The 288,358-nt window shown below is 45.1% G+C and overlaps 1 protein-coding gene across 1 annotated transcript; it reads left to right on the forward strand.

Moving 5' to 3' along the window:
* The first annotated feature begins 12,377 nt into the window (after positions 1 to 12,377).
* On the forward strand, positions 12,378 to 182,497 carry CLU (clusterin). Its single transcript, XM_086928054.1, has 9 exons — positions 12,378 to 12,722; positions 58,715 to 58,828; positions 96,399 to 96,547; positions 112,795 to 112,965; positions 139,987 to 140,410; positions 146,657 to 146,767; positions 158,999 to 159,225; positions 176,022 to 176,203; positions 182,278 to 182,497. Exons 2-9 carry the CDS (start codon positions 58,723 to 58,725, stop codon positions 182,285 to 182,287), a joined length of 1,380 nt encoding a protein of 459 aa, XP_086784180.1. The 5' UTR covers positions 12,378 to 12,722; positions 58,715 to 58,722; the 3' UTR covers positions 182,288 to 182,497.
* The last annotated feature ends 105,861 nt before the right edge of the window (positions 182,498 to 288,358 follow it).

Consider the following 288,358-nt stretch of genomic DNA (forward strand, 5'->3'; position numbering starts at 1 on the left):
TTGCAGCTGGTGGAATAGGAGTAGAGGAGGTACACTGCTTCCAGGGTCCAAAATATTGATGCTAAAGCCGCAATACTGGCCACCCAACGATGCTGCTGCAAGCCCACGCATCTCTGCCCGCCCCTCCTCTAAACTTAGCACTATGTGTCTATAGCCTTGTCCTGCCGTTCCCATATGACAATGGCCTGGGCAGGTAGGCATGGGGTGGGCTGAGGGTGACAGTATGGCACTGTGGGCAATTGGCAGAGGCTCCCAAAAAAACAGCCTTCAGCTATCATTCAGGCATTGGCCCATGCCTGATTGCCCGATTTGCTAATCCAACTCTGGATGCTGTACCTGGGATGCAAGCTCTTATTTAAATTATTAATGGGTATGGTGATGCGTTGTGGCTGCACCCATAATCACGCACACTTTCTGGACTAAGTATGTGTATCATTGCTATGAGATAGTCCCATAATCTATGATTTTAGCCACAGTTGTGAACTACGTTTATTGAATTAATCAAGGGTTACAATAAATAAGATGAAATTGCACATACAATCCGAACTCCACTAAGAACCTTTAAACATGCTAACAGTAATTGTGATGAATGTAGATTAAAATCATCATAAAAACCTTAAGTGAAACTAAATTAAATTAGTTAGTAATTTGCCATTAAAGGCTCGCTCCAGTGTTAAAGGCCTGAGCCGAAGACCGGGCCATTACCAAGGGAAAGGGCCTTTTAATGGCCCGCAGAGCCCGTTACAGAGGGCTCTATGGCTATTAGAACATTCCACCCCTAGAGGGCAGAATATTCTAATTTGTAAAACAAAGGTCTCGGGTTCCGTGAGGCCTTCGTTCACAGAAACAGCTGTAACCAAACACTCCATTGTTTTCAATGGAGCTTCCAGCATTCCAATGTTCTAATATCCATGATCTAAGTACTTCATGAGTTTACTAATAAAAGAGTTGGTTTGTGTGTTAAAACAAAATATTGTAATCTCAGTGACTGTCCTTACATTAGCCTCTCTGAAGTCTCTCCCTAGATATTTATTTCATAAGTCCAAATTGGGCACATGCAGATAATGTGAGTGAAAGATTAATTCTAGTATCCGCACAATCTGCATCCCTTGATACCTATAAAGTGAGTATTTCATGGCCATTCAAATGTCCTTCTGTGTGGGTCTTTTTGTGGTATATACAAAAGTGTAAATCTTAAAAATTTATTTTTTACAGCGCCCTTCAAGTCATTTAAAAAAAAAACTTACACTAGATCCTGCTTCTCCTGACAACTGCAGACCTATCTCAAACATCCCTCTCCTAGCTAACGTGCTGGAAAATATGTACAACAACAGCTGAGCCAAGACATCACCAACTTCCACCTTCTAGACGACTTGCAATCTGGTTTCAGACCTGGGCACAGCAAGGAAACCACACTCCTCCACATTGTGGATGATGCCCTTCAAGCCTTTGACCATGGCAAAACCGGTCTCTTGATCCTCCTTGACCTATCCTCGGCTTTTGACACGGTTAACCACGAAATTCTCCTGAATCGCCTCAAACTTAGGATGGGCCTGGATGGCACCATTCTGGCGTGGTTTAGGTCCTTCCTCCAGAACCGCTCACAGAGAGTCCTGATCAATGGCAACCTATTTGTTTCCTCTTCGATCACAGTTGGAGTCCCTCAAGGATCAACCTTGTCCCCTACCCTATTCAATCTTTACCTCGAACCGCTCTCAGAGGTCCTGCGTACTGCCAATATCTCCTACCACATGTATGCCGATGACACACAGCTCTACATCAAAATCTCTTCTCCAGAGGACATACGCTCCCTTAATGAGGCTGACTGTTCACTGGCTCACATCTAACCAGCTTAAACTCAATGCCAAAAAAACAGAGTTCTTAATCTCATCACCTAACGCCAATACAGACATTAAAGTTTGGATCAAGGCTATCACAGCGCTAAACTGCTCTCCTACCATTGTGGACTCAGCCAAAATCCATGGGAATTACCTTAGATGGCAACCTGAACATGCTTGGCCATATCAACACCATGGTCAAAACTTCCAGATTTCATTTGAACTACCTAAGAAACCTGAAACCTTTTCTCGACCCCCCAGATCTAAAATCAGCAATTCAGGCTCTAGGCTAGAATATGGTTGCTCCACCCTCGCAGGCCTATCCAAGACCTCTCTGGCACCCTTGAAAGCCTGCCTCAACACCGGCGCCAGACTTCTAAATGACTCCACGAAGTTCAAACATATCTCTCCCCACGTTAAAGCTCTGAACGGGCTTCCTCTTGAGGCCAGAATCCAATTTAAGCTGGCTTGCATCACCCACAAGGCTCTCTACTCCAAGTCCCCTGCTTTTCTTGCACAGAAACTTGTTTTATCCCGAGGAGCCAGAAACTCCCGGTCCACCAGAGTCCTTTTGCTCCAACCTGCACGCTTCAAGTAAAAAAGAACGTACAATCTGGCTTTCTCTGGGGCCGCACCAAGAATATGGAACTCACTCCAACCCGCCATCAGAAGAATACCGTCTCTAGTTCACTTCAAAAAGGAGACCAAACCTTTCCTAATGGGCAAATTCCTCTCCTAATGCTCACGTTACAATCACCTCCGTAACCTGACTTTACCTATCGTTACGGCATTATCCCTTGGCCGCCTCTCCTTATGTTACCCACCCGGCACTTCCGAACAATCCTCCAGGCTGCTGTGACTGCTTTTCTAGCTTATTGTATCGTTTTGTTCCTATCCCAAATGGTATTCGGATATTATGATTGTTTGTCTTACCATGTACTGTATCTTATCTATTTGTTCCCTATCCCTTCGGCTCTCCTCCCCTTTGTCCTGTATCCCCCCCGATACTACTGTAAAGCGCTCTGATACCCTCACGGGTCTGGTTCGCGCTCTATAAAACACTAAATAAATAAATAAATTTAAAAAATACGTTTGAGTTAATGTACGGTTGCTTTTTGGCAGAAAAAAGTCTGTGGCCAGTTGTGTGTGTTCATACTTCAAAGATAACAGTAAGTCTTGTTAGTATCTATTTCTTAGCAATACTTTCCTTATTAATGTGTTACTTGTGTTTCTGCTCATTTCAGTGAACTTGCTTAGTTGTATTAATGTATGTACTTCAGTTGTTTTGTGAGTGTTGGGAGATCCCGTCCCATTGTTCTAAAGTGCTTAGTTTTTAACTCTTCCACACTTAGCCACTTTGATGTGTTGGTGTTTGCCCTGCTGCATTTGCAGATATGGTTTAGTTTAGCTGATGTATAGTGGACCCACAGTGATGACAAGTCTAGTGCAAGACATCATCGCTATGTGACATCACAGAGCATAAGTCAATCAGAAATCTGAAATTTTGCATGTAGATTGTGTTCAAGTCGATTATTGTTGTGTTACTAAAAACAGATGAGGCATAGAGTACTGATGTAATACATTTTGCGTTTGATACGTTTATTGAGTGCCCTATCACTCTTCCTCCATAGATCCAGGCAAACCTTTGGAAAGAGTTGATGATCCTTCTTTTTGTTTCTTTATGTGGATATGCTGGGCCAGATCGCTTCTCAACTGTGGTTATGCCTAGGTACTTGTAATTGCTTGCTTTGTCAATTGTAACCTTACTAATTTCCCATGATCAGCATTACTTTAGATTTTGATTGATAAGCCATAAAGCCTTTCACAAGGTTGTATTTGTGTAGTCTTGATGGCTGCTTTTGGAGACCTTTAGATGTCATTGAAATTATTAAATAATCATATGCATAAGCTAAGTTGGCAATTGCTTGCTTCTCTGGCTTCAGTGCAAGGCCACCTCTTGGGTCAAGTTGGCCAGTTAGAGCAGAAATGTATAGAGAAAACAAAAGAGGTGCCAGGATAGGGCCATGTTTTAATCCATTCAGCTAACATTTTTGGCCGCAGAATGTTTTGATTGGATAGTTTGATTTGTAACTGGGTCTCTTGATGCAATGCTATGATAAAATGTGCAATGAATGGTCAACTCTTCAGCTCTGCAGTCTGTTCCACAGTTGATTACAGATTACTTTATCAAATGAGGTGCTGTACTCTCTATAGCAGATGTGAAGTGTGATATGTCTGTCAATGGCCTTCTGTGCTAAAAGTATCAAAGCTGTAGTGTTGTCAACAGCTGAGAAACTGGACCCGAACCTGGTTTGGTTAAGATTTAAGCGTTTTCTCCTTTCCCCGGTTCTCTAACTGGTGCAGCAAGTACTTTGTAAAAATCGTACCATCACAATCCAGGAGTGCAGTGCAACAAGTAGATAGTTTTGTGGGTCATTTTTGACCCCTTTTTGCATACTGATCCTTTCTATGTGGTTATGTTATCTGGAATTTATGAAGCACACGTTCACAATAAGGTCTCCTGGTGCTAAAACGATGGAGGACTTTGGAGGGAACTGTAGTAAACAGTCCAACAAATACAAAAATTAGAAGGTTTATTGAAGAGGAGCACAGAACAGCAGCTGTTCCCGTCAGATGCTTCTCAACTCCTGTTTGCTGGAACATGGAACACTACAAAACCATACCAACAAATTGCAATGCAAGTTTCAAGGATAAACTTTTAGTAAAGACATATGAAAGCAACAGCGTTACAATAAAATAACTATGAGCATACAACAGGAACTCCAAAGAATCGGATCATAGTTTACGATATTAGTGGACAAGCCATTAGAACCAGGTGCCCGAGAGGCTCGACACTTCATTATAAATAAGGCTCCCTGTTTTCTGTTTCAACAGATAAATACAGACAGAAAACATTTATTTTCTTGCTGTATTTATTTTTAAATGTGGATAAAAATGGAAATTGGATTACTTTTTGAATATTTAAAAATGCTGTCTGCCGTGACTACTAGCCCAACACAACAGATGTGTGGATTGATATGTAAGGGGGCGAAAAAATAAAGGAATTTTAGTAAAGAGAATTTAAAAGCAGTAGATATGCACATGGTTGATACTGAAATTTGCACATTTTCTTTAAAGTGCATTTGTTTATCTTCTGCAGGTGTTTACAGCATTAAAACCTAGTAGGCATTCAAGCATGAGTGCATATTTACCAGTTAAATAAATGTGGAAATATACTCATTTCAGCTTCATTTTTCCATGTAACCTAAAGTAAATATAGATAAATACAGATAAAATTAGCAAAAAATATATTTGGATAAATACAGATGGAAATGTCAAAAAAATAAATACCATAAAACCGGGAGCCTTAATTATAAAGGAAGAAAGGTTGTCTTGTGTTATGAATTGTGATGTTTTAAGGCATGGCTCTTTATGATCTAATCCTACTTGCATAAAGATCTTTATCGAGTTCTTCTCAATTCCCGTAGGAGATAAAATAATCATTTGGCAGTCTCAAAGCACATATTCCAAGACTGCCCAGGGACCAAAATCTATGAAGTTGGTGTACATTGATAGTGTTGACTAAACTAACCCCGCTTCTTCATTGTTTGTCTTCGTGCTCCAGGGAAGCTGGTCATGGTTAAGAAGTAATGTGATTTCCTGCGGATTATGGTCGATTTCTTGTCTGTAGACAATCTCATAAGACTCTTGCATAGGTCAGATTTTGAATAGTGCATAAAAGTATAGTCAATTGCTGTTTTAGAAGTTTCTGCATTAAATATTGCTTCTGCCGGTCTACCCTTCTCTGTTCTTCTGTTCAGTGATCTGAGTACCAACTCAAATGGATGGTTAGGTGTTTGTCTCTCGATTGTACTTGGCATTCTCTTGTTGTTTAGTGTGACAGGCGGGTGAATATTGTATGCCACGTCTGGTAGATCTTCAGAAAATGAGTCTTAAATGTTTGAAATAGTTCGTTTTTATTAAAAGCTCTTGTCAAAATTCCAAGTTAATTGGTATAATTTTCAAAGATTTCTTCAAGATTTTCAAGCATTTTCCAGAGTTGTACCTGTTTGGTATTATCGAGTGGAAAAAGTACACATTTACAATGAGGGATTGATTTCTGTTACTGTCCTCTAGTAGAACTATTAATATGTTTTAGAGTTAGTTAGTCTAAGGGACATATGTAAGAAAACATTTTCCCATAGACATAGAATGAGCAAAACCTTTGATGCATCTGGCCCTTAGACTTGGGCATCGTAGCTTTATTTGAAATTTGTTAGGGTAAATAAACTGCCGCAGGCTCTGCCTGATATGCTTTAGTGAACACAAGTTGATAGATGGTTCCCTGAAACTTTTCAGGCACTCACCCCCAGTCACAGATCTGGGCTGAAACCATCATCGTTCTGTAGCTCACTTCGCCACCCCAGTTTGGACCCAGCCATACCAAATCAGTCTTGAACTTGTGCCTCATGGGAACAGTCCAGCCTGAACTGTCACTATTTGGAAAAAGGGGACCCCTATATAATATAGTAGCACTTGCTATACATAGGGAAGAAACAAAGTTAGGAAAGGTCTATAGCAAAGTGACAGACATTGATTAGATAGTACAATTTGCGGTTTTTTGTAAATAAAAACCTAGACTGAAACAGTATATTAAAGTCCACTAGTGTACAGAAACCAATGAGCAAAATAATTTCTGATAGAGCTTTATTGTTTATTGTTGTTAACTATTTTTCTTTTGTTTTCTACTATTTTTTATATATATAGTTTTTATAAGTGATTATGTGTTTAAATTTTATATAGTCTTGAATTAAAAAATACAGAAGAGAAAATACAAAATCAATAGACATGAAACATATATACAGTGATGAAGGCAAAGCGGTAGACACCACTACGCGCGTTTCGGCTCTTGAGCCTTCTTCAGGTGACCGTCTATTGTTAGAGTTTCAAAGAGTCCAGGACTCACAGTTAGGTGTGGCGTGGATATAAAAGGTCAGTCGGTAAAAGCAGCTTCTTAAGATCTTGAAATGTGGAACGATGTGGTCCTATAACTTGTCATATGATGTTATGACATCAGAGAAAAGGAGGTGGTATAACAGTATAGTGGAGGTAGCTTAGATTCAGATCGTTATTTGTGTTGACATTTGTAGAACCTCCACGAGGATAACTTCCAGTGAATAGATGGTAAGGTGATGAGAGCAATAGTGAAGAAAGCGAGTATTTTTTCTCCACAAGTTGATAAAATATCCGGAGGCGAGCAATAATGATGTATAATTGTTAGCGCGAATATTTTGTATCTACCTAAAGATAAAGTAGAAAGGATGTCCCAGGAGCGGAAGATACTATGGAGGATGATCTGGTCATAGCATTGCCTGTGAGGTTTGATGAAAATAGTGACGCTCCTGGTAGAAAAGGACTTGTAGTAGTACTCGACCGCCAAAAGACCACACACCAGTATGCTAGAATGCAATTGTACTATCTAATCAATGTCTGTCACTTTGCTATAGACCTTTCCTAACTTTCTTTTCAGCCTGAACTGCCACTCCAGGTCCTCCCTTGACCGGAAACAAGCATCCTGGGATCAGTTTCAGGGTCTCACCCCTTATCAGCCAGCTGCTGGCTTTTAGTGGACAGCATTACAAATGACGTAAAATTTGACACATGAAAAGGCGTGGTTTTCCTGGATTCCTTTAAACGGTCACACCATGTTTAGTAAAATATGCAACTAAATTATTGTCAGTATGAAAAACATGCCTCCCGAGTCCAGTGATGTTCCAGGAGCTTATTAAGAATTAATTTGACTTCATTGTCCTTGAGTTGTGTCTTTGTTATGGACGATGTTGAACCTATGTGTTTGTTCTTCTCAATTGAGCAGATGCTATTGGCATACAAACACAACAGTCTCCTGACAGTAGCCGATTGGTAGTAATCACCTGGTTTTCCAAAGCATTTATGTTTTCTGCTGCTTTGAAATTATAATTCTTATACAATTAATTCATAGTTATGTTGGTATTGGACCATCACCTGGTAATATGTGCAGGTATTTTTGTTTTTAGCCTGTGAGTCCCTTAGCCTCTAGACCCGCCTCTCTGACCCATATTTTTGAGGCAGTGGTCCCTGCGGCCCGAGCTGTTCTTGTGATGTTGCCATGCTCGCGATACGACTGTATGAATTGTACTCTCAATATGGTGCTGGAACTAATGTCCTGAAATTCATGGAAATGCCAAAGTTGCCTTCATAATTGTGTCGGTTTAAGATGTTGGGTTTTCTCCCTTAACTTATAAGTTGGATCTAAGTGCAGTTCGGTGGTTTATGGGTTTCCTCTTGTGATCTGAAAGTGGAAATCTTACAGTTGTCCCTTGTTCTCGGTAGCGGCACAGGTCTGAGTGTGGTAACAAGATACACTTCCAGCTGTTATAGGTCTGAATGCATTTGATAACGTTGTTATCTCGGTCTGTTGACGGTGTTGATTTGATCACACTCCTAGGTGGAGAACTATGCTACCCTGAGAAGTCATCTCACTCATGCACCTCTCAGGGGACCTGGGCTGATGCACGTGCTGGGGCCCGCAGACAGAGCATGAGCAGCACTTCAAAGCAGATGCACTAGCAGAAGAAGAGAGAGAAATCTTGCCAGAGATTTCTTTTATATCCTCCTCACCACAGGAATGAGTGTCAGCAGGAAAAGTTATTTTTAGTTAAAGGCAGACTTTTCAATATCTGGGTACGGTAGGCAACCGAACAGCCTTTCCAGATTACTACAGCGAGGTCAGCAGAATACATTACTCCAGGGTGAGGCCAGCCCAGTGCTTAATTTGAGTCGGTGCCGAGCACAGGAACTTGAATGTCAACACTGGCAGTTATAATAGGCTGCCACATGGTGGCGGTGTTTGTCTAATTTAGTGTTGAACACTACAACAGCTGTTTATAAATTCAACCAGCATTTAAAATGACTAATACCTGCTGCCAAAGCCATTCTTAAAGCTCTGGGGACTTGGAATAGTCTGAATTGTCCCGCTTCTAGGAGAGGTGATGGTTAGTAGTTGGGTTGGTGCTGTCATTTGCAGCGCTGGCAAGGGCAATGGGCGCTGCACACTGCAGTGGCCTCCTATCAAGGGCTCTGGCACTGGCCAAACTCTCCTGATCTGGACCAATTCCCTTAAGTCACTGGAGCACTTGACTCAAGAGTACAATTTTGAACAAGCAGCCAGTCCTCTTTCCCTGTCGATGCGCAGCTTCGGGTGCGGCCCAGTAATTTGGAACCCCCTCTCTCTGAGCCTTAGTCTGATGACGTCTTTACTCCTCCAAAAACGACCTCAAAGCTCTTCTCTTCAAACAGCTGGGCTAAATCCTCCTGCGTCCTCTCTCTCGGTGGCTGCATCTCACCCTCACCCAGCACCAACTGTGGATTATTATCTTGTGGACAGCGTCCATTCCATTGACCCCTATCACCTGCTTTAAATTGCTATACGATTTCATGACTATGCGTGAAGCGCATTATTTCCCTGTGCCCCCCTAGTGGGTATCTTCACATTTTCCTTTTGCTATTCTTAGATTTCAGCTCTTTTGAAAAGCGCTCTGATGCCTCCTTGGGACAAGTCTGCGCTCTATAAAACCACAAATAAATAAATAAAAGTAAACTCCTGGGTTCACCATGAAGGCAGGAGGTTTCCGAGAGCTGCCATCTATTCAAGGAGTGCATGGAACCTTCTCCAATGCAGTGCAGGCCACTATCCAACCAAGCCATGCCTTGATGGGGGGAAAGGAACCCAGAGCAATGGTGGAGGCGAGAGCCCCAGCCCCGCCGGCCTGCCCAGCAGTGCTGTTAAAATAACACTTCGCTCCTCAGAGAGAGATGCAGTCCATGCTGTCTTGAGTGTTACCTTTACAAGCACATTTCAACACACCCCTTTCTGAGGACTTGGTCTGCTCCGTGCAGGTGCGCAAACAGTGCCTTGTTCTTGGCGTGGGTAGTTTCATCCATGTTTAAACGCCCAGATCAGAAGGTTCTGCAATTGTTTCATCACCTCTTTCCAAAAGCCATATTTGTTTCATAGTCCAGCCGACAAATTTTTGTGTTTATTCAGTGGCCTCTTTCCAAAAACCTTCATTTGCTTTAATGGCCGCTTCCCAAAGTCTCTGGGTGAATTGAATGACCTCTTTCCAGATGTTTGCTAAGTGTGTTTAGCATGTTTTGCAGTGATAAATGGGGACCAAGAAGAGCACAATCCTTAAGCACCAATAGGCATTGAATGACTCGATAGTCACAATACACAAACACATCAGTCCAATTAGATGTCTTGAGATCTTCCTTGTTAGACAGGATAACAGAACCAAAAGTTCATATTGTAAATTTTCTTTATTTGAAGTTACGTCACGTAGATTCAACAAAAACAGCCGACACGTGTTTCGTCAGTACCATCAGTTGGTACAATGACTTTCTCAAGGCTTAACAGGCAAAATTGCCAAAAGATGCGTTGAGGTCTTGTCTATATAAGAATATAACTTAAAAAGCAGGAACCTAGCATGTATACGGTGAGGATGAGTGCCAGGACTTAGATATTAATCGGAAATTGAGGTCCCAGGCAATGGTCTTGATAATAAAAAGGCTTCACCCTACCCGTTGTAACGTTCCACTATGTAAATCTGGACTGGTGATCATCCACACAGTGTAATATATTTGGTGTCAATGTAGCGTTCGGTATGTAAACCAGAAATAAAGAAAATTAAAGCCCCGACACCAATTAGAAGGGACAGCAAGGTCGTGTGAAGTACCGGAATTGAGTAAACGGTGGCAGATAAGCAGATCGCAAAGTGTCAGCGAACCAAAGCGCTGTCCCAAAGTCTCTAGATGCTGCAATTAAGCAGAAAGGTCCGCATAATGACGAGCCCAAGAAAACAGTCCTCTCAGTAGAGCGCCAGACTAAATAGTCACTAAGATAATCAACAACGTGCTATCCCCCCTCTGGGTCCACACGCAATCATAATAGAAAGCTTTCTATTATTTAGTCACTATGCGGACCTTTCTGCTTATTTGCAGCATCTAGAGACTTTGGGACAGCGCTTTGGTTCGCTGACACTTTGCGATCTGCTTATCTGCCACCGTTTACTCAATTCCGGTACTTCACACGACCTTGCTGTCCCTTCTAATTGGTGTCGGGGCTTTAATTTTCTTTATTTCTGGTTTACATACCGAACGCTACATTGACACCAAATATATTACACTGTGTGGATGATCACCAGTCCAGATTTACATAGTGGAACGTTACAACGGGTAGGGTGAAGCCTTTTTATTATCAAGACCATTGCCTGGGACCTCAATTTCCGATTAATATCTAAGTCCTGGCACTCATCCTCACCGTATACATGCTAGGTTCCTGCTTTTTAAGTTATATTCTTATATAGACAAGACCTTGACGCATCTTTTGGCAATTTTGCCTGTTAAGCCTTGAGAAAGTCATTGTACCAACTGATGGTACTGACGAAACACGTGTCGGCTGTTTTTGTTGAATCTACGTGACGTAACTTCAAATAAAGAAAATTTACAATATGAACTTTGGTTCTGTTATCCTGTCTAACAAGGAAGATCTCAAGACATCTAATTGGACTGATGTGTTTGTGTATTGTGACTATCGAGTCATTTAATGCCTATTGGTGCTTAAGGATTGTACTCTTCTTGACCCCTATTTATAGCTTTGTATTTGCCAGTCTTTGACGGGCATCAGTCACTCTTGGTAGTGAGTGACAGTGGTCTGTGCAGCACTCCGTCTTTAATTTAAGATTCCAGTTTACACTGTAAACTCAGTACTACTATTCAAACTACGTCAGCTAATGTATGTGCAGTTCTTTCCTTATAGGAAGCACCACTACCGTTTTTCTTGTTAATGTTTTGCAGTGAGTTTGACCGTTTGCTGCAGGAACGTCTGCATGTGTTTGGCGGATTTCACAGAGCTGGTTCTGAAGGATAATGTTTGCTGGTCTAGACTCTGACGTCAGCAAGCTTCCGATGTTGACATTGGCAAGTGTCGCACGAGGGAGTGTGGGACACCAAGGTACATAACGTACATCTCCCAGAATGCACCCACTTACCTAGAAGTTCAAACATATAAACACGCATCTGCAGTATGTTTCGCATCATTAGCACCAGAATGAGCTCAGCTGTTAATCTGAGGGTGAAAATGAGTCCCTGTGATATTAGCAAACAGCAGGGCCGCCGGCCTGGCCGAATGGGGGTCGGGCGTTTCCCGGGAGACTGGAAGGATGGGGGCCGGTTTTGATACAGGAGGCTGGTTTTGTGGTGCTGCAGTAATATCAGCCTTCAGTAATAAAAGCAGTAAGCAGGGATTCCAGCCTCCCGGGGCCAGGCAGCGCTTCCCCGGGGACTGCTCAGAGACCATTCCCAGGGCTGCTTTGGGTTCCAGCCCAGCCCTGGTTGACACCTGTTATTTATAGTATTTTGAAACTAGTCCATATGTTATAGCCGATGCTATATTATTGTTATGATCGTTTCGGGAAAGTGTGAGTAATTGCACGCGGGATCGGAACGTTTCGGGGGATTGTGCAATTGATTGCAATATTGGTGCGGTCGCCCCACGATTTTTTCCCCTGCAAACAAGGCAGCGTTCGCACTGCAACAGCCCGACTCTAAACCCTTCAGGGATAATAAAGAATGGATAGATAGGTTGTCCAGCGGCGCCCTCTAGTGGAGATCTGTGCGCATCACTGAGCAGCGGATGCGATTCTAGAAAGCTCCGGGTGCATTCCTCCCCGCTGACTCACTGATGCTGCGGATGCTGGGAGCCGGAGAGGTATAAATACCCCCAGCGCTCGCCGGGCCCGAGGTCATCTGCGCAGACTCACGGAAGGAGGCGTACCGCAGCTGCCGGTGAGTATCATTCCAGCACCCAGGGGATGGTGCAAGAGGGTAGAAGATGCTTCTGGGAGGATCGCTGCTGGTGCGCGTTTGCCCCACACGGCCACACCATGACGCAGTCCCGCGAGGAAGCGCGCAGTATAGTTCCAGCTGTGCGTAGTTGTAGCTTAGAAGGTTGATGCACTCGCTGCAGAGCTAGGACTTGACCCTGCGGCACTAGGAGATAACAGGGCTGGTTGGTGCGTGGGGACTCCTTAAGGCTTTTATTGTTCCGAGGTCGACCGAATTAATAACACTTGCTGTTTGATGCTTGAAACTGAAATATAGAGGTGCAGGTACTCACTATCCAGAAGCATCTGTTTGCTACTGAGAAGTGCAGGTGCTTTCCCATTAAAAGTGTTGCACCTGCCAGCGCTTGCCCATTTAAAACACTGGCGCGGTTTGCAGCGCACAGAGCCCCATCGCTAGGTGGGAGACGGAAGATCATAACCGTCCTGTGATTATGCGGTGACCTCTCCGCGCGGTGACCTTGCTGAGAGTGGTGCGCACGCGAGGATGCACTTGGTGTACAGATGGGTGAGGGTGTCTGGCTTCATGCCAGTTTCCTTCGGTCTATTGGAAGCTGCAGTTGTTGGAAGGGGCGGGGGGAGTCCTAATATTTGTCATATCGCGTTAATAATAAAGACGTTGATTATATTGCACTCGTGTTATCTTGCCCCTGGTTCGGCCTGGACGGCCCCCAGGCCCTGCCCTTGAAGAGCACCCCCTTGGGATACATGAAATGCTAGTAGCTGCAGATGAAATAAACCCCCTCTAATTCCACTGTCGGAGGTCCTTGTAATTATCGAAGTAAAGCGGCTCATTCTAAAGCGCTGCGTGTGACCTGGCACAGTGCTACAGGTGGGGGCGCAAAGCGCTATATGTAAACATGGCTTTTTATGTCTGGTGATATATGGAGGTAGCCTGCTACCTACCCACCCCCTCTGATGGAACATAGGCAGACAGATCAAGCCATTTGACGAGGATCAAACAGCGAGTTCCAAATAGTGTGGAGGGAATTCGTATCGGAGCTTCAGGGTCTATAAAGAGAATACAAGAGGGTCCCTGACTTAATTTGATATGTTTGGACTGGAGAAGAGAGCAGGGAAGCTTAACACGGCAAACAAGAACAAGCGCTTCTCCAAAACACTTTATATACCACATGCAATGCGTCTATAGTGTACAAAAAGCTATGAATCAGACCTGTACTTTTTGTAACAATTTTTATTCAATGTAACTTATTTATTATTTGTTATGTGACTATTGTTCTGCTTAGCGTTTTGTATAGTTCCTTGATAAATGTTGTTACTGTTATCATTGTGCTGTGATTGATTATGTGTTTCCTTGGCATGCTTGTGCTGTATTATACGTAATATATGTACTGGTTGCTTGTATTTGTGGGTGCTCACAACTACATTGTTATATGTACCACCTTTCGTGTTTTTAGAAAAATTAATAATATAAAAAGATTTTTTTGTACTTAGGACGAATACATTATATATATTTGTGTACTAGATAAATAAATTACAAAAACTACTGGTCTGATTCATGGCTTTTTGTAGATTATAGACGTATTGTATGTGGTATATAAAGTGTTTTTGAGAAGCTCTTATTTTTGTTTGCCATGTTCAGGGCCTATAAACCCTAAAAATAGTCATGAGATCACAACATACAGCTGTAGGCGCTTTACCTTGTATGGATGGAGTGATGGACGCATGCTGCAACCACCAGCCGTTGATAACATGCATGTACATTCGGCGCTGGATCACCAGTCGTGTGACATAACATACATTCAGCACTGTAGCACCACTCGTGCGATAACAGATGCACGTATACTCTGCACTGTACCACCAGTAGTCTGAGGTAACATTCACATGTACACTGTAGCAGCAGCATTGTGAGATAATGTACAAGTACCCTGTGCACTATCCAACCATTCGTGTGAAATAAAAAAAACTGGTAGACTGAGCACTGTACCACCACTATTGCTATAACAAATGCAAGCACACTCAGTTCTGAACCAACAGTCATGGGAGATAACAGATGCAAGTATACTCAACACTGTACGACCAGTAGGGCAAGAGAAAATGTACAAGTACAGTCAACACTGCACCAACCTCTGTACCACCACTCGTGAAATAACAGATGCAAGCCCTTTTGGCATTGTAAATTGTTGTGAGCGATAACATGCAGCTAGGCTCGGCACTGTACCACCACTCATGAAATAACCGATAAAGGTAGGCTCGGCAGTGTACCACCACAAGTGTGAAATAACAGATGCAGCTAGACTCGGAAATGTACCACCACTCGTGTGAAATAACAGAAGCAGCTAGACTCGGCACTGTACCACCACTCGTGTGAAATAACAGATGCAGCTAGACTCGGCACTGTACCACCACTCGTGTGAAATAACAGATGCAGCTAGACTCGGCACTGTACCACCACTCGTGTGAAATAACAGATGCAGCTAGACTCGGCACTGTGCCACCACTCGTGTGAAATAACAGATGCAGGTAGGCTCGGCACTGCACCACCCCTCGTAAAATAACAGCTGCAGGTAGACTCTGCACTGTACCACCACTCGTGTGAAATAACAGATGCAGGTAGGCTCGGCACTGCATCACCGCTTGTAAAATAACAGATGCAGGTAGACTCAGCACTGTACCACCACTCGTGTGAAATAACAGATGCAGGTAGGCTCGGCACTGCCCCACCCCTCGTAAAATAACAGATGCAGCTAGACTCGGCACTGTACCACCACTCGTGTGAAATAACAGATGCAGCTAGACTCGGCACTGTACCACCATTTGTGTGAAATTACAGATGCAGGTAGGCTCGGCACTGCACCACCCCTCGTAAAATAACAGCTGCAGGTAGACTCTGCACTGTACCACCACTCGTGTGAAATAACAGATGCAGCTAGACTTGGCACTGTACCACCACTCGTGGAAATAACAGATGCAGGTAGGCTCGGCACTGCACCACCGCTCGTAAAATAACAGATGAAGGTAGACTCCGCACTGTACCACCATTTGTGTGAAATAACAGATGCAGGTAGGCTCAGCACTGCACCACCTCACGTAAAATAACAGATACAGGTAGGCTCAGCACTGCACCACCACTCGTAAAATAACAGATGCAGGTAGACTCGGCACTGTACCACCACTCGTGTGAAATAACAGATGCAGGTAGGCTCGGCACTGCACCACCCCTCGTAAAATAACAGCTGCAGGTAGACTCTGCACTGTACCACCACTCGTGTGAAATAACAGATGCAGGTAGGCTCGGCACTGCATCACCGCTTGTAAAATAACAGATGCAGGTAGACTCAGCACTGTACCACCACTCGTGTGAAATAACAGATGCAGGTAGGCTCGGCACTGCACCACCCCTCGTAAAATAACAGATGCAGCTAGACTCGGCACTGTACCACCACTCGTGTGAAATAACAGATGCAGCTAGACTCGGCACTGTACCACCATTTGTGTGAAATTACAGATGCAGGTAGGCTCGGCACTGCACCACCCCTCGTAAAATAACAGCTGCAGGTAGACTCTGCACTGTACCACCACTCGTGTGAAATAACAGATGCAGCTAGACTTGGCACTGTACCACCACTCATGGAAATAACAGATGCAGGTAGGCTCGGCACTGCACCACCGCTCGTAAAATAACAGATGAAGGTAGACTCCGCACTGTACCACCATTTGTGTGAAATAACAGATGCAGGTAGGCTCAGCACTGCACCACCTCACGTAAAATAACAGATACAGGTAGGCTCAGCACTGCACCACCACTCGTAAAATAACAGATGCAGGTAGACTCGGCACTGTACCACCACTCGTGTGAAATAACAGATGCAGCTAGACTCGGCACTGTACCACCACTCGTGTGAAATAACAGATGCAGGTAGGCTCGGCACTGCACCACCCCTCGTAAAATAACAGCTGCAGGTAGACTCTGCACTGTACCACCACTCGTGTGAAATAACAGATGCAGGTAGGCTCAGCACTGCATCACCGCTTGTAAAATAACAGATGCAGGTAGACTCGGCACTGTACCACCACTCGTGTGAAATAACAGATGCAGGTAGGCTTGGCACTGCACCACCCCTCGTAAAATAACAGATGCAGGTAGACTCGGCACTGTACCACCACTCGTGTGAAATAACAGATGCAGCTAGACTCGGCACTGTACCACCACTTGAGTGAAATAACAGATGCAGCTAGACTCAGCACCGTACCACCATTTGTGTGAAATTACAGATGCAGGTAGGCTCGGCACTGCACCACCCCTCGTACAATAACAGCTGCAGGTAGACTCTGCACTGCACTACCACTCGTGTGAAAGAACAGATGCAGCTAAACTCGGCACTTTACCACCACTGGTGTGAAATTACAGATGCAGGTAGGCTCGGCACTGCACCACCGCTCGCAAAATAACAGATGCAGGTAGGCTTGGCAGTGTACCACCACTTGTGAAATAACCGATGAAGGTAGGCTCAGCACTGTACCACCACTCGTGTGAAATAACAGATGCAGCTAGACTTGGCACTGTACCACCACTCGTGGAAATAACAGATGCAGGTAGGCTCGGCACTGCACCACCGCTCGTAAAATAACAGATGCAGGTAGACTCCGCACTGTACCACCATTCGTGTGAAATAACAGATGCAGGTAAGCTCAGCACTGCACCACCACTCGTAAAATAACAGATGCAGGTAGACTCGGCACTGTACCACCACTTGTGTGAAATAACAGATGCATGTAAACTCTGCCCGATAAGACCAATCGTGTGAGATAACAGATGCAATAGATTCCTGCACTTTACCATATGTGAGGTAACAGTTACATTGCAACACTAGTGTGACGTTAGAGATGCATGGACCCCAGACGGTACCACCGGTCGTGTGAGATGAAAGATTTGCCATTATACCACTAGTCATACAACAGATGCTGGTAAATTGATACCGATGTGCAGTCATTGTTGTAATATGTACACAGGAGTACGATCTAGGAAGGGACATCCCTGAGGACTTATCGTGTATACTCGGTAATAGTTATAGCTTATGTAAGTCACAAGGCAAGCAGTAAGTGAATAGCAGGGTCAGATCCATTTTATTTATGAGATTTTTATAGCACAAACCAGGCCAAAAGGCCGCAAAGTGCTTTACAGCCAACTTAGGGTAATGGGCAAACATTTGGATCAGGATTTACAGAGAATTCACGTAATGAAGCGTTGCAAGTTCACGTATCTACTAATAATTGGCAAAGTTCTGATTTCTGTGCACACTTTTCGCAGCCATGCACCAACGCAAGCACCCTTGTGCCATAGTGCAAGGGTTTCTGCATTGTGAACAGCATGGTTTTTTTTGCTGGAAGGAGTTCCTTCCTGTACAAAAACTATGCTTTAAAGGCATCTTCCTCTTTGAATGCAGAACGCATGCAAAGAACTAAAAAACAGTTGAAATTAAAATAAATTCTCCTTGCTGTGCCTACCTTTGGGAGGTGCAGGATTTTGATACAAATTTCTATCTACAATCCTTTAGAGATACGGAAATGCATCAAATCCCATAGATGGTTGCGCCAGAACCCATGAGTGGTTGCATGGAAATGACCATGCACCACCCATGAAACAACGCGTGACACAAAGTAACGCAGGGCAGTGCATTGGTTTGCACTGGGTTCTGTTACTTTGGGTTACTATCCAACGCAAATCAAAATTGAATTGTAATCTACACCAATAGACTTTGCGTTGGGTCTGCGTTAAAAAAGTAATGCAAACCAGACACAAAATCTTTAAAAATCTGGGCCTAAATTCCATAGCAGAATCATAGGGCGAGGTAAGGACAGGTGCTGTGAGAGGGGGAGTGAGAAGGGGTGAGTGTTCAAGTCTTTTCTGACACATCCAAAGCCCGTGTTTAGTCTGACGTGCATGCTTTGGGACAAGTTTCGCACATACAGGGTCAAGGCGGGAGAAAGCTTGGCAAAGGATCTTGATCCTGTTGGCTGATGAAATTTGCAAAAGTAAACTCCTATAGCTCCTGGTGCTCCACTTTTCTCAAGTGCTATGCAGTGTCTGTTCCCTTGGAAGTAAAGCATTTGTGAGAGCTCTTTGTTACATAAGCTGGTGGTAATGAAGGGATCTATGTGTGCACCACATTCCTTTACTCATTCGTGATAGAGATCTATGTACCTGTAGTATATGCCACTGACGTCATGAACACAGGGGGCCAGATCTATGAAAGGATTGAATTGCCCTTGCATCACAGGTGACGTAAGGGCTACGCAAGCCTTAATTGAGATTTACTATGCCGCGCAAAGCCACCTCGCGTGGCTCTGTGTGGCATTGAAGTAATGCAGTGCAGCGCAAGCTGCTGCCTTGCTTTACTCTGCCCTTGGATCCACCCACATCCACCCATGTGTTTTGGTGCATTCCCATATTTACAACCAGTAGCAAACCTGCAAGGCTGCCTGCGTTGGCGCAAGACTGCACCATGTGCGCCAGCGGAGGGAGAGAGCAGGAATGTGTCATATCTTAGTAGATGTAGCCATTCCTGGCCTCTCCATATGCCGCAGCACAGGTACTTGTCTAGCTGCGTTGCACTGAGTCACATCTTCGTAAATCTAGCCCAGTATTTGCATTCAGTTTGCACCTCAGGAAATGCAAGTATATGCAATGTGTGGTGAGTTAGGTGGCAAGAGAATGCACTATATTGGCCCAGATTCTGGGTTAGGCAGAATGCAATGCAGAGATTCCCAGTGGCTGGAATTTCCGGCCGGTATCTCAACATGAAAGTTCTTCTTTTACAATGTAAACTGCTAGGAATGGGGAATAAGTGTGTTGGCATGCAATTAATGTGAAGAATTATGTGCAATAATTCCCTATTCCGAGGGGTTTACCAAACACATTCATCACCTGCTCTGATTAGATAGTAAATGATGGGTGGGGACTTCTGTGTGGGACAGGAAGGAGAAGAATGCCATCAGGGATTGGGGCAACGCGTGTTGGTGCTGTCTCTGCCAAACCCTTATGCGATTTACCAGCAGAAATTCCCCGCTGGTAAAATCGAGTTCTGCGTTTCAACACCAGAGAAAACCAAGTGCTGGGACACCGGGCACTCGTGATCAGGTGGAGCGGAGTTCCATATGGTGATTGGTGTGGTGCCGCTCGAGAGAGGATCACAAGGTTGGATTCTGTTCCCTGCTACAGGAGTAGCTCACCAACGTCTCTGCTTTCCTTTGGACCCCTGTGTGCAGTGAATCACCTTCGTGGCCGCAGAGGAGGTGAGAGGCGCGGCGAGCGGGACTGCGAGGACCAGCATTCCTGCAAACACCGACAGCTGGTTCCTCTTCCCGCCCGAGCCGCGCCCCCTCCCAGGGCCACGCCTCCCACCTGACTGCTCTTTACCTCTCGCGGCCCCCGCTCCGCGGGAGCCGCTCGAGAGAGGATCACAAGGTTGGATTCTGTTCCCTGCTACAGGAGTAGCTCACCAACGTCCCTGCTTTCCTTTGGACCCCTGTGTGCAGTGAATCACCTCCGCAGAGGAGGTGAGAGGCGTGGCGAGCGGGACTGCGAGGACCAGCATTCCTGCAAACACCGACAGCTGGTTCCTCTTCCCGCCCGAGCCGCGCCCCCTCCCAGTGCCACGCCTCCCTGTCAACTATAAGCGGGCCTGGTAACGCGCATCGCGGGACGCGCGCGGGGCGGAGCTCGGGGCGAAAACCGGGCAAAGAGCGGGCCGTTTGAGGCCGTTCGAGTACGGGTGAGTCCGGTCCCGGCTACACCCCTTGGCCCCACTTCCATTGTTGTAGTCATCACATTTCCTAGCGGTGCACGCAGAGTTCAAAGAACGATGTCTACACGTGAGTACAGAAGCAGGGCAGCTAAGGGGAAGCTACAAAACGGAACACTTGATGATTTCATCACCAGAACCAATATTGCAATAGACAAGGAGATCAATAAGATGCAGCATAGGGTCTCCATTGAACTTGATGCTGCAAGAAGGCTCTCCCAGGAGATGGCCAACGCCAAGAAATCCTCTCTGGGTCACTTTGCTTTTGCGAAAACACCGGATCACATAATGGGCCCAGCACCAATCCTAACACAGGCAGTCATCCACAATCACCCAGCCTCGCCTCCCACAGTTTTAGTATTGGAGGCTGGATCTCAGCAGGAAGCCCCCTCACTACTACCCAGGGTGGGAGGGGTAGACGGGCCTCCCACGGGTACTCCACCTATTACAGAATGCAAGGGTAGGAGTGTGAGTGTGAGAACCCCCCCTAATCCTCCAAGAGGCTTAAATCAAAAACGAAAGCGTAATAACACTACCGCCTATTCTAGGAAAAAGGCCAAGGTTGCAAAGGCCCAGCTGCCCTCTCAGGTAATAGCCCAGCCATCCCACCTACCCGCTCCCAAGGTAAATAGTTACCCATTAGTCCCTGATTCTAGACCAGTTAAGTCGATGGGGGAATACGAGAATCTCGTAATTGAAAATGAAAATGGTGGGGTGCCACAATGTATGATTGAAGGGAAGGATGTTGAATTCTTAACGATAGTGTGGGAAACGTTAAAAAAACTGCTGACCCCTTTAGAACTCAGACTTTCCCATATAGAAACCCAGCTCCTCGAAACTGAAAAAAGCATCCTAAACCTTGCCACCCTGACCATTCCTGATAATAAATCATCTAGCCAACCACCAGTGACCAATATTCCTCCAGTAGTGGTTGTCACCCCGCCAGTACCCACGGTAACCAAACCTGTTCCAAAGCCCCGGCATAAGGTTCCTGCGACCATCAATGACAATAGAGTAGCGGTAAGAGCAAATGAGGTGCCGGCTCCATCCTTAACAGCTCCGGAACTTCAGGCTGCCCCGAGGGCCAAAGAACACGATACGAATACACAGAGACAAAAATATTCTAAAAATCGTCATAGGGGTTATGTTGATCTTCCCCCAGATGTTAGACCATACGTAGTAGTGCTCACAGGGGTGCCTGAAATTCAGTACCACCAGCAGGAGGATTTTGGGTCTTTAAAAAATAAGGTAATTCATTGGCTCAATGTGAATAGACCATTGCCCAATCACCTGAGGAGTAAAATTCTTATGGTGCGACGCGTCCCCTGGATAGCCACATCGCACAAATCTATCCCAGGTGATTGTGTTATAGTCTCATTTGAAGATCCCAATACTGCACATTTTTTACATTCATGGAGGAATCATGGACCCAATTCTCCCATTGCAACTAGATCACTAACCTACTTCTATCCCCCGCAATTTCCCCTGCATTTACAATCTCAAACGGGGGGAAACTGGAACTGGAATACGATGCCGGCACGAAACTGTGCGCAGGGAGGGATACCTAACTTCTGGCAAGGCGCAAATGGAGGGTGGAATGGGGTCCCTACCTACAATAGATTTGGATGCCTCGAGGATGTGGACTGACTTCCACATAGTGTAACTGACACCTTGCTATCGCTAGATTTACACAGCTCTCTGTCCGATCCCCCACCGTGTTTTGCCCCCGTATCACCAAAAACACATAGGATTATTGATACACTGGCACTAGTGCACTGCTCCCCGCCATGCTTAGCTACACCACCAATACTGCACCTCCCCGGAGATTGTAAACAAATCTTGGGTGACACTAAGCACACAAAGGGGCAGGCTGTTGAACAGTGGGAAGGGGGCACACCCACTGAGCATGAGAAAGATAAAGACGATATTACCAACACATGCCCAGCTGGCTATATTGACAGGGACAAAGCCTTCCTTGAGGCGACCAACGTATCTCCTCTTTTGGCACCAGAGGCTTTGCCCTTTTCAAGCCATAGCCAGCCTAGGATAAGTAGGTGTAGACACCCTCCCAATCCTAATGAGGAGCGGGGTGCACCGGGCACACTCTCGATACTTTCCTGGAATGTGGCTGGGTTGGCCAACAAGTTGGATTCCGAGGAGTGGGCGGAATTTATTGAGGAATATGATATTTGCCTGTTTCAGGAAACGTGGGCAAGAGAACCACACTCCCGTATAGGTTGCGCAACCTTTGAGACCATGGCTAAATGGGGTGGGAAGGGCTGACCGTCGGGCGGTCTGTCGATTTGGGTGGGTTCCCATCTGGGATGCAGGGCAAGAAACCTCGAAACTAATTCACCGGACCTCCAGTGTGTTGTCCTAGAGTGGCCATCTGGTGTGAGATTAGCAGGAATAAATGTATATTCTAGACCAGTTGCCATTACGGGCACCTCGGGAACTATCGAGGACTTATCTGCGTTTATTGACTCCACTATCCTTTGTCCATTACTCGTAATTGGGGGGGACTTTAACACTCAGTTTGAGCCCCTCCCGGATCACATGGAAGGGGTAACCAATGAAGAGGATGATCTCTGGGAGATACCCACCGTGCCGGGGCCACCTGTAAAAGCATGGTCACCTTTAGTTACCCAAATCCTATCCTTCACCCTATCCCATTCGCTGAGGGCTTGCAACGGGCGGGTTAAGGGAGATATCCCACCCCAGCACACTTTCAACAGAACAGGATGCGAATCGCGGATAGATTACATCCTGGTGCCGATAAAGGATTGGGCCAAGGTGAGGGACTTCACAATACTTAGCAGGACCGACAGTGACCATAATGCATTGTCACTGAGACTAGCTGTACAGGGTCTCCCGATAGCTAACATAGATACAAATCCAACACCCATGGAGGGCTTAGTTGCAGCCAGCAACAGACGCAGAATTAGATGGCCAACATTAGTGCAGAACCCACAAAATATTCAAAGGCTATATGAGGCAGTGGTGCCCGCCCTTGAAAAGGTCAGGGATCTCTTTATACAGTCACCAACCCCGATAAGTTCAGTGCGCTTGAGGATATTCACTTCGAGCTCTGTACCAACCTGGCACAAGTATTGAACCCGGAGGCCAGGACGAAAAAGGCCAAGGTGAAAAGAGCCTCCTGGTTCAATGCTGCTTGCAGAAGAGCAAAGGCTACCCTTTTGGAGTCCCTTAAAATACGGGAAACTCCTAGCAAGATCAGGGATAAACGGATGGCCTATAAGTCCACCATCTGTAAAGCCAAAATAGAATGGGACCAGGATAACTGGTCGGAAATGACAGCAGCTTTAGCAGTCCATGATGCCCGTAAATTCTGGCAGATCGTCAAGCACGGATCAGCTGAACCATTAGCGGCAGTAAATGCAAACATTTCTGCCACAGTGTGGGAGGACAATTTTAAATCCCTGTATAGTTCGCCCGATCAGAGCCAAGTGGGCATCCCACCCGAACCCGCTATGGACCGAACCCCTGAAACCGTATCCCAAATGGACGGGTTTACTTTGGATGAACTTAAAATAGCAATTCAGGGTCTCGCGGCCGAAAAGGCGCCAGGCCTAGACAAGCTCCCAGGAGATCTTTATAGGCACGAAGTAAGGATCTGGGCCCCGTACCTGAGGATACTGTTCAATGCAATCTTGAACGGCATGATGATCCCCCCAACTTGGCTGGGGGCAGAGATCGTGCCTATATTTAAGAAGGGTTCGCCTCTGCTCCCAGCCAACTACAGGCCAATAAGCCTGATAGATGTTTCTCAGAAACTCTTTGCAAGGCTACTTTTGGATCGTCTGTCGGACTGGATCTTGGACCACGCAATTCTGAGTCCATTCCAGGCGGGATTCAGAAGGAAGATCTCCACCACTGACCAGGTCTTCCGGTTCGCCCTCATTTTCTGGAAAACGGTACAGCTGGAGGGTGGCAGCCTCTACACTGTATTCGTGGACCTGAGGGCGGCCTTTGACCTGGTCCCCCGCAGTAAACTTTGGGAAGTGCTGGCCAAACTGGGGGTCCCGAGGGGCTTGTTAGAGATGATTATTCGTCTCCATACTGCCAACTTCGCTCAGGTGAGGTGTGGCAAGCATGGGGTGCTGTCTAATCGATTCCCCGTTGACGGGGGGGTAAGGCAGGGTTGTGTGCTTGCACCGACCCTGTTCTGCCTCTATGTCAACGAGGTATTCGCTCACCTCAATGGAATTGCCAACTTAGACGCTCCCAAGCTGGCAGGCAGCAGGGTGCCAGCGATCATGTTCGCCGATGACACCCTGCTGCTATCCAAGTCCCCAATGGGGATACAGCGTGTCTTAAATGGTTTTGTAGATTTCTGTGGGGAACATGGCTTAGAAATCAATACCTTAAAGACCAAATTTATGGTCTTTAATTCCCCACCTAAACTACGTTTTTCACCTACCATTGGTCAGACCAGTCTCGAAAGGTACACACCTTTGAGTATCTTGGGGTCATGATAAATGAAAAAATGACGTGGTGCTCACACAAACAGAAAGCACTACTTAAATTGACCCAGTACTCGGGAGGGGTTTTGAAGTTAATAGGGAATAACAGGTCATCTATCAAACCAGTTGGCCCACCACTCCAGATTTACAAAGCACAGGCAAGGGGGGCTGCTATGTATGGCTGCGAGTTATGGGGTCACAAAGTCTCCTCAGATCTAGTGAAAGAGGAGAATAAGTTCATCAGGTTGCTGGCCGGACTCCCGCCCAGTACACCCCTTGTCCCACTAAGGTTAGATCTGGGGTTGCGTCCTTTAAGCGAAGAACTGGCACTGCGCCCCTTAGTTTACTGGCGGAGGTTGTGGGCAGTCCCAGAATTGATTAGCTACAGGCAGGGTTTACAGGAGATCCTAGCCATCCCGAATTCTTGGAAAATTAAATGGCTAAAATTCATTAAAACTGAACTAGAGGATATAGGCCAAGCGACACTGGTCTGATCCCTCGACTGTATGTCATTTAATTTCCAGGAAAAGGCTGGCAAAGGTCTATCATGATAGTAAACTAGCGGCACTCTTTCGTCAGGCAACACTGGGGACACTTACGGACTCATTTTTAAGTATCAAGGATCATTACAGTTTTGAACCAGCTTGGAAAAAATTTACCCTGTCGTACTTAGAAAACTCTACCTGCAGTGGAGGCATGGGACCCTCCCACTAAGAGCTCTAACTAGTAAGTGGAGAGACCCAACTATCAGTATATGCCCGGCCTGTAGAGTGGCCACTGAATCAGAGCTCCACATGATCTTTTTTTGTCCAGCTTATAAAGCTCCCAGAAAGACATGGATTGTCCCTATATGTAGGAACATGGGGTTTGTGGAGTGTCTGGCAGCGTTCAGAGTACTAAAGACAGTCATGTCTGACCACATTGTTTTTGCTGTAGCTAAATATCTAGGTGCAATGTGGACGCTCAGGATACAGAGTCTTAAGGCTGGCCACTAAGTGTATTGCGAAACCCCGAAGCTTGTAACTGTAAATTTTGCTCGTATTAGGATGAATTGTGTGTTTTAAAGGTTTTTATTGTTTTAACAATTATGAATAGTAATTTGGTGTATCTTTTATGGTGATAATATTACCGAAATAAAGATTTATGAAATGAAGTGATTGTGTGGTGGGGACTTGTGATTGAGTCATCCAGTCTGCCCTGTGCGCATAAACGTGATGTGTGGAAATGAGTGAGTCACTGTTATTCAACTACTGGGGATTTCATTCTTTTCCGCTCCAGACGAACACAATCGAACCCGGATGCGCATATGATTTATTTGGCCTTATTAGTAATTGGAAGATGACCAACCCCCTTACCCAAGGGCGGAAATTGGAGTACACATCTCACTGTGATCCTCTAATTTAGGCAGCCAACAGAGACAACAAAAAAGTGATGCATTGCTGTCTAAAGCAATGCTTCTTGGGTGTCATTCAATTCCATCGTTTTTGGCTTCAGCAAGGGGGAAGGAGGCAATCCACATGCATTCATGCCTTAAACACCTAAAAAATCCTCTAGCCTTACTTGAGTCCATCTGAGAGGCGCAGCTTGACTCTCTAGCCAACATTGTGGCCACATCACAGCTTGCATACTGGGCACTGTACCCTGACTAGGGGCTAATGCCACAAAGCACCGAAGGCATCCACACAGTGTGGACACTCACCAATGTACCTCACAACATGAGTAAGCGCGTCAGTCCGTTACACCCCGGGCTACTGGATTTATGGGGTTCTGCAGCCACAACATTTTCTGTGAAAAGATGACTTTTATGCTCTTGCCACATACTCCACCACCTGCTGCCTGATCTGGAGAGTTCAACAAATATATTTGCTTCCAGCTCAGATGGACCAAAAATATTGACCGATGGTCAGCACAGCTGCAGTCCTTTTGTTAAAATTGCCTGGTCACCTTTCAGCCATTGATTGTAGTATGCAGGTCCTAAACAGGTGACAATTTTGCCTTTTTGTTAATATTGTCCCCAATTTATGGACTGTGGAATGGCTTTTCTCTGGAGCAGGAAACCCTCTTACATATTAAAATGTAATTTAATTGAGATGGAAAGATCGATTCCTTCTTTATTCGTGTAAATGCTTTCTTTCATTATTAGAGCAAATTCCTGCTTTATTACAGACACTGCTCTAAAGTAGGAATCATTTCAAGAGGTTATTCAAGGTTTAGAAGAATCATTTATGAATCATTCGTGTAAGGCTGTTGTACAAGCCTCTTCTGCAGGGTTGTTTCTCGAAGGAGAGAGGCCTCTAGAAGCTTCTAGACTCTGTTGTGTGCATCTGCACTGCAGTAGTTACAGTACTGTTTGCATTCAGCAAAATAGGGCAACACAGGCACTGCACAGCGTCAGTATTCAGTACTGCACTCTGCACAGGCAGTGTGCCCATGATGGATTGTAGGCAGTCACAAGGCATACATACCCAGAGACGTACCTTAGAGAGGGGAACATGAGCAGTACAGACATACTGTTCTATTTACAGCCTGTGACCTCAGCACAGTGCGCACAGAGGGTTCACATATGCTGTAAATCACTGCAGGCACACTCAGTGCCATGCCCTGGCCTCTTAGGTACAGAACGGGCTGAGGGCGGTCCCTCTGCAGGCAGCCACCCAGCCTGCATCCATGTCCTGTTTGTTGGTGATGCCAGCAGCTGAGGTCACCCCAAGGTGAGGCACCGTCCGTGCTCTCCTCCTCACCTCTGCCTGCAGTGTTGCAGGATTGTAGGGAGCCTGTGACCGCCAGCATTCGTTGCTCACTCCTTCTGAGAGGCACTGCAGGTGGTGCGGGGGTGCCTCTGTAACCTCCCTGCTCTGCCTAGCCTCCGGTGCATACTTCTGAGAGGCACCACAGGGGATGCCTCTGTGACCTCCCTGATGCCTCTGTGACCTCCCTGCGCTGCCTAAGGCTTGTTTACTCACTGTGCAGAGGAGCTGTGCAGGATTGTAGGAAGCCTGTGACCTCCAGCCCCCGGTGCACATTCATTCTGAGCAGCACCGCAGGGGGTGAGGGTTGTGCCTCTGTGACCTCCCTGCACTGCCTAAGGCTTGTTTACTCACTGTGCAGAGGAGCTGTGCTGGATTGTAAGAAGCCTGTGACCTCCAGCCTCCGGTGCCCACTCCTGAGCAGCACCACAGGGGGTGCGGGTTGTGCCTCTGTGACCTCCCTGCACTGCCTAGGGCTTGTTTTCTCACCTTTCAGTGGCTTAACCAGGGCTTACTTTGTAAAACAAGAAGTGCCAGGCCCCTCCACAGAAGGCCTCTGCAGCTTGCAACACCCTCTGCCCCTGCCAGCGCTGCCCATTACAGTATCACCACAACTAATAACCATCATACTGCTACCGTGTGACAATTCAGACGGTTCAAGGTCCCTAAAACAATAGGAATGGTTCAGCAGCAGGTATTTGTTGTTTTAAATGAATATTGAAATAATAATCAACTGTTCCGTTCATCCTTAAATTACACAAACAGCGGCACCATGTGGCTGGCTGTCATAAGTGCTGGTGTTGACAATTGAGTGCCGGTGTTGAGCATCGGAAACCACTGGCTCAAATTAAGCACTGGGTTTAACCATGGCAACAAGGACCCTCATTCTGTCAGGGACATTGGGCCCTTGATGCTACATTTTCACAAACACTCCTAATTCTACTGCTTTAATGCTTTATTTTGTATAGTGCTGTAAGCATAACTAAGCAGTGCTGTCCATTATATTGCATATATGCCCTGTATGCCTTATATATGGGTATATGCTCATGGCCCTCACTAGGGGGGTAGCAGCTAGGACCCCACACTGCCTGTCTTAAATGTATCGCTTGGATCTATCACAAAAGCCTTCATTGCTTTTCTTTTATACACATGAAGAAGTCGGTAATGTCAGCCATCGCTATGTCGGACCATATGGCTATACGTCGTGACTCTAAATGTATCTTTAGATGGTTTATATTGTAAACGTGGGGCTTCTACTTTAAGAAAACCAGAGAGAAGGGCCCCACCTAAGGTGTGTAGCCTGGGCCCCACAAAAGCTTCCGGCCGCCTGTATGTGCGGAAGTCTTTATTGCAAGTATACTTGTGCTGTACATGTACACAGAGGTGTGCAGTTCCAATTGTGAGAAGAAAGGGCGGAGGTTCCTGAGTGATCAAGTCGAGTGATCTGCTCATTCCGGAGCAAGAGCCCTCACACACCCCGGGGGGTGTCATGCTTCATCATTGGGCAGCTCCTCGGGCCGGCGCTGCAATGCCCAATGGTCCCCGCAGGGGGTGTCTGTGCCGGAGAGTGAAGCGCGAGGTGCTAATGGGTGCTATTGTGAATGAGTAAAGTGGTGGGTTAAAAATAACTTGAGGTGTTAACAAAGCGAAAGTTTAATGTATGGAATCCTAGGTTATGTTAAAAAAAACAGGTATAAGCCAGGGTGAATATAATGATCCAAGTTGGCTCTAAATAAAGGTGTGGGTCAACATGTTTCTTAACATGAATATGTCAAAAAATGATTGAGGCAATTCGTCAGGACCATCTTAAACTGAACCCTAAAAAAACGGAAATTATTCTCTTCTCTCCAAAAAAGAATCGGCTCTGCATCCAAGGCTGGATCACGGACCTAAATGCCCACAATTACAAAACCTCCCTATCTCACTCTGCGAAATCCCTAGGTTTCACCCTTGCCAAAAACATGGACCTTAAAGATCACATTAAAAACCCGGCAAAAGGAGCACTCTTCACTCTCCATCACCTTAAGAAAATCAAACCCTTCATTCCTTCAGATGACTTCAAATTGGTCGTCCAATCTCTAGTCCTATCGAAATTGGACTATGGCAACACGATCTACCCAGGAACTCCCAAAGTTCACCTAGCCCCACATAGAGCTGTACTCAACTTGGCGGCGAGACGCATCGCGGATTGTAAATGATTTGACCACATCTCCCCAGCCCTTAAAGCCCTAAATTGGCTCCCTGTTGAAGGAAAATGCTTATATAAGACTGCATGCATCACGCACAAAGCTCTTCACCTACAAACCCCTCTATACTTAACAAACTCAATGAGGCGGGCTGTACCAGACTGATGAGAAGCACTAATTCCCTCCTCCTCGTCCCCCCGCTTCTAATGAAGAAATCCACCCAATCTCGCTCCTTTTCCTGGAACGCCCCGAACATCTGGAATGCCCTCCCACTCGACCTGCACTGTAACCCCTCCTACCTCACCTTTAAAAAGTATCTAGAATATCACAGTCTCAAATTATAAAGGGATCCTTAATCTCTCCTTTGACTGTATGTTCCATTTCCCCTTCTGCGGTTATCTTCAGTTTCTTTCATAACCCTCTCTTCTCTCTCCATCTTCACATATTATCCTCTCTTCTCTGATGTTAACTGCTTCTCCCATGTATATTATTTTTATGTGCATTACCCTCTAACCACCAGGTATTCCTAATCCCCCTTTTCTTAATATTTGAATTGTACCAGCATGTTTTTATTTCCCTGAAGATGTCTTCTCTTGCTTTATTTTTTATCCTGCACAACTTTCTTCCTCGATTTCTTGTTCATGTAAAGAGCTCTGATACCCCCGGGTCTAGCCAGCGCTATATAAAACCTTTCAAATAAATAAACCTTTCAAATAAATAAATTGTGCTGCCTAGTTCAAAGGGTAGAGAAGGCATAAGTATAATGAGCAAACCTGGTCTCCATGTGGTGACCGCCTGCCACGTAGGCTAACATGTCCATACAATTTGGGTTTTAACTTACAGTTGATGGCTGCCACGGAAAGCGCGTGACCTACCCCTCGCTCTGCTCCTGTTCGACTGCGAGCGAGGTAGCGGGGCTACTTGTGCTGTACTCCAGAACTGGAGTGATTGCACAGGAATTTATACTTGGTGCGCTGTAGGAACACTGTACTCTCCTACAAGTTCAGCACTGTGGTCTAAGTAGTGCCTACATGAATAATGGAAAAAGACCAGACAATTGACGGAATGCTGAACAAATCAAGCATCCACCTCCTGTCACAGATTTGGGTTTAATCCATCGTTGTTTTGCTTGCCAAGCCATTCCAGTTTCGACCCATCCAGCCATGTGTAAATCAGGCTTCACCTTGCTCCTCATGGGAATAGGCTAGCCCAAACTGCCCTTAGTGGGATGGGTATGCCCAGACGTGGGTCCCTTGCTCACTATGCAAATGGAGTCAAGCTAGCCTGGCTGATATGGGGTGATACCCTGAAATTGGTCCCAGGATGCTTGTTTCCAGTCCAGGGAGGATCTGGCCTGGCAGTTGGGCTGGACTGTTTCCATGAGGAGCAGGGTCAAGACTCATTTGCATAAGACTGGGTCGAATCTGGTATGGTGTGGTGAGCAAAAAACGATGGATGTAGGCCCAGATCTCTGTACTGGGGGTGAGTGTTAGACATTGTTCAGCATTCTGTCTATCATTAGTTCTTTTTTTTTGCTTAGTTGAATAATGGAGCACTGTGACATTCTAACGGCATGTACATTCAGGACTTCACCATACCACTTTAGTAATGTCCAACCTAAGTGTACTCTGCACTGTAGATCGGTAGTGCAGATCCAGAAACAGAATGTATAATCATCGCTGCACTCTACGATATATAAGGATTAAATGCGGAAGTCTATCGCACAGCGCGTATGCACAGCGTCATACTGGGGCATGGATAACTATGAAGCCATCCGGATGTATTGTGTGACTAGTCAAATCACTGCTGCCATAAACACTGCAGCTTTACTACACTTTGTACAGCAAGGGCTGTATGCTTAACAGAGCAGCCACATCCTACCTAATGTATAGTCACCACTCCAGCACATAACAGAAGTGCTTACATGATGCAGGATGCCCTCATTGGCAAACAGAAGAGCCGCATATAATGACAACACGACAACAGATCAATATGAGTAAAACACAAACATGCAGCCTTCTCGCCAGCTACTCACATGAACCCTAAAGAGCAAAAAGAAATACCTACTCGATTATATATCATAGACACTCATAGGGATTAGGTTGTCACATAAGGGCGGTTCCAATCATAAAAGTACTTTCTGTGTTGCCAAAACACTCTTCCCTGGCATTCCCAAAGGTTAAATTGTGAGAACTCAGCACCCTTTCTTCATTACAAGAAAGAGATAATGCAACATACTGGAAACTTTATAGGAACAACATTTAATTAAAGGTCTGACTATTTTGTCCAAAGCACATCAAGCAACAAGCAACCTTCAGCAGAGAACACATAATTCATACTAACCAATAAGTAAGGTAGGCGATCAGTAATAGTGTCAGTATCCCATACCATCCACATTGTATAATTCACACTTTGTAAAATTAAATAAAATGTAATTAAACCATACAATACCATGGATTTACTTCCTTGATAAGGATTGATGTTTCAACATACCCGCAATTAATGTAGCCTTCTTCAGGACAACCAGTAGGTTGACTACATTTCATTGAGTAATATTCATAAAATAAATGACCAATGAACTGAGGAAACAAAGACTCTGATGAGTCTATAGGGCTGCTTTATTTAACACTGCTTCACAACACTGTAGTGTCCGCAAAAAGTTAACATATTTGTCACCTTTCCATAAATCATTCTTAGTACTCGCTCAAAGGCATAAACACTAGCTTCTTCGTGTGTAAACCTAGATGTGCTGATTACTCTTTGTTGTCACTGGCCATTACCTTGTTTATGCATTGCTGCAGTTACTGTACCTTTGTTACGACGAATAATGTAACTCTCAAGAAGTTGGGAAGCTTTTGCCCAGCGCCTTGACAAGAGCATGCATCCTACTAGAAGCATGAAAAACAGCCCTGTGACTACACTGCAGAAGGTAGAATCTTGGGAATAGGCCAACGGAGACGCCTAGTGGAATGAGGCATTGGTCAAATGGCATTTTGGGAAAGAAGGTCCTCGGTGCACCAAAAACACATAATTCTACCTCAATCAAGACTTAACCTTCACAATCACTTCGAAGGTTTGGCCCATTGAATCACCAAATGGACACATTCAACATTGTTTCAAATAACATTCCTCGTTTAAATGTTTTCACAAGCTATTGCATATAGCCCCTTAAGTGCTGCCGTCGGCCAACGGTCGTCGTGAGCACTACCTTGGCAGTGCTGCGCACGACCGTTGGCGACGGGCCAGCATTCATTCTTCGAACGTTCAGCACTGGGCGCTTAACGTTCGACGCTCCTATGAGGTTAATCGCAATTCCACCAGAGATAATGTTTTTCTTGCTATTGCGAATCGTCAAAGAATGGTGCTGTTTGACTGTCCATGAGATTGAGAGTGATCCAGGTAAATAAAATGGAAGCTATTCTCTTCGCGCTCTCTGTCCTGCAAAATGTGAGAAAAGGCCACCAAATGTAAACTGGAGGCCACCTCCGTGAGACCGATAGTGGATGAGAAACATTGTTTTAGGCAACATGTGAACCACCAAAGTCTACAGACCATTATCTGTTATCTGAATAGAAGAAAACTCACAATGAAGGTAAAACCCGTATGTACAACATGGTGGGCAGGGAGCGGCAGTATCCAGTCTAAGCACGCGACTTGGCTGTGGACAGGGCAAGGACTGGTCGAGTTGTTCTGTGGATATCTGGAGACTGCATGAAGCTCCCACATTTAAGAGACTCCATGTGTTTTTTTATCTCATCTCTCTCCCTTCAAACTTGCACGCGGCTATGTATATGTTTACTGGGGTTCTAATTATTAGGATAATTTCGGGAAGAATTTCAGAGCAAATTCATATATGGGGTTTCAAGAAGCTACCAATAACCGACGTTTTGTATCACAGATGTGAACTATTTCAAGATGCATTGGGACTTATTTCATGGTGTGAAGGATTCTACTTCTTTTAAGAGAGTTGGAGGGAAATGATGTGTCCCCTTTCAGGGGGGTGTCATTATGAAGGAACTGACTCAAAGAAACCTGTTAAAAGAGAAGGTGCGTCCTGCAGGATGTACTGAGCATGTGTGTTGGGACGGGACTGTACCCTGGTTTTACAGATGTGCACCCCATTCTGATGAGCTCAGCTGTAGTTTTCACGGTTATCCTGATGTTTTCGTGCCTGGGATATGGACTACTGCCCAAGTCCTGGGACATCACTTCAGAGGAATGGTGGCCCTGAAGGACCGGTCCTGGGGCATGGCTTGGTCACTATGACTGGGGGGAGGGGGTTGAGCTTCAGATGTTCCAATAATCACTCTGGCATATCATGTTAATCATTACATGAGCAGCAGCGCATGAGGTGAGAGAGAATGTGTGTGTGTGTGTGTGTGTGTGTGTGTGTGTGTGGTTTTGTCTGACTAAGGGGCAGATTTATGAGGCCGTTGCGCCTCTTTGTGCCGCAATTGCGTCACTTTTTTTTTACGCAACTACGGCGCAAACAATGTGCCCTATTTACAACGTGACGCATCTAGGAGATGCGTCACGTTGTAAATCACTGCGCCATAAGGAGGCGTTCCTGCGCAGGAACGCCTCCTGAAAATGGCTGAATGAAATCTATGAGATTTCACTCAGTCACTTTCTGGCCAATGCTGCGTCAAAACCCTGCGCCTGCTTGAAGCAGGCGTAGGTCTTGATGCAGCATTAGTTGAATGGGGCACCCCCGAGCCTTGCTGGAGCTGTCGCGCTTGAAACGCAACTCCAGCAATGCGCCACATTTACGGCACAGATGCGTCACGCATCTGTGCTGTTTTTGCACCATGGTGCGCCGCATTATAAATGCGGCGCACCATGGGTGGCGGAGCTGTGGCGCACTGTGGCGCACGTTAACTGGCGCATCCCTGGGGATGCGCCAATTAACATAAATCTGCCCCCAAGTATATACAAATCCCAGGTGAAATCCGACAGATACCTTTCCATACCCGATTGAAAGCTCCTGTACCCAACTATTTATGAAATAATACATTTATGAGGGGGGTGAAACCCCCTGCTGAAGCTACGCCCTTGCAGGGGCCACCAACTCCGAATCCTGCGTCCACACCAGAGTAAGCCTGAGATGATTCTGGTATGCTTTTCCCTCCAGTACCCGATATAGAACCCTGCTATATTCCTTTGTGTGGCATTTCTTCCTGATATGATAAAGTACTCGTCTTTTACAAAAGATAAGTGCTAAACTTTGGTTATTGCAAGCTGTTTGATATATGTTGTGCTCTGTCCCTCTCCACCATGCTACCTCCTCAGGAAGCCTTGGAGGGTCAAGAGTGATGTACTAGGCAGTGGCGGCTCCTCTGCTATGGCGGAGGAGCGTGCCCACCTGTCAGCTGCCTCAAAATGGCAGGAGAGGAAAAATAAAACGAAAATAAACAGGTTTTATTATTGTTTCATTTTTCCTTTCCTGCTGTGTCTTTGGGGGCGGGGCCATGGGGGATTGCAGGTGGTGTAGTAGTGCAGAGCTATCAATGCGCATGACGGTTTGGCCTTCATGCGCACTGAAGCTGTCTCCAAACCAGCTGCGTTGCCGGGTTGGAGACAGCAGGCACAGGTTACCAGTCTCCTTGGGAGTACAAATTTGGAGCGCTCAGGCCAATCTTGACGCTGCTCTGATGGCATGAGAGCAGCGTCAGGATTGGCCGCAGTGTGGTCTGGGAGCCTGTGCCCGCCGGAGAGGAGCAGAAGAGCGCAATGAGGCTGGCTGCAGGTACGTTTTTAAAATGTTTAACTTCTTTTTTGCCCCCTCGCAGCCCCTTCTACCCCCTCCCCCGCCCACCCTTCCACTCTTCCACAACACCAGCTGCTACTGGTACTCGGTGGCCAGTTTGCTGTGCCAAAGTAAATCACACTCCATAACAACAGAGGTAAAAGGCTGCGACCACGATGGGTGCAGCCCAATAACCTTGCCTGCAAAGTGGCCCTGAACACATTGTGACAAAGGGCAGAAAGTTCCTTGGAGTTTGTGGGAGAAAATAGTTTCCTTCAAATGTGCAGAGAATGATACAGGTTTTTGGCAACAAATGTCAGCAATTGCTAAATTATCTTCATCTAATCTTATAATGGAGTCATTTTGGGAATAACGCTGACCGAGCTTTCCAGCTCTGGCTCAATTAGGAGCCATGAACCTTCAGTGTATGCAAAAAACGTTTGATTTTGATGTCCTTGTGTGTTTGTTTCTTTTGTCCCTGGTGTTGCTATTTTTTGATTCTGCCTTGGCATGCTGGGTACGAATTGTTCTTAATGTATCATTGTACAGCCTTAGCTTGTGCTTTCCGTCCCATTTTGTGATGAGCCACCACAGTACTGGTACATCTCGCGAATCTGCCAAGCTGGCTCAGTGCCATGACCGCTGCGCTTACATTTCACAAGACCAATGACAAATCCTTTCTCAGATGCCTACCCTGTGTTATTAGTCATTTGACTATAGCTAACCAGATATGAATCCCGAAATTAGACCGGGTTTGATTAGAGTGTTCTGTAAAATCAGTTTCATGGATCTGAGACCCCTGTTTATGCCCAAATATACTCGCTAGGATGATCACTTCTGCCCATTTCCTATGACACTGTTTCCAGTCCTAGACTTATGTGCTTTGGCCTTATGCATGCTGGGTGTTGTAGTCTTGTTTTGATTCCATTGAACTAATTAGACTTACACATCCAAAATCACTGATTTGCAGGCTAAAAGTTCAGGACTGGAGACAGTGTCCATAAAGACTTGGAGTGAAGTGGGCACCCTTCTCATCCACTCTTTGATTGTCATCACATTACAACACGCTTACGCTTGAACAGAGAGGCTAGGAGACCATTTACACAGCCCTGCCAATTTTCCCAGGTCAGCGTGTGATGTGTAGCTCCAGCCCAGGTATTTTCTTTGAATCCTGGGATTGTTGTCATGTTTTTTCCGTTATAAAACAGGACTGCAAGTCCCAGAATTCAAAGAAAAACACATTGACTTGAGTAGCACATCACGCATGGACCTGGGAAACGTGGCAGTGATGTTGACACCTAATCACAATGCAGACTCAAATAACCCACATCACCAACACCTGTTAAATTCATAAAAGAAAATAATTAAATCTTTCATCACAAAAAGGTTTAATTATTTTAGTGATATTTGAAGACAGAAATGTGTTATTGCTTCTGTCTATCTCCCTCCCCCAGGGCCAATTAATAGGGTGGATGCACATTGAGCTGGGTTGATCTGTGAACTCGTCTGCCAATCCAGCCATGAAAGCAGCCACAAGCAAGTGGCACACATTATTTTTATGGGCATGAATTACTTACTGCTGGGGAGAAACTGTGACCCTTCGTTCAGACTTGAAATATTTCTCAATCCTCATTCCAGAACTGTGCATAGAACCTTTCAGTCAATCAATTAGTAGATTTGTAGAGCACTTCTTGTCAACCATGAGGGTATACAGGTTCTGGCAGGGTCCAGTTTCTTAGCCAAACAGCCAGGTCTTCAGGGACTTTTGGAACTGCGGAAGAGATGGGGAGGTACGTAGATGAAAGGGTAACTCGTTCCATGTCTTCGCTGCTAGGTAGAAGGAGCGACCTCCGCGTCTGCTATGTCAGATGCGGGGATGAGGGTTAGAGAAAGAGACACGGAGCTAAGGTGTCTGGTGGGTTGATGGAAGTTTTTGGCTTCTTTGCCAACGTATTTGGAGATTTTTCCTGTAAAACAAATCATTTGGACAAAGTACAAAAACGTCCTAGTCAGTCATGCTCGGAGTATTATGGCCAAAATGCTAAGGATCCGCCTACATAACATTATTCAAATAGAAAGCATGTACATAGACAATCTGTATGCTGGGTCAAGTGGTAGATTCAAGTCTATAGCTTTCAGTTTACCGTAATATTCTATATACCGCCTTTTATTGATATGCTAAATCACCACAGGTAGATCCAGACAAAGTCCAACTTCTCCGAAACAGGGCATTTGAACTTACTGTTTACCTCGAAGCTGTTATTCCGCCATACAAATCCCCTTAACAGAGCAAAACATGTGGACTTCTATAAGGCTCGCTCCTCAGCTCAGGGTGGTGTCTAGGGTAACCACCTCCATCCAAGTCATTACGCTGTTTCTAGTCTTTAACATCCGTCTGATAGCCGAATGCATTCTGGGTCTTGTAGTCTTGTTTGCTTCTGTTGAACTAATTAGACTAATACACCTCAAATCAGTGATTTGTAGGTGAAAAGTTCAGGACTGGAGGCATTGTCCTAAATGACCTGGAGTAGGGTTGTCACCCCAGGTGTTTCAAAAGGAAGTCATTGCAGTAGCTCAAGGTATGACATCGTGGCGTCACTTTTTTTCATTTTGACACACAAGTTGTTTTGAGTTTAGAATGCAGAACTACAGATGTTGATGCCCATTCCAGGAAGCGTATGCTTGATTTTGCGCGATGTATGGCCAATAATCTACTAAAACGAAAATAGAACAAAACTGAAGTTTAATATTTTTGCTCACCATTTCCAAGCTATTGAACTACAATTTTTTGGCCACCCAGGACTTGTTCTGCTCTTTACCCATCATGTACATAATTTCGGTCTCAGCCGGTCTGTAACATCTCAGGTTCAGGAGACTACACTTTTTTGCTTCAGCGCTCTGTAGCGTGCAGAGACGATTCTTACTTTGCTTCCTCTGCAGTCCTGAAAATCAGAGATCAATCAGTACGCTGAAATCTTCTCATTTGTGCTATGGTCATTTACTGCACCCTGTGTATTCTCAAAAACCTCATTCAGTGCCTGCACTCATCTCACTCTATTGCAACCTCCGAACAAAATCTCGGCTGCCTGCATAGGAGCAGGAAGAAGGCTGACTTGCATATGAATGGTTGTTTTCTGGAGTGCCAGCAGACTTGAATTTGACCCAACATATCTTAATAATATTAAAAAATACACCAGAACCATTGTGTAAGCTTCTATTCAGAAAGAAATAATGACATGCTCAGTCGGGAGTGTTTGCAAAGTATGCTGGGGAGCAGAAAACTGTACAAAGCTTTTCAACTAAATCTTAGCAGTTTCTGGTAACTGCATTTCGGATATCTCTAATTTCCCTAAATTTCAGGGAACCTTTCCTGACGGTGAAATTTTGTGTAACAACCTTTTCATAAATTGCGTGAATTCGTTTGGGTGTGCTTATTTGCTCAATCAAAAACAACTAAAGAGTATCTTAAACTATAATGTACATAAAGCTCAGAAGGAGAAACGGTAAGACAACCCGTCCACCAACACCCTTAAGTGCCCCATGCAAAAATATTAACTGTGTCAAAAGAGTAGGGAATTCCCACTAAGGAAAAAAGGAACCCTCAGGCACCCACACAAGGTAGGTAGCCGTTTGTTTCCTGTAGTTAGTGCGTGTAAAGATACAACAAACCAAAAAGGTGCAGATTAAAATGGGTGTAGACCACTCCCTCGACCAACACTTTTAATAGAGGGGTGTTTCGAACCCAATTAAAAAACAGTGTACTTGAACGGATAAAAAAGGGTTAAGTAAATTTGAACACCCTGTCCTAAAAATCGGTCGACATGTTTCAGCTTTAGGGTCCTATTCGACCCAGTAAGTAAGTAAGTTGGCTAGGAAGGTAGATATAATTGATGGGTATGGTTGTTTAGCTAAAGTAGTTTAGGTATTGGAGGTGAGATATCGCAGGACATAATATTTTTTTTTATTTCACAATTTGCACTATTTTCTGGACTTCTTGCTTACTAGTCATGTCATTGTTAACGAGAAAGACGAATATACTATTTTCAAAAAAGCACAATTCTTTGTTTAAAGATGATTTTCCTTAACCCCTTCCGTGCTCATGACGAGCTCAGCTCGTCATGAGGCACGGTGCTCGTGTGGTCTCGTCATGACCACACCCATTTCTATTATGGTCCGGCACAGCAGGGGAATAAGTCAAGCAGCAAGGTGTTAATAGTAATTATAATAATATAAAGCTAAATCATAATGATGAATTCGAAATGACATATTTGATGTGCAATCAGATCAGCACAAGAAAATACTCAAGGTTTTTATAGTCACTACTGTTGATTCACAGTTCAGACTTAAGAGGATCGTTTCATCAAAAGATATTTGAGAGGATGTCTCACCCATAATGTATCAAGGCATGCTTCATCATTGGCGACCTCTCACATCGAGATGGGAACAACGCCACTCCAGCAGACTCAACCGAGGGAAAGAAATTCCGTGGCAGATGTTATGAATCTTGTTTCAGGAAAAATACTCCGGTCTTGTTTGAATTAAAAATAATTAAAAATACCTATGGCTACACTCTAATATTTCCTTTAGTAGTGAGCACTCCTGGTATCTTTTAAAAACACTAAACATTGGTCATCTGGTGAAGTGATATGATTCACCAGGCCATCTTGTATTCATGTGTTCCTAACACGGTTCGACCTATACAACAGCCTAAAACGGCCTAAATCCTTCTTCAGCGTATAAGGACTCCCTAGCTATGATATCCAGTCAAACCATGCAAATGAAAGGAAGTATTGAAACCCTACCGGTCCTTCCTTTGGGTTGGTTAGAACCCGAGCCATATCAAACTACAGGCCTTGTGGTTGAGTGTGGGGTACGTCTCCTTCATAGTCACACATTCACCAGCAGGTAAACGTTACCCCTGCACCAAGCAGCCCCCTCCCACTACCCTAGTATGACCTGTGCTGAGCAGACATCATTAGCAGAGCTACACTGCACCCTCAAATAAGGGTGATATGACAAAAGATGTTTGTGTTGGTTATATTTGGTGAACCTAAAACGTACACAGTATAATCCCATCTTCCAGCGCCTCTTTGATCCTGAACATGGACTGGCACCAGTCCCAGCTGGTCTTCTGAAGTGTAGTCTCCTCAAACCCATAGCCAACTTTTTATCACAAGTTATTTGGCACCCAATCGAGTTGAGGCTTGTTCCAGTATCTCAATACCAGTGACTTACTACAGTTTCAGTATTTTGGGATACTGAGTACAATTTTGGATGGTGGGGTTTTGAGTTTAGCGCAGTTGCCACAGCTCACAGCCATTGTGCTACCTTTCTTAAACCCTGTACTAAGGAATGAGTAAGGATTGGGCTAAGGACTTTACAAACATTGTTGCAACCCAATCTTAGACTCCATTTATTAAAGTGTTGGAACTTAGACCACTGGTAATATTGAAGAGACCGACAGGTTCTTAAGATTAAGCTCATAGGAAAACGTTACCCAAAGACAACACGCTAAACTGAGCCAAGCATCAACCTGCTAGGTGCTGGAATGTTCGGGCTGAGGACTGTGCCCCAGAAGACCCTAGGAGTTATTTATTTTGGATTTTTACTTTTCCCACCAGTTCTTTTTCCTGTTGCAAATAAGGACCTCTTTTCGAAAGACAAAGCTCTGGCTGGGCAGGATTCTCTTATATGTGATTAGTCTAAAATTATATCTAAGTCCCGAAACTGTTACCATCTCATCAAAAAGATAACTCTTGGGTGTAGAGAGCGCTACGAGTACTTAGTCTATGAATTTGGAATGCCCAGAATAGTGCTTACAAAAGGGACTGTCTGGTAACACATGGCCAATCCAGCACCAGGGCAAAAAGGTTCCACAATACAGGCAAAAGTAATATATTTGTTGTGTCTCTTTTGAGGAATCGGTGTCCACATTATGGTGCACAGTTGTGTTCCCCCTGCCTTGAGTCCCCAGCAGAGTATAAAGAGTCCTTTTTTTATTTTGGTCCTCAAGTCATGCTAATCTGGATTGTGTGCAGAGCCAAGACCTTCCCCTTGACAAGAGTAATGTCTGCCCCTCTCCTAGCCCTTTGACATGACGGGACACACCAACTATTCCTCCATTGACAGACCGTAGTGTGTACGAGGTCTGGTCCTCCACCATGTAAGAGGTCCGGTCCACAGTCTAGGAGAACTGGTCCACCATGTACGAGGTCTGGTCGACAGTGTACGAGGTCTGGTCCTCCACTGTGTACGAGGTCTGTTCCACCACCATGTACGTGGTCTGGTCCACCGTGTTCCAGTCTGGGTCCACCGCATATGAGGTCTGGTCCACAGTCTACGAGGATTGGTCCACCATGTACGAGGTCTTGTCCACTGTGTGTGATTAGTCTAAAAGTTGAGACTTAACTGAGCCATTATTATGCTAAATTCTCCACATGGAAAACCAAGCGTGGATCAAGGAGAAGGTTTGTGGTAGATAGCGGATAGAGGAACACCACCATCTGTTCGCTCTTGAGGACACTAAATTGCATTTTGTCGTAATAGTGTGTATTTCGCTCTAGTGTTTGTTACCCTGCCTTTCTTTCTTGAAAAGTGAACCACCAGGCTAGACATACATGTTCTGTTGTGTGTTTGTTGAGCTCTGAGATCCCGCACTCCCTGAGTGGCCAATGACTGCTCGCTGTCGCCACCACGGAGAGCCAACTGCTGAAGAGGTTGGAGTTGGCCCAGTTTATATATATATTTTTTGTTAGAGTTTTATATAGAGTGAACTAGTCCGAGACATCAGATATCAGGGGAGGTTACGTGATTTTGCTCAGAATCACAGGATGTTGAACGTCATTGTCGAGACTCGAACCCCGTTCCCCAGCTTCAAAGGCGACATCTCTAGCCATAAGGCTACAGCCTTTATTTGCATTTACAAGAACAGGCTCTGAGTGGAGTCTTGATTGGTTGTATATACAACCATCAGTGCTTGAAATGGAAAAATAGAAGTGCAGGTACTCTGTACCTTAAATGCCTGCTTTTTTCCTGAGAAGTGCAGGTACTCCCATTATACGCATCAGGTCACTCTAGAGAAGTGCATGTACTCTCCCTCTCAAAATAAAAAAGTGACAGTACTCAGTACCGGACAGTACCGGCACATTTTAAGTACTGACAACCTCCTAATGAACACTTGCATAAATAGACATTATTAGCATATTCGCCGTAAAAGTTCACATTTTGGAAGTATTTTTCAATGCAATGAAGTGACCCGAGCAGGGAAGGGCGAGCAGGTCAAAGTGCGCAGGCTCTTGGCAGGCTGATGCTCTCGCAGCAGTTTTGAAGTGTTCGGTGTTTTGTGGTCACCAGGCTTCCTTTCCCTGGATGTGTTTCTTTCATATATTTTCATATAATTAGAAGTGAAATCCATAAGTGACACCATGAACCTTACCTGTAACCGAACACTTCCGAGCTGCCCCAGTGCGCGAGGCAGGCTGCCCTTCAGCCCATTAATTATTTCAACACATATGAAAAGCAGGATTAGTTGTTCCCTTTATAATCAGCTTGGCGGTTTCTGGGCCCAGAACCATCCCCTATTTAGTGATAAATGTAATTACTTTTCGGGAGGGGGGTTGAGATAATCCCCGGTGGCCTTTAAATCCGCGGATCTCTCAGTCACATCTGACTCTTAAAGGGGAAGGACCTGTTTCGAGTCACACAGAAAGGTGGAGTGCACCAGGCAGGTGAGTGGAGCGCAAGCAGAGGTTTTTGAAGAGTCTCATCCATAAAGGGAAAGGAGTGATGTCATTCAAACATGACAGGTTTTCTTCAAAATCAAAACCAATCTATATCCAGTTACCCAATACATTCATTTAGTACAAAGAGTTAGGGCCCATAGTTATCATCAACATGATTTGCGAATCTCAAATAGCGATTTTTAAGAAATCGCTATTTGAGAATCGCAAATAGGTATGTATGTACAAAATCGCATTGTTTTTGCGATTTCTTAAAATTCCTTAATTGCGATTAGCAAATTGAGAATTGCAATTAAGGAATACTTTCCCATTCATTTCTATGAGCCAGGAGGCCCATAGAAAGGAATGGGAAGCTATTCTCAATTTGCGATTCGCAATTTGCTAATCGCAAATTGAGAATAATTTCAAGGGTGCAGGGGTTTCCAAAGGGCACCCTGTTGCACCCCTGAAATATGCATGGGTGCACATGTGGCGCACATACATGCCCCAAGGGAATGTTTGTGCGTCACATGGCACTTTGAAAAATGCAAAAATGTGCATTTTTCAAGGAATTCGCAACTTACCACCAACTAGAAGTTGGTGGTAATTTGCGATTCCTTAAGGACATTTTGCAATTTTTTTTAGCTTCATACATTGCATTTAAGGAATCGCAAAATTTGCGATTCCTTAAATGCAATTGCAAAATAAGGAATCTCACATTTCACGATTCCTTGTTTTGCACCAGTGAATTTCAGCCTTTGCGAATGCGAATTTGCTTGATACATATGGCCTTACATTACGTGAACTATGTGCAAAAAGTATACTATTGCCAGGTATGGAAAAAATATAACTAGTTTAATTCTCTTCTAATAAGCTAAAAACTTACAAACATCACATAACTTCCTAAACACAATCTACAGTAGAAGTTTTTAAAGAATCACAGACAAATTATTTAGTCAATAAGAAAAGTCAAATTTACTCTTATGCATCATTTTACTGTTACGAGCTATTCGGTCATATCTAATTGATCAGTAGTAGATATCATATTCAAACTGTAAACTGAATCTTTCTGAGAAAACCATGTAAAACTAAGTATCATATGTATGAATTGAATACCTAAACCTATTGTACGCATGTGTGATACAACTCTGTATTCGAATATTGGAGATGTTTACTTCTTTTGAAAATAATAAACACATTTTTAAAAAATCTAATTGATCAGTTAAGAAAAATTGTGATGTTAAAATTCATCAATATATTTCAGTGGTAAGATTTTAATTTGTCCACCTTCTTCAGGACAGTCATTCTTCTTTTCTTAATTCAGGTGTTATACATTTAAGTTATTCAGTACAACAAACAAGACAATAAAAAATACAACACAAGAGAACAATTATTGTAAACTAAAATACATGACTTATTTTCCTTTAAAAATAGAAAAACGATTTTGATATTTAAAATTCTATGACTAATACCTGGCACCCAAACTAGTCTGATAGCTTTGGATGGCATGTATTAGTAATTTTTAATGTATGTGGAATTATTAAACAACTGGGGAGAGGAGTTGGCCTAACAGCTAGAGCGGTTGAAGCCGGGGAACTGGGTTTGAGTCTCGGCAATGACGCTGAACATCCTGTGATTCTGGGCAAATCACTTAATCTCCCTGGGCCTCATTTATGAAAAGTGACGAATCGCTGCGTGAAAACAGCGATGCGTCACTTTCACTGCGCACTCCTTACGACATTCCTGATGCGTCATATTTAATGTATGACGCATCATGTCGCAAGGAGTTACGGATACATCAGTATTTCTGACGTATGTGTAAGCGCAAAAGTGACGCATTGATGGAGTGTGTCTCAAAAGTGACGCAGCCCAGCAATGCGTCCTTTCACATGGGGAAAGCCCCATGTGAAAGGGCTTGCGTCAGTCTTACGCCTGCTGTGAGGCAGGCGCAAGATTTTGACGCAACAGCGTCCTAAAAGTGACGCAGTGAAATCTCATAGAATTCACTGCGTCACTATTACGAGGCTTTTTGCGGGGGAACGCCCCCTCTGCATACATTATACCTGACGCAGGTATAATGTGGTGCAGGGGTTTAAAAAGTGACGCATCTACCTAGATGCGTCACTTTTGAAATATGGCGCAACGAGGCGCATTTTTTACACCGCTGGTGCGTCACAAAAAGTGACGCACCGGCGGCGCAAAACTGACGCAAGACCTCATAAATAAGGGCCCCTGTGCCTAACAAAAAAAAAGAATGTTTCCTCATGTAACGCAACTGGTGCTATGTAAAGCGCTCTGATACCCGATACCGTCGGGTCAAGTATGCACTATATAAAGCTCCGTAAAATAAAATAAGCAACTGCTGTTGTGTTCATCACAAAATTAGACAAACTGCGCCACCATGTGGCTGGCTGTCATAAGTCCCAGTGTTGACAATTAAGTGCCAGAGCTGAGTACCGGAAACCACTGGTTCAAATTAAGCACTGCGGAACACTGAAGGCTGTCAGTGGAAGGAGAGGGACTTAATCTGAGGAGGAAATGGACCAGAGTATCAAGAGGGGTGACAAAAAGGCAATGCACAACGGGGAAATGAGGAGTGAGATGTAGTTTAGGGGGTGAGAAGATCAACTGGCTGAGGCTCACAACCACAAAAGGCATCAAAGCAAGCTGCAGGAATGACTGTAAGTTGTCATGAGGTACCTGGTGTAAGACCCACATAAAGAACTATTGCACTGTGACCGGTTAACTTTCTCCTGCCAATGGGGGTAAGGCAGCGGGGTGAGTGCCACACACAGGATCCATAATGGCCATATATAACTTGAGCAAACATTCACTCTTATAGAGATGGGGTGACAGACACATTATAACATAACATGTGTATTTGTAAAGCGCACGCTCACCACTACGGGTATCTTGGCGCTGAATAACAGATGTTTGTTGTTACCCAACTCAATGGTACTCCTTTTATCGTCCTCAGATGGATGAAAGGCTGAGTGGGCCCGCCGGGATTTGTACCTGTGACCATGAGGTTATGTTATGTTATGTTATAAAATATTTTATTACGCGCTTTGCTACTACAGAGTATCCTGGCGCGGTATGTAGGCACTAAACTGACCCAGTCCAAAGAGAAAGAAGCAGAGAACTAAATACTAAGGTTAAAAAGATGGGTTTTTAGCCCTTTCTTAAAACCTGCCAATGTAGTTGATGCTCGCAGAGAGAGCGGCAAGGCATTCCAGGCCCGTGCTGTTTGGACCGAAATTGACTGGCCGCCCAGTCTCGCATATCTGACTTTAGGTATAGACATCAGACGAAGATTGGCCGATCGAAGAGCACGATGAGGCGTGTAAAAGGAAAACCTCTTGTGCAAGTATTGTGGGCCTTGCTGGTGCAGGGCCCGAAAGGCCAAAACCAATGATTTAAACATAATGCGATGTGCCACAGGGAGCCAGTGGAGCTCACGAAGATGGGCACGCGCACTAGTTCTTCGTGGAAGATGGAACAGAAGTCGCACGGCCGCGTTCTGAATGATCTGCATTCGCTTTATAAGGTATTTAGGGAGACCACTATAGAGAGCATTGGCATAATCAAGCCTTGACAGAATCAGAGCACGCAAAACAGTCTCCTTAGCCTCCCTATGGAGAAGTGGAAGGAATCGCTTGAGTGACTTTAGGGTCACAAAACAGGTCGCAGTAAGTTTTTTCAGATGGGCTTCAAACTTAAGATCCTGTCCAAACCAGACCCCCAGGTTTTTGTCCGGGCCTCCATGGTAGCTAGGACATGCAAAATCTGTCGGCCAAATAAGCTCTCTAAAATTGGCCGGAAAATTGCCATAGAATAGTAGCTCGAGCCCTGTGGCACTCCGGTGGTGAGCTTCTTGGGAGATGAGGCAAAAGGAGGCAACCATACCTGCTGCGACCGCTCAGACAAAAACGAGGACAGCCAGGCCAGAACCGTACTCGACAGCCCCACCTCTGCCAGCCTAGTCAGCAGCTGGGCATGGGGCACCGTGTCGAAGGCGGCAGATAAGTCTAGCAAAACCAGGACCGCTCTGCCGCCTCCATCAAGACACTCCCTAATGGCCTCTGAGACTTCCACCAGAGCCGTTTCAGTACTGAAAGCAGCCCTGAACCCTGATTGAGCCGGATGCAGGGCGTGAGAGGACTCGATGAAAGTATTCAATTGCCTAAAAACTACTTTTTCGGTCACTTTCGCTAGTGCCGGGAGCAGTGATATCGGACGATAGCTGGAGGTAGACAGGGGGTCCAGGCTGGGTTTCTTCAACAGGGGAAGAAGCTTTGCCTGTTTCCAGCAAAGAGGCACTGATGCAGAAGCCAGAGACATGTTAACAACCTGGGTAACCTCTTGATACACCAGACTAGCCGCTCCCCCCAAAACCCTAGCAGGGCACGGGTCAGAGGGTGAACCAGACTTTAATGAGGTCGAACACAGGACCCTGCAGTAAACGCATTAGTCCACTGAGCCACCATTTGGTAATTTGGGATGGTTAATTCTAGGCCTATCAGACTGAGTAGGCGGGAACTGAGGTGGGGGGGTAAGTTATCACACTTCATATTTGGAACCGTGTGAGATTGGCAGATGGTTGCACCATTCTGGTTCACAATACAATGGTTATGCACTTTAAACACTTGCAATGCATGGGCGACTAAGAACAACCTTCTCTATGTAATTTTCAGGAATTTTAATGGGTGGCTCCCCCATCCCCTAAATTTTTCCACAGTCTTTTGGATGCCCCTGAGGGCTGATTGAGTTGAGGGGCTACCCCCCAATCAATCTCTCTGGGGGTAGCATAAATCCAGACAGACAACAAAATGGATTTAATATTTTTTCCCTACAACATAATATGGGGTAGTGGTGGCCCACCCAGGCTTTGGCCCTTACACAACCACTTCTAAAGCCCCAACAGTATTCCTGTTCCCCTGTTGCCTAGAGAATCCCCATGGCAAGCATGAGAATCTTTTAGGTATAGTTTTTACTCGTGAGCCAGTAGTGGGATGCACAGATTGTTACGTTCCAGTTTCCTCCCGTGCTGAATGGCTGCACTGTTTGGGGCGTGGGTCAGCCGGCAACCCGGTAACTTGCCAACCCAAGGAATTTCTGAAACCTTGAGATTTATGGGGCACCAGGGGGTGTGCCTTGTGTGGAACTAAAAACCTATCTCAACCATAATGCCCTGCAAACATTATTGTATGGGTCAAATAATGCTTTGTTTCTCATGTATGACAACAATTGGGCCCTTCCAGTCAATGGCAAAAAGGTCTTCCCACTCTGTTTCCCCTACTTCTGCCAAATATAATGTTGGTTTTCCATATGTCGGTGGCCTAACTCACGTCATTGGAATGGACCAAATCTGCATACATGTGAAAACATTGACACCACAATGACTACAAATGTTTCAAAGTTTGTACGGTTGCGGTCACATTCGATAGGCTGAGATGTATGAGTGGGGTACCATTCTATCAGGAGAAGTATGGGAATGCTGGGTGCTAGGAATTTTGAGGATCCCATAGATTCTAAATCTTTTTGTCACAGAAATGTGAGGGAAATGCATGATTGGAACTAAAGTGTTGAGGTTCACAGGGAATTTTGGTTAAGTAACGTTGTAGGAATCCATGCAAGACACCTCACCCTGGACTCTACTAGGGGTAACTAGTTTCCAGAAAATGTGTCTGTTAAATATTGAAACCAAAGTATTTGCTCAAATGTTTGCAACCAAGGCTGTTGTCATGTATTCATTCATCTAACCACCCTGACCAAGAGGGCTTTATGTCAGAGCAACTAGCCATAACCTTAGGAGATCTAAGGATACATTTGAATTCTCCAAACAGAACCAGTGATGGTCATGTCCGGAGATGCCAAAAAAGTGTTCAACTCCATTAAGTGAAGCTTCCTTTTCACCATCTTTGTCAAGATGGGATTCGGAGCTGTGTTCCTTTTCTGGGCATAGATTCTATACACGAAGCTGGTGCAATATGAATGGATCCTTCCAGATGACCAGAGGCACCCGACAGGGATGTCCATTACCACCTCTACTGTTTGCCCTTAGCGTTGAACCACTGGCCTGCTGGGTCAGGAAAGATGCAGTGCACAGGTGACAGATAGATTGGGGAGGCGGGGCTCTAGACTTCTCTGGTGTGCAGGTGACGTACTGTTATATAGTGTTGATCCTGGCCAATCGATCAGGGGAGTCCTGGTTTGGTTCCAGGTGTTCGTTGAACACCCATGCTGCTGTATCAATTGGGAGAAATGCACTGTATATCCCCTTACAACACTGGAACCAGGGTACACATGCTCACTTCGGATACGGAGAAGTTTTAAGGCATCGGCCAAGTGGGCTCTCGCCCAGGGCCCCAGTCTTTCAGGGGCCCCTGATAGAGCCAGCTCTGTTCTGCAGAGTATTGCCCCAATCACCCTGAACAGTTCCTAGACAGAGCTTTTAAATACCATCTTTCTTTAATGTGTTTTTAATGTGGGTGGTGTGTGAGAGCCTATTAAAGAAATGTTGCAGAGAAATGTATTCATCCCTGAATATTAGATATAAACACATTTAGAGGTTCGACCAGTGCGCCTGTGCACTGCCAGTGACGGCCACAGAGGGGTGGAAGACATGAAACTGAATCATAAATTCAAAGCTGTTCAAGGGGCCCCAAAATACATTTGGCCCAGGGCCCCCAAAATACATTTGGCCCAGGGCCCCCAAAATCCATGTCCCTTTTCCGATAGCACTAAAAGGCTTCAGGTACCTGGGTTTACCACCAGGGGCGCCCAAGAGTGATACAAGTACAACCTGAAAGGGAAATTAGGGTCGAACTTTGAGCACCTGCGAGGTCTCCATGTCTGAGTGCACGAGGGGTCAGTGCGATTCAATGCAGGGCTAGCAGTCGCCAATCGCGACATAGCCAGAAGGTGGGTGGAATCACAGGGGCCCAGTTTCAAGGAATGATATCAGAACATCATGGATGGGCGTAAGGCAGCCTGGAGCTCACAAAGACTTGATGCAGATGCTGTGAAGTGCATGCACTTTGCTGAAATGAACGTTTTAACGAAGGCCCTGGTGCTTGGCGAGGGGAAAAAAGAATGCTGCGGTATAAAAACAATGTTTCACTCACATCTACCTTTTTAATTCATGGTAACTTGGCAGTAACTTAAGAAGAGCAGTACAGCCGGAACAAAGGACACAACTGGGGGCTGACACGTGTTTCCTGTGAATCCCAGACTAGACAGATGCACAAAGACCCGCTCCCTTCATTCCTTCCCTGGCCCTGGCCCTGGCCCTGGCTCCTCTAATGTGGGAGGCGAGGGACGGACTATGGGCAGGAAATGACAGGGCTCAGCTGCTTTCCAGCACCTTCCATCCAAATCCGGCAGAGTTTACACAAGGAAGTCTGCTTCTGGGAACAGGTTATGTAACTAGTGCAGCCCTCGCCAGTTCATGCACGACTTCTCGCAAGCTCTCAGAACTTTCCCTCCTATCTCAAATTTCCCTGCTCTCCACTCTCTGCACACCCCTACTCGTTGTCTCTTTTTTGAGTGCCTTATTCTTAGTCGCTCTTTTTTTGCAACTTTTCATTCACTTTGAAGTCTTTCTGATTTTGTCTTCCACACTTTATCACTCAAAGCTATCTTTCTTTGATACTCTCTCATCGCAAACCTCCTCTCATTAGTCCTACCTCTTTACCTATATTTCTCTTTTTTCACTCTTTCTCTCTTCATATTCCTCCTTTTCACTCACTCCGTCTAACTATTTCCTACCCTACACATCCTGTTTTCTCTCTCTCCTCTCTTTAACTGCTCATTGCTCTCTTTCCCTCACTTACGTCCCATATATTGTGTACTATTTTATGGGTCTATCCTAAATATCTGCCAGTTTCTCTCATGCTTTCTTACTTTCTCACTTACATTCCCTATCATGACTTTGTCTAATTTTTTTATCTTGTCTCTGGCTTTCTGTATATTCTTGTTTTTTCCTCTCAATGTTCCGCTCTCCTTGCTGATTAGTCTTTTGCTTTTTTCTATCTTCCTCTTTCTTTCTTGTCTCTCTCTTTTGCTCTCTTGATTATGGTCTACTCTTTCCATCTTCACTCTCCCCTCTCTCTGTCTCTCTACATGCCTATATTTCGCTTTCTCACCATGATAAATATGCGCTTGCCTTACCTTACCGCCACCTCTCCCCGTCGTCTCTCCTCGTGTCGGGAATGAAACAGAAAGCAGGAAGCCAGGCTCACCAGACCAATCACAATGCTGCAAGGCAGCATTGTGATTGTTCTGAGCACTGTGGTTCGGCTCTCAGCCAGGGACTGGGGGCCTGGGCATGCTCTACATGCAGGTTGTAATGCAGCCCAGGAGGGCTGGCTAAACAGTCATTGCGCACTTAGGAGGGTGCTGCCCTTCCTCCACTGCTTTGCAGCCTCGCCCTGTCATGCAAAGCTGCTGCAGCAGGAGGACAAAATAAAATGATAATAACATTACGCTATTATTTTCTTTTTTCTTTTCTTTTACTGCTTCATGGCAGTGGGGCGACGCTCCTCGGCCTTAGTGGAGAAGCCGCCACTCACCCTCACCATGATATACCTTTGCGAGTCTACACAAACCACCCTTAGTATATTTTAAAATAAAACAACAAGATAAAGTTTCCCAAACCCTTCTCTGCCTTTCAGTAAAGACAGATACATAACTCCAAGCACAAAAAGGACCCCAACAGGGAAAGAAAGATGGCTCCATTGTAGAGGTTAAAAAAGTAAACAAGTAAAATCACTCAAGACTAGTCTCACAAAAGCATCCTGAATGCCAATGTTCACCTCGAAACACTAAAGAAATGTGATCACAATACCCCACGGTAAAGAACCACTGTCGGGTATCCCTGAAGATTACCCGTGTCCTCAGGGCTGTTTTCATTATCTACAGTAACAACAAAATGAATTCTTCTCAATGCTTAAGTGAACAAGCATTGCAAAGCCAATATGTCTAATCTATGCAAGAGCTATTGAGTTTGCCAATGTGTTTTAACCATGTTGTACACCAGCGTAGCTACTGTTCAGCATGGCTAAATATTACTGGCGTAGAGAAGAATGGAGTGAAGTGTCATAGAGCAGAGTGTCACAGAGTGGAGTAGAGTGCTGAAGGGTGTCATGGGGTGGCATAGTGTGATTAAGAGATGTAGAGTAGCATAGAGTGAAGTGAAGTGGAGTAGAGTAGAGTGGATTGTTGTGGAGTGGCATAAAGTGGAATGGGTCAGAGTGTCATAGAGTGGAGTATCGTGGAGCAGAGTGGAGAAGACTGGACTGGAGTGGAGTGGCGTGGTGTAGAATGGAGAGACGTGGAGTGGAGTGGCCTAGAGTGGAATATGCTTGGTGTGGTAGCGCACTGCCATTACAGACAACACATTTTCAATTGAAACAACCTTTACATGGGCAAAAACATGCAGTTTTACTGATACTATTATGCAGCACACAAATTATAATGTGTGGAAATAGCATAACCTAGTGTATGGATTTGTTTTGATCATATTAGAACCTGATATTTGACCTCTCTCTTTGAATGCACAGCAAATGTGACAATATAAGAACAAAATGAAAGGCCTGTATACAGAAAGTGAGCCCTCGTGGAAGAATACAGTAAACAGGCAATGCTCCATGGGAGGAACAAAGATATGCTGGGCATCTAAAACAATTGAAGCCAGCAAATAGAAGGCAAGCAAATGTGAGTTACAAACCACAAAGCCAATGGTAAGAAATGAGCGGAATGCATTCCCAACAAAGCTCCCCAAGATGTCTTTAGCAAACAGATAGCTGTGCTGTATATTAGGCAGCACCCCAAAAACATTCTATGTAAAGGGTAGAGAGTTGAGGGGGGAGGGTTTAGTTTTAAATCAACAGAAGAAGCCAAGAGTGTGCTGGGGCAGAAGACAATAAATACAAATTTAAAAGAACCAGGAATCTTTTCCAGGCATCATCCAGTCATTTGGCATGGCTTCCCATTGCTTGTCACAACACCCGGATTTTGAGAGAAAGAAGTTATGCCACACCTGAACAATATTTCATCCATAGCAACTGAGGTATTTTAACTCCTCTTGTCTATAGGAAGATGCCCAGGAAACACTTTTTTTCCAAGCACTTCTCATACAATCTTATTGTAGGGACATGTTCTCAGCTATACATAAGTACTTGCCTGACCACATTACCCAAAACACCATCCTTCTGCTTGAACTTGCATCCATTGACCAACCTGCCTTTGTAAGCAGCAGCTGCAGCCCTGTTTCGGTCACTCTTATACCTGAAGTGATTTGAATCTGGGCTGTATGTTATTATTTCGACACCACCACAGACCTACCTGTGCATCATGCTACTTCAGCATCCACCAACATAACCCCATCTCAGGACCTTTGCACTCAGCTTTCCCTAGTCTTCAGCAACACGATCACTAGCATCTACAACAACTTTGAGCCGCAACCTGACCCTTCCACCCTCACAGTCCACCTGCCAATCTCAACCTGCACCCAGAGGACTGCCCTGACCTCCAGGCCCATCATCACCACCCATGAAGCTGCAATGACCATGCTGTCCATACACTCTGGAGAACCCTTGGACCCCTGTTTGATCACTTGTTCCTCATAGTACTGGACGAAATCAGCACAGTCCTCATCCTGATCCGGAAGACTCAAATCTAACAGCCACTTACCTGTGTGCTTGGAAACATGCCACAGGCCTCCCCCCACCCCCTTCCTCAAGAAACCATTAGCAGATCTGAAAACACTAGTTGTTTACTGGCCTATCTCCTTGCTGCCCTACCCTGCAAAATTTATGGAAAAGATATACGACTAGCCACCCACCGAAACAATAACCACCTCCTTGACACAACTAAATCTGGATTCAGCACCAACTACAGAATAAAGACCATCCTCATCAATGACATCTAGATGATTATGGACAAAAGGGACACTGTGGCCCTCATCCTGTTGGCTCCTTCTGCAGACTTCCACCCCTTCTCTCACCCCATCCTTATCCAACAACTGCATGAAGCCAGCATCCAAGGACCCACATTTTTTGGATTTGCCCCTTTCTGACAGACCACACCCAGTTGGTTAGCCAGACCCCTTCACCTCAAACCCCATCAACCGCATCTATGAAGTTCAACAAGAATCCACAATAAGCTTTGCTGATGACACCCAGTTCTAACTCTACCTGTCTGACAAGGAGCCAAATACACAGACTAATTTCTCTGCCTGCATGACTGAAGTTGCTAGGTGGATGAAAAACAACTGCCTGAAGTTCAACACAGACACAAAACAGAAGTAGTCATCTTCAGCAAAGAAACATCACTCCAGAACTCCACCAGGTGGCTTGCCAAACTTGGCACCACACCCCTCCTGGTAACTCATGCAGAGAATATTACTCAACAACCAGCTTGCCATGACCAGCCAAATTAATGCAGCTTCAGTCTCTTGCTTCAAGATGCTCAAGAAGATCTTCAAAGGCGTCCCCACCAACACTCAAAGACCTGTCATCAAAGCCCTCATCACCAGCAAGCTGGATTATGGCAAATCCCATGCAAAAATCAGTGGCCAGGCTCACCCCCAACCTGCCACCCTGCACTTACATCACTTCGCAACATCAAGGAGCTCCACCGGGTCCCAGTCCACAAACGTGCACTCAAATATCACCATGCACACATACAAAGGCTCACACAACACTGACCCCATGTACCTCAACAACTGCATAAACTTCCAGGAAAATTACCAGAGACCTCCACTTAGCCTGACTCATACACGAACCCACACCCCACATGTACCGAACCATCCCCAGCATATGTGCCTTCTACCTTGCTCCTTAAGCCTCGAACAACCTCCCCTTACATATCAGAGCCACCTCCTCAGTTCTTGAATTCCACAAAAAAACTGAAGATCTGACTCTTCACCTATCCAGACCCTGTCTCACCCTATACAGCTCCTGCTTCAGCACCAGGATACCATCCAGGGTGAGCTGTGTGCTATACAAGTAGACATAACATGTCTCTTATCAACAACCACATTCATGCTTGGGCAGCACATCTCCCTTCCACACCACCACAGGCACACCTGAGCAGCATATCTCCCTTCCACACTACCACAGACACGCTGGTGCACCACATTTCCCTTACAAACTACCATCAACATGCCAATGTATCATATGTCCCTTCCATTCCACCACAGCCAGGCCTGCACATCAAATGCCCCATCCACTCCACCACAGACATGTATGGACACCATATGTCCCTTCCACACCATAATAGACATGCTTATGCTTCATAGACCAGTACCACCACTCCCACACTGAGGATGACTAATGGCAGGCAGGCAGATGATCCTGGAAAAAGGTACATTGTGGGGAAACATGTAAAGTAACTATGGTGTGTGGAAACCGGCATCCTGTTATATTATCAAGTTTTAAATATTTTACTACATAAATATTGTACCCAGAATATCCAAAAACAAAAATGAATATTGGTAAGTACAGATTTAATATACTTAATTTGATGATCTTTAGATCCTTAACATACATACATGTGGATTTAAGAGTAGTAAATCGATGGTGAGTCCATGATGACGTAATCGAGCTGGAAAGTTTGTTGACTATGTTTGAAACACAAGGATTAAATCTTGAGTGTTCCAAGAGATCAGATCACTGCAAACATGCCTGAGTAGTAAAATGTATGGTAGGACGATTGATCAAGAAAACCTATCTTGACACGCCTTGCTTTGTTGTTCTCTTTATTTAATAAATAATGGAACCGTAGGAAGATGTTTTTAGCAAAAGTACTGCAAATTTGCTGAAACACCTGTACTGTTAGTGGTAATTTTTAGTTCTGATAGTAAGACACATTTATGGTACAATCGTTTATTAGGGCTCGCCCCTCGCGATGCAGTGCGCAGCACTGCTCGCGCAGGCGAACCCTTTTTTCCGGGGTTTGAACACAGACCCTGGAATTGCACATGCTTGTGCGTGTGCTTTTCCTTTTGGGTTCCGCTATTGGGCTTTGAGTGTGTGTTTTTTTTAAACAGAGCACGGAATAGGCCAAAGGCGGGCGCATTGCTCCGCCCATGGCCTATTGGTGTCTGTTACGCGCACCAAAGCCCATATGTTTTCAATTACCGTGCCCAGACACGGGCGCGATAATTGAAACATATGACTCGTAGTGGCACGCGCGCATGCACCACTCGCGGGCGTGCCTTTTTTTTTTTTTACCATAGCGATCGCTTTCGCGTTCGCTTTCAGTGTTTTCTTGTGCATGTGTCTTCTCTCACTCCACCCTGATGCGCTCCCTTCATGCTGGAAATCATGGTCTATCTTCTCCCACGCAGGGCTGCTGCTCCCCGAAAACAGGGGAGCCTTTTTTCCCTCCGGACACTCTCCCCAGCCAGCACCTCTCTTTCTCGTAAACATGTGACGTCACATTCCGCTTCTAGCCCGCGGACCCCTCTCTCTTCAAGCACCCCGGCCTTTTCGCTCTTCGTTGGAAATGTGGCCCGTCCTCTGGCCCCCTCCTGACAAGGAGACCTCTCCTCACCGTAATGGACACTAGACGTCTTTCTACTGGTCTCTCTTGTGAACACCTGGCCTATTCGCTCTCCTCAGGACCTGTCTCGCCAGCTGGATATACGATTTTGTGCTCTCCCATTCTGTTTTCGACACACGGCCCGTGACCTCCAGCAGGGCCAGTGTGATTCTCTCTCTCCACCCGGGCTCCTCTTTCAAAGTGGGAAATTGGACTCCACCCTCTATAAAGCATGGGGCATCTCTCTTTCGATTAGACACAGGATGCAGGACCCCTTGCTCTCACCATCTTTGATAGATGACTTCCCTCCCCAGTTCTTCTCCCACTAGTCAGGATTCGGGGCTCTTCGTGCTAAATACAGTCGCCTCTCAGCCCCTCTATTTCTCTGTTTTGTACATTTCTTCACTCGACTCCTCATTTTGTACTCATTGCTCCCCCATCTGTCTCTTGCTATCCCTCTCTCTGTTTCTCTCGTTCATTCCGCGCGCAAGGAGTCTCCCGCCTTTCCTTCCTGCGTGCAGTGCTTCTCTCTCTTTTATTCTGAAAGCCCTCTTCACTGTTCCACCATACCCCATTCGATGATTTGTACAAATATTCACTGCTTGCGTTTGAAATAGTGTGTGCATCAAGGTTTACTGTTTGCTTCCAGCCTGGTGGCGGGCATCCAATCACTAATGTGGCTATTTTACACGATGCTTGGTGTTTTGCCTCTGTCAATGGCTTTGGTCAGTCAGTTGTCATCCCTGTTGTCATCCCTGTTGTCTCATACATTTTTTCACCAACTGTTTTTAGCTTAGAAACATGATAGATGGGTTATATGAGAGGGTTAGCATTCTTTGCACAATTATTGCCTCTTTCACTTGGACTGCTGTGTTGCACCTGTGTTGTAGTTTTGAGTTTGTTTGTGTTTCAATAAAATTTGGTTAATTGCACACCCTAAATTGTGCTTTGTTTCAGATGAGCAGGTGTTTTCGTTCCTCAGGTGATATATTTTGTATATATTTTTGTACCTTGGCTTTTGGTACTGGTTAATGCCTGGGCTTTTGGTGGTATATATTTATACTGGTTATTGTAGGCAATAGTGACAGATTTTTCCACATGTCTCAGTGTAGTCCCTAGTCCCATTTTTGCCTGCCTTCCTTCCCACTGCAGCTCATATAGCTAGGCACACCTGTGCCAATCAGAAAAGAAAGGCTCACCGGCCTGGGAAGTAGTGACAGACTCACATGCGTCCTGTGCCCTCTGGGTCTTTGTCCTGCCTGCTCCTAACACTTTGATTCCTCTTTATAGGAAAGGTGCCGTTTAAGCTATCGGCATTGTAAATGACAATGCCTTTTATTTATCTGTTTAAAAAAAACATAAATAAAAGGCATGGTAATTTACAATGCGAATAGCTCAAACTCTCGTAAATGTGAGACCTATTGCATTGCAAATGCTTGTCTTTCAGAAGGTGTGAAAAAATAACTTTCCAGTGACTTAAAGATTGCACTGATTGTGCGTTTCTACAAATTGTTAGGCCTTGGGAATCAACCAAAAACATAAATCTAACATTTAGAATGCTATAATATTTACTTTTGACTTTTTGGTATTTGATTCTTTTGAAATGAAAACTAACCCCTCCCTCTTGAGTGGTGGTTGTGCTTTACAAATGCCAACTTTGTTCATGTATTTGTATCCATTCCTGCAATAAAATGAGGGTATTGCGAAGATGCATTAACATTGTCACACTTTTGTCTTCCAGCACCCGAAATGATGGATTCCAAAGATCTGAAAATGATTTTGCTGTTAGCATTCTTCCTGATGGGAGTAATGCTGGTGTCCTGTCAAACCCAGGTGACCCCAGTGGTTCTCAAAAGTAAGTTCAGTAAGAGCGTGTGCCTGTGTGCTCCATGTTATCACCTGCACACTGGCACTGCTGTGACTGTTATTGCCCTCCACGCTTCTGTTTGTTTTGATCCGGTGCTGATTGCCCTGGAACCCATTGCAAACATTGTGTCGGATCAAGTGTTACGTGTAGACTGAATTCAGTAACACAATGGCAAGTTCAAAGATCTAAATGTGCATGTTTTGTGTAACGCAGATCTTCTACTGTTTGGATCTGCATAGCCCTGACTATCTTTAACTTAGTAAGTATAGCACAGCAACTTGTCTCTTTCACTCCAGCATAAAGTTTCTAGCAGAAGTGTTCCAGAGTTAGAAATCTCACCAGTATCATTGCATCTTGTTGGTGAGAGGTCTGTGGCAGCGACCGATGACTCTGGTTTATGGGTAGCTGATAACTTTACTGTTTAACTATAGATCAGCGTAGTCGGTAATACCATTACCAAATAACAAGTTTTCAGCACAAAAATCCTTCTTACCAAATATTTGCATTGATAGTAGGCATGAGCGGATTTTGCGGATTGGCAATCCGCGAATTTGCGGATTTGCGAACTCGCAATCCGCAAAATCCGCGAATTCCCGCGAATTTGCGGATTTTTTTTTTTTTTTGTGTTCGCCCGTGTTTCTGCCAGTTCGCGAGGGTTTTTACAATTTCGCAATTTGCGAACTTACCTGTCGGGTCGCAAGTTTTGCGAACTTGTTGTTTCTACGTGTCCAACCTGTTTGGGACACTCTTCTTCATCACTGCCACTCTCTGTCACCACTGCCACTCTCTGACTACTCATGCCACCCTCTGGCCCACCCATGCCACCCTCTGTTTCATCACCACACCCTCTGGTTGTCCAGTGTACATTATTTTCAGCAAAGCACACCTTCCCTGCCTCAAGTGACCTGAATTAATTTGGGGCTGATTAATGTGTCACAGAATATTTTTTTAGCAAGCACCTGCTTCCTTAGTGCGCCCTGATTAGTGATCTTTTGCACTTGCTAAGTGCTTTCATTGTTGCAAAATTAGTTACAACACCTGCCCTGCCCCAACTGACAATAATGAATTAGGGGCTGATTAATGGATTTTAACTTCAAGCCTGGCTCCTGCTTGTCTCCCTTAGCTGTAATTCATGACCTTTGTGGCATATGTGTAACTATTCTGAGGTTCAGAGCAGGGTCACATAATAGTTTCAACTGGCAACTGAACTCTGGGGGGCCCCTCAGGAAGCACTACAGGAAATGGCTACTAATGATGTGCCTGAACTTTTGAACCTGGTAAGTAGTTACTTTCAGTTTTGCTTAGATCGTATTTCTGCAATTTCGCACTTATTCGCGGGGCGCGAACTCACGCGAACAGTGCGAGCAGTGCGAGCAAAATCCGCTGCTCGCGGATTTGCGGATTTTGCAGGAAATTCGCAAATCTCGCGGATTGCGGATTTCCCGAAAATCCGCAAAATCCGCGAGCGGAACGGATTTTCCGCCCATGCCTAATTGATAGCTGCAAAACACTGGTTCATGGTGGGTGCAGCCGCAGGATTGAGAAGCAGACACACTTGCTTATTCTTAAAAAGATGGCCCCACACGTGACGGACACAGATCTAATGCAGGTAGGGTATAACCCCATCTCAAATTGCAAAGCTCCTGTTGACTTGCAGGAATATGATACAGCTCTATCCCTTCCCTGGAATAACCCTATACATATGCATGCAGCATGACCGACATGCATCAACATCCTATTGTAGAAGATTAATATCACGAGTGCCGACACACGTCTACTAATGGTTACACAGGCTAGGTTTATAAACTTGACTTAGGCAAATAAATCAACAATTAGATTGATCACTATCAGGCAAATGAACTAGTCCAAGATGGCTGCACTATCTGCACAATAATGAATGTGGAGCCAGATTTATATTCTAGCAGGAGAACCGTTTCTCTGCCAGCGCAGAAGATTAAATTACTCCATCGCCCTGACGAAGATGCCGCCTGCTAGATGTAGAAATGACCACCACGCAGGTGATTATCTTGAAAGCATTGCTAGCAATGCTGTCAAGGCCTGGCAGTGACGAACAGAAAAAAATGGTTAGTTATATGTCCGCCTATGCTAATTGGACTGAGGGCCATAAAGCCAATTCAGACTGAGGCAATCCGCTCCAGAGCTGTGTCCAGGCTCGCGTCCTTCAAATAGCCAATTAATCCAAGGGGGGGGAAACAAAGGCGTAGATTTCCCATGATCATTTCAGCTAAAACGCCGCTGGCCATTTGTGACCGGTGTTATCATGTTTTATGACTCAATAGAAGTATAAAAAAAAGTACTATCTCTTCACAATGTGACAGATATAAACACGAAGAAAACCAGTGCAACATTGCTTTACTGATATATTCACTAAGATGATAGGTGTTTTACTCACCCCTACTCCAAGTTAAGCACCAGAACTGATTTCACAGTTATAGTTGGCAAAACCCAGGCACATAAGCGAGGCGCCTGGTCTGCATTCGGATGCCATAACCCTGCATGATCCTAAGATAGAGTGGTGGGTCAAGACATTATATACTTATCACATCACATGTCCCCACAGGGGTGAGTTTTGATCACACCAGGTGCCCTGCACCACTCTGCATGGTTCACCCACAATGGGTTACATGGGTAATGGCTTATACTTTTTAACTTGGGCGGTGACCCTATAGAAACAACCAAATGGTCCACCTGTGCCCTTATCATATTCTTATCCCTTGTAGTGCGATGAACAGGTCATCAAATCATTAAATTAAATGTACTTGTAATTTAACAACACGTCCTTGTGTGTTCTGAGAAAGCCTGTGTAGTGTCAGAGAGCGTACCTGAATTCCTTTGAATCCGTGGGAGCAGGTGACCAGGAGGTTCTTGCTAGATGCTAATTTCCCAACTCCCCTACACCTCTGTGCCCAGAGGACTCTGAGCCCAGGAATGAAAGGGAAAGGGGAAGTGGATAACAAACAGAGAGACTGCCACACATATAACCTTCGGTTACTCTTCATTCAGGAAGGACATCTCCTGTAAAAGTAAGCAAAACATTACTACAGTTCCCCACTACACTCTGGCACTTTCACCTGACTCTTTCCACCAAGTATCTTAACTCTAGTACCTGAATGTGTGCAGACTTTAGCCTCTCTCTATGAATGAGTCTGGAAGGTGAAAGTCGGGAAGGAAGAATGAAGTTCCGACTAGAGATGAGTTCAAACAGTTGTGGTAGTTTCAATCTTTGCTGCTGAATTCACGGTGGTATAACACTGTATAATTAATATGCATATCAACATATACAACCCTATACTTGATGTCATCTAGGCTCAGGAAGGATGAAGAAAACTTGCTGCTTGATCCAAACTCCTCAGTGAGCCTCTAGCTAATAGTAGTCTAATAACTCTTAAACGCAGTCAAAAGTCTTACACAGGCCATAGAAAACGCCTATGCTGTCGTTACTGCTTCAGGTTAGTTTTCCAATTCATAAGCAAGTTCTGAGCGCCAGAGAAGGGCACTCGAGGTGCAAGAGGTTCCCCGGAGAGTACTGGATGCAATGGGAACCAATAGAATCAAGTTCTAATCCTTAAGTCCTTACCTCCCTCAGGAAGACCAAGTCCCAAAAAGAAGAAGAATCCTACCAGGACCTGGAGTCAGGAAACTGCATAGCTCTTGAAGCGGAATTTCGGGACCAGGAATAATGAAGTTGCGCTCACTGAATACGCTGGGAATAGCGCTTGGGACTGAGGCGGGGAAGGGCAACTATGACCAGAGTAGAACGGGCAGAAAAACTAAACTCGAAAAGACGCGCTAACTAAGATGCCTCTTTCCCTCAGGAAAATGACCGTTGAAGTGCGCCGAACAAAAGGCACAAGCGCACAAAATGGCCGCCACGAAAGACTAGAGCGGTAACGCAACTAGTCAGTGGCGCAATCAGGAAGGGTATCTTTAAGCCGAGATTGAGCAACTAACTGCCTCCATACGCAAGCAGAGCGTGTGTAGTTGGAACCAGACTTGATTTTAAACAGCAGTCTGGGAGCAGCACCCTTTACCACCCGCTGGGACCTGACAGTACCCCCCACTAAAGCCCCCTCTCTAGGCTTCTGCGGATGTGTCTTGTGAAACTCAGCTACCAACCGCGGGGCGTGAACATTCTTACTAGGTTCCCATGATCGATCTTCAGGACCGAAACCCTTCCAATCCACAAGGTAAAACAAAGTGTTTCTTTTCAATTTGGAGTCCAAAATTCTTTTAACCTCAAACTCCTCGGCAGATTCGACTTGAACTGGAGCAGGAGGATGGGAACGTCGAAAATTTGGAGGGTTTCGTTTAATTAGGGAAACGTGGAAGGTAGGATGAATCTTCATAGACTTGGGAAGAGCCAATCTCACACTGACTGGATTTACCATGTCCACTACGGGATATGGACCTACATATCGAGGCTGAAACTTCCTGTTTCCAGTCAATCGCATATGGCGAGTGGACACCCAAACCAAATCTCGAGCCTCAAAGTCTGGACTCTCCCTACGCTTTTTGTCTGCCTGTTTCTTATAGTTCTGTTTTGCTTTAGCTAGATTCGCAGATGCTGACTGAAAAGCCTTATGTAAATCTTGGATTACCTCTTCTGCCGCAGGGACCTCAACCTCAACTCTTCCCACTAACATATTAGGATGTCTACCTGAATTAAGGAAGAATGGGGAGTAACCAGTGGCTGAATGGACAGAATTATTGTAAGCAAACTCCGCAGTACTCAATAGAGAGGGCCATTCTCCCTCTTGATCCATCAAGTACAAACGAAGATACTGTTCCAAATCCTGGTTCACCCTCTCCGTCTGCCCGTCCGTTTCTGGATGGAAACTGGTGGACAGACGAGAATCCACCCCCAAACCTTTCAAAAATGATCTCCAAAATCGGGAAACAAACTGCGGACCTCGATCGGAAATCACTATCTTAGGGATTCCATGCAGTCGCACAATATGTTGAACCAACAATTCTGCCAATTGGGAAGCTGTTGGGAGACCTTTTAGGGGAATGAAGTGACTCATCTTAGTGAACTGGTCAACCACCACCCAGATTACAGAATAACCTTGACTAGAAGGTAATTCTACAATAAAATCCATAGAAATGGTATGCCAAGGAGAAGGTGCTATGGGCAAAGGCCTAAGTAACCCTTCGGGTGGCTGTCTAGAACTCTTCCCTTTGATACATTGTTCGCAAGTGGTGATGTGCTGCCCAATCTGTGCCTCCATGCCAGGCCAATAATAACTCCTCTTCACCAGCTCCAGTGTCTTAGCAGCTCCTTTGTGTCCTGCCAGTGGATGATCATAAAACTGTTGAATAATTGCTGACTGTAATTCTTCAACTGGAACAAACAGTTTCCCTTGAAAGTATGGTTTCCCATCCCTTAGTTCTCTTTCTGGACCTTCTGATATCCAATTGCAAAATTCTTTTCCTTGGAAGGCTTCTCGCACCTGCTTTTCCAACTCATCCTCCACGATAACTGCTACAATCTTATTCTGGGGACTGACAAAACCTTCCTCCTTCTTGTCGGTAACATCTCCCAGGCTTAGACGGGAAAGAGCATCTGCCTTTCCGTTGGCCGATCCAGGCTTGTAAGCCAAGACAAAGTCATAGTCCGCAAAGAACAGGGACCATCTCAACTGACGAGGGGATAGGGTTCTGACTGACTTTAAAAACTGCAAATTGCGATGATCGGTGAACACAGTGATGACATGTTGAGCTCCAAGCAGATAATGCCTCCAAATCTGAAAAGCCTCTTTGACCGCCAAAAGTTCTTTGTCAGAAATGGGGTAATTTATTTCAGCAGTCAAAAGCTTCCGAGAATGATAGACCACAGGATGTAATTGACCTGTTTGTTTCTGTCGCTGGGATAAAATGCCACCAATAGCAAAATTGGAAGCATCCGCTTCCACAAAAAATGGTTCCTTCAAATCAGGGTGTTGCAAAATGGGTGCAGATACAAAAGCTTCCTTTAACTGTTGGAAGGCCTCTTCAGGTTCTTTTCCTCAAACGAAACGCTCATTCTTCTTTAGAAGTCGAGTAATTGGGCTAACCTTCTCTGAGAAATTCTGAATAAAACGCCGATAAAAATTGGCGAATCCCAAAAAACTCTGAATTTCCTTGATGGAGCGGGGAGCAGGCCAGGATCTTATAGCTTCCAATTTAGAATCATCCATGTTGACACCTTCCGGAGAGAGTATGAAACCCAAAAATTCCACCTTGGCAGTGTGAAAGACACATTTCTCCAGTTTCACATACAATTGATTCTTCAGCAACCGTTCTAAGATGACACGCACATGCTTAACATGTTCTTCCAGATTGTTTGAGAAAATGAGGATGTCATCAATGTAGACAACGGCAAAGCGATCCAAAAACTCTCTCAAAATATCATTTACAAAATGCTGGAAGGCGGCAGGAGCGTTGCATAATCCAAAAGGCATGACTTGATACTCAAACAGACCTAAACGAGTGCGAAACGCTGTCTTCCATTCCTCACCCTCTGCCATTCGCACCAAATGGTACGCTCCCCTCAAATCCAATTTAGTGTAGATTCTAGCACTCTTTACCTGATCCAGAAGCTCCGAAATGAGAGGCAAAGGATAGCGGTTCTTTTTGGTAACCAGTTTTAAAGCACGATAGTCTATGCAAGTTCTCAACGTCCCATCCTTCTTAGGAATGAAAAAGAGGGGTGAAGAAACTGGCGACTGAGAGGGTCGGATGAAACCACTCTCTAAATTCTGTTCAATATACTCTTTAAGATGCTGGTTCTCTGGTTCTGATAGTGCATAAATGCGACTACACGGTAAAGTAGCTCCAGGCTCCAACTCAATACGGCAATCATATTCCCGATGAGGAGGTAATCGCTTGGCTTCTCTTTCGTTGAAGACTTCCTTCAAATCAAAATAAACCTCTGGAACCTCCGGAGCTTCCACAGCACAAACCATGGGCATTAGATTTGCCAAATTTGAAGACATAGTAGTTGGCGAAGCATCCACCCCTGCATGAAAACAATGTTCTGTACAAAATTCAGAAGTCATCTCAACAGTCCGTTTGGCCCAATCGATCCTTGGGTTATGCTCAGTGAGCCAGGGCAACCCCAAAATCATTTGAAACTGAGGAGCGTCAATGAGGTTAAAGCTGATAAAACTCCGATGTTCCTCTGGACCGACGACAGTTATGACTTCGGTATCAAACTCTATAGGACCTGACGATAATTCTGTTCCATCCACAGCTCGCACCGGTTCTGGCTTTAGTTTCTTTTCAAACTGGATGCCCACCATTCTAGCAAATTGTAGATCACAAAAGTTTCCAGTGGCGCCGGAATCCAACATCACAGACACCTTTTCTTTCCGACCCTTACCAAACCATATTGTACATGACAAGATCAAATGTGGGGCCACAGCTTGCCATTCATTTGCTAATAGCTGAGTCTTGGGAGTTGTCTCAGGGGCTGCTCCCACCAGTGCAACTCCGTCTACTGGTGGAGCTTGTCTTTTACCCATGAATTGGTCTTGGGTCTCTTTGGGCATTCTTTGACGAAGTGACCAGACTGACCACAGTACATGCATAATTTTCCAAGACGTCGCTTTTCTCTCTCCTTCTGAGACAAAGGGCCTCGAACTGCTCCAATCTGATTGGGTTCTTCACTTGTATGAACTTCACTATTCTTCGTGGGCTCCGAACGAACTCGATCAAAGCGTGGTGGAAATGGTTTCACATCTTTTCGTTTCTCACTCCGGCGTTCAGCTTGTCTTTGATCAATTTGAAGGACCAAATCAAATAATTCAGAAACATCTGTGGGTCTTCTAGGAATTTGGGACAGCCCATCCTTTAACTCGTCCCTTAGACCTCTATAAAAAATTGCCGCTCTTTTTGCTGCAGGCCAATTAGTTTCCACAATTAACTTATTGTATTGTGCCAGATAAGCCACTAGTTCTCTGTTTCCCTGTTTCAGGTCCAGTAACTCGTTATCAGTAGTCTGAGTAATTGTTCGACGATCAAAGATTCAAAGAAACTCTGCCTTGAAATCTTCAAATGTATACAACACCGGATCATTAGAGGAGACCAATGGCATTGACCACGCTGCAGCATCACCACTTAGATAGGACAGCACAAACGCCACTTTTGACTGATCCTCTTTAAATAATATGGGTTTACAGAGGAAATGCAAGGAACACTGGGTCAAAAAGATTTGAGCCTTATGCGGATCCCCTTGAAATCTTTCGGGAGGGGCCAAAGGAATGGTAGGGGACATGGCATGGACCACTTGTGTTGTTAATGCAGATGATGACGAAGAGGTGGGTGTAAAGGTTGGAGCCTTAAGCCCTCCAAAATTGGGACTGGGACTCACTGAAAGCTCCTCAACCCGCTGCCTAAGGAAACTAGCCTCCTGATTGGACTTCCTAACCTCTTCCCTAGTATCACTAAGCTGCTTTTGCAAATCCTCAAGAATGGTTGCCAAAGCCTTAACATCTAAACCCTCTGCCATCCTGCCCAGACGGAAAGAATTGTTTAGGCACTTCAATCTGTCAGAGAGCGTACCTGAATTCCTTTGAATCCGTGGGAGCAGGTGACCAGGAGGTTCTTGCTAGATGCTAATTTCCCAACTCCCCTACACCCCTGTGCCCAGAGGACTCTGAGCCCAGGAATGAAAGGGAAAGGGGAAGTGGATAACAAACAGAGAGACTGCCACACAAATAACCTTCGGTTACTCTTCATTCAGGAAGGACATCTCCTGTAAAAGTAAGCAAAACATTACTACAGTTCCCCACTACACTCGGGCACTTTCACCTGACTCTTTCCACCAAGTATCTTAACTCTAGTACCTGAATGTGTGCAGACTTTAGCCTCTCTCTATGAATGAGTCTGGAAGGTGAAAGTCGGGAAGGAAGAATGAAGTTCCGCCTAGAGATGAGTTCAAACAGTTGTGGTAGTTTCAATCTTTGCTGCTGAATTCACTGTGGTATAACACTGTATAATTAATATGCATATCAACATATACAACCCTATACTTGATGTCATCTAGGCTCAGGAAGGATGAAGAAAAACTTGCTGCTTGATCCAAACTCCTCAGTGAGCCTCTAGCTAATAGTAGTCTAATAACTCTTAAACGCAGTCAAAAGTCTTACACAGGCCATAGAAAACGCCTATGCTGTCGTTACTGCTTCAGGTTAGTTTTCCAATTCATAAGCAAGTTCTGAGCGCCAGAGAAGGGCACTTGAGGTGCAAGAGGTTCCTCGGAGAGTACTGGATGCAATGGGAACCAATAGAATCAAGTTCTAATCCTTAAGTCCTTACCTCCCTCAGGAAGACCAAGTCCCAAAAAGAAGAAGAATCCTACCAGGACCTGGAGTCAGGAAACTGCATAGCTCTTGAAGCGGAATTTCGGGACCAGGAATAATGAAGTTGCGCTCACTGAATACGCTGGGAATAGCGCTTGGAACTGAGGCGGGGAAGGGCAACTATGACCAGAGTAGAACGGGCAGAAAAACTAAACTCGAAAAGACGCGCTAACTAAGATGCCTCTTTCCCTCAGGAAAATGACCGTTGAAGTGCGCCGAACGAAAGGCACAAGCGCACAAAATGGCCGCCACGAAAGACTAGAGCGGTAACGCAACTAGTCAGTGGCGCAATCAGGAAGGGTATCTTTAAGCCGAGATTGAGCAACTAACTGCCTCCATACGCAAGCAGAGCGTGTGTAGTTGGAACCAGACTTGATTTTAAACAGCAGTCTGGGAGCAGCACCCTTTACCACCCGCTGGGACCTGACAGTACCCCCCACTAAAGCCCCCTCTCTAGGCTTCTGCGGATGTGTCTTGTGAAACTCAGCTACCAACCGCGGGGCGTGAACATTCTTACTAGGTTCCCATGATCGATCTTCAGGACCAAAACCCTTCCAATCCACAAGGTAAAACAAAGTGTTTCTTTTCAATTTGGAGTCCAAAATTCTTTTAACCTCAAACTCCTCGGCAGATTCGACTTGAACTGGAGCAGGAGGATGGGAACGTCGAAAATTTGGAGGGTTTCGTTTAATTAGGGAAACGTGGAAGGTAGGATGAATCTTCATAGACTTGGGAAGAGCCAATCTCACACTGACTGGATTTACCATGTCCACTACGGGATATGGACCTACATATCGAGGCTGAAACTTCCTGTTTCCAGTCAATCGCATATGGCGAGTGGACACCCAAACCAAATCTCGAGCCTCAAAGTCTGGACTCTCCTTACGCTTTTTGTCTGCCTGTTTCTTATAGTTCTGTTTTGCTTTAGCTAGATTCGCAGATGCTGACTGAAAAGCCTTATGTAAATCTTGGATTACCTCTTCTGCCGCAGGGACCTCAACCTCAACTCTTCCCACTAACATATTAGGATGTCTACCTGAATTAAGGAAGAATGGGGAGTAACCAGTGGCTGAATGGACAGAATTATTGTAAGCAAACTCCGCAGTACTCAATAGAGAGGGCCATTCTCCCTCTTGATCCATCAAGTACAAACGAAGATACTGTTCCAAATCCTGGTTCACCCTCTCCGTCTGCCCGTCCGTTTCTGGATGGAAACTGGTGGACAGACGAGAATCCACCCCCAAACCTTTCAAAAATGATCTCCAAAATCGGGAAACAAACTGCGGACCTCGATCGGAAATCACTATCTTAGGGATTCCATGCAGTCGCACAATATGTTGAACCAACAATTCTGCCAATTGGGAAGCTGTTGGGAGACCTTTTAGGGGAATGAAGTGACTCATCTTAGTGAACTGGTCAACCACCACCCAGATTACAGAATAACCTTGACTAGAAGGTAATTCTACAATAAAATCCATAGAAATGGTATGCCAAGGAGAAGGTGCTATGGGCAAAGGCCTAAGTAACCCTTGGGGTGGCTGTCTAGAACTCTTCCCTTTGATACATTGTTCGCAAGTGGTGATGTGCTGCCCAATCTGTGCCTCCATGCCAGGCCAATAATAACTCCTCTTCACCAGCTCCAGTGTCTTAGCAGCTCCTTTGTGTCCTGCCAGTGGATGATCATGAAACTGTTGAATAATTGCTGACTGTAATTCTTCAACTGGAACAAACAGTTTCCCTTGAAAGTATGGTTTCCCATCCCTTAGTTCTCTTTCTGGACCTTCTGATATCCAATTGCAAAATTCTTTTCCTTGGAAGGCTTCTCGCACCTGCTTTTCCAACTCATCCTCCACGATAACTGCTACAATCCTATTCTGGGGAATGACAAAACCTTCCTCCTTCTTGTCGGTAACATCTCCCAGGCTTAGACGGGAAAGAGCATCTGCCTTTCCGTTGGCCGATCCAGGCTTGTAAGCCAAGACAAAGTCATAGTCCGCAAAGAACAGGGACCATCTCAACTGACGAGGGGATAGGGTTCTGACTGACTTTAAAAACTGCAAATTGCGATGATCGGTGAACACAGTGATGACATGTTGAGCTCCAAGCAGATAATGCCTCCAAATCTGAAAAGCCTCTTTGACCGCCAAAAGTTCTTTGTCAGAAATGGGGTAATTTATTTCAGCAGTCAAAAGCTTCCGAGAATGATAGACCACAGGATGTAATTGACCTGTTTGTTTCTGTCGCTGGGATAAAATGCCACCAATAGCAACATTGGAAGCATCCGCTTCCACAAAAAATGGTTCCTTCAAATCAGGGTGTTGCAAAATGGGTGCAGATACAAAAGCTTCCTTTAACTGTTGGAAGGCCTCTTCAGGTTCTTTTCCTCAAACGAAACGCTCATTCTTCTTTAGAAGTCGAGTAATTGGGCTAACCTTTTCTGAGAAATTCTGAATAAAACGCCAATAAAAATTGGCGAATCCCAAAAAAATCTGAATTTCCTTGATGGAGCGGGGAGCAGGCCAGGATCTTATAGCTTCCAATTTAGAATCATCCATGTTGACACCTTCCGGAGAGAGTATGAAACCCAAAAATTCCACCTTGGCAGTGTGAAAGACACATTTCTCCAGTTTCACATACAATTGATTCTTCAGCAACCGTTCTAAGATGACACGCACATGCTTAACATGTTCTTCCAGATTGTTTGAGAAAATGAGGATGTCATCAATGTAGACAACGGCAAAGCGATCCAAAAACTCTCTCAAAATATCATTTACAAAATGCTGGAAGGCGGCAGGAGCGTTGCATAATCCAAAAGGCATGACTTGATACTCAAACAGACCTAAACGAGTGCGAAACGCTGTCTTCCATTCCTCACCCTCTGCCATTCGCACCAAATGGTACGCTCCCCTCAAATCCAATTTAGTGTAGATTCTAGCACTCTTTACCTGATCCAGAAGCTCCGAAATGAGAGGCAAAGGATAGCGGTTCTTTTTGGTAACCAGTTTTAAAGCACGATAGTCTATGCAAGTTCTCAACGTCCCATCCTTCTTAGGAATGAAAAAGAGGGGTGAAGAAACTGGCGACTGAGAGGGTCGGATGAAACCACTCTCTAAATTCTGTTCAATATACTCTTTAAGATGCTGGTTCTCTGGTTCTGATAGTGCATAAATGCGACTACACGGTAAAATAGCTCCAGGCTCCAACTCAATACGGCAATCATATTCCCGATGAGGAGGTAATCGCTTGGCTTCTCTTTCGTTGAAGACTTCCTTCAAATCAAAATAAACCTCTGGAACCTCCGGAGCTTCCACAGCACAAACCATGGGCATTAGATTTGCCAAATTTGAAGACATAGTAGTTGGCGAAGCATCCACCCCTGCATGAAAACAATGTTCTGTACAAAATTCAGAAGTCATCTCAACAGTCCGTTTGGCCCAATCGATCCTTGGGTTATGCTCAGTGAGCCAGGGCAACCCCAAAATCATTTGAAACTGAGGAGCGTCAATGAGGTTAAAGCTGATAAAACTCCGATGTTCCTCTGGACCGACGACAGTTATGACTTCGGTATCAAACTCTATAGGACCTGACGATAATTCTGTTCCATCCACAGCTCGCACCGGTTCTGGCTTTAGTTTCTTTTCAAACTGGATGCCCACCATTCTAGCAAATTGTAGATCACAAAAGTTTCCAGTGGCGCCGGAATCCAACATCACAGACACCTTTTCTTTCCGACCCTTACCAAACCATATTGTACATGACAAGATCAAATGTGGGGCCACAGCTTGCCATTCATTTGCTAATAGCTGAGTCTTGGGAGTTGTCTCAGGGGCTGCTCCCACCAGTGCAACTCCGTCTACTGGTGGAGCTTGTCTTTTACCCATGAATTGGTCTTGGGTCTCTTTGGGCATTCTTTGACGAAGTGACCAGACTGACCACAGTACATGCATAATTTTCCAAGACGTCGCTTTTCTCTCTCCTCCTGAGACAAAGGGCCTCGAACCGCTCCAATCTGATTGGGTTCTTCACTTGTATGAACTTCACTATTCTTCGTGGGCTCCGAACGAACTCGATCAAAGCGTGGTGGAAATGGTTTCACATCTTTTCGTTTCTCACTCCGGCGTTCAGCTTGTCTTTGATCAATTTGAAGGACCAAATCAATTAATTCAGAAACATCTGTGGGTCTTCTAGGAATTTGGGACAGCCCATCCTTTAACTCGTCCCTTAGACCTCTATAAAAAATTGACGCTCTTTTTGCTGCAGGCCAATTAGTTTCCACAATTAACTTATTGTATTGTGCCAGATAAGCCACTAGTTCTCTGTTTCCCTGTTTCAGGTCCAGTAACTCGTTATCAGTAGTCTGAGAAATTGTTCGACGATCAAAGATTCGAAGAAACTCTGCCTTGAAATCTTCAAATTTATACAACACCGGATCATTAGAGGAGACCAATGGCATTGACCACGCTGCAGCATCACCACTTAGATAGGACAGCACAAACGCCACTTTTGACTGATCCTCTTTAAATAATATGGGTTTACAGAGGAAATGCAAGGAACACTGGGTCAAAAAGATTTGAGCCTTATGCGGATCCCCTTGAAATCTTTCGGGAGGGGCCAAAGGAATGGTAGGGGACATGGCATGGACCACTTGTGTTGTTAATGCAGATGATGACGAAGAGGTGGGTGTAAAGGTTGGAGCCTTAAGCCCTCCAAAATTGGGACTGGGACTCACTGAAAGCTCCTCAACCCGCTGCCTAAGGAAACTAGCCTCCTGATTAGACTTCCTAACCTCTTCCCTAGTATCACTAAGCTGCTTTTGCAAATCCTCAAGAATGGTTGCCAAAGCCTTAACATCTAAACCCTCTGCCATCCTGCCCAGATGGAAAGAATTGTTTAGGCACTTCAATCTGTCAGAGAGCGTACCTGAATTCCTTTGAATCCGTGGGAGCAGGTGACCAGGAGGTTCTTGCTAGATGCTAATTTCCCAACTCCCCTACACCCCTGTGCCCAGAGGACTCTGAGCCCAGGAATGAAAGGGAAAGGGGAAGTGGATAACAAACAGAGAGACTGCCACACAAATAACCTTCGGTTACTCTTCATTCAGGAAGGACATCTCCTGTAAAAGTAAGCAAAACATTACTACAGTTCCCCACTACACTCGGGCACTTTCACCTGACTCTTTCCACCAAGTATCTTAACTCTAGTACCTGAATGTGTGCAGACTTTAGCCTCTCTCTATGAATGAGTCTGGAAGGTGAAAGTCGGGAAGGAAGAATGAATTTCCGACTAGAGATGAGTTCAAACAGTTCTGGTAGTTTCAATCTTTGCTGCTGAATTCACGGTGGTATAACACTGTATAATTAATGTGCATATCAACATATACAACCCTATACTTGATGTCATCTAGGCTCAGGAAGGATGAAGAAAACTTGCTGCTTGATCCAAACTCCTCAGTGAGTCTCTAGCTAATAGTAGTCTAATAACTCTTAAACGCAGTCAAAAGTCTTACACAGGCCATAGAAAACGCCTATGCTGTCGTTACTGCTTCAGGTTAGTTTTCCAATTCATAAGCAAGTTCTGAGCGCCAGAGAAGGGTACTCGAGGTGCAAGAGGTTCCCCGGAGAGTACTGGATGCAATGGGAACCAATAGAATCAAGTTCTAATCCTTAAGTCCTTACCTCCCTCAGGAAGACCAAGTCCCAAAAAGAAGAAGAATCCTACCAGGACCTGGAGTCAGGAAACTGCGTAGCTCTTGAAGCGGAATTTCGGGACCAGGAATAATGAAGTTGCGCTCACTGAATACGCTGGGAATAACGCTTGGGACTGAGGCGGGGAAGGGCAACTATGACCAGAGTAGAACGGGCAGAAAAACTAAACTCGAAAAGACGCGCTAACTAAGATGCGTCTTTCCCTCAGGAAAATGACCGTTGAAGTGCGCCGAACGAAAGGCACGAGCGCACAAAATGGCCGCCACGAAAGACTAGAGCGGTAACGCAACTAGTCAGTGGCGCAATCAGGAAGGGTATCTTTAAGCCGAGATTGAGCAACTAACTGCCTCCATACGCAAGCAGAGCGTGTGTAGTTGGAACCAGACTTGATTTTAAACAGCAGTCTGGGAGCAGCACCCTTTACCACCCGCTGGGACCTGACATGTAGTTACTGAGGGACCATAAAGCATTGACTATCTCTACAAGCAAATCCACCACTGAAAGAATACGGGCACAAACAATTGTTGTCCCGACACAATACAACTTGTTTACTTTATGAAGAGGTTTGCTTTCTGTTAGACCTGGCACTATTGGCGTGGATCCCCCTTTCAAACCATAAAACCACAAACCATAAGATCAAGTCCAAATTTAATGTCCTTTAGGAAGAAACTGAAAACTTGACTTTTCAACCTCTGACAACATTTCCAATATCACATAGGAGGGTAATACAGTACAGCGCCGAGACGCCTGCGGGCAATTGTTCGCGCTTAATAAATGCTAAAAATAAATAAATAAATAAATAAATAGACATTTTGTTCCTGTTGCCTCCTGTGTTTTTGCTATATGTTTTGCTGGTCTAGATGCTTTGGGCACTGTGCCACTGCTATTCATTGCCATAGTGCAAGTGCTCCCTTTGTTAAATTGATGTAATGGATTAGTAACTCCATGATTGGCTTAATTGGTTTACTTGTCAGACCGTAGTACAGTGCACTGTGTGCCAAGGGCTTGTAAATCAAATGCTGCTGGTGGGCTTGCAGCACTGATTGTGCCACCCACCGGAGCAGCTTGTAACCTACGGCTCAAACCTGCCATTGCAGAGCCTGTGTGCAGCCTGAGGCTGCCATGTCAACTTGGCAAGTGCACCCACTTGCCAGTCCCTAAGCCTTCCCTTTTCTACATATTAGTCACCCCTAAGGTAGGCCAAATTGCAGGCTGCATGGTATGTAAAAGGTAGGACAAGCCTGATGTGTGTGGCACGTCCTGATAGTGCATTACAGCCAATTTCGTTTTTTCACTATTGCAAGGCTACCTGTTCCGATAGGCCAGAATGGGCAGTTTGATTATAACATTTTATAAACCTAACTGACTTAGGGAACTAGGTAGAAATTAGAGTTTAGCATGCTTGAACTCAGAATGATAAAATACATATTTTAGTGAAGTTGAGTTGGTTTTAACATTATGTTTTTGAAAATACCACTTTTAAAAAGTAGGTATTTCCTTGCCTAACCATACAAGCATGCCTCTGCTAGGTTTTTTTTTTTTTTTTGTTTTTTTTTTGTGAAAACCTTTATTGAGGCAATTGTCAGGTACACAGCTGTAAACGCCTACATCCTGCGGGCGCAGGCCGGCAGCAATCCCAGAGTCCAGCATGCAGTGTAAATGAAGAGGATAACTTCTGACACAGCAAGCCGCCTACAACCCCTCAGGGCCGGCCGCGTTTAAAACTAGAAGGAGCTGTGTGTGGCAGCATTCAAGAAGAACGGAGAAGTAAACAGATAAGAGACAGTGAATGCCTGAGGCTTTCTTTTTCATTGGTTTATCTCCCCCCCCCTCCCCCAAACAACAACAGTCAACAACAGCGCAATTGTGTGGTTCTACGATCTGGTGCCTCTGCTAGGTTGTGTCTTCCTTGTCTGGTTTGTGATTGACTGAGGCTGGGGTGGCTCCAGGAGACAGGGTGAGTCAGCACAAGGCTGAATAGACCTATCCGCATGAAGAGTGGTGGGAGGAGTAGCACCTGGGGCCTGAATAGGGCTCTGCCTGCCTTCCACAATGCTGGGTCCACTCCCTGTGGTGTGTCTGATGACCCTGTCCCACACTGACAAGGGAAAGAAGGAGTCCTGTAAACAAAGTGCTCCAGGACTGCACAGAACTGGTTTGGACTAGCTACAGACACTCTATGCCTTCAGAGACAAAGGATTTTGGTGTATAAAAAGGGGGAACCAGACCCCAGAACTTTAGATCACTTCTGCGAATCAAGACAACCCTTTGCTGAGGAGAAGAACCAGAGAAGCTGAAGGAGGAGACTACCCCTGTGCTGTGTGTTTGGGGGTTGGCATTCAGTGGTCGCTTCATTGTCAAAGAAAGGAGAAAAAGGACTGAGTGTGCTTTCACCATCTTGAAGAAGAATCCCCAAGGGCTTGAACTGTGCTTGCGTCTGGCTTGAAGTCTCAGGGATACAAGACTTCACCCCCAGCTCCCCCCTGAATTCACTTGCTGGGAATTGGAGTGCCTGCTGTTGTGCTGGGCCTACTGAGAGACTGCGTGTCACTAAGGAGCTGGAAGCGCGACTCAACGGCGGGAAGGGTGTCGCCCCCGCAGCAATTGCTGTCGCATCGTCGATTAAGCGTGCCGCCGCTGTCACCATTGTATCGCCGAAGCATGTCGCATCACCGCAGAAGCGTGCCGCCGCCTAAGAGTTCGCATTCGCATCACTGGAGAAGCGTGTCGCAGGGCCTAATGCGGCTCAAACGATCATCGAGTTGCCGCACAGTGGCCGGGCGTGCACGCATCGCATCTACCTTGTCGCACCGTAACCAAGACACCATTTTGTCGCATCGCACCGGAACATCATCGCAATGGATCGCAGTAAGAAACTGACGCATCATTTCCCCACACAGTAAGGAAGCGAACATCAACTCCCCTTCGCGCAGTAAGGAACCGATGCACCCACTCTCCTGAGTGTAAGGAACCGATGCATCACCTTTCCTGCGACTCTTTTGTTTGTTTTGCGTTACGCATCCAGGGTACTGTGAGAGTAAAAGTGTCACATTTGCATCTAAAGTGAAGTAAGCGGGGGCGTGGCCAAGATGGCGGCGTGAGCAGACGTGCTTTGTCGGAGCTCCCGCCGCCGGCCGTTATCCACAGCGTCTCTTTTAGCGGAAAGCCCGGACCCGAGCACTTCCCCGGCGGGCTGAGGCCGGCATTGCTGCGGGGGACTGCTGGACAGCTGTGTGGGCGATTCCCGGCGCAGAACCCCGGCTGGGCCCGGCCCGGTGGTCTGGCGGCACTGACGGCCTGAGGGGAGCGCGGAGCGACAGCGAGGCCGCGAGGGGCGGAGCCTGCGGGCCGAGTCGCGGGCGTCTGTACCCGGCAGCTGCTGCACTGGTGAGCCCGGCCCGCGCGACCGAGCGCGAGGCCCCCGTGACCATCTGCCGGGGGCTTCTGCGGGCTCGCCACGCGGACCTGCTGCTACCCGGAGTGCCTGGCTGGTAGCGACTGACGGCGGACTCGGCCTGGGTCGAGTGGAAGACCCTGATCACGGAGGTGAGGAGAGGCGGTGAGGGAGGCCCCCACCCCCCAGCCCAGCAGACCCCCTTCCACGTGGGATCACCGGGAGTCGGCGGGGACCGGCAGACACCCCCACGGTCCCGTCCACTGGCAGCGGGACACGACGGCGGGCCGGGGCAATAGAGAGCACACTCGGCCGACGCGGGGTCTGTTGGCAAGGCCCCCAGCAGTCCCCCATCCCTGCCTGCGGCACTGCCCGGTCCCTAGCTACATCTGCGCACCTGGGCATTCGTCGGGGGAGGTGGTGGCCGGTCGGTGCGGGGGGTGCGGAGAGGAGCCATAGGAGCCGCGCACGTGGTGGGACAGCGCGAGGGCCCTCATCCTGAGCGGACACTGAAGATGCCCACACGAGCAGCCGAGCCCCCCCCGACCACGACCCCCACGGAGGTGAGCGGACCCCCCTCACCGCGAGGAGGCCTCAACGACCACTCTGGGCTCTCGCCCCAGGACAGTACACCGTGGCGTGCCGCGGGCGCCATCTTGGGCGACCTCCCGCCCGGCTCGTCCGGCGCTCCTCGCCCTGCCCTCCACAGCCGGCGCTCCTGCACCCGTCACGCGGCCCCCCCTGAACCCGGCTACAGACTTGGGGAGCGTCACACGGCCCCCCCTGACCCCGGCTACAGACTTGTGGGGAGGCCACGTCGCACTGCTCCCCCGGAGTGGAGGAAGACTGAGAGGATCGCGGGGGAGCCACTCACGCTGCGCTGGTTGTCCCGGGGCCGGAGCGGTGCCCACCAAGATTGAAGAACGGTCGGCGGCCAGCTGAAGGTGATACCGGCGGACGCGGCTGGGGTCTCAGAGACGGTATGTCCGGCGGAATGCCCAGGAAGGATCGCACCATCAAGGATCTCTTCACCCCCCCCACCGTGGGGAAGCGGAATGGCCCCGGGGGGTCAAACCCCCGAGGGGACACGGACAAGCAGACGGTGGACCCATCACCCCCTGGGGGAGCGGATCCCGAGGCTCCAGTCACGCGGTCCTTTCTGGAGTCCCTGTTCACGGGGCTGAGGGAAGACATCCACGCCCTAAAGAAGGAGCTCCAGGACGAGATCAAGGAGGTCCGCCGCGACACCGACGCCATAGGGGAGAGAGTGGCAGACCTGGAAACGAAGAGCGACACCCGGGACGCCGAAATAGAGGCCCTAAGGCAGGAGTTGGCCCGCATCCATGACCAGCAGGTGGATCTCCAGACTCATGCCGAAGATTTGGAGAACCGCTCCCGGCGGCATAATATCAGGATCCGAGGAGTGAAAATGGCCCCGGACACGGAGGACCTCTTTCGGTTCACGCAGGGCCTCTTCAACCACATCTTGGGCCGACAGGCGGATGCCCCCCTGCGACTGGACAGAGCCCACCGAACGGGCCCGCCGAGAGCCGATGCAACGCACCCCCCAGACATCTTGGTGTGCGTGCAGGACTTCAGGACGAAAGAGGAGATCCTGAACAAGGCACGCCGCATGGAGAGGATCATCTTCGGCGACCATGCACCGGCGCTCTACCAGGATCTGGCTGCACTTACCCTCGAGAAACGGCGCATCTTTCGGCCAGTGACGGCAGAACTGAGACTGCGCAACATTTCCTACAGCTGGGGGCACCCCTTCCACTTGGTTTTTCGGCTCGGCAATGTCCTTCATCAGCCACGCACCCTCAGGGACGCTTGCCGCGTGCTGGGCCTGGAGGAGCCGGTGGTCGACGATGGGTCGCCGGGAGAAAAGACTTCTACTGAGACTGGCCCGGGCCGCTGGCAGCAGCAACGACGCAGACGCAGGCCGAAACGCCCCGCGGCAACCGAGATAGAAGAGGGCCAGAGGGCTGCGGTGGAGACGGTGGCGCAGGGCCTGGCGCCGACGAACAATAACTGAGCGCTGAGAGAGCGACGCACTGGTTCCACAAACCATGATGGGTTCGGGCTAAACTAGTCCGGCGGCGGGGGCGCGTGCAGAGCGCTCCTAGGTCTTCCCTGATGGTGACTCTGTCTTTTCGTCTGTGGCGGAGTGCTTCGAGCAGGCCGACCTGCTTGCGACGCCGCCACGGCCCCCATTCTACGGACTTACCTTACCACGGGTCCAGTGGCCATGAGTCTGGACCTGGGACAATATTGGACCATATTTCTTTGCCAGTTGGGGAGGTGGATGGGGTAGGGGGGTGGGCACGGGGAGTTGGATGGGAAATGTTTGCACTAAGTGAGGGGGGGTTCCAGGTGGGGGGGTTGCTCCAATTGCTCCGGTTGAGCGGGGACCTGGGGGGACAGCTTGGGTTGGGGGGGTCTTGGGGAGTGAGGGGGGAGGGGTGGGAGGGTTCTCCTTGTCCAGAAGGTTCGGTCGCCGAGGGTTGCCCTACCGCGGCCCCTAGCGCAGCGTCTTCCACGACCCGCGGGCCCACACTCACGGCCACCGGGCAGGCTTGGGCTTTACTCGTACGATCCCAGATATGCCACGACACCTCATAGCGCTTACGCTTAACGTGCGGGGTCTCAACAGCCCGAACAAACGCAGGGCGATCTTATCCTATCTCGAGCGCTCTAAGGCGGACATCTGCCTCCTCCAAGAAACACACCTTGTGCGCAGCGACCAGCATAGACTCAAATCCCGCGCGTTCCCGTGGCAGTTCTTTTCCTCTTCCCCGAAGAAGTCTGCAGGGGTGGCGATCCTAGTGGCTAAGTCCTTTGAGGGGAAAGTCCTCCAAAAAGAAGCCGAAGTTAGAGGGCGGCTCCTACTCTATAGCTTCCAACTCGCGGGTCACACCTTGCTTGTGGGCTCAGTTTATGGTCCGAATGAGGGCCAAGAAAAGTTCCTGCACACAGCCCTGGAGACCGTCACAGCCACCACACACACTCACTTGCTGCTAGGGGGGGACCTCAACATAGTCTTTCATAACACGGCGGATCGCTCGGGTCAGAGATCAGGTCAAGTAGGGGCGCTCACAGCGACAGGTCACGCACACCTGGCGGACCTGGGCCTCATCGACCTCTGGCGGCACACGCACCCCCAAACCACCGCCTACACGTACTACTCGGCTGCTCATAAGACATATGCGAGGCTAGACTATTTCCTGGGCTCTTCGCAGCTAGCGCTACATGTAGAGAGCGTGGAGATACTACCGGCCTCGCTCTCAGACCACTCCCCAGTGGCGGCGACGCTTCGGGTGGGTGCCATGCCAGCACCACAACGGCACTGGAGACTGCGGGACGGTCTCTTACAGCTGCCTGACACCCAGACCCGGCTCACGTTGGCGATCGACCGCTTTCTGGAGCACAACGCCAATGACGACACCACCAAGGCGACCCAGTGGGCGGCCCTTAAAGCGGTCCTGCGCGGGGAAATTATTTCCATTGCCACGGCCAACAACAAGGAGAGGGAGCTGAAACGAGTCGAGCTCTCCCAACGCGTGGCGGAATTAGAACAGATGCACCAGCGCACGGGGGCGTCCAGAGCATGGCGTCAACTGTGCGCCGAGCGGAAAATGCTAGCGGCCTTGGACCAAGATGTGGCGGAATACGCCGCGATGCGCCTCAAACACGTTTACTATACCGGTGGCGACCGTTGCGGGAGACTGCTGGCGAGTAGACTTCGGGCGCAGACTCAGAGGCAACAAGTGAGCTCTCTCCGGTTGCCCAGTGGCGACCTGGTCACAGAGAACGCAGCGATTGCGACGGCGTTTGGCGATTACTATGCGGCGCTCTATGACGCGGATCACCTGGACCCTGACGCCGGTCCAGCCTATTTGCGAGGCACGGACCTCCCCGCCCTTACCCAAGCCCAGGCGGACTTCCTGGAGCGGCCCATAGGCCTGGAAGAGGTCATTTCGGCCATTGCCCGCCTAAAAGTCGGGAAATCCCCGGGACCCGACGGCTATACTGCGGCGTTCTACAAGACCTTTTGCCAGCAACTTGCCCCCCTCCTGCGCGACCTATTCAATACATTTGACACACCTGGCGCCATACATCCGGATCTGCTGGAGGCGTCTATCTCTGTTATTCCCAAACCGGGTCGTGACCCGGCAGTCTGCGGCTCTTACAGACCCATATCGCTACTGAACGTAGACCTGAAGCTCTACACTGGCATACTCGCGAGCCGCATCGCCCCCTATATGCAACAACTGATAGACCCCGACCAAGCGGGCTTTATCCCCCAACGGCAGACCAGCGACAACACTAAGCGGGTGCTACACCTCATTGAGGCCGGATCACGCACTAAACCCGGCTGCATGCTGCTCACCATCGATGCGGAGAAAGCCTTCGACAGAGTACACTGGCCGTACCTTGATCAGGCCCTCCGCCACTTCGGCTTTGGGGAGAAACTTCGCCACCGCATCTTCAACTGCTATCGCCGACCCAACGCCGCGGTACGAGTGAACGGTCATACCTCCCCGAGGTTCGACATTGGCAGAGGCACGCGCCAGGGCTGCCCGCTGTCACCACTCCTATTCGCATTGTACATGGAGCCGATGGCTCAGAGGGTGCGGCAACGTGCTCTCATTTCCGGTATTAAATTTGGGGCCGACACGCACAAGATCAGCCTGTACGCCGATGACGTCCTGCTGTCCCTCACTGACCCGATGCGATCCCTGCGCGCTCTCTTTGTGGAGCTACACACCTTCGCCCTGGCCTCGGGCTTCAAAATCAACGAAGCCAAATCGGAGGCCTTGAACATCTCACTAAGCCCGGAGGTGGTGGACGAGATTAAATCGGAATTCCAATTCCAATGGTCGGACGCTACCGTCCCATATCTGGGCGTTCGCCTAGCTCCTACTGTCCGTGGCACCGCGCGAGCCAATTATGAGGCCCTCACCCGCAAACTCCGGGAGCAACTCCGGCGTTGGAAGCCACTTACGCTGTCGTGGTTGGGCAGAATTGCCGCAGTCAAAATGACACTGCTACCGCAGATTCTGTACCTGTTCCAGACGCTTCCTCTGAACCCCCCGGCGGGTTGGCTCCAACAAACTCAGTCGGAACTGTCACGGTTCATCTGGAACGGCCGGCGACCCAGATTCAAGCATACTCTCGCCACCCTACCCCCCGCGAACGGGGGCGTCGGCGTGCCTGACCTTACTTTGTACTTCCAGGCGGCACAGCTACGCACCTTTGTGGAGTGGTTCCAGCTGGAGTCCGGTAAGCACTGGCTCTTCCTGGACCAGGCAGTGGCCGGCCGCACCCTCCAAGGCGTGCCCTTCATTCCGCGTCGACACCGTCCCCCTAACCTGTACGCCTCTGAAATCACCAGCACCGCCCTGCGAGTGTGGGATAGGGTAGCCGTGGCTAAGGGGCTGACCACCTTCCCCTCGCCCATGACTCCCATCTTTGAGAACCCAGACTTCACACCGGGCTTGGACACCGGCGCGTTCACGACGTGGCGGACGACACCCTGTCGCGCGGCAGGACACATGTTCGACACCAAGGGCATTCTGCCGTTCCGGCAGGTCAAGGCAGATTACGGCGTGGCCGAATCGGAACGCTTGCAGTACCTGCAGGTGCGCCACTGGGTGCTCCACCCCTCGATCCAACCCGGAGCCCAACGGCCCCTCACACCTTACGAACGATGGCTGCTGACGCGCACCTCGGATAAGAAGTTGATATCGGACCTCTATCAGCAGCTGCTCCTCACGCAAGCACACACCTACAATGCGGGCCAAGTCCGGTGGGAGAGGGACCTGGGGAGGCAGCTCACTAGGAAGGAATGGGAGGGGGTGTACCATAGAGCCAGACACTCGGCGCACCACACCGGCCTTACCGAGACTTTAACTAAGGTAGCAACATACTGGTACCACACCCCTGAGAGACTACACCACTGGGATGCCCGGATCAGTGACAGATGCTGGAGGGGATGTGGGGAACTAGGGACGCTGGAACACCTGCTATGGAGCTGTAAGGCGCTGCGCCCCTACTGGGACCCCATCCTGGATCTTATAGATGCTCATCTAGACACACAACTGCCGCGCTTCCCAGCGTACATCCTACTAGGCCTCCCAAACGCACTCATGTATCCTCTGAAATCCTGGCGCGGGCGCCTGATTGCACTTGCGCTTGGGGCTGCGGTCCAAAACATTGTGGCACACTGGAGGGCGACCCAAGCTCCGCAACAACTGGGGTGGCTTCACAGACTGTGGGCGATCCTGGGAATGGAGAAACTATCGCTGGCAGCGTCAGGGGGGGGGGCGGACTTTGCGGAACTCTGGCGACCATTCCTCGCCTTGCTCACTGGGGAGTTTCGGGAGGTGAGCTGCCCGCGCTACCTGCGTCTGCTACGCTTAGCCGAAACACCTCTCCCGGATCCCAAAACACATACCCGTAAGCGCACGGACCCCACGCGAGTGGCGTCCACTGACTGTTGAGAGTGGCTCGCGACCTAGAGCTGGATTCCGGACATGGACAAGGAGAAGGGAGGGCTGGGGTGGGGTGGGTGGTGGGGTTGTTTACAGTTCTTTGTTTCTCGTGTTTTCTCACAATGCACTAGCACTGACCAGCTTGCACCGTTGTAGCACCTCTTAAGACGCGGCCGGCCCATTGGGTTGTAGGCGGCTTGCTGTGTTAATAAGATGATGTACCCGCTGGCCCTAAGATGGGTATCCGCGGGGTCGCTGACCCCGGCCTCCCTAGAACGGTGGCGGCCCTTACAGAAGTACCTGAGGTGCATTTTTTTGCCTATGCTCAATAAAATATTTAATACATAAAGTGAAGTAAGCTATTTTTACCATTTTAGCGACTTATTTGGATTACAGTATTGTGGATTTTTGTTGTTTGGTCGTGTGTTAAGTCTAGTAAAGATTACTTATTTTTCTAAACCTGTGTGGTGTCCATCTGAAGTGTTTTCACTCTATTACTGTATGTGTTCACAAATGCTTTACACACTGCCTCTGAGATACGCCTGTCTGCTTATGCCAAGCTACCAAGGGGGTGAGCAGGGGTTATTTTGGAAGTGCAGCCTCTTACCCTGACTAGAAGCAAGTGTCCCTATTTGGTCAAAGGTACCTACCTCTGAGAACTGGAGACCCCCAATTCTAACACTTTCTAACCTGAACTTTGCTCTAAATAGCAGCATGGACATAAAAATATATTCAAGGATCTAAGAAATGTAATGTAACTGTTTTGATTAATAGGCTTTTATATGGAAAATATTTATTAGATCAATTTTTGTCTAAAACTCAATAAATTGTACACATGCGATGACAAGACTTTGAATATATTTTGTGAACATATGATTAGAATTGCAAAATAACAAGTAATTCCTAATTGTAGGATATGTTCCAGTGTAGTATAGTGAATTAATTTAGAGTGCTTTTATAAAAGTTTGATTAGTAATCTTTGCCATTAAGAGTACCGCATACATCAATTTACTCCTATGCTGCCGGCATACAATGACAACTCCTGTGTGTGGCCAGAAGTAAAATTCCTTTGGGTTGTCTGTAAAGACAGCAGCTCACATTGCATGTTCAAGCTCTAATAAAATTAATACTGGAGCAGCCCACATGGGAGTTAATTTGTTGCAATCCTTGTAGGATCATAATTTTAAGAGTACAAGTAGACATGTGCCTGGTATTAAGTACAAAGGATCTAACAATCAACTTTCCACAGTTTATCTGGATTTTCCTTTGGTACCCTCCTTAATCTGATTTTACAAGGGCGAGCCTCAGCCTCCTGAACTCCAGACTGCTGAGATATCCAGCCTGGTTCCGCTATTTAGTCAAACACAAACAAAGGGAGTACATGTTTTTCATATTTTAACTACTTTCCCTAGTTAAAGGTACCTAAAGAGCACGAAGTAATCTGGTTAAATAGAAGAGGAAGACCGTCCAGAGGCCCTCGGACAGATTTACATCTCATCTAAGTGAAATTGATAAGTTCCTGTGTCAAACTGTTTTATTTTCAACTACCTCATATTTCATAGGTTTGCCTATGTAAACAAAGGAGAATAAACAACACACACATACATTCAAAGTTTTTTTTTTATTAAGCTTACTTTAGAGAGTTTTGTAGAGTGCTGTTTGTCCTCTTGGAGTTACTTCAGAGGGCTGGCAAAATCCAGTAGTGCACCTTGATTGTTAGATGGACTAAATCCAGTCGAGTGGCATAGGTAATGAATATGGATTTATTAGGGACAACCCCTGTGCTGAGATGATCTCAGGTAAAAGTAAGATTGACAAATTCAGCTTTCTGAGCTTCAAGTAGTTGGGTTCAGCTCTCAGTTCTAGATTTAGGGCATTCCAGAATCTCAGGTCTTAAATCCCCACAGATTTGCTTCTGGGGTTCAACCTCTTGAAGGAATGTTGATTGATCAAATGGGAAGACAGGGAGTAAAGGTATCTGGTTGTGGCATGGTGACATTTTAGTTTCTGAAGGTATTCAGAATTTCCACATAAGCATTGTGAACAGTGCAAAAAAAGATGTTTTTAACCCTGGCTTCCATTGAGAGTCAATGAAGTGTTTTTATTGCCGGTTTGATTAGATCCTTCCTGCAGGTGTGAAGAGATCCCACTTAGTTCAGGCACATCATAGCTATCTCACTTATAAGGTGTTGGGGCAGGATAGGGTATAAAGAATGTCGACCTATATTACACCTAAATGCACGGAATCTATGTAGCCAGAAAAGCATGCACAACAGATGTGCGAATCAATTGCCATTAGAAAATCGCAAACTTTGTACATATCCTTTTGAATTTCCTACAGAATTGCTATTAATGAAATACAAAATTAGAATGTTATACTTCTGGCCCTTTCTGACTTGACTTCACAGAAATAAATATAATTCTCGGTAAGCATGAAGACCTCTATGTATACATCTAAGGTGTTAATGTATTTTGATTCAGCTTCTCCAAGTTTAAGATGTATTACCTTCTCTTCTATATTTACTTATAGGTACCTCAATAAACAAGATTTATTTAATATGTGGCCTCGAAGTGTTCTGCTCTGAAATATGTCATCAATGGGTATTTTGCATTATCATTTCTTAAGTGCCCTTAGATGATTCAATCTATACCTTATTTTGGTGAGTCTTCAAACATTTTTCCATAGGTACCATGTATATTGCAGATGCAAAAGCATTTATTATGAATGACCTCGCTCTTATCATGCTTATAAAAAAATTCATTATATTTTTCATGAACATTTTTGCAACAGATGTCGTTGCCACATTAACAGTAACCTGGAGGTAAATGTAGAAGCCATCCAGCTGTTCTCATTGGTTGTTGTATAGCCTATTGTCACTGGAGCATAGCATTTGCTTTAGAGCAGGCTCTCAGTGGTGTCTGCTTCACTGAAGGTCAGTGCTTATTTTTAAAGCAGCCTTTGTTCCTTTAAGGGACAGAGATTGCTTTAACACATGTTAGTATCCTGGGACTGTATTTGTATTTGTATTTGTATCTGGGTTTTATATCGCACCAACTCACCGACAGGTCTCAAAACGCTTCTGACCAAGTACAGCAACAGAAAACAAGGTGGAAGAGTGTGGAAGTACCGACCTATCTTACGGGGATGTAAACGCGTCCTTGAAAAGTAAGGTCTTCAGGGATTTCCTAAAGCGGAGAAGATTGGGTTCTCTACGAAGCACCTCCGGCAGCTTGTTCCAAATGGTGGGAGCTTGGACTGAAAAGGATCTGCCCCCTTTAGTTGCCAGTTTAAAGCGTGGGCAGGATAGCAGAAAGGAGTCGGAGGATCGCAGGGCGCGCTTGGGTTCATACACTTCGAGCCTATCTTTTATGAAGGCTGGCGCCTGTCCATGAATTGCTTTATGGCAGATGCACATGCTCTTAAATTCGACTCTCTGCTTCATAGGGAGCCAATGTAGCCTATAAAGCAGGGGGGAGGCGTGGGTCGGCCTGGGTAATCCGAAGATTAGACGGGCTGCGTCGTTCAAGATGACCTGAAGACGATTGATGGAGTGTTTTGGAAGACCTAGGTATAGCGCGTTTCCGTAGTCGATTCTGGACACTATTGTGGCTGAAACAATGGTTCGAAGCATGTTCGTTGAGAGTAGAGGGACAAGTTTACGTAGCTGCCTGATCAGGTTGGTACAGGAGCCAGCCACAGCGGACACTTGGTTGGTCATCGAGAGTTCCTGATCGATTTTCATACCGAGGCTCTTTACACTAGGGCACGGTTTTGGGGTAGGTCCGAGTTCTTGTGGCCAGAACAAATCGTTCCAGGGAGAAGTGGAGGTTGAGACTACAAGGACTTCCGTTTTGTCTGGATTGATTTTTAATAGGTTAGACGACATCCAGTTTACTATGAACCGTAGAATATTTTGGGCCATGGACTGAGCCGATGTTGTGTTGTCGATACTCAGCAGCAGCTGAGTATCATCGGCATAGTTAAAAACTTTACAGCCCATGTTTGCCAAGGAATCTATCAGTGGCTGTAGGTATAGATTAAATAAAAGTGGTGAGAGTGCGGACCCTTGCGGGACTCCACATACCAAGGTGCCCACGTCGGAGATCTGATCTGCTAACTGGATCCTCTGCGTCCTCCCTAGTAGAAAAGCCGTTAGCCATTGGAGAGCTTGTTCTTTTATCCCGAACCTGGCTAGTCTGTCCAGGAGCAGTGCATGGCTGACAGTATCAAACGCCGCTGAAAGGTCTAATAATATCAGGGCGCTTGGCTTTTTACTGTCAGCCATGCATCTGAGCTCATCCAGTACTGACAGCATTACTAGTTCCGTGCTATGGTGGGCACGAAAACCAGCTTGCCGCTCCTGGAGAAGATGGTGAGATTCCAGAAGGGGTGATAGTGATTTTAACACATGCTGTTCTAGAACTTTTAATAGAAATGGCAACTGGGAGATTGGCCTGTAGTTCTTCAGGCTAGTTGGATCTGCCCCAGGTTTTTTATTAGGGGTCTGATGCGTGCCTCTTTAAAAGTGGTTGGTAATGATCCAGTAGCTAATGAATTATTTAGGAGGTCTAGGATCTGTTCCTCTAGAATCGGAATTGCTAACCGAAAGATATCGGGAGGGCAGGGGTCGGCGGGGGAACCTGACTTGGTAGATGCTACTAGTTGTCTAAGGGTAGTGGAGTCAATTTCAGGAAATCTAGTAATGATAGGGGTTGGGGGGTTTAGAGGAGACAATGGCATGGTGTGTATGGTTGAGTTGTTTTTCTTGATATCTGACAGGATAGTTGCTACTTTTTCAAGAAAGTATCCTTGAAAAGTGTCACAATTAATCAATGTATCTACCTTTTCCTCCTTTTTGCTTAGTTCCTTCAGTATTTGGAAGGTTTCTTTCTGGATATTTATGGCATTGTTCATACGTGTTTCATAAAAGTCCTTCTTAGCTGATACGATAAGCTTTTTATATAGTTGAAAAGATGTTCTGTATAATTCCCTGTCAGTGTCCTTTTTGGATTTCCTTTCAAGATGACGGAGCTTTCTTTTTTGATCTCGTAGGCTTTGGGTGAACCAGGGAGCTCCTTTTTCTGCACCCTTTATTTTTTGAGTTTTTTCAGGGGCTATCTCGTCAATTGATTGCCTGAGGGTGGTTACTATAGTGTCATAGTTTAGATCTAGGTCAATGCCATCTGATGTGATTCTGGATTTCTGTTTACATTTGGACAGGACTTTGGTCAGGGTTTCTGGGTCGACTTTTTTCCATTGGCGCACTTTTTTAGTTTTTAATGGAAGTTTAGCCTGGGGATTGTTTTGTGTTATATCACACAGAATTAGGTGGTGGTCCGACCAGATGCAGGGTGTGATATTTGTGAGAACCACCTTTGGCATAGAGGACCAAATGAGGTCGAGAATGTGACCTTTTATGTGGGTTGGGGCTTCCACTAATTGTGCCAGTCCAAGAGCGGTCATGGAAATCTGCAGTTTCTGAGCTGGCAAATCTTTATCCATTTTATCCCAGTGAACATTAAAATCCCCCGTCACCAGAATATTTTTGTAGCGTGTGCATAGATCCGATATTATAGGGAAAAAGAGATGGTTAAACATTGAAGTACTTTGGGGTGGGCAATAGACTGTTAGGATGATAAGACAGGAATTGTTCATGGTTATTTTTATCCCCAATAGATCAACGGCATTTATAGTCTCAGTTAGGATTTTGGTCACCGTAAGCTGTTTTTTAAAGATCATTGCTACGCCGCCGCCTCGAGCCCCATCTGGTCGGTTATGCCAGATCATATCATACCCGCTAGGGAGGGCGGCTATGATGTCCGGGGAGGAGGTATCACTCAACCAAGTTTTGGGTGGGTTGAGGATCTGCAAGCCTTCATTCCAGTATCTATTTACGGAGAGTTGCAAGCATGCCTCTGCCTTATGAATATTAATGAGGCAATAGTTTTATGGCTTTCGGCAAACTGACATTTAGTACATATATTGCAGCGCAAACAAAAGGTGGTGTTGCAAAGTGGTTAGTGTCCAAAAATAGAGATTTGCGACACAACCTTTGTACATCAGGCCCTAGATCCATTTACTTTTCAATATAGTTGTGTAAAGTATGAATGCTGGATTCTAATGTGTTACTTTTAAAAAGCTGTCAAAGACTCTTTGGAGCAGATGGTAATGGTTGTTCTGCAGCATCCCTAATCCTAGTCAAGGGTCTGGGAGATTGTTAATTGATGCGAATCTCACTCTTGTGAGTGCTGTGTTGGGCGGTGTGTCTCTTATTTGCTCTGTCTTGAAGGAGTGTTTCAAACCAAATGATCAGCTGTATTGAATGGTCTTTCAAACAACACAGTGCCTCTGGAAGGATTCTTCTGTTCTAACTTTCCCAGTGCTAGAAGCTCATTTCCAAGGCACAGAATTGAGAGGTTCTGGTTTGAAAAAGATACTGTATTGGTGAACATTTCAAAATGAAATGAATGCTCCCATATTTGCATAGTTTGTGCATGAGCTGCTCTTCTAGTCCTGTTTCTTACATTTTGCTATTTGAAATCCTGTTCATGTTATTCCGGGATTGCAAGCACTAGATTGACAGTAAAAATCATGTACCAAAATTGCTAATCACGCTTAGACCTTTATTTTAGACCTTAATTTTAGAAGGTCCTGATGGTGTCCAGTAAGCCGTATGCTAATATTAGGTATAACACTTGTGAAATCTTTATCTCTGAAGCGAGACTTCCATATCTGGGACCATTGTTGGACGGGATATTCATGATTTGGAGAGCATCGAGCATTCAAATTGCAGAATTGATTTATATTAGCTTTGATAACTGCAGAAGTATATATTTTAAATATTACACGCCATTGATGTTGTTTTCATCAGAAAATCTTCTGTATCTCAATACCCAACTTGGATAAAGATGTTTTAAATTTAAGGAAATTATAGCATTCTTTAGTCTAAGCGATTATTTGGGCTGCCTTTCTGGCAAAGTTAAAGGTTAGTTATAATCTCCCAGATTGTATGCTATGGGTGTTTTGTCAGGACATGCATTATAAAGTTCTTTTTTGAATAATTTTGACCACAAATCTGTTGTTTTTAGGTGCTTGATTAAAATATATAATCGGTGGACCTAAAATGGGAAAAAGGCTTTTGACTTAGGTAGTTTACTAATATGTTCCAAGTGCTAGTCATGTCAAAATGTTCATGGAGGTTTGATTATTGATCTACAGCATTGCTCATTTATTCAAGAGAATATTTTATTAGTTGTTAAGAACTTTTAAGTGCCTCACTTCCACATTTAATTTAATATGCACATTTTGGTTTTCAAATATACTATTTCATCGTAATAGGCACATTGCAGTTATCTTACTAAGCTGTGACGTGAATCGAAACACATTTTATGGAAACATTCAAGATATTCAACATTACCTATCTTGAAGAATAAATACCTTCATGTTTCTCTTTGAATAGATTTATTAATACCTGAAATTGTGAATGGCATTTCAATCACTCAAGCGCTCCACATTAACGGGGCAATTTAGGGTTTGGTGGAGCGGTAGAACTGCTGTAAATCAGCAGTGCTCCCAACTCATAAAACCGGCACTTCTCAGCAGCATTAAAAAGTGGCATAAGGTGCTGGGTTAATACTGGTGGGGCCCAAGGCAGCTCTGCTGTTGCAAAACTTTGGTTTGTTGGCCTGTCCTCTGGACTATCTGAACCATCCTAGACTTCCTTAGCTTCCCGGGCAAGGAAAACAATTACTGGGCAAACAATGCAGGGAGAAAACTTTCTGCACACCTGGACATTAGTTTGATTTTTGTAAGCAACAAACCTTTGGGTTTTTGATCTGTTGTTGGAAAATAAAATGCTTTGTTGAAGCAGGTGCGGAAGACCTGACTGCCAGTAAAGTTCACTGCCTTCACTGAAACCTGTGCTACAGCGAATAAAAAAAAAATGCTTTATAGATCTCGGCCTGACAGGCTGAACTATAGCAGGCTCTCCTCCACAAGCGAAACAGAGCGGGAGCTAGAGTTGATATGGTGGGCTAGCTGGTTCCAAGCCAAATGCTAAATCTGGCTTTAAGACTCCAATTCCTGTTTTTGTAATAAATGGCCAGGCAATAATGAATCAATATGGTTTTTATATTGGTATTGTTTGTCTCTTGTCAACCACAAATAAAATCAATCCTGGAGTAGGAACCAATGTCTGTCGGTAGAGGTAATAAATGATGGTATGTTTTTGATATCAATGTACATTTGTTTTTGTTGCTTTCATGCCAGCCTTGGTACTTGTCCCACAAAAGTCAGAAATGTGTAAGAGGGTTCCTGTTGTACCGTTGTCAGGTTTTTTCCAAAGGCGGCAGAGTAATAGGACTACTCCTGCCTACCCATTCACCAAACCATAGAAGGAGGCATGAAATGCATATAACACTTAAAGCTTTATCTTCAAATCACCAACAGCACACATTGGCACCGTTTCACAAAAACATTTATAGTATGATTAAGGGAAACTTGAAGATTATACCAGCCTTTGGGAATCTGCCCGAAATGTCCAACTCCTTATTAGTAAAAGTGCAACGGGGGCATGATGTCGGTTTCGGACAGGCTTCAATGCTGGGTTTTCTGACATGGAAAGCCTGTCAGAAAGTGAATTTTGGGGCCCCTACCAGGGCTGACTTTTCCCCGTGGCTTCTGGTTGGGGGCCAAGGGGGCACCTATGGTTCCCCCTGTAAACCCCTGCACCATGTGGCAGGCACCATGAGATACCTGCCACATGGTGCAGGGATTAACACAGACTCCAATTTCTCTATGGGAGCTTCTGCTGTCGGCGGCAACGGCATGCAGCACTAGCTCCAGTAGAGAAATGGGAGTTTGGGGCTGCACAATGTGTGGTCGCATCATAAAACGCTGTTAGGAACCGCCGACCTCCAGTCGGTTGGTTCCTACACCAAAACAGTGTTGGGCGGACTCAAGTCTGCTCGACATCGTAATTAGGGCCATGAAGTTAAAAGTATTAAATCTTGAAAATGTTAACATATAACATTAATATAATGTAAATTAAATATGTGTAATATCTAAAAATATATATGTAAATATACTAATTTCAACAAACACACACATGTATGTGTGTGTATGTTTATATACACATATGATGTAAAACTATTTTACAAAATATTAATTTTAATTTATTTAATCATTTTCTAATTTGTTTTAAATTTACTAATATAACATACTTATATATATTTACATACACATACAAAATAAGTGAAAATGTAACAAATAAACTACTAAAACATTCAAAATATTGCCAATTTAATTAAGCAAAAATGCATTTTCCAAAAACATCTTAAATATATTAATTCATATATATAAAAATATAAAATTAAGTACAAAGACACATAATAATCATAGTATGTATTTATACAATATGAGCAACACTATTAAACTCCTACTCGTCTGTGCAACAGTAGAGAGAGAGTAGTTCACCTCAAACAAATAACACATTTGAACAACTCTATAAAATAAGCGAAAATATTAAAATGTAAATATAAAAATATTATTAATTTAATTAAAATACCACACTATATTCTCACAAACATCACAACCAACAATTAAAATGTACTTAAAGTAAATAAAAAGTATAACAGAATTTATTACAATTAACATATTAAGTAATAAATAAAACATTTAATAAAAAATGATAAACATTTTTTACATTTATTATTTCTTAAATATCTTTCCACCCTATTCTCCTACAAATACAACATACACAGCTAATATATAACATATACCAATAAATGTATACATTTTTTCCGAAAGTATAAATTAATTAAATACTTCAATTACAATTAATAACTAGTTATTACTTAATTAACTTCCCACTCTATTCCTTTGGAAACGAATGAACACACACCTAAAATATAACTTAACAAATATGATAATTTCACAATTTACATATTTATCAATTAAATAAATAATAACAAATTATAAATAAATAATGTTATAATTAACTTCCCGTCCTATATCCCCAAAAACCTAACAACCTGCACCTAAAATATATGTTCACAATTATGATATTTACACAATTTACATCCTTAATTATTAAATAAACAATTAATTTTTATTAAAATTAATTAATAATTCATTATATTTATTTAACTTCTCTCCCTTTACCCCTACAAATACCACAAACTGCACCTACATTAAAATCATTTAAATGTATTAAATATTCAATTTACATAATCATCATTTAAATGATTAATTATAATTAAAATTAATTCCTGATTAATTATATTTAATTTACTTCTCACCCTGTACCCCTAGAAACCCACCAACCCGCTACAACACCAAAAATTACAGTTAACTATGAAATTGCATTTAAAAACAACAAATAATTGACAAACTACATTAACAATATAAAAACAATATAAATCATACAATTAAAACATATACTAAAATACAACAATATTTTTATAAATGATATGAACAAATTTTATATTTTTAACATCGATTGTACTTGCCTTAGAAAATCGATATTCTTGTCAATGATATTCCCGCATCATAATTAGGCCTGGGTGTGAAATTCCACTCCGCTCGTGGAGTTCGCAGAGTTTTTACTACTCCGTGTAGCGGGTGGAGTTCTGAAAACTCCACGGAGCAGAGCAGAATCTTTACCCTGCTCGCTAACGTTAAGTTGGCGAGCGTGAGCAAGGAAAATCTTATTCCAGACCACTGTCGCGGCTGAAAACCTGAATCTCAGCCTGATCCAAGTGAGGTTCCACTGGAGCGAAGATGAGGGTCCCAACCCTTCTAGACAACAACTCCCGGAGGAATATACAGTAACTCACTCACAGGAAATTGAGGAGAATAAATCATAGAGTGACCACCACTCTTCCCCAGATGTAAAAATATGCAACGTTGTAGTGTGGAACAGGGTAAACAGAGAGCTGAAAATAAAAATACAAACTGATCTTACTGGCTAATTTCAAATAACAAGTATTAGAACATTAATGCATGTCAATTCCAGTGAAGTAGTCCACTTACCATCTGAAATGCCCCAGTCTCTCATGGAAAATCACAGACAATAGCTGATATCACAGATATGTCTAGAGAGAAGTTGGAGATGGCTGCCAGGAGAATGAGCACTGAAGGGACGTGGGAATACAAGGTTACTCAGTAATTACAGGGTGTTTTACGAGTGGGAGCTCAACAGGAGGGAAAAGGTGTGGAGGTAGGCTATAGAGCAATTACTATACGGCAAGCTGATCGGCCCAATGATGGCAGTTGAGCGGAGCAACAACGCTACTAGATTCTATGAACAAAAGGAAACTCCAAACTTGGCATGCTGGCCGGCTCCGCGGGGAGAAGGAGCGGAGCAGCACGCGCACGTATTCAAGCTGGGGGGACAAAAACATGTATGGCGTGGCACGCTGGCTGGCTCCGGTTGGGAAGGAGCGGAGCAGCTGCACACACGCGTTACGATAGGGAGACAAGAGCAAGTATGGTGTGTTGTGCTGGACGGCTCCGATGGGGAAGGAGCGGAGCAGATGCACACATGCGTGACATGCCCGTGAACAAAAGCAAGGGCAGTGCGACTCTCTGACCAGCTCCGATAGGGGAAAGGAGCAGAGCAGAGGAGCACACGCTTTCCGGCTGACGTTTTGTGATGCGATGGCCGGCTCCGATAGGGAAGGGCGGAGCAGCAGTGCAAACGTCAGGCAACAGTAATCCTCCCTTGGTACGGAACCAAAGGAGGAAGCAGGACTCCAAGGGAATTACAGCTAATGTTCTCAAGGAGTATCAAGATAGGAAGAAGAGGAAGGTTAGTCTAAAGCAATACAGCGAGAAACAGGAACTTGATCGGATCAAGGGGTGGGGCGTGGTCACGTGTCAGGAACAGTAAGCCAAGCATCGGCTTACGGTGGAGACGGCCTCCTATGTGAGTTAGGGGCCATCACAAAAGTAAATGCTTGGTGAACTAACGAAGTCTTTGATCATGCATCAATGTTCTAACATTCTGTGTATCCCAGCAGCGCTGCCCAAGGCTTGAATCCTAACAACCACCTCCCGTTGAGATTTCTCAATGTGGCCGGTCACAGATGGTCGCTACCGCTCGCATTGGGAAACCTTCGGTTCACATTGAGGCAGCTGCCACTTGAATAGAACATCTAATTGAGCAGTAGAAAGAAGCTGCGCCTTCTTGCGCTGCGTGTGGTGCTGTTTGCACTGATTTTACAGCGCAGGACAAACATATGGCACTTAAAATGTTTTTAGGTCACTTCGCAGAGTTCCATGTAGCGGTACTCCACGAATTTTGCCCAGGGCTAATCATGCTATTTGTGTATCACAATATTTAAACCTTGGTATTTCTGTGTCTCGATATTTTATTCAATATTTTGTCCGAATACCTACTTACAGCATTCTCTGTATTTTGCTCATCACCCAAGGCATAATAGAAGCAAATCACTTATTTTATTATGTAATCTGCTATTTTTTATATTTACATGTTAATATTGGAGCGCTCTCTGCACTCTTTCTGCACTACAGTACAAAGTGAGGAAGTGATTTTATGGTGATTAAGCATAATCAACTTAGAGATGTTCCCTTTTCAGAAATTTCAGATGATACCAATGCATACTTCATGGATGAGATGAACCAGGCGTTCGAAGGGGTGAGATCCATGAAGAAACTGAAGGACAAGGCTGGAACAAAGCACCAAGCCATCATTGAAAGACTGGAGGAAACAAAGCGCAATAAAGAGGTGAGTATCCCAAGCTCCTCTTGCAGAACCGGCTTAGTCACGGCACATACACAAAACAACATGGCTGCTATGGAAACATGCTCCTCAATGCAGAAAATCTGTTTGCAATTCTAAGGGCCTGATTATGACATTGGGGGTGTTGCACCGGCTGTCCACCGGCACATCACCACCAAAGCCACTCAAAGACCGCCCGCCTGATTACGAGTTCAATTCATGCAGGCAGATGGTCCTTTTGTCTTTCCGATGGCACTGCCCTGAAAAAAGGGCACCGCAATAGGAAGGGCAAAAATATTCCCCCACAGCATGGACTTTGAAGTCCATGTCGTGCTGGAAATGGGGGTACAAGCAGACAGGGAGAAACCTGTTCTGCCCCCCTGAATGCAGCCCCATGGCGGTGGGGATAGGGGCCCTTTAGGGCCCCCTTTGTTCCCCTATCCTTTTTGTGGCAGGCTCAGCATATTACATTGCACCTCCGTCGTGCAGAGGAATGGTGGTTCCCTGGTGCAGACGATAGTCCAGTGCCAGTACGGCGGTGAAAGTCGTAATCTGGCGGCCACCACTGCTGCGCCACCGCAAGAGTGGTGACTGCATTCGTAATCCGGCCCTTAGTAATGATCATCATTTTGCTGAAGTGAAAATGGTGATTTCTTGACTGCAGACTGGTCGTTATCTTTCAGAATCAATACTTTGAGCAATGTGTTTTTCTGAATGAAAAATGAAGCAAAAACTGATTTTCGTTACTTGAAAATTGTGCATTGAAGAAATGTTTATGTAGAAAGAAAGCTTACAGTATTGATGGGCAACATAAACAAAAAGCATTTTTGAATACTGATTTATGAGAATTTGAAGTTGTTTCACAGTAGTAAACTTTTACAGAAGGTAGGAACACTAAGAAAGGACTACAGACACCAGGTAGTCATATTGATGTAAGTTTGCGAGATTGGTTTGTGAAGTTGTTAATTGCCAATCTTATCTGATTTTACATTTATGTTGAAATTGCGTGGTGTGACTTGTTATCTCACTTACTCTCCGCAATTTCTATTCATCTCTCTCGTTCATCAAATTAAAGAGGGAGATGTGTTATACTTGTCCCTGCTGCCCAGCTTAGAATGTGTGATGCAAGAGCCTGTTAGAATGTTCTGTGTGGATGTCTGGCAGTTGAATGTGGGCTGAGTGGCAGGAGGCCACTCCTGGTGGGGTTTCCCCTTTATATATCTTACTTACCATCTTACCTGAATAAAGGAGCATCAAGAAAGCCTATGGACTACCTGGCCTTATTTACAACATTTTACTAATTGTAATAAACTATTTCTTAAATATTCCAATTTGAGATGCTTAGAGGCCACGTGTACTACAGATAACTACTTTGCTCATTACAAAATGCACTACCGAAAACCCCACAATATTCTGTTAAGACTTAGCCTAACTTGAAAAGATTACGTCCAAGAATCAGTTCATGCCAGATCTGGGAGTTAGTTGCCAACCTAGACACTTTCTGCAAATCTTAAATTTGGATTATTCCTTTTTTGTGTGTGCTCTAGCTAGCAGATTCTCACACATGAGCAACATTTGGGCTTGAATGATGGCCTGGCATTGCACAATTGGCTCTGGATTTCATTCAGATACACCACAGCACATTGCCAAAGCACAGTACCATTGGTTGATGACAGCCACATCTTTTACCAGGCAGCCACAGCTTATTTTGCTCAAATTCAGTGATTAGAAGAAAAGGTAAAAATGAAAATGAATGCAGATTATGTGAAGCTCCTCTGGGTTGTTACTCCTGTCATCCCTTTAGAGCTAATTTCAAAGCACCCGGTCTCAGGGTTTCTATGTCATCACGGACAATACCTCCAACTTTGGGCCTGATTACGACTTTGGCGGTGCAGCGCCGGGTCCGCCGTGTCGCCGCACCGCTAAAGCTGTGGTCAGACCGCAAGCCAGATTTTAAGTTTCCTCCTGGCTGGCAGGCTTTGCTTTTGACATTGCCACGGCAGTGCCCTGATAATGGGCACTGCAATAGGAACACCAAAAACATTTCTTGCAAGGCATGGGCTGTAGACTCCATGCCATGCTGGAACTGGTGTGTATGCACACATGAGTCAAAAGTTGTGGCCTCCTGTGTGCATCCACAAGGCACATGTAACCGCCATGAAACCCATAGCGAGAAGTGTGGCTCAATGGTTAGAGCGGCAGACCCTGATGCAGAGGTCTAGCCCGGGACCAGGGTTCAATTCCCCGGCCCGGCTGGTCCTGGGCTCAAAATTCCACTGACCTGATAATTCTCGCCTCGGTGCCTATTCCAATCATGGAGTCCCACTCTGCAACTCTGGGCAACAGCTTGCTTAATCTCCACAACGGCCCCCACAATGCTAAGGATGCCTGGCCTCCACCTTGGGGGTGCCCAGGAGTGGATGCCTCACAGGGAAAGCCAGGATGGGTTCCACAGCGGTATTCAGACAAGTGCCTTGAGACCCTTGCGGGTGAGTAGTGCGCTATACAAGTATCAATTTACATTTACACATTTACATAGCGGAGAGGAAACTCTCTGAAGTCCCGCCAATCATATTAATGCCTCCTGACCGCAGCATCACCGCCAGGGAATGGCGTTTCCCTAGCGGGGCAATGGCGATCCGACTGCCCTTGTTGTAATAGGGCGACCGCCATCGACACGCCCCTGTGAGTCTGAGGGTTGATGGACCACCGGACTCTTAATCAAGGCCTATGTATTTATAACCTGAAAATCATTGCTATCATGTGTGTTACTTTGATCAGTTCAATGCAAACAAGTAAATGCCATAGACTGTCGCACAGGAGGCCAGGACTGGAACCAGTGTCAATGATGTCATGGAATGAGGTGGCCTGTCTACCAGGTAGCGAGCCACTGAAGTGAAAAATGGCCATTAGATTGGTCACCAGACAGTTTTTCCACTTTTTAGAATTTCAGACTTTTCAAGACATTCCAGTGTGATGTTATGTGAATACCGCACAGCTTCGTTGACTTCTGTGAATATGGTCTTCAGCCTTTCACCCCTGGGGGATGTTTGCAGTAATGGCTGGTGGAAACATTCTTTCAGGTTGTTAATCTACAACATATCAGCCTGTGATTGCACAATACAGAAATTAAAGTTGGTCATTTTAATATAAAACATGCTAATTCTGCAATATTTTATGGGCCATTCTCCAACTGGTCCAATAATATTAATTGTGTATATGGGTGTCAGTGCCACACTTCTGTTTTTGTTATTTTTTTAAGGAGTTCACTAATGTGGAAAGCACTAACTTTGTTTTGCAATCCAATAGTAGCGATGCAAACTTCCACACATCATAGAATCCACTGTCAATTACACACGCGCAACACACACCACACATGCATAACACACACATTTGCAATATGTAAACTGATTGGAGACAAGGGGCAAGGAAAATGTGAAAAGAGAGAAAACTGATACTGGATACCTGTACTTTGACTCCTCTGTTTGAGGAGCTTTAGAGTTTGAGGCTGACGACAAATATAATGAACTTAATTTCATGTACATTCTAGGTGACCTCTATGTAAGAAATAAGAATGAATTTGAAAGAAGATGCAGGAGCCACAACTGTTTATGATGTGGGTCTGTTGTCTATCAGAAGAGAATAGAAACAGATCAGCTGCTAACATAGCTTGCCCAGCAGTAAGGGGGCTTATTTACAAGGCCATTGCGCCACTTTTGCATAATTTTTACCATGGGAAAAGTGACACAAAAGTGGCGCAAGGGGCTTGTAAATCTGCCCCTAGGTATTTTGATTGGTTGGTAGTAGCAGAGGCGCTGAAGTAATGCAAGGGCAAACCTTAAGAAAAAATAGAAATATTGTATGTCTGTACTTTGATCTTTACTAGCCAGTACCTCTTTGCTTTTACTTTATCATGTCTTTACTACTCCCACCAAATCATTCATTGAAATGTGGATTACTGTGTCCTCTATACTTCATCCTTCCTTCACCGTGACCTCAACAGAGCTCAATACCTTACCTTAATGCTACCTTTTTTACATATTATATTTAAATTAACGACAACACATTTCATTAAAACTAACCCATACCTTATCTCAGAATGGTTTTTTTAATTAATAGCCTACCACATTCTAACGCCAGCCCTAATCCAACCCTAATCTCAATTACATTTTACTCACTTTTAATGTATTTAGTTGAAATAAAAACATATTGCAATCCCAATACAAACTCTGTGCCACACTCCTGAGGCGATTTGTTATGTCTTTGGCTCCTTTTTCCTACAAGAATCATTTTCTTGAAGACACTGACCCCATTCATATGTCTAAACAGCAGGGTAGCATCATGGCTGTTGGGAAATTGTGTCCTTATCCGAGGCAATCCAGAGAGATTTAAGGAGCGAATTCTGGATCTAGCCCTCAGCGCTCTAATCCTACATTTATTTCAGTGAGAATAATTGAAAATGTAGTTACGTCAGTGCATTTTATATAAAAGGGTTCTTAGTCAACACATAAATAAAATTTCATTTGAAATAACAAAAATATTAATGATGTTCATTCCAGCTACTTAGTCCTTACCATTGGAGTAGATTTGGCTTAATATCTCACCTGTTAAAACTGTCAAGTATTCTCAACTAATCCTTATCTGCATATCTGTGCTCTTCTAGATTTCCAGAAAGAGCCCTGATGTTGATATTCACTTTGTCTAGTATTTTTAATGGTAACACAATGTGTAGTCGGTTTCTTATTCATATTCACTACTCATCATCTGCCTTATCCATAAAATCTAACTATATACCAATGACACTCCTTATGCCATTAGATGCTGTGGTTCTGTTGCAGAGTACAGTATTCTTAATCCTAATACTCAGCTTTTGCTTAAAAATACACTCACTAAATATGCTGTGGAAAGTTCTCCAATATCATTTGTGATGCCAAATGCTTTATAAACCAGTGATAATAAACTTGTAAAGTAACAGGGCCAAGCTGCATTTAATAGATAAGGCCCATTAAAACCAAAACATGTCTCCTGGTTGCTGGTGTCCCTTTTAGAGGATGCATGGCCTAATAGTTTGGACTAACCTATTCCTATTAGGGCAGACTAAGGTCAATCTGGTTTACATGCAATCAGCCTCCTGCATATTGGCAAAAATGAGTTAAATGGTGGCTTTCAAAATGATAGAAGAACATTTTCCTTGTTGTAGGAATGTACATGCATCCATTAAATAAATATGAACATGCACTAGTTGCAACTTCATTTTCAGAGAATATGCAATAAATATGGATCAATAGCAATAAAATGAACAAAACAATACATTTAGACAGAGATATGAACATATATATGGAAACCATAATATTCAGACCACCCTAATTGAGCAGTTGTAACATTTAAAGTAATCCGGGCCTCTATAATCATGTGATGGGGAAGACCAAATTAAATGGCAGGGTTGGCTGAATTTGCAGCAAGAAAAAGCAAATTACTTAGTGTAATGTGGTACATTTTCTGATAGTTTTACCTTATTTTGTCATCTTTATATAGGTTAACACTGTCAAGGCAAAGGTTAAAGCAAATTAGTACCAGTTTAACAGTCAAAACAGAAATAAGCAATAGATAGGGGACCAGTTAGGCTTTGCAAAGGGCTTGCCACTACGCAGCAACATGAGTCCCCGTATTTTATTTTGCTCCATTTGAGCTAGAAAGAACATTTTTTTATTGAAATCTGCAGACTATGCAGCAGATGATTTTGTGTGAGCATGAAACACATCCTTAACTATGTGTAAAACGCGCAGTCATCCAAGTTGCATAATTCCTGTGGCCTTGACAGTAGTACATAATCACTTTCAAGCCTTTTAAACATCTGATCTCATTCACTTAAACACAAAGATACTTACTACAAGGAAGTTAAAGTACATACTTTCTGCATATAGGTGATATGCCCTGTATCCCTATTAGGTTATGCAAGTAGCTAGGAATCAGGCAAAAGGTACTGGGGCACTTCTATAAATACTTTTACCTTTCAGCTTGAGGGGACAGTTCCACTTAATACTCTCAGTGAATCTTATTGTGAGGAAATATTATTGTTTAGTGTGGTTTGCAGAATGTCCAACAAGCATGGTAAAGATTTCCGCTATAATTTATCACACATTTTTTTCTTGATTAATAGTTATTGTATATAGCCTGAAAACCTGACTGAATTGTACAGTTTGGTGGGTTGATGAGCCTTCCTCTAAAAATCAGTTTATTTCACCTTCAACCCAGCAAACAACGTGTTAGCTAATATGTGATGTCTCAGGGGGCAGAGGATGAATAACTGTTATTGGGTAAAGAGAGTGATGGAGCATTGATTTCCCATGATCATTAAGTATTAGACCACCTTGACTAATATACTTTTTAGCCGCTTGGTGTGAACACAGAGAAATTCAGTGACGCCTCCAAGACTGTAAGTCATTCACTGAATTGGCAATTAGTTCTATATGGTATAAAGTACCCCCAGCTGTACATTATACGGCTATAGTAAGTCTCTGAGGAGTTCCTGGTCTTAGAGACTGACAATGCTTGAGGCAGAGCTTTATAAAGTCAAGGAACTACCAGGTAACTTGCAATATGCTATGCCATACAGGAGGAAGTACTTTATCTCTTATAATACTCGGTCACACCATCACCCTTAAATCTTGGATGTCCTTCTCTATCATATAAAAGAAGTAGTATAGATGAATATGTCGTGTGAAATTAAACAACCAAAAAGCACAGTTAGCAATTTGTTGTAAAACATATATTAGAATCAGTTCAATGTGATACTGAAAAAAATGCTGTAGCTCAAAAGGTAAAGAAACAGACAGATTCTGTTTCCTACAATGATCTATATCATGTAAATAATAAACATTTTACCATGAATATCTACTTCTGCTGTTCATTTTAGAAACAAAGATCAGAAAATCACTCCTACTGCTCTCTGCTCGGCTAATAGAGTCAGAACCATGAGGTTGCATGCGATCTTCAAGCTGTGAGGATCTGCGAGGAGAACTCTTCGCTCCGGGAAAACTGGGAAACCAGCTTGTCGCAATTTCAAGAACCCCGCTGCCTCATCGGCCCCATCGGATTCTACCAGCCACATCAGCGTCTTTGGGCCCACGGGCCTTGTTGGCGGACTGCAGACGAGGGATTGCCAGCAGCTGGGAGTAGAGGACGGCCAAGGGAAGGGAAAGAGCGGCAGTAAGGCTAGGCCAGCGACAGTACCCGTTCTGAGGCGGAAGTAGCTGGCATCATCTCGCCTCCCACTTCTGACAGTAAGAGCCCAATCCCGAAGGCCCTGAGATCACGCAGGCCTCCACTCCCCAGACCTAAGCCCCTGATAGTATTGCTCTCCGAGCCCTGTCTTGAGAGTCACAGGAGGCAGGGGTGTGCTGAGCCTATAGCCCAGCCCTGCCACTGCCCCCCATTGCTACCATCTGGAATCTGTCTGGAACCTGGGGAAAATAAGGAAGAAAAGGAACTTTGGGACAAAAGGAACTTTGGTAGAACAGTTTCCCTCTGACACCATAAGAGTATAGGTGAGTCTTTTATCTTGTGGTTGTGGGAAAAGTACATCACTTTGTACCCTCCGGGGCCACTAACCCATTAAGCAAGAAGTTTACGAGCCTGACTGGAGCCACAATTGGCACAAGCATTGGCACTTGTTTTGGAGGAGAGAAGGGCTGAAGAGGGAGCTCAGCGAGGTTGGAGTGGAGTTAGACCCAGCAGCGTGGGTGTTGTTCTGGGTTGAGCCCCAGATCATGGAGGTGGCCCAGCTAGGTCTGGATGCAGCTTGTGGTCTGGGTGAGCTCCCTGCCTGTGCTGTCAGTTGCCATTCTTGCGCCTGGTGTGCACAACGCTGAGTCCGTACATGGGATGTCTCCACCACAAAATTCGGCAATCATTTGAAAAATAGGACCTCCGTAAGGCCGCCTTCAGAATTCAATCCACCAATATAACTACTTAGTAAGAGCCCAAAACACGGATTCAAAGACCAAGACATTAATATCATTAATTGTATCTCAGGAGGACCTAGAATACAAAAGAAGCTGGGGAGAAGCGTCCAACAGCATTAAAAAAAGTAAGTTCTGTTAGTCCACTTGGAGGCTGGTTTACAAGCTACCTTTTAAGTTGCAGGGCAAGAGCCTACTTAGTCAATACAAACAGGCAAGTCTACGACAGAGGCCGAAAAAGACAAAAAGGAGACCAGGGATTACAAAATCTACCAACAATTCTTGTCATACACAAGGACTAGCCAACGACACACAAGCCCAATGTAAGTCAGCACTTGCTGCACCTCCCGTCCCCTAAGGCACAACAATTTGCAGGTACTTTACTGTAGTGCCCACTCTGCTGACAGCTCTCACGAAATGGCAGCCAAGTGATAATTCTTTATTGTCTCGACTGACTTCAAATGGACAGGGAGACCAATTATCGTAACACCAAGAAGTCGAACAGGGTGATAGAGCGCGGGCTCACCTGCTCGTTTTACCATACTCACCTGGGCCCATAAAATCATTCACACTTTGAACAGGTAAACCTTCGCTTTAAATCAGAAATATAACCTTCTTTAGGACCTATACTCTTGACTTACCAATCCTAGTCACTGGTACCTAGAGTCCTAAGGGATCAAGGGAGTTAGCAAGAAAAAGTAGTAACAATAACATTCCCTATATAAAATAACCACAGACTCGGGAAAGGTTTAAACGCTTTATCTATGTAAATGAATTGCCAGAGTCCTCAACAAATTGATCAAGGCTTGTTCAATAAGAAAGAATATGATCAAAGTGAAATGACATGAAAATATTACTAGATTTTCTTTAAGCATCGAGACAAAGGAAGGGTTAGAAAATGGGAAAACAGAACAATGACAAACTCACAATTATTATAATTACCTAGAATGGTGTGAAGACCAACCCTGGCCATGGGCTGGAGTAAGGACAGAACCACAAAGTGCCGGTGCCAGCAGGATAGAAAAGGTGCCGACCAGAATTCAGGACAGGTACGGACCAAATTGGATCAGGACAGCACCAACTCAGGCTAAGACCGGCATCCACGGCTAAAGTGCAATGCCATCGTCACACTCCTCTCTGCAGCTTCAGTCAGCCACCGATTGGGTTATCCCACTCCTTTCCAGAACCCCGATTGGGTTATCGAATCTTATGACAGTGTGCTCCGCCAGCACCTCTGCTCTCGATCACCTATTGAGTGCATTGGGTCAGTGACAGGTCAGCTATTCAGACAAGTCGGACAATCTAACTAGCTAAGCCTACCCTAGTTATACCATTTTTCAGGGCAGTGTACCACCCCCCAATGTTGCAAATGTGTGAATCTCCAATTTTGATTGGATAAAAAGACTAGCAGAGGTCCATATTAAAATGAGGTAACTTGCATTCAAATTAACGTTCCCTCCCATCAATTTATTTTCCCATGCACTTTTATTCCACCCTGCAGTGAAATAATCAATAAGAATTACAATGTAATATTACAACTTTCTTCAGCTTCCTTCCAAAGGGTCAAGAGGTAAAGTTCTAATGAACATCTTCTAGCTAGTCAGGACTTGGCCGGGTTTCAATGCCAATGCTTCAGGGTTTTGAGCTTCTCTGCGCAGACGCAGTTTCTTTCAAGATGGAGTTCGGAAATGCATGTCAGGCCCAAATTACGAGATAGTAGCAAAGTCAAAAAGAAACAGTTTTAGAACAAAGAATAAATGAATGCACTGTATGCCACTTACCTCTACTCTATTCCCAATACTTTATTTTAACTACAGCATTAGGAATTAGGCAGAAAGAACAATTTAGTGAAAGCAACAAAGCAAGCGGTTCGCATGTGAAACATATAGCATCCATATTTAGCTCTAGTGCGCAGAAACAAAGATTTCCCACCAAAGCAGAAAGTACATCATGTCACATGAGTGTGACAGACGCATGCGCAGAAAGGTTACCACATTGCGGCGGCCATATTAGGTCACTCAAGTTACAAATAGTAAAAACGCACATAGGTAAGCTTCCCCTAGATACTAGAAATGTTGTGTGGTGCATTATTAGTAAGACGAAACATGTTGATTAATACATGAAATGTTAATTCGAGAGGATTGAGTCCGAGCAAGTCTCTGTACGTACGAAACCTTGCTCCATCAAGGAAGCGGAACAAATTACCACATATATGGAGAACTTGGTCAGTGGAGTCTCTCCATGTGTTCCATCTGAATTTTCACCTCAGCTCGTATTTGGAGGAGCACCAGCTGCTTGATGGTTCGCAGCATGGTTTTAGAAGTAATCACAGCACGGAGGCAGTACCAACCTCAGTGATCAATAATATCCGTGTTCATGTTGATGCAGGGCACACCACCCTGTTGATTCTTCTTAACCTTACTGCAGCCTTTGATACTCTATCTACCATGAGACTGGTGGAACGGCTCAGGGAGATAGGGGTTTGGGGACATGCCCCTCAAGCTACTTACCTCCTTCCTTAGCGATCGGGCACGAAATGTGAAAATGGGTCCATTTTGCTCGGCTCCCTACAGTCTGTTATGTGGGGTCCCACAGGGCTCCTCTTTGAGCCCAACCCTTTTTCAACATTTATATTGCCCTACTGGCCAGGGTTGTCAGATCCGTTGGTTTGGAGGTGTTGTCCTATGCCGATGACACGCAAATCATGGTGTCTATTACCCACAGCATCAGGGAATCGGCCAGTAACTTCAAAAGCTGTATGCAGGCAGTCTCCTCTTGGATGGTTGAGAACTATTTTAAACCCAATTGGGACAAAACAGAGGTCTTGATCTTTGGAAACCAACTAAATGTTTAGTTGGCAGATACGCTTGGTTCTTATCCTTGGCCTGTATCACATGGAAAGAATCTAGGGGTCATAGTGGACAATTCTCTCTCTCTGAGCCTGCAGATTAATAGAAAGGTGTTCACCTGCTTTGGGATTATTAGGATTATCAGGAACATTTCCCATTTCCTTTCCTTTGCCTCTAGAAGCAGGCAGTTATTGCCTTAGTGCTGTCCTGACTGGACTACTATAATGTCCTTTATTTGGGCATTATTAAGGACCATGTGCGTCGTCTGCAGCGAGTGCAGTATGCATTAGCCAGGCTGATGATGGATTTCCCTAAATACCACTCAGTCTCGGTTTCTCTCAGCAAGCTGCACTGGCTCCCTTCAAATTGAAGAATTTTGTTAAAGGCTTTGTCTTACTCACAAGGCTTTTTATGACTTAGGCTCAGATGGTATGAAAGGGCTTTTTCGGCTCTATGTTCCCTCTCAACAGCTTAAATCAGCCAGTAAAAATCTGCTGGTAGTTCCTAGGTTTAAGAGAGTTAGATGGGGAGGCAGAGCCTTCTCCATTGCTGCTGCTAGGCTCTGGAATTATCTTCCTGCTGATATTTTTGGACAAGTGTCTCACTCTCTGTTCTGTAAAGCTCTGAAGACTTGGCTTTTTAACGGTACTTCAGTCTGAGCCCTACTTTTATTTCTGTTCGACAGCGCCTCCCGCAGTGCCTTATCGCCCCCAGGCTACCTTTGCGCTTTAGAAGACTAATATTCATGCATTCATTCCCTAGAGTAAGAAATAGGCCACAAACAAACCGATGTTATCAAAATATCATCAGCACTCGTCTCCCCGCAAGTTATCATTAATAACAAAGAAGTTAAAATTTATGAACTTTCGTAGGGTCAAGGCAGCTGTTTTTATGATGACCTGTTTTCGACACAAGCACCTCCATCATTGCAGTCTTATAATTTCAATCAGAGTCTCCCCCCTCTGGGATTGGAAAAATAACAAGACAGAGGGGGATTCGGACTGCTAACACCTATCCCGTACTACCAAGTATACACCTCAACTCAGGTGCCCTCAACAAAATTCCCTCCTATCCTCAATAAACACAACACTGACGGATGCAATCAATGCTCTCACATGGCAGATGCCAAATTGGAAAGCAGGGAATTGTAACCAAATTAAAAAAGATATGACTAAAATGGGCAAAGTCTCATTCAGCACAAACATGCCTAGAGAGCGATTAGAAGAGACAACAGAGCCTGAAATCTCCTATCCAGAAGACCAAAAACAGTTTGAAGAAGTAAGCAAAAAATAACAAACAGTGCCGGCAAGCAAAGGAGCTTTGAATGTGTTTAGAAGCTCCAACTGTGAAGGCAGTCTCAGAATTGGCTTCCCCATCAAACACACCGGTGCCGCTGAAGCTCTTTCCAATCTTCTAAACAGCGAGGTCCACCACTAGCTTAGACAACGAACAGATAACAATGATGCCTATTATGCAGCTAATTAAAAGTCCACGTACTGGGGTAGACCACAATGAGGAGGGGCAGAATCAAGCCTTACAGGAGCCCAACCATCCCAACCCAGAGGAAATTAGAAGGAGCAACGTTATAGGGTGGCATTTAATCAGGCAGGGTGAAAAGGGGTTATTATCCACCTAGGACAATACAAGTTCAACATCACATCACACAAACAGGAAGGGACCATGGGGGATTGGTTCACCGCGGGTGCGCACTAGCCCAATCACAATAAATAAACAAGCTTCAAAAACACCTGCAGTCAACATAAGGACCAGGGATCAGGAAACAAGGAACCGACGGGCATATTATCAAGCACGGCGTTATAATTATCGCCTCTTTAGCGGCAGAAAACTGCCGCTAAAGCGGCGATAAGGGGCTTGATAATATGCCGTAGAGAATTCCCATAGAAGCCCATGTTCACACCAGAACCTGGGCTTCTATGGGAATTCACAACGGCATATTATCAAGCCCATTATCGCCGCTTTAGCGGCAGTTTTCTGCCGCTAAAGAGGCGATAATTATAACGCCGTTCCTTGATAATGTGCCCACTAGAGAGTAACATCACAGTATTTACGCCTAAATTTAGCTCCCGAGGAAGCAAGGATATATTAACAGGGCGCAAATTTTTCATTCCATTCCACAGTTAACCCACTTCAATACAGAAGATCTAACACAAGTACAATTTAAGACCCTGAACAACAAAGCAACAAAATATTTAACAATAGTTACTTGGAAAACCAGTGCCTTAGCTCGAATGATCATAGCAGAAAAGGCCCAATTTGTGAACTGGTGGATTCATGTACTGGAACCCGAAGAAGAAAAATATCTGCATATGCTATTGGAACAATCTAATGTCAAAATGACACAGCCACCAGCAAATCCATATTAAGGGGTATGACGCCAGCGGCAGCCCCTAAAACATTTTCCAATCTGCGAATACACTTCACGTCCAAAAATTCCGTGATAGTGCGCAAAATGACTGAGGCAGTAAAGGATGCACATGGAACAAATGATTGGAGCTGGCTGGCGATGAACTTGGCAGGATTTCAACCAAATTGTTCCTAGCATAAAGGGATCAAATAGACCAACATGGGGAGTGGATAATGCTTTAAAAATAATATCCTGGAATGCATTTGGGCTCAAACAACGTTTAACAACAGTGCTGCTTTTGAATTCCTGCAGACAGGGGACCTACTTAGTCTACAGGAAACCTGATCCATGTCATCACTGTTAATTCCAGGCTTTGTGGAATTTAAACATCTAGCTAAAAAGCACAATTTATTTGGGATGCCGTCCGGTGGCCTTTCCATTTAAGGAAGTCTGACTGTGGCATTAAAGGCAGTAAAATCTCCACTGTGCACAGATAAGGTACAGTCTGTGCATCTGCAAGGTTTGAAATTGAACGGGCTGCAAATAGCTATTTTATTGTTAAATGTGGATTTTAACTGCAAGGAAAGCTCTCGATATTGTCAGATGAGGGAACTGGTTGCGACATTAGAAGTCTTACTCTCCAATTATCCGAACTGGGGGATTTTAATGCTCACAATCTAACAAACAATCAATCAATCATTGCATTTCTAAAGCACGCTACATACCTGTGAGGGTCTCAAGGCGTGGGGGGGAGCGCTACTGATCGAAGAGCCAGGTCTTGAGGAGTCTTCTGAAGGCCAGCAGGTCCTGAGTCTGTCGTAGGCTGGTAGGGAGGGCGTTCCAGGTCTTGGATAAAGATTTCAACTTACCTAGGGACCGGGCCGACAACGAGCTAAATTAATTTCTACATCGTCTGAGGTCTGTCCAAGATGCTACTCCTGTCAGAGCAAAACACATTCCGTTCAGCTATAAATCAACCACCTATTACGTCTTCATGAGCAATTTTCTTTATAAACAAGTCGTTGAGTCCTCACAATCACAGCAGCAGACTAGTGACCGTCTTTCTTTATTTACTACAATCTCGATGCAAGCACCCAGTCCTCAGCATGTAAACACCCTGGGTTCATTCATCTACCCTGGAAGAAATCCACACGTTATTAGGAAGATTAAAGTGGAATAAAATTGATACATCATCTTTGGCTGCTTGGAAAAATAATTGGCTGTCAGTTAACAATAACAGTTAACAATAACTGTGCAGAAGAGAACATATTTTAAAATGGCCATCTGCGGTGGTACAGTTTGCTGCTTTGTGTCCTGCCAATGCCAACCGAATTGTGCAAGGATAATACAAAGTAAAAGAACATCGAGGCAGGAACAGCTTTTATAGGTGGCTGGGGGGGTGGTGTGGGGGAGAAGCGTTGCACTGTAAGTGGATTTTAGCTAGAAACATGCACAAAATAATATATGGCATTTTAAAAAACAACATGAATTTCAATGGTTATACGTCTACAGTCTTTTAAAACAAAGCAGGCAATCAGAAATTTAGCACAATATTAATATACTTGAAGGGCAGGGCCACGACAGACGAAATGGAGTCTCAAGTCATACATAGAGTAATCATGTGGAAATATTGTACCTGTCGAGCACCAGAAACAAGTAAGACTTCTATCAAGGTAAGAAGATCTGAGCTTAATAGAAGCCTCCGAAAGTAACATTCAGATTATAATCAGCTCCTACAGGGATAAATTAGGCTAGTGTTGTCAAAATTGTGCACTGAATAAATCAATTTTAAAACAGATCCTGTTAATCAGACTTACAGTCCTGCCACTACAAGACATAAATGTCCGCTGGAAATCCCTTGCAACAGTTACCTCTTTTCACCCACATAAATTATCTTTGTCCCACCTTGTCTGTATGTGCCCAGATCTGAAATACGCACGCAGCACTTTATTAAAACATAAGGGGGCATATTACCAAGCATAAGCGATAATTATCGCTATGCTTGGTTAGCGGCAATAATTTTATCGCCGTGCTTCGCCGATTTTTATTGCTTAGGAGCCTTGTTATTATCAAGGTTTATCTCAAAAGCGATAAAAATCGGCCGAATTGCATGAATATCGCTAAAAAGTCAGCGATATTCATGCATTTCCAAGCTGATGCTCTTAGCCATGTTATCCACCTACCATTGGATAACATGGCTAAGAACTGCTCTGGGCAGGCGTTAGCTTTTGGAGATATTCGCGCTTAGCTCGAATATTTCCAAAAGTAGGTAATAGGAGATAGCGATGTTAGCGACTGTTTCCAGTCACTAACATCTTGGCACGCCCACTTTGCATGTCATTAGCGATAAATATCGCTGACATGCAAAGTGGGCCCCAAGATGATCGCTATCTCCTACTAGCTGTCGCTAACTGGTGTTAGGGACAGCTTGGTAATAGGGCGATAAAATTATTGCTGCTTTAGCAGGGAAAAATTCCCGCTAAAGCGGCGATAAGGCCCTTGGTAATATGCCCCTCGGCTTCTAAGTGAAAGTTAAGCCTTGGGCTAAGCCAATATTGATAAAATCCAACTATTGTTTTAAGGTGGAACATAAACCCACAATCTTAATGGATTGATCCTTGCTAATTGTGTTAATCTGAAACTAATCAAATGAAATGATACTTCTATGTTTCAATGTAATAACAAGTAAGGTTTTGAAAGGATATATTGTGCATTGCTTTTGTAACCATTTTTATTTATGGGCACCAATTAAATGATTCATTCACAGATCAGAAGAAAAAAAAGGCCAGTTCTTTAGTTGTTAAAATCGCAATTGTAATTATGCTCTGTGACCTACCTTTCACCTTGGCTGTTGGCTCTGGCTGCAGGCATACGACGTCAAAATTCAACTGTAAATGATTACCATTGAGCAGCTACGTCATTTCATAAACACAAGTGACTCGAGACATCACTACTTGGCTGTAATAATGAAGCTAGAGACAGGTTTTTATATAGGGATAGCAGACTCCCATGTATTATAGACTTCTAACTACTCCTTTTCTTTGATACCCAGTTTAATCCATGTCTGTTTGTTTTCAGGAGGCATTAAAGGTGGCGCAGGAGGCAAAGCAACAAATAAACGAGACACAGAATGTGTGCAATGAAACAATGCTGGCGTTGTGGGAAGAGTGCAAGCCCTGCCTGAAGCAGACATGCGTCAGGTTCTACTCCAAGACCTGCAGTAGTGGAGCCGGCCTCGTTGGTCGACAGGTCAGTTCTCACGATATAGGCTCAAATGAGTACAAGTCCTTTTCTCACCACGTCATAGCTTAGCGTGGTCATTTTGAGGTGCAGAAATGCACCTAGGTCTCCTTTAACCAAGGATGACAAAGAGATACCTTTTTTACAATGTTTCTTTAATGAATCACTTTATTGGTATTTATTTATTCTATCTAATACACTGATAAGGTGAAAAATCCTTAACATATACATTTACACCTTCAGGCTCATTTTTGTTCCTGTTGTTCAACAGTATAGTCACTCCTTTAGCTTAACATTTTCCCTGGATTCCCTTCACCCTGCACCCACATGTGGCACGTCATTGGTATTTATGTATATTAGTCTGCCCCAAAGTCCTTATGAAATTAGGTTATGTTTATTAGCTGTCTGCCTCACCCTCCCCATATGCCACCCATATTGCTAAGATTTTCTGATGTTTCTGAAGGCGTCCTCTGGCCTCATAAATTAAAGGATGAACACCTATTCAGACTCCCCCCCCCCACTCCATATCATAATGCTGGGGGAGTCTACTTTCATAATGCTGGGCAATGTCTTTTACCTTGGACCAGTCCTAGTCTCAACAAGATTTTCTTGGTGTGGGAGAATCACTAAACCTCCAGAATATTCAAAAAGGTTATCTTCGGGTTGATTTCAACTGGGTAGTCAAAGCCTGCTTAGAATATACAGATTATTCTCTCACAAGGTGTTCTGATTAGTCTACTTGAGCACACTGTTTGGAGAAGGTATCCCCCACTTCAATCTTGCTCTTGAGACATTTGGGGGTGGACTACCTTGCAAGCTCTAGAGCCTCTCCAGTACTGTTATGAGATGGTTCTCCTCGTTTCTACAAAGCAGATCTCAGAGTCCTGATATACCACACCCTATCCTATCAGACACCAGTCACAATTGGTGTACCCCGATGTTCACCCCTTTCCCCCAATCCTGTTGAACCTGTACATGGAACCCCCAACCGAAATACTCAATTTCTTCAACATCTACCATATGTATGCTGATGATACGCAACTTTTCATAAAAATTGCCTCACCTGAAGACATTGGAACCCTCAACAACACCTTACCAAAAACACAACTTTGGTTGCCTCGTAACCACCTCAAACGTAAGACACTCAAAACTGAATTCCTCTTAATCTCTTCACTCAATACCACTTATAACATCAAAGATTGGCTCCCATATCTTACAGCCTTGAACTGTACCCCACATATCATTGAATCAACAAAATCCCTGGGAATTATACTGGGCAACAACCTCTCCATGCAGAACCACATCAGCGCCTCCAGCAGAGTGGCCAATAAACAACTTTACACACTAAGTAAACTAAAACCTTTCCTTCCCACAGCAGATCTCAAAACAGTGGTTCAATGCACCTCTGAAGGCTATCCCAAATGTGGTGGCTTGGGTCATCATAGGCTCAAAAAAGTGATCATATCACCCATGTCGTACAAACATTGAACTAGCTACCTTATGAGGCAAGGATTCATCTAAAAATTGCTTGCATGATCAATAACGTTCTTCACCACAACACTCCCTGCCAGCTGGTCCAGAAACTGGTTCTATGAGGTGGGAACATATTGTCTTGTAGCACAAGCTCTCTTCTGCTGAAACCCCAAAAAATCAACAAAAAGAGAACCTACAAGCGAGCCTTCCCCAGACTGACCTTCAAATCTGGATCTATTTTCCTCCGGAGACCAGGACCAACCCTCCAATAAAACTCTTCAAAAAAGACGTAAAATGTTATTAGTGAATAGTTTCCTTCCTTTCTGATGCAATACCTCTCAACCTTACCGTTGTTAATACCGTTGATCCGGGTAACTTCTCCACTTTAGCTTCCCATGCGTGGCATTCTATAGTTTATCTTTATGACCTTACCAATTATGATCCTTGTTGATCTTCCTTTCATAACAACTTACACGTATACTGCATTACAATGCCAGTTACCCGAAATACTTTTGCTCGTGTTAGCACCCTCTGATTCTATGTATTCCTTTTGCGTGTGTTCTGTTAGTTTACCTTTGTACAGCGCTCTGATACCAGAAATGGTCTTGTTCATGCTTTATAAAAATTCTTGCATAAAAATAAAGGGGCACATGCATCAAGGTAATCATTTGCGATTTCCAAGTAGCGAATTTTAAGGATTCGCTATTTGATAATCGCAAATGCCTATGCATGAAGGATTCGCAAATATTTTTGCAAATCCTTAACATTCCCTGACAGCAAATCGCAAATTGCGATTCACTACTATGGAATTCATACTCAATTTGCGATTACCAAATTGGTAATCGCAAATTACAACTGCAATTGCAAGGGCATAAGGCCCCCTAATGCACCCCCAAAAAAAGTAAGTGTGTACATGTGGCACTCACAAATGCCCTAAGGGCATGTGTGTTGCCCACATGGGACTTTGAAAAATGCACTTTTCTGCATTTTTCAAAGGATTCACAAATTACCATCAACTTGAAATTGATGGTAATTTGTGATTCCTAAATGCAAAGTCACATTTTGGAAATGCTACCTGCATAGCATTTAGGGAATCATACATTGCGATTCCCTAAATGCATTCGCAAATTAGGTCATCACAAAAATTGCGATTCCCTATTTTGCGAATACAATGCCTTTGATGCATCGGAAAAGGCATTTTACTGGTTGCAAACGGGCCGATTCTGCGAATCAGCCTGTTTTTGACCGGTAAAATTATTGCTGCATGTGCCCCAAAATGAATAATTCCACTCCACTTCAAGTGTTTCATTTCTCCTTAGAGCAAATGGATCTGCTGTGTAGTGGGCCAGTCTCCTGACCCATGGAGAGCCTACTCAGTCTTAAATCAGGCCTCTCCTCCACCCATTCTTATGTTTCCTTTGGAGTTTCAAAGAAAAAGGCATAAGATTATAAAATAACCTTGAGCTTGGCCAGCGACATTTACATGTCACCCTTTGCCTTATAATTGGGGAAGCCAGCTATTATAGACCATGGCACGGGTTCAGGAGGTAGTTTCTGCATACGTTCTCTGTGAACACATTCAGTAATTAAGCATTTCTTAAGTCTTGTCTGAGCAGCAAGACGTGGACTCCCATTTCACCGATTTTTGCCTCCACAGCTTCCTTAGAAGAGTGATCTGATGCAGTGCAGGATGCTTGAGGAGGCATTAAGAGTTTACCCGGTGCAGCAGCAGTTTCGCCAGAAGTGGGAGCCTGTATATTGTTGAACGTGGAGCTTGGCAGGGCAAATGTATACAATCTTCCCTACCTGGAGCTTGATTATTGATTATTTTTTTAACTTAACCATTGGGTCATCAGCAGCACGTCAGATGCCTTTTGTGTGACCTTATAGGTGTTTTCTGCTGCTTTCAGACCCAGAGGTTGAGTATTCTTGGCCGTCTCCACTGAAGTTGTTTTTTTGCAGACCCATTGTTAGAACTGGGGGTCTCTAGTTGGCAGAGGTAAGTACTCCCGTCCAAATAGGGACCCTTGCTTCTAGTCAGGGTAAGGAGGAAACACTCTTTAGATAACCTCTGCTCACCCATTTGGTAGCTTGGCACAAGCAGTCAGGCTTATCAAAGGCAATGTGTAAAGTATTTGTACCAAAACTCACAGTAACACAGTGAGTACACCACAAACTGACTCCACAACAGTTTAGTAAAATAAAGGTATTTAATCTAAACTACACAAGACCAAAACGACAAAAATCCAACATACACAGTTCAAGAATATGGTTGCAAAAGAATTCCTCATGTTAGCGTTACAATAATCCACAGTTGCGTGAAAAGTTCACAGTTGCGTCACGTTTAGCCAACAGTTCCTGGAAATGCAACAAAGTTCTAAAACAGAAGCTGGTGCGGTGGAAAACAAGTGATGCGTTACTCCTGAGACCCTGGGGAGGCGTTAGCGACAATTCCGCTGGATGTAGCGGCGTGTAGCGACGAATCCGGTCTGTATGGGGAGGAAGCGATGACTTGTATGGATTCCGGTGAGGACGTTCCGTAGTGAAAAAATGCTCGCAAAGGCACGATGCGATGATTCTCGGGTGCTGCGACGATCTCCATGGCGAAGATGCACGGTCCAGCGGCGATCTTCCTCTCGCAGCTCCTCGATGCGATGGCTCTGCGACGATTCTCAAAGCGACGTGATGCGGTGATCTCACCCAGTGATGACAGGCTCTGCGACGATGTTCGCAGCGGCGGAAATCTTCCTGCTAACGAAGGATGCGACGTCTCCGGGCAGCGGCGACAGGCTCTGCGACAATCTCGGCCTCCGTAGCAGCGGGAATTTTCTCACTCGCCGGGTTTGCGATAAATGTTCTGTAGCAAAGTCTATCAAATCTTGGTTTCCAGCTTCCCAACACAGGTACAACTTCCAGAGGCACCACACATGGGCCTGACACTCCAGGAGGACAGAACTCTCTCAGTAGAGTTCAGGGAAGCTGGGATGAAGTCCTTTTGTTCCTGGGACTTCCTAACAGGGAGCCAGCTCTTCTCAGGCCCTTGGAGATTCCTTCAAGCAAGTGGACTCAGCACAAAGTCCTTCCCCCCTTTCCATGGCAGCAAAGCAACAGCAGGTCAGTCCAGCAGAGCAACAGCAGGACAGACTTCCTTCTTCAGTTTCAGCTTTCTCCTTGGCAGAGGTTCCTTCTTGATTCCAGGATGATCACATTTTCTGTTGTCAGGGGTTGTACTTGTACCCCTAAAAGTCTTTGTACCCTTTGTGCAGGAGGGCTCTGAGCCCTGTCTGAACCAGTTCTGGGTGTTCCTTGAGCACTTTGTTTTCCTGGCTTCTCCTTTCCTTTCAGAGTGAGGGGCAGGGTCGCCAGCCGCCCAGCAGGAGGTGGATCCAGCATTGTAGAAGGCAGGCACAGCCCTATTCAGGCTCAGGTGCTATCCCCTCCCACCACTCAAGATGCAGATGCAGTCATTCAGCCTAGGGCTGACTCAGCCAGCCTCTTGGGGGCTCCCAGCCTCTGTCACTCTCAGACCAGACAGTCAATTCACAAACAGGCCAAGAAACACAGAAAGGTCAGATAAGAGAACAGCAACTTTCTAAAAGTGTTGTTCTCAAACTGGAGTTAAAAACCACCTTTCCTAAAAGATATGTTATTAAATTCTGAGTTCAGGATACCAGACATTTATGTCCTACCTTGCTCCTATGGGAAGATATGCTGGTAGCCACTTTAGCCAGCATTCCCCATGATAGCCTATGGGCAAGGTAGCCTTAAAATAGTGAAAAACGAAAATGTCTGCCATTCACTACCAGAGCATGTCACCTGCACTAGTACATGCTCTACCTTTCCCATACACTGCACCCTGCCCAGGGGGGTACCCTGGGCCTTCCATAGGGGTGCCCAATGTGCACAGAAAGGGAAGGTCCTTGCAGAATTCCTCCCTGGAGGGCCCACCTTCTTGCTGCCAATGGGCCAGCTCAGGTAGGTCGCCCAGTTCGGCCACCTGTTCCCCTGTAGGTTCCAGGGCATCCCCCTCAGGTTCTGCCCCTTCCTGGACTCTGGGAACGGCTGGGGCTGGTTTCCCACACCCCCTGCCTTTTCCTCTCCTGGCAGGTCTATGGGCCACTGTTTAAGGTTCCATTACTGCTGAATCACCCCTACTGGCTGCCCTAGCACGTGTGGTCACACTGATCCATGCAGGCAAACCCAACATCTCCAAATGAGTTCTGTGTTCTACATCCTTCCATGGAGAACTCTCCAGGTCATTACCTAGCAGACAGTACACAGACAAGGCATCACTAACAACAACCTCTCACACTGGTGAAGGAGGGGTGGGAGAAATCCCGTGGGAAAACCCACCAGGATGTGTTCAGCTATGTGCTGGCCATCCGCAACCGGATATAAAGCTTCAGGAAGCTCGCTCAGGAGAACCTGGAAGCTAGCCAGCAAGAAATGAAAAGATGGTATGACCAGAATACCACTCTGGTCGAATTTCAACCTGGGCAGAAAGTGTGGGTGATGGCGCCAGTGGAGCCTTGTGCGCTCTAAGACAAGTGGACTGGGCCATATGAGGTGGTGGAGCGCAAGAGTGAAGTAACCTATCTGGTTAACTTGAAGACTCCCAGGCAGCCCCTGAGAGTCTTGCATGTGAACCGCCTCAAACCCACTTTGAGAGGTCTGAAGTGACTATGCTCATGACTACAGATGCTGGAGGGGACGAGGACAGTGATCCTCTCCCTGACCTCCTGGCAGCCAAGTAGCAAGACGGGTAAGTGGATGGTGTGATCCTCTCGCCCACCCTGACCCCAGAACAGCAGAGGGACTGTCGCCAGGAGTTGGGTCAGTTTGCCTCCCTGTTCTGCGTCCATGATGTAGACACTGGAGATAGTCTGCCTGTAAAACAGAAATTTTACAGGGTAGCTGACAAGGTCAGGGCCAGCATCAAGGAAGAAGTTTCCAAGATGTTGGCGCTCGGGGTTATTGAGCCCTCCAGCAGCCCCTGGGTTAGCTTATAATCAGTTACTTTGCTGCCCTTCATCCAACCTTCTAGTGCACGCGAGTACAAATTCACACACTCCATCCAAGTCTCAGACTCTTTCTTCTTAGAGTTTCTAAACTGCAGTCTGTACTGCTCTGGAGTAAGTCCATACCTGCGACATAGGGCCTCCTTCATATTGGGGTAGGACATGGCACCTGCTAACTCTAAGGGCTCTAGAGCACTCCTCCCAGAAGCCTCAAAATGTTTCCACAGGCCCGCCCCCAATGCTGTTGAGGCACAATATTAATTCCTAATGCAATTTCATAAGAAGTAAACCAGGCATATATGTCCTCACTCCTACTGTAGTTCTGTACTAAGTCCTTGGGAATATATACTTTACCCCCTGGCACTGGCTGTGCGCTGCCACCATTTCAACTGGAATCCACCTGCTTGGCCTTGATATCCAGTTCCCTCGTGCTCAACTCATGAGCCAAAAGCAATTTCTTTTCCTCCAAGGCACGGTCATTTTTAATCTCCTCCGCCGCCTTCTCTCTCTCTTTCTAATAATAATAATAAGCATTTATTAAGCGCCTGGCTGCACAAGACTGTGTGTCCCCGCGCTGACTGCAAATGCCAACCCATCAAAAAGAGCAAGAACCCTGGGAGCTAAGGTTTAGTATCTGGGAAATAAGTGAGTTTTAAGTTTAGCTCTGAAACTCATTTCAGATGGTTCCATCCGCAGATGGATAGGCAGAGCATTCCAGAATTTGGTGGCCAGGTAGCGGAAGGATTTTCCGCCCATCTTAGCTTTTGTGATGCGGGGGATTTTAAATAGCATCATGCCCGACAATCTTAGGTCTCTGATCGGCCTATGGATGGTAATAGGATCTCTCAGATAGCCAGGGCCTTTGTTTTGAGCAATGCGGTGTGCATAGCATAGAGTCTTGAATATAATTCTCTCTTTGATAGGGAGCCAGTGAAGCTTGGCAAGCGCATGTTTCGTAGATGATCTTCGAGGGAGACCGAGCACCAGTCGTGCTGCTGAGTTCTGTATGCATTGTAGCTGGTGCAGCCCCTTTTGATTTACACCGAGTAGGAGAACATTGCCATAGTCCAAATGAGGGGATATTACTGCATGGACAATGGTTTTTCACTGTCTCCACTGGCAGCGGTAGTTCTCCTAGTTCGCTAGGCCACCAAGCCTGGGACCAAACAGAGGCATTTTTCCCTACTATCAATACCTCAGTTTTATCTCCGTTTAAACTGAGACAGTTGGTGTTCATCCACGTCACTATTGATAGCATACAGTTAGAGAAGTTGGCAGCTGAGTCTCTATTGTCTGGCGTTATTTTGAACACCAACTGGGTGTCGTCGGCATAGCTGACAATGCCCACCCCAAATTCCTCCACAATGTGTGCCAGGGGCTCCATGTATATGTTGAATAGAGTAGGGCTCAAGCTAGAGCCCTGTGGAACCCCATGGCTCACATTGCGAGGAGATGACTTAAAGGGTGGGCAGTGAAGTTGGAAAGTTCTGTCAGTGAGGTAAGATTGGAACCAGGTGAGAGCTGGGCCTTTTACTCCCATGTCTGAGAGCCGAGACAGCAGCGTTGAGTGCAGCACGGTATCAAACGCTGCACTCAAGTCCAGTAGGACCAACGCTGCTGTCTCTCCCTCATCCACTATCTTCCGAATCTGTTCGGTAGAATATAGAACAGCTGATTCGGTTGAATGTCCCGATCGGAACCCTGACTGAGAAGGGTGGAGGAGCGATTCCTTCTCTAAGAACTCCATAAGTTGAAGATTGGCCACTTTTTCTATGATTTTGGCACAGAAAGGGAGAAGCGAAATTGGCCTTAAGTTTTGAAGTTGAGTAATGGGAATGTTAGGTTTCTTTTTTAATGGTATTACCTGGGCAGATTTCCAGTTTTTCGGGACATGACCTTCTTGGAATGATAGAGTAATCATGTTGCGTATTTGATCCAATAGTAAGTTTTCCATGACTGCTTTATACTGTTCTGGTGGACAAGCGTCCATGGGGGAGCCTGAGCAAATACTATTTATGATTTTCATTAATTCCTGTTTATTGGGGGTCCTGAAGTTGGTAAGAAGGGATTTGTGGGAGAGGGAATCTGGGTTATCTACCTTGTTTTTATCTGTCCTGGTACTGCTAGAAAAGGTGGCATGAATTTTTTCTACCTTCTCCACGAAGAAATCAGCTATCTGGTCGCATAGTGAGATAGTGATTTCTCTGTAGATGCCAAATAGTTCCTTTGTAGGATTTTTAGATTCTACAATTCTGCTTTTGTAGTAGAGACTTTTCTCTAGTCTTACCAGTTTTTGGTCTTTTTTTCAACTCGCTTCTGTAATTTTCTTTGAGTTCTGGAGTGTAGTTTTTCCTCCACTTTCGTTCTATGGATTTGCATAGGGCTTTAGCATTTTTAAGTTTTTCAGAAAACCAGGGGGCATTTTTTGTTTGTCGAGCTGGAGGTTTGGTAGTCCATGGAGCAATATTGTCTAACGCTTTAGTTATCCATGCTTCGAAATTATCCCATATCTCCTGTAGGGAATTTCCGGTTGGAGGAGGATGTTCGGTGAGTTCTTGTAACAGCAGATCAGGGGTGCATTTTTTAAAATTACGGCGTCTATAGGGAGGCATTTTAGCATAAGTATTGGTGATACATTTTTTGACTATCTCAAATGGTACCATCCTATGGTCAGACCATATTAGTGGGATAGGAGGAGAAATATTTACGCCTTCCCAATTAGTGAATATGGGGTCTAATAGATGCCCTTGTTGATGAGTGGGTATGGTGGAGAGAAGTCTAAGATCCACAGCGTTGAGAGCATTCAATAAGAGTAGAGCTTCCTTGGATTGGGTATCCTCTAGATAGATATTGAGGTCGCCATTTCCAATTGCTTCTTTTTCATCCTCATGACTTCCAAGTCATATTCTCTCACTCTCTGATTCTCCTCTAACTCTTCTGGAGTGAAACCCCTACTGGAATGGTTGCTGCCAGGCCTTGAGCCTGGTCTGCTCATAGGCAGATCTTGGGGTTGAAAACCATTCCCCCCCACTTGCAACATTTTCTCTTGTGCCTCCCAATTGGCCTTCAAAATGTTCTGCAGGTCCTCCTTCCTGAGGCTGCTTTTGAAGGGGCACTCAAACTGGTTGCAGAATTGTTTAAGCTGTGTAACCTTGTAGGAATACAAATCCTCAATGCAAAACTCCAGTTCTGCCTCCTCACTGGGTGCCTTTCCATTCACAGACATGATGCTTTGAAGAGTTATTTAAAAATAGAACTAACCAAAAAAACAGTAGTATGCAATGGCGTAGTGGTCTGCACTCACTAGTGATGTACACCAATCACTGTGGGTCTAGTACAAATACAAGTTCAAATCCCACAGCTGACCAACAATGTTAGAACTGGGGGTCTCTAGTTGGCAGAGGTAGGTACCACTGTCCAAATAGGGACCCTTGCTTCTAGTCAGGGTAAGGAGGAAACACTCTTTAGATAACCTCTGCTCACCCCCTTGGTAGCTTGGCACAAGTAGTCAGGCTTATCAAAGGCAATGTGTAAAGTATTTGTACCAAGACTCACAGTAAAACAGTGAAAACACCACAAACTGACTCCACAACAGTTTAGTAAAATAAAGGTATTTAATCTAAACTACACAAGACCAAAACGACAAAAATCCAACATACACAGTTCAAGAATATGGTTGCAAAAGAATTCCTCATGTTAGCGTTACAATAATCCACAGTTGCGTGAAAAGTTCACAGTTGCGTCACGTTTAGCCAACAGTTCCTGGAAATGCAACAAAGTTCTAAAACAGAAGCTGGTGCGGTGGAAAATAAGTGATGCGTTACTCCTGAGACCCTGGGGAGGCGTTAGCGACAATTCCGCTGGATGTAGCGGCGTGTAGCGACGAATCCGGTCTGTATGGGGAGGAAGCGATGACTTGTATGGATTCCGGTGAGGACGTTCCGTAGTGAAAGAATGCTCGCAAAGGCACGATGCGATGATTCTCGGGTGCTGCGACGATCTCCATGGCGAAGATGCACGGTCCAGCGGCGATCTTCCTCTCGCAGCTCCTCGATGCGATGGCTCTGCGACGATTCTCAAAGCGACGTGATGCGGTGATCTCACCCAGCGATGACAGGCTCTGCGACGATGTTCGCAGCGGCGGAAATCTTCCTGCTAACGAAGGATGCGACGTCTCCGGGCAGCGGCGACAGGCTCTGCGACAATCTCGGCCTCCGTAGCAGCGGGAATTTTCTCACTCGCCGGGTTTGCGATAAATGTTCTGTAGCAAAGTCTATCAAATCTTGGTTTCCAGCTTCCCAACACAGGTACAACTTCCAGAGGCACCACACATGGGCCTGACACTCCAGGAGGACAGAACTCTCTCAGTAGAGTTCAGGGAAGCTGGGATGAAGTCCTTTTGTTCCTGGGACTTCCTAACAGGGAGCCAGCTCTTCTCAGGCCCTTGGAGATTCCTTCAAGCAAGTGGACTCAGCACAAAGTCCTTCCCCCCTTTCCATGGCAGCAAAGCAACAGCAGGTCAGTCCAGCAGAGCAACAGCAGGACAGACTTCCTTCTTCAGTTTCAGCTTTCTCCTTGGCAGAGGTTCCTTCTTGATTCCAGGATGATCACATTTTCTGTTGTCAGGGGTTGTACTTGTACCCCTAAAAGTCTTTGTACCCTTTGTGCAGGAGGGCTCTGAGCCCTGTCTGAACCAGTTCTGGGTGTTCCTTGAGCACTTTGTTTTCCTGGCTTCTCCTTTCCTTTCAGAGTGAGGGGCAGGGTCGCCAGCCGCCCAGCAGGAGGTGGATCCAGCATTGTAGAAGGCAGGCACAGCCCTATTCAGGCTCAGGTGCTATCCCCTCCCACCACTCAAGATGCAGATGCAGTCATTCAGCCTAGGGCTGACTCAGCCAGCCTCTTGGGGGCTCCCAGCCTCTGTCACTCTCAAACCAGACAGTCAATTCACAAACAGGCCAAGAAACACAGAAAGGTCAGATAAGAGAACAGCAACTTTCTAAAAGTGTTGTTCTCAAACTGGAGTTAAAAACCACCTTTCCTAAAAGATATGTTATTAAATTCTGAGTCCAGGATACCAGACATTTATGTCCTACCTTGCTCCTATGGGAAGATATGCTGGTAGCCACTTTAGCCAGCATTCCCCGTGATAGCCTATGGGCAAGGTAGCCTTAAAATAGTGAAAAACGAAAATGTCTGCCATTCACTACCAGAGCATGTCACCTGCACTAGTACATGCTCTACCTTTCCCATACACTGCACCCTGCCCAGGGGGGTACCCTGGGCCTTCCATAGGGGTGCCCAATGTGCACAGAAAGGGAAGGTCCTTGCAGAATTCCTCCCTGGAGGGCCCACCTTCTTGCTGCCAATGGGCCAGCTCAGGTAGGTCGCCCAGTTCGGCCACCTGTTCCCCTGTAGGTTCCAGGGCATCCCCCTCAGGTTCTGCCCCTTCCTGGACTCTGGGAACGGCTGGGGCTGGTTTCCCACACCCCCTGCCTTTTCCTCTCCTGGCAGGTCTATGGGCCACTGTTTAAGGTTCCATTACTGCTGAATCACCCCTACTGGCTGCCCTAGCACGTGTGGTCACACAGATCCACGCAGGCAAACCCAACATCTCCAAATGAGTTCTGTGTTCTACATCCTTCCATGGAGAACTCTCCAGGTCATTACCTAGCAGACAGTACACAGACAAGGCATCACTAACAACAACCTCTCACACTGGTGAAGGAGGGGTGGGAGAAATCCCGTGGGAAAACCCACCAGGATGTGTTCAGCTATGTGCTGGCCATCCGCAACCGGATATAAAGCTTCAGGAAGCTCGCTCAGGAGAACCTGGAAGCTAGCCAGCAAGAAATGAAAAGATGGTATGACCAGAATACCACTCTGGTCGAATTTCAACCTGGGCAGAAAGTGTGGGTGATGGCGCCAGTGGAGCCTTGTGCGCTCTAAGACAAGTGGACTGGGCCATATGAGGTGGTGGAGCGCAAGAGTGAAGTAACCTATCTGGTTAACTTGAAGACTCCCAGGCAGCCCCTGAGAGTCTTGCATGTGAACCGCCTCAAACCCACTTTGAGAGGTCTGAAGTGACTATGCTCATGACTACAGATGCTGGAGGGGACGAGGACAGTGATCCTCTCCCTGACCTCCTGGCAGCCAAGTAGCAAGACGGGTAAGTGGATGGTGTGATCCTCTCGCCCACCCTGACCCCAGAACAGCAGAGGGACTGTCGCCAGGAGTTGGGTCAGTTTGCCTCCCTGTTCTGCGTCCATGATGTAGACACTGGAGATAGTCTGCCTGTAAAACAGAAATTTTACAGGGTAGCTGACAAGGTCAGGGCCAGCATCAAGGAAGAAGTTTCCAAGATGTTGGCGCTCGGGGTTATTGAGCCCTCCAGCAGCCCCTGGGTTAGCTTATAATCAGTTACTTTGCTGCCCTTCATCCAACCTTCTAGTGCACGCGAGTACAAATTCACACACTCCATCCAAGTCTCAGACTCTTTCTTCTTAGAGTTTCTAAACTGCAGTCTGTACTGCTCTGGAGTAAGTCCATACCTGCGACATAGGGCCTCCTTCATATTGGGGTAGGACATGGCACCTGCTAACTCTAAGGGCTCTAGAGCACTCCTCCCAGAAGCCTCAAAATGTTTCCACAGGCCCGCCCCCAATGCTGTTGAGGCACAATATTAATTCCTAATGCAATTTCATAAGAAGTAAACCAGGCATATATGTCCTCACTCCTACTGTAGTTCTGTACTAAGTCCTTGGGAATATATACTTTACCCCCTGGCACTGGCTGTGCGCTGCCACCATTTCAACTGGAATCCACCTGCTTGGCCTTGATATCCAGTTCCCTCGTGCTCAACTCATGAGCCAAAAGCAATTTCTTTTCCTCCAAGGCACGGTCATTTTTAATCTCCTCCGCCGCCTTCTCTCTCTCTTTCTAATAATAATAATAAGCATTTATTAAGCGCCTGGCTGCACAAGACTGTGTGTCCCCGCGCTGACTGCAAATGCCAACCCATCAAAAAGAGCAAGAACCCTGGGAGCTAAGGTTTAGTATCTGGGAAATAAGTGAGTTTTAAGTTTAGCTCTGAAACTCATTTCAGATGGTTCCATCCGCAGATGGATAGGCAGAGCATTCCAGAATTTGGTGGCCAGGTAGCGGAAGGATTTTCCGCCCATCTTAGCTTTTGTGATGCGGGGGATTTTAAATAGCATCATGCCCGACAATCTTAGGTCTCTGATCGGCCTATGGATGGTAATAGGATCTCTCAGATAGCCAGGGCCTTTGTTTTGAGCAATGCGGTGTGCATAGCATAGAGTCTTGAATATAATTCTCTCTTTGATAGGGAGCCAGTGAAGCTTGGCAAGCGCATGTTTCGTAGATGATCTTCGAGGGAGACCGAGCACCAGTCGTGCTGCTGAGTTCTGTATGCATTGTAGCTGGTGCAGCCCCTTTTGATTTACACCGAGTAGGAGAACATTGCCATAGTCCAAATGAGGGGATATTACTGCATGGACAATGGTTTTTCACTGTCTCCACTGGCAGCGGTAGTTCTCCTAGTTCGCTAGGCCACCAAGCCTGGGACCAAACAGAGGCATTTTTCCCTACTATCAATACCTCAGTTTTATCTCCGTTTAAACTGAGACAGTTGGTGTTCATCCACGTCACTATTGATAGCATACAGTTAGAGAAGTTGGCAGCTGAGTCTCTATTGTCTGGCGTTATTTTGAACACCAACTGGGTGTCGTCGGCATAGCTGACAATGCCCACCCCAAATTCCTCCACAATGTGTGCCAGGGGCTCCATGTATATGTTGAATAGAGTAGGGCTCAAGCTAGAGCCCTGTGGAACCCCATGGCTCACATTGAGAGGAGATGACTTAAAGGGTGGGCAGTGAAGTTGGAAAGTTCTGTCAGTGAGGTAAGATTGGAACCAGGTGAGAGCTGGGCCTTTTACTCCCATGTCTGAGAGCCGAGACAGCAGCGTTGAGTGCAGCACGGTATCAAACGCTGCACTCAAGTCCAGTAGGACCAACGCTGCTGTCTCTCCCTCATCCACTATCTTCCGAATCTGTTCGGTAGAATATAGAACAGCTGATTCGGTTGAATGTCCCGATCGGAACCCTGACTGAGAAGGGTGGAGGAGCGATTCCTTCTCTAAGAACTCCATAAGTTGAAGATTGGCCACTTTTTCTATGATTTTGGCACAGAAAGGGAGAAGCGAAATTGGCCTTAAGTTTTGAAGTTGAGTAATGGGAATGTTAGGTTTCTTTTTTAATGGTATTACCTGGGCAGATTTCCAGTTTTTCGGGACATGACCTTCTTGGAATGATAGAGTAATCATGTTGCGCATTTGATCCAATAGTAAGTTTTCCATGACTGCTTTATACTGTTCTGGTGGACAAGCGTCCATGGGGGAGCCTGAGCAAATACTATTTATGATTTTCATTAATTCCTGTTTATTGGGGGTCCTGAAGTTGGTAAGAAGGGATTTGTGGGAGAGGGAATCTGGGTTATCTACCTTGTTTTTATCTGTCCTGGTACTGCTAGAAAAGGTGGCATGAATTTTTTCTACCTTCTCCACGAAGAAATCAGCTATCTGGTCGCATAGTGAGATAGTGATTTCTCTGTAGATGCCAAATAGTTCCTTTGTAGGATTTTTAGATTCTACAATTCTGCTTTTGTAGTAGAGACTTTTCTCTAGTCTTACCAGTTTTTGGTCTTTTTTTCAACTCGCTTCTGTAATTTTCTTTGAGTTCTGGAGTGTAGTTTTTCCTCCACTTTCGTTCTATGGATTTGCATAGGGCTTTAGCATTTTTAAGTTTTTCAGAAAACCAGGGGGCATTTTTTGTTTGTCGAGCTGGAGGTTTGGTAGTCCATGGAGCAATATTGTCTAACGCTTTAGTTATCCATGTTTCGAAATTATCCCATATCTCCTGTAGGGAATTTCCGGTTGGAGGAGGATGTTCGGTGAGTTCTTGTAACAGCAGATCAGGGGTGCATTTTTTAAAATTACGGCGTCTATAGGGAGGCATTTTAGCATAAGTATTGGTGATACATTTTTTGACTATCTCAAATGGTACCATCCTATGGTCAGACCATATTAGTGGGATAGGAGGAGAAATATTTACGCCTTCCCAATTAGTGAATATGGGGTCTAATAGATGCCCTTGTTGATGAGTGGGTATGGTGGAGAGAAGTCTAAGATCCACAGCGTTGAGAGCATTCAATAAGAGTAGAGCTTCCTTGGATTGGGTATCCTCTAGATAGATATTGAGGTCGCCATTTCCAATTGCTTCTTTTTCATCCTCATGACTTCCAAGTCATATTCTCTCACTCTCTGATTCTCCTCTAACTCTTCTGGAGTGAAACCCCTACTGGAATGGTTGCTGCCAGGCCTTGAGCCTGGTCTGCTCACTGGCAGATCTTGGGGTTGAAAACCATTCCCCCCCACTTGCAACATTTTCTCTTGTGCCTCCCAATTGGCCTTCAAAATGTTCTGCAGGTCCTCCTTCCTGAGGCTGCTTTTGAAGGGGCACTCAAACTAGTTGCAGAATTGTTTAAGCTGTGTAACCTTGTAGGAAAACAAATCCTCAATGCAAAACTCCAGTTCTGCCTCCTCACTGGGTGCCTTTCCATTCACAGACATGATGCTTTGAAGAGTTATTTAAAAATAGAACTAACCAAAAAAACAGTAGTATGCGATGGCGTAGTGGTCTGCACTCACTAGTGATGTACACCAATCACTGTGGGTCTAGTACAAATACAAGTTCAAATCCCACAGCTGACCAACAATGTTAGAACTGGGGGTCTCTAGTTGGCAGAGGTAGGTACCACTGTCCAAATAGGGACCCTTGCTTCTAGTCAGGGTAAGGAGGAAACACTCTTTAGATAACCTCTGCTCACCCCCTTGGTAGCTTGGCACAAGTAGTCAGGCTTATCAAAGGCAATGTGTAAAGTATTTGTACCAAGACTCACAGTAAAACAGTGAAAACACCACAAACTGACTCCACAACAGTTTAGAAAAATAAAGGTATTTAATCTAACCTACACAAGACCGAAACGACAAAAAAATAACATACACAGTTCAAGAATATGGTTGCAAAAGAGTTCTTAATGTTAGCGTTAAAATAATCCACAGTTGAGAGAAAGTTCACAGTTGCGTCACGTTTAGCCAACCTTGAAATGCGACAAAGTTCCAAAGCAGAAGCTGGTGCAGTGGAAAACAAGTGATGTATTACTCCTCAGACCCTGGGGAGGCATTTCCGCTGGATGTAGCGGCATGTCGCGGCGAATCTGGTCTTTATGGTGAGGAAGCGCTGACTTGTATGGATTCCGGTGCAGACATTCCGTAGTGAGAAAATGCTCGCAAAGGCACGATGTGATGATTCTCAGGTGCTGCGATGATCTCCGGGGCAACGATGCGCGGTCCAGCGGCGATCTTCCTCTCTCAGCTCCTCGATGCGATGGCTCTGCGACGATTCTCGCAGCGACGTGATGCGGTGATCTCACCCAGCGGCGACAGGCTCTGCGACGATGTTCGCAGCGGTGGAAATCTTCCCGCTAAGAAGTTTGCAATACATTTTCTGTAGCAAAGTCTCTCAAATCTTGGTTTCCAGCTTCCAACACAGGTACAACTTCCAGAGGCAACACACATGGGCCACACACTCCAGGAAGGACAGAACTCAGGGAAGCTGGGGGTGTAGTCCTTTTGTTCCTGGGACTTCTTAACAGGGAGCCAGCTCTTCTCAGGCCCTTGGAGATTCCTTCAAACAAGAGGACAGCACAAAGCAAAGTCCTTCCCCCCTCCTTGGTAGCAAAGCAACAGCAGGTCAGTCCGGCAGAGCAACAGCAGGACAGTCTTCCTTCTTCAGTTTCAGCTTTCTCCTTGGCAGAGTTTCCTTCTTGATTCCAGGATGATCTAATTTTCTGTTGTCAGGGGTCCTGTACTTATACCCCTAAAAGTCTTTGTTCCCTTTGTGCAGGAGGGCTCTGAGCCTGGTCTGAACCAGTTCTGGGTGTTCCTTGAGCACTTTGTTTTCCTGGTTTCTCCTTTACTTTCAGAGTGAGGGGCAGAGTCGTCAGCCGCCCAGCAAGAGGTGGAGCCATCATTGTGGAAGGCAGGCACAGCCATTTTCACGCCCAAGTGCTATCCCCTCCCACCACTCAAGATGCAGATCCAGTCATTCAGCCTAGGGCTGACTCAGCCAGCCTCCTGGGGGCTCTGTCACTCTCAAACCAGACAGTTAATTCACAAACTGTCCAAGGGACACAGAAAGGTCAGACAAGAGAACAGCAACTTTCTAAAAGTGCTGTTCTCAAACACAGGAGTTAAAAAATACCTTTCCTAAAAGATGTGTTATTAAATTCTGAGTTCAGGGATAACAGACTTTTATGTCCTACCTTGCTCCTATGGGAAGATATGCTGGTAGTCACTGTAGCCAGCATTCCCCATGATATCCTATGGGCAAGATAGTCTTACAATAGTAAAAAACGAAAATGGCTGCCATTCACTACCAGAGCATGATGTCACTTGCACTAGTACATGCTCTACCTTTCCCATCCACTGCACCCTGCCCAGGGTGCAGTGTATGGGAAAGGTAGAGCATGTACTAGTGCAAGTGGGCCTTCCATAGAGGTGACCAATGTGCACAGAAAGGGAAGGGTTAGGACTGGTCAGTGGGGACACTGACCAGGAGGACATGGCAGTTCACAGACTGCACAAAGGCACTATGGTGGCAGGCCTGAGACACCATTCTAGGGCTACTCATGTGGGTGGCACAATCAGTGCTGCAGGCCCACCAGTAGCATTTGTATCACCAGCCCTGGCACACTCAGTGCACTTTACTAGGGACTTCTTGGTGAGACAAATAAGCCAATCATGGCTAACCAATTACAATTACAATTTACACAGGGAGCACTTGCACTCTGACACTGATCAGCAGTGGCAGAGTACCCAAAGCATCTAAACCAGCAAAAACGAAATCCAGCACAGCATCAAAAATACAGGAGGTAGAGGCAAAAAGATAGAGGGAAACCACGCCAAGGATGCCAGGTCTAACACCCATTATCTCACAACTTCATTTTTAGGACCAATCTTCTCAAGTCATTAGAAATGGAATCTCCAGTTGGCCGAGGTTTGCACCCTGTCCAAGTTGGGATCAGCACTCTAGTTAGGGTGAATCAGATACATAAACTAAAGTAACCTGTGAACACCATCTGGTAGCTTGGGACAGAGCAGTCAGGCTTCACTTATGAGGCAATGTGTAAAGTATTTGTGTAACACTTAAATTACAGTAACTCGTTGAAAACACCCCAAAAAGACTCGGCACTGGAGAATATTTAGCTAAGTAAAACAAGGCCAAAATGACAAAAATACAATCAGTAGAAGTTGAGATATGAATATTTAAAGAATAAATGCGAAAGCAGTACTTAAGTCAATAGTCCTAAAGGTTACTTGAGGTCGAGCTAGATTGGAGTAAATCTGAAAAGTCTAGCCGACCGTGATGGAGCAGGGGTCGGATACAGTTCCAAACAGGTCCTGATGAAGTTTTACCTTCTCAAGCCGAGCGAGGAGTCCCGTCCGCGAGAAAGAAGTTCACCGGGGTGCATGACAGGCATCACTGGTGATTGTCCGCAGAGGGTGAAGAGCATCTGGGCGTCGCGGACAGACAGGCTGTGGGCTCGAGGTCATTAGCCTGATGCCGAGTGCAAAGAGATGAACTTGCACCCGCTTGTCTTGATCCTTTGTGGGTTCATTCGCAAGGGCCCAAAAGCTTGATTTAAAGAGCTGTGGTTCAGGTAGACCCACTTTTGAGGCCCTAGAACTGGAGGGTCACCATAGGAAAGGGCAGGGTTCATAGGTGGCAGAGTCCAGCAGTACCAGAAGAAAATGGAGGAAGTCTTTTCTGTCCCTTAGACTTCTAGAACAGGAGGCAAGCCAGCAAGCCCTCGAAGTCACCCTGGGTTCAAGTGGATGGGTCAAGTCCTGTGTCTTCATTTGGGCAAGATCAGCAGGCCGCAGGGCAGCTCAGCAGAGAAAAGAAGCAATTCCCTGGACAGTCAGTCAAGGGAAACTGGCTGTCCATATGGCATAGCAGCCTTCACTCCAGCTGAGTTATTTCTCAAGTCCAGTAGCATACTCCAGTAGTACACTTATTTGGTAGGGCCAAAGCCCTGTTACTTATACTACAGAAGTGCCTTTGAGGGGGGACTTCAAAGGATTTATCTGAATGTGCACAAGAATCTCTTTCAGCCTAGCCCTGGCCCCAAACTACCTGTATGGGGCAAATCAGCCTTTTGTGTGAGGTCGGGACACAACCTATTTAGATGTAAATGTGAACCACCTCTCCCTGCCCAGGAAGACTATCAGTATACAGATAAATGCAAATGTCACACCCAGTCCTTCATGTGTTGTGGCTGTCAAGAGGGAATGCACAAATTGTAGCTGTCACCCAGCCCAGACGTGTACTGGAGACAGGCTGCAAGGCACACAAGCAAAGTTTAGGGCAGAGCAATGTCCACTTTCTAAAAGGGGCATCCTTAAAATTGGGATGTATGACGTTACCACGCATACTATTACCACGCATACCATTACAACGCGGTATTTACAATGCATACCATTACAACGCATAGCGCTTTGAGGTGCTGGATAGTGGTAAGTATAATTTTATATTCCAACTCCAGTCCCCGTGGACACTAGGGAAGGTGTTGGATATAAAATTAAACGTATTCCCTATCCTAGAGCGCCCCCCAGCGCAATGCGTTGTAATGGTATGCGTGGTAATGCCTGCGTTGTAAGTGTAGTGCGTGGTAAAAAATGCGTGCTAAACGTTGTATACCTTAAAATTGTAGTGTTAAATCCAACTTTATCATTAAAGAAGATTTATCACTACAATTCCAAAGATGTTTAACATGAAGTAGTTACTCATTTCCAATCGGGAATTACAGCGTAAAAGTGTTTTAAGGAATCCCCAATGCTGGCTTATGGGAGGCGTAGGCCCCACAGCAGAGAAAAACAAATGTAGCTGTCTGTCACTGCAAGGACATATAAAACTTAAAAGTACAAGTCTTGCCTTTTAGTTACATAACACCTTGCCTTTAGGGTCACTTAGGGGGGGACTTGTGTGTAGTAAAAGGGGAGTTTAAGGCTTGGCAAGAGGTATTAAAGGCCAGGTTGAAGTGGCAGAAAACTGCACACACAGAACCTGCAATGGCAGGCCTGAGGTAGGTTTGAGAGGCTACTTGTGTGGGTGGCACAGTCAGTGCTGCAGGCCCAATAGTAGCATTTAGATTACATGCCTTGGGAGTATGGTATACCATTTTACAAGGGACTTACAGGTAAACTAAATATGCCAATCAGGTGTACACCAATGTCAACATGTTTAGGGGCATAGGACATGCACTTTAGCACTGGTTAGCATTGGTAAAGTGCTCAGTCCTATAGCCAAGAAAACGATACAGCAAAAAGTGACAGGCAAAAGGCAAAAAGTTGGGTGAAAGACTGCCTTAAGGATGACAGGTCTAACACTGCATGTCTGGGAGATCTGGTAGTTCTCTTGGAGGGGTCCAGATAATTGAGGGAGTGCTAGATGTAGGGAATTTTCGAGAACTCAGGCGCTAACAATAGATGAAGGGGATAAACTCTGTTTCAGGCTGCCTCCAGTGGTGAGGTGAGTGCACTTTTCTTGTGCAACTCTGATTTATTTGAGCTTTCTTCTTTCCCGCTTGTACCTCCTCGCTTTCCCATCACCCTGTTCTAGTATGACAAATAAGTAGGTATATAGATCTCTCTCTCTTACTCTCCACCTCCAGCGGGTCCAGTATAGTGGGCATTTTATGTTCGAGTCAGTGTCCTCTCCTGTAAATTGTGTCTGGGTCGGGTGTTAAGGAGGTGGGGAGAAGGAAAACGGGCCCCACATTCTCTTGACAAGCATTCTGAGTGTATATTTTAGCCCCCTATCGCTGGGCACGCCATCTCTTAGGCCCAGACCAGGCAGTCCAGAGGCAGGAAGCTTCCCACAACACTGCTCTCTCTGCACTATCTGGAAGACGGTCGGGGACTGAGGAGGCCATCCCCACCACCATTGTTTATTCACCCACTACAGGGGTGGATGTCTGTTAATTATGGTGATTTACTAGGGTTATGTAGGATGTTTTGGCTTTCATGAAGCACTTAATCAAAGATCGTCCACCATCTTGGCAAATGTGGCCAAGACTTTGCTCTTCTAATTGACTCTGCCATCAAACTAAGGTATGTGGCCAATTCATTGATGCAGCTGTGAGGTGAGTTCACTTACCACTTTGCTGCACTTATTTGCGTGGTACGCAGTTTATTACATGAATTTTAATTTTGAGAAAGGCAGTTTTGCTGAGGGTTTCTGAATTTTATAGTGTGGCACCTTGATATGGCATATTAATAAGATGTGTCCCATTTCATATGCTTTGCTTTGGCCCATTTAGAAGAATGGGGAAGTGTAATGGACAGCGCTTAGTTGTAGTTCCATCTGGAGACCATGGAAAAACTTTTCTGAAAGGAGTAGATCATTCACACTCAAGAGTTCAAGCAGTGATGACAGAACTGACATTTACTGGACATACATGTTTAGGTTAGTACAGAATGTTTGTTTTTATCATAACAACATAAATACTCATAATTCCGTTTACAAAACAAAAACTATTCATTCAAGTGATCAATTTCCATGGCTTTTAGACCTATCAGTCTTAGGGTGGTCTTTTTCCAAACATTTTGCATTCACACCTATGTTGCTGAATTCCTTTTTGTTGCCTTCAGGACTCAGTGTACTTTACCACTACTAACCTTTACAAACCTGCTTGTGCTCTCTACTCTAAACATGGTATAATGTGCTTATACCTGATGGGCATATTTAATTTACTTATAAGCACTTGATATTGAAAAACTCATACATTTGTTTTTCACTACTGTGAGGCCTATCTGTCCCATAGGATAACATTGGGTTGCTGTATTACATTTAAAAAGTGCTAACTTTTGATTGGGAGCAGGTGAGCATTTTGTGTCTGGAGTCTTAAAAATTGTAATTAAAACTTATCTTTAATGGGAAACATGACTAGGTGTAGCTGACAGTACAACTTTGTTTAATCCTCCCAGACAGCCACATATTAGAGGGATTAGGTGTGCCTGGATGGGCCATCAACTAGCAAGATGGTAGGACGAAGCCGGGCACAGCCACACAAAGAACTTATCACACCTACATTGTGCATATAGCCATCTTGGAGCAAGGGAGGGGAGTCAGAAAACTTCAAGCACTTCAAAGGGAATTCTCCATAAACATTTTCTTCTTCAAAGGAGTCACCAGGGATAAAAAGAGGACTATCAGACCCACTCTTCAGTTCACTTTGTGGACCTGCGAAAGGGCACTCAGAGGACTTCCTCCTGCTGTGGCCTGCTATGTACTTTAGAAGACTGTCTTGCTACACTTACAAGGACTGCTTTGCTCCGTAAAGTCTTCCTTGAACCCTCAGAGGCCTGTCCTGCTGTATGAGCCCTGATCTACTATTGAACCCAGATCTACGAGAGTGACTCCAAGGTCTTGTTGGCTGTCCTCCTGATCAGAGCCTCTGGGACAGAACAGGCTCCAACTATCTTGACCCATCTGGACCCAGCTCAAGGAGTCCTAACCTCATCATGTGGGGTCCCTCCAGTCCTAGACTTTTGGTGGTGATGATAAAGGTGTTCAGATAGTCAATATATAAAAACTTGGGAGTTAAACATTTTTTGGCAAAAAACTACTCTGAGAACCTAGAGAACACTGAACCAACCTCCTTGTCCATCGGCTCAAGGTGCATCACCAGTCGGCCTGACCTTGCGGCATTCCCGCTACATTGTTCTCAGCAGCAGCAAATCCTGTTTAGCATTCCTTCGGCAAAGGGATATCCCGCCTCCTGGAATTCTTGTTGGCTACAGCCTCCAGCTTCATTCTGCTGGAGATTTTTGACTTCCAAAACAGAGACTAAGTGCCTGATTTAGATCTTGGCAGATGGGATACTCTGTCACATACGTACAAGTGCCATAGGATTTTAATGCTCTTGTAATACTGCAGACGTAGATATCCATCATATTTATAATGAAGTATCCCATCCTCCTAGATTTAAATCAGGCCCGGAGTCTGTACGAAGAAGTCTTCACTGTGACTTTGCCCAGCAGCTCCCCAGTGACTATTCTTCCTCCTTGGACACCCGTGCAGCCTTGCCCAGCTGAACTTTACCATCTCAGAACACTTTTCTTTGAAATTTCTTTTAAGTCTAAAGGTAAGAGCCAACAGACCCCAATACACTTTTTGTATCTGACCTGTGCTTCATTGTGGTCAGTTATATTTTTCGACTTTGAAACGGTTTTGCGCGACTAGATGTCCGGGATTGTCACTTAGATCTTTTAGGCACTCTTTTTTATATCAAACTTTGAAAATGATTGGATTTATGTCATTTTGGTATCAAACCGTTTATTGAAATATACTCTAATTTACTAAATTGGTGTGGGATTTTTCTTGTCCTGTGTGCTCACTTTATCACTGTTTGTGTGCTATAAATACTTTACCCATTGCATCTAAGTTAAGCGTGACTGCTTTTGTGCGAAACTAGCAGATGGTTAAGCACAGGTTAATTTAGTGACCTTTTGCAGTTCACCCTGACAGGGATTGTGGCTTTTGCTTGAACAAGAGTAACCCCAATTGCACCAACAACCCAGTTTCTCACTATGGCTTTTAGTGAGTTTCTAACCTGGCTTACCTGAAAGTCATGATATGATAGTTAGAAAAGTGAAAGCCAATATGGGGAAAGAAATAAGGATTAACAGTCAGATTTGAATATCTTGATTTGTCAGGATAATCATAGCAGACAAATGAAACATTCTGAATCCTAGAAAGTGATGAAATGTTGTATTGAGAAAATAACAAAATGATAACTGGAGTGCGTAACCGTGAACACAAACAGTATTTTAGTTTAACAAAAACTGCTATGCAAATTGCTTTCCAAGCAGAATAAATATACTGAGTAATACACATGTTCTTACAGGCAATGCTTACGCGTCCAATGTGCTGTCAATGTCATATATTAGTTTTATTCAACTTCATCAGAATCTGTTAATGCTGCTGCAATTCAAGCTGTGCTGGACAGATATTTCAGCAGCAGGAATTGTGACCCGTTGACTTACTTTATCAGTTTAGGGAATTAAACAACAAGGAATTCATATTAGACGATCTGGTTTACTACTGCATCTAGCAGATTTACAAATCATAAATTAAGGAATATTTTAGGGAGTATGTTTTTATTTGTGTCCCATTATTAATTCCAAATTACAGATATATCTGAGGGATGAACTGCCAGGCTTGGACAGTTTGCCTAAATTTGCCAAGTATCGGTGTCTGCTGGTGTATACCTGCAGAGTCGCTTCCATAAGCATTTGTGTTTGTATTGTTTATCTACGTATATGTGAGACTGTAATGTTGATATCACTTCTTTGTGTGTCGTTCACATTTTCTGTCAGTCTATGCCCTTTATCAAAGCCAAAGCCTCTCGATTTTTCAGTTCTTGTTTGTCACCAGAATTACATTTTCGCAGACTCAAATCAGTCACATTCACATTGCACTACAAACACTGATGAAGGCAGAACACTGCCATTCACATACTAATAATAACAATCTTTACTGCATGATTAATTAAAATCTTTGCAATTAGGCAGAAAAAACAAGAAAAAGAAAAGTACATGAATAAAGCCTTTAAAAAGCAAACATTTAGAAAAGTTAAAAAGTGAGAGAAAAACCCTGCGGGAAGTACAGTAGGATACGTTAGGAAAAAAGGTCTTTCACGATCAATTGTGACTTTGATTATCAAAGGAAAATAGTCTTGAGAGCAGAAGCCATTCACAATACGACAAATGTAATTACCAACTGCTGAGTTTAGGGCCGTGTTGACTGATTTCATAAAGCGCACTAGCCTGCATGCTAGTTGGATGTTTTCTCCCTTAAAGCTCATCAACAGAGCTTGTCTACGGGTTCGCACACGTCTCTGATTCCAAGGCTGTGTTAGTAAGCTCTTTCGGATACTCTCTAGAGCTTTGCAACTACACAGCAGATGCAGAACGTCGTCCTTAGCATTTTCGCAAAGCCTACACTTGGGGTTGCAGTCCAGGCGCTTCCAGGGGGCAAGATGTGGCTGAGATGGTATTACCCCCATCCTCAACCGGCGACCACGAAGGGACTCAAACCCTCAATCTTCTCATACGATATATACCATCCTGCAGACCTTTAAATATTCGATGCACCAATAAAATATGTGGTTTTCAGAACATATTGTTACTTAGGAGATCATTTGAGGGTCAGCAGAGACATGTGCAAGCATTTCACACATCACTTTTGTGTTTCTATATATTAACTGATTTACGAACAGTCACTAACATTCACTCACACGCGGGTCCCCAAATGATGTGAACAATATCTCCCCCTCCAACCATCCAATGACTTTCATAACCAGCAAATAACTGGTTTAAGCAATTTCAAGATTTCAGTAGTTCAGCTTTGAAGGATAAATAACTTCAGTTCATATGACAACCACAAATATATTGAAAAAACATGCCCAGCCGATGTTGGACCATGCAGACTAAAATGATGTTGTAGTATATGTTCATCTGATAATGATGCGTATAGCATTTGCACTGTTACTTTTGTTCTCATGGGTCATAAAGGCCGCAGCACGAAGAGAACATGTAGAAGGCTCTAAAAAACATTTTGCTCACTTTAGTTCCCTCAGCTTGCCCTTCACTCGGCCCTTAGTGGGAAATAAGGGCTGTTGAATGTAAATGTAGGATACTTGTAAAGCGCACAGCTGCCCATCACCAGGGCGTCCCGGCGCTTTATAACGCTGTGGAACCCTTCCTGGCTCTCCCTGTGAGATGCCCCTCCTGGGCACCCCCAAGGTGAAGCCAGGCATCCCAGTGTTGTAGGGGCCGTTGTGGAGATTAAGCAAGCTATTGCCCAGAGTTGCAGCGTGTTACCCCATGATTAGAGTCGGCGCCGAGGCGAGAATTATCAAGTCCGCAGACAAATGAGCCCAAGACCCTGCCGCGTCGGGAATTGAACCCTGGTCCCAGGCCAGACCTCTGCATCAGGGTCTGCCGCTCTAACCATTGAGCCACACTCCTCCACACTGATAGCCAACTGATGGGACAAAAGTGTCAAATCCTTGATGTCATGGGGCTCAAGTGTGCTTAAAGTCACTTCCACTACTCCTGGCATTTTTGTGAATTGATGTTACATTAGTTGATGTTGAATAAGACATTCAGCTGGTGGGTAATGACAAGGCAAGTTATGTTAGATTCAATTTCTTTGATTAAGGTTGGATTATACAGACTCAATTGGTCATTATGGCCCTGAGGTTAAATCGGGATTTGGATGAAAAGTATGCAGTTAATGTTCGATTGCAAATGTTCAAGTGATGTTATGTTCCATGCCCATTTACTTTTGGATTTACACTGTCCAATTGATCCTTTTTGTCTTGGGTTTTAGTTTCAGCAATACTTGGACCATGCATCTCCCTTTTCTCTTTTGTTAAATGAAGACAAGATAGAGGACCTGGAAGAAAAAGAAGAGGAGCAGAAGGAGAAGCTGGAGGAGCTTGAAGAAGACTTCGAAATTATGCAGGATGCTGTTGACAGAATCTTTCACAACAGTATGAAGGTCTTTGGCCAGATGCAACCTCTCATAAGCTTTCCTTTCACTGGGCGCTTATGGGAGAACTTGAGGAACCCGATTGCCTTCCCCAGTTTCGACTTACCCTTCTCTTCAAGAGATGACAGGTCAAGTATGTTTCAGCACAGAGCCCATAGGTCATTTCAGGATCTCTTTAAGGAGCATCAACGGATGTTGGAGAGAACTCGTCGTTTGATGGAGCATGAAACAGAAATGCAAGACAAGCAAAATTCTTCTTCAGGTACAGTGTGGGAGACAGTGATGGCTACAGATATGAATATATTCACGACTTTCACAAAAACAAATGCATATAACATTCGCGTGAGGTTAACGATAGAAGAATAATGTTACATGTGTGCAAGTCTGGACAGAGGGTAGCTCTTTGATAAAGACTCATGCATATAATGTTGTAATGAATTAAATAAGACGCCATGAATGCTGTTGTTTTCTAAATTCCTATATTCAGCATATCCTATATTTAGTAACCCTGGGCGGTGAACTCCGCTCGCGGAGTTTCCCACACTCCGCGTTATGCGGAGCTCGCAGAATTCCGAAAAACTCAGCTACGCGCAGTGGAGTGGAGTTTTTTCCTCACTCGCATTCACCAACATCAAGTTGGCGAGTAAAAGCAAGGAAAATCCACCTCCCGGCGAGATTTTTCCTCGTTCGCCAACATCAAGTTGGCGAGCATGAAAAATAAACCTCCCGGTGAGATTTCTCAATGCGGGGGGTCAGGTTTCTCATTGTGAGTGGTCGCGTATGTTCGTGACCGCTCACGTTGAGAAACTGCCCGGAGCGTTTACACTTGGCGTAGCTTCGCGTAGTGCAACTCCGTAAACTCCGCCCAGGGTTAATATTTTTTTGGGGGGGTGAATAGTTTTATTGATAATATAACAGTTGTCACTTGTACATTCACAGCAATATACAATCTTTTACATAGTTGGAGGTTAGCATTCTTACATACAAAATTACAGTCGGACATTAGAGTGCAGTGGTTCGTCCCCTAGACATTTCTAGTTCCACTGTCGGCGAGATGCACAGTTCCCCCCGATAAGCATTCCAGGAACCCCATTTTTTGTCCCATTTTTGGGGCAGCCTCTAGATTTGTAGACCTCCTTTTCGGCAACTATGCACCTGTCCATTTCCGCCACCAATCCTATGAGTAAAGGCCGATCTCCAGCCCCCCATTTCATGACACTGGCTTTTTTAACCAATGTGTACCCCAGGGTAGTTAATTATTGTTCCTAGTCCGTGAGATCAGTGGCCTCCCAGATATTCAGAATCCCCAATAAGGGTGTCTAAGCGAGTTGTTCCCCCAGCACGTCTTGCAGTTTGGCTGTAGCCCTCTCCCATATGTGACAAATGAAGGGGCAATCCCACAGTATATGGTAAAATGTGGCTATCTGGTTACAGCTGCGTAGGCAAAGTGCATCCTGTCTCGTCCCTATCTTAGCCAGGATTACCTCTGTGAGGTATGTCTGATGTACAACTTTTAGTTGGATGAGTCGAAAGCGGTGGTTCATAGCTGCTTCTCTTGGGGTCATCAGAGCGGTTTGCCAATCCTCATCCTCAATGTTCCCCAAGTCTCCCTGCCATTTATCCCAAAGAGCGAGGAAGGGGTCTGGCAAATTATTGTATAGCTCACGGTAGATAAGGGAAATGTCCTTGGTCAGGAGGGGTTCTGACAGGAGTCGGTCCTCCAGGAGGGATGTGTCCGGATTGGTTTTTAAATCTACGGGGGCTGTTTTAAGCGCGTGGCGTATTTGTAAGTATCGAAAAACCTCCTTAGGCGCCAACTCATATTTAACATGTAACTCTTTAAAGGCAAGTATCTTCCCTTTTTGTATGAGATCGCAAACAGTAGAGATTCCTATTGTGTCCCACCTGTCCAGGGTTAATATTTAGCATATATTTTGCTGTTCATTATCATTAAGAACAGTAGTAATTTTACAACATCCACTAAAATTGAAGGCTCGTAAGCAGAATACATCTTTGTATATAAACAAAATAGAGAAGGTATGGCTAATGCTGTGACAGGCAGTGACTTGATGGTAATCTTAACATAGAAATGTCCGTTGCTTACTCAGGATAAGAATAGACATTTACTAACCATGAGATAGTAATGTTAGCCATAGGTTTTTGAATCCGACAAAAGCTAGGCAAATGGTAACAACTTATGAGACAACAGTGGAGTGAACAGTGCTGTGGTATTAACGTAGGCAAGGAAAATTGGAACATGTAGAGCCACACAGTAATGCATTTTTTTATGCAGCATCTGAATAAAGGTATCAGTATGATATTAACATGTGTATGTATGTCTAGGATTTGTAAAGAGCTGGAATCGCCCCTGATGGATGCATGTACCATTGGAGAGAGGCTCGCCATATAGTGATAACTTACACATGCAACTATAGAGTGCGGATAGCCATATTGCAATATGTTAAATCCAGTGTCCAACTTACTTTGGAGACATCTATGGTCTAGTTAGAGCGGAGACAGCCATTTGTAGTCATTAGGGACTGTGAGAGCTGGAACCTAATGAATGTTTGATCTGGCAAATGACATGCGTGCTCTGTATGAAAAGGAGTGCTCCAATGGCAGATTTGATTTGATTTGATTTGATTTTTCTATTTGTAAAGCGTGCGATTGCCCAAGGGCGTCCTTGCGCTGAGATGTCCTACTGGCTCTTGAAGATGTTAGTCAGAGCTATGCGGAAAATAGCCAGGTTTTAACTTCCTTTCTGAAGGATATCAAAGATGGACTGTTTTTTATGTCTAGCGGTAGTTGGTTCCTGGTGCTGTGTGCACCAGGAAGCTTCTTCTGCCCCAGTTAGCTCTCTTGATCCTTGGGACCCTGATGATTTTCATTTGGCTGGATCTAAGAAGTCTATTTGGCTCATATTGTTTTAAATGGGTTTTTAGAAATTGTGATCCAGTTCCATTGATTGCTTTGTATGCTAGGCATAGTGATTTGAATTGTATTCTTTTTGTAATAGGCAGCCAGTGTAGATTTCTTAGTTTGTGGCTAATTGTTTCAAACTTTGGTATTCCGAGTATCAGCCTGGCTGCTGCATTCTGCAAGCGTTGGAGTTTGAGTAGGATTTTCTTCCTGGCTCCGGCGTATAAGCCGTTCCCGTAGTCCAGTCTGGACAAGGCTAATGCTGTCACCACTGTCTTGCGCGAGTCATGTGGTAGGTAAGGTAGTATTTTTTTGATCATTTTTAGGATGTACCAAAGTGATGTTGCCAATTTACTGGCTTGGGCATCAAATGAGAGGTTAGTATCTAGAGTGATTCCCAGGTTTTTCACCTTTTCTACCGGTTCGGGGCATCCTCCCAGATCCTTTAGCCACCATGAGTGGGACCATATATTTGTGTCCCCTCCTAGTATCCTGACCTCACTTTTGTCCCCGTTTAGTTTTAGGCAGTTTGTTCTCATCCATTGGCTGATTTGTACCATGCAGAGCTGACATTTTTCTGCTGTGTTCTCTACGCCTTTATTTATTGACACCACGATTTGGGTATCGTCGGCGTAGGATATTGGGGTGAAGCCACAGTTCCTTATTATTTGTGCAAGGGGAGTTCCTGGGGAACTCAGAGATAATGCCACAGTAAACCAACAACTATCTCCAGAGAAAAACTCATTTGCTTGTCAATGCTCACACTTTCCAGGTGTGCACGAAGACATTCAGAAGCAAAGTGAGGTAACTCAAGATATGAAGATTGTCCTGTGTGCTGAACTAAAATGTTAATGGCTATCGGTGAATGAACTCTTGTTTTCAATGGCTGACCCATTATCTTTGTTCTCTAATATTGTAAAGTATCTATGATAGAGGAGAATATTGTTAAAGGCAAATAACGTGAGTGTAGGAATATTGGACACTCGTGAGTCTAATGGTATTATAACCCATGGTTGCATCTGAGCGCAGAGGGGGAACTGCAGAAAAGCCCCTTAGATGGAGAAAAGTAGCAGTGCTAGGTCAAAAACCTTTGATTTGAATTGTGTGGCTGCCTTAGCTTTGGAGATCTGAGGTTTTGCAGATCGAAGTTCATAACCGGTGAACTGAGAGCTAGGAAAGCAACATGGAAAGCATGGTGGAACTGGGGTATGAGGAGGGAAACAGCACAGAGGGAAGGGGAAGAGAGCAGGAAAACACATGCTCTCTTATGGAATGCTGAAAATTAAAGAATAATGAATATCCTTGAATGTAAGCAGTGGAAGGATACAAGTCATCCATTTAAAAAAGAAGGTAAAGAAGTTAATCTCCAGGGGAGAAATAAACATAAGAACAGAAATTAAGCCGTACAATAGGGAGAAAGCGAATAAGATTGAAAAGAAAGCCAGCTAATTATAAGCAATAATCTGACCTACAGCCTTTGATCACAAAGAGGTCTGTAGGTGACACCTAAAAAAAGCATGACTTAGCTGAGGGTTGAGGGCGGAAGGTTGCTTAAAGAGCTACACAGAGAGACCCACACAGAGATTCAAGGTGATAGAAAGAACGGTACATGATAAAAGCAGGAAGGAAACAGGAAAAGACAAATTGAGAGAGGGAACAAGAGATTTAGGAAAAAGGTTAGGGGTAAAGACAAAATAAGAAAGAATGCGATTAAATATACAGTTAAGAATGAAGCACAATAAAAACAGAGTGAAAAAAAACTAGGAATGAAAAGTAAAAAAAGAAAAAGATTGTACAAAATAAAAATTAGGAACCATGGTGGAAAGCTAGAAACAAAGCGTGAAAATAAAACATAGGAATAAATGAAAGTAAGACCGAGTGACAAGAAGAAAAAATATATTAAAAGTAAAAATAAATAAGGAGGTAGGAGAAAGAGTGAAAAGAAGGAAAGAAAAAGTGGAGCAACATAGAAAGAGAACAAAATAGAGTTAGTCAATGAAAGAAAAATAGGCAATGCAAAAAGGGCAGATGAGAAAAACCAAAGTGAATAGAAAAGTGGAATAGGCATATGCATGAAAAGAAAGGGTAATATGATAGGAAAAAGAGATAAGCAGAAAATAGGAAACAAGAAAGAAATTAGGGAGTTGAGCTAGTGTTCTTATTGTAAGGTAACCCTTTTTATGGTAACCATTGGCATATCATAAGCATTCACATATTGATGTAAATATGTTGACCTTGGCATAATGTCATTCTCAATAGCATATTCTGGGTTCCCTGGTTATCATGGTGGCCATGTGCATCATAATGGGAGCTCTGCATCAGGCAACCATCCTTGGGATGCTACCAGCATACGTGCAGCCATCTATGGCATATGGTGTACCGTAGCTCTTCTCAGCATAGATATATGGGACTCGTAGGCAGTTTTGGGCATGTGGGGCAGTATCGCATATCAGTGCTCAGTGATAAAAACAACAAGCTGGTAGTTAGGGATAAAACTAATGGATCTGTAGAAATTAAAACGTTTTTATTTGGGTGACTAAACAGATATTAAATTAAACATGTAGATTTTTATCTGAAGGAAATTCGTTTATTTGCTGAAAATTAAAAGGTGCCATTGGGGAACAAAATAGGTTTTTTATTTCATTAAGGGGCAATGGGATCAGAATTTCATATATATATTTAAATCTGAAATGTAAGTGATGATACATGCTGAGTTGGGGGTACTTATTGATTATATTAATTTGGTGCCAGAGGGAACTTTATGTTATCTATGGTGTTATTTCATGAGTCATATAGAGGTAGTTTGTCATCCACATTGGTAAAGCCTTCATGACATTATCAATACTGCTGTCTGAGACTGGTGGCTGTAAGATTAGCTCAAGCTTATATGGATATGTCTACTATCTGAACCTGCAAGGTTTTTGTAACTGGAGTGACCGCACTATGGAGCGCGTGATCTGAACATAGGATTCGCTTTGTCTATTAGTGTGAGATCTGTGTAACTTTACATTTCCCCACAACACCTTTTCAGGTTGATTCTCAGAAGTGTAACATGACTGAAAATTGTGAGACTGAAAAATGAAGTGAGGTGTACAGTTGAAAAAATATTGAAAAACAAAGTTTGCAGAGAGGGAGAGCAGCAAACATGGTCCCACTTGGCAAACCCTTCAGAATTCACAGAAACCACTGCACCAGGGGTTTCTCAGATGTCTTATAGATCTCTGGCAGGCAGGATCTCTAAATGTGGTGAATAGTCCATGGCATTTACTGACATCATGGATGGTGGACTGCATGCCATGGTCCAAGTGAAGCTCTTAGAGATTTAGCTGACATCTTTGAAAGATGTCCTGTACAGTGCTCCATTTTTCTAATGTTCTTGAGAGCACTTTTCATCCATCCAATGGAGAATTGGGCTTGTTCACTTGGTGCAGTTTTGCAAACACTTCAAAGTAATGGGCATTTTATTTTCTGTCTACTTTGAGTAAACCTTACTCCTGTCGCAGGAAGTTAAGAATCTATTTTATTGTTGTAAACTAGTGTCAAATAGTTGTATTGCCTCACCATGAATATTTTCATTTCTCTGTCCTAGAAAACACCACATCGAATGACCGCGTGGTGTGCAAGGAACTCCGCAGGAACTCAGAAGGTTGCTTAAAGATGCAGGACAAGTGTGATAAATGCAAAGAGATTCTGGCTGTTGGTGAGTTCATGGAAAATACTCTGATGCACAGGCTCTCTATTTTTGACTTACATTAAAACCTACATGGCTATATTTAGGGAGGGCATGAGCTGTTCGCCCAAAAGCACAGCACATTTGCTGAATTCGGTCCGCATTTGCCCCATGACAATTCTTAAATATGTCCCTTTCTCCCCAAATATGTGATTTGTAAAAATAAACAAAATTAATCACAGATTTCGAAAAACCTCAATTTCCTCCAGAAAGAAAGCATAGATTTTAAGTTAATAAAATGTTATACACATATATACTCAATAATTTGGATTCACATACAGAACAAGTATTGTCATATCCAATAGGGATGCCTTTTTAGGCCATGACAACAGACAGCATTAGGTGTCTATATTTCCAATACATAAATATACTTAGAGTGGGCTTTGAGTCAGTCCCAAAGTCATTATAGGATGGCTTTGTTGTCCATTCCAGTTTTTTGCTTTTGATTCAATGGCTTTCCTAATTATTTTTGGCTTTCCTGCACAGGAGTACTTTAGTTTCAGGGTGGTCATTGGATGAATAGTATCCTTCTATTGCTGGTGTCAGATCCTACATTGCAGTGCATCTCAGGGGGATACTTTATATTCCTGCCCCTCCTCCTCTCACCTGCCTCTTTATTAAAAACAAATCCAGGCACTTGCTTAGCCCCCAGTCTCCCCTCCCCCAAACCCGCTTTCTCCCTAACCTACTTCCTGGTTTCCCCCCTTCCTTCACTCGATCCTTGTCAGTCAGTGTTTTTTTAACATCTGCAGCAATTTCCCCTAAAAACAATGGTACTAGTAAGCTCCTGTTGCCTTAACTTGGTGCACAACGACTAATCATTGGAGCTCTGCTGACTGTCCCTGGTGGCATGCCCACTGCCCCGCCACGCCCAAGCAGCATGCTAGAGATAAATAAACACTGTAGCTTTATCTGTGCTCTGGCCCGAGGAGCTTCTCAGAGACAGATATTCCATTGTGAGTCGCTGCAGGTCTCCATCTTCATCGTTCACTCTTCTTCAGCACAACAACTGTTGCGTAAGTTACAACTTTGGCGTAACTCTAGAAGGTGTGCTTTCCCACCACACGTGTCACGGTTGAACTTGGTTCAATGCTCCACTGATGAACGTGAAAGACAGATTATTGTAGGCCTGCAAAACACTATTCAATGTGTAATTTACATAAAGTAGTGCTTCTGGATTACTAACAATCTCATAAAGGGACCAGGGGCATTGTGGAAACAGCAACAAAGTTAATTTTGTTATTTACAGTATCACACCCATAGTACTAAGGAGAATTAACCCTTTTAAGTAAAAAGTGTTTATTACTACAGTAACAATCTGTTTCTTAGTACATCTAAAACAACAACAAGTTTCTTAGGGAGAAGGGATGCACTGCATACCTTGTTGAAAGCAAAGACTGTCTATCAGTGGAGGTGTGAAGATTGTGTTCCTCTCGAAGGTCAAACACACTCTGTGGTAGCAGTCAGTCTTCCTCCGGGACGTATTGTTTATCAGCATCAGGCTTCAGGCAAGATGTAGCACCTGCAAAGTACGGATGCTTCTTACAGTCGGTGAAACCGACTCAGGCAGAATTTTGAGTAATACTCTGGGCGAAGGACCTCTCCTGACAAGTATTCATCCTAATATTCTAACATTTATCAGAAGTTGGAATTTCTGACATAGATTATGCGAATCAAGGTTTGCATCCTAGATGTTTCCTTATGAACATATAAGGTAAAAGGACGTCAATTCAGACTAATCTATTTTGCTTATATGTCTGTAAGTGCTCTTGACATGGTGGCAAGTAGACATTTGACCCAGACAAATGTTGCACTGATGGTTGTATCTGTGTCATTAAACAAGGGTCTTGATGCTTTCACAGTTCTCTTAAAGATAAGGTTAGGCAACATCTGCATTGAATGACAGACATGACAACGATTCTGCATAAATCGGGAAAGATGGCAACTCACATTGTTTGAGAGAGATAAGATGGTGAACTCCTTTACTCAAGATGGAGTTGGGGCCTGCCTCAAGATGGAGACGGACATTAGGGACTTTACGTCACAACCATGTTCATCAGCACTGTGCAGAAGCTTTCGGTCACTGTTCTGACTTCCCCCCTGTGAGACTTACCATGGCTTGGGAAGACCTTCACCTCCAATGAGCATGCCTCCTTCTTGGAGGTGTTAGTGGGACAAAGTGAGTAAACTGAAGTACCTGTTTCATAGCACCAAGAAGCAAATAGGCCAAGAAGAAAAAACAGATGAAAGCAGCAGGGCTGTAGCTATCACTGGTGCAACCAGTTCCGCGGCATAGGGTTTCAGAAGTGTGAGGGACCAAGCCACATCGGCAACAGCTGCAGCAACAGCGGCATTCGGAAAGTGTACTGAATTTGCTTCCCTGCTTCCTTACCTGGGATTTCTTTCTGTGTAATTATGGTTGGGCGGTGGGGTGGGAAGTACAACGTTTTGATTCTGTGATGAGGCAAACGTACTTTGTCAATTACAAAAGGGCTCTCTGTGAAAGTTCTTCTGCTGGCACTTTGGTAGTAATTCAGAATCTCTATTATGGTGTAGGGTCACGTGGCATAGCAGCAAGCCTTCTAAACTTTTTACACCAATGAATCCAGAATAGCAGAGCAGCAGAAGCAGTGCACTGAAATTGTGCATGCACTGTGTCATCTGGGCTCGACAGTAAGGGATAGTGAACAAGCCATCAGCATGTCGATGCTTGTGATTCTTGATCATGGTACAATAGCGGAGCTTCCAGCACATAGATTGGGTAGTCTGAGGACAGAGCAGATGGTAGTCAGGCAACACATGCACAAACTCCGGCAGTTGCAGCTAATTCATTGGTATGCAGTAATGTTTTACTGCTAGAGATGTAGGTCATTACATTGTAATTCCTGTACCACTCAGAAACATGATTAAATACGTTCTTTACCACCTTTTTTCAGTATAACGTGTTTTGTATGTACAAAGCTCTGGCAAATGTACTCAGTAGCTAGAAAGTGACTTTATTTCCACTCAGTTTCCTTGACAACACTGTTCATAACCACTAGCGCTCGCAGAGAGATGAAAACAGAGGGGAATGATCACAAACTGCCTTTTGTAGTACTTTTGCTACAATGGTACTACAAAAATACAACATAATGCTTTTAACAAGCTTACACGAATTTTCACTCTCACCGCTTGATTATTTTCTATGGCAAGACCTTCACACATGTAAGTTTACAAGGAAGTAGTAAATGTGGGAGGGTCCACATGGTGTGTCTCAAAAAGGTGAATACTTACTACTAAATGGGAGGGATTTATTGAGGAGCAAGGAGGGATTTTAAGGAGGGACATGCGACCAACCGCACCCCACAAAACAGTAAACCCATTGCTATTCACAAACTGCACACCTAAAGTTACAACAGCCCAAACTGGACCAAAAGCAGTAGTAAATTACTCCTGCTCAAAGCTGGAGAAAGTCCAGCACCCCATATGGCCAACCTCTTGGACTGCAACATGCTCCCATAGAAAATAAGACCCTTTAGAAAATAATGTTAAATTAAATTACATTATTTAAATTAAGTAAAAATCAAAATAAGTGTAATTTAATGTTAAAAATCTCTAACAATTAACCTCTGTTAATAAAAGATTTTTTATAACAATGTTTCACATTTATAAATGAATGTAACAGCAAGTTTTAAGAAAATACAAACACATTAATAATTTCTATACATCACTTTTAATAATTATTAATACATGATCATTTTTCTTTAGTTGAGAATGTATTTTTGATGTAAACTTCAGAAAATTATTTTTAATATATTTAAACTAATTAAAGTTTTAATTAAAAAGTAAGTGAATATTTCTGTACCAATGTTATTATGTAAGATACATATATAAAATTAATTTAATATTTAACATAAAAATATGTTTGTTGAGTTAGATAAACTTTTTTAATTTTACCCAAACTTTACCATAGGGAGACTCCACAGTCAGGGGGGAGATCTCCCCAAGATAATGTATAAAGAAAATTAAAAAAAAGCCTATTAAAAGTCATAAGTAATTGGCAAAAGTATTTTATGTTAAATATTAATTATAAATACATTTTACTCATTGATAAGAAAACTGTGCTGTAAAAACCACTATTGCCCTCAATTCTTAAAAACTCAAGCTCTCAGCCACAAGTTTCGGCTAACATGCTTTGGGGGCTATTCATAAAAGTAAAGTTATACATGAGTAAATCTACATGAGTAAATTTACTCTTATACTTTGTAGTAAATGCACTACTTTGGGTCATTCTCCTTTACAAGTGTAAATGTACTACAAAGTCTAGGCTCACATGGTGCCACCCCTTGTATTACAGTGTAAAACAATTAGTAGAAATAATTTTAAGACAAGTATTAATGTAAATCAATTTTATATATGTAATTTCTAAGTAGAACAAAATAAAACACTGCTACAGCACTAGCACTGAGGGTCAAGATTCACTCCTGCCCTAATGTTGTTAATGGAGAACAGCTCTCCGTCCCGATACATATCTCCCACCAACTCTAAACGAGTACCTGCTCAAGTGAAAGAAGTTGTTGATGGGTCATCATCAGAGAGTTCACCTGTAACTCTGGTGAATAGGGCTTCGTAACTCCTTCCAATCATATGTGTCTCTTCCAACACTCAACAACAGTACACAGTACGCTTGGACAGTCGGCTGAAAAATCTGTTTCACCCTATATCATGTCCAACAAATGAATGTCCAGTAAATAGCATGCCACTTCCATACTTTCTGCATCGGTGGCGCTCTTTATTCAACTCATTAACCAATGACACCTGGCCGCCAGGTAGTAACCATCGTAATTGGGAGTACCCACTACTCTCAGTTAGCCGCTGTTTTCCTTTACCCGTAGCTAGCCTTTGTCTGCCCCCATCCCATGCTACCTTTCCAAGAAGGGTTCACAGGTCTTTAAAAAGCCCCTCAGGAGCAGAAGGGGCAGGGCTGAAAGTGTTAGGGCAATTAAGGCAATACCAACATTTTAGAAATTGCTTCTTGACCCATAGTTTTTAGCAGTTGTGCAGTCCTGAAAGTCAATGATTCTTGGTATGATTTCAGCACCCTGCCGAGATTTTCAACAAATAGCCACTCAGTATCAGGGTAAACCTGCAGTCCCAAGTATCGAAACGATTCCAGCTCCCTCTTAAATGGTGATGGATCAAGCCCTGATCTTTGGACTGGGTAAGAGTGGTCTGCTTAATTCAGACACTCTGTTCATCACCACCCCCTTTTCTGAATCGTTTTTGGCCACTATAGGTGTGGCAGGGCATACTCAGGGTATACAACTGTTACAACGCAACTTTTACAACTACCTACCATTACAACGCCACTTTTACAACGCATACCATTACAACGCATTGCGCTGGGGGGCGCTCTAGGATAGGGAATAAGTTTAATTTACTATCCAACACCTTCCCTAGTGTCCACGGGGACTGGAGTTGGAATAGTAAATTATACTTACCACTATCCAGCACCTCTAAGCGCTATGCGTTGTAATGGTATGCGTTGTAATGGTCGCGTTGTAATGGTAGGTAGTTGTAATGGTATGCGTTGTAACGTCATACATCCATACTCAGACATGAGTCCCTTGCTCACTGCACCATCAGGATTGAAGCAAGCCGGGCCGACGACGGCTGAAATGCCAGAAACCGGTCCCCGGAAGCTTGTCTCCTTTCTGGTGAAGAATTGGCTCAGTAGTTTGGTCTGCCCTGTTCCCATGATGCACTGGGCCAGGGACAGACTAATTTGCATATAGCCAGGTTCTGAGCTGGGATGGTGCAGTGAGCTAAATAACGGTGATGGATCAAGCCCTGATATTTGGACTGGGTAAGAGTGGTCTGCTTAATTCAGAGACTCTGTTCATCACCACCCCCTTTTCTGAATCGTTTTTGGCCACTATAGGTGTAGCAGGGTATACTCAGACATGAGTCCCTTGCTCACTGCACCATCAGGATTCAAGCAAGCCGGGCCGACGATGGCTGAAATGCCAGAAACCGGTCCCCAGAAGCTTGTCTCCTTTCTGGTGAAGAATTGGCATGGTAGTTTGGTCTGCCCTGTTCCCATGATGCACTGGGCCAGGGACAGACTAATTTGCATATAGCCAGGTTCTGAGCTGGGATGGTGTAGTGAGCTAAATAACGGTGATGGATCAAGCCCTGATCCTTGGACTGGGTAAGAGTGGTCTGCTTAATTCAGACACTCTGTTCATCACCACCCCCTTTTCTGAATCGTTTTTGGCCACTATAGGTGTGGCAGGGTATACTCAGACATGAGTCCCTTGCTCACTGCACCATCAGGATTCAAGCAAGCCGGGACGACGACGGCTGAAATGCCAGAAACCGGCCCCCGGAAGCTTGTCTCCTTTCTGGTGAAGAATTGGCTTGGTAGTTTGGACTGCCCTGTTCCCATGATGCACTGGGCCAGGGACAGACTAATTTGCATATAGCCAGGTTCTGAGCTGGGATGGTGCAGTGAGCTAAATAACGGTGATGGATCAAGCCCTGATCTTTGGACTGGGTAAGAGTGGTTTGCTTAATTCAGACACTCTGTTCATCACCACCCCCTTTTCTGAATCGTTTTTGGCCACTATAGGTGTGGCAGGGTATACTCAGACATGAGTCCCTTGCTCACTGCACCATCAGGATTCAAGCAAGCCGGGCCGACGACGACTGAAATGCCAGAAACCGGTCCCCGGAAGCTTGTCTCCTTTCTGGTGAAGAATTGGCTTGGTAGTTTGGTCTACCCTGTTCCCATGATGCACTGGGCCAGGGACAGACTAATTTGCATATAGCCAGGTTCTGAGGTGGGATGGTGCAGTGAGCTAAATAACGGTGATGGATCAAGCCCTGATCTTTGGACTGGGTAAGAGTGGTCTGCTTAATTCAGACACTCTGTTCATCACCACCCCCTTTTCTGAATCGTTTTTGGCCACTTTAGGTGTGGCAGGGTATACTCAGACATGAGTCCCTTGCTCACTGCACCATCAGGATTCAAGCAAGCTGGGCCGAAGACGGCTGAAATGCCAGAAACCGGTCCCCGGAAGCTTGTCTCCTTTCTGGTGAAGAATTGGCTTGGTAGTTTGGTCTGCCCTGTTCCCATGATGCACTGGGCCAGGGCAGACTAATTTGCATATAGCCAGGTTCTGAGCTGGGATGGTGCAGTGAGTTAAATAACGGTGATGGATCAAGCCCTGATCTTTGGACTGGGTAAGAGTGGTCTGCTTAATTCAAACACTCTGTTCATCACCACCCCCTTTTCTGAATCGTTTTTGGCCACTATAAGTGTGGCAGGGTATACTCAGACATGAGTCCCTTGCTCACTGCACCATCAGGATTCAAGCAAGCCGGGCCGACGACGGCTGAAATGCCAGAAACCGGTCCCCGGAAGCTTGTCTCCTTTCTGGTGAAGAATTGGCTTGGTAGTTTGGTCTGCCCTGTTCCCATGATGCACTGGGCCAGGGACAGACTAATTTGCATATAGCCAGGTTCTGAGCTGGGATGGTGCAGTGAGCTAAATAACGGTGATGGATCAAGCCCTGATCTTTGGACTGGGTAAGAGTGGTCTGCTTAATTCAGACACTCTGTTCATCACCACCCCCTTTTCTGAATCCCTCTTAAATGTTGCATCAACGTGGACCTTCCTGTTGAAAGAGAAAATTGATGATTTGTCCTAATTAATTTTCAATGCTGAGCTACCGCGGAATCTGTGGGTTCATGCATCGTTTCTGTTGCATCGCTCCCCTGAGAATGCATTAAGCCGTCATCTGCATACCATGCTAATATCGTCCTGCTCTGGTATTTTTATACCACACTTCCCAGCTCTCGGTCGAAGTCTCACGACCAAAGGTTCCATTGCTAACATGAACAGTACAGAGAAAAGGAGGTAACCATTCGTAGTACCTCAAGAAATGTTACATTGCAGTGAGGCAACACGACCAGTTCGTCGAGGGGAAGGTGGAAGGGTGGAAGAAGGCATATCCAACATAGAGCACTGATATTGAAACCCACCGGGGTATTTATTTATTTATTTAAAGAGTTTTATATAGCGCTAGCTAGACCCGAAGGTATCAGAGCGCTTTACATGAGAATCAACAATGTTACAGAAAAGATCAACAATTACACAATTGCATCAACAAATAGGCAATACAATTAGGAGAGGAGAGAAAGGAGAGAGAAAAGTAGTGGAGGGGCCAGGGGTGGTGAGAAAGGGAGGGCAAGGGAAGAGACAACTAGGAGAGACTAAAAGGAAGTCTGTCTAAAGACCGACTTGGTCGGTGATGACCAAGGCGGGAATCCATGTCCATCTCCCCTATAACTAAACCAGGTAGCTCCATCGGGCATCAGACAAAATAGGTCAGTCTCAATACATTTAGAGAGGAGAGAAGGAGAAACAGAAATAGAGGGAGGATGCAGGAAGAGACGCCAAAGGTTATGCCAAAGTACAATGTCAAGCCTTGCCTTTATGAAGGGACTCCACAGCATCTCTCCCTGCAGAGCCTGGCCAATGATACAAAAAAGGCTTCAATGGTTTAGGTGGGTGTTGTAATCAGGAGTGAACCCGGTCTGGTTGCCTGTTGTACTTACTATATCCAAAATCCTAGTATCTAATACCTTCCATTAAATCTTATTCTCGACGTTTAATGCTTCATCAATAATTTACAGACCCTAGTGATTCTGCTTGTTCAGTGGTGGTCTGTGGCAACGGAATAGTGTTCAGGTATTTCAACATTTTGTGTACATTCAGAGGGATTGAGCTCTTGATGATGATGTGTAAACTTTCCACCTGAGAACTCAAAATCTTCCGAGTGGTGGAATATATCACACAAAGGGGCTTTCGTCAAACATTTTGCCTGAGCAGACACACTAGCAGGTGACCAAATCTCTCTCCCTCCCTTTAACTCCTGGTCAGCCCTGCCCTATAGTCAATTTTACCCAGGTATGTGACCCTCCAAATGTATTCATGTTTCCGCCAACTCAAGGGTTGGCATAAGACATTCTAACTCACAATGTTGCTTTTCTGATTCCGTAATTTCTATATTTAATGCATTCCTGACTCCATACACAGGAGCCGATTATGATAGAGGGCGGTAGGACCACCGCCCGCTATCACGGCGGTCAGGAGTCTGCCTGAAGAGCAGGTGGCGGTCCGACCATCCATTTACAATTTTACCGCCATGCTGCCGGTAAGAAACGTGCTCTCTAACACTGCTGCTTATGCTGTGGACCAGGAAAAGGGCTGCAGCACAGGCCACAATGTAAAAGATGTGCTGATCAGAACTGGTGCGGTGCCTGGAGACCTCTCGTAGCCTGGGTCAGTAAATCCTACCATGTTTGCCTTGGGGGTTCTCTCCTCTTTTGTACAGGGTATCATCTGATCGCTTAAATCACTATGGCTAGAAGGAATCTCGTCAGAGCCTGCTGCCCTACTCCAGGCTTTGTGTTTGGATGTCAGCAAACTCAAAACAGCTGAGTGACCGGATGCCCCCATTGGGTGCTGGAGGGCAGGGGTAGCAACCTCCAGTTGCAATGTTGTTACCAGACCAGAAAGACCCTCATTGCTGGAATAGAGAACAGATCCTGCGTCCTTAAGGAGACTGAAGTCTGTATATATTTTAGGCTGCAAGCTGCAGGGCTTTGCCTTTAAGTTGGTAGCTCCCTTGTTTGAACTATGCGCTCCAGTTGTTAAGCATCCAAACGGGTCCATTGGTTCCGTATCAGTAAGGACCAGGAGACCGTCTTTGGTGGTGGGCTGTCTGGCTGTTTTGGGTAGTTTAGCAGGCGCATCTTTTCCTGTCAGCCCTTTTGGGGATCGCACCCTGACTTTCCCTGACCTCGTTAGGACTCGGCTTGGTAACTATTTGCAGGACCTGTGGGTAGGCTCAGGATAGTGGGGGGCTAATGTGAAAAAGTACGTGTGAATATTATAAAGGAGCCCCACACCTACCTAGGGAGCGTTGCCCATGCCAGCGTGGCAGGCTAACTGTTGAATACTGGGAGATCAACTCACTTGTGGCTCAGCCGTCACTGTTATTAGGCCTCTGAGGAGGCTGTGGGTAGGAGAGGGCTAGCGTGGGGGAAGGGCTTGTAAGTTATTTGCAGAGGCCCCCACCAGGATTAGGATGCTGATGCTGACCTGGCACGTGTATGTCAGATGCTGGCAAAATGCTGGAAAGGAGGTTCTGTGATGGTTCAACAGCGCTCGTGCCTGGATTCTCACAGACTGCAAATTACACCCCTCCAGTCACAGCCCTGCATAGAACCTCGCTTAGAAACATTATGCAGTTGTTAGGACCAGGCACGCAATTACCGCCCTCCCATTTATGCCTGACCGATTGCACCTGGATGATCTGTCAGGGCCAGAGGCTAACGTTCCTTCCTGCTTCCTTAAATGTAAATGTAAAATGTAAATTGATACCTGTATAGCGCACTACTCACCCGCAAGGGTCTCAAGGCGCTTGTACGAATACCTCTGTGGAACCCATCCTGGCTTTCCCTGTGAGGCGTCCACTCCTGGGCACCCCCAAGGTGGAGACCAGGCATCCTTAGCGTTGTGGGGGCTGTTGTGGAGATTAAGCAAGCTATTGCCCAGAGTTGCAGAGTAGGACTCCATGATTTGAATAGGCACTGAGGCGAGAATTATCAGGTCCGTGGAATTTTGAGCCCAAGACCCGCCGAGGCGGGGAATTGATCCCTGGCCCCGGGCTAGACCTCTGCATCAGGGTCTGCCGCTCTAATCATTGAGCCACACTTCTCCCTGTGGCTGCATCAAATGAGTAAAACTCCCTTTCCCAGTGCCACCTCACCCTCCGCTGTGTAGCAATGCCCATAAAGTAGCAGGGGGGTGTGATCGCGCTGATGTTAAGACACCGTGACTGGTGCTGGGGGCTAGCTAGTGGGTGGCCAGGGCTAGCTGAGGAGCAAAATGGAACGAAGGGGCAAGGCAGCACTGGGAGTGCTGTTTCAATCCAATCCTGTAGATGCTCCACCATACCAGACAGTTACATTACTTTGATTTGTAACTCTAGAACCTCACATTCATTTCAATGTAATCAATTTTCAATTCCAATGAACCTTTGAGGTCTGAGTTAGCCTGTAATACTTTTTTCCAATGGCTCAGTATGAGGCAAAATGATTGCCTTGTTGTTAAGTGTCGATAGGAAGTCTGCACCTCTCAAGTACACTCACGACGCAGTATTAGGGCGCTGCCTAACAGGGATGACATGCCCTTGTTTTTCGTGACTTGGAAATATCTACACGTCATGCACAATACTTATTGCCATGCATGAATGCAATCGTGCACACATAGTACGTGGTCACAAGTTAATCCCCTATTTGGATGGACAACTAATGGCATCACCATCCGCATAAAATTACGTGAATGCCTTGAAGAAGTCCAATGTACTGGACGAAACGCGTTGGCTGTTCTTCCCTGCACAAGTGAACTTATTTGAACAATAAAAAGAAGATTTGAAAATACATTTTGGAAATGTAATTGCTACTGTTTTTTGACTTTCATACTGTACAAGCCTAGTTTGGTGCACCAGTTATTTCTTGTTTAAAAGAAATACATAGTTCAGGTAATACAAGCACATTAACTTTGCCTTAGAAAAGAAACCTCAGAAATTCACTGGAAAAGGCCAGTTAAATTGACGTTAAGGTTCCCGAGCAAAGCCTAAGACTCATCAGTTTCGCATTCGGATCAATATACAACTCATGCCCCTGCCACACACTGTGGACATTTGGGAGTCTTTAGATAAACTCTGGGGTTATGAGTTGGCTGGATATTTGTATATTATCAGCCTTCAGCCTTCATACATATCAAACAGGGGAATCTCAGGTGGCATTAAGATGTAGCTAAAAGAAAACACAGGAAATATAGCTGCTGTGAAAAAAACAAGGGACAGGAAACTGTCTTGTTATAAGGGGTGGTATACCTTCTGGGAAAGGAGACTAACCAGTTTCTGCATTCTCCCTTCCATGCTTAAGCATGTTTTCCAGTTTTTCCGACTTAAGTTGGGGCAACCTTCACTTTTTATAGTTTATTTTGCTTATTCACCCCTTGCAAACTTTTGCAGTTCAGTATGTTAGTGGGAAAGGGAGACTCATATTGTCTCCTGCTTTTCGAAAGGTTGACATGCTATTTGGTGTTTTTATAGTAAATTAATTTTCTTCTATTTTGTACAGACTGCTCAGGGAAAGAATCAATGCAGAGCTCACATGAACAGAAGTATATAGAAGCAATGCGCCTGGCTGAAAAATACACAAGTGAACATAAGAAGCTGCTTGAGAAATTCCAAGAAGAAATGTTAAACATGACTGGTGTCTTAGATCAGCTGAATGAGCAGTATGGGTGGGTTTCTAAACTCGCCAACTTTACAGACAATAGAGAAGGAATATTCAAAGTGTCCTCGGTGAGTCCTATAGTCTCTTACAACTTACCTCTACAAAATGTAAAGTAGACACGGATGTTAAGCTATATATATTTTCTTGGACTTTTCAGGTTTATTTCGTATCCTTAGCTGCATTTCAACTGTGGTCTTTTTAAAATATATATTAAAGTGGTATTGCCAGCATTGACCATGACTTCATTGATAGACCTTTCAGCCTTATGGTGGTCTTCCCCCAAACATTTTGCCTTCCTCCTCCATTTATTCTGATCTCCTTTTTGCTGGACTTAGGACTCTCTGCACTTTACCACTGCTAGCCAGTGCTAAAGTGCATGTGTTCACTCCTCACTCCTTCAAACGTGGTAATATTGGCTTATCCCCAATTGGCATTTTGAATTTACTTAGAAGTCACAACAACATGGTACTGCATGTACACAGGGCCTGTAAGTTAAATGATCTTAGTGGGCCTGCAGCACTGATTGTACCACCCACTTAACTAGCCCTTTAAACATACCTCATGCCTGCTATGGTAGAGCCTGTGTGTGCAGTTGTAACCTCTTGACCTGGCAAAATAAGCCTTTTGCCAGGCCCACACATTCCTTTTTAAGTCACATAAGTCATACCAAGTGTAGTCCCTAGACAGCTGAGAGGACTGGGTGCAATGTATTTAAAAAGTAGGACATGTCCTTTTAAGTATTACATGTCCTGTAAGTGAAAAACTCCTAAAATTGTTTTACACTACTGCAAGGCCTATCTCTCCCATAGGATAAAATTGGAGTTGCCTTATTACATTTTATGCATCGTTTCCAAATGGGAAGAGATGAACAGTGTATGTTTGGTGTCTCTAGAATCACAATTTAAAATTCGAATTTATGATGAAGTCAGATTTTAAATTACAATTTTGAAAATGCCACTTTTGAAAGTTTTCTTTTTCTTTTTTCAAAAAGAATTACCTGGTCGCCAGTTTTGGAACTGCTAGTTACTCATGCAGATTTGGAAATACAATGCATCACGTCATAACATTTTACTGTCACAGTTGTATTAATTCAACTTAATTTCAAAAATCATTTCTTTTTTTTGAAGAATGAAAAGAATACACATTTCATTCATTTATACATTCCTCATGAATAAATGTTAATAAACACATAAAAAACTGGACAATTCAAAAACTTAAAGATGACGACAATAAATTCAAATCTAACGATTAATTCAAACAATTACACCAGTCGGTGATTCAAACTGTATGCGCTATGACCTTGAGTATTGTTCAGTTCATTGAGCACTTCAAACAGGTATACTGCGGGGACAACTTTCTCTGGAAGTGATTTGCTCTCGTGGTATATTTCATGTAGTGGCACCATCTCTAGAGCTTCAATTAATGTGGATCCCTCGCAGGCAAAATATTAGCGCGCCGACACGTTTCCAATCCCCCTCTGCCTCAGGGGATTATCATCAGGGCTTAGACCACGGTATAATCTTATCTTCTTTGCTGAAATCAATCTCCTAACAGTATCCTCTTAGACACTTGTGAATGTTGTAATCCTTTTTCAGGAGATTTCTGGCTCTTCTTAACAGGTTATAACTTCCTGATGGAAATTTAGGCGATATTCTTCAAGCTTCACTTGGCAAATGGCATTTCTCCACAAACATTCATCACTTTTTGAAAGTTAGCATTTTCTTGCCTTATCCATTTAGTACCTGCAGTCTTCCTCTGGTCACATGACTGGGTGTAACGGACCGTTGGGCTTTGTGTATTCCTCCTACACAGCCACACCCAATAGGGAGCTTCGGTGTGACTGGTTGGGCCATCACTGACAATATCCGAGGGAGGAGCTGGGCACAGCCTCACTTATACCTGAATGGGCTGTGTCCGGTACACACACAAAGGGCTGCATAACCCCCAGTGTGGGGCCAGGGCAGGTAGGGCAGGGCATGTGTGCACTTCAATGGCATATCTTTGATATATCCCGCACTTCAAAGGCCCCACTGAGTATAAGGAGTGACTCCAAGGGCTAGTTGGCTGGCCTCCTGATCTGAAGCCTCAGGGATATAACAGGCTTTTGGAAGGTTTGAACATTGAACTCAGCACCTGGCCTCTGCCATCTGTGAGTCTACCCTGCCAAGTGTTGCCACCCCAGTCCTGGAACCTTGGAAGTGGGCTTACGGTGCTTTGCCAGTCTCTGTAGATCCAGCAGAACAGACAAATCTCCTTTGCATGGTGCAACCTCGAGCAGATCGATGCATTTCTGTGACTGTGTGGATTGGACCCATCGCAAAGACCTGCATCACCTTCAGAACTGTCAACGCATTCTCTCCGCAGGACATCACATTCCTTGTTGACGGCAGCCATGATAACACTGGACTCCGCATCACAGCCCTGCAGCTGTTCAGAACCGATGCTTCGTCCCGACTGCATGCTGCATTCTCAACACCAGACTTTGCATCATAAGCCCCGTCGACGGCTTTTCAATGCTGATGCAACAGGTCCATGCACCACATCTCGGAACCAACGCATCGCTTCGGTTTCGTGGCACACCTTTCAAAGCAGATCCATGCAACACTCCGCAAGTCAGGATTTAAGGAACTTATGTACAGTGGACCTAACTGGGTCCTTGTAGCCGGCCCACGCTACATTGCGGTCAGCCTGGACTTGTGGCTTTACACCTCTTGGTGTGATTTCTCATAAAAACTATAAAAACCAATATCTCCGGTTCTAACAATTGGATATTTGATGTTTCGGTCTTGTTTTATTCATTAAAATCTACTCTATTTTTCTAACTGTGTGGTGACCTTTTTGTGATGTGTTCATTGTCTTACTGTTTGAAGTGATGCACAAATACTTTACATATTGCCTCTGACTTAAGAGTGACTGCTCTGTACCAAGTTACCCGAGGGTTGATCACAGGTTAATTCAGGGCTGCTTTTGACTTCACCCTGAGAAGGGTTGTGGTTGCTGCTTGATCGGTTGCACCCCCTGTAGGAGAGTAGGATCTGCTTCCTATGGTTACCCCCACTGCTGTGTTTCACTGGTTTATCAACTTTAGTCTGGCTGGGGCCCTGCTAACCAGGTCCCCAGCCTAGCTGTTTTCTCTCTAAATTGATTGCATGTACATTAGGTACACTCCAGAGTGGTTACTGGGTTACCCTTGTGAGTCCCTAGTGTATGGTACCTTAGGTACCAAGGGCATAGGTACCCCAGAGGCCTACCAGGGGCTGAAGCATGTATTATGGCAGCCTGGGAAGCCTTCCAAAATGGCACCACCGGTATGCTACTGCAGCCTGGGTAAGGTGATACTTGTACCCCTTACTAAGATATAGTATACCTATATCTACCTATATATACAGACACATATAAACCTATATTCACTCCTATTGCAGGCCTTAACAATCCTGGAGGCAGAGTGCTTGGTTTTGTGTGAGAGGGTCCCTAGCATGAGCTGAGCCCCTCTGCAGCTTTTGGAATCCCTTCCTTATAGCTGTTCTGTGATACAGCCATACCATATACTCTTAAGTGCATTATAATCCTCACGGTTAAAGCTAACTTTGGAATGGCTGCATCAAAACATGTCGTGTTTGGTGTCAAACACTTTGGAATACTACCCTCCGCCAGTTCTGGCGGCGGGGGTAGCATTCCACCCTTCTAGAGGGAGAAGACATGTACACGCTGGTCTAACTGATAGAAGTTTAAAAGAGCCCCAGCATCAAAAAATGCATGCTGCTGCCGCAGACACAAGTCTGACCTCCTGCTGCTGGACAAAACTCCGGCAAGGCCTGGACAATAGGTTTCCTGTCCAAGGAGGTGTAACCATCTCCCCAGACAGGCTTTAGTGTATTGGAGCAGGGTGGGTGCAGTCACAGAATGCTTTTCAGACACTGCCTGGGGCACACAAGGTGTCCCTGTGCATACCCCAGTTCAAACTGGTTGCTGGGGCACTCAGCCCCAGCTCTGGCGCGAAACTGGACAAAGGGAAAGGGGTGTAACCACTCCCTCCCCAAGTCCTCTCATAGGTGGGACCCTAGAGTTAGTCCAACCCCTAAACTTAGTATAAGTATAGGAACCCAGTCCCTAGGACTTTAGATTACCCTGGACGAAACTCTGAAACATATATCTTGGACCTTCGACATTCCATATCGACTGTAAGACTGAAGAAATCTCCCTTGGGGTCAAGGAGTGACTCCCCTGTTCAAACAGGCACCAAAGAAGAATCTTGCCGGTCTGCATTTTCGAGGCTCCCACCGGATCCCGAAGAATCTGCGACACAGAACACAGACTTCCAGACATCTTCGAGGCCGACACGAGTCCCCAGCAAAGCTGAGACCTGTAGCCATCATGAGAGACATGGGACCGGAACTCCTGGACATCCAGCACATTTGCTAGTATATCGACTTCCTGAGCTTTCCTGAAGTTCTGCATTGGGCTACTTGTAGTCCAAGCCCTGAGCTCCTTTTGCATTGACGATTGTGGGCCTACACTCCACGAGTATTCTGGGGGGCCGCTTTTGGCATTCCTGCTTGAGGCTCCTTTGAGATCCCTGGTCCGTTGACTGGTGGGTCCCCACAAAGGTAAATCCTTTGTTTCTTGAGCGTCCCTGGTTGCTCCAGACATGCCCTGACTCTCCTCCAAAGGGTGAGTCCCTCAGACATTGAGGGTCTGCTCCGAAGCCAATCTTTCCATCTTGCGTGGGTTGCTTTGCCAAGGCTTGTTGGGTCCAATCCAGATACCGATGCTACAGCACTCTACATCCGGCATGGGACAGCTCGAATCCAGCTCCTGGTTGTCGTTGATGCCTCCTGGTCCTTGTGGCTGAAGAGTCCAGCTTCACCTACATCACCTGAAATCACCCGACATCGGCTGGCATCTTCTTGTCGCCTTCCTGTTCACTGGCTAGCGACCCAGACTTTGTCCCCTCTGCTTTCAGGTTCTTCAGATGTCCGATCCACCCTTGGATCTATCCAGACACTTTTCACCTGGTCGCCTGCAGTACTTCTTTGCAGCTCTCCATAGGAAACGACGACGGAACCCGACACGAAAAGACACCTATGCACCCGGCTTCACTGGGTGAGGTAACACGAGTACTTCGGTGCTCTCGTGGTTCTTGACTCTCGAAGTGTCCAGTACTGAAGGGGTTTGTTCGTAGTCCACTCCCAAGTGTCCTTATTCTTTAAAAACCTAACTGGAACTTTCTTCATAGAAGTCAATGGTGATTTGTGGCTGTGTTTAGACACTGCATGCGTTCCCCGTGGGTCTCCTGCGTCCCTACCTTGGGTGGTTCCTGGTTGCCCCAGCAGTTCTACAGGCCCTAGGCCTTGTCTCTATGTTCACAGCGGTACTTATACCACTTTCTTAGTATATGGTTTGTGAGGCCCCTAGGGCAAAACGTATATTGTGCTAATTTACTGTGTGCTATTTAAGTTCTTGTATTGTACTTTTGCTTCTAGCCTCATAAAGGGACTAGAGGGGTGTGTTTAGAATAAATACATATATTTTATACATATACCTGGTGTGTCTCTCCTTTCATTTGATCATTCATGAGGTTATAGACTGGTAAAACAAGCTGCTTTACATTCCTTCAAGACTTAGCCTGAAGGCTGCTCTCCACGGCTACAACTAGGATAGCTTTCTATAAAGGTTGTCTTAAACCTACCATCAATAAGGGTCGTTTGGACTGGTGCAAGGTGCCCACTAGAATAGTGGACAGCATATGCCAGGCCAACTTCTCACACCCCCCTCAACCAGTAACCCAATTTGTTGCATTGATATAAGTATATTTTTATGGATGGAAATGTAAGTGTTTTTTCCTGGTGGATTGCGTGGATATTTGTGGTGGGTGTTTGGTAGTGAATGACATATCATGTTGCAACCTACTCCCTTTCTGCATGGCCTTCAACTGTGTACAGCAGGTGTTGATGGAAGGGCCAGCCATGTTCAAAGTCACCTGGTGGCTTAACAGAGCTGGATGCAGAGATGTTTTTCTGCAGCCAATCAACTTCCCATATAGCCAACAACCAGATACACATGAAATGAAATGAAAATGATTTTTGTATAGCGCACATAGCTGCCCTGAGTCGTCCAAGCGCTGAGATTGCAGCCGAGAATGTGGTTACTAAGAAGATATATCAAGCCTGACTACTGTTTATTAAACAGGAACGTTTTCAGCTGCTTACGGAATGAGGTGAGATCGGGGTTGGACCTTAGATGTTGGGGAAGAGCATTCCACATCTTGGCCACATTATAGGAGAAGGAGCGGCCTCCCGCATTTCTTCTCTTTATTTTGGGAACTGTAGCCAGAGTGGCAATGGTTGAGCGCAACTGTCTAGCAGGGTGGTAGGGAGTGATGAGGGATAGATTGATTGCTGGGCCCATATACTAGAATGCCTGGTGAGCGATACAAAGCGATTTGAAGCTGTGTGCTACATGCAGTATGCAAGTTAAACCTAATTCTGGTGTCTCACCTCTTCGCAATCCATCAAATGGTGCTTTCGTTATTAGCACTTCAAAGCTTTTTTGACCCCCCCATCCTTTTTTAACATTTTCCTCCCTTATTGGAATTGCATAAAACGTGCACTGGACTTAACCTGATATTTCAGCTCAATCTGCAAACCACCTGCTAATTTTTATGCAGATACATTAAACAGCACCAAAGTTATTTGTGCCTTTGCTGGATGTGTACAAAACTTGCTCTATTCACAGAAGACTAAACACGTTGCTTTATTTCATGTGGGTTTGTCAAAGGATGCCTCAGTTATTAGAAAATGAACAGATTTGTTGCCCCCCTCCCTTTGATTGTACCCCCTTGACAGATCTGCATTTCTTTAAAAAATACCAAGAGTAAACTAAACATGCTAAGCATCTCACAGATTTTATGCAATGTGTCTAACCATGCTAGAGTTACAAGCAAATCAAGAACTGCCTTTCAAACTGTGACTGTTGTACATTTAAACTCTTTGAAACCAAATCTAGCCAAGGCACACCTCGCAGTAATGTTCTATTATCACGACTATTTTAGAGTTAAAAGTAGAAAACTCTCATATTCGTGGCATGTGTAGCTGTAGATACACATTCTGTGCATACTCTTGCCATCTAGTGTTGAGCTTTGACGTGTAGAACTTACATTTGTTTGAAGAAGTCTTTTGAGTCATGAGGTACATCGATTCTATGGTTAGATTGTTTTCTTCCACCGTCGGTGTCGGACGTGCTTCGCTGGGGCTCTGAGTCAATGCCACATGTCTATATTCATTGGGGCCTCTCAAGTTATCTGCTCCTGGTAGCCCTCGAACAATCTTTCAGTGCATCTACGTTTCTTTTCACCGTCGTGGTCTACTGCTTTGGTTTGGTAATGTTCCTTACACCCACACGGGCCATTCAGCAAGTCTCGCGCTCAAGAATGTTAATGGCATGATAGAAAAAAACAGCTTTTCAATACTGTCTACAGTGCTATTCTAAGTAAATAGGAACAGACCAGTATACTCTCTCCAATCTTTGTCTATCCCTGGACCGTAACAAGGCTTCCTGCTCCACTTGCATCAATATCGTCCAAAAAAGACCATTGAAAATTGTTGAGATCAATGATTCACACTGCATGCTATAGAACAACAATGGAATGATGATACCCCTGATATCTTCGGGAAAGAGGTCAATGGGGAGGAAGCATATGAAGACGACACCCGACATGCAACAGCCTTCAGCCCAGAACCTGATTTCCCGTCAGTCTCCAAAAACCCAGCTCTACAGTCAAACATGGCTCAATGCCGGAAGACGCATACAGTGAGTATTACATCACACCAAGGCACTCACCGCTCCTTTCAGAGGCGGGCTTCAAGCCCACATTTGGGGACACAGCCTTCTGAGCTGCCACTGCCTTCCAGCCGGCGCTTACACCAAGCCAGCTGCACAAATCCCAGCTTGCCTGGATGCTAACAGCACCCTCGGTGCCCTCTAGTTGATCTGTGCCTGCACCGAAGGCACCTCCTCAGAGCTGAAACACACATGGATGTCACAATTGACCGCAAGGCTCAAACAGACTTCGGCGCCCAGTTGCCCATCCATTGCAAACTCCGATAGCCAGGAGCTCCCAATTTTACATCGCCTTCAGGAGGAACTGGATTTTCATCAATGAAGGTTGTGTATTAACCCTCACTCTGGCAAGATTATTTCCAAGCCTGCGCCACAAGTGCAACAGACTATTCCTCACAAGCGACAGCTCACATTTGAGGAGCAATTGGTTTTGGAGCTTCCACCAACTCTAAAGACATAAATTAGACCTGATAGTGCCATCAGTCCATTGTCTCTAAGACCTGCTCCTCTTTCTCTTCCTTCTCACCCTCCTCCTAGTCCTTCTCTTCCTCCCCACCAACCACTACCACTGCTGTCACCTCCACCACCACCACCTCCACTACCACGATGGCTCTATCCGCCACAGAGATCTACTCATTCATCATTTGGGAAGGGAAGCCCACCACCCTTAGATTCCTATGAGGCCCAGTATGATCAAGATTCCCAGGTTGACCCTTGGGATGCTTATGAAAAGGTTCTTCCAGGATCCAACAACCCTGAACTCTACCCTGCCAAACTCAACTCTTGACGACCCCACCTCTTACCATGAGTTTATTCAAGAGCAACCACCTTCCACAATGTTGTTTGGCATGTCATACCAGAAGAGGAGAAAACTGATCTGGGTTTGATCCATCACCGTTCTTTAGCCCACTCTGCCACCCCAGTGAGTCCCTTGCTCACTTGGCCACTGGATTCAAGATAGCCTGGCTGATGAGGATTATGAATCCGAAACCGGTCCCAGAATGCTTATTTCTGGTCCAGGGAAGACATGGCTTGGCAGTTCGGGCTGGACTGTTTCCATTAGGCACAGGGTCAGACTGATTTGCATATGGCCATGTCTGAACTGGGGTGGCTGAGTGAGCTAAAGAATGGTGATGGATTAAACCCATATCAGTTGACTGGGGGTGAGTGTTTGATTTGCTCAAACGCTCCGTCCATCATCCCCTTTTGTATCGCTTTGTTCGCCCTCAGTTGGCAGGGTATGCTCCGACGTGAGTCCCTTGCTCACTTGGCCACTGGATTCAAGATAGCCTGGCTGATGAGGATTATGAATCCGAAACCGGTCCCAGGATGCTTGTTTCCGGTCCAGGGAAGACATGGCTTGGCAGTTCGGGCTGGACTGTTCCCATGAGGCACAGGGTCAGACTGATTTGCATATGGCCATGTCTTAACTGGGGTGGCTGAGTGAGCTAAAGAATGGTGATGGATTAAACCCAGATCAGTTGACTGGGGGTGAGTGTTTGATTTGCTCAAACGCCCTGTGCATCATCCCCTTTTGTATCGCTTTGTTCGCCCTAAGTTGGCAGGGTATGGTCAGACATGAGTCCCTTGCTCACTTGGCCACTGGATTCAAGATAGCCTGGCTGATGAGGATTATGAATCCAAAACCGGTCCCAGGATGCTTGTTTCCGGTCCAGGGAAGACATGGCTTGGCAGTTTGGGCTGGACTGTTCCCATGAGGCACAGGGTCAGACTGATTTGCATATGGCCATGTCTGAACTGGGGTGGCTGAGTGAGCTAAAGAATGGTGATGGATTAAACCCAGATCAGCTGACTGGGGGTGAGTGTTTGATTTGCTCAAACGCTCCGTCCATCATCCCCTTTTGTATCGCTTTGTTCGCCCTAAGTTGGCAGGGTATTCTCAGACGTGAGTCTCTTGCTCACTTGGCCACTGGATTCAAGATAGCCTGGCTGATGAGGATTATGAATTCGAAATCGGTCCCAGGATGCTTGTTTCTGGTCCAGGGAAGACATGGCTTGGCAGTTCGGGCTGGACTGTTCCCATGAGGCACAGGGTCAGACTGATTTGCATATGGCCATTCCTGAACTGGGGTGGCTGAGTGAGCTAAAGAACGGTGATCGATTAAACCCAGATCAGTTGACTGGGGGTGAGGGTTTGATTTGCTCAAACGCTCCATCCATCATCCCCTTTTGTATCGCTTTGTTCGCCCTAAGTTGGCAGGGTATGCTCAGACGTGAGTCCCTTGCTCACTTGGCCACTGGATTCAAGATAGCCTGGCTGATGAGGATTATGAATCCGAAACCGGTCCCAGGATGCTTGTTTCCGGTCCAGGGAAGACATGGCTTGGCAGTTCGGGCTGGACTGTTCCCATGAGGCACAGGGTCAGACTGATTTGCATATGGCCATGTCTGAACTGGGGTGGCTGAGTGAGCTAAAGAATGGTGATGGATTAAACCCAGATCAGCTGACTGGGGGTGAGTGTTTGATTTGCTCAAACGCTCCGTCTCATCCCCTTTTGTATCGCTTTGTTCGCCCTAAATTGGCAAAGTATGCTCAGATGTGAGTCTCTTGCTCACTTGGCCACTGGATTCAAGATAGCCTGGTTGATGAGGATTATGAATCCGAAACCGGTCCCAGGATGCTTGTTTCCGGTCCAGGGAAGACATGGCTTGGCAGTTCGGGCTGGACTGTTCCCATGAGGCACAGGGTGAGACTGATTTGCATATGGCCATGTCTGAACTGGGGTGGCTGAGTGAGCTAAAGAATGGTGATGGATTAAACCCAGATCAGTTGACTGGGGGTGAGTGTTTGATTTGCTCAAACGCTCCGTCCATCATCCCCTTTTGTATCGCTTTGTTCACCCTAAGTTGGCAGGGTATGCTCAGACGTGAGTCCCTTGCTCACTTGGCCACTGGATTCAAGATAGCCTGGCTCATGAGGATTATGAGACAGGCTAACCCAGATCAGTTGACTGGGGGTGAGTGTTTGATTTGCTCAAACACTCCGTCCATCATCCCCTTTTGTATTGCTCTACCAGAAGAGGAGGACATTTTGGTGGAAACACTTTCCCACACAGAGCGGGCCACCCAATTCCGGCTTAAGGGCATAACTAAGCTTCCACAGGAAGTGTTGAAGTACCCTATGAAGGTTAGAGTTGTCACCCCAACGGTTGACAAAGTATAAACCCTCGCCATCCTACCCACCTTATAATAGAAGCCAACTGCCGCTGGACTCGTCGGTGGTACGTGCCGCACGTAAGCAAGAAAATTCCCAAGGCATCGATACGCCCTTCCCCCAGATAAAGCAAGTAAAAAAGTTGATACTGCAGGAAATAGAGTTTTTGCTGAGTCAGTGACTCATTAGTGCATTGACAGTTCTGTACAAGGACTGACCAACCCCAATGGGAAGAAATGGGGGGGCTCATACAACATCTCCATGATCAGTACAATAAGTGGGCTCAGGAGATTATATCGGAAGGGCAGACAATCTCCAGCACTTCCAGTAGATGCATCCGTGATGGAGCTGACACTGCCGCATGGGGTGTAAACAGTATGCAGTGTCTTCATTCACAGGCATGCTGGGCTTCCTATCTCTGGATATAAGTCAGAAGTTCAGCGGCACCTAATAAGCATGCCTTTCAATGGAGAACTCCTATTCAGTCCACAAGTTGATCAGATGCTGGGAAAAATTAACAAAAGTCAGTGATAAAGCCAACGCAATGGTGACTCTCCGGTCCCCATCTCCTCGTTCCACGTTTTGCCACACATTTTATTGGCAGTGCCAAAGCCACAACCCCGGAGGCTACCTCCTCCTATCAAAGGCAGTAAACAGCAAAACCAAACATCGCAAGGATATTCCAGGGGTACATACAGGGGAAACAATTCCAAAGGCAGGGGCAGTGGTGGAGCAGCTAAGGCAGCCGCACCTGCTAGCCAGTGACTCTCTCTCCTTCCCCTTTATCACACAACACCTGTCAGAGAATGTGCAGGGATTCCTTCCACAATGGCAAAACATCATCTCAGACCATTGGGTCCTGCTCATTGAATAGCACTGCTATTGTCTAGAGCTCACTGCCACACCACCAAACATACCACCACACAAACACTTCATTTCTTCCCAAAAACAGCTCCTCTAAGAGGAGGTGGCCGCCCTTTTGCTGAAGGGAGCAAAAGAGCCAGTGCTGCCTTATAGAAGCAGCTCATTGGTGCACTCCCTATACTTTCTAATTACACAAGATACGTGTCTCTCTCATGCCCATTCTATGCCCTTGTCCCCTCAACAAGGACATCCTGTCAGAGCATTTCCACATGGTCATGCTCCAAAATGTCATACCACTAGTGCGGCAAGGCAACTTCATGACCACCCTCAAACTTGAAGGACTCTTATTTCCCAATCCACGCTGCACATCGCTGCTAGCTTAGATTCATGATTAAGTGGCCAGCATTCAAGGTTATACCCTTTAGTGTTACCACTGCACCCAAAATGTTCTCCAAATGTCAGGCAGTGGTCGCTGCCCATGCACCGAGGAGCGACATTCACATCTTCTGTTACCTCAACGGCTGGCTGATAAAGAGTTCAAGCAAGCAGCAGTGTGTCACTCACACTCGGATCACTTTAAATTGCCTACACAATCTGGGCTTCAGAATCAATGTGGAAAAATCCCATATTCAGTCTCTTTAGATACAACCCTTCCTAGGGGCATATTGTATTGAGTCACTGGGAAAGCTTTCCTCAGTCCTGCTTTAGTACAAGCCTTTCAGTCCCTGCTGCCTCTTTTTCAGCCAGATCACCAGCTAAGTGTAAGCGAAGTCATGTCATGATGACTTCTTGCACTGCCACAATTCCACATGCCCAGATGCACGTGCGTCTGCTCCAAGAATGTATGGGAAGATATAGTGTTGGTAAAAGCCAGCATCCACCGCTATCTGCAATGGTAGAACAGCAGCACTTTTTACAGGGCATGCTTTATGTAGACCCTGATCCACAAGTGACCATCACCACGGATGCCTCCCTCTTGGGGTTTTGGGGGCGCATCTACAGGTCATCACTGTTCAGGGTTTGTGGAATCCCCTCCAGCAGACCTTTCACATAAACTATCAGGAGTTGTTGGCAGTCCAACTGGCTCTCAAACTATTCTTCTGCTACAAAAAGGACCAGATCAAGACATACAACGTAACTGCTATGTACTACCTTCAGAACCAGGGGGGCACTGACTCCTCCCAGCTCTAGATGCTGGCTCAGGCCATTTGGCAGTGGACGAATCACCGCAAGGAGCATCTCCTTAAAAAGGACCTTTCAGAAGAGGACAATGACTTTGCAGACCTGCGCAGCAGGATGAAGGAACAAGCACATGAGTGGGAACTCCTCCCAGAAGTCCTACTTCCAATACTTTGAACATTGTGGTTATCCAGGTCTCATTGCAACCCCTGAAAATGCCACATCCTCAATCTTAACATCCAGGATTCCACACTCACAGTCCATGGGAAATGCACTGTGCATGCATTAGTTAGGGATATTTGCCTGTGCTTTCCTCCTCTATCACTCCTTCTGTACATGATTCAGAAGTTTTGGTAGATCTCACCCACCTTAATACTCGTGGTTGCCACACGGGCCTAGCAACCTTGGTTCACAACCCTCCTCAAACTCTGTAGTTCCTCACAAGAAGCTCTCCAACAGACCGGACCTTCCCACACAACATCAGGGTACCCAGAGACATCCCAAACCTAGACAGCTCAATCTAGTGATCTGGATACTGGGGTCCTAGAGTTTGGTTATCTAAATGTACCCTCTGAGTGCATGGTCACCCTCAAACAAATGCATCACTCCACTATTAGGGCTTTTTATGCTGCAAAGTAGAGAAGGTTTGTCCACTGTGGTGTACCCAAACATTATTCAATCAATCAATCAATCATTTTTAAAGCGCACTACATACCTGCGAGGGTCTCAAGGCGCTGGGGGGATTGGGGGACGCTACTGATAGAACAGCCAGGTCTTGAGTATCCTCCTGAAGGTCAGCAGGTCATGGGTCTGTCGTAGGCTCAGTGGGAGGGTGTTCCATGTCTTGGCAGCGAGGTTGGAGAAGGATATCCCACCTGTGGTTGTTCTTCGGATGCGCGGGGCATTGACTCTCTGAAACCAACAATGCAAAACATTGTCTCCTACCTATTGTACCTGCAATGCTCCAGATTGGTTTACACATCCGTTCGCCTACATTTAACTGCAGTGGCAGTATACTTACAAAACAATAGGTTTATCTTGACCAGTATACCCTGAATCCCATCCTGGAATCTCAAAATATTCTGCACTAGGAGTGGGCTGAATTTTTCATTCTGCCGGTGGAATTGCAGGATTTTAGTAATTCCACGCTACGCTTGTAACACGGAATTACTAATAAATTCAACCACTCCAATCCATTCATGGAATAATCACTTAAGCACTAGGTATTTACAGCCTCTTAGGCCTCTTGTGGTGGCAATAACTTCCGAACGGCAGACTATGGAAAGTGAAACTGTTCTAACCCATAAACGACAGCAGGCTGTCAGCCAATCTGAGCTTATGCAGCTCAACATATGCGTGTGGGTAAAAAGCCCATATGTTCGAAGCCCGTGAAATTCTGCGAGCTCCGCCAAGGACTAGTAAAGACTTATGGGTCCCCCTTTGAGCCCAATAATTTTTGCCTTCTACAATTTTTAGTCACTACCAGTTTTCTTTCAGCATCCAAACTTAGTAGCAGAAAGGGCACTTCACACACTAGATATAAGGAGGGCCCTCATGTACTACACTGACAGGACAAAATCATTTTGCAAAACACAATCACTATATTTAGCCTTTTAAAAAATCATCCCCATTTCAAAAGCAGCTCTCTACTCCGCCAAGAGCACATTCTACGTGGAAGAAATCAGCCTCAATGACAATCCTATGCAACATTCCAACAGCTGAGATTTGTAAAGCAGCCACCTGGTCCACACCACACACATTCACCAAACTACATTGTGTGAATTTCCTAGAGAGACCGCAAGCCCAAGTGGCCAAGCTGTCCTGCTTACACTTTTCCGATGTTATGAAACATTCTCTGGTTAGCCACTACCTTATAGGGGGAATTGCTTTACATTTAACCACAGCATGTGTATCTACAGCTACACGTTACAAAGGGAAAATGTTACTTACCCTGTAAGCATCTGTAAAGCTGCAGATTCACATGCACCATTCTCCCCCCCCCCCTCCAGAAACCCTTAGTTATTACAGAAACCTTTTCCTTGTTTATGTCTGCTGCATGGATATCCTTACTGATTCTCAAGCTCTATCTCCATCCTCATCAATGTGCGGGAAACAATCTAATCATGGAATTGATTCACCTGCGCATTACTTAAGGGAGGAGTCACAATACCTTGTAACTTGAAAGACCTCCTCAAACAAAAACAAGTTGTAAAACCCAGCACTAGATGACAGGAGTGTGCACAGATATGAATCTGCAGCATTACATGCCACAAACAGATGCTTACAGGGTAAGAACATTTCCCCTTTTGAGGGCATTCATCTTTTATTATTTACATTAGCTGCCTCAGACAAATAGTACCCAATGTCTCCATAGAGTGACTCTGGAATAACTCCAGAAAATGTTGCTGTTTACTGCGGGAAAACCCTTGAGTTTTTTGCTAGCAACCAGCAAATTCCCCTGATGCCAAAGGCGAAATACAAATTGAGCGTGAGCTTTTGAATACAGGTCCTGAAATTACGGAGTGCACTCTGACCTCAAAAATGTTAGATGTCGCCAAATTCCTTTGTTTTCCAAACAGAGGATTTATATACCCAATAAAAATAATTTCATATTATTCGTTTTAATGTAGATCTTATTTATTTTAGCCTATTCCCCTTTTTAGAAATTGTCTAGAAACCATTTGTTTTGAGTGCCATAAAATATGGAAATTAAAAAAGCTGTTCAAAGCTCGTGCAGAAGAAAAATATGGTGTGCTTATCAATGAATGCACACTTGAGCCCCAGAATAAAGCAAGATAGTCCAAAATTAACCTCAGTGGCTTCCATCCCTGTCTCACCTTATGCACAATGTCACTTTATGATAACCTTGAGGATAAAGTCCCTTCCCAGACAGCAAGGTAACAACTGAATGTCTTCCACAGAATCAACTCTTTCCTCCCCCCACCAACGTCCACCTGATAGTGGAAACACTCATTCTTTTCCACATCAAAGTAGACACCATTAAGATAGCTCTTTGGACTTCAGGAAAGCTGTTCTGCACATAGCTGCCTGTTCCCTCACTAACCAGAGGAAATTCAAGTAAATCACATCACCTTAACCTAACTTCATTGGTTCCACCTACCAGATTGTGTTAAATCTAACTACCGCTTTTAAACTTACAAAAACAGAATGGATACAAGTAAGAATGTCATGGATGCCTGTCTTCAACCAATGTGCATTACTTAGCTTGTGCGGCATAGGATCGAAAAGGAATGTACAAGGAAACAAACCTTCTTTTACTTCCAAGATGACTTCATATAATTACATTTTTGTACAGTGGGCAAATACCCAGGACTAGAGTGTGCTGCTGCTAAGACTTTCCTCCACTTCACATTTATAGAAGAAAAAGAATACCAACCTATACACAGTTTTTTTATTCCACTGCCTTACTCTCCTCTCTTAACATCACCAATCTGCCTTCATTTTATCTGCCCTCTTCACATTATCCCTAAACCTTGACCTAAAAGTTGTATTGACCTATTAGTATATGTACTCCTTTATCTCTGAACATTCTTACCTGCACCCTATAGCAATGTACACCAGTTTTGTTCCTTCCAATCAGTACATACAGTGGTTTGTTGCCCTCCAGCCCAGGTGTGTGCATCATGACCATCTACAATGAAGTAAACATTGAGCAGAGCTTGTCATGGACTTTTAGTTCACTTTTTTTCCTCAATTTTAGTGACAACATCCCTTTGTTATGCTGCTCTGGATGTCCCAGTCAGTGCATCAGGACATTCTAGTAACTGTGGTTGTTCCCCTCCACAGATACGTTTGAAGTCTGGGGATGAGAATGGTACTCCCAGTACCACTGTGACAGCCAAGCTGTTTGACTCCGATCCCTTCACCGTCACAGTACCTGGAAAAATCTCATTGGAAGATCCTGACCAGTATGAACGTGTGGCTCATGAGGCTCTGAAGCAATTCAAGATGATGGAGCAAGGTAGCATGTAAGTTTCACTCATGTTTGTGGCAGACTAAAGGAGCCTGGGTTTCTTCTTGGCTTCCCTCTAAACTTGTTTAACTCCTTCGCTGCGGCGGCTATTCCGCCGCAGCGCTAATGGTCGCGGGCGTGCGCGCGGCTCACCTGCGCTGGTGACAGAACCGTTCCGTCACGGCTCGCGGGTGAGCTGTGCTTGTGACGGAACGGTTCCGTCACGGCCCCGCCCGCTTAATGAAACCTGCCGTGCAGGTGCGAAATCAGCGCCCCGTAGGCGCGGTGGCCGGGCCGTGACGGAACCGTTCCGTCATGAGCACAGCCCACCCGAGGGGCGTGACGGAACGGTTCCGTCAGTAGCGTCGAACGGGTTAATTACCTGGTTTTCACATAGTCCTAATATACTATTAGAGTTTCACAAATAGAATAATAGCTCACCAGGTGTTATTTCACTGTAGAGAGGTGTAAGCCATGTAAGTGTGTTTAGGCTCACGGCTGAGTGCTGTGAGTAGATCACATAGTACTTCTTCTGTTTCTGAGGAGAATGAGACTTTCTATTTATTTAAATCAATGTCTGTGGTTTACAGCTTTGGCTGGGTGCAGTGCAGTTCCTTCCCTTGATGTAAGGATGTTGCTGCATGCCAATCTTTTCAGCTATAGCGTCTTAATAGGCATTGCTGGCTAGTTGTAAGGTTCATTATTTAGGGATAGAGCCAAAGAAAGAGCAGCTTCGCTATCTGACTTGGTATGGAGGTGTGATTCCCCACCCTGCACTTTCACTGAGTCCTCACAGTTGGCACGCATACATGCATGTGGATGTAGGTAATATACGAATAGATCAGTCTGTAGTTCACCAAGGTTCTCTGATACTTCATGCACTCTAATAATAGGAGAATTGGTGGGAAATGGTTAGATATGTATATTTCTTACTCTTTGTTTAATTTTTGCCATTTGCATGATTTTTTATTTTTTTTGGTGCCCGCACCTTGACAGTGTGTAGCATGACAGCCATTGCTTGATTGGCTGTATATTTCTGTGTAATGTATTCACTCATAGCTTGCATACGGCCTTATGTAAAGCTTGGAGGGATGGACGCAATACCATAAATAGGAACTGCATCTGCCAAACATTTTTGCGGTTCACCTGTCTGTAGAACTGCTGTGAAATCATGGAACGCTTGGTGTATTTAAGGGAGTGCGCTGTTAATGGTTTTCCCTGCCCTGGTCTGCCATGAGACACTTGGCTAACCTTGGACAGAGAAATCAAAGAATGACCTCCAGACACAGGGAGAAAGCTACCACATTGGGGACACTGTTTTGCATTTCACAAACTCCTCTTTTGTGGAAACAAAATCTGTGCTGAACGGGTCCACTTACATGTACACATGGGTGACAAATGTTATGGTTGGTGTGCTTTAGAACAGCATACTTTGAGGCCACTCAAAGAAAAATGCAGTGTGGCAGAAATTTCCTTTAAACCAACAGACAATAAAGGTCACTTTAAGGGTCAGGTCCTTAACCCCTTCCGTGCGGCGAACGTTCAGCGGACGTCGCGTGCACTACCTCGGTAGTGCTGCGCACGTCCGCTGAACGTTCCGGCCCCGCCCGCTTAATAGAACGTTCCGAACTGGGGCAGAACGTTCAAAGCAGCGGAGGGGTTAAATTAAATCTACAGCACAGTACAATTCACTGAATAAGCTTGTTAAAGAAAAGCTGATGTGGGCCTAATTCAGAATTTGGCGGACAGATTATGTACCATTGCCATCGAAATTGTGGGAGGCACCATGTTTGAATCCATTTGTAACTAGGCATGAAGGTATCAAGGCTGTTACTATGAGTAGTTATGGTTTGGGTGTGCTAATGGGGCAGAGAAAGAGAGAAGAAGAATGGGTAGTGCCTTAGATATTGTTTAGGCTATATCCGCTGAAAGAAACCAGGGGAAGGGTTACGAATGTCACCCCAAGACCTGCTATATTTGCATTCAAGTTACAAGCTTATCATTGTGAAGTTGAGCATGTTTTGGGGAGGGTGAATGCTCAGGAGGACAGGTTATCCAGATTTCCATTGGCTAGAATGAAGTGGGGAAGGTAAATATTTGCTGAACGGTTGGCCAAAGAAGAAGTATGTGAGGATGACTGCACTAGTTAATGGAAAGTTATGGAAGAATTGATGGCATTACCATGAGGGGTAGAGAAGATTATTCCAACGAGAATATGTAACTAGTTGTGCTGTGAAGGTCATGGTGGAATTTCCAGCACAGAGAGGAAAGCTGGTGATACATTTTGGTGGCCTGGATATCATGGCATGATTGATCATTGAGAATTCTAGAGTGCGTCATAATATTGATAAATCGGCTGGGGCGTGCAGTGTTCTAGCAGCAGCTGTGGAGTGGCAGGACAAGCAGTGGAGTAACTTGCCAAATAATGTGATTAATCATTTTCATGTTCTTTACCATATGCTGTCACATGCAGTTGTTCTCATTGATTAATACTCAAAATCGCCAGAGGCACAGATGATTGTCAGCATCACCACCACTGGATTTTAAATATCATGTGTAACAAACAGGCTTACAGAAGTACAGTTCACACACTTTATTTCACACTTCACCTTTTTTAGACACAAATAAATTACATGATTTCCCCATAATCACAAGATGTTAAGAGTCAATGCCCAGATGAAAAGCCTAAGTCCCCAGGGTCAAAATTCAGCAGCTCCTGCTTTTAAGCCTCATCTCTTCTTTTGTTGAGTTAGTTTACCAGAAGAAATCATTTCTGATAATGGAATACAATTTACATCAGAAAAAAAGGAGACGTTTCTCAAGAGTTGTGGGGTCTTGCATTTTCAGGCGGCATTGCATGACCCGGAGGCCAATAGGCATGTGCAACATTTTAAGATAATTGTGAAAAAATTCACTCAGCTGGCACACAAAATTGGAATTTGTTAGAGGAAGTCTTTACAAACTGCTTTGTTGTCCTTTAACACTTCTTCCAATGCTATGAATGGCCAAAATACCTTTGGAATTGTTCTGGGGATGAAAGAATGATGAAGTCAGAATTAAGAAACTGAGGGGCATATTAGCAAGGTCCTGCGGATAATTATCGCTCAGCGCTTTTAGCGCGAGGATAATTATCGCAGGCTAATGCTGGATTCCATCGCGGAGATAGCATTTTATCAGCAACGCTTACCTCCCAAGCGATAGGAATCCATGCGTTAGCTGGAAATCAGTGTGATTATTGCTGGAAATCCAGCGATAATCACACTGCAACCAGCAAAACCTTGCTAATAGGGCATGGTGATCTTAGCCATGTAATCCACCTCCAACAGGACTACATGGCTAAGTCAGGTTACAAGCAGGCGTTAGGAAAGTAGCGTTAACTGTGCTTAGCGCTACTTTTCTTAACGCTTGCTTGTTTGCGTGCTGCTTGATAGTTGGAGAAATGTCGGTTAGCGACATTTCTCAAGATATTTTGGCACAGAACTCGCAAAGCTGGGCGTTGTTGTAAAAGGCGCTAAATCAGCAAAACACGCAATAGCGTGTCTTTGCTGATAAGGCGATAATTTTATTGCGCCGCCTTGGTAATATGCCCCTAAGATTTGTTGAGATGGGGTTACCAAACCGGTTTAGCCCACGAAAGGTGGTAGAATTGATGCTTTACATGGTCAGCATGGAAGATGTTGAGGTGTGGAATTTACGCATAGTGTCTTTGTTTTGTGATGCTTATAATGGAAGAAGATTGGGGGATGTTGAGGGGAAACGGATTGACAGAAATGTGTTTTTTTTATGTAACGGGAGATAACATCATGAGTTAGGGTAGGCTGTAAATTCCACTCCGATGGCAGAGTTCGCTTCTTCTTGCTCGCGAAAAAAAAGTTGCTGAGCACGAGTGAGAAAAATTAGCTCTAAATAGCCCCCAGTGAGATTACCCAATGCAGGCGGTTGCGGCAGGTTGCTCCCGCTCGCATTGAAAAAGTTGCCACTTTCATTGCAAAAGCCAGCCCTCGAGTAGAAAATCTTCTCGAGCAGCAGAAAGCAGCAGGAACCTCTGGTGTGCCACGTGGTATAGTTTGTGATAAAAATTTGAGCAACGAACCAGAATTCTGCTGCTCGCAGAATCTCACAAAGGTTTTAGGTAACTCCTGGGATTTCCATGGAGTAAAACTCTACAAGTTCCAACAACCCCAAATTAGGAGGTGACTTCTTTGGGAGGTTTATCTGGGTCCCTAATCTGGGGAAATATGTCTGAGTCAACAGTTAATGGTCCACTGTTGGACTTGTTTTAGTGTTTGTGCCTCTAGTTCCCAAAGTTCACTGGTTGGAACAGCTAGTTACACAGATTGCACAGGTGAGTAGAGTACCAATGTTTTTTGTAAAATTTGTTTTATGACAGTTGCAGTTATGTTGTTGCTGAATATCAGCATTATTAGTGGGGGTGCTTTGTTTGACTGGGTGTGTGTGGTTTTGGTCTATACATGTGATGTGTTATTGAAATGAAAAGAAAGAAAATGGAATGTGGAATGTGTGCATGTGAGCTGGAATGTAGGTGCATGTGTGGAATGGGAGTTGCATGTAAATAAGTAGTTGATTAATGTTGAGTAAGAATCCTGCCCTCAAAAATAATGGGGTTACTCTGACCCTCAGCAAGAATCCTGTGCAACATGTTGTTCCTCTGACCTTATATGTATAGTATTGAAATAAATGATACTTCATTCTGCATGCACTGCATCCCCTTCATCCAATAGCCAGCTTATAACAGTGGTCAAATCCATGAACTGAAATTCAGTCCATCCATGTCTTAAGCACAGCTTTTAAATACAGTTTACAGCAGTGGTTCATAACCTTTTGACTTCTGTGGACCCCTACTTAATCAGTACTGGAATCCAGGCACTCACACTGAATTATTATTGAAATCCAGGGACCCCCACTGAGTCATTACTGGAATCAAGGGACCCAGCCAAAAATACACAAAAACAGGGAAAACAGAATTCATCAGACAAAAAACACAAATTCTGAAATATTTTATTTAATTCACAAACAAATGTGAATCAGCCCAAAGTGGGAGGCTTGTTTACAGGGCCGGACTGGGAACCGAAACCGGCCCTGGCAAAGTGCTCGACCGCCCCCCTGGGGCGACCGAGCTCTTTGCCATGGCCAGTTTTCGGCCGATTTTGTTAAAGGGCCGATCGTCCCTTTAACAAAAACGGCCCCAGGGGCCCAAAACCGGCCCTCACCCTTGCGGCCCACCGGGGGATTGCCCGGTGCCCGCAATGGCCAGTCCGAGCCTGCTTGTTTAGAGAATGGGGCCAAGTCTGGACTTCAAGGATGAGTGCCGGATTCCTTCATGGGTCTTGAATCAGCCCAAACATGGGGAAGCACAAGTAGCACTGACTGGCAGAATGGAGTCCTGTTGGGACAGTGAGCTCTTAAGGTCTAGAGCTGAAAGTGCTTCCCACTGCAGGCTAATTGGTGCCTCCCATGGGTATCCATTGTATTTCCAGCTCAGCTATTCCTGTACACCCTGCTCTTGAGGCTTGTCACTAGGGAGCCACTCCTTTAGCAACTGTATTAACCTTCAAAATCTCTCTCTCTGGCTCATTGAATCTCCTGGAGTCCTGATGATGATCCCGCCATTTTTATTTGGATCAGAATGGCATTGAATTTAAAAACACGGACCTTGTATAAGTGTGCTGTTCTCATGTTTGTTTATATACTTGTTGATCATGATTTATCACTTGAGTGTAGCACCTCAAAATATAGTTGTTTGCTTTGCACTCATTTTCACTGCACCGCTATTTGTCTTGAAATCCTTTTTCATAAACTCCTTTGAATGAATTATATTAACCATTTGGCTCTTTGCATCAAAAGTATTGTTACTATGGACCAATGTGCTTTTCCTTATCTTTGCAGCAGATTAACCTAATAAATCACCTAATAAATATTATCTTATTATTGTTATTGGTACTCGAGGTTTGCTTTGGGATATAGAATTTTAATGGAATTCTTCTTTGTGTGACAAATATGTGTTGAATTTGAGGATAATCCCAACGTATTTTAACCATATTTTGTGGTTCCTTGTTTTTCCTCTTCCAGTGAAGCATAGAGCTTCAGTCATACAGAATCGCGAAGACCCGCACCCTATAGTGTAATATGAAAACGCCAGCGCTTCAAAGTCTTTCACACAGTTTCCTGGATTAAGAGCAGACCCTACAGCTACTGAAACCTTAGCATCTGCAGTAACAATCACATTTACAAATTGCTTATTATTGTTAGGGACCAAAAGCAAAGTAAACAATAAAGAATGTCAAATACATACACTAGTTTGTCAGTGTGTGATTGGTATACTGTTGTTTGATGCTGGATGTAGGCGCGGAGTCACCCACAATTTTTGCAGCCCAAAGATTTATTGCAAGAGAATACCTTTGGAGTGATGAATCGGAGACTGTGTTAAACCCAAGTATGGCACATCACAACACACCAAAAAAAATTCAAACGATGCAGTACAGAAGAATTGCCATGAAGGTTCTTAGCAAATAGAGCATTACAGAGTAGTGGAAAAACAAAAATATTCTAAGCTTCAAATGGGCAGCAGAATCAAAAGGAAAATGGACAGCATCCTTAGGAGACTTCAAAAGACGTCTGGCTCACCCCAAAAATCAAGGCTGTATATAGGAAATCTTCTCATAAAATAGAACAAAAACAACATATTCATTATATTGTGAGCAAATGTACATCTTATTAGCAAATAAGAACACAGTTGCATTAAATGACATATTGCATTAAGAACTCTCCCACTGCATGAATCTTGATTCTGCCCACTCTATGCTTACGCCATTCGGAATTGGCAGATCAAAGGGGATACATGAACAACAACAGTAAGTTATAGTAAACGAATAGGGTACAGTGAGCTATTGGAAGTGTCTTGGAATAAGTTACTTGGAATAAGTTACCGTTTTGTGACCAAGCTAGGAAGATTGATTTGATAACGGCAAGAACAATTCCCATGGAAATAAACAAACATAACTATTCTTGACTGTTTGCTGCAGGTATAACTAACAGTGGAATGTGCTAATGTAAGACAGGAAAGACCTCCACAAGATGGCTGCTAGGTCCAAATAACCAAGAAACCTACTGTCTCCCACAAGCCATGCTCTTCCAAAGCTAGGACATCATGAGAAGCAGTAGTAGTATTTTAAACATATACATAAATACCCTACTATTATCAGGTATGGATATGCAACATTCCCTGACCTACAAAATCCTGCAAACACTGCTTTCCTTCACAAGAAGGATATCTAGCGCTAGGAAATTTCGCAATACCATTACTTGCATTGCCATTACTTGTGAACTGGTCTGTGTTAAGGTTTCAGCAGTGTTCGAAGCAAGTTAGTCCACAAGCAAAGACAATCAATTAATTTTTACATCATTCAGAGCAACACATATAAATAGAATCATAGCTCCTAATGTGTCTAAAATGTTTTGCCCAAAATCACATTTCACTCTCCTCAAACCAACATAACCATTCATTCCTCTGACATGATAAACCCTAAGAAAAATAATATGAACCTACAGAATTATGAGGCAGGTTGAAATAAGCAGTCTTACCACACACATATTAAATCCCTCTGGGAATTCTTTTTTCACATCAGAAAACACCCACTAACCACATAGCTTCTTTCACACTTACTCTCCCCACATACATTCCACTGACTTAACTCCTGAAGGTTCATAGCGCACCGTACACAAATCACGCTTTTTTCTCATGTTCAATTCCCAATATTTGGATATAAATTTGAAAATCTAAAGTATTCCTCAGCCTTTATCTGCTCCCTTATCTTCTTATCTTCCCTTCAATCTCTCACTATTTTCCCTCTTCTACCATTTTATGCCTTAACAAGATCATGTTCTTCTTTACTCAACCTACATTTGTACTCCTGTTTAGTTTGTTAGTACAATAATTAATTTGTGCAACCGGATTCAGAAATGTACCATATTTTACTCCAACTTTGGCATCTTAAGCTAAAATGTTAGCCACTAAATTACAACCCCTGATGCAAAACCTAATACTATCCGATCAAACAGGATTAATTCCTGCTCGCTCAACAACTCATCATTTATGCACAATATTCACCTTATTCCATCAGCTAGATCCCAATCTCCCTGCAGCAGTTGCGTTATTAGATGCTGCCAAGGCATTTGACTCGGTGGAGTGGGAATTCATGTTTGCGGTCCTATGCAAATGGGGCTCCCACAAAACTTTCTCGATTGGATACAGCTGTTGTATACTGAACCGGTCGCCAGGATTCACATATATGGTAACATAGCGTATCCATTGTGCATTTATAGAGGAACCCGCCAAGGCTGTCCCCTATCTCTGCTGTAGGTTACATTGGCCCTTGAGCCACTGGTGTACAAAATATGCCAACAAAACACAAATACAGCTCTGCGGTTCCAATTGCGGCCTATACGCATTTCATTATACACAGATGAAATGGCTGATAGGGGAATACATTAGTTTAGTATAAATTGATCTAAATCAGTGGTTGTCCCACTGACGACCTGTACACAGCAGTTTCGCCTAGACTTCCCCCTGCTCTGGCAAACGGACCTGGTTAAATACTTGGGGATCTGGATACACAGAGATCCAGGACAGGTGGTGTGCGGGAACTATGGGAGAGCCCTCTCTAAACTAGAGAGCCAGGTGGCCCATTGGATCCGGTTGCCAATGTCCTTGGCAGGTCGCATAGTGATCCAAAAAATAATAGTATTGCCACGCTTCTTGTATCTATTCCTCAACATACCCTTCACTTTGACACAACAATTCTTTCTGAAATCAAGTTCTTATCTGAGTACGCTAACATGGGCAGGCTGGCAACCAAGACTTGGCTTCAAGGAGCTCAAACGTCCATACGCCCAAGGAGGATTCAGAGCTCCAGATGTACAACTTGATTATCTCTGTACTCAGGTGCACTACGCACAGTATTGGCTACACCCACACAATCACCATCATGTCGCTGTGGAATCAGATGGAGCACATCCGACCCCATTGAATGACCTCATACCACAAAAGAGACCAGGTATCTCTCTTTTCACGATAAACCTGGTTCAAAGTACTATAGTAGTATGGCGCAAACTGGGACAACGTGACCATGAACTCACAATCTATGATCCAGCGCTCCCATTGTCACATCACTTGGAAATATATGTAACACAATAGCAGAGGGCACTGGAAATACTGGACGTAATTGGTCTACACACTATGGGTGACATGTTCGATGAAGGAATATTTGTTAGTTCTGCAGACATTATTCCAGACACATCCCACACTCCACTGATGCTCTTTACATATTTGCGGCTGCGGCTAGCAAATAAAAGTCTATATTCATCATTCCCTCAGGCAACCCCTACACTCCAGGCACTACAGATACTATTGACACACATACATCTCATAAACAAACTCCATAATGTGGCTCAGCAAGAACAATATTGACATACCGAACAGTTGCTAGAGAGATGGAATACCGTGCTTGACACACCTCTATCTACGGACGACTGGGGCTTCTGTTGCACACTCATGAAGATGCTCACACCAAACAGTAACTTAAGCATTTTTCATTTTTCATTCTTGCACCAAACATACTGCATGCTAGCACAACTACATAAGTATGGCTTACAGTTGGATGATAAAGGTATATGGTGTGGAGCCATGCAGGCAGACTTTGTATATCGGATGGGCATGGCCTCTGACACTGCGGTATTGGGAGGAGATGGCGAACACATTGGGAATTATGCTATCAGAAGCAATTCCCAACACCCTACAGATTTGTTTATTATGCCTGGTTAAAACACAAAGATCATCCAATCGCAGACTACTGGCTATTGCCTTTTTATCGGCCAAACGACGCAACACCATGAAATGGGGTAGCAAACGAGCTCCGAACATGAAGAACTGGATAATGGACATGGTATACTGCAAGGAACAGTTGGAAACATATCGGGATTTTTGGAGTCCACTGGCTCAATACTTGCAGGCAGAGCCTCACACAAACAAAGGGCGGGGAGGAATAGGGATAATTTCATGATAAACTCCATGACGAGATGAAGTCACAGAGGCTATAATACCTTTTAACAATCTGTAGAGGATAGCACATGGTCAATTTGTGTTGATGTGCCTAATTGTATTGTGTGGATTAACAAATGATTGAAGTGTAAAGAAAAAAAGTTTTAAACTTTAGCATCTTAAAGAATAGGGAGGTTGTCCAGCGAAACGTTTACATCTGACAAATATGGAGATAGAAACTCATACTTATTAAATATACTAACAAACACATTACATAATAAAGCATAGGAAATTGGAAGCTGTAAGTAGGGCACACCTTAACCGGCGGATGAACAGAGAAAAGTACATCCAAAACATTCCTTGACACCTATAATATCCAAATACTCACCCAACATTTTAGCATTTATATTAATATAAAATTCACTAACTACATTTTCCCTATGTCTCAGTGTATTAGATCCAGCAGCATTGTGTACTGTAGTTAGTTAAATCACTGCAGAGTCATATCCCATTGGAGAAATCATGAAGATCAAGCCAATGATTTTGCAACATTTCCTATATGCCATTTCTATTGACATCACAACAAAAAGGAACGTGGAACTTAAAAGATCATCAAATTCTGTTTTAACAATAAGATTTCATCTTTTTTTCAAAAGAAATAATAAAAAAATAAAATAGACATTCTCTCAGCTCTCTTGTTCAGTTCATACGGTTAATGTTTCAAACTCTTTTCCTCATCAGGGTTTTTTTGCAAATTTCAATCTCTATTTCACCACTGTCAATTTCAAATGTTTCCAGCCCAATTGCAAAAAGGAATTACAACAAAGTAACCGTTGTTTACTCCAAATACATCTAGCTTTGTTTTTAATTTTGCTGGGGTTACCACACCAGTAAAGGTTCATGAGGTTACCTTAAGCAAATTTAACTGTCCCTGATCCAAAAGCGAACACTCACTACCAACAAGTGCTCTGTCCAGAATTTGGGTTGAGCCCGCTCAGCTATGACTAGCAAGCAGGGCAAGGACTCAATGATGAAACACGCCACACAATTTTGTGGTTGAGAGTCCTTTTTCAAAAACAGGGCTTGACCTGGTACCCATACAGGTCTACTCCCCTTGTTTTGGGTTTTGTAGGATTTATGAAATAGATTCTCTATTAGTGACAACCCGCTCTTTCTAATTGATTTGCCTAAGCGGGAGTTGGGATGCCTGTCTGTTAATCATCCTCCCTCCCTCCATTTTGGATAAAGAGAACAGTTTATGGCACTGCAGATCTGTGTCTTGTTCTTCTTTAGAGACAAGAGCTCATACCATTCAGGTATAGTTCATACGTTCTATTTGGACTTTTGTTTTGCAGGTCTTTTAGTAACTGGTGACTCACTTTCACTGTTGAGTCAATTTCAATTACTTCAGGCTCTTCTTTGATTGACTAAATTCTTTCATTCTTCGAGCATTGCTTTCTTTTGCAGGTTCTCTTCACTGAGTTTTGTGTCTCAACTCTAGCATCTTTACTTGCGACTACTGCTGAATCTTCTCTACTCAACCATGCATCGGTGCTTTTCTCCCTCTGAGTTTTCTGGAGACTCAAATTTTCAACTGGAACTTTTAGTGGTTGGATCAGAGAATATTTTTTCTTGGTGCAACTCATGACTTTGCAACAGCTCTTCACTCCCACCCTTGATTTGAAAATGGCCACTGCCATGGTGCCTACACCAGAATCTTCACTTTCACCAGTATCTTCACCAGTGTCAAAATCGCTCTCACTGCCTCTCTTGATCCGCTGTGCGAACTTAAACTTGGCTCTGTGAATCAGTGGTTGTTGTCACTATTTCTTCATCCATCACCTTCATGCTTCTCATGTGAGGGGAGTAGATCCAATGTGAAATTCCAGCACATTTTACAGCAGTGTTAGTCGGAAGCAGAACTTGAAATGGTCCATTCAAAAAACTTTTATGGACATGCTTCTTTATAAGAACCCGGGGGCATATTATCAAGGGGGTTTATCTCCGCTTTTTTGGCTTTAAAAGCCAAGAAAGCGGAGATAAAATGATCTCCCTATTACCTAGCTTTCGCTAACACCAGTTAGCGACAGCTAGTAGGAGATAGCGACCATCTTGTGCCCCACTTTGCATGTCAGTGATATTTATCACTAATGACATGCAAAGTGGGCGTGCCAAGATGTTAGCGACTGGAAACAGTCGCTAACATCGCTATCTCCTATTACCAACTTTTGGAGATATTCGCGCTAAGCGCGAATATCTCCAAAAGCTAACACCTTCCCTGAACAGTTCTTAGCCATGTTATCCAATGGGAGGTGGATAACATGGCTAAGAGCATTAGCTCGCTAATGCATGAATATCGCTGACTTTTCAGCGATATTCATGCATTGCGGCCGATTTTTATCGCATTTGCGGTAAACCTTGGTAATACCAATGTTTATCTGCGATAAAAATCGCCGCAGCTTAGCGGTAAATTTTTGTCTCTAACCAAGTAACAGCGATAATTATTGCTATTGCTTGGTAATATGCCTCCCAATCTTCTATATTTGGGGTATGACATTGAGTATCTTTTGCCAATGTTGTTGCCAAATTCACCTGATGAGTAACAGATTTCACCATATCAGCCATACCCTTGCAGTAATCTCGAATGAAGCCATCAGGCATGGAAACGAGTGTAGCCAAAGGAATGTAGGACAATTTCATTGCTCTGCTCATTGGCACTTCATGGGAGGAGGGACCAGTCTTTTTATCTGGAGTATTTCTAATGCTCATCAAAACAAAAGGAAGAGCATCTGGCCACTTCAAGCTGGCAGATGCACACACTTAGGCCAGTGTGTCTATATACTACATCAAACAATTGAGCACAATAACTACAATGGAACCTTTGGTCAATTTACAGAGCTGTACAAATCGTATGTCATTACATCACATATTAACACCACGCATGCCATTACAACGCGATGTCAATGACAACCGCATGCCATTACAACGCAAACTATTACCACAACTATGCCTTTACCACGCATGATATCACAACGCAAAGGCATGCGTGGTAAAGCTATACTCGTGGTTAAAGTTTGCAAGGTAAGTGAATACCCTACCCCTACACAACCCTCCCCCGACCCCCAGTCCCCTCCCTACAATTACACTACACTACCCTGCACGACCCCCCGACACTACCCTAAAACACTACACTACACACACACTACAACACTACCTAAACCCTAATGCACTACACTACACAAACACTACAACAGTACCCTAAACCCTAAAACACTACACTACAACAGTACCCTAAACCCCAAAACACTACACATATACTACAACACTACCATAGACCTTTAAACACTACTCAAACACTACAACACAACCCTAAAACGCTACACTACTCAAACACTACCCTAAACCACTAAACAAACATTACCCTAAACCCTAAAATACTACACTACACAAACACTACACCACTCCCAAAAACCCTAAAACACTACACTACACAAACACTATAACACTACCCTAAACCCTAAAACACTGCACAAACACCACAACCCTACACTAAAACCTAAAACACTACAACACTAGCCTAAAACACTACAACACTACACTAAACCACTGACACTACCCTAAAACGGATGTATGACGTTACAACGAATACTTTTACAACGTCTACCTTTGCAACGCAATTTTTACACCGCAACATCCACTACAACGCATACCATTACAACGCATGCCATTACAACGAATTCTTTGAAACTACCTTTACAACGCATTCCACTACAACGCATACTACATTTACAACGCATACCATTACAACGCATAACATTAAATTGCATGTAAGGTAAGTATTGGATAGTGTAGGGGTAAAAATTACTATTCTATCTCCAGGGGGTGCAACAGTAGGGTAAGTGTTGGGTAGTGTAGGGGTTAAAATTACTATTCTAACGCCGGGGGTGCAACAGTAGGGTAAGTGTTGGATAGTGTAAGGGTACCATGTGTTGTAATGGTATGCGTTGTAATGGTATGCGTTGTAATGACTGCGTTGTAATGGCATGCGTTGTAGTAGTGTGCGTTGTAGTGTCATGCGTTGTAATGGTTGCGTTGTAAATGCATGCATTGTAATCGATGTTGCGTTGTAAAAGTTTCGTTGTAATGGTAGTGCGGTGTAAAAGTTGAGTTGTAAAGGTTGTTTCCCCCCTAAAACACTACACAAACTCTACAACACTACACTAAACCCTAAAACACTGACACTACCCTAATACACTACACTACACAAACACTACAACACTACACTAAACCCTAAAACACTGACACTACCATAAACACTACAGTACACTACAAAAAAACACCCTAAAAATATCCTAAAACGTAAATCACAACCCCACACAACACAAACATTACAACACTACTTTGACACTACCCTAAACCCTACACAAGCAACCCCCACCCCAATCGCAAACCCCCTTACCTTTCTTTCCTCGTGGTTCCTCTCCAGCGTCGCGGTCTCTGCTCCCTGTTCCCGCTTCCAGGGGAGGTGCACATCGTTGTGAGGAATCAACCTCAGTTTCCTCACAACGACGTGGATAGCCATTACATTGCATGCATTGTAAAATCGCATGCGACGTAATGGTATGCATAGTTTTTTACTACACGTTGTAACATCACATGCGGAAAAAAAGTGGTGTTTAAAATTGAATAACCCAAACGTGGATTTAGACCAGGTGTTAAATATGAGTCAAAAGTTATTAATGGCAAGCAATCTTAAGGCACAATTGTACAAAACTATCTTTGACCTTTACTTTACTCCTGCTAAACTATTTACATGGGGTAAACGAGACAATGATTTATGCCCAAGATGTACTCAAGGACCGGCAACTCTTACTCATATGTTGTATACTTGTCCTAGTTTGACATTATTGAAAACCATGATAAATTCCTTTTGGGAGGAAATTTTTGGACACATAATACCAGAATCGGAAACCCTATTTCTTTTTGGTTATGACCTTACCTTAAAACTAGAAAAAGCTGAAGAAAGATTAGTTTTTATTGGCATGGCTGATTTCAGGATAATCCTATCTGCGAGATGGAAAGACGCAGAGCCTCCAAGTTTTCAGATGTGGTTAGCACGCCTTTTGGCAGCTTATAGATATGAATCTGCAATATTTAAAACAAGAGGGATACGATCCAAATTACGAGGAGATGCGCTTTGGTGCCCAATAACTGAATGGAAAAAAAGCATCGTCCCTGGTGGTATTGGGTGATTATTGACTATATTTATAATTGATTTAGAGTGTGTTTATATTGTTGTATAATTTATAATTAGCTAAAATTCTATCTATTTTGAATCTTAGTTTCTTTGGATTACAAACCCTGTGATTCATTTATTTATAACATTGTATTATTTGAGTTAAATTTGAATTGATGTACTGCTGTAATGATGTCCTACTTATTATGCCTGAATAAAAAAAAAAAAATAAAAAAAAAAAAGAGTAAAATCGCATGCGACGTAATGGTATGCATAGTTTTTACTACACGTTGTAACATCACATGCGTTGTAACGTATGCGATGTAATAGCAACGCGTAGTAAAAGTCGCGTTGTGATGACTGATTCCCGTACAAATCATTTTAAAAATCTCAGTATTAAAACGAGAGCCATGATCCATCTCAATAGAAATTGGCAGGCTAAAATGAGGTATTTACTCCTTCAACAAAAGCTTGGCAACTGTCATGCTACCTGATCTCTGAGTGGTGGCAGGCCTCAACCCATCTAGAGAACACACAAGCAATCATGAACATGCATTTAAGATCATTGTAAACAGGCATCTTTTTTAAAACTTGCTTGAAGTCTCGTAAATGGGCCTTCTGGTTTGCCAATATGGTTCATGAGGGTTGTAGTTCTCTTTCTCTCATTATTTCTCTGACAACTGAGACATCCCTGAAACAAATCCTCTGGATTTATAATTTGACCCACACTCCTTAAACGTTCTAGTCATAGCATCCCTTCCCAGATATGATTGATTATGCAGATATCTAGCCATGCTGTTCAACACTGAATCAGGTAAAATATATTTGTACATAGGACTAATCCACATATTTTGGTCATTATTTTTGAAAAACAACAATTCCCAATTTCTTTTCTCATCCTGTGGAAGTTCTTCCCGGAGATCCCTTAATTCACTCAAAGAAGCCTGCATTGGATTAAACAGAGAATAATTTATATTTCACTTGATTCACTTTGTTTTGTCTTTTTAATTGAAATGTGTTCATTTGATCTCACAACTTTATTCTCAAGTGCACAATATCTCGCCACCCAGTCCCAATATTTATTTCCAAGCACGAGCATATCTTACCCAGCCTTATGGCCAGTACAATTGACTGATGTAATTTCTTTTCACAATTGTATTTCTTCCAACAGAATAAGAATCATTCCTGATGGGAGTTCCAGAGGATGTCATAAACCCTCCTTGTGACAATAGTATTGCAAAGTCATGGACCACTGCAAAACCATACTTGCTGTCTGCATATATTGTCACAATTAAATATTCTGTAAGGAAACAAGCTGTTATCAATGTAATCAACTCTACTCTGCTTCTTGTGCTGAAGTTATACCCAGCAGGCATGATGCTTCAAGAATTTCAGAAATGATACATAGTGCATAGGAAGTCTTCAATGCCCCACAATAGTCTCTACAAACAAAATCAGATCAGCCATTTCAAAAGAATTTCTCTGATGACTGGTCTTGGTTTGGTGCATGACTTTCTGACATTGATATGGCTATGCTTTGGTCAACGTCACCATCATTATCAATCCTGTATTTGTCTTCATTGCTGTCAGAAACAGGAAGCAATGCTGCAGGATTCAGTAAATCACACATTTTCATCTGGTAGTCTGACTTGTTCATGCTTGATCAGACGACTGTTTGTCATGTGCTGAGTCTGTGTATGGATAAGCAAAATTTCAACTGAATGCGGAACAATCACAATTATGTATGTCCTGTCAAAATCTCTTCACTTTGATCAATTGCAATGCAAACAGCTGCACCTACCTTCAGATAACCAGGAAGAGCTACAGATACTAGATCCACCACAGTTGATAGGTAGGCTATCCGCCTCATAACCCCACCTCATTGTTTAGTCCAAATGGATAATGCTTACCCGCCTTTCTCATGACAGCTTGGAAAGAATTCCTTCCATATTGTAACTAGACATTCAAATGGCGAGTGTATTACAGAATGTTTCCCTCAAAGCTCGGTAGGCACCTGAGCAATTGTCATCAAATCGTAGCGGACCTCTGGCATCACTGTGGGTTAGCCTTACTTAAGGATTTGCAATCAAGGAAAAGTTTGTAATCTACTGACAGCAGTAGCCAAGAATTCAATGAAACATCCTCACCACCCTCTGGGTGGCTGCAGAATTAATTTTCATATTTGCAGAAACAATTTTTTTTTTACTCTCCTTACCACTTTCTCAATGCGTTGACCGACATAAATCACTTCTTTTTTACAGTACTGCATCATTGTAGGCGAAGCCTTGTCAGGTAAATGATTCAGTAGTGAGGTTGTATCAAGTTCACAATGTTCTTTTGTCTTGAATGCCATCAGCTGATCATCTATATATTGCATCAGGACTGAGTTACAGGGAGTTGCGAATGGGTTCTTCCTATTTAGTATGCCCAGATTTTTTGCTATTTATTGATCACCCGATGTTGGACTTTTTACTGTGGGTGAGTTTCCCTAATGTGTCTCGCCCATGGTAATGACATGGTAAATGAACTGTGCATGTTTACTAACCGTGTCTGCCATTTAAGATAAGGCAGCTGCAATGGAGCTAAGGCAAATGGCAATTCTCTGGTTACATGTGCACATATGTGCACATGTGTGCGGGCTATGTGTGTGGGACTACTGTTGTGTGCAGCACAGGTAGCCTGGTGTAGGGTAACTCTGCAGGATTAGATATTGAACTAGGGTAGGCCTAATAATATTAGTGGAACTCATAGGTAAAGTGAGTATGGTTTACGGTTTTGTCTGCAGTTTATTTTATAAAACTTATTAAGCGCACGAATACCCGAGGGTGTCTTGGCGCTGGACAGAAGATCGTAATATGGCAGGGTTCATGTGTGATTAGCTTGGTCTATTGAGTAAATAGCCAAGTTTTTAATTGTTTTCGAAAAAGTATTAATGTAGGAGTGCTCTTGAGATGATTAGGAAGGGCATTCCAAAGTTTGGCAGTGGCAACTGAAAAGGATCTATCCCCCAAGTAGCTTTCCTTGTTTTAGCTATCTCAAAAAGATTTGCCTTAGAAGATCTGAGAGTGCGAACTGGCCTGTATGGAACAAAGAGAATGCTTTAAAAAGAGTGGCCCTTTTTCATGGATGGTTTTAAAGGCTATACATAGAGCCTTGAATTTAATTCTCTGCCTCACTGGTAACCAATGAATTTCCGAATGACACTAGATATAGGTTTAAACGTAGGCGTTCCGGTGACGAGTCTGGTGGCTGCATTCTGCACCAGCTGAAGTTTGTTTAAGACCTGTTCTTGTGCATTGAGCAGAAGGGCATTACAGTAGTCAACATTAGCAGAGTGGAAATCAAGGTGTTTATGGTGTTTATGGGAAGGTAAGGTAGCAATTTCCTGATCATTTTGAACGTGAAAAAGGAAGCGGAGGCTATGGAGTTTGCTTGATGTATATAGGAAAGTTTGTTGTCAAATATCACTCCCAAGTTCCTGACCTTGGTGACTGGGACAAGTGAAGGTCCTAGGTCTTGAGGCCACCAGGTAGGGGACCAGGTAGGAGTGAGTTTGCCAAATACCATAACCTCAGTTTTGTCCGAGTTAAGCTTTAAACATTTTTTGCTCATCCAATTACTGATGGCATGTATTCCCTGTTGGAAGTTGTTGGCAACTTCTTGTCCATTGTTGTTGATAGCCAGGACAAGCTGAGTATCGTCAGCGTAGGATGTAACTGCTAGGCGATGGGCTTTAATGATCCTCGCCAAGTCCGCCACATAGATGTTAAAAAGTGTTGGACTTAGCGAGGATCCCTGGGGGACACCACAGGGAAGAGAGAAGGTGCAGGATGAGTATCCGCCCATGGACACTGATTGTTCCCGATTGGCTAGAAAGGAAGAGAGAAGGGAGATGGCGCTCATGGAGATTCCGGTATCTTTGACACTGTCGATCAGCATGGTATGATCGACCGTGTCAAATGCTGCTGAAAGGTCGAGCATTATGAGCACCGCTGCACCTCCTCCGTCCAAGATCATTCTGATTTAATCAGAAGCTTTTATTAGAGCAGTCTCCGTGCCATGACCCTTTCTGAATTCAAACTGTGTGTCATCGAGATAGATGTTATTATCTAAGAATTCAGAGATCTGGCTGTTCATGATTTTTTCTATAATTTTTGATGGAAATGGAAGACATGTTATTGGCCTATAGCTCGTGACAATGGACGGATCTAAAGTGGTTTTTTTAAGAAGAGGTTTAATTACTGTTTTTTTCCAGATTGATGGAAAAATACCCGAGGTGAACATAGCGTTGTAAATGTCACAGAGTGTGTGACAGATAATAGCGGGGCCAATTTAAGTATTGAACGAGGGCAAGAATCATTAGGTGAACCTGAATTAATGGTCATCATAACTTTGTGAACTAATTCTGGTGAAACTTGATCAAAGGAGAAAGTGGGTGCGGTATTCAAAATAGGGTCGGAGATAGTGTTGGCTTTTATGGTGTCATCAACTTTTGAGTAGATGTCACAGACTTTATCTTGAAAATAAGTTGACAAAGCATCACACATGGATTGAGACGCCTCTTTAGAGGAGGTTTTGTCTTGACCTGTAAGATGAGAAACAATCTGGTAAAGTTGTTTAACCGAGTCTTGTGCTGACTCAATTTGATTATTGAAGAATATGCTTTTTTGAGTGATAATCATATGTTTGTATTTACTTAATTTCTCTTTATAACAGATTCTTTCATGAGGGTCAAAGTTTCTACACCACTTACGTTCTTGCTGTCTACAGCTTTGTTTTTCCAGCCTAAGACACTCGTTGAACCAAGGGGCTGAGTTAGATGTTCTATTAATAGATCTTTTTTTAGTAGGAACAGTAGCGTCAACTAAACTGTGAAGGCAGTTGGTGTAAATGGTGGCTGCTGTTTCCGGCTTAGAAGTGTTAATATCCTGCATAGTGTGCAGTTTGTTAATAAAGTCTTCAGTATTAACACTTTTCCAAGATTTGAAAGTATTAGTATTAGAAGGTTTGATAGGCGGAGGACTAGGAGGGCAGATATTAAAACATACGGCTGCGTGGTCAGTCCACGTAAGGGGGAGTATTTTCTCTATAGAGAGAGACTAAAGATTGGAAAAAATTCTGTCTAACGTGTGTCCCGTGGAGTGCGTAGGCGAGTGAACCAGTTGACTTAGTCCTACTGCTTCCATTTCTGTAAGGAGAGTGACACTTTATCATGTACACAGGAGGACATCTGCCTGAGGGTGCTGTTTCACTTCTCTTAATCCTACAAAGTCCTGTGAGGTGTGAAACTGGGATGGAAAGCGTGCGCCTAGTTCATATACACAGGTCCCAATATCATTCATGTACACTTTATGGGTCATCCAGAATTGTATTATTCCCTTGCTCAGCTCAGGATCGGAGCCCAGGACTTTTGTCACCCTGCTGCCAAAGTTAATTACATTTCTCCCCAGCAGAAGGATCAAAGGCCTTCCCACACAAACGGAGTAATTAACAGTGCTTCCCTCAGCTCCTGAGAAGGAAGGGGTAGGGAAGAAAATCTGCATCAATGAATTAACTGTCACACTGTACCAGGGCTGGCAACAGTCCAGGCCTAATGAACAAAGGAGAAAACCTGGAAACCAGGATACCTGGGGCCAACACCAGAGGAGGCTCCTGTTTAAAGTTTTGGTGGGAAAGGCCCTGGCAGTGATGTTGGCAAAGGGCAGATCTGAGGCTTCCAGAAAAGATGTGACCAGTGACTTCTGGACAGCTCTATCTTGGACTGTCCTAGCATGCTGTTCAAGAGGATTGGGACAGGGGTAGAAAAGGTGTTGTGTCACCCTTGGATTGGCCAGTGATGCCTCGCTTCTATAACCTTTCCCGCTTATAAAAACTCTTGAACAAGGAAAAGAGGAAGAGCTTTTCTGTGCTTTTTTTCTGGGACTGCAATGTCAGCATAAGCTATGGACAAATAGAGAGACACGCCCCCTGATCCTTAAAGGATCCAGTTGACCCCATAACCAGTGGGTCTCTCTCTAAAACCTGGGCTTCTCTTCCCAAAAGGGGTAGGTGTGGGACCTCAACAGAATGAACTGTAGAGGGGGTAGCACCTGTGTCATTCAAAAATGACATGGGGGGACATGGGGTGGCCATTCACCACACCCTCTACATAAGGGACACTTTGATCTAGCTTCAGGACTGCAATTTCCCACCCTCAGACACCATCATTGGGAATTTGTCTCTTGGAAAATTGAAGGATCATTATTCAGAATCAGCGGATTCTGCTGTTACCCAGGGCTGTAAAGCAATGAATTTCTCATGCTGTGCTTCATCATCGGATCTATGGGCCCATTCATAGGACACTGCACTTGCTTTTGCACATTCTGCAAATAAGCTAGTTGGGCTGGGGCCACCGACTGTGTATGAATCTGATGCGTATTCTCTGCATCTGGGGATCAAAATCAATCTCGATTCAATATGGATTCTGTCTACATTCCGGCTTCCAGTGACCGATCTTACCACAGAAATGACAGGCAGTGCTCTTCTTCGGCAAATCAAAATTTGCATGCACTCCAGAATTAATAGCTCCTCTTCACAAAATTACATCTGCACCGTCTCATATCCCATCCACACACCTTGTATTGTATGTGCTCCATTCATTCCCTATTCTCAGACGACACAAAACTCATATTAGAACGCATCAACCATTTCAAGAAATTGTTTGGTAAAACTGATTACTCTGGGCAACATTTAGCTATTATTTTATTCTCTTCTGCTTTGCATCAAACTAATCTCTTCTGTACTTGGCATAATTCAGGATCTCATCAATACCCTTAGTTTGCCAGCACATGGCACTCTGAGCAGGGGCAGCTGGTGTTCACGGTCCTGAGGCTGCGTGCTTGCCATGCTGTCTCTGCAACTCTAGTCTACTCTGCACTGCAGTCCTGGACCCCGGCTCGAGAACATTGAGAACAGGACAGCACTAAGGTAAGCCGGTGCAAGCAAGCGAGTGCGACCCACCCGGTCATCCGTCCCCCCTCCTAATTATTTGGGCACTGATGTCAGTCACACTGCTGCGCTGCGAGTGCGATCGTCTGATGAGGCCCTGCCATGGTGGCATGGTAAAGGCCTGGTGGGTGCATAAAATATTCTGGCTGCGTGCATAAAATATTGTTATTTCTGTTCAAGCCGCCCTTTGAGGCACCAGCTATGCTGTGGCGGCAGTAGTTGGGGCCAGGGGGGGTAGCTTTTTTTCAGCAGCAGAGCGAACAGTACTATGTGTACCCAGGCCGGCGGTAGCGCGTAGCGGTGAGAATGGGAGGCACGGGGATGCGAGTGCGACACGAGTCCTGTGTCAGACTTGATTTCTGTGTAGTAAAAATTTTTCACTGAAATCAAGTCTGACACAGGGCAGTGCCGAGTGGCGACTCGTGTCACATCCCCCATGCCTCCCACTCACACAGGGTTGTATCCAGTATTGAGGTGCTTGCTCGCATCTGGCCTGCTATCTTCACATTTCAAGTACTTTACAACGGTTCCATTTCTCTGTAGCTGCGAGAATGCTTTGATAGTTCAGTTGGTCTTCGTTTTACCCAACCAGAATTTGAGGCATTTTATACATACATTTTCATCGTGCATTTCAAGCATTCATGTTACATAAATTCAGTTTAGCACAACTACATTATAATTCTGCTAATGCGGATTATTAAACTAAAATGCAGCATTGTTATTAAACCACAACTAAAACATTATGAATGAAACATGGGTTTCTTCACATGAGTAATTCCAGCCGTCACATCCATTGTCTATGTTAATTCGTTCATCGTCTAGATAATTGCTAAAATATGACATGTAAATGCATTAACATAGTTTACATTTCTAACACATGTTTACATGAAACAGGATTATATTTGGGTGCTCTCTACTGTAGCAGGGATTCCGTTCTCCTACAGAACTGTGCATAGAGATCAGGAACCTTAGTGAATTAGGATGGCCCAAAACTCACCTTAGTACCCAAAATCCCCTTACCGAGCTATCTACAGTGTCTCATTGGTCATAACAAACTCCCAATGCTTAGACAAACCAGAACATGAACTTAGGTTACCTCAGGTATCGTGGAACACATGACACTCTTTCGCTCTATAATCATTTCAAACCAGAACGTGGAGTAATGAGGACACATGCATATTTGAAATATTTATTTACTAATGCAGAGTTCTCAAACGCAGTATCTTATATAATACAAGTAAACATATTATAATAATCAAAGTTATCAGCATAGTTACTAGTCCATAATAAGCAAACGGTGATAGCATATTATACTGCTGAAATGAATAGGAATTAATAACACCTATTTCTCACCCTCCCTATTTAGTGTAATATTATATCTATGAAGGTCTCATACCTCTAAATCTCAGTGGCAGAGGATCACATCATCTTCCACCAGGTCTCTGCATGCGAGGCATCATCAAGTGTGTTTTTGCATTCCCAGTAACTCTATCTTAAACCCGCTTAGAGCCCGATGTTGACAGCAACAGTATTTGTGTTATGTCTAAAGTGGTGCGAAGATCAGACCTCACAACAGCCTTGTATCGAGTTATTCTTAGAGGTTTCAGCACTCACTGTGCAGACAGTGTACCAAGCAAAACTGATATCAGAGCAATAACATATTATTCTCAAATAAATCACATCTTTCTTCTAGGTTGAAAGCTACAATAACAAGTATGTGTCGTGTGCAAACTGAAGCCAAAGGAAAAAATGGCGTTTAAACATTTAAAAAGCTCATGCTAACTTAACACAATATATAGAAAAGAAGTCTCTATATGACACGCCCCCAATGATCCGAGCACGGTCAAAAATAAGGAAAGCCAATACTAGACTAGAGGCATAACATGAAAGCAGAGTTCAACAATAATGAGCAAAGCTAAATTAAAAAAATAGATATGAATGCCTACAGTGGCCAAACAAAATTATCAAAAGTCTTCAACTCAAGGCCCCTGTAGTTCAAGGCAACAGGCCTGGGGCGTATAAAAACAAATGTTCGTAAGAAGAAAGGCACCTCCCAAAAATACAAACAGGTACGTGCCTAAATAAGCAAAGTCTCCAAGGTATCTTATGATTGGACAGAATATGCAAAATATGCAGCAACAGCTTCCAACATGAAATCACTGTCATCATCCGAAAACAGTTCAGCCATCCAATTAAGTAGGTTGAAAGAACATACTCCAGCACTGGATCCTCTAGCATCATCAGAGGACAACTCGGTGGGTTCTCAAAAAAGCTATCTGCCAAGAACTCATGTGCCGCTGCGACTATGTCCCAATGACCCATTAGTCCATGCATCGCTGCCAAGGCCATAATCCTTTCGCCAGAACAAACCAACTCGTGAGCAACTACGGGGCTCATCAGATGATTAAAATCGACGTCAGGAGACACCGTCAAGCAGAGACACAAATCAAGGGCCCAGTCGAAATCGCAGCTCAGGCAATGAAACACAGGCTGGACACAAGTGAAATAGGAAAATCGAAACGATAATCCAAATGCTGTGCTTAAAGTCGCAAGCGGCAGGGTGCTATAGTAATCAAGCATCCGGTTACGAAATAGTGTCAGGAGGGGCTGAGCAGCTCCTAGCGCAGGACGGGCATCCATGTTTAACCCCTTTACTGCTAAGGCAATATTTTTGCTGCCATTCACTTTCCATTGAAATCAATGGAAAGTCCATGACGAGTTACCCTTGTCATTAGCGGCGAAGAGGTTAATAAAACAAAATATTATTAAAACGCCTGCAGCTAATGCTAGTAAAACAGGGAATCTGCCAAACAGACTTGAAAATATAGAATGAAAGAACGCGGAGATGACATCAAATATTTTCTCAAAGGAAGTCACGAGACCACTGCTAACTATTTTAAAAAAATGAGCGAGGCCAGACGTGGAGGAGGCATTAAAGATTTGATGAACCAGCTCGCAAAAATGAAACGGCAAGTCTGTATTCAACAGTGCCTGCACCTCTGTGCGTGTGTTAGCTATGTGAAGGACAAAAGTTTCTTGGGCCGAGCTCAGGGCCACCTATTTCTGAGACTAAAGGGCTCTTATTCTACTCATACCATTGAACTCTGCCTTCAAGGTTGGGATGCGCGGCCAGATGGAAACATCTGAATTCCCATGTGTAGGAGGATACAGAACATTTTTGCAACAGACCACACACTCTGATACAGTTACCACATAAGCGATACCAATTATTAAACCACAACACTCCTCGTTATTTAAAAGCAAATAACTACCATTCGTCAATAATGTGAATGTGGGAACTATTGCGGGAACTGGAGTGCCTTTTAATACACAGGCTAAATTTGACCGGTCCTGGTTACAAGAACCGTGTAACTGGATGTGTCTGCATGTTAATGAACGGTCAGGCGACTGTGTGCATTCTTCACCATTAAGATTCACTTCCTTCTCATCCATCATGCATCTGTATGTGTATGGTAGAGACCATGCTTCATGGAGGAATGCGCTACCTAGTGGTTCATATCGCCCTATTGCAATATACCGCATACAATTAGTACATTTGTACAAAACGAATGGTAATGTGATTAATCCATGGATAAGCCACGTTGCAGCAGTTGCCTCAGCTACAGAAAACGGTAAAGATTCTAACCTTTCAATATGTAACATAGAAAATGATGCGTCACGCATTGAAAGCATGCATTGTTTGTCAGTCAAATTAAATGGGGCAAATAGGGAGGACACGTTCATGTAACTCCAGAGCACACAACCTGCCTTAAATGTCTGTAGGGTCCATGCAAACTGCATCACAGAACGCAATTGATTTTGACCATGGTATAATACAGACACCTCATCATTTACAATGTCAACAACAGAAGAAACAATATTATTCAACGTGTAAATCCGGGAAGAAAGCATGTTAATACTGTTATCGACCACTGCAAGCACCTTTTCCAAATTAGCTTGGTCAATTGCCCTTAGGCGTTTAGCAGCCTCAATTTGAGAAAATTTCCAGATTTCATTGTAAACAGCATAAATCCATCGTTTAGATCTACTATTTGCCGGGCCTTTTATAAAATCATTTAAATCCACATTATCATTTAATTGGGACAGATGTAGTTTAACTACAGCCAGAGTAGAATGTTGTAGCCAATTCTGACATAATTTGCCCACTGAGTAAGTGGTGACAGTATGATTAGCATCAAAACGGGGATCAGGCCTAACTTGTGTAAAACCTTCAGTTACCCCAAGAAAGCGACGTTGGCAAGAATCAGAGCTCCTTTGCCACAACAGCCAACCCTTAGGATCCAAACTGGATATGTTAAAGGATGAATTATGCAACAATGTTTGTAAATCTTGAATGGATAATTTAGTGTAATTATCCCAACCGGAATATTCTTCCAAATCAGGAATAATAGGGGTATTAAATCTTTTTGAAGTAGCCAAGCCAAAGCATGTTGTCTGTGAATTTAAAAACAACATATGATTCGGGATGAGACATGCACGGTGCAAAGCCTCAGTGCCTTGTACCTGCCAACTCTTAGAACCCCAAACTGATTTAAGGTCAATGGTTTCCTTCCATAGCTCATAGCCCTCAACAGCAAACTTGTCTAGAAAGGACTTCTAATACAACAATTTAGTATCGCTAAGTCTAAGCTTGGACATGGACTTTTGTGTCATCTTAAAATAAAAGGACTCAGGACTTGATTGATTAAAGTCGGTAAAATAAGTGTACTTCTTCAAAAAGGTACTAGAGCTGCCTTGCAATGGTGCTGGGCAATGTTCCCACTGAGTGTAATTTACAGTAACCCTCCTGGAACTTGTTTTATGCAGAAAATGATTACCAAAATGTTGAAAGCAAAACAAATCACCATAATTAATGGAATCTAAGTATAAATCTTCAGCATCAAAGGCAGCATAATATTTCAAATCAGAGAATAGTGCTTCCACGGCCTGAATATCCCAATCATCAGAACGTATGTTTTGTTTCACTGCATCCGCCCTGTTTACTCTAAGCACATTTGGAACATTAATCACTTCAGTGGGGCCATGGATTTGAAATCTAACCGCATCCCACACAATCCCATCAAGAACATGCCAAGCAGTGATGTTAACAACATTTAAGTCTCTTTTCAGTCTGTGAGCAGAATGTGATGAGGAAAGTGGGGCCAAAGTTCCATTAAGGTGCAGAATTCCTGTTCTCTCTTTGACATAGTGTCCATCAATCAGATGAAAAAAATAAAACACAAAACCAATTGACATAAAAAGATAAATTGAAAAAAGTATTACCCAAATATATGTCCAAGGGGGAATCAAAAAATGTTTTTTAAATAAAGTGGCATAAATTGCAAAACGTGAGGGTTTCTTTGAATGTACTGAAACAGAGTCAAAAGAGAATCGTGATTCTGTGGTCAAACGAGTCTGCAAATCCGACATTGATAAATCAGTTGGATAGGTGTAATTCAAGTCATCATTGTTATTAACAGGAAAAGTACTCAATAAAGGATTGGAAATAACAGGCATCTCGAGGGCCACGTCTGGTACAGTATTAGAAGTAACGGCCAACACAGAATTTCTCACAATCGAAGGACAGGAGACCGCCGGTTTCATGCTATGAGGAATCGGCCACCCTGTGTATCTTGACATTGTCAATAGAAATAAATCTGTTTTCCTTACGACCAGGAAGTGGTGGTAATATGACTATTCTTGTGCCCTTCGCTCCAAGAACGGGAACCGGTGCTCGATAGGAAGGACCAAATTCTTTCTTGTTATCGATATTCTCTCGAACCAGTTCACCAACTTTGGGTAGCCAGCCAACTACCGGGATCTGCAACGCATCATCCGATGTGGAGGGCAAATGTTCCTTAGCATGATTGTCTCTGGTCTTTTGTAGATTCTGTAAAACATTGCAATGTTCATCTTCGTCAAATGCTGTGGCCTGGGCCATGCAATCTAGACCGTCGAGGTCAGGTACATACATCTTGATACCAAAGAGCATTTCGTATGGGGTCCGCCCACCCAGAGACCTTCTAGGGAGATTATTAAGAGCACGCTGCACGCCATTGAGATGGGCCAGCCAGTTTCTGCCAGTGCCTATAACTTGAGCTGTCAAAGATTGCTTTAAGTCACGGTTCATTCGTTCCACTACACTATTACCCTCAGGTCTGTATGGAGACGAAAACTTGACTTGGACCCCCACCGAAACCATAGCATCCTTATACGCCTTAGAGGCGAAAGCCGGACCCTGATCCAAATGGAAGGTACCACAGGCAAAAATCCCTACAAAGACACGCAAATCTCTTATGACAGTCCGTGAATCAGTGCTGCGATGGGGCCATACCCACAAAAAGCGTGTGCATGAATCAACTGCTACTAAGATCTACTTATACGCAGTATCAGAAGAAAAAGGACTGCAGTGATCTTAATAAACGCATCCCAGTGGTTTATTAGAAATGTACAACTGTGTCTGTGGCGTACGCGCAGCAGTCAAAGGCTTGATCTGCTGGGAAATGTCACATTGAAGGATATAATCACGTGTCTGTTTGTACAGTCCCCGCCACCAGAACCTCTGTTGAAGCTGAGTTACAGTGGCTGAGACGCCCGCATGCGCAGACGCCCCACCTTCATGAGCCGCTGTAATTAAAGTAGCTCTGCGATCCGAGTTGGGAATCAATCTTTCACCAACATCGGGAATTTTCACATAAGGAACCTTATCGGGACTTAAGTGGTATGTGTACTTCGAAGGGAACCCCGCAGGATATTTACCTCCCTTCTCAGTGGCAGCAACAGCCGCCAAGATGTCATCATCAATTTTACTTTTGGACCGTGTAACTGCTGCAACTAAGAATTTCGATACAGCTGACTTCGCCGCCTCATCAGCAAGCGAGTTACCGACAGCGTGGACTCCCACACGCTGGTGGCCAAGAGTATGAATCACAAACACAAGTGGCAACTTCTCCTTAAGTTCAGCCACTGAGACCCAGATCATTTTATGTTTTATTGTGCCACCCTTGGAATCATGAAACTCATTTTGAATCCAAAAAATCAAGTTCTCATCGTAAGACTGGACACAGTAGTAAGAATCACTTACGATTAAAGTCGTCACACAAGGATCAGCGTACTCTAATGCAAGCATCAGAGCACGAAGTTCTGCTAATTGTGCGGTGCAGTCCCCTAGTGTCTGCGTGTGCACAACACTGGACTTGAACTCATCGTTCACCATGGCACCGACCACAATGGCACATGCGGAAACGTAGGCATGTTTAGAGCCATGCGCTACCTGCGCCGAACCATCAGTGTCAATGATGCAATGGAAATCCTCTAAAGGCCGCATTGCTAAAGGAGCCGGATGAACGAATTCATACTGCAAGTACTCCTGCAACTGTAAAGTGGCGTCAAAAATAAACGAGACATCCTGGGATGTCAAGGATGCAGCCCATTGAATCCACTGAGGGTGCAAAGCTTTGGAATTTGGTACACTGACTTTCGTAACTGCCTCCAAGGCAGGACACGGGGTAACAACCAACATGCGTTTTCCCTGTGACAAGGCACGCTCCTTAAGAATTGCCATTTGCACAGCCGTCAAAACTTTCTCCACAGTGGAAAATCGCATTTCAGCCGAAGTGTAAGAGTGTGACTTGTAAGCAATAGGTACTGTATCTCCTTCATTAAAAGTTAGGTACGTGAAACCCACCGTCCCAGGGATAATTCTTATCACCAGGTTGGTCTGGTTATCAAGAGTCTGTAAATATTCAGAAGCGAGCAGATCAGTCTGCAAAGACTGCAGTACAGCTAAATGCTCAGGCAGCCAGCATGATTTGGAAAAAGATGGTTGTATCAAAGCATACAAAGGCTTGATACGCTGGGCATATTCCGGAATGTAAGTTCTCCCGAAATTCAAGAAGCCCAGTAAAGATTGTAATTTTTTCAGTGTCGTCGGAGAGCGCAACTGGGCGCACTTCCCCAGGAAGTGAGGAGCTAAACCTTTACATTCATTATTGAGCTTGTAGCCCAGAAACAACACTGTGTACTCTGCAATGTGCGATTTTGCAAAGTTAAACTTGTAACCGAGATCTGCAAAGTTACAAATTATTCCGTTTACTCGACACAGATGCTCCCATAGTTCGTCGTCTGTGAGATATATGTCATCCACATACGAACAAGCATCTGGGTCGATTCTCTCCAAAAGAGAGACAATGCGGGCAGAAAAAACACCAGGACTATTCTTATAGCCCATAGGTAGACGGCGAAACTTTTTTTGCACACCGCTGCATGTGAAGGAGGTCCATTGGGAACTTAGACCATCCAATCTATGGGCATAAAAACCATTGGAAATGTCAAGCGTGGTTTTGAACCACTTGCGCACAAGACTATTCACTAGGGCAGAGCCGTGAGTATTCTGTACTGCACAGTTACGGCAATGCGAGTTTAAATGCCGATAATCCAAAACCAAACGATATGAGCCGTCAGGCTTGTTTACAGTAAAAAGAGGGTTATTCATCGGTGACACACACGTAAGCATGGGCGAATTTTGCGAATCTGGCGTTCGCGAATTTTGCGAATTTGCGAACTCGCGAGTTCGCGAGGGTTTTGTAACAGTTCGCAATCGCGAACTTACATGTCGGCTCGCAACGGTCACGATTATGTTGTTTCTACGTCTGGTTCATCATCATAGGTTCCCAGCACCCTCTGTTTCACCCCTGCCACCCTCTGTTTTACCCATGCCACCCTCTGGTACATCAATGACTTATGCCACCCTCTGGTTCATCATCACTGTAGATTATGGGGGGAAAAAGCAAGCACACCTGCCTGCTTCAACTGACATGAATTAATTTGGGGTTGATTTATTAATGTGTCACTGTTTTAAAATTCCAGTCTGGCACCTGCATCCTTATCTGTAATTTGCTTTCTGTTGCAGTGCAATTTTTTTTTCCAGGACCTTTGTGGCCTACTTGTAGCTATTCTATGAGCCTGCTGTGAGGGTCAGAGCAGGGTCATACAATTGTTGCAACTAGCAACTGAACTCTGGAGGGGCCCTTGTCAGGAAGCACTACAGCGAATGGTTACTAATGATGAGTTTGAACTTTTGAACCTGCTGAATGCTTTTTTTGTGTTCGCAAGGAATTCTGCCAGTTCGCAAGGATTTCTGCCAGTTCGCAAGAGTTTTGTACCAGTTCGCAATTGCGAACTTACATGTCGGCTCGCAACGGTCACGATTATGTTGTTTCTACGTCTGGTTCATCATCACAGGTTCCCAGCACCCTCTGTTTCACCCCTGCCACCCTCTGTTTTACCCATGCCACCCTCTGGTACATCAATGCCTTATGCCACCCTCTGGTTCATCATCACTGTAGATTATGGGGGGAAAAAGCAAGCACACCTGCCTGCTTCAACTGACATGAATTAATTTGGGGTTGATTTATTAATGTGTCACTGTTTTAAAATTCCAGTCTGGCACCTGCATCCTTATCTGTAATTTGCTTTCTGTTGCAGTGCAATTTTTTTTTCCAGGACCTTTGTGGCCTACTTGTAGCTATTCTATGAGCCTGCTGTAAGGGTCAGAGCAGGGTCATACAATTGTTGCAACTAGCAACTGAACTTTGGAGGGGCCCTTGTCAGGAAGCACTACAGGGCACGGTTACTAATGATGAGTTTGAACTTTTTTTTTTTTTTTTTTAAATTTTTGAAAACCTTTATTGGTGCATTCAAAGAAGTACAAATAGTGGCCTACAACCCTCAGGCCGGCCACAAACACTATTGAGCACAAGCGCATACAATACGGTGACGCAATAGCACATCAGGATCAATTAGCAAGCATTAAGCGGTTACACTGTAGGTCGCGTGCTATTGCGCTTCAGGAGTACTAAAGGTTAATTTTAAAGTTCGTAGCAACTATTAATGACCAACTATTCCATTTCAATAAAGAAAAATTATAAACGAGGAAAAAACAGGGTTCATGTAGACATAAAATAGCAATCGCGACAGAGGCATATTCAGCCCAATTACTCAAGTGAGAAACCCCTCCAGGCGGCATGGCGGCCAGACTGTATGCAACAAGGATATTAGACCTAAGGCCCCAACAATGATCCACCGCCACCCGCCCGTCAATAACATCGACACGAATCCCAGATAGAAAAAGAATCAAATTAAAAAGAAAAAAACAAGGCACCATAGGAACAAAAGAGAAACGAAAACCCTGCCCTCAACCCCCACCCTACACGCATGCGAAGGCTACGGCCTACCCCCCCCAGCAGCGCGTCTGCCGCCCCATAAACCCGAAATATAGAATAGAGAGTAAAGTAAGAAAAGAAAAAGGTGTAATATCACATGAGAAATAGGGAGCAAGAAAAGAAAAAATCTAATCTAAAACTCCCACGAAATAACTAACCCCGGAGGAGGGCCACCATTTCTGAGTCCCGGACTCCACCACCCGCACAAGACCTACACCACATCCACTATATCAGAGCGAATACAAAGTAATAGCCACTAATAAGGAGGGATACCCAGATAGGGCCCCTGCATGGAGTCAGATAGCGCCCCAACCCGAGTTCCTCCCAGCCGATCAGAAACAAGTGAGGACCACCAACAATAACAGTCGCCCCCGGACTCCCAGCCCCCCAATACATTCACCCCATTAGGAAAGGCCAAAAAAGAGAAATGAGCATGCCAAACAATAGCAAATGTAGTCAGAGTCACCAGTCAATCTGCCAGAACCAAGTCAAGGAACTCCATCAGCCCTGGCCTGAACGCTGAAATCTCTCCAGGTATGGCCGCCGCCATGAGCTCCCCCCAGGCAGGACAAAGAAGCAAGATGGCCGCTTCAAACAAAGAAGACGAAGAGAAGGAGGAGGCGGGCGTATGTAGTCACCAGTAAGTTCAGTGCCCAGAATAACGGACGCCCCCTCCACATCAGGATGGCACACCGGCCACAATTGCAAAGAAATGAACACGGAGGCAGAAACAGCAAGGGGGGACAGCATACAGGAGAACGACGAGTGAGGCCACAGTGACGACTCCGCAGGCAAAGTATCAGGCATCAAGACGCGGGGAGACTGTGCAACTGTATCTCCAGCGGGAGAGAAGCACCCAACATTGTATCCAGTAGTATACCGCACCATTTCACTCTCACGCTGCCTCATTGTATCGAGGCTAGGGGTAATCAGCGGTGATAGAGAGCATGGCGGTCGCGGGCTCACCAGACGCGACAAAGCACTGTCAATCTTCCGCTCCAGGTCTCTGGACTGTCGCCACCATGTCGCCCGCAGATCGGCGAGGGCAGAGAGGATATCCCCACAAGTCGGGTCCCTGTGCGGCATTAGCTGGTCCAGAGTACACGGCAGCTCAGGCAGATCAGACACCAGCCCGTGAGCACCCTCCAGTTCTTTCAGCAGGGGGGGCGACATGGCTGCTCCGGCAGTGAGCAAATAACGGAGAAGGGGGGGGGGCCTCGTCGCTGATGAGGTCAGGGCAGGAGGTAGCCACCGGAGACGCGGCTCACCGATGCGAAACAGAGTAGAGCGGGATCCCCCTCGGCCACCAGTAGTGCGGGCACCCACAGCAGGGGAGGCGCCCTAAGATGGACTCCGTCCTGGTAGCAAGCAGCATTTCAATGGGAGCACCGTGTGAGGGGCGCCCGTCTGGTCAGGAGTCAGGTCGATCCAGTAGGGAGTCTCGCCACAATGTGGGGGGGGGACCAACGTTGTCCACCACCACGATCGGCTGCACCCCAGCTCCGGTCGGCACTCTCCCGGCCCGTCCCAGCAAACAATGCTCAGCCGCGTCCAGCGGCGGCGAACGGCTCTGGATCTCGGGTCAGCGAACGGAGCGATTTCACCGACAAGGCAGCCGACGAAGGTCTCAATGAGGCGCCAGCGACCTCAGTGCACGGTAGTTTCCATTTGGATGCAGTGCAGGCAGGATTACAGACAGGATATCTTTGCAGGATCGGACGACCGGCGGAGCCGAGAGCTCACACGTCCGTCCCGGTCGCCATCTTGAGTTTGAACTTTTGAACCTGCTTTCACTTTTGCAAAACTCGTTTTTCTGCAGAGCAGCATTACATCAACTTTAATGCCCCACCAAGCTTATATGAGAAAGTTGATTTCTAATCCAAAAGTTATCCAAAGAAAATCAAAAGGCCTCAAATCTAAAAAACTGCAGGCAAATGTCAACCTGAGGAGTTATTCTGATAAAAATAATAATTTTCAGAAGGTCTATGCTGCTTGCTAGTAGATTTCTTGTGCGGAATTGCAATTTTTGTAATTTCGCGAGTGCAAGATTGTTGCTGCCCGCCGCACCTACATGTTCGCAATTGCGAACTTACACCGCAAAGAAAAAAAGTCCGCTGCGTGCGAATTTGCGGATTTTGTGGGAAATTCGCGAATCTCGCGGATTGCGAATTTACCGAAAATCCGCAAAATCCGCGAGCGTAACGGATTTTCCGCCCATGCTTACACACATGTTTCAATTACACCTTGATATTCCAATTGTTCAAGGATCGGTGCGACTGAAGCCTTCGCTTCACGTCGGATGGGATATTGTGGGTGAGGCTGCGGCTGAGACCGTAAAGGAATCTCGTGGCATGGAGACAATTTATCCCAACCACATTGATTGCGGTACACAGCCGGTGCAAGAGCCAGAGCCCACTCTTCTGCAAAACACCGCGCTTCCTCTTTCGAGACAGTGTTCGCGAAACTGGGGAGGATCACCTCCTCCCCTCGCGGAGCTGCGAGCACAAAAGGTGGGGGCCAGTCAGCCTCCGAAAGCAAAATGTCGTATGTAGACGAAAGATTTATCCAAAATACCCCTTTTATGGTACGCTGTATGTCACCCCCAATTAACAGGATAATTTCAAAAAGTCTATCAGGGGGAGCAACTCTGGTATCAGCTGTTTCAATGACAACATAAGTATCAGTCGCTGTCACCTTCAGTAGTGGACGGAGGGCCTCTCTCACAGTGGTATTCTCCGCCGCGCTGTCCAGCAAGGTCAGAGCCCATGTCAGATTCCGAAGCCGCGTTCTCACTATCTGGGGCATATCGATGTGCTGTTAAGGCTGCAACTTTCTTCTTGGCAAACTGCGGTCTCTTATGCGTAGAGCCCTCCTGCTTTTCAGCACCGTTCCTCGGGTGGGGCTGGTCACGTCCTTGCGGGCCACCCCGACCCCTGCCGCCCCCTCCACCACCGATTGTCGGGGCCGATGAGTCCTGAAAGGAATGAGGAGAGCGTTGATCAGAAGCCTGCAAACGATCAGGAGTTTTAATCGTAGCGCGATCGCGCAAGTCATAAACACGTTCAGACTGCGCAGGCAACGGAGAAGCAGGGCGAGAATTCTGGGTCTGTTGTTGTTGGTATTGCTTTCCCTGTTTCTGTTTTTTAGGCCAATTTTGTTTTTTGGACTTGGGCTGAACTTCCGTTTCCGAAGTTTGACCGTGGGGCTGCTTTTTCTCCTTATCAGAAAAAGGCTTAAGACCCTTGACATTGCGACCCACGGTTTTATAAGCCGCCAGAATGATCCTCGCTAACTGTTGGGGTTTCTCGGCATCGGGAAGCGCCGCCAACGCGTTAGCCACCTGAAAGTTCACTGCATCTCCCTTGACATTCGCAAGGATCAGATCGCAAACCACATCAAAGGTGCCACACAGGCGCATGCCCAATTCAACCGCAGACTCGGGTCCGTGATCATCTTGAACACGTTTAAGGACCGAAGACAGCACGGACATAGACGGGGTGCCGTAGCACCGCTCATAGACCGCTGCAAATGTCTTACCCCAGGTCTCACAGTCAACGAGTTCAGGGGCCAAATCTTTCGGCAAACTAAGCGTAAGAATCCAGTGTTTTTCACCAGGAGTCGTGTTAGGAAATACAGCTTCCAGCTGGTCAAATTTCTCGGCAAGCCAGAAAGGAAAATCATCCTTATCCTGGGGCTTCTTGCCCATGACGGAATTGACCATGACAGGACTGATTTTCAAACCACCCTGCCCGGCCGGAAGTGCCGCACCCCCCGGGGCTTCACCCAGAAGATTACGGCCCATGTAATGCACTAAGGCTCTAATCACCGCAATCGCGACTACATGTAGTCGTCGGAGTTCAGCCACGTTACAATTGCCGTTTAGAGTATGAGGAGTAAATCCAGCCAAAACAGGCCAACTAGCGCCTGGAATGGACAAAGGACCTAACCTCGGAGCGGTTAAAGAATGGGGTAGGGCGCCACCAAACCAAACTCCATGCTGCCAAACATCAATAGGAACTTCCTGTGCCCTGCACGGAGTATACTCATTAGGTACAGCAGTGGGAGTGTACGTGTGGAACACACCAGAATTAGCATCCACTGCCGGAAATGTCACCCACGAATAAAACAGTTCGTAAGGATAAGCATGCTCCGCACTCAGCACCATTATCACAGCCAAGCCTTCCAAAGGAACATTATAAGCCCGCAAATGATCACGCACCGCAATGCGACTATGCAGCGGAATGTCCACGGCTTGGGCCATGACAGAACAGGAATGTGAAAAAACAAAGGTTACTTTGTAGCACAACTGGGTAGTAATTCAAGGAAACCGTTTTAGATAGATTCAAGCTTGAAAAGACCTATTTCAAAAAATAGGTAGGTTTTTTCCGACACCACCGTTTTCCGGAAACGGCAATGAAGGGGTTAAGGATTGAATGATATACTACTCGAGTGTCATGATATAAGACCACCAACGTATGGGCGCCATGTAGCAGGGATTCCGTTCTCCTACAGAACTGTGCATAGAGATCTGGAACCTTAGTGAATTAGGATGGCCCAAAACACACCTTAGTACCCAAAATCCCCTTACCCAGCTAGCTACAGTGTCTCATTGGTCATAGCAAACTCCCAATGCTTAGACAAACCAGAACATGAACTTAGGTTACCTCAGGTATCGTGGAAAACATGAACACTCTTTCACTCTATAATCATTTCAAACCAGAACGTGGAGTAATGAGGACACATGCATATTTGAAATATTTATTTACTAATGCAGAGTTCTCAAACGCAGTATCTTATATAATACATGCAAACATATTATAATAATCAAAGTTATCAGCATAGTTACTAGTCCATAATAAGCAAATGGTGATAGCATATTATAATGCTGAAATGAATAGGAATTAATAACACCTATTTCTATTTAGTATAATATTATATCTATGAAGGTCTCTTTTGGGTTTTACCAGCTCTCTGCATGCGAGGCATCATCAAGTGTGTTTTTGCATTCCCAGTAACTCTATCTTAAACCTGCTTAGAGCCCGATGTTGGCAGCAACAGTATTTGTGTTATGTCTAAAGTGGTGCGAAGATCAGGCCTCACAACAGCCTTGTATCGAGTTATTCTTAGAGGTTTCAGCACTCACTGTGCAGACAGTGTACCAAGCAAAACTGATATTAGAGCAATAACATATTATTCTCAAATAAATCACATTGTTCTTCTAGGTTGAAAGCTACAATAACAAGTATGTGTCATGTGCAAACTGAAGCCGAAGGAAAAAATGGCGTTTAAACATTTAAAAAGCTCATGCTAACTTAACACAATATATAGAAAAGAAGTATCTATATGACACTACATGTGATTATTATGCACCCCTATGAATGAATAAACCCCAAAGCGAAAATTCTGCTAGTTCAGATCTGATAAATGCTTCTAAGTCAAGCCATCATCATAAGCAGGTCCTGTTTTTATATCGATACAATGGATTTCAATAACATAACATGCATTTTATATAAGAACGGGGCAACTGTCAAAATTGCACCTTGCAGTATTACAATAACATGTCTTTAACATGCTTTCTGGCATACTTCGGAGACTTTGATAATAAGCTAGTTGGCATTTAGGACATTTTACCTTCTGCATTGCCTGGTTCATAGAATTTCCATGTTGCACTACTCACTACTACTTGTTCTGTGCATTATTATCTTACATCTCATTTTTACTTATGCACTATCTAGTGTCAAAACATATGCCTCATTTTTACTCATTCACAGGGGCCATCGATTGACCCAGTAACTGGCAGCATCACTACAAGACTCAAAGCACTGCCCTACTCCATCACATCACTTTAATCACTAGCTCATTTTCTTTTATAGAAAATGAATACAGTTGACCAGCTACTCCTCACACCATTTTTTAGGCTGAAAGAAGAGAATATGCAGATCAAAAGTTTAAGACCTGAAATCAAGCTTGAACAGTCTACAAAAGATTGTGGCAAAGATTACACTAGAAAATTCTCTTCTACATGGTGTACAAAGAAAATATGGCTTACTGCTAGCACTTCTAAAAATTCTCTGTTCTGCTTTTGCTGCTTACTGTTTGGTTGTGAAGTACCATGGACAAACACAGGAGTTACGGATTTAAAGCATCTCTCTGAAAAAATAAAAAAGAATGAGGCATGTAAATCTCATCTAGATAGCTCCATAAAGCTTGCCATGGTTGGTAGAATGAATATTGCTTCACAGCTGGATGACAGCTATCGCCTTGGAATAGGAAACCATAACCTAGAAGTTGATAAAAACAGGTACATTTTATCTAAATTAATTGACTGTGTGCCTTTTTGTGGTGCTTTTGAATTGGCATTACATGGTCATGATGAGCAGGAAGGCTATTCAAATAAAGGAATCTTTGGAGGCTTAGTTGATTTTGTTGCCACTTAAAATCAGCAACAGTTTTTATAGGGACTTCCAAAACCATCCCGAATGAACTCCTGGACTGCATGTTGGAAGTAACAAGAGACGTCATAATATAGCAGCTATGAAACTCTGAATTTGTGGATATTCAGGCAGATGATACTACTGATGTATCCACACAGACTCAGTCCGTACTGGTTTTCTACTATGTTGATGACAGGAATAAAGTTGTTGAGAGATTCTATTGTTTTATTGAACTAAAAGATTCATCTGCTCATTCAATTGCCACAACTTTGCTTCAGGAGCTTAATAATATTTTCCCGGAGACCAGTCACCAAAAAAGTAATTGCTCAAAGCTATGATGGAGCTAGTGTGATGAGTGGCAGCTCTGGGGGAGTCCAGAAGAAAGTTAGAGAGGTTTACCCCAATGCACATTATGTGCATTGCTATGTTCATCAACTTAATATGATTATGGAGCAAGCAGTATCAAGGATCTCAAAAGTAAATTTTTTTTTGCTATTGTGGGTGGCTTACCTGCCTTTTTGTCACGATCTCCAAAAATAACTGAAGTTCTCCAGGGCATAGTTTCTAGAGGAGTCCCAAAAGTGGCTGGAATTTCTACATATGCACTGTCAATATGAACTATGAGTACAGAGAAGACTTGAAAAAATGCTATAGGGCCATTGAAAGTAGCGGTCATTTTGAATCAGTTGCTGTACGTAAGGCTCATGGATTCATCAGAACATTGGAAGATAGGGAGTTTCTTTTCTTCCTTTTTTTTATTCAATGACGTAATGCCCCATGTGGACCTTTTGTATAACCAGCTACAAATGCAGGACATAGATGCCTTATATGTACAAACAAATACAACAGATTTTGTAACCCACATCATCCATGTAAGGGCATCCATTAACAATATAGATGCTAGACTGCCAGTGGAATCTAAGTTTTCAAGTCACAGAACTGATTTAAAGGTCTTGGTCCAAGTTGCCAAAGAAGTTTGTGATACTATCATTGTCCATGCCAAAGAACGATTTGAATTTACCAAACATCTTGTAAATGCTACTTTACTCCAAAGTGTCTACTTTGACAGACATGATAGATCATTTCCAAATCCAATAGTCAACGAAACTATAAAGGCATAGCCAATGCTAAACAAAGAAAAATTTAACTCTGAACTATCGATTATATATGGGAGGCATGAATTTCGAAGAGCTACTGGTGCCATTGCTTTATTTGGTTTATTTGTTGAAAACAATCTACAAGAACCATTTTCAGAGACTATGAATCTGTTGAAGATTCTGATCACCACACCCATGACCACAGCAAACTCCGAGCGGAATTTTTCAACTCTAAAGAGAACACTATGATAGAGACTCGTCTGAATGCATTGGGCATGTTGTTTATAGAAAAGGAACTTATCTGAGACATTCCTGCTTTAATAAGCGTACTATAGAGAAGTTTGTCATGCTTAAAAATCAACGGGCAAAATTTCTGTACAAAAAGTGAACATGATTGACACCCAATAACCTTTTTGGGGGGTTTGAACTTATACAGCTAAATCACAATGGTACATTTTCAGCAAATTTCCTAGTGCTTTACAAATCACAATCAGTTGCTGTTATAAGCTTTTTGTATTCATCAAAAAGATTTGAGCATTTTTCATTTTTCCGTCTTTTGGGTTTGCATAGTTATTTTTCTTAGTGTGTGGTCTTTATTTGCCGATGCTGCTTAAAAGATTACATTTTTTAAATTTCCGTTCCTCATTTAATATTATTGTTCAAATATAAAGAGTGGAAACCAAGCTTTGTTACTTTAACATATTTGTGTTTATTTAACAATATTTTCTTGCCATGTTATCTACTGGGTGTGTTTTTATTTATTTGCTAATGCCAAATGAAAGTTTACATGTTATACTTTGTTTTTCTTTTGTACATTAAGGACCTCATTTATGAAGCCATTTGTGCTGCCGGAATGTCACTTTTTGTGATGTTACTTGGAGCCTGCTCTATATTTACGAGGCAGCACTAAGCCACTTTATTTGGCTTGAGGCTGCCTCATAAATATGGTCCCCTTTAACACAGTTTTCTGCATGCAATGGGTGTTGCTGGGGAAGTTCCCAGCAAAATCCATGGCTTTTTGACACTGCCCTAGATTTATGGGAAATAAGTAATCTGAGGCAGCGCCAAACACTTGCGCCTTCCCAGGGGAGGCGTAAGGGAAGCACAAGCACAACGTGGAAAAATATCTTTATTTCTCCTAGTTTTTCCTTTTTTTATGTGTGTTGCCTTCTGCTGCACACAGAGACAGAGGAAAAAGCCTCTTGTGATTTCCCGCAATGCAGGTACCCTTGCACCATGGTGCAATGGTGCCTGCATTGGCGCACAGCAGCTAATTGTATGCCGGTGCAGGGGCAAAGGACAGGAATGCACCATATCTGATAGACAAGGCGCATTCATGCCTTTTTCTTTTGCTGGAGGGCAGCACAGAAGGTAGGCCTGCTGTGCTGCCCTACAGCAAAACCTCATAAATGAGGCCCTAAATGCAAACAATTTTCTTCACTGATTTTGATTTTATTTATTGTTATGCTCTACATTTATATATGTTTTAATATTAATGTTTCAATGTAAAAATGAAACTTATTTTGTTAACTCCTTTTTTTCTATTGTCATTTTTTAAACACTTTATATACCCTATCTGTCACTTTCACTATATCTCTGCTTTCCTCCCAAAATCTTGGACCTTCTGTCTGTGTACATTTATAGTATATACATGTTATATTTTACAAACTAAACACAGTTTGCTGGAATATACTTTCTGTTTGTCTGGCTAATCTTAAAAAAATCAAGGATGAACTTCAATCTTGGGATGGGTCTCTTTCACCTTCTAAATAGTATTTGCAATGTGCAGAGTTACCAATGGTGTGAGCCTTGATAACTTCATCAACCAATACAGTAAAGAGGCATAGATGTGTTACAGGTAGAAAACACTTAGTGGGCGTGTTTCCATTGGTTGTGTGTGCTTAGCTTGTGGGTTATTTTGCAAGAGGACCAGTTAGAGGATTGGGCACATTTTTTATATGTTTCTAATGCTTTCTTCTCACTTGTGCTTTAAAATGGTATATTTGGAACCCGTGTTTGCATCAATTTGCAGTAAATATGTGGTGTAAAAGCCACCATTTGAATCAATTTTTTTGAAACATTTTCTTGCGAAGGGGGGAACCACCGCACCCTCCCTTTGCAGTTCGAGCTCACTCACTTCGCTTGCTCACGCCTTATACTACGTTACAATTTTTTGCCCCACCTCTTTCAAAATCCACCAGCCGCCCAGACTCTGAGGCATACTTACAAGTGTGTTTTGCCACAGGAATGTACATTTTTTTAATGTTCCTGTGGCAATAAACCCTTCGCCTTATTTACATGGCGGTGTTAAGCCACTTAGTGTGGCTTAACACCGCCTTGTGAATAAGGCCTCCTTTCACGCAGCACTTAGCGTGAAAGGGGCAGGCAATGGGTGTTGCAGTGGGCGTTCCACCGCAACACCCATTGCTTTTTTACGCTGCCCCCTATTTACAAGGGTGGCGTAAATAAAGGGCAGCACAACGAGGAGAACTGATTCATTTCTCCTGGTTTTTGCTGTTTTTATGTGTGTTACAGAATGCAGCAAACCTAGAAACAGCAAATCGCCATTAATGATTGTTCACGTGCACATGAACAATCATTAAAAAATGATGAGTTGCAACTTCTATATGTGCTGAATTCTGCAGCACTCATCGAAGTTATAATTCAATATTAGTAATTATGTGCAGGAAAAAACATCTTTCTGCACATAAACAATCATTCCCTGCAACGCAGACACCCTTGCCCTATGGTGCAAGGGTGCCTGCGTGGTGTTAGGCAGATGAATTTAGCGCCATCAGTAGGGAAAAACACGGGGGTGCGCCATATTATCGTAAATATGGCGCATCCCTGCGTTTTCAGAATGGCAGAGCGCGGAGTTAGCAATTTTGGCTTAATGCCGCGCTCCACCAGTCTCTTACAAATATGCCCCTCTTTTGGAGCTGCAAACCAAGATCAGAAGGCAAACTCTGAACAAAAGCAGAAATAAAATTGCTAGAACCATCTTTCTCAGGATTTTTGGCTCCACTGTGATTCTTAAATATCGGCATAAGACTCTTAAAATAAGCATGCACAGCTTCAGTTCTTGTGTGGATCCCAGGATCTTTACCTAATTAATTTCATTCTCTGACAAGTTCTTTTTTTAAATGCTCTATCACTGCTCTTCCTCAGATGACACATTATTAGCTGCAACGTTATCCAGTTCTTCAGTTGGCCGAGCACCGGTAACCTTACATTCAGTCTGTAAATCACTAGGGACACCAATCTCAAACAATGTGTCAAAATTATTCAATAGCAGTTTTTAAATCTTTGTTAATCTATGAATCTCCGTGTGTCATTTCTCAAGTGCAATTTTGGAAAATTTGTCGTAAAAGCATAAAGATCACCCCTCATCCATTGCATATGCACACAGTTTCCTTCATGTACTTCTCTCAGGGCGATTTCTCAAACTTCCTCTAATTCTGAAACATTAACAGACCCATTCGCTTTCTTTCCTCCTCCGCCACCTACTTTTTCTATTATTAGCTTTATTCTTCCACCTTTCTCTATTCTCTCCAGTCCTTTATCTTTTCAATGAGAGCTTTTAAAGTCATTAAGACCAACTCTTTTATTTAATTCTTGGTCAAATCAATTTAGAAATGTTTCTGCACAATTCTCATTCTACTAATGCCAACTTCACATTCATCAGCACGTTCTTTGAGTTTATCATGTGTTTCATGAGCATGCCTCGCTGCTTTTTTGATCAGATATCTCATTTCATCCATATTGAATGTCATCAATTTGCTTAAATCAATTGTCCCCTATAAACTTCTCCAAATTCAGTCTTAGGAGGCTAAGTAGGAACAACAAAAGTCATGCCATGTAAAACTGGTGAGGCAACAGTAACCACTCTGCCAGTAATCAGAGAAGTTTTAAATGTATTTTCTTGTGCAGTGTCAGTACTCATTGAGGCACCCATAAGTGCAAGCACAGTCAATCCCTGTGCCTCTATATTCAAACCCTCACAGATATCAGGTAAAGCGGTATGCCCCTGCACAATCAGGGATTTCATTCATGGGTTTGGTGGAGCGCACTACTCACTAGTGAGGGTCTCATGGTGCTGGGGTGTAGAAGGTGGTGCGTGCAGCTCCATCTCACCCGAAGAGCCGGGTCTTGAGGCTCTTCCTGAAAGCTGCACCTGTCTCTGGACCCCATATGTGTATGGAGGACGTCTAGAATTCAAAAGATCATGTAAGAAATTATCCTCCTAATCTGAATCTTGTTCTCAGCTCTGCTTCTCTCTATTTCCCTCATTGTCTTTCTTTTTTGTCCGTAGTTCTGCTGACTATTGCAAGAAAAACTTACTCCTTCCACTATATCCTCTCTCTAACATGTTATCCGAGGATCCCACTTGCCTTCCAACCACTGTCTTTCACCTGCTTCTTCATTTTCTTTCTCCCCTTCTCTGTAGCCATTCGATACAGTTTATTCAGTGTCTTAAACTATGTAGGTCTAGATAACCACTTCTCTCATTCATGATTTGTCTTATGAAATCTAGCTTTCTAATGGTAAAGGAACCCACCAAAAGAAACTGTAGGTCCATGTCAGAAGAGGTGTATATATGCCATTTGCAAATCCAGGTACACATATAAAACCCAATGTTCGTCATCATTTCATATGCAGTGAACCCTCTGCATGTATTTTCTGTCCCTCCATAGCAGATGCACTACGGGCATTAGGCTTTTTCAACACAGCCCCCATTATTCTCACTCAAAAAATCCCCAAACTGCACAAAATAGGCTGATGAAGAACAACCAAATCAGGGCCAGCACTGCTATTCCAAAGGGCAACCAATTACAGGGTGACTTTGACAGCAACCAATCTATAACAGCACAACTTTGTGGTGACGTTTCACCAGTCCCAGCGCGACTCCTCAGCTGACCAACCAATGTCAGTGAGACTTATTATTCAATAGAAAACAATTGTACAGCTTTTCTTGATTAAAACAATCTGAAATAAACAAAATAAGAGTTTGCATGCTCAGTCTAAATAGGAGGAATTCAGCAAGTTAAAATAAACTAATTTTACAAATGATAAGAACAGCATTAATACCACCATGGCAATAGTCTCAATTCATGCTAAAGCGGGCTCCCATACAGTGGTAATCCACCTCTGGCTGCTGTATTTATTCCAGTGCACCAAAAAGCAAATTACTCAAACCTAGATTAGACATGCAAACTACTGAAAGGAAAAACTTGCTATTTCAGAAAAATGCTTGTGTGTGTGATGCGCCTCGCAAAACACACTACCTTTATGGAGACAAGTTCAACAAGACTATAATGAAATCTTGGGTTTCGACAAATCTGATAAGCAAACCAAATATTATAAAACCAAAACCACATCGACACAAATCACAAATAAGAATGGTACATCAAAATCAAAGTGATCGAACCACCAATTGAACCCAGAATCAACATTGCATCACCAAAAACCTCACATGCTCCATAACATTCTGTTACACAACACAGATCAAAATTTTTATATATTTTTGGGGTTACTTTTGTGCTGTATAAAATGTGAGCTCCAGTAAGTGAAAAGGGCATTCAGAGCAGGTCCTAAAAGGACACATGCATTAAACCCGAGAAAATGGCAGTACACAACATTGCTGTAATACACTTTCGCCTATATATAATATTTTTTCACGCAGCACAACACAGCAAGCCACCTTGATGCACTGAATGAGAGGGAAAGGGCAGGAATGCGCTGTATTTTACATTTTATGGCATATTCCTGTCCTTTCCATAGCGCTGGTGCACTTGTAACAGCCTAGTGCCAACTCAGGCACTGCTGTAGGAAGGATTGTCTTCATGAAGGAAGGGGCACCTGCCTGCACAAAAACAATCCTGTGAGGGCTTTTCCTCTTTCTATGTGTGATGCAGAATGCAGCAAATGTAGAAAGAGATGCAAATAAAGGGAAATAAACATATTTCTCCCTGCTAATTGTAACTCTGGGAATACTCCAAACTCCATATGTGGATGTGTGGGAACATTCACTCTCCACCCACGGAACACCTCCCTGGGGCAGAGTAATGCAAAGCAGCGATTTGTGCTACCTTGCATTGCTGGATTTATCAAGCCATGCAGGGACACGCAAGATGGGCTTGCATGACTTGATAAATCTCCCTTAGGGTTTGCGTTGCTCTTGCGTGGCGCAACGGTGATGCAAAATGTTGACAAATCTGGCCCTTTGTATCGAGAACAGCAATTGTTCTTTCATGGCAAATGGGCAACGTTGCAAGACCTTCTAGAATCTTTACCCCCCAAGTCACCAGTGAGCTGAGCCACAGAGAGCTGGGGGATGAGTGAGCGTTAAGTATTTGTCAAAGAGCAGAGAGAACTTTGTCTCAAGAGCATTTATTCTACAACTAAGCCCAAGTAGCTAAAGGAGGAAGGACACTACCAACCCCATTTTGCAAACATTCACCTAAGAAACCAATGCAGAAGACAGGAGAATGGCTTCTCACATAAGCTACACGCATCTCGGATCACGCCAAATAAATCTTCTAATTGCAGTCTGCGTGAAGACTAATATCCAGTTCACCTGTCGCAGTCACTCCAAATCAATCTTCTAACTGCAGTCTGCATGAAGACCAATATCCCGTTCTTTTGTTGCAGTGGTACCACCTTGCAGCATATCAGCTTTACACCTTAGATTACACTCCTTTTTTTTTGTCCTCATTGTGCGATGTTTTGGAGAGGGGAGTATCAGGGGCCCCTGTCTTATCCGTTCCAGTATTGGACACTCCTTTATGATGAAGACCTGAGGTGGAGTTCCCAACTTTTTTGAGTGTGGGGGCCCCCTTCTTTCTGCTTCCATGCTTTGCCACCTGCGGGGGGAGCTAGCCATTATGGCTACTCATTCAAACCCTTGTTTGAAGGCCATTGACATTGCCTAATCACTGGACTTTAATGGTAAGAAAAAGGAGGTCTTCATGTGGAGGAGTTGTGTTGTTCCCAAATACCCCAACATTTGAATATCTTATTTTCCCTCCAACCTTTGTCTAGTTTGTCTAGCTAGCCATTCTCTGTGTGTTGGAGGGACAGGTTTCACCCACTTTACACATATTTCTTTACTAGCCAACAGTATTAAAAAAGAAAATAAGATTCTCACGATCTTTGTCTAACTTCTGATATCTTGAGGTGTTTTGGCCTATCCAAAAAATAACAAGTTCTAGGCTTACCTCGACTAGTAACTGCTCGAGATGCGGGCACTAGCGGAACATGTGGAGATCATCTGCTCTTTCTTCCCCGCTTTTTGGACAGCTTCTCACCTTTTGTTTATTGAGCTTGGATAGCTTCCTCGGTGACCGGTATACTCTCTGGGTGGTAAACAGGGGATTTTTTCTCAAGGGGGCAGATTTCACAAGGCGCCAGCATGTAGCCATAGATACTTGCCATCTGTGTGATACGTCCAGCATTGGCAGCTCGTTCCCCTATATCTCATTCGGAATCGTGAAGTCTTCTTCCCCTGCCTGAATATTAGCCCAGTACCAGCGAGAGATTTCTTTTTTGGGGATCTTGCTTCTCTGGAATAATTTCTAGATTTCTCTAGTAGCTGTTTCTTTTTCCCCAAGGCACTTGACCCAGCTCTTTAGCTGGTAGTACTTGAATTTTGCAATGAAACCCTTGGTCTTGGTTACATGGACATCCCAATTAATGATTGAGTTTTGCTCTATAAGTTCGCCCCATTTTTTTATACCTCCTTCCCTACGAGGGATAGCTATTTTAGCCTTAAGAGATTCCGGAGTACCAGGAGACTTCCATATTGGAGCGAAGTCAATATAATAGGGGATTTTCAGAGTACTCCTTATCTGAAACCATAGTTTTGCGGCTGACCAGAGAGTCCTCAGTTTGAATTTTTTGAAGAACTTGGGGTGCACAAATTTATACAGAAAGTGACTGCCATCTTTGTTGACTAGTGCCCGCATGGGCGGGGTAGACCTCATATCTATCCAGTAATATTCTTGAGTATTTAAATTGAAATGCCTTACAATATTCCAGCACATCAGGGCTTGCTATCCGTCCCTGCTCGTTTTCCCTTCTCAGTTTTTTCCAGGCAATTGTCGTCCTCTTTGCAGCCCAAATAAAACTGCATATTTCTCCTGGTAGTTTTTTCAACTACTCCTTTTTGAATTCTAGTGGTATAGCACTGAACATGTACGTAAACTTTGGTACGACTGACATTTTGATTATATTTGATTTTCCCATGAAAGTTAGCAGAAGACCACCCCAGACTTTGAGAAGCTTCCTTACTTCCCCCAGGATTCTATGAAAGTTTACATTGGTAATTTTTTTAATATCTTTTACTAAATCTATACCGAGATACCTTATTTTTTCTTTTACCAGGAGGGTTTTAGAGTCATGATTCCATTCTAAGATTTCAGATTTTCCTTGATAGATCATGTATCCTGAGACTTTTCCGAACTGGTCCATGACCTCCTCGATTGTTGGAAGTGAAGTCGCTAAATTGCTAGTAAATAACATCAGGTTGTCAGCTTACAGTGCCACTTTTTCCCCCAGCCTTGATATATTCATAGTGTTATTTCCTTATTTCTTCTTAATAAACAGGTCATTGGTTCTATATAAAAATTGTTCAGCAGGGTGGATAAGGAGCAGCCATGACCCAGCTACTTTTCCAAGCCTACAGGCCAATAGATGTGTATAGATTTTATAATCCATGTTTAAAAGTGAGATCGGCCTGTAGGATTCACCCTTAGTTGGGTCTTTCTCTGGTTTTAATGGGATAGTTATGATTGTGTCATTCCATGAATCCAGAAGGTCTGTCTGCGCTAAAGAAAATTTCTTCATGAGCTCTGTCATGGGGGTGGCCAGGACATCTCGAAGGTTAACGCATAGTTAATTGGGGAGTGCATCAGGACCAGGCGCTTTCCCCTTTTTTAGACTTTTGATTACTTCTACCTCTTCTTCCGTAGTAATTTCCTGATTAAGCTCCTCTTGTCGTTCTTTGTTCAAAGAGGGAAGTGTTCGTTTATACAGGAAGCTAGTTATTTTTTCTAATGTACAGGTTTTCGAAATTTTTTACAAAAGCCTCTTTAATCACTGAATCTTCCGAGCTATGGGTTGGTTGGTTGCCTGTTTGAATGTTTGCTACCCTATTACTGGTTAGATCTGTTTTTAATTTCCACACTAGTAGCTTGCCATATCCTTCGCCATACTCATAATGCATTTTTTTGCTTACCTCCCACTTTATCTTAATATTGTTTCCAGGATGTCTGAAAGAGCCTCCTTCTTTGTTTTCTTTTCTTCTTCTAGTTTTGCTATTTCATGCAAGGTCTTTCTTTTTGCCAGTTCCAAATCGAGGGCTTTTATTTCATTTTCCAGTTGATTAATATGGGTCTTGGTACTCTTATGCGTATAAGCTGCAATATTTTACATTTTCCCAATGATGACTGCCTTGTATGTATCCCAGGCTGCTTCCTTGGAAGCCCCTCCCTCATTCATTTGAAAAAACAGAACTGTTTCTTTAGATAATGCATTTATGTTAAGAGAGTCTGTAAAAATACTACGATCCACAGTCCACCTTAAGGGAGGGGGAGGTGGTTCTAGGCGAGGGTCACAATAGAACTGCAGAGTGGTCGGACAGGTGTGCTGGTAGATGTTCTACAATTTTGTGTCATGCTGGACAGTCTGCTATCTATCAGAAAAAAATCTATTCTGGAGACATGATTATGTTTTTTGTTCTGAAATGTGAACCAGTGTGCCTTGTCCCTCTTTCCTTCCAGATGTCTATTATGCCTAGGTCCTTTAATGCATAATCCAAACCATTCTGTCATTTTAGACAGGTTCACCCTATTCGTAGCAGGGAGTCGGACCACATTTGGACTTAAAATTATGTTAAAATCATCTCTCATTATGATAGGGGACGGGGCGCTCAGTAGCTGAGAATAAACTTTTTGAAGCAGGATAGGATCGTCCGTATTAGGCCCGTAGTAACTCACTACTATGTATGAAGTATTATGAATCCTTACTCTAGCTATCGCCAACTCCCCTTCTTATCCACCTCTGCCAGAACAATCCTTACCTTGAGTGATTTTTTTAGAAGGATCGCCACTCCTTTCGTACAGCATTCTTGATTTGTACAGATTGAGGCATCCACCCACTTCTGATACTTAATTATGTCTACCCATTCCTCTCAAGAAATGGGTTTCTTGTAATATTATTATCTCACTGTTGATTGTCTTCAGATACTCCATGATTTTCTGGCTATGTCTTTTAATTCTTAGGCCATTTATGTTCCACTAGAGGATGTTAACTGTCATTGAATCTTGTTCTTTGTTGCCCTACTAAGGGAGTCCCCAACTCTTCCTGCCTCTTCTATGGTCCCTTCCTCCTCAACACTGCACACGTTGGACTTTCTTTTGTTTTTCCCCTAACTTGCTCCCAACGAAGTGCAATTATTTTTTCCTTTTTCCGCAATTCTTCTCAGTGATTTTTTTCCCCTTACCCCTCCCATCCCAGGAGAAGCCTCCCACTTTTTTATTGGGCAGAATTCTACCCTTTTTAGCCCTTCATCCTCCAGGTAAGAAGGTTAAATTTAGTTTTCAGGGTGTGATCCTTTTTGTTGCATTTTTGTGCGTTCAATTAGGCACTCCACTTCTTTAGGATCTCATATATTGTGCATTTTATTCTCCCACAGAATTCTCAGCGTGGCTAGGAAACGCATCTGGACTGTTGTACCCAAAGATTTCAGCTGCTGCATTCACTGGCCTAATTTCCATTGCCTATCTTGTGTCACTTTGGCGATGTGAGATCTGATTCGGAATGACCAGCCGTCCTTATTGAAGGAGCCAGCCTATAGAGCTTCACTAAGGATTCTTTCCTTAAGGACATATATTTTAAAATTAATTAGTATCTTTCTTGGGTTTTTCCTCATTTTTCCCTTTCCAAATGGGTCGCTGTGTATTCTTTGGATGTCGTACGCTATATTACTCATCTAGGGGAATATCTCTTCGAGCAATGTGATCGTGAATTTTTTAATATCTTCCCCTCCCAGGCCCTTCAGTATATTGAGCATCCTCAGGTTATTTCTTCTAGCTTGATTTTCCAGCGATTCCATTTTGTCCCTGATGTCTGTTTCCGAAGTCTTTAGGAGATTTTTTTTTTTTTTACTCACTTCCACTTTTTTGTTTATGATGTCTACTGACACCTAAACAAGTGACCCTCTCTCCATTAAAGCATTAATCTTCTGGTCCGGAGCTTCGCATGACTCCTGTATTTTCATTCGATTCTTTTCTGATGTTGCAAAATCTGTCCTTGTTTTCCACTGGCATGGATTTTATTAGTTTCTCTACACTATTTTGTGGTAACTGACTATGATGCTCCACTTGCTGTGGCATGGCTGTGACTGGGGTCTGGCTTTCTGTGACTGTTTCCTGGGGCTCAGGTGCTTCCAGAACTCTGTACCTGTTGCCCTCCATTTTTCCTGTTGCCCATGCCTCTACTTCCACGGTGTTAGACCTGAGATCATTGGCATGAGACTCTCTTCCATTTTTCACTGATTGCCTCCTCTGATTTTGATCTGTTTTGCTGGTTAGATACTTTGGGCACGGTGCCACTGCTATTTAGTGCCACAGTGCAAGTGCTTCCTATGGTAAATTGATGTATTGATCAGTGACTCCATGATTGGGTTTACTTGTCAAACCCTAGTACAGTGCACCATGTGTGCTCAGGGCTTGTAAATCAAATGCTGCCGGTGGCCTTGCAGCACTGGTTGAGCTACCCACAGAAGCAGCTTGTAAAAGTGTGTCTCAGGCCTGCCACTGAAGAGCCTGTGGGCTGTCTAGTACTGTCCCTAAACCTCCCCTTTTCTTCATATTAGACACCCCTAAGGTAGGCCCCATGGCAGGGTCCATTGTAAGTATCAGGTAGGACATGCCCTAGTGTGTGTGGCATGTCCTAATAGTGAATGACAGCCATTTTTGTTTTTCACTATTGCAATGCCATCTGTTCCCCATAGGCCATAATGGGCAGTTTGATTATAACATCTTATAATCCTAACTGACTCAGGGAACTAGGTAGAAATTCGAGTTTAGTATGCCTGAACTCAGAATGGTAAAATATATATTTTAGTGAAGTTGGTTTTTACATTCTGTGTTTGAAAATTCCATGTTTAGAAAGTAGGTATTTTCTTGCCTAACCGTCCAGCCTGCCTCTGCTAGCTTGTGTATTGTGCGTCTGGTTTTGTGAGTGACAGGGGCTGGGGGAGTCCAGGAGACAGGGTGAGTCAGCACAAGGCTGAATAGACCTATCTGCATGCAGATGGGTGGGAGGAGTTGCACCTGGGACCTGAATATTGCTGTGCCTGCCTTCCACAATACTGGCTCCACCTCCTGTGGTGTGTCTGATATCCCTATCCCTGGCCCACACTATCAAAGAAAAGAAGGAGTTTTGTCAACAAAGTTCTCCAGGACTACACAGAACAAGTTTGGACTGGGCACAGGACCCTCTGCCTTCAGAGGACAAAGGATTTGCTAGTATAAATTGTGGGGCCCAGACCCCAAGACTTGAGATCACTTCTGGAACAACAAAACAAACCTCTGTCAAGGAGAAGAACCAAGGAAGCTGTAGGAGATGTGCTGCCCGCCCCTGCCAGTGTGCTGTTTTGCTGGTTTTGCCTACAGTGATGTCTTCAGTGCCAAGGAGAGAAAAAGGAACTTCTAAAGGACTTTCATCATCTTGCAGAATATTACTCCAAGGTCTTGATTTGAGCTTGCCTCCTTACTGAAGTCTCAGGGAGACCAGACTTCACCCCTTCTGTTTGCCTGCATCTGGAACTTGCTGATCTAGTTGCTACAGAATGAATTCTGCAATACCGATGCTGGCGAGCAACGTCGTCATTGCTGTTGCGTTCTAATCTAGGACCCTGATCCACCCTATGACCGTATGCCCCTATACGGCTATAATCCCTTTGTACCCCTATATTGGCATAACCGATCAAATGCAATATTCAGAAACTCGTCTCTGGCCTCACACGATCAGAGCCACATTTCAGAATCGCTTCCTCTGCAACTTCCTTTGCAGCTCATTAATGCAAATGACACAGCAGAAGCCACTATCTAAGATTCCTAGATTAACACTCCGAGTTCTTCAACAAGATAAAAACTCAGCAACCTGGGAAAGCCCCACTTGCTATGTTTTGATTAGTAATAGAACTCTAATGAGCACTGAGAGACGATTACTTCCTAGTGACATCTTTATTGACGTCTTATGTCCAAAAACTTACGTCAAACAAGGCACCTTTCAGATATAAATATTACCAACGTTGCCTTAGGCAAATGATAGCTGCCTGATAGACATCGCTGCCGTTATCGCTGCTGATGCTATCGCTGCGAACGAGCGAACGATGGTGTGGTGAACAGAGGAGCTGAACAGCCGTCCCCAGCAGATGCAACCAGCCCACGGATGCTGCCCCTCCTCCTCTTTGACGCGCTGAGAAAGACGCTGTCTTTTCTCCTGCCGAGAAAATCCAGCTCCGGCGTTTCCAGCCTACTCTTGCGAGTGACTGGGATATCGAGTCCTGAAGGAGATACAAGCCCTCCAACATTCTATTCCAGAGGTATGGTGTTGACTAAACCCTTAGAGAGAATTCTTGAAGCAAACCTTGGCAAAACCAACTTAACTTAAGCTACTTACTCCCTTCCACGTGTTAGGCTTAGGTCAGGTACACTGGGGCAGGCGTAGTTAGAAGCACCAGTTGAGTACGTTAGTCAAATGTATATATGAATGTATATATGTTTTATTCATTTTAAACCATTGTATGGCTAAGAAACCATATCAATGCTTTTACAGTATTATTTCGCAATACTCATTTTACTGTACGCACTTTTTATAATAACAAGTCTTGCAATTGTGGCAATTCATTTCTCTTGTATGAGAAGAAAGACTGTTCAATAAATAATACCTTTTATTGAAAACGCCCATCTCTCTATTCTCTACATATTGTGAAAGTAATCTGCACAACAACTGACTGAGTAAAATAACTGTCTATTGTTTCACACGACTCTAGAGATTGACTCTTATCTGAGGAGCAAAGTTGTCAGGTTGCACGGTTGTTGGAAAACTGAATCCCTTCTTGGCTGTGCCAGGGATGCTGATCACTTCCTATTCAGTCAAGAAAGTTTCCCGTGACCTCTGAGCTAGTTGGTAACAAACCCAATTAAGTTTAGCATAGTCAGTAGAGGCCTGGAAGATCTGCACTTCTACGTCGATACTACTGTTTATGTTATTCCAATGCGCAGGGCCTTTTGGGAAAATAGGAACTACACTACATGGCACCCAAACGTTTGGTAAGGCAATAAACTAACGCAAGACGTTAGAGTAACTCAGTCGTGCATTTTTCACACAGACCCCTTTCTCCCGTAAATACTCCAATAGACGTCTGGAGTGGGTGAAAGGTTAAAATCCGCCCGACATTAGTAGGAAGAGATTCCTATGTAAAGCTCTAGTTTATTCAACGTTTAAGGATACAGTGTTCCAAAATATTGTGCACCTAATCTTTGTCTCCTTGGAGACCTGCTCTGCAAAACCTGCATTTATAAAATGTCAGTAGAAAACAACGGAACTGATGCCGCAGTAAATGCGACTCAGCAGGGTCCCGATAGTACAGGGACTACTGAACCGGGTGCAATAATCATCCCTGCACATTTAAGAAAATCTATAACGTTAAAACTTATAGAAAATGGACTGACCACACAAGGTGGCACAGTCGTCTTCGTGATAGAGGCACACGAATATCGGCAGACAGAGGTATTCTATTCATGGATAAAATTCCCAGCGGCAAACGCCGCAACACACGAGTTCCCCTATTACAAAATAGGGGACCCACCGGAAGAGTACGCTCCTTTCGAGGAGACTGAAATCCCAATAAAATTCCAAGAGCACCTGCTCTGGTTTAAAGGCGCCCTAAAACATAATGATCATATAACCAGGCTCGGTCCACTAGGTAGACCAGGAGCAACGTGGCCGGTTCTAGCCAGCTACACACCACATCCGGACATTGAAAAAATGTCTAGAGAAGAACTTTTAGCACAGCTAAAAACATTAATTAAAATACATAGACAATTAGTCCAATATGTAATGCGGACTGCTACAGTCCAAACAGCTGTTAATACACCACAGCTGACCCCTCATCAGGGGAACACCAATAAAATTACACCACAGAACATACAGTCATGTCTTGGGAAAACACCCATAAAACGGGAACAAATTCCTTTCTGGTTAGCGCAGAAAATCACTCAAATAGAGGCAGTATTTCCGAATACTACCCCTATTGAGAAACACAGGATTCTGACCATCTGCCTTCCAATAGGGGTCGCACCACACGTGGAGGACTGTGACACTTGGGGTACAGTCTTTGCTTCCATTTACACAAAAACACATGGTGTTCCGTCTATGGTGGTAATACCAGAAGTGCTAAAACAGATTCAGAATGAATGCGGTCCAGAACCTGCTTTAACTCTTGGTATGAAATTACTGAAAGACTTCAAGCAGGTCTCGGCTATATTACTAGCCAATATAAAAGGAGAAGCAGCATCTGTGGCGATCCGCCAGAAGTTGAAGGAAACAGATATAACAGATCAACCAATTGAGCTTGCCAGAATCATAGAGAAATGCTATGAAGAATTAGGTAGAGACAGCTTGGGTGGGAAACCAGTAAAGCCCCAACTGCTCGAAAATCCTGAAAAATTATTTATTAAAAATAATTCAAACACTCCTAAAAAGAGCTGGGATGGAAATAAACAATCCACTCCCAAGGAAAAAGTTTTCCAGTCCAGTGGAAGGTCTCCTCGACGGAGGGAAAGAACTCCGACTCGAGAACACCAGTCTCCCCAGAGGGAGCCCTCTGAGAAAAGATATAACCTTAGAAATTGGGATAATTTGAAAAAGTCTGATAGATATCAAAGTATTGATACACGTCCCTCTCGATCTTTTTCGCAGAAATCGGAAAGAAGAGGACGGTTAGACCCAGGAGAGCACACCAAGTCCAAAGACAAGGAACCTGCTCAAAGTAAAAAGTTACAATTTCCGAGAAAGAAGGTAGCCAGTATTAGAGTAATCGAACATGCCGAGAATACTGAGGACACAGTTGAAAAAGCGGGGAGTGGGCACAGACAATGCTAGACAGTGTAGCAGAAATCAGTATAGCCCGCAAGATCCTGATGAGTCATCTGCAGACAGTGGACACAAATGAATACATTCAGGTTGAAACTGCCGACACCAGAGTTAGCGAGCCCCATAAGATATACGAAATAACACTGCGTATAGAGGGTGATAAGACTAGGAAAATAAGGGGTCTATTTTGGGATAAACTCTCAAAAGGCTATGATATTCTGTTAGCTGAAAAAGATTGGCCCCCAGAGTTTGTCAGGGAGTGCCCTTGTGGCGAAGAAATGATTATGCCTGCCTTCTCGAATCATATTCCGATTCACAAAAAATATACTTATGCAAGGAAATGGGCAGTAGCCCAGGCACCAGCATTATATAAAAATCATGTAGGATGGGATGAGGACACTCCTCCTCACAAAATCCAGTTAAAAAGTCAACCGACTGCACAAAGGCAGTATTCCATTAAGCAAGAAGCTAAAAAACAAGTCAGGGAGATTTTAGATCAACTTGAATACCAGGGGGTGATTGAAACATGCACCTCTCAAATGAACAATCCTTTGTTTCCTGTCTCCAAGCCAGACAATTCATATCGTCTAGTTTTGGACTACAGACACCTTAATGCATGATGCAAAACTTTTGCAGTACAAAATTCGCATAGTGCTGCACTAATGAATAACATAGTTAGGAAAAAATATAAAACGACATTAGACATATCTAATGGTTTCTTTTGTCAAAACATTGCACCAGAAAGCAGATACCTGACCGCTTTCTCAGTAATGGGGTCACAGAAAAATTTCTGTAGGCTACCACAGGGATTCAAGAACAGCCCAGGACTATTCTCAGCTAGAGTAACAGAGTTACTACAAATATATGATGATGAGGCATTATCTTACGTAGATGATATCTATCTCACAGACGACGACTTGGATACTCACTTGAAAAGAGTGAACACCATTATACTTGGGTTCGCTGCAGAAGGTTACAAATTCAACTTTAAAAAGTCTTGAATTGCCCATCTGACAGTATTATTTTTAGGATACGAATTATCAAGTGAAGGAAAAAGCCTAGCGGACAACTTCTTAGAGAAGTGCGCTGTACTCCAAGCTCCAAAAACGCGGAAGAATTTACAATCGATTCTAGGCTTTCTGAATTTCGGTAGAACTTACATTCTAAATTATGCAGAGAGGGTTAAACCTCTCTACGAACTAATTAAACCTGATTTTCAACCAATCACCTGGACTCAAAAACACACAGAAATTTTGAGATCACTGCAAACAGACATGTTAGCAAAAACAAAATTAGATACACGTGACAACACACGCAATCTTGTAATCCGAGTCATCCCAGGAAGATGCGGATTCACGTACCTGACCTCTAATGAGGGAGAAAAGGTACCAATAGCTTACAAATCACATTTGTACACAAAGGCTGAAATAAAATTCAGTTCAACAGAGAAAATTCTAACTGTGGTTCAGACTGCTGTAGCAAAAGAAAGGGCCCTAGCACAAGGTAAACGAATAATAATCGTTACACCCATACCGGCTTTAGAAGCGATAACTAAAGCAAGCATTCCTAATGCTAAAGCTTTACATCCGAGATGGATACAATGGGTTAATTCTCTTGCTGCAACAGACGTAGTTTACGAATTTGAGCCTAACTTAAAGACACAGGAATTTTTACAATATGAATATGAATGTCCTCTGCCAATTGAGATCCTGCCTCTAGAAGAATACGGAAGTATAATATATACTGACGGATCAGCACAACCCGCAGTTGGGGGCAAACAAGCTTACAGTGCTGCGTGCGCGATTGTTAAAGGTCGTTGGCACAAAGAAAAATTTAGACCAATGGTCACTAAAACACAATCTCTAAGAGATTGCTCAGCTCAACGAGCTGAATTGGTAGCATTTAAGATGGCGCTAGAAAATACCGATCGCGAATTCCCCACACTAATAGTGTGCGATTCTTATTATTGCGTACAATCTTATAATGAATACTTGCAGAATTGGGTTGAAAACGTGTTCAAAGATGCAAAAGGTGGCACAATCAAGCATTAAATGCTTTGGGAACAAGTAGTTCTTTTACAGAAAGAACTACAAAAGACTCACGTGATACACACTCTGAGTCATCAACGTGATGGCGTTCACGTTGCAGGGAATTCATTGGCTGATGAAGCCGCGAAGGCAGCTGTGCAAACGGCTTCCGTAGCTGCGATTACTCGGTCACAAACAAAAATAGACAGCGACATTCTACAAGCTGTCAGTGCGTCAGTAAAAAATGATGAGAAAACACTCCCAAAAGGCTTTCCAGAAAAGTACTTATATTCAACAGATACGAATAATGTTCCTTTTGCTCGAATCCCTGGAGTGGGGGATAGAGTAATTCCAAACATGGAACACAGGTTAGGACTAATAAAAGCGGCACACCAAGGGCTTGCTTCTGCACACGCTGGCGTTTCCGCAACGATATCACTATTAAAACAGAGATATTGGTGGCCTCGCATGAGAATACAAACTAAAAAGTATGTATTAGAATGCGAAATATGCCGAAGAACGAAAGTATCAACAGTAAAACGACCAGCGCAGACACCCCTTCTCATCTCAGATAAACCATTTGCATGTGCTTACCTGGACCACTGTGGTCCCCTACAAAGGGACGGCAACTATAGATATATCATGGTCGCAGTGGATTCCTGTACGAGATTCATATGGATGTGGCCCCAGCGCTCGGCAGACGCCAGAACGGTTATAAAAGATCTGCTAGTCTTTATCGGCACATACGCAATTGCCATGTTCCATTCTGACCAGGGTCCTGCTTTCAGCTCTCGAGCTTATAAGAAGGCCATGGCCAGCATGGGAGTTGGGTTGCGGTATTCTTGTCCGTCACACCCCCAAGGGAACAGTGTGGTAGAAAGAAAAAACCGGGACATAAAGCAATCTATAACAGCGAAAGTATTAGGTTCGGGTGCTGGGTGGGTCAAACATTTAATAAGTGTCCAGTTAAGTCTTAACAACTTGCCAAGAAATTCTCTAAAAGGTTTCAGCCCATACGAACTATTGTTCGGAACTAGAATGCGAATTCAGGACTTAGATAGTCAGGTATCAGTCGTAGACGATAAGAAAACAGACTTTGACATCAAAGACCGTTTGGCTGTTTTACAGGACATGAATGAAACAAGAAAATCCTTAAGCAACATAAAGTTAAAGCAACAGCCAGCTACCACTGACGAGGCACCACCAGCACCAGCCCCAGCAAGGCCTGTCTGGATTCCAAAGATTGGGGATCTAGTCAGAGAAAAAATAGCGGTGAAGAAGGAATTTGGGCCTTCTTACAGAAAAACAGTACCTGTATTAGCAATCAACGGAACAAGATCAGTAGTACTACCGACCCCTGCTGGTAAAAAGGAGAACAGAGTTGTATCAATCGACCTGGTAAAACCACAAGCATGTGGCCTATAATCAACAGTAGGCCCAGTGGACTCCCGAGAAACAACAGAATACCCAAACTTGCAACAATCCAAGAGGTTCAAACTGAAAGACTAATCACATTCGATCAGCCTGCAGTGCACAGAGAGGGACTATGCAATAATGCCATGGAACTCGTGCCTCTTGAAACACAGATTGAAACAGTTCGTCAAGAAACACCAGTCTACAATGATGTGGCATCAGATTGTGCTACCGAAAGACAAATTGAAAGAACAATCCCAACAATTGACAGAACTGCCTCTGGCTACTTAATCAACTTCGACAACTTTTCTGAGGATCAAAGCAACCCCGAAGTGATGCCAGAAACAAAAAAGACTTTTAAAGAAAAAGCAACAGAACTCTTTTATCAACTCAAGGAAATTTACTTTATTTCTCCATGGTTAGAGTTCTGGTTTGTTCTAGGTATATTTTTCCTCCTGCTTTGGCTCATCATGGTACTTTGTTTGGGAAAATTTGTTGTGGGAAAATACAATACAATGGACACAGCAAGTCAGAACAACTTAGTCCTCAAACAACACAGATCATCCCACGTGAAGAAAAGAGAACTGTCAACAGTAAATGTCACAGCCATTCCAATACCCGGTGGGGTAGTATGGGAGAAAACTGACTATGAAATCTATGGTGCGGTCGAAATCCTGAAGTATCCTCATCAATTCAAGGTTTCCTTAAGTGACTTTGTAAAACCTAGTACATTCTCTGATGATTGGGACTTTGAAAGTATTAATAATATGATGTCTGATTTAGTAATGTCAGCTAGATTCACAGAACATGATTATTTGCAAAGTTCGTCTAGTTATGAACAGATATTCTGCTTCACACACTATGGTGATCATTATTTGCATAAATCTGCACAGCCTAGAAATGTTTTTAAGTATAATCAATGGGAACATTGTGCTACACCACCTAAAAGCAGTTCTACAACATTCTTTGAGAAATTCAAGTACTTTTCAGGGTTTAACACCAGTGATGCAGAAACGTTTTATTATAAACTGTTAGATAAAACAGGGTTGAAAACAATGCTGACAAATACTAAATTGATATATTCAGAAGCATTTTATGAAAATATGATGACATTTGGTTTTGATTTTTGGAAAAATAACATTGAAACAAAAACCATCTGGGGTACAAAAGAGTGGCAGGTACAAGGCCTAGAAGCATTATTCAGAGCCTGCATGATCCCAGAACAAATGATGTTTTTAAATGACACAATTCACCAAACATCCTGTCTTGGCCTAGCTAAGATTAAAGACCTCAACAAACCGTCTATTCCAAAGCCAATACCTGAGAATACAACAACAGATATTGAGATAGACGTATCTAAAATTTTACATTTAAACAGAACACATCCTGATTGGAAAAAGTGGAGGTTAATCTGGCCTACTGACACAAACAACTTTCAAGATAGATTCCTGAATAAAACACAGGGGTTAAAAATGACCAGACAAGACCCTAGATACTCCCAGAGACAACATCCAGGGATAGTAACAACATACAGTGTAGGGAAGCTGTGCCTTGAATGGCTAGAATCATCCACACTGGCTGAAATTAAGCAACACTTATCTTTACTTAAAGATGGTGCTGATTTGCGCGATTTTATTATGGGACCACGCAAACAGCGTCAAAAGCGTTTCATAGCGACCAGTATCTATGCGGTATACAACGAGGCTCGGAAAGTCACACAAATTGAAACAGCTGAAAAAATACGAGAAATTGATCGTATTAATTTGGAAAAATCACTTTCTGTAGTGGACAATGGCTAATGACTCTGTCCTCCAGAATATATTCACTGGACAGTATTGTATCATCTGCCATAGATATAATAGATAAAGACTTGCTAATGTTACAGCATGGCCAGTCACAATTACGTTCTATTGTACAGCTAGGCTGGACGCTGCAAAATCTTCGTTCAGGCTATGTGCCTTGGCGTTTAATCAACACAACGTCATTGTTTTCCATCTTTAACCTTACTGATAAACAAATCAGCTTGGCACAGAAAGGAGCAGACTATACAATCCTGAGCATCGAAAAACTTGAGAGATTACCTTTGACAATGTCAGAAAGTCCTGTCATTGAATGGATAATACACGGGATTATCACAATTCCGATAACAACTTTCCGATTTAAAAATTGCCTTGAATACATACCTACTGGCCAGTATGAACAATTGGGTAAAGGATACATTAAGTCAACATGGAAATTACCATACACACACACATGCTATAGTGACAGCAACAAAAATGTATTTCTTAGTGGTGAAAACTGTAAACATTCACTAAGCGGTATACTTTTGTGCCAGGGTATTAATTTACACGGAGCCTGTGAAGGAAATTCTAACAACCTTTCATGCCACCAGCATGTCACACCTGCAACGCAGATAGAGCCTTTCTTTATGCCGCTCTCGAATGGGAGTTACATTCTAAGAACGGATCACAGATGTTGTGGCCTTTTGCCAGGAAAAGCCTATCTCGTAAGCGTAACTTCCATGGTCAAATGCTGTATGCAAGCATTGTTTCCGAGCGGCCCTGGAGACATAGAGACTCCCATTTGGCCTTGTTTGAATTTCTCTTCTATACGAATTGATACTTTAAGCAAAATGAAGTCTGTGCTTTTGCAGACAACAGTACCCATCACGTCATCATAAGAGACGTATGATCTCCTAGTTGCAAGGACGGCTACAGAGATTCATGACCTTTTATCAACAAATTGCCCCGTGCATTTCACAGAAATGCTTAGCCAAATTCTTAACATGTCTAGTGCCATAGGCATCCCAGGCATATTTAAGACGATTTTTACGGGACTGCTAACACCATTCAAAGCAATTCTGGGAATCATTCCTAATTTTGTACATTCAGTCTTTGGCGGCATACCCCTTATTTTGGGACTTGTAGCAGGCATTTTATTTTTGACCCTCCTGCTTTGATATGGCAAGCCACAGCTCAGACATGACTCCGGCGGGAATGAAAGAAACAATCCTAGCAGTGCGCTACCGGGACAGAATAACTAGAGTCCTTGGACTGGCCAGGCTGAGAGATCTAAACATGACCTTGTTCCTTTCATTCAGACCTATATGGCAATCCTGCATCTTACCTGTGCTACGATGTATGCTATGCGGAGATGAATGCGTGTTGGACACCTGTCTTGCACTTCCATCAGCAGTACCAATGGATATCGATACTTTTCTCAGTCCTGTAACGGCTCACGCATTGTGTTGTCCCCAGCGGCTACCAATCCTGATGACGGCATTCGTTGAGACTCCTGTACTACGACTAGGTGGTAACAGTGGAGCGAGTGACAAAAGCAACATCACCCAGGTACGACCTTCTGTGAGCATTGCTGATCCAGACTTTGATGATAGCAATCATTCTCACACCTGCCAAGTTACAGCACTACCGAATTTGGTCGAACTGTCACCTGATTTTGTAGACCAATTTCTTGAGAGCCTGTTTGATATGATGTTCTCCCCTGAACAGAAACAATAACTTTTGAAAAGCATTCCGACACACAGAGTTCCCATGAACTCTGAATTCGGCCTTCAGTTTTGATCAACAAAAACTGCTAAAAAGCGTTGGAACTCTATTTCCCCGTTCAACAACAATTTTTTTTTTTTTTTTTTTTTTTTTTTTTTTTGAGGCGCTAGGGGGCGCACAGCGAGATGGCTGCCTGAGCAGCAGCTCCGCCGGGCGATCACTAACATCGTGTGATCCCGCCGGATTCCCCGGGCTGCCCGCTTCCTAAACACATCCTCTGCTATGGGAACTGGTGCTGCGGAGGTTGAGCGGCAGTGGACCCTCCGAAATGCTTGAAAAGCCGGTTTAATCGCCGGTGGACACGACGGTGGATCGGCATGCCTGACAAGATGGCCGCCGCAACCGGACAACGGAGAAGGTGAGGACGACAGGCGCGCCTCAGGGGTCCATCCACGCCACAAAAAGCGCTACGGAGGTAGGGTCTAGCTCCTGGGACCCTCCGGTGCCAAATGCCCTGATCTGCCACGCTACGGGGTACCGAGGATCGCCTTTACCACGCAACACACATGCCTGACAATATGGCGGCTGTGTAAATGAGAGCGCGGGCATGGCGAGCCCCTCACCGATCATCGCGCTTACATCGCGGATTTGCTGACTCTCGGAAGTAGGAGGCAGAGGTGACAGCAGTAGCGACAGGATGGCCAGCTGGTGCAAATCTCGCTGCTCTTGACTGCCTGGGGGCTCACTAGCGCTGGATGTGAGCAGATCGGCCAGAGTGAAGCGAACAGTCCACGCTCCTTCGTCTACGCCGAGTGCAGTGCTCCTGGGGTGAGGCCCTACTCTCTGCGCCTGGGGCTCCCACTGTCCTGCCCCCCTCAGATTGCGGAGACACAGCGCGCCGCTTCCAGAGAGCCGGGGTTGGCGACTGCAAAGGTGGGAAAGGCTGGATGAGGGCCGGGAGGGTGCCAAACATTGCTCCAGTCAACGGGGGACTGTCCAGGCTGAGAAGGTTTACTGATTGACACACGTCTGTGCCCGCGCAGAGAAAATACAATCTACGCTGCAGTACTGCCGAAGTTGAACACAGTGTGCGTCCCGCTAACCGCATCGCGGGACGGAGGGACCAGGCTGCTATTTCACACGGTCAACTATCACGTCCTCTCGCGCATTTTGTACTACTGGGTGGCCACTGTCCAGTCACGCCGTGTGAAGCCACGATACGACGAATCGGTCGGCGCTCACGCACATAATCTCACATTTGCGCCAGTTTCGCCTCTGCCATCGGCACTACACTGTGGGGCGGCATAACACACGGCTGACGTGTCTGTTGTGGGACCACCACGGCGACGGCGACAAGAGCGGCGAGGGCATCGGGGCCCACGAACAGGAAGACCGAGTCCCCGACCTCCACCATGGGTAAACCGGACAAGCAGCAACAGAAACTGTCCTTTGAGGCGAAAAAGTCGCAGAAATCTAGCGATGAAGGGGTCAGTGGAAGCGATGGTGTAGGGACGGCGCCCAGCAATAACATAGAAAAAATCCTGCTGGCGATACAATCGAATCTGCAGGACATTAATGGCAAGTTGGATAACCTTACTTGCAGAATGGACGGAATGGCGGCACGGCAGGAACAACATGGTGAACGACTGGATGAGGCCGAGACACGCATCTCTGCGGTAGAAGATGAGGCACGAGCCTCCACCTCAAAGTGCGCCGATATGGAACGACTCCTGGAGGTGATCAGAGCGAAGGAGGAGGATTTGGAGGCACGCTCGAGACGCAACAACGTTCGAATCGCAGGCCTGCCGGAGACCACCAACACAGGGCGAATGGAGACCTACGTGGAAACGCTATGTAAGGATCTGTTTGGTGCTGAGGCCTTGTCGCCCCTGTTCATCGTGGAACGAGCTCATAGATCATTGGCCCCGAAACCGCCTCCTGGCGCCACGCCAAGACCGATTGTGGCGCGAATCCTCAACTACCGAGACAGGGACACGATCCTGCGACTGGCGAGGGAGAAAGGAAAGATTCAGCACCAGGGAAACGCCTTAGAGTTCTATCCTGACCACACGGTTGCGGTCCAACAGGCCCGGAAAGAATACACCGCAGTAAAGGCCAAATTGCGTGATTTGAACATTGTGTATTCTATGATGTATCCGGCGCGTCTTAGAGTGGTGTGGAAAGAAAAAGCGATTATCCTGGCGACGCCGTAGGCAGCACTGGAATTTATTAAAAAGGTGAAACGCGAGATGAGAGACACCTCACAGAACGAGAGACATCAGGACTCGGAATGAAGGCGACTGATGGACTCTTGGTTGGTCACTGGTGAGTTTCCTGCTCTGGCTACAGATGTGCGAGCTAGCATGACCAATGTTGCCCACACCCATGCGGCTCGCGTGCCTCTGCTTTCCTGGGGATGCGACTGTAGAACTGGCACGGCACTGTCTGCATGATTGTCTGGAGTGGGAATATGGGGACACAGAAACTATTGCTTGGTAATACAGGGACATTCCTGTCTTTGCATTGTAAATGTCCCGCGGCCCATGCCTCATCAGGTGTGCTGTACTTCCCAACATTGACATGCAACATTGGTGCCAGTTGGCAGATATGCTGTGCAGTTCAATTCTCATTCAGTGGGTTACTACTCTGCTTTCATGGGGGTGCGGCTGTGGAACTGGCTCAGCACTGTCTGCCTGATTGTCGTAGGTGGGAATATGGAGGCTGGGAATGCACTGCAACTCATACACATCATATAGGGCGGTGTTGGCATACGCAACGGAGTGACACTATCACCCGGAGGCGATTACTTAATGCGGGCAAATGCACGATTGGCGAGAAACTGCCCCTTTCTCTGAAGCGCTCTGCTCGGTATGATGGTACTCTGGGAGGCCTCGGTCACTGACTGTGGGTGGGCCCCAATGCACTCTGTGCGGCGAGTAGTGAGGGTGTGAAGGGAGGAATAATGTACCTTAATAACGAACTGTTGACATTGCGATGGGGACACACTGTGCCAGACATGTTGATCAGCCGGTGGCTTGGTTATTGGTTGTTCGGAGGGCGGGGGAGAGGGGGACGGCGGGTATACACCTGAACTGCGCTTCTTACAGCTTCTTTAGCATCGCCCACACCTGTACACCAGGTGGTGAGTTGTGCCCCTGGCGGACCTCTACAAGGGTATTACCCAATAAGAGTTTGGTTCTGGCACTATGTTACTATTTATGGGAGTTTTGATTTGGTGCACTGGACGGGAATGGCTTCGGCAGGTTGGGGTTGCTGGAGTGGGTGGGTTTTGGGGGGCGGGATGTATGATTGTACTGTTAGGTCGACAGAATGTGTAATGTCCTTTTGTACTGATTCCGAGTTGGTCCCCGCTACTGCTGGAACGACTGGAGCACCTAATAGGGAAATGCTCCTGATCCTTATGCGATTGACTTGTGTTGAACGCTCATGCATTATGTTATTGGTGACTGATGGGGACTAGGGAAATGGGTAGACGCAGTTTAAACATACTAACTTGGAACATTAGAGGGTTCTCACAGCCGCGTAAAATACGACAGATTTTTGCAAGCCTGACGAGGTGGAATGTGGATATAGCATTCCTACAGGAATCTCACTTGGCCCCACACTCACAAGCACACCTGGGGGCAAGATGGGCGGAGGAGGTTTTCAGGGCCTCGTACTCTTCTTACTCTAGAGGGGTGATCATTCTGGTGAAACGAGGGGTGGGTTTTGTGAGTCGCTCAGTCACACAGGACCCCGAAGGCAGGTTTTTAATGGTTTCAGGTACATTGAGGGGGCAGAAAGTTACATTGCTGAATGTATACGGTCCTAACACAGATGCCCCGGATTTCTTCAGGGAGGTATGGGGACACCTACAGAAACACAATAGCGCACATATATTATGTGGTGGGGATTGGAACGTGACACTCTGTGATGGTTTAGACCGGTCAACCAACTCGGTGGAACAGCACAAGCACTCACGCACGATGGTGGGACACATGATGAAGGATCTGGGTATGACGGATCTTTGGAGATTGAGACACACTGACGCGCCTGGGGCCACGCACGTTAATGCTTCCCACAACAGTTGGTCGAGATTGGACTACTGGCTAGGCTCCTCTGATCTGGCACTATGGGTGAGACACCTGCAGGTGCTCCCTCGCACGCTGTCTGATCACAATCCTGTCCTACTACAGCTGGACGTTCCACGATACACACCCCCCCCTTTTCAATGGCGCTTTAACGCACGTGCTCTGACTGATGCCATTTATGCCGACACGATTCTGAGGGCGATTAGAGATTACTTTGACCTTAATGCCCCATCGACTGATGATCCTGGCATCCTCTGGGAAGCATTTAAGGCCACGATAAGAGGGGTCTGTATAAGCACCACAGTAGGGGTTCTGAAGGATATCAGGACTCAGATACGCAGATGCGAACAGCAAATGAGAGACCTTGAATCCCTATATGAATCCACTCGGGACATCACGCACCTGGCCAAGCTTCGCGAAATAAACACAGAACACGAGACCTTTCTAGACTCTGAAATGAAATATTTAAACCGCACGCATGTGGCTAGAGCTTTTGGGGAAGGAGGTCGGCCGGGAGCTGTGCTGGCTAGGAAGATCTGCACAGGTCGAGGCCAGACAACGATACTTAGGGTAAAGAACGAGGAGGGCGACACACAAACCCATGCTAATGACATACTGAAATGCTTTGTTAATTCATTTGGTTCCCTATACAAATCCCAACCCACTGCTCCGGCGGATGACACCTACACATACCTGCACGATGTGGCGATAGGGTGGCTATCAGATGCACACAGAGAGTACTTAGCAAGGCCTATCACGGCGGATGAGGTTAAAGAGATAATAGGCTCACTTCCGAATGGCAAGGCGCCTGGCCCGGATGGGTTCACCCCGGAATTTTACAAACAATATGCAGACATACTTGCACCACACTTAGTAGATATGTATGGCACCTCCTTTGAGAAAGGCATACTTCCCCCCACGCTACGCGAAGCCATGATTATCGCTCTTCTGAAACCATCTAAAGATCCGGAGGAGTGTGACTCGTACCGACCGTTATCTTTAATCAACGTAGACTCGAAAATTCTTGCTAAGCTTATAGCCAAGCGGCTATCACCACTGATGACTAGTCTGGTACTACCGGATCAGTCCGGATTTGTGCCCACCAGATCAACAGCACATAATACCCAGACACTATTTGCACTATCGCACTATCTACAACCTTCAGTCAAAGCTGTAGCGGTCATGCTAGACGCGGCGAAGGCGTTTGACTCTATTGAATGGAGGTATATGATCACTGTCCTCAATAGAATGGGGTTCCCTAAACGTTTTGTGCAATGGGTCACCCTGCTTTACACGCAACCACATGCTAGGGTCAGAATTAATGGATACATTTCGGACCAATTTGCGATTGAGCGAGGGACGCGGCAAGGCTGCCCGCTCTCGCCGCTATTATTTGCATTAGCACTAGAACCTTTGGCGTGTCTGATACGACAGAACTACAGGGAATCGGCACTGCACTTCATAGCCAGGCCACTTCACATCTCCTTATATGCAGATGACATGTTGCTATACGTCCGGGACCCGGAGACTCATTTGAACGCCATACTCAGGGAATACATAAGGTTCGGGGGACATTCGGGTCTAGCCATAAATTGGTCCAAATCGTCCATAATACCCCTCACGGACACCACTTCTGAGTTTGTGGTGGACTTTCCGCTGGGTTGGCAACAGGACCCTATACGATACCTAGGGGTCATGTACCACAGAGATCCGGATGAGGTGCTCAGGGCGAACTACGGAGTGGTGCTGACGAAACTGGAGGACAGTATACAACGCTGGATACGTCTGCCCCTTTCATTGGCGGACAGGATAGCGATTGTTAAAATGAACATACTGCCCAAGCTGTTATACCTGTTTAACAACATACCTATCACTCCGCCGCAGGCTGTCTTCCGACATATAAACTCCTTGGTGCGGACCTTGATTTGGGCGGGTAAACAGGCACGTGTGGATCTACGGACTCTGCAACTTCCACTTGCAAGAGGCGGCTTCGGGGTACCTGACTTTCTCCTGTATTATTTGTGCGCACAGGCACAATATGCGGCATATTGGTATCACGCAGTTCCTTACCTCACCCACACCGCTATAGAGGAGAGCGACACACACCCTATTCCTCTCACGGCAATCATCTCACACACCCGCCCCCCGCTACACGCTAGAGATATCAACACGGTAGATACCACGGTCAAAGCCTGGCATAAATTAGGGCAACTAGCACACAAGACCCCACTATATGCACCAGCCATGATGCTGCACCACCACCAGGAGCTCTCGGTGACTGGGGAGAGCGTCGGAATGTCTCTACTGGCCAAAGCCGGTATCGATAGGATGGGTGACGTGTTCCGAGATGGGGAGTTCGTGGGCTTAGACACCTTGGGTTATGTAAATAACCAAACGTCCATGTTTCGCTTCACGTATTACAGACTCACTAGAGCCCTGAGGGAGCACTACCCTACGTTCCCTTCAGAGCCGCAATGCCTTGCACCACTGCAACTGTTAATCACAACTAATGATTTATCACACCTGGTGTCTAGGCTGTATTCAGCCGCACAATTGGAACTGGATGGACAAGTATTGAAAGCGAAAGGGCGGTGGGATGCACTACTAGACGCGCCATTAACTGAAGAAGAATGGGCTACCGCATGCGCTCTGACACACATACTCACACCGAATGGTAATCTGAGGCTGATTCACTTTAAATTCCTCCATCAAGTATATTACACACCAGAGAAATTGTTTAAATTTGGGCTTCAAGAGGAGGACAGATGTAAAAGGTGCAACAGAGAGGGGGCGGACTTTGCACACTTAGCGTGGGGCTGCGCCAAGGTGGGAGAGTACTGGGGGCAGGTGACTACTACTTTATCTGTCATGCTGGAGGAGGAGGTACACTGCACACCCACAGTCTGCTTATTGGGGATAGTACCGCAGTTCAGAGCCTTGAAAAAGAAGTTCTGTGCGATAGCACTATTATTGGCTAAGAGACAAGTGGCACAATGCTGGCATAGCCGCAAAGTGCCGAAGTTAAAAACATGGTTACATGACATGTCCACCTGCCGTGACAAGTTACAAACTTACGAAGAACTGATGCCAGCTAAGTCACGACCAAAAAACATGTGGGTTTATCTAGAAGATTATCTGACCTCACAGCAGGATAATGAGGAGCTTCCACACACGGACTGATGGGTTGCAGGACGGCAGATTGCTGATGTGACAGGTGTGAGATGGGAACGGGGGGTGAGGGACCCTAGGTGTATCGACGCGACTGCTGGGTAGTACATTAGGATTACACGATACGGCCGAATTGGGGAATGTTGGTTTAATGTTCTTGTTATAAAAAGTGAAAAAAGTGAGACTCAGTTTCGAATGCCAGCTATTAACCATACGTGCGATACTCTGCAATATTCTGGAATATGTGTAACATTGGATTACAATGATGGTTAATGGAATAAACGTAGCGGGCCGGCCTCCGGGTTGTAGGCTCTTGCTGTGTCAAATGCTTGATTTTCAATAAAGGTCTTGCGCAAAAAAAAAAAAAAAAAAAAAAAAAAAAAAACAACAATTTTTTTGAATTGAACACTTTTTGAAAAATATTTACCTTTTTCTGGCACGAAAATTCTTTGCTTAAAGTAGACCTATTCATAGAGAACAGAAGCTTCTACTTCTATTTATGTAAATCTAGAGACATAATAACTTAACACCAGCCTCTAGCTCATTTTACATCAAATGCATTTATATGTGATGAAATTATCTCGCCCTTCTTTTCTGTATTAAGAGATATTTCATGTGTAATTCTTTCGCAAAATCGTTCATTGATTACATATGCTATAATTTTTTGAATGATTCCTATGCTTAAAGACGTACAGTACCTATATTTTCACGTATTTCAAATACGCCTATTTCAAATGCAAATATGTATTTTGGGGTGGGCAATGTTACACATGCATCTTATTGCTCTAGTTTTAGTAATTTGATGGACATAAATTCGTGGAGTGGGTGTCGCGTTCCATTCTAGGACCCTGATCAACCCTATGACCTTATCCCCCTATACGGCTATAATCCCTTTGTACCCCTATATTGGCATAACCGATCAAATGCAATATTAAGAAACTCGTCTCTGGCCTCACACGATCAGAGCCACATTTCAGAATCGCTTCCTCTGCAACTTCCTTTGCAGCTCATTAGTGCAAATAACACAGCAGAAGCCACTATCTAAGATTCCTAGATTAACACTCCGAGTTCTTCAACAAGATAAAAACTCAGCAACCTGGGAAAGCCCCGCTTGCTATGTTTTGATTAGTAATAGAACTCTAATGAGCACTGAGAGACGATCACTTCCTAGTGACATCTTTATTGACGTCTTATGTCCAAAAACTTACGTCAAACAAGGCACCTTTCAGGTGTAAATATTACCAACGTTGCCTTAAGCAAATGCTAGCTGCCTCATAGACATCGCTGCCGTTATCGCTGCTGATGCTATCGCTGCGAACGAGCGAACGATGGTGTGGTGAACAGAGGAGCTGAACAGCCGTCCCCAACAGATGCAACCAGCCCACGGACGCTGCCCCTCCTCCTCCTCTTTGACGCGCTAAGAAAGACGCTGTTTTTTCTCCTGCCGAGAAAATCAGGCTCCGGCGTTTCCAGCCTACTTTTGCGAGTGACTGGGATATCGAGTCCTGAAGGAGATACAAGCCCTCCAACATTCTATTCCAGAGGTATGGTGTTGACTAAACCCTTAGAGAGAATTCTTGAAGCAAACCTTGGCAAAACCAACTTAACTTAAGCTCCCTTCCATGTGTTAGGCTTAGGTCAGGTACACTGGGGTAGGCGTAGTTAGAAGCACCAGTTGAGTACGTTAGTCGAATGTATATATGTTTTATTCATTTTAAACCATTGTATGGCTAAGAAACCATATCAATGCTTTTACAGTATTATTTCGCAATACTCATTTTACTGTACGCACTTTTTATAATAACAAGTCTTGCAATTGTGGCAATTCATTTCTCTTGTATGAGAAGAAAGACTGTTCAATAAATAATACCTTTTATTGAAAACGCCCGTCTCTCTATTCTCTACATATTGTGAAAGTAATTTGCACAACAACTGACTGAGTAAAATAACTGTCTATTGTTTAACACGACTCTAGAGATTGACTCTTATTTGAGGAGCAAAGTTGTCATGTTGTAGGTTGTTGGAAAACTGAATCCCTTCTTGGCTGTGCCAGGGAAGCTGATCACTTCCTATTTAGTCAAGAAAGTTTCCAGTGACCTCTGAGCTAGTTGGTAACAAACCCAATTAAGTTTAGCATAGTCAGTAGAGGCCTGGAAGATCCGCACTTCTACGTCGATACTACTGTTTATGTTATTCCAATGCGCAGGGCCTATTGGGAAAATAGGAACTACACTACATTGCCTCGAAGCCGTAAGCGCTGCTTCGACTTGCAACGTAGACCCGAGGCCAGCCACCGTGCCACATCGACACCAGCAAACGACATCGTAAGCCTGCCATAGCCATGAGCGCTGTGCCGCATCAACTCCGAAGCAGACATCATCGCGGAGTCGATTGTCGACTTGGGTGGTCAAGAATCCATCGACATCTTGACATCGTACTGAACCGTGGTTTCGGTGCCATCGTGACGTCATCTCTTCGGTCAGGAACCGACACCTACCCTGCCTGTGCATGCATCCAGGTCCCGACGCATCATCTCCCCCCGAATCAAGGAACTGACGCCGCACCTCCCGACGCTGTGAGCTGTCTTTGTTTTCACGGATCCCAGGTACTGTTCTCGGTGGGCCTGTTTTCACTCCAGACCCAAGGCCACGCACCTCATGATCGGCGCCGTACTTTGGGATTTCTTTATACCATGATGTCGTAATAACTCCTGTTGGGGTTATCTGTTGCTAAAGACTGTTTGAAAGTGAATAACCTATTTTTTAACTATTTCTACCATCTTGAAGAAGTATTATTTAGTACAGTATTTTGGATTTTTGTTGTTTGTGGTCTTGTGATAAGTCTATATAAAGAATACTCATTTTTATAAAACATGTGTGGTGTCCATCCGTAGTATTTTCACTGTGTTACTGTATGTGTTCACAAATGCTTAACACACTACCTCTGAGATAAGCCTGCCTGCTTGTGCCAAGCTACCAAGGGGGTGAGCAGGGGTTATCCAGTAGTGTAATCCCCTTTCCTTGACTTAGCAGCAAGGGTCCCTATTTGGTCAAAGGTGTATACCATTGCCAACTAGAGACCCCCAGTTCTAACATTGGTGGCAGTGGTGTGATTTGAACTTGCATTTGTGACTCATATACAGTGATTGGTGTACACTACTAGTGAGTGAAGACCAAACGCGACCACATACTATTTTGGTAGAATTATTTTTTCCTTGGACTGTTATTTTTCCTGATAACTGTCAATTCTTACTGCCAAAAAAATATTATTTACTACCATTAGTAAACAAGCATCAGTTGCATCTATGGATCTACATTTTGAGGAAGAGAGGTTGGAAATTTACCCTTTGAAACAGCTCAAGCATCTCTGCACAAAATTGAAAGTTGCTACACCAGGCATTTCCAAAAAGGATGACTACTAAAAGGTGCTGAGGACCTGGGTAGAAGCAAGAAATGCCCCTGACCTGGTGGTGGAGCCAGCTGGGGATGCAGATGGTCAGCTGGATAGGCCAGTGTTTCCAGCTAGGGAAGGGGTACCGTCCCCACCTGTCAGTAGCATCTCTTCCAAAGACCTGTCCCCCAGAGAGCTGGAAGACATGGAAAGAAATAGGGCACACAAGCTGGAGATGGCTAAGCTTAAGATGGAGGGCCAGAGGGAAATAGACAATAACAGGTTGTCCTCGGAGAGAGAGAATGAGAATGGAGCATGACAGGATGTTGAGGGAGTTAGAGATCAAGGCAAAGGGCTTAGAGATCAAACCCTCTGGTGGCAGCGCACCATCTGTGCCTTCAGAAGCCAGGGTATATATATCCCCAAAGATGTCATCAGAGATTTCCATAAACATGTGGATATTGGGCAGTGGTTTACAGCTTATGAGATAGCACTGTTGGCCTACCGGGTCCCTGGGAAGGATTGCAGAGCTGGGTTGTGGAGGCCCTTTGTGAGTGAGGGGAGGGATACTTTGTTAGACCTACCTAGTGAGAATAGGATGTCTTATGCCCACATGAAGGAAGCCCTGATGACAAGATATGGTTTGACCTCAGAACTCTATAGGCAGAGATTCATGAAGTGTAAGAAACTGGAGGAAACACTTGGGTAGAATATGTATCCTTCGTTTACAGAGCTATGGACGGTTGGGTGAAGGGTAGCAAAGTGGATACTTTTGAAGCGCTCTGTGATTTACTTGCATGGGAGCACTTGTCTGCTAATTGTTTTCCAGAGCTACGCCAGCACCTTATTGATAGCAAGTTGACTAACCCTAGGAAGCTTGCTGAGGAGGCAGACCGCTTTGTCAGTACCAGGGCCCACAGGGGTCATGTGGGGGACTCCGCCAACGGTGGGCAGGGTCCCCAGCAGAAGAGTGGGGGGGGACAAGGTAAACAGAGGGAGTTCCAGAAAGGGCCCCAAAGTAATTTCCAAGAGAACCAAGGAATGGGTTCCCAGCCTCGCCCTGAGAAACATTCAGAGCCCCCGACAGGTAAATCTATTCACAAGGGGCCCACTACATGCTTCCAGTGTAAGCAAGTGGGATACTATTGGTGTGATCCCCAGTGTCCCCAAAAGGGTCAGTATGTGCCTCCACGTGCACCACCAGATCAGATGGCGAGAGTAGCCCTGGGAGGGGAGGAGATGGGTACCCAGGGTGGGTGGGGTCCCACAGAAATGTCCCTTGTCTCTTTAGGAGACTTTGAGATGGTCCCTAAAACTAAGCTGCCTGATAACACTAAAAAATACAGGCAGTGGGTGACCATCAATGGCCATTGAGTGGAGGCTCTTAGAGACACCGGAGCCAGTGTGACAGCTGTCAGGTTTCACCTGGTGTCTGAAGAGCAGGTGGTCCCCAATGCGCATTTTACCCAGTTGTTGCCGCTGACAACAGAGAGCCACTGCAAGGTGGCTCAGGTTCCCTTCATGTGGGGGGGGGGGCTCAGGTACTCTCCAAGTAGCTGTGAGGCCAGCTATGCCTGTTGGTTGTCTGTTGGGCAATGATTTAGAAAACTCGCCTTGGGCTAAGGTGTAGAAGAAGCCTCAGTTAGAGATGTTGGGTTGGCTGAGTGGGCGCGTGTGACCGCTCTATCTATGGCAGCCAGTAAGAGTGTTCAAGCAGTCCTGGAGCCTGAAAGTATGGCCCAGGAACTTGCCTTAAGGAAAAGAGGTAGGGAGCGTTGGAAACCAGCCCCCATAGATCCCACGTTCCAGGAAGAGGCAGACCTTGAGGGGGATGCCCTGGAACCTACAGGGGAACAGGTTGTTGAACTGGGGGACCTGCCTGAGCTGACCCATTGGCAGCAAGAAGGAGGACCCTCCAGGGAGGAATTTTGTGCAGAGCAGGGGAAGTGCCCTTCTCTTGCGGGTTTGAGCCATCATGCCACAAACCAGGCAGCAGGTGATCAGTCTAGATCACATTGGATCTACTGGGAGAACCACCTCCTGTATACCGAACCTAAGGTTGCTGAGCCTGGATCAGCCCGTGTGCTGGTGGTACCCCAGCGCTTCAGAGCCTTCCTACTGGGGTTGGCTCATGATGTGCCTTTAGCCGGACATCTGGGGCAGGGCAAGACCTTTGAAAGGCTTGTCACCCACTTTTATTGGCCCTAGATGTGGAAGAGTTCAGACACTCATTGTAGGACTTGTCAAACTTGCCAGGCGAGTGGGAAAAGTGGAAGGAAGCAAAAGGCTCCTCTCTAACCTTTCCCTGTAGTCAGTACCCCCTTTAAGCGGGTAGGGATTGCCATTGTGGGGCCACTGGACCCCAAGACAGCCATCGGCAACAGGTTTATCCTGGTCTTGATGGACCATGCTACCCAGTACCCAGAAGCCATTCCGCTCAGGACAGTGACGGCCCCAGTGGTGGGATGTGCACTGATGGGGATTTTCTCTCATGTGGGGTTCCCCTGAGAGGTGGTGTCAGACTCTGGTACAAACTTCATATCTAAATATATGAAGTCCCTTTGGCAGGAGTGCAGTGTTACATACAAGGTCGCCACTCCCTACCACCGCGAAGATAATGGGCTGGTTGAGAGATTCAACCGGACCCTTAAAGGCATGAGGCGTAAGTGGGACGTCCTCTTGCCATGCCTTCTTTTTGCTTTCCGTGAGGTGCCACAGAAGTCCCTAGGGTTCAGTCGCTTTGAACTGCTGTATGGACACCCGGAAAGAGAACCTTTGAGTCTGGTCAAGGAAGGCTGGGAGCAATCTACCAGGAAACCTCCCCAGGATGTATACAGTTACAAGCTGGCCTTCAGGAACCAGACTCAGCGATTCAGACAGCTCGCTCAGGCGGATCTGGAAGCCAGCCAGGAAGAGACGAAGCGTTGGTACGATCAGAATGTCACTCTAATTGAGCTTAAGCCTGGTCAGAAAGTTTGGGTCATGGCCCCTGTAGAGCCTTGTGCACTCCAGGACAGGTGGACCGGACCATTTGAGGTGGTGGAGCGCAAAAGTGATGTCACCTACCTGGTGAACTTGTGGTCCCCAAAGAACCCTTTGCGGGCCCTGCATGTTAACCGCCTGAAGCCCCCTTTGAAAGGTCCGAAGTGGGCATGCTCCTAGCGACAGATGATGGAATGGAGGAGGAGACCGAGCCTCTTCCTGACCTCCTATCTGCAACAGGGCAAGATGGGTTGGTGGATGGTGTCAGCCTCTCTTCCACACTTACCCCTGAACAGCAGCAAGATTGTTCCCAACTGTTGGGGCAATTCTCTGATTTGTTTTCCCTAGTTCCTGGTGTCACTGAGTGGTTCGTCCATGATGTGGACACTGGGGACAGTCCTCCTGTAAAGCACAAGGCTTACAGAATGACTGACAGGGTCAGAGCTTACATCAAGGAGGAGGTCTCCAAGATGTTTGCCTTAGGGTGATTGAGTCCTCCAACAGTCCTTGGGCCAGCCCAGTGGTCTTGGTCTCAAAGGCTGCAGAGCCTGGTGCCACACCCAAACTCCGGTTCTGTGTGGACTACCCAGGACTCAATTCAGTCACCAGGACTGAAGCGCACCCCATCCCCAGAGCTGATGAGCTCATTGGTTGGTTAGGGGCTGCATGGTACCTCAACACATTTGATTTGACGTTTGGGTACTAGCAGGTTGCCTTGATTGATGGAGCCAGAGAGAGGTCAACATTCTCCACACCAGATGGGCACTACCAATTCTGGGTTATGCCCTTTGGGATGGAGAATGCCCCTGCCACCTTTCAGAGGTTGGTCAACCAGGTGTTGGCTGGACTGGAGGATTTCAGTGCTGTCTGCCTGGATGACATTGCAGTGTTCAGCACCAGTTGGGAAGAACATATTGGGGCCCAGATCCCAATAATTGAGATCACTTCTGGAACAACAAGACAAACCTCTGCCAAGGAGAAGAAACAAGGAAGTTGTATGAGTTATACTGCCCCCCTGCCAGTGTACTGTGTTGCTGGGTTGGCCTACAGTGGTGTCTTCAGTGCAAAGGAGAGGAGAAGGAACTTCTAAAGGACTTTCATCATCTTGCAGAATATTACTCCAAAGGCTTGATTTGAGCTTGCCTCCTGACCGAAATCTCAGGGTTACCAGACTTCACCCCTTCTGTTTGCCTGCATCTGGAACTTGCTGTTCTAGCTGCTACAGAAGGAATCCCGCAACGCCGGCAAGCGACGCCGTCATCTGCCTCGAAGCCGTGAGCGCTGCTCCAACATGCAACGTAGATCCGATGCCGGCCGCAGTGCCACATCGACACCAGCGAATGACCTTGTAAGCCTGCCAGAGCCGCAAGCGTTGCTCCGACTTGCGACGCCAGCTCGACGCCTGCTGCTTGACTCTGAAGCTATTCAGAAAAGGGGGTGGTGATGAACAGAGTGTCTGAATTAAGCAGACCACTCTTACCCAGTCCAAAGATCAGGGCTTGATCCATCACCGTTATTTAGCTCACTGCACCATCCCAGCTCAGAACCTGGCTATATGCAAATCAGTCTGTCCCTGGCCCAGTGCATCATGGGAACAGGGCAGACTAAACTACCAAGTCAATTCTTCACCAGAAAGGAGACAAGCTTCCGGGGACCGGTTTCTGGCATTTCAGCCGTCATCGGCCCGGCTTGCTTGAATCCTGATGGTGCAGTGAGCAAGGGACTCATGTCTGAGTATACCCTGCCACGCCTATAGTGGCCAAAAACGATTCAGAAAAGGGGGTGGTGATGAACAGAGTGTCTGAATTAAGCAGACCACTCTTACCCAGTCCAAAGATCAGGGCTTGATCCATCACCGTTATTTAGTTCACTGCACCATCCCAGCTCAGAACCTGGCTATATGCAAATCAGTCTGTCCCTGTCCCAGTGCATCATGGGAACAGGGCAGACTAAACTACCAAGCCAATTCTTCACGAGAAAGGAGACAAGCTTCCGGGGACCGGTTTCTGGCATTTCAGCCGTCATCGGCCCGGCTTGCTTGAATCCTGATGGTGCAGTGAGCAAGGGACTCATGTCTGAGTATACCCTGCCACGCCTATAGTGACTCTGAAGCTGACATGTTCGCGGAGCGGATCGTTGACGTGGGTGGTCAAGAATCCATCGACATTGTACGGAACCGTGGTTTCTGTGCCATCGTGACGTCACCTCCTCTCCGGTCAGGAACTGACGCCTCCCCTGCCGGCGCAAGCATCCAGGTCCCGATGCATCATCTCCCTCGAAGCAAGAACCCAATGCCGCAACACACCGAACTGCACCTCCCCGATGCTGTGCGCTGTCTTTGTTTTCAAGAATCGCAGGTACTGTTAGCTGTGGGTCTGTTTTGACTCTGGGCCCAACGCCGCACACCTCTCGGTCGCCATACTTTGGGATTTCTTTTGACCTTGACGTTGTGATTACTCCCATTGGGTTTATCTGTTGCTAAAGACTGCTTTTAAGTGAATAACCTATTTTTGAACTATTTCTACCATCTTGAAGAATTATTATTAAGTACAGTATTGTGGATGTTTGTCATTTGTGGTCTTGTGATAAGTCTATATAAAGAATACTTATTTGTATAAAACCTGTGTGGTGTCCATCTGTAGTGTTTTCACTGGTTTACTTTATGTGTTCACAAATGCTTAACACACTGCCTCTGAGTTAAGCCTGCCTGCTCGTGCCAAGCTACCAAGGGGGTGAGCAGGGGTTATCCAGTAGTGTAATCCCCTTTTCTTAACTTAGAAGCAAGGAGCCCTATTTGGTCAAAGGTGTATACCATTGCCAACTAGAGGCCCCCAATTTTAACACAAAGTTTCTAGGACTTCCTGCTTTTCCTGGACTATAAAGTACGATCTCATAAATGAGGTGAGTTTTAGAATTGAGCCAGGACCTTATGCCCCCAGTTTTATCTTGACAGGGGGGCTCGTGATTGTCCTGAGATGTGTGTTTTCCCTTTTTTCCTGGTGCTTTTTGGGGCTGTAATGCCCCGTTTTCTTGGAGGGTCTTGGGGGGGGGGGGCGCTGGCTAATCACCCCCTACTTCTTAGGCAGTAGCTCTTCCCTGTAAGCTCCCTGTTAGACCTGCACCTTGGCGTGGGTCTCCCTTCAATTATTTTATGCTGTTGCCTCATGTGTTTTTGCTGGTGTTAGATGATTTGGGCCCTGTGCCACTGCTGTCCAGTGCCACAGTGCAATTGCCACAGTACAAGTGCTCTCTATTGTAAATTGATGTATGGATTGGTGATTCCATGATTGGCTGATTTGGTTTACTGGTCAGACCCTAGTACTATGCACCAGGAGTGCCCAGGGCTTGTAATCCAAATGCTGCTGGTGGGATTGCAGCACGGGTTGTGCCACCCACACAAGCAGCCTATAAAAGTGTGTCTCAGGTCTGCCATTGCAGATCCTGTGTGCAGTCTGGTACTGCCATGTTGACTGGACAAGTGCACCCACTTGCCAGTCCCTAAACCTTCCCTATCCTTCATATCAGACACCCCTATGGTAGGCCCAAAGGCAGGGTGCATTGTAAGTATAAGTTAGGACAAGTCCTGATATGTCTGGCATGTCCTAATAGTGAATTACAGCCATTTTCATTTTTCACTATTGCAAGGCTACCTATTCCCCATAGGCAAGAATGGGCAGTTAGATTATTACAATTTATAATCCTAACTGACTCAGGGAACTAGGTAGAAATTCAAGTTTAACATAGGTTGTAAGCATTTATTCCTCCTTTTCCAAATTGTTCTACTCCAATCCCATTAATGGGTAAATTTTCCTCAAGTATTACAATACCATGTTTTTGATGTGAGCAAATTTCTTTTTATTAAGATTGATTCAAGATTTTATTCTTTAGTGCTCATTTTTCATTAAACCACTCGACAGGTGATTCATACAACATAGGACTGAACAGCCGACACGTGTTTCGCCCTGTTCGGCAAATGGAGCCAGGGCTTTCTCAAGTCTTTTGATTAAAAAAGAACCATTCAGTATTCTGAACAGTCCAACAAAACCAGAAAGAGAAAGGAGTAAAGTGTGAACCCCAGTATCACCACCAGTGTTGTCAGTAAGGTCCATTTTAGAAAAAGAAACTATCTTGAGTTACATATCATAAAGAGAATCCATCCCAAAGTGCTAAAGAAAAATAGATAGTTAAAGAAGCCAGAAAGTCCTTACAGTGTTAGAAGCAGGTCTTTATCAGATCATAAAGAAAATGTAAATAAAGTTTTTATAATGCCTATGGAAGTTGACCGTAAAAGAATATATATATATATATATATATATATATATATATGTATATATGTATACATATATATATATATATATGTATAATGGTGTGCTGGCATCTATTAGGAAAGCTGTTAGTTTGAAGATAATAGCAAGTTACTTCTCAAGGATTTTAAAGTGCATTCTCTAACTTGAAGAATGTGATATAACATGCTTTGATTTAAAATGCTCAGAACAAGGTGAGTCTAAAAGTAACCTATTTTTTGTAGTCTTTTTTTATCAGATAGTAAACATTTTTGAAACCTGAGTCACATCATGTAACGTGAAACATCCGTAGTCCTATCAAGAATCTGTCAATACATACATTTACATCAGTCAATTTACATAACGTTTTTTTATTTAAAACATCACTTATTTCATCAAAGCCAGTAGTGCACTTATTCATTCTATTTCATTACCATGTTATTAATGGCATTAGAACCGCATGCACAATTCAAAGAAATTATTTACAAGCTTGTATAATCTCTATTATACTTAACAGACATCTATCCCAATTTAAATATTTCGGCTATATTTCCACACGTGGTATGTCAACCCATACCACAAGGTTGAATTCGAATTAAAAAGGCCACGCCTATGTAAGTCCCAATGGCAGGGTGCATTGTAAGTATAAGGTAGGACAAGCCTTGATGTGTGTGGCATGTCCTAATAGTGAATTACAGCCGTTTTTGTATTTCACTATAGCAAGGCTACCTATTCCCCATAGGCCAGTCTGGGTAGTTAGATTATTACATTTTATAATCCTAACTGACTCAGGGAACTAGGTAGAAATTCGAGTTTAGAATGCCTGATCTCAGAATGATAAAAATACATCTTTTAGTGACGTTGGTTTTAACATTCTATGTTTGAAAATACCACTTTTGGGGGGCGTGGCTAGCGGCCGAACATGGCGGCAGCATAGAAGACTAGCTCCGGCAGGGAAGCGGCCTCTCCATCTATCCGCACGTTAATCCGTGGCTAAATCTTACCTCAGACGGAGGCACCGAACGCCCGAGACCGGGCGGAACTGGCGGCAAGTACCCGGACAGAAATCGAGGGCTGGATGACGGAGTTATCGTCGAGTGCTGATCTGATCGAAGTACAGGCCTACCTCCGGGAACTCTAGTGGCGAGTGAAGCCGACCGGAAGTGCAGCCTGTTCAGCTACCACAGACAGGAAGTGATCGGTGCTGGGGGGCTACCCCGAGTGACGGCCGGTGGACGAGTTCCCTGTTTAGGGACAGAATGTTTGCCATAACTGACGGATGTTAATCGAAGGAGGTGCCCGAGGACTTTCAGAAAAACCATAAGAATAATGTCCTGCCATCTGGTCCATTAAGATCATTGGGGCGTTTCCCTCATTGCTGCGAAGGCTCCTCTTTGAACTGAACTGAGGGCCGCGCTGTGACGGTGGTTACTCCTGGTGCCCCATTGTGCCGGCGAACTGTATAATCTCCGTGATCGAACTATGGCCGGCAAAGGTGTTAAAGGCGGTACGACCCAGACTCATATCGAACGATATAAGAATGACAGAACCGCTTCCCCTCCGGCGGATGGGAAACATTCCTCCACAAAACCAGGCGAGCCTGCGGGGACGAAGAAGGCGACGCTAGATGATGTTATGAAGGCTCTCTCGCAGGTCCAAATGACGGTGGGCTCCATCTCGACCGAAATCACCCTTATCAGAGCGGATCTCCACAAGATGGCCGAAAAGGTAGGTTCATTGGAACTGGTCACGAAATCGCTAGTTGAGGACGTCTTGGAACTGCAGACGGCCATGGGAGCGGTTATGGCTGAAAACAAAATCCTGAAAGATAAGCTGGACGACCAGGAGGGCCGTTCCAGGCGGAACAATGTACGCATTCTTGGTGTTCCGGAGTCGGAAGGCACGAGAGCGATGGATTTGTACGTGGAAGACCTCATTAAAACACACCTTCAACCTAAAGGACTATCGGCCTTCTTCTCAGTCGAGCGGGCACATAGAGTTCCGGGGGGTCAACCTAAGCCAGGGGCCTCGCCCAGGCCGATCCTAGCAAGAATGTTTAATTACCGCGACCGGGATGTCATTCTTCAAGCGGCGCGGGTCTCACCGCCGGTGAAAATCCTCAACTCTACGGTAGCGTTCTTCCCGGATTATACGGTGGAGGTGGCCAGGCGGCGGAAGACCTTCCTGGACATTAAAAAGGAACTTAGGAAACGAGAACTCCCTTACTCCATGATTTTTCCTGCCAGGCTCCCGGTGGTGGCGGAGAACAGGACCTGGTTTTTCGATAACCCTGAGACTGCACGAGACTGGCTGGACGGCTGGCGTCCTGCCTCCCACTCTCGCCACCCTGGACGGACTAAGAATGGCTCACATCAAAATGACCGAGAACACACTGGAGAAGCTGGTACGAACAGTGGCAGGAGCTCGCCAGTAAGGGACAATGGCGACCTGAATCAGGAGGTAGACTCATGAACACTCGACAGGCACGAGACATTATTGTTTGGGACGGCGGCTGGAACCGCCATGGACACTGGGCCGAGGGCCTCTGCAGAGGGTATGAGGGGTCGCTAATTCCGGAGTACTCCTCACCCCCAACGAGCAAGTAACTGTGTGTTTTCTTTGGGATGGGTCTAAGCACTCTGCTAAATTGGGGTGGCGGGCAGTTTGGATCCGTGTAGCAGGGAAGCAGAGCGGGTGGGGGCTTTGGGAACGGGGGGGTTTCATTGGTTTGCTTGTTTGAATTGTTTGGCTCTATTCATCGTCTGGGAATCATTAATAGTCACACATGGCCGCATTCCTTGTACCGGGTGTGCCACCTCTGATCTTCTAGCACTACGACACGCGTTTACACAATGGCGGACCTCCCACAACCAAATAACGTAACAACTGACACTGGGGGGGGGGGGGTCTGTGCCGCCGCTACAGATAATGTCATGGAATGTCCGGGGGTTGGGGGACAAAGTGAAGAGGGGACTGGTTTTGCAATGTATTAGGCGACTGAACTGCAACATTGCCCTTCTTCAGGAAACACATTTGGTGGGGGCGGCTACCAAAGCTCTGGATAGGAGAGGTTACCACATGGTAGTACATTCGGACTTCACTTCAGGGTCCCGGGGGACGGGTGTTTGGGTGAAAAAAACATCGCGCTTTATACAACACTCCACAAAAACAGACAAACATGGCCGCTTCGCGGCAGTGTGTGGGCAATGGGAAGGTGTGCCCATTAATGTGGTGTCTGTGTACATCCCGCCAGCGCTACATTCATCGGCATTTCTGGACCTGGGCAAATTTCTTCTGGAACTCCCGGATGGGGACCTGATGGTGGGCGGAGATTTCAATGCACTAGCCAATACTGATATGGATAGATTCCCGGTCCGCACCCCCCCCCACTGGCCCAACGAAATTCGGGGACTTTCTGGAGGCGCAGGGTCTGGTCGATATCTGGAGGCAGCTCCACCCTACTGATCGCCACTATTCCTACTATTCATCCACTCATGACTGCCTATCCCGCATTGACTACTTTCTCACACTGGGGGGTGGCAGACTCACGATTGCTGACGTGCAGATTAAGCCCCGGGGTATATCGGACCATTCCCCCCTGACTGCTACACTGTCCTGCACAACCGCGGCTCGCAAACGACTCTATCCTATTTACCCTGGTTATCTTAAACTCCCCCCAGTTCGAAAATCCCTTAAAACAACCACCAAGCACTATTTCCAGGAGAATTCCGGCTCGGTGTCCTCCCCGACGATACTATGGGAGGCGTATAAGACAGTGTTGAGAGGCCAGGCGATCGCGGCTATAACCGACCATAAACGTAAGCAAAAACAGGAACTGGTAGAGTTGGAACTGCAGCTAGAACAGGCTAACGTAGCTCATATGGATGCACCGTCGGACGACACTCGACACGCATTGCATCTCTGCCAGCAGAGACATGACGACCTTCTCCGACGACGGACATTAGAACATATAGAGTCGACTGCAAGCAGGATTTATGATGTGGGCGATAAGGCCAATAAATTACTGGCCTGGTTAGACAAGAAACAGGACGGTGGCAGGCACATTCTACAATTGCGGGACCAGAAGGGACGTGTCATACGCACCCTTCCAAAATTGTTGACCTCTTAGCGGACCACTTCCAGAAAGTTTATACCCCAGAGGTGGTGGTCACGGCAGAGGCGGCGGAGCTAGCTCTCCAGGATGTAGAAGTGGAGACGCTGTCGCCGGAGGTGGTGACTGAACTGGAAGCAGACCTCACGGTGGAGGAGCTCCGTATGGCGATAGGTGCGCTGCATACAGGTAAAGCGTTGGGCCCCAACGGGATTCCGATCGAATGGTTTCAAACGATGTTGGATGCATTGGGCCCACCTATGTTGGCCATGTTTGAGAACTGCCGAGGGGCCGGGACGTTGCCTTTAGACCAGCGCTTGGCGACGATAGTGGCTATCCCAAAACCCGGCAGGCCTCCTGAGGACTGTACGTCTTATCGCCCAATCTCGCTCATTAACGCGGAGGCGAAGATTTTGGCGAAATTGATTGCAAATAGGCTGACTCCACATCTATCCCAATTGATCCACCCGGACCAATCCGGCTTTATGCCGCATAGGAGCACGGCACTGAATCTCCGTAGGGTGCACGGCGCACTGGCTCGAGCACACTTACTGAAGGAGCCGGCGGCCATTTTGTCGTTAGACGCCAGAATGGCTTTTGATATGGTAGAGTGGCACTACCTGTTTGCAGTTCTGACCCGGATGGGCTTCGGACCGAAATTTCTATTGTGGGTTTGACTTCTCTACACGGACCCGGTAGCCCTTGTGGCGGCCAATGGCCACATCTCACGAGCAATTCCTTTGGCGCGTGGGACTCGTCAGGGCTGCCCCCTATCCCCGCTACTGTTCGCGCTGGTCCTTGAACCACTCGCTATTATCATTAGACGGACACCACTACTGAAAGGTATTAAATGGACGGAGGCCTGGGAAGACAGAGTATCACTGTATGCTGATGATATGTTGGTCTACCTATCTGCTCCCGAATCGAGTGTCCCGATATTACTGGCACTATGAGATAAGCATGGCTCGGCCTCCGGCTATACCATTAACTGGACGTAGTCGGTCCTTTATGTCCTGAAGGGCCCTATGCCGGTCCTCCCTGAACACTGTCCTCTGGTGCTGACCGATGTCTCCTTTAAATACTTGGGCATCCATGTCACCGGCGACACGGCCATGTTTTACGATCGGAACCTGGCGCCCCCCCTCCTTCGTCTGAAGGCGGACGCCCGACATTGGACAACCCTGCCACTCACGCTACTGGGGCGCGCTGCCTTATTTAAAATGATGGCACTTCCGTGCCTCCTGTATGTTCTGGAAAACACCCCAGATGTAATTCCGCCCTCCTATTTCCGTAAAGTCACCGCAGTTGTGACTACCCTGCTGTGGGGTGAGCGTCCACCGAGAATTTCCCACCTTAAACTTAACCGTGGTTGGTACGATGGGGGTATAGCGTTACCGAATGTACAACTTTACTACTGGGCATCTCAACTTAAGGTACTTAACCAATGGCTCCACGCACCACACGATGACCCGGCATATCTGGCTGATAGGGCCCAATTGGGGACGCAAAGTCTGTTAGCCCCGTTATATAACCCGAGTCTCCTTAAAGGACTGATTGGCCCTACTAAACATACTGTTGCCTTATGGTACAGGGCGCTCACTCGGCTGAAGTGGAAGGGGGTCATCACGAAACTCACCCTGCTTTGGGACACCAAAAAACTGGGCTGCCTTAGGTCCAGCAAGGGATTCACCCAGTGGGATAATATAGGCATTTCAACGGTGGGGGATCTCTGGACGTCTTCAGGGGTGCTCCCCTTTTAGCAACTACAACAACAGTATGCCCTAGGCCCACTGAAACATATAGGTACATCCAGATAAGGCACGCTCTGCTGGCGGTGTTGGAACCAGGGACCACCATCCCGGAGTCCTCACCCCTAGAAGACCGGCTTCTTACAGACTTTCTACAGACACGTGCCACCTCACTCACATACCGCAAACTGCTGAATAACCTCCCGGATCCCCTGCAGAAACTACAAGAAAAGTGGGAAACTGAGTTAGGAGCTATGGATGAGACGGATTGGAATGCTGCTATGGCGTCTCCAAGGGAGGCAGGGGTGTCGGCCAGGTTCAGGCTTATACAGTTAAAAATACTGCACAGAGTATATTACACAAGAACCACCCTACATAGAATACATAGGGCTGAAACCCCTCACTGTCTCAGGGGATGCGGGGAGGATGGTACGTTGTTACATACACTGTGGGATTGCCCAGTCATTGTTAGGTATTGGCAACAGGTCATGCGCACAATATCCCAGGCCCTTGACACCTCCCTTACGCCGGAGCCACGCCTCTGTCTACTGAATATCTGGGAGGGTACTGACCTTAATCTACAACAGCAGTGGGTTACTATAGGTACAATGGTGGCCAAGCGCGACATGGCACAAAGATGGGGGGTGGCGGAAGCACCTACATTGGCATTGTGGTGCAGAACTATGGACAAATTGATGCTAACTGAAAGAACTGTATATAAAATGAGAGCTAACCCGAAGAAATGGAACAAGGTATGGGAGGCGTGGAATAGATACAGAGGGGACATATGTGAACCGCTGCCGGAGGATGATGACGAAGATTCGGAGGATGAGGAGGGAATGGTTGATTGAATCGAGGGGATAATCTGGGGAGGGGTTGGAAATGTTACCTTGCTGATGGGGATTTCGACTTAGCGTGGTGCTCGAGGGGGGAGGGGTATTTACCTGGGCGGTTGGGATCGGCATACTTTATTGACAGCATTTTTTTTTCTTTTCTTATTGCTTTGTGACTATAAAACATAGATGAGCCATTGAGTTTGGTTTGTTTATTTTCTTTTCTTTACAAAAATGTAAAAATGGACATGAAAACGTAAGATTTCAGGACTCCGAATACTGTATCCTGATGGCATTCCATATCATCTTTCACATTCGCTGCCGAACCGGAGGGTTGTCGGCTGAATAGCTGTGTAAAAGTACAAACTACTGCATTACCGTACGACATGTATTACTCACTGAATGTACTATTGTAATTTTGATGATAATTGTCAATAAAAATCTTACACCAAAAAAAAAAAAAAAAAAAAAATACCACTTTTAGAAAGAAGGTATTTTCTTGTCTAACTATCCAAGCCTGCCTCTGCTGGGTTGTGTATTCCTTGTCTGGAGTTTGAGTGACAGGGGCTGGGGGATTCCAGGAGACAGGGTGAGTCAGCCCAGTGGTGAATAGAGAGATCTGCATGTAGATGGGAGGTAGGAGTTGCACTTGGGACCTGAATAGGGCTGTGCCTTCCCTCCACAATGCTGGTCCCACCTCTTGTGGTGCGTCTGATGTCTCTGCCCTGCACTGTGAAAGGAAATAAGGAGTCATGTTAGCAGAGTGCTCCAGGACTGACCACAACTGGTTTGAACTAGGTGAAGGCCTCTCTGCCTTCAGAGAACAAAGAGAAACTGTGTATAAAAGAGGGTACCCAGATCCCAGAACATTAGATCACTTTTGGGACAACAAGAAGAAACCTTTGCTGAGGAGTGGAACCAGAGAGACTGAGGTGTTGCTTGGGGGATTGGCCTGCAGTGGTTGTCTGACTGCCAAAGAAAGGAGAGAGGAACTTTGTGTGTACTTTCATCAACAAGTGTAAGGATCTCCAAGGGCTTGGAACAGAGCGTGCCTCCTGCTGAAGTCTCAGGGACAGCAGACTTCACCCACCAGCTTCCCAAGAGTCCTCCTGAAGTGCCTGCAGTTGTGCGGGACTTTTTGGGGACTTGTGTGTCGCAAGGAGCTGGAAGCGCGACTCAAGAACAGGAAGCGAGTCGCCGAACTGTCGCTGCCGCTTCAAAACACAAAGCGCCTCGTCTCGTCGGGGAAGAGGATCGACGTCGCAGCAGATGCCGCTGCATCCCAGGGAAACGAGTCGCAGGAGAAGAGGATTGACGTAGCATCAGACGCCGCCGCATCTCCAAGAAGCGTGTCGCAGGGCCTGTTGCGGCTCATCGCCGGAGAAGAGGATTGACATCACAGCAGACGCCGCTGCATCACCGGGAAGAGTTTTGCAGGACCTGTCGCAGCTCGCATCATTGTGGAAGCAACTCGCATCGCAAGGTGAGAGGATCGACATTGCAGCAGATGCCGCCGCATCACTGGGAAGCGTATCGCAGGGCCTGTCGCGGCTCGCATCGTGTAAAGCCTTTTACATCGCCGGAGAAGAGGATCGACGTCACAGCAGACACCGCCGCAGTCCGGGAAAGCGTGTCGCATCAAGGAGAAAGCACCATCTTTGTTTCTTTGCACCAGATCTGCAACACATCACCGTCCTTGCGTGTAAGAGACTACCACATCATCTTTCCTGCAATACTTTAGTTGCACTGCGTGTCGCATCTTAAGGTATATTGACTCAAAGTGTTGCCTTTTAAGATCTAAAGAGAGCTAAGCTATTTCTACCATTTTAAGTACAGTATTGTGGATTCTTGTTGTTTGTGGTCTTGTGATAAGTCTATATAAAGAATACTTATTTATTATATAACACCTGTGTGGTGTCCATCTGTAGTGTTGTCACTCCCCCTTGTCAGGGTCAGTTTTTTTTTCAGAGCGAGGAGGAACAGATACATTTTTCTCTCCTCGCATTTTATTTATTGACGTTTATTTGCATTGTGGGATTTTAAGTACATGAGCTTCCCCCTTTTCTCCCTGCCCAGACCAAGTCCCACTTTCACTTACCCTCTGACGTCCTCGTCGCAGTCCTCTACCTCTTCCTAACTCTCGCGACTGAAGAGTAGATTCTAATGCAATCTCGCCTCTTGCGGTGTACCTGCTGTCCCTGCTTGTCTCCACCTGCACCGAAGTTCTTCCCCATAACGGCACTCTTGCAGCAGCTCTCCTGCTGTTGCAGCATGCTGTGATTGCTTCCGCCCACACGCCTGCCAGCCAGAGTGCACTGTGGCTCTTCTCTGCCTCCCTCCATCCAGGCTCCACTGTCTCCGCGGTCCCCACGATCCCGACCGCTGCCCTTGCTGCTTCCTCTGGCTTCACGCCCACCCAGCTTCCCAGTTGTAAGTTTCTGCAATATTAGTTTATTTTGTCAGATTATTATTCAATTTTGTCCATTCTGCTGATGGGAGTGCCTTTATGGTTACCACACTTCATTTAGCGGGTCATTTCAACCTGAAGGCTCAGAGCTCCCAAGCGGGCTAGCTAACCGGCTGCCATCTTCTCCATTAATATAGCATTCTTCATGAGACTTCCCTCCTTTGCAATATTTTTCAGGAGATATCTTCTGAAACAAAGAACAGACACGTGAGAGATGTAAAATGATTCCAAGTAGAGTTATACATTTGTTGTGCAGAAAATCACCCACAGCGGTCCTTTTTCCGACATTATGTTATGTTATGTTATAGGGGGGTTTTGTATAGCGCTCAGCTACTCCAAAGGAGTGTCCCGGCGCTTTCAGACCAACAGGTCAGCAGCTAACACATAACACAACAGGAAAAAGGACCGGCAGAAAAAGAAAACAGAAAACTAAAGACAGAACAACCAGGTTTTAAGTCCCTTTCTAAAAGCAAGCAAATTGGCAGTGCTGCGGAGTGATAAGGGAAGAGTGTTCCAGAGCTGAGGAGCAAGCCGTTTGAAGGAGCGTCCACCAGTCCGGGCTTTCTTCACCGCTGGCACCACCGCAAGAGAGAGAGATTCTGATCTCAGAGCCCTAGTAGGTTTGTAAAAGGCTAGCCTTTTCCGAATGTAGGTTGCTCCCGTAGAATAGAGCGCCTTGTGGGCCAAAGTAAGGGTCTTAAAGGCAATGCGCTTTCTGACAGGGAGCCAGTGCAAGGTTGATAAAAGGTCAGAGGCACTGGCACGGCGGGGAAGACCATAAATGGCGCGGGCCGCCGAGTTCTGGACTACCTGAAGACGCTGCAGCAGGTAGTCGGGCAAACCCAGGTAGAGAACATTGGAGTAGTCCAGCCTCGAGCCAATGAGGGCATGGACAGTAATTTTGCGATGGTCAATTGAGAGTAGAGGGAGAAACCTCCGAAGCATCCTAAGCAGGCCAAAGCAAACGCCCACAAGGCCAAGAACTTGGGCTTTCATCGTCAGGCCGTTATCAATTTTGACCCCCTGATTTTTCGCCACGGTGGAGGAGGATACCGGTGGAATAATGTCATGCGGCCACCATTCCTGCCAACTCGGGTCAGATTGGCACCCAAAAAAGAGCACCTCAGATTTTCCAGGGTTACACTTAAGACTATTACCCTGAAACCATTCAAATACCGCTCCCAGGCAACCACGAATACTCTCTCCATCGAACTCAGCCCCCTTTGCACACGTGAAAAGGAGCTGGGTGTCGTCGGCGTATGATATTATCTGGGCCCCAAAGGACTCAGCCAGCACCGCCAAAGGGGTCAGAAAGATATTAAAAAGTGTGGGGCTCAACACGGAGCCCTGCGGTACTCCAACCTCCAGCGGCGGCACTTCGGCTGAGTAAGGGGGGGGCCCAGACCACCTGCCGGCGACCAGACAGGTAAGATTGAAACCACCTCAACACCGTCCCACGCAGACCAATCTCATACAGTCTGCAGAGGAGACCTTCATGAGGGACGGTGTCGAAGGCCGCCGACAGATCAAGCATGACCAACATGGCCCTACCCCCTGAATCCAGCACATCCTTAATAGCCTCACTGACTTCGAGAAGCGCAGTTTCAGTGCTAAAGTTGGTACGGAAGCCAGACTGGGTAGCATGCAGCAGGCTATGTGACTCAAGAAAGGCAGAGAGGACCTTATGGACATGCTTCTCAACGATTTTGGCAAAAGCAGGTAGGAGAGAGATCGGGCGATAGTTAGCATGAAGGTCAGGATCAAGGCCCGGTTTTTTGAGAAGCGGAACCACCCTCGCCTCTTTCCAAACACCAGGAACAACGCCACTGGTCAAGGAGCAATTCAGCACAGGATTCACCAGAGGATTGACCACCTCCGCCGTCCTTGCCAAAAACCTGGCAGGACACGGGTCAGCAGGTGAACCTGATTTAAGCTGAGAAAGTAAATCAAGCGACGCAGTGATCGATAAAGGTGGAAATTCCGACAAAGTACGCTCAGAATCTTCCGTCAAATTCCCGTGGATCTCCTGGCACATCCTAGTCCCGATGACAGGGGCTGGGAAAGAGTCCTGGATCAGCTTGATCTTATCATGGAAGAAGCTGGCCAATGCGGTCACCCACGGTTCAGAGAACTCGTGCTGAGAAGCAATTGCTTTAGGTGACATAAACTCCTTCACAATGGCGAAGATCTCCTTACAGGAGCTAGAGGCTGACTCTATTCGGGCCGTGAAGTAGTGCCGTTTTTCCCGAAGAATGTCAGCATGATAGGCTTTTATAGCCATCTTGTATTCCGTCTTGGCCGCATCCTCGTACCTATGGCGCCACCGTCTTTCAGCACTCTTACAGGCGCGTCTGGAAGAGGCCAAAGCCTCGGTAAACCAAGGTGCCGAGGACCGCCTAGGGGTTTTACGAGGAGAGGATTCGGGAGCAAGTTCATTAAGTCGCTCCCTGATCCAAACTTGCAGCTGGACAAGGTCGGACTCCAAGTCTCCCGACAACCGGCAGGGATAGTCTAGGCAGGCCTGTCCTAAATCTTCAAGGGAGATCTTATGATAGGCTCGTCGGGGCTGCCCCGATGGACAAGTGGCGACACACACAGGCTTACCGACCGCGACAATTTGCAAGGATATCAAAAAGTGATCTGACCAGAGCACCGGGATCGGATGGGCCATGATGAGAGGCAAAGTGGAAAACACCTGGTCAAGAGTATGACCTCTATTGTGGGTCGGCACAGCCAAATAGGGAATAAGGCCAAGAGGGGCGGTGACTTCCAAGATTTTAATCGTGTCACCCTCATCTCCTTGGTCCATATGAATGTTTAGATCGCCCAAGACCAGACAATGTTTACCCTTCAAACATAGCTCTATGGCCCTTGCCTGTAGATCCTCATGAAAAGAACCAAGGGGCCCCGGGGGGCGGTAAACAAGAAGCCCCGTAAAGGATTGGTGGGCAGAGAGAGTTATAGAGAAAGCTAAGGCCTCACAACCCGGAAGGGGCTCTATCGGGACTACAGCACAAGTGGCCGATCTCCTAACCACAATCGCCACACCACCACCTCTCCCTTTCACTCTATCTTGACGTAAGATGACATAATTGGAAGGGATGGCGGCTGCGAGATCTGGGTTGGATGTTACCCCCAACCAGGTTTCAGTCAACATTAAAGATAGCGGCCTCTCTGATACGAGGAGCTCATAGATATTGGGCGCGTGCCTGCCCAAGGAACGTGTATTGAGAAGCAAGCACAGATGGTTATTAGTCACCTCAGGGGCCACGGGTGTCTCTACGCGAATATTACTTGGGAGCCAGCCGCAATGTCGACCCGGGAAGACAGGTCGACATGCTCCCCTCCCCGTCCTTATAGCCAGCAGCTCACCTGCCGTGTATAATATCCTAGGGTCAGCGCCTCCCGCCGCCCCGTCCGCCTCCGGGTCGCGGACGGGCGCAGACGGGCTTTCCTCTGGCGCTCCTCCGGCGCGACACTGCGCGCGTATGCTGCGCGCTAGCATATCTGAGGTTAAATAGTATAGGGCAGGGTCCCTAGAAAGACTGTACCGCTAACCGGCAAGGCAGCTAGAGGGCGTCTCAGCCCCCACACCCAAAATGGCGGTCGGCAGTGAGGCGGCGATAAAATCCCCAACTAGAGTCACTGGGGTGTGAATGTGGGCAATGCGGTCAATTTTAAAGCAGCAGAATAATTAAAATCCGATCATAGTGCAAAATACACAAAAAACGATTTTCAACAATAAGCATTTAAAACAAGCATTTAAAACGAGCAGAAGGCTCAGTAAGGTTCAAAGTGGAGCAGAGATTAGGAAATACACAAGCAGCGTTACATGTGAGTGCTGTTCTGTAGGTTAAACGAAGCACGGGCTTTCCTCTGGCGCTCCTCCGGCACGACACTGCGCGCGTATGCTGCGCGCTAGCATATCTGAGGTTAAATAGTATAGGGCAGGGTCCCTAGAAAGACTGTACCGCTAACCGGCAAGGCAGCTAGAGGGCGTCTCAGCCCCCACACCCAAAATGGCGGTCGGCAGTGAGGCGGCGATAAAATCCCCAACTAGAGTCACTGGGGTGTGAATGTGGGCAATGCGGTCAATTTTAAAGCAGCAGAATAATTAAAATCCGATCATAGTGCAAAATACACAAAAAACGATTTTCAACAATAAGCATTTAAAACAAGCATTTAAAACGAGCAGAAGGCTCAGTAAGGTTCAAAGTGGAGCAGAGATTAGGAAATACACAAGCAGCGTTACATGTGAGTGCTGTTCTGTAGGTTAAACGAAGCACGAGTGCTAATTGCTCCCTAAATAGAGTCTGTCAGGGTCCCTAGAAAGACTATACCGCTAACCGGCAAGGCAGCTAGATGGCGTCTCAGCCCCCACACCCAAAATGGCGGTCGGCAGTGAGGCGGCGATAAAATCCCCAACTAGAGTCACTGGGGTGTGAATGTGGGCAATGCGGTCAATTTTAAAGCAGCAGAATAATTAAAATCCGATCATAGTGCAAAATACACAAAAAACGATTTTCAACAATAAGCATTTAAAACAAGCATTTAAAACGAGCAGAAGGCTCAGTAAGGTTCAAAGTGGAGCAGAGATTAGGAAATACACAAGCAGCGTTACATGTGAGTGCTGTTCTGTAGGTTAAACGAAGCACGAGTGCTCCGTGGGCCCCGCAAAGCAAAAATAATGCCTGGCTTCATGCTGTAATTTTGCCTTGCACAATACAAGTTTTCTGCGTGCAATTTTTTTCTGCCTGTGAATCGGTGGTGGAAAAAACATGCATATGCTAAATCATGGAATACTACTGTGCACTAAATTTCCACATGGAAAAATCTCAAACTGTAATTATGAGTTGGGTGGAAAGTAATTTACCATTAGATATTGCCACCTAAAATGTCCTCCTGCCCAATACAATGTAAAAAGAAAATCAATGATCTCACAAAAAATTAATAGATGAAGAAACAGGCTCAATGAAATGCAAAAAATGCAAACACGCTTGAGACAATACAACTGCCTATGTGGTTCTACATTTTCTTTACCGTTATTTCAACAAAAGTTCTCAATTCTTATACAACCCATAGGCTAGAAACAAGAATCTAATATAAACCAGGGGTCTCCAACCAGTAGCTCGGGAGCTGCTGGTAGCTCACCAGCATCTCAAAGTAGCTCTCAGAGGTGAAGCCAAACCAAGCCGATCTCAGAGATTCTGTGTATATTAAAAAAGGCAGCACTGCTCGTTTTATTACCCATAAGAGTTACAGACAGCCAAACCAATGGCAGGGCCTCTTGATAACACTCAAACACACACTGTATTGGCCTATCAATCAATCAACCAGGGATTTATAGAGCGCACTACTCACCCGTTAGGGTCTGAAGGCGCTGGGGGAGTGTGTGGGGGAGATTTGGGTAGCTCTGGTCATTCGAAAAGCCAGATCTTGAGGCTCTTCCTGAATGCTTGGAGTGTGGGGCTTCATCTGATGCTGAGGGGGAGTTTGTTCCAGGTCTTGGCTGCAATGTAGGAAAAGGATCTGCCTCCTGTTCTGACAGTCTGGATGCGGGGGATTTTGACCAAGGCCTGGTCAGTGGAGTGGAGGTTTCCTTTGGGAGCGTAGAAGGAGATTCTTTTGTTGAGGCATTGAGGTCCGGTGTTGTGGAGGGCTTTGTGGGTGTGTGTGAGCAGATTGAAGGTCACTCTTTTTTCAACAGGAACCAGTGGAGGACTCGTAGGTGCTGGGCGATGTGGTCTTGTCGTGGGCAGAGAAAGTTAGAAGCCTCACATTCAATTTTGTGTGGGTGTGTGACATTGTGTCCTTCCCTAATAAACAGTGTTGATTCCTTAAAGCTACTCATAGTGTCAAGGACTGCCAAATATGTATGCTGGTCCCCATCATAAGAGTATTATCTCTGACCCAATTGAGCCCATTCATGGTATAATTGTGCCATAGCCATGACATTTTCATCCTTGACTATTGTGTGCATACAAGTCCAGTAATACATACCTGCTGCCATCACTGACATATAAAGAGCATGACTGGCCTGCTTTTTAGCCCTTCCTGGCAGAGTGGCAACCGCTTTTCCCATAATAATGGCCATAACTAATATATGTAGGGCATCCAGCTGTGGTACAGTGGTAGCCCTGTTTAATAATGGGCCTTATTAGCATAACAGAGGCGTTCGTAGTGTTATGGTGAGCAAGCATGCCTATGATTCCAGTACCTGGGTATTTGAAGCAGAATTTGTACATAAGAGGTATTTTTACATGGTGGTACTCAATGAAAACAAAAAGCTGATGTTTAGCGACTGTTTATTTTCTAACAAGGAAAACTGATTTTATTTTTAAAGGAAAACATTGTTTTTTCAGAAAGATTTTTCTTCTGGAAAATTGAGTTTCATTGCTGAAAGTGGAAAGTGATTTTGATAGAAAAATATGTGTATTTTCAAAAACTGATATACTAATGAAGACCAAATATTGCAATTCTAAAACACATTTAAAGTTGTTAGCTAAATGATAGTTCATATGGGCCGGGATGCCCGCCACCCCTCCCAACACCAATTCCCCATGGGAGGAGACCGACACAGATTTAAACTTTTGGAAGGCCGGGGGGCCTCACGACCCCCCCGGACGTATTTATTAAAATATGAAACAAAATTTAAAACTTTAAATTAAAACGTTTCATGAATCATGTACAAATTCAACTTTAATTACATTTTGATGTAGACAGGTTTTTGGGCTAACCTTAACAAATCTCTAATACAAAAGTTTCCTAGCCGAGTCTAGCATCCTGAAAATGCATTACATTCTAGAATTTGTACAACGTAGCATTAAGGGCCAACGGCAAGGTCTTAACCGGTGTCAGATCCCTATCACCAACTTCCCGCCCTCACGGTGTGAGTTGCGCATGCGCAGAGGACTTTACCCTCGCAGCCAACTGTAACTTCCCTTGTCGTGGGGGCCCCCTTTCACTCGACGCCATCTTAAGGTCATCCGAGTTCCCGTGCGAGGTATCCGTAAGAAGGACAGCGTGGACTCCTCCCCTTCCCCACACTCTCTTCCGCCGGAGCGGATATCCGGCCTCTGGGAAATTCGTGGGAGGGGCATATAACCGTCTCCCCCCGGGGTGGGCCTATGGCCGTCTCCCCCTGGGCGACCCATCCGTAGTGGGTGCCGCCCCCCCCCGTGGGAGGGGCCAATGGCCGCCTTCCCCCGGGCGCTCCCATCCATAATGGGTGGCGCCCCCCCTAGGGACCTTGAAATCACTGCTCACTGATCAGGACCTTACCGCCACAGGCCGGATAGTTGACCGACTATCCGGCCCCCCCACACCTCCTAAAGGTCATGTCTCCTCAAACCCACTAGCCAAGCTACGAAGTCTCCTATGAGTAAGTCATTCCCAGCCCTGGACAGATGCACCCCATCATTCAAATAATAGTGATCCCCCCTTATACACCCATGGGGAATGCTCTGGAGATGAGCGGAGCGAAACAGTTTCTCAAGCTTGTTGTTGACCCTCTTTACCGAGTGGTTCAACGCTGACATAGACAAACCCCCCCGCCATATTCTCCTGGGAATCATGTGGGACCAGGCGATCGTACACCCAGGGAGCCTCTTGGCCAACCAGCTAACTGCAGACAATATGTGCTCAACTAACACCCGTCTTCCCAGTCTCACCAAGTCATTGCCTCCCACATGCACTATGATTACCGATGGCGGTGACCTGTGCCGCCCTAAAAGTTCCTCCACAAAATTTTGCAATTGGTCAATACAGAGGCCTCCCTTCCCATGGAAGGTCACTCTGAACCCATATTCCTCAGATGCGTGGATCGCGTCACCTGCTTTGAATATGTCTCCGGCACGCCTCACGTATGAGTGGCCCACGACCCAGACCACTTGATCTCCATTCGGTGATCCCTTCCCGCTGGTCAGCTGATGTTGGGCCGATCCCAATTTCCGCCCCGCGTAACAGGCTTGCGAAACTGTAATCCAAACAAAAGACAACAAGCGTGAGCGCATTTCATCAGTCTTTTACAACATGTGCAGGCGCACATACCTCTTGAAACAATTCGAGGACCAATGGCCTAACTGTTTCACCTCCTCCGTCTGCAGACCCCGAGCCGTAGCTTCTGTAGCGGCCCCTATTCTGAATGAGTGGGTCCCAAAATCACACGGGTTCAAGCCCGCCGCTGCAATCGTAATTGCCAGCACCCTCCGAAATTGAAATCTTGTCAACGGGGTGCCGTCCTCGTGTCTAAGCAGGGCCCCCCCATGTTGTCAACCTCTGTTTCATGTAGGCCTCCACATGCCCTACTGGACAACCGGGGTTCCCCCGAGCGCACTGCAACACCACACTACTCCCCAACGCCTCCTGGTCTGTCTTTGACCTGGCTATCGAGATCAGCATAGAATCGCCCCTTACTTGGACGTGATCCCTGCGTAGACCTCCCTCTACATCCTTCTTATTCCCTGCCACTAGTTCACTTACCCGCATGGCCCCATGGAATGCTAATGCGAAAGCTGCTCGGAACAGTATTACCTCACTGGGCGAGGAGCATGTCTCATCCAGTTTCGCTAGTAATATGGACAATCTATCCAACCCTATCGGATGCCTGTTATCCTGTCTGCGACCCTCCAGGCGCTGCCAGCCCGGAGAGCCTTCCTGACTAAGAAGGAGCCTGTCGGGTCCCGTATCCCGTGGAGCTGTGCCATAAATGATATGGCGGCCCTATACCTGTTGGCGGTCACCGCTTATGAAGTGCCACCAGAAATTGGAGCAAGGACTCTTCCCGCCCCCATCTATGCCCCCCTACCGGCCCCAGAAAGGCGCAGTATGAACAGAACGCTCCATCATAGGCTTTTCTCGTCCAGGGCGCTAAACTGGCTGCCACGAGGTCTTGTAGTCCGGGGCACCGATCTGCCATAGTGCTTCGGGGAAAGGTGCCGCCACTAGTTCCGCTGTGGATAGATTACCCCTGAAAGCCTGCATGTTTGAACGAGAGAGTGCATCAGCTGCCTTATTCAGTACACCCGGCACATGCCTTGCCCTGAACTGTACATTCAATCTCATGCATCGCAATACAATTTCTTTCAACAGTCGTAAGATCCATTTGCAGCGAGCAGCCTGGTGATTAATGCACTCGACCACTGTCATGTTATCTGACCAAAACACTACTGAGCGGTCCTTAAAGTGTTCCGGCCATGCCATCAGAGCCACCCAGATGGGGAATAGCTCCAAGAAACCAATGTCACCTGTTAAGCCACTTGTGTGCCACCACGCCGGCCATGTTTGCGCCGACCACCGGTTTTCAAAGATTGCGCCAAACCCCACGCTCCCCGCCGAGTCGGTCCACAATCCTAGTTCCCCCGACGTGGCTGGGGGTTTGTTCCACACCACTCGACCGTTGAAATCCTCCAGAAATGCCAACCAAATGAGCATGTGCTGGCGAACCTCTGCCGACAGTCTAGTACGGTGGTGGCCCTCTTTACACTTCCTCTTTAAGGCCCACCATAGCCTGTGCTATGGAACGAGAGAAAGGGCGAGACATCGGCATCACTCTTAAGGCAAAGTTAAGCTGTCCCACTGTCTGTTGCAACTGGTGTAGGGTCCCCTTCTCTTTTCGGAGACATTGTACCAGGGAAGCCCTAAACTTGGCCACCTTCTCGACTGGCAGATGGAAACACCCCTCCTCCGAGTCTAGTTCTATACCCAGAAACTCGAGTGAGGTAGATGGCCCCACTGTCTTACCTGGCGCCAATGGGACCCCAAAACCCCGCATGAGCATGCAGAAGTCCTGCAATGCCTGCGCACAGTCCTGAGTGCCCGCTGGGCCCAGAAAGAGGAAATCATCCAAATAGTGCATCACCTGTCTATGCCCTGTGGCCTCTGTGAACACCCATTCCAAAAAGGAGCTAAACATCTCAAAATAGGCTCATGAAATCGAACAACCCATGGGCATGCATTTATCCATGTAGAATTTCCCCTGAAACATGAATCCCAGCAGGCGCTGATCTTGAGGGTGTACCGGGAGTAACCTGAATGCAGATTCAATGTCTGATTTCGCTAACAATGCACCGGGGCCCAGGCGATTCAACAGTACAACTGCGTCATCGAACGATGCATACTTCACTGAACATACCTCGGGGTCAATAGCTTCATTTACTGAGGCCCCCCAAGGGGCCGATAGATTGTGGATGAGTCTATACTCCCCCTGGTCTTTCTTCGGAACCACTCCTAAAGGGAACACCAAATTCCGCAACCGGTGGGCCACCAAATGGACCTGCCACTCGCCCCAAGCTAACCTCTTTCGCTATCTTTTTGGCGGCCACCGCTGGGTTGTGTTGAATAGACAGCTTGTTTTTACAGGAAGGGCTCCCCCGAAAATTGCCAGCCGGGATCCTGAAGCCATATAAAAAGCCATCCCTCAAAGTCCCGGCGGACGCATGATCAGGGTATCGGTTCAGCCAAGGGGTCAAAGCCAAGATATCTACGGGCGAAGATGTTTGCTTCCGTGGCACCGCATCAATCCTGCTTGGATCCCCCCTTTCCTCCCGCGCCATTGGCTTTGGATCGGCAACTGGTTTCCGGGTGTGAGGCATTCCCACAGCCCGAGCATGCGTGCCGGAACCTACATGTTCCCTGAGGCCTGTTACAAGTTCCTTTGTTAAATCCCCAACAAACCCCTCGCCTGCCTCCATTCCCGCTACACCTGGGCTGGGAATCCCCCCCGCGCTCGCCCGAAAGGGCTGTAACGGCTTCGGATGGAATTCCCAGATCCACTCGTGCTTGGCACCGAAGTACCCGCCGGTCCTGGCAAGAGCTGAGCATGCCATGACACTGTATCCAAACAATCCCATGTCAAGGCCTGGTTAAACTCTTTTGCTTTTCTAAAGGCAACATCATAACCCTTCCATTCATTTCCCCCATACATTGCATGGAAATTCATGATCCTGTTCTGATAACATGCCAGGTCAGTCAACACTTCATCGACCCTGAATTCCGCCATCTTGTCCCGCCATACACTAGGGTGCCAGAGATCTTTCTGGGTCTTTGCATATTCTAACTCCCGATGGTCGGTCAAAAGTGAAAACATGTTAATGTACTTGTCTCCCCACACCATCTCCTTTGTAACCATGGGAATATGCTGAGATAAACTTTCCCGCCTTGAGGGTACCGGGCCCTCCCCCACCAATGGCAACACTCTCTTACCGGCTTCAGCCGAACTCCCAGCTGTGTCCGTTGTCTTCTCCCGACTGTCAGCCGTGACCCCCTTTGCCATCTGCGGGGAAATAGAGTGTACATTCGCTGTCCCGGCATCCCTTGACTGCCGAAACTGCTCAATAATTATTCTGGCTTCTTCGGCCGGGTCTCCCACAGCCGCTGATCCCCCTGCCCCCTTCTTTAGCCAGGGTAATACCGCTGCTAGCTGAAGTGCTAATTCTGGGGGCATCTGGTCCTCCCCCAGTGGCGTGATAACCACGGGAATTGGCAATCCCCCATCCGGTCCTGGTACCGGGCCGGCGGCCGGCGCGACGGGAATGTCCGCGACGGGACTCGGTGGAGTTACTACTGGGACTGGGGTCTCGCTAGGACCTGCCCTCCCCTTCCTTTTCTTACCCTTATCCCCTGGGTGACGTTCGGCAATGCCGGTCCTATGACCCTTTTAGGCCGTCCCGAGGGGGCATTCTGGGCCTCCACCTGTTTCCTGATGGCCGCTAGGCCACGACCGAACTGGTCAACTTTACCCAACTTTCGGTCCATCACCGCCACTTGGTTCACCAACGTGCGCAGCATTTTTTCCATCTCGGAGCTCTTTCCGGATTTCTTGCCAGGCATGTCTTCGAGCACTCGGTCCGACTTGACTCGCAAAAGGTGACTCGATCTCCCACACGCCTTGGTACTGAAAGAGAAAGACAAGGATTACAAGTTCTCAAAAAATGCAGCTTGTTCCCTTGAGGGCTCACGAGCGACGAATGGTGCAGCCTTCAGAGCACAGGAACAAGAGGAAGCCTTGTTGGATTCCCGCGCTATTTATCCATCTGCGGGAGGGCGGGTGCCCGCCTCAAGTACGCCCATCCGTGCACGGACTTCCGGGCCGGTGTCTAGGTCAACCTCTTCTGGGCGGGAGGGGCGTGCCGCGGCTACGCCGCTTCGGGCATACCAGCCGGGACACGCCCCCGCCCACGACGGTTTCCCTGGGGATCGGGGCACCCATCCATACGTTCGGGGGGACCGAGTGGTCTCCCCTTTCCAATTTGAGTTGGGGAGACTTACTGCTGTGGTAATACACTTTGTGGCACACAGCATGTGATGATTAGAATTTTACTTAATTGCAAGCATTTAATATTGATTAGCGTTTCCCTAGCATTCTGCTGATAACTTCACCTGGAATGTTTGGGTGGGTACTACTGATAATCGTGCTTAGGGTGGTCACAGTGTAATGGTAATACATATCATCAGCATTTCATGGTGATAAAATATGCTAGTAGCTCGGCAGGAACTTCCTTGAGCAGAATTAGCTCTCACTACAGAAAAGGTTGGAGACCCCTGATATAAACAAACGCCTTAAGTGCCCATCCCACTTCCATATCACAATCTAACTGCACCATAATCTAAACCCTGTAGAAAATGTTTCATCCCCATCCACAACCCCATTTCGAAGCCTGATGATGGACATTAGTTGGGAAGAGTGCAACAATGAAAAGGTCGAAAGGCATGGTGAATGCCAGCTGCTACTGGTGGATTGAGAGCTGGGAAAATATTGAATCTAAAATTACAACCTGACCTTCCTCAACAATGCCGGAAAATTCTCCAATAGCTTCGTCATATGGTGTGAAGTCATTCTATAAGCTTTGTGTTCTACCAGGTGCAACATGTGCTGCAGCCTTTGTGTAGTATCAAACAATAGGAGCATAAACCCATCAACCGTGTTGGGATTGGGGTAAATCTTCATGGACCCTTCATCAGTAATCTTCAACCTGGCAGGGTACAGCATAGCGTAAGGGATTTGCAGGTCTCGAAGCTTCTGTTTTGCTGGTCCAAATTTCTTCCTCGCCTCCTGCAGAGATTGTGTGAAGTCTGGATATAAAGCTATTTCCATGCCTTTATGTCGTAAGGTGCCAAGTTCACGAGCCTTGCGCAACGCCAAGTCCCTGTAGTTTAGTAACTTAGCAATGATGGGTCTCGGCCTGGTGCCCAGTGGGGGCCCAGGAGCAAGGGATCTGTGCATTCTTTCAATTATGAAGACTTCAGAGAAAGTGTCTCAGCCCAGAAGCGTGATTAAGAGTTGTTCCACATATTTCTACATGGGGCCCGTGTTTGTGGTTTCCGCAATTCCCATGATTCGAATATTGCTTCTCCTGGACCTGGCTTCTAAATCCTCGGCCTTAGCAGTTAATGCTGTCAATTGTTTGTCTATCTTGGTTTGTTTGGTGGTGATCTGGTAACTGGTGTCCTCTACTTCTGATATCCGTCGCTCAGCCATGTCGATCCTCTCAGTATGTCTATCCAGTCTCTCCGACATTCGGTCTACTCTATGTGTTAAGGAGTCAATTTTGCTGTCTATGTTTGTTAATGCCGTTTGTATTGTGAGGAACATCGACTGGATATTATCTGGTGGGGTGCCACTGACAGGTGTCCCTGTAGGTGGGAGCGCTTGTTGATTCTCCGCAGTGTTCCAGCGCTTTTTTAGAGTGGTCAAAATTGATTTTCGGCTCGTTTTTGTCAGGTTTGCCCATGTTTGCAATAGTTGCTATGTCACAACGTGAGCACTGAGTATGCCGATGGTCGACACAATCAAATGATCAATTCTGTAGCTTGGCAGGACGGCTATGCAGCGTAGTCCACCGGGTAGTCTTGTATGGCAGTTACATCCAGATTGTTGGCAAAGATCTCTCAGCGGCCGAAACCTGCAGGGTGTTCCACTTCCCCCCGACCGGTAGTGTTGTATGTCGTTCGATGAGCAGCAGTGTGGGATCTTCATCCTGGGCCAATCTCGCGAGTATCCTAGGGCGCAGTATTTGAGAATTTATGTCACAGTCCCCAGTAGTTTGCCCTGTTCAATTTCACAGCAGAGGAAATCCCTACTGTCTCATTGGCGCCCCAGGTCTATATCTGGTGTCCACAGTGCTATTTCATGGCGGGGGGCAATACTCGCCACCCTCGGTCTAGTGTGTTGTCCCAGTTAGGCAAATGTGCCTGCAGCAGCGTGACACCGTTACAGCTCACAGGGGGTCCATCACTTCTGGCAGGCTCAGCCCAGCCGGGTCCGACTGTGTGGCTTATGGGGCCTCGTCTGCACCACCGCTAATTCCACTGTGGGCCAGGGGAGAGTCCGCTGAGGTCCCGACACCTCCCTGCCTCTCAATGCGCCCAATTGGTATTCCACTGTCCTCCGGCGGTCACAAGCTGCACCCGATGTCCCGTCCCCTCTCCACAGCGCACACAGGCCTCAAATCCGCCGGTATGCAAGCAGGGCCCCTGCATCAATGCCCTCGTAAAAATGAGCTCAGCGCCAGTAACTTAGTGCAGCAGAAGGGCCCGGGGGCTGATCGATGCACTTGCCAACCTCCGCCCCAGAGACAAGGCCTTCCCCAATCCGGCCAACGTGCCGTGCGTCACGGCCTACTGAAGTTCTCCAGGCCGGTGTGTAATCTGCTCCGTCGCGCCGTAGGCCTCGCCAATCCTTTCGACATTAACTTCGTTTCCGGACACCAGATCGCTGCGGTTGTAGCCCGAATGCGGCATATTAGGCAAGTAAAATCGCTGTATTTCACGCAGGATAGTTTTGATTTATAGGGCCTCCCGGAGGAGCTTTCTCAAGGCGCTGCCATCTCTTGGCTCGGCAAATTGTAAAAGAGAGTTGCAGCACTGGCGCTTTGTTACGTTATTTGCAGTTTAGTAGGCTTGGCCTTGCTGTCCAGAAGTCAAACCCTGTGTTGGTACCTTGCTTTCCAGATGTGGCATTAAGTTCTGGGCCCTGGGTGAAGTTTCTACACCATATACTATGGACTTAAAGGCAAATTAATTCAAGGATAAGCCAATTGTACCATGTTTTAGAAGTTAGAGAACATACACTGGGACCTGGACAACAGTGCACAAATTAGATCCAGAAAAGGATTAAAACCTGGGGTGACAGTGAAGAAAAGGTAGATTTGCTACACATTCCATGATTTTGACAACTACATATACCTGAATTCAGTTTGTAATGTGATAGAGATGCTGGTAAGTCAAACTGCTTGCTTACATCTTTCACCTGTGCAGGAAATCACATTTTCTGCAAAGGGCCCTGATGTTTTTCAATTTTTTTAGGATCCTAGTTTTTGCTGGTATTATGATTCTGTGCATTGTGACACTGCCATCCAGTGCCATATGTGGCTGCTCTGTTTCTAAAACTGTACTTTAAAATTGCGTCACCTAATTGGATTATTTAAGTTCCCATATAGCCATGGCACTTGTAGCAAACATTGGACCACTGGTAGTTAAATGTGGGATGCAGTGTGTATTTGCACCACCCAGATATACGGCTACCATGTATTGGGCCCCAGAGAGTGCAATTAAGCTCCGACCGAACTGCACTCCAAAAGCAGTGTCACATACCAAGAAATCGTGCTTAGCCTGCTGGAAAACCTTCTTTTATACATGACCAAAGTCCCCTTCTTCTGTGTGTCTTGTTAGCCCTGTTGGCTGGGTGCTTAGGAACATGCTAGATATTAAGAATAAACCTCCTCCCACCCACCCAGAGAGTGGTTACAAAATGCTGTTCGCCACTTTATACATGAAGCTACATTTTCCATGAACAGGCTCAGTAACTAATAAAAGCCTCTTTCATGTATCTTGGACTTTCAAACAAATGTAGTTCTCTACTTCTTATTTAAAATCCAGTTCCGCTGCAAACTTAGATTTTTAAAACCTTAAGTGGAATTGTCACTTTATAAAAGTGGACTTTGTACAGCCTGAGAGCAAACAAGTTGTGAACTGCTGTACCAAATCCCACTTCATCAAAGACTTGAACAACCATTCATGGCTGACTATTATCAATTCTCCTCCAGGAGGGCAATGAGACTGCCTCCAAGAGTAGGAGGGAAGACTGGAGTGGCCAATTAGAAGGTCTAGGCATCTGGAAGAGGACTGAAACACCTAGCAACTCAAAGAGCTGCCCCCCTTATCTCTTAACCTTAAAGTGGCAATCCCAAATGGACATCTCAGGAACTAAAACTATTCATGCTCAGAGTCACTCTAGAAAGGAAGTTCTATAAAGGAGAATGGGGTTAGTGAGACTTGTGCTAGGATTAGGCGTAGGGAATATTCCAGTTGCTGTTGAGTGTACAGAACGAGGCTGGCAAATGTATTTCCATGGTCTCTAAATGCTCAGGGATCTGGAAAGACACATCTGGAAGAAAATATTATTCTGGTTGATTGCTGGGGAAAGAAGACTGCTGACTCTGGCTGGTAACCATGCATTGGAACTGCTCTTCAAGGATCAGGGGGTTGGCCTACTGGTGCTGCTGCAGCAACACAAACGTCAGAAGTGCTCAGTGCTCTGAAGAAAACCTAGCTGACCATTTGAGACTGGACCCTGGTAGGGCCATGGTAGAAAAGAGAACTGTGCTCATAAGCCTACCCTGAGGAGTGAATGCCTCCAAGAGAGATGAGGAATAACTTTCTCAGTAACAAGAAATACAAAGTAATATTGGTTGCAGCAGGAAGCAGGGGCAGAGAGGTTTATCTCATCCTGGGAGCTGTGATTGGAGTCCTCAATAGCAGCACTAGGAATATTGAAAACATTCACGTATACATCTGATTCTGCCCCTGAACTTCCCTGTCAAGCAGGGAAGTTTGTTGGTAACTTGTCCTATTTTATGTCTGGTGCAAAAGCAGCCTCCAGGGGTCATTTTTGGAAAATGCATAGACTGAAAGGGAATTTTACGTCACCATTTTTCTATGGGTATTGATTGAATATGTTGTCTAAAAACCATATCTCTGGTTCCTCTTACATCATTTTCCATGTGTGTGTACTTGCACATAATAAAGATGTGTTGTAACTTGCCCACATTGTGTTTATTGAGTGGGTAAAAGGTACCCCCCATTCCAAATGAATAACCCAATATCTGACTCATAAATGCATTGTCAATTTATGTATTCTTCTATTAAGGTTATCATGTTGAGGTCAGAGCTGGGTTAAACTGTGGTAATATTTAGAATTGTATGATGCAGTCATGATGCAGTGGAATTGCATCACAGTGAATGTTCTAATGTTAACCAGTACTTGGTGGGATTGCTGATGGTTGCTGCATGAAACTTATACTCCATTAAAGATACTTAATGAATTTATGTGAAGCTTTCAGTGTGGATTACTACATATTTTGGCGACCCTACTTGTTTAATTTACAATTTCGCTAGACCTATGGGCCTTTTAAAGAAGAATCTATTTCCTTATACTGTTAAATTCTGACTCATGTTACTGATAGAAGAAACATTTCCATAAAACTGTCAAAGGCTGTGTTTTATGATCAAGTCGAGTCGAGTGTGGAATAACATGAAATAATTAAAAAGCGTCTGGAGCCAAGCGTGAAGGGAAATGAGAAGAATATCAGTGCATTAACGCCGTAGTGTTAAACTAAATAAAGCCTGTATTAATTTTCAACGTAAGCTTTTGCCGAGCACGAGTGAGGAGAAGAATATCCATTTTAAAAGTAAACAAAGTCTGCTGTGTATGGTGCGGCCGAGCGTGAATGTTGATGGGACAAATTAGTACTGAACGGAGGCTGCCTTTTTAAAAGTAAATATACTTTTAAAAGCCTGTTGTGGACGTGTAAACTAGCGTGAGTGCATTATTTAACCCTTTGCATGCTGGTGACGGAACCACTCCATCACCAGCCACGGACGGGCTGTGCTAATGACGGAGTGGTTCCGTCATGGCCCGGCCACTACGCCTGCGCGGCAGCGATTTCGTGCCTGCGCTGAGTGTTCTATTGAGCGGGTGGGGCCGTGACAGAACTACTCCGTCACAAGCACAGCGCGCCCGAGGCTCGTGACAAGCATGGCGGCACCGCGCGCCCCCCACCGTCCCCCCTAGCGCCGCAGCCAAGGGGTTAAAAGCATACAAAGCCTGCTGTGCGCTCGTGCAGGGAAGCATGAAGGGACAATTAGCTCTTAATGCAAGCTAGCTTTTGAAAGTAAATAAAGCCTGCTGTGCTCGGGAATCAGCACGTGAGCCTCTAATTGAAAAGTAAATAAAGCTTGATGAGCGCCTGGAGTCTAGCGCGAGAAAAGTGAACAGTGAATTAACTGAGCTGAGCAAACAAGCCTTCCGGTGATAAAACACTTCAGAATTATATTTTGTCATTGTAAACGTGTGAAAGACATTGCTGCTGAAGTTTTACTTTCAAATAAGCAACTCTGCCTGTTATGCGCATTTGAAGCGAAGTACATTAGCGCTGAAGGGACCTTTTCAAAAGATATTCAGTACCTTTGTCTAAGTTCTTCTTCAACTAAATCCCAGGATCTAATTGAGTGTGGTTGAAGCAAAGAAAGGACTTCATCAAGCTGCCTTCTCATTGAAATAAACAACAGACTCAACTATATCCACCAAAGAAATATATTTCTTGTTTTATTCAATTATTTTAGGTTGTTATTTCAATCTCTTATATTAATTAATTATTTTAGATTGTTATTTAAATTTATTGTGTTAAATTATTATATTGGATTTTTGTTTTTAAATTTCAATTTGCAGGTATGTCTAATGAATCTATGTCTGCACCTCCAACATTCTTACCAGTTCCTGGGGAGCCCTCTATTCCCTGGAAAAGTTGGAAAATATATATTTTAACATATTTATTGGCCATTGGAGGGGACATATATGGTCCTGTGAGGAGACGAGCCATATTTTTGCATCATCTTGGAGTAGAAGGTAGAAGTCTTTTGGCTGATTCTGGTTGCCTTTTTACTTTGGTTTCAAAAGAGACTTTTCAATAAAAATTACAAGGAGAAATCAAAAATCTTTTACCAGCAGATGTGAAAGCTGTAGGGTATGGTGGATCAAAAATTAATATTCTTGGAATGCAATGAATGAATATCATTTCTTTTAAAATGGATTCTATATTACCCAGGAAGGATCTAATTTAGTTGGATGGTGTCATCAGAAAGATTTGAACATTGTACTCAATCCAAATGCTGTGGAACCTATTATAGTTATTGAACAAAATGTAGAAAATGTGTCTTCTAAAGGGGAGATGAACAATGAATGGGGAAAATGTTAATGGAAAAGCATTCAAATGTCTTTTCTGATCATTTGGTTATGTTGAAAGGATTTTCCCATTGTATTATTTTGAAAAAAAAATGCTAAACCAATTGTACATAAGGTTAGGACAATATCACATATGATGAGAGAACCACTTAGCAAAGAATTAGATAAATTGTTGGAGGCTAAGGTTATAGAACCAATTGAATCATCGAAATGGTTATCTCCGATTGTCGTCGCACTGAAGGAAGGGAACAAAATTTGTTTATGTATTGATTTAAGAGATCTTAATCGAAACATCTGGGTGGATAGACAACCTTTACCGAACATTGGAGAAATACTAGGCAGGATGGGTGGGGGTTGCCTTTTTAGTGTCCTAGACATGTCCTCAGCTTACCATCAGGTACACTTACATCCCGAGTCACGCCCATTAACATCATTTGTGACGCCTTTGGGTGCATTTCAGCATCGTAGGATGCCGTTTGGATTGGCATCAGCCTCAGCCGTGTTCCAACGTATTATGCAAAATATTTTTAAGGGAATGGACAGAGTGTTGTGTTTTCAAGACGACATAATGATTGTGGGAAATTCATTGGAGGAACATGATCAGTTGATGGATGAAGTGTTGCGTAGAATTTCAGAGTGTGGGTTAACAATCAAAAGAGAGAAGTGTCAAATAAGATTGAGTCAGGTCAACTATTTGGGTCATCAGATTTCAGCAGATGGTATAAGACCAAAGAGTAGTATTGTGAAAGCTGTGAGAGATGCTCCTTCTCCTATTAATAAGGAACAATTAAAGTCCTTCTTTGGACTTGCTGAATATTGTTCTAAATTTGTGCCAAAATTTGCTGATTTAGTGGAACCTATGAGGCTTCTTTTGAAGAAAGGGACAATGTTCGAATGGAATGCTGAATGTGAGGATGCGTTTGGTAAGGTAAAAAAATAGTCTTTCCAATGCCCCGTCATTGGGACATTTTGACTTTAAGAAAAAGTATATTTTGATAACGGAGGCTAGCAATATTGGATATGGGGCGATGTTGTTACTAGTGTCAGATGGTAATGAAACTATCATTGGGTTTGCTTCACGCAGGTTACAGGGAGCAGAAAAATCATATTCTACTGTAGAAAAGGAAGCACTGGCATGTTGTTGGGGAATAGCGCATTTTAGGTATTATCTGTGGGGGTTGCCTTTTGTTGTAAAAACGGATCATAAACCTTTAGTCCATGTTTTTAAAGGTGGACGGGTTTAGATAGAAGTGTAACTCCCTGTATATCGAGGTGGTTGCTATCTGTCTTAGACTACAATTTTGTGGTTGAGTATGTGCGTGGCAATAGAAATGTTATTGCGGGTTGTCTCTCTAGAATGCCAGTGGAAGATGATTCGTGTGTGGAAATTTTTGAAGATGTAGTTGTTAGTGTAGACTGTGAATTTGCTGTTAGTCAGGATGAGGGGAGAGAAGCTATGGAGAAGGACGAGGAATATAAGAAGGTGAAAGAATTGATTATGAATTCTTGGACTGGATCTAGCGAAGGGACTGTACATAAACAATACATGTCGGTTAAGGATGAACTTAGTTTGCAAGGAGACAACATTTTAAGAAGAAATAGGATAGTTCCACCGGTTTAGTTGAGGTCAAGGTTGTTGAGAATTGTACAGAGAATTGAAGGGCATTTAGGTAGGAGTTTGACAAAGCGAAGATTAAGGGAATCTTATTGGTGGCCGGAGATGGACAAGAATGTGGAAGATCTTGTGCGAGATTGTCATGCGTGTAGCAATAGTGATAAGGTAAAGGCTACAAGAGAACCTCCATTGAGATGTGTGGAACTACCTATGAAACCTTGGGAGAAATTAGGTTTGGATGTTTTGGTTCCAATTGAAAAGTTGGGAAGTAATAATCGTTTTTTACTTGTATTGGTTGATTACCATAGCAAATGGTTTACTTGCAAATCAATGGGGCAAGTCTGCACTGCAAATGTGATAGCATTTTTAAACGAAGTTTTCTTGGAAGAAGGGGTGCCGAAAACTCTTGTAACTGATAACGGTGTTCAGTTCTTTTTAGGCTTGGAATTAGTCATGAAAGAGTGGCTTTGTTCCGTCCGCAAGCGAATGGACTTGTAGAAAGGGTGAACAGAATTGTAATGGATTGTATTCAACTTTCTCTGGCTAATGGTTTGTCATGGAAAGATGAATTACGGAGAATGATGTGGGGATATAGAATCACGCCTCATTCAGTAAGTGGAGTTTCTCCTTTTGTAGCTTTGAGGAAGAGAACCGGGTACTAAGGAGTCTCCAATGTGGTTGAAGGAAAAAAATCAATTTTGGGTTGATAGGGAAAGGATGAGGTCGAGAGTTGTAGATTGTCAGTGGAATAATAAGATGGAATTTGATAGTAGGAAAAGTGCTAAGGAATTGGTCTTTGTGGAAGGTGATTGGGTTGTTGTAAGAAAATGTGGATTTGTAAAGATATACTAAGGATTTCCGCCAGCACTAAAGTTGTTCAAAATAGCACATACTATTGACGAGCTAGTACAGAGTGTTTTCTGCTGGAAACATGCACTTTTTGCAGTGAAAAAAACATGTTTGTTCTGCTATGCATCAACAGGGTATTACTGGAGCGGAGCAGCAAAATACCCAATCTACTAAATAAGCCAGACTGGGCTTTGCATCAAAAACTTATGAATGTATGAAGCAAGCACAAACAAGAAGAAATATGTTA

This window comes from Lissotriton vulgaris, chromosome 6 (genome assembly GCF_964263255.1).
Source record: "Lissotriton vulgaris chromosome 6, aLisVul1.2, whole genome shotgun sequence".
Classification (NCBI taxonomy): Eukaryota; Metazoa; Chordata; class Amphibia; order Caudata; family Salamandridae; genus Lissotriton; species Lissotriton vulgaris.

What these genes read in the sequence shown, in the direction of transcription:
- CLU (XM_086928054.1), top strand. Translation starts at nt 58,723, where the DNA reads ATGATGGATTCCAAAGATCTGAAAATGATTTTGCTGTTAGCATTCTTC. An exon ending in AAACAAAGCGCAATAAAGAG is followed by an intron (nt 96,548 to 112,794) that starts GTGAGTATCCCA and finishes GTTTGTTTTCAG; the next exon opens with GAGGCATTAAAGGTGGCGCA. An exon ending in CAAAGAGATTCTGGCTGTTG is followed by an intron (nt 146,768 to 158,998) that starts GTGAGTTCATGG and finishes TATTTTGTACAG; the next exon opens with ACTGCTCAGGGAAAGAATCA.